Source organism: Orussus abietinus, unplaced genomic scaffold (genome assembly GCF_000612105.2).
Source record: "Orussus abietinus isolate OABI.00-Male unplaced genomic scaffold, Oabi_2.0 scaffold33, whole genome shotgun sequence".
In the NCBI taxonomy this organism is placed as follows: domain Eukaryota; kingdom Metazoa; phylum Arthropoda; class Insecta; order Hymenoptera; family Orussidae; genus Orussus; species Orussus abietinus.
This window is the reverse complement of record NW_019394294.1, coordinates 814,192-1,076,531: the sequence shown is the minus strand read 5'-3', so window position 1 is coordinate 1,076,531 and position 262,340 is coordinate 814,192. Positions and strand designations below refer to the sequence as shown.

At 43.3% G+C, this 262,340-nt stretch overlaps 14 protein-coding genes and 3 long non-coding RNA genes across 29 annotated transcripts; 3 read left to right on the top strand and 14 right to left on the bottom strand.

Moving 5' to 3' along the window:
- Positions 1-37,805: 37,805 nt before the first annotated feature.
- On the bottom strand, positions 37,806-40,685 carry LOC105695774 (mpv17-like protein). 4 transcript variants are annotated; one of them, XM_012417677.1, is made up of 4 exons: positions 40,377-40,685; positions 38,823-39,094; positions 38,628-38,759; positions 37,806-38,492 (listed from the first exon to the last, which is right to left on the bottom strand). In XM_012417677.1, exons 2-4 carry the CDS (start codon positions 39,078-39,080, stop codon positions 38,229-38,231), a joined length of 654 nt encoding a protein of 217 aa, XP_012273100.1. In that variant the 5' UTR covers positions 39,081-39,094; positions 40,377-40,685; the 3' UTR covers positions 37,806-38,228. The 4 variants fall into 4 exon arrangements, with proteins under 4 accessions (XP_012273100.1, XP_012273102.1, XP_012273101.1 ...); XM_012417679.2 differs by lacking the exon at positions 40,377-40,685 and adding an exon at positions 39,989-40,106; XM_012417678.1 differs by lacking the exon at positions 40,377-40,685 and adding an exon at positions 39,895-39,984.
- Positions 40,686-40,813: 128 nt separating this feature from the next.
- LOC105695773 (transcription factor E2F4) lies at positions 40,814-43,751 on the bottom strand. Of its 3 annotated transcripts, none has more exons than XM_012417672.1 (7): positions 43,561-43,751; positions 43,042-43,169; positions 42,686-42,956; positions 42,404-42,618; positions 42,056-42,165; positions 41,807-41,854; positions 40,814-41,620 (listed from the first exon to the last, which is right to left on the bottom strand). In XM_012417672.1, the coding sequence occupies exons 1-7, from the start codon at positions 43,666-43,668 to the stop codon at positions 41,511-41,513; spliced, it is 990 nt and encodes a 329-aa protein (XP_012273095.1). In that variant the 5' UTR covers positions 43,669-43,751; the 3' UTR covers positions 40,814-41,510. The 3 variants fall into 3 exon arrangements, with proteins under 3 accessions (XP_012273095.1, XP_012273096.1, XP_012273097.1); XM_012417673.1 differs by having other exon boundaries at positions 43,042-43,151; XM_012417674.1 differs by lacking the exon at positions 41,807-41,854.
- A 135-nt stretch (positions 43,752-43,886) lies between these two features.
- LOC105695772 (transcription initiation factor TFIID subunit 2) lies at positions 43,887-49,663 on the bottom strand. 4 transcript variants are annotated; one of them, XM_012417669.2, is made up of 20 exons: positions 49,543-49,663; positions 49,310-49,364; positions 49,073-49,236; positions 48,773-48,989; positions 48,466-48,704; positions 48,142-48,363; positions 47,854-48,067; positions 47,500-47,751; positions 47,186-47,394; positions 46,877-47,116; positions 46,469-46,718; positions 46,216-46,356; positions 45,948-46,138; positions 45,652-45,863; positions 45,345-45,564; positions 45,106-45,271; positions 44,790-44,963; positions 44,550-44,723; positions 44,210-44,448; positions 43,889-44,047 (listed from the first exon to the last, which is right to left on the bottom strand). In XM_012417669.2, exons 1-19 carry the CDS (start codon positions 49,584-49,586, stop codon positions 44,215-44,217), a joined length of 3,618 nt encoding a protein of 1,205 aa, XP_012273092.1. In that variant the 5' UTR covers positions 49,587-49,663; the 3' UTR covers positions 43,889-44,047; positions 44,210-44,214. The 4 variants fall into 4 exon arrangements, with proteins under 4 accessions (XP_012273094.1, XP_012273093.1, XP_012273092.1 ...); XM_012417670.2 differs by having other exon boundaries at positions 43,888-44,448; positions 44,550-44,720; XM_012417668.2 differs by having other exon boundaries at positions 43,889-44,448.
- Positions 49,664-49,990: 327 nt separating this feature from the next.
- On the top strand, positions 49,991-57,947 carry LOC105695700 (sorting nexin-29). 4 transcript variants are annotated; one of them, XM_012417510.2, is made up of 13 exons: positions 49,991-50,301; positions 50,398-50,565; positions 50,923-51,179; positions 51,268-51,563; positions 51,640-51,765; positions 51,837-52,086; positions 52,168-52,297; positions 52,368-52,609; positions 52,673-52,888; positions 52,964-53,120; positions 53,225-53,365; positions 53,433-53,578; positions 53,680-57,947. In XM_012417510.2, the coding sequence occupies exons 2-12, from the start codon at positions 50,563-50,565 to the stop codon at positions 53,574-53,576; spliced, it is 1,962 nt and encodes a 653-aa protein (XP_012272933.1). In that variant the 5' UTR covers positions 49,991-50,301; positions 50,398-50,562; the 3' UTR covers positions 53,577-53,578; positions 53,680-57,947. The 4 variants fall into 4 exon arrangements, with proteins under 4 accessions (XP_012272933.1, XP_012272932.1, XP_012272929.1 ...); XM_012417509.2 differs by having other exon boundaries at positions 49,992-50,248; positions 53,433-53,572; XM_012417506.2 differs by having other exon boundaries at positions 49,992-50,301; positions 53,433-53,572.
- Positions 57,948-60,846: 2,899 nt separating this feature from the next.
- Positions 60,847-66,926, bottom strand: LOC105695701 (protein FAM117B). Its single transcript, XM_012417511.2, has 8 exons — positions 66,637-66,926; positions 65,003-65,163; positions 64,832-64,929; positions 64,601-64,743; positions 64,354-64,520; positions 63,773-63,902; positions 62,761-62,896; positions 60,847-62,299 (listed from the first exon to the last, which is right to left on the bottom strand). The coding sequence occupies exons 1-8, from the start codon at positions 66,878-66,880 to the stop codon at positions 62,119-62,121; spliced, it is 1,260 nt and encodes a 419-aa protein (XP_012272934.1). The 5' UTR covers positions 66,881-66,926; the 3' UTR covers positions 60,847-62,118.
- Positions 66,927-69,712: 2,786 nt separating this feature from the next.
- LOC105695826 (tripartite motif-containing protein 3) lies at positions 69,713-76,664 on the bottom strand. Its single transcript, XM_012417788.1, has 11 exons — positions 75,872-76,664; positions 75,433-75,595; positions 75,167-75,340; positions 74,792-74,995; positions 74,422-74,670; positions 74,143-74,329; positions 73,630-74,066; positions 73,381-73,563; positions 73,175-73,282; positions 72,947-73,085; positions 69,713-72,882 (listed from the first exon to the last, which is right to left on the bottom strand). The coding sequence occupies exons 1-11, from the start codon at positions 75,895-75,897 to the stop codon at positions 72,644-72,646; spliced, it is 2,109 nt and encodes a 702-aa protein (XP_012273211.1). The 5' UTR covers positions 75,898-76,664; the 3' UTR covers positions 69,713-72,643.
- A 5,821-nt stretch (positions 76,665-82,485) lies between these two features.
- On the bottom strand, positions 82,486-85,262 carry LOC105695546 (chymotrypsin-2). Its single transcript, XM_012417169.2, has 4 exons — positions 85,121-85,262; positions 84,529-84,935; positions 83,912-84,049; positions 82,486-83,671 (listed from the first exon to the last, which is right to left on the bottom strand). The coding sequence occupies exons 1-4, from the start codon at positions 85,179-85,181 to the stop codon at positions 83,528-83,530; spliced, it is 750 nt and encodes a 249-aa protein (XP_012272592.1). The 5' UTR covers positions 85,182-85,262; the 3' UTR covers positions 82,486-83,527.
- Positions 85,263-85,681: 419 nt separating this feature from the next.
- Positions 85,682-87,009, bottom strand: LOC105695547 (chymotrypsin-1). The gene is made up of 5 exons (XM_012417170.1): positions 86,856-87,009; positions 86,643-86,799; positions 86,320-86,569; positions 86,109-86,246; positions 85,682-85,978 (listed from the first exon to the last, which is right to left on the bottom strand). Exons 1-5 carry the CDS (start codon positions 86,905-86,907, stop codon positions 85,835-85,837), a joined length of 741 nt encoding a protein of 246 aa, XP_012272593.1. The 5' UTR covers positions 86,908-87,009; the 3' UTR covers positions 85,682-85,834.
- Positions 87,010-87,725: 716 nt separating this feature from the next.
- LOC111674448 lies at positions 87,726-88,615 on the top strand. The gene is made up of 4 exons (XR_002762452.1): positions 87,726-87,867; positions 87,934-88,162; positions 88,296-88,402; positions 88,475-88,615. It is a non-coding gene; the product is annotated as an uncharacterized LOC111674448 (long non-coding RNA).
- LOC105695417 (chymotrypsin-2-like) lies at positions 87,959-89,267 on the bottom strand. The gene is made up of 5 exons (XM_023435017.1): positions 89,216-89,267; positions 88,833-89,052; positions 88,495-88,744; positions 88,289-88,426; positions 87,959-88,138 (listed from the first exon to the last, which is right to left on the bottom strand). The coding sequence occupies exons 1-5, from the start codon at positions 89,265-89,267 to the stop codon at positions 87,995-87,997; spliced, it is 804 nt and encodes a 267-aa protein (XP_023290785.1). The 3' UTR covers positions 87,959-87,994.
- On the top strand, positions 88,668-90,635 carry LOC111674449. The gene is made up of 3 exons (XR_002762453.1): positions 88,668-88,924; positions 89,220-90,426; positions 90,506-90,635. It is a non-coding gene; the product is annotated as an uncharacterized LOC111674449 (long non-coding RNA).
- Positions 90,406-91,931, bottom strand: LOC105695545 (chymotrypsin-2-like). Its single transcript, XM_012417168.1, has 5 exons — positions 91,871-91,931; positions 91,528-91,678; positions 91,150-91,399; positions 90,772-90,909; positions 90,406-90,685 (listed from the first exon to the last, which is right to left on the bottom strand). The coding sequence occupies exons 1-5, from the start codon at positions 91,920-91,922 to the stop codon at positions 90,518-90,520; spliced, it is 759 nt and encodes a 252-aa protein (XP_012272591.1). The 5' UTR covers positions 91,923-91,931; the 3' UTR covers positions 90,406-90,517.
- A 1,657-nt stretch (positions 91,932-93,588) lies between these two features.
- On the bottom strand, positions 93,589-151,091 carry LOC105695544 (laccase-5). The gene is made up of 12 exons (XM_023435016.1): positions 150,993-151,091; positions 150,173-150,354; positions 149,403-150,089; positions 103,190-103,559; positions 101,534-101,818; positions 101,154-101,427; positions 100,681-100,885; positions 98,910-99,094; positions 98,648-98,843; positions 98,349-98,561; positions 97,818-98,048; positions 93,589-97,434 (listed from the first exon to the last, which is right to left on the bottom strand). The coding sequence occupies exons 3-12, from the start codon at positions 149,500-149,502 to the stop codon at positions 97,262-97,264; spliced, it is 2,232 nt and encodes a 743-aa protein (XP_023290784.1). The 5' UTR covers positions 149,503-150,089; positions 150,173-150,354; positions 150,993-151,091; the 3' UTR covers positions 93,589-97,261.
- Positions 151,092-219,946: 68,855 nt separating this feature from the next.
- Positions 219,947-221,473, bottom strand: LOC105695463. Its single transcript, XR_001103626.1, has 5 exons — positions 221,359-221,473; positions 221,015-221,250; positions 220,847-220,934; positions 220,607-220,783; positions 219,947-220,444 (listed from the first exon to the last, which is right to left on the bottom strand). It is a non-coding gene; the product is annotated as an uncharacterized LOC105695463 (long non-coding RNA).
- An 18,577-nt stretch (positions 221,474-240,050) lies between these two features.
- Positions 240,051-242,049, bottom strand: LOC105695454 (troponin C). Its single transcript, XM_012416993.2, has 5 exons — positions 241,921-242,049; positions 241,773-241,800; positions 241,440-241,583; positions 240,399-240,650; positions 240,051-240,306 (listed from the first exon to the last, which is right to left on the bottom strand). The coding sequence occupies exons 1-5, from the start codon at positions 241,921-241,923 to the stop codon at positions 240,272-240,274; spliced, it is 462 nt and encodes a 153-aa protein (XP_012272416.1). The 5' UTR covers positions 241,924-242,049; the 3' UTR covers positions 240,051-240,271.
- Positions 242,050-243,939: 1,890 nt separating this feature from the next.
- LOC105695808 (troponin C) lies at positions 243,940-246,268 on the bottom strand. Its single transcript, XM_012417749.1, has 5 exons — positions 246,024-246,268; positions 245,151-245,187; positions 244,536-244,679; positions 244,200-244,454; positions 243,940-244,088 (listed from the first exon to the last, which is right to left on the bottom strand). The coding sequence occupies exons 1-5, from the start codon at positions 246,024-246,026 to the stop codon at positions 244,063-244,065; spliced, it is 465 nt and encodes a 154-aa protein (XP_012273172.1). The 5' UTR covers positions 246,027-246,268; the 3' UTR covers positions 243,940-244,062.
- Positions 246,269-247,845: 1,577 nt separating this feature from the next.
- On the bottom strand, positions 247,846-261,180 carry LOC105695699 (chondroadherin-like protein). 2 transcript variants are annotated; one of them, XM_012417503.2, is made up of 8 exons: positions 261,078-261,180; positions 259,571-260,159; positions 258,938-259,160; positions 257,690-257,829; positions 255,741-255,893; positions 253,623-253,803; positions 252,961-253,100; positions 247,846-252,205 (listed from the first exon to the last, which is right to left on the bottom strand). In XM_012417503.2, exons 2-8 carry the CDS (start codon positions 259,926-259,928, stop codon positions 251,937-251,939), a joined length of 1,464 nt encoding a protein of 487 aa, XP_012272926.1. In that variant the 5' UTR covers positions 259,929-260,159; positions 261,078-261,180; the 3' UTR covers positions 247,846-251,936. The 2 variants fall into 2 exon arrangements, with proteins under 2 accessions (XP_012272926.1, XP_012272928.1); XM_012417505.2 differs by lacking the exon at positions 247,846-252,205 and adding an exon at positions 252,388-252,478 and having other exon boundaries at positions 261,078-261,176.
- Positions 261,181-262,340: the final 1,160 nt, after the last annotated feature.

The window sequence follows — 262,340 nt, the reverse complement described above, 5'->3', positions numbered from 1 at the left end:
TATATAGTGTATTATATATAATATATATATACATGGGAATTTTTTCCAGCGCATGGGCCTCCAGGTTTTGGCCAAGCCAAAAGTCGATCGGCCTCTCGGCAGGTTGTCTCGCAGCCGGTATGCAGGACAGTAGGTCGACATCGGCATCTCCGGTAGACTGCGAGCATCCTCTCTCCCTCTCTCGTTCCCTCTTCCTGGGCCCACATCTTCCCCTCCTTGTCCCTTTCCCGCCAGCCGCAGGGCCTCACGGACCACTTCCACCTCTCTCGATGAGGACCCCGCACTTCCGAGCGACTCAATTGGGCCCGGCATTCGCGGCCGAGCACCGACATGTCGAAATACGTCTCTGGCCTGCCTCTTCCGCGGTTTCCTCGAGGTCGTCCAACTCTTCCCCAGGTCGAAAACCCGGAGAATTTTCCAAAAATCCCCACACCACATCAAGTGGTGATGGACACGTGAGTCCTCCACGACAGACCCTGCGAAAGACCCAGCCTCGTGGGAACTAGACCGAGGGAACATCGTTGTGCCGTGAGAAATTGATACCTGGTGGCAACTAGTTTATGGGTGGAACCGTGCTGGTGAATTAGTTACGGTGACACATGTGAGATGGGCTTGATGCTGTGGGATTTGGCTGGATAAATTGGCCGGATAAGCTGCATCGCAGGGCGTCCAGGACTACCTTTGGTGGGGCTAGGTGAGTGTAGGGTTGTTGCTGGGTATGGACCCATCATCGTAGGTCGTTGGAGAGTTTCATGGAATTTCGTATAGTTTCGGACCGTGTTCCGTGCACGACAGTCATGTATTTTAACAGGTTGAATGCCAAAACAAACGACGAGTGTACTATCGCAAGATGGTTGCTGGTCACCGGTGGCGCCCACGGCATTCAACGTGTTAAATTCATCGCGGCTTTAGCAATGTTAGAAGAATTTCCAGAAAGGGACTTATTGCCTGGTTGGATCAGTCGGGCCATTTATCAATTTAGGAACTTCCTCCATCCGAAATCCGTTCGTGAATGTTAGGGTTCTATGATGTGGTTATTGTTGGATTCCGGTGTTGGAGCGATAAAATTGCTTTTATTTTCAACAGCTTTACAACTTTGAATCCGGTAAGGACCTTAGGCGGTAGTTTGACGTTTCTAGAGCAGTCTGCTCCGTTTGGTACTATTCTCTGTTCTGTCCTATTCTTCAAAAATCTAGTTCTTTTGTTAACGCATAGAACACGTACGCATGAGAAATCGAAAAGCTTATTGGTTGACTCGTAGGTTCGGAAGGGAATTCTCTCCAGAGATTCGTCGAGGGTTTTGGGTAGGAAATGATCAATTTTCTAGGAAAATGCATGAATAATCTGGCTTTCTTAGTAAATTGGAGAAATCATGGGATGTTTTCTGAGGGAAGGTTTCGGGGCAGTTCGTGGACTACAATGTGGATAAGAATAAGAATAAGTGAGGGCAGGGTGCTAGTTTTGAACCGTGATTCTTAGGAATATACTTAGGCTCTAGATGTCTAGACTAATCTAAGTATTAATATTATAATAATGACCTAACGGTCGAGTTTAGACGCTTCATCCAAGAGTAGGTACGAGGAACCGAACGTTATGTCCTCCGGTCGTTCCTTCCATCTCCTGGCGGGTCAACGCAGGATTCGCGGCAAGGATACCTCTGGCAAGGATGGACTCGGGCAGGCGGGCGGGCAGGAGTCGCAGGACCAATGGGAGCCGGCGTAAAAGACCGCGAGAGTAGGAGGAGAGGCACTCTCGAGGAGCGTATCCCCGGTCCGAGCGAAGGTAACGAAGCGAGGTAACGGACGAGCGACATTACGGAATTACACGTATGTACGCGCAGTAAAAGCGAACGTTTATGAAGTTTTTACGGCGGGGCAGGTTTATGTCTTTTGATGCGCCATATGAGTCCAACTGTTGAGCGATTTAGAGGCGGGTATCGCCCCGGCGCACTTACTGCCCGTTTTAATCCCACGGCCACGGAGCATCTGCGGGCATTGTTTATCGTTTTATGCGGTAATTAAAATAAAGAGCATGTATCCGCATAAAACCGGCAACTCGGCCGCGAGTGAACGCTAGCGTTCTAGTCGAGGAGCCGGCTATTTGTACGAGCGTTCACGACTTCCGGGCGAAAAGGGTTCCCATCGGAGGCGAGCCTCCACCCTTTCTCGTCCTGGTCGAACTCCAAGGAACCTGAGATCTCGCGATCCAGATACCCGACAACAGCTGCAGATCTAGAAACGAGCCCGCGATCGCGCACGACACGCGCCATTTGCATACGCCGAGCCGAATCGACCCTGACGATCTCGATCGCGACCCGATCCTTCTCCTGCCTCGGGGCGCAATTATCCCGATTATCCTTTCAAAGCGTCCTCGAAATCGCGATTCCAGAACTCGTCCGAGCCTTCGGAACGAATGGAACCTTCGCTAGTCCTTCGGGTCTTCGTTTGATGTCCAGGGCGCTATCAATAAAAATAAACGCGATATCTATGACACGTCTGTCGATTCGGGTCAACATCGGTTCGTAACGATATTTTCATAAAATTCAACGATCGAGTGAATTTTAAAACGTGGCACGATTCATTACTCAAGGGTAGAACCTGGAATTTTATTGCGCTATCAACCTGAAAGGTCGGTATCCTGATTAATCTTGAAGGACGACTTGAAAATCGCGATTCAAGAGTCCGCCTGCCCCTTTGGGACGAATGAGAACTTCCTATCACTTTTCTGTCTTAGTTTACTGTGTAGGTACATACGATCATACGCTATCTTAGGTAGCGATTCATGCACGTGATCTTGATGAATCTTCATGGATTTCAACATTTCATTTGATTTCGAAACGTAACGACAATTGACTACTCAAATTAAAACTGCGCATTCTTATTCTAATTCCGATCTATTGTCCGGATTACTCCTGAAGAACAGAAAATCATAACTTCAGAATCAGGGTACATTTTCAGTATGAGTGAAGCTTATCTAGGATTTCAGTGCCCTCGTTAGTTACTACGCTTCCATCCCCATCGAAATTTACCGCTGTTGACATCAGTTACGTGTGCGGTCGATAAATGGTTCCGACCTGGGTCAACCTGGTTTTTAACAATATTTCGGAGAAATTTCGAAACGTCACGGTAGCCCATCATTCTAGTGGAAATGCATGGACGGTAAATGGCACGTTATCGCCGGGTGAATTTGTTTCGGTTCTCAATAGTTCATCCCCTTACAATGTCCGATAACTCGTCGATACACCGACGAAGCTCGTCAGGAATTTCTGGCAATTTTTCCACGCGGTTTCCCGGCCGCGTTTTGTTCTTGTACTCCTTTTTCAAGGGGAAAAAAAAAACCCCAAGCGGCGGGCTAGCAGGGGGTGCGCTGTATAAATTGGAAAAATACACGGTCTCGCGGCGAGTTAATCGAGCGGTGTACCGCTAACGAGTAAATCGGTCGTTACCGCCAGAGGGGTGGAAAGTCGCGCGGACTTTTTCCAGCCGATCGAGGCTTGTATTCGACCCTCAAACTTGGAGCCAACGATATCTCCGGCAAGCATTCGGAAAGCACTGCTTTTGGCACCTTACCCTAACCTCCTCTGCTTCCCAAAGCGAGTTCACCCATTAATGAAACAATGAATTAATGAAGGCGTAAAAAGCAGCCCAGTGATAAGATCCCATTTTCCCATCGTGATGGGTTCACGGGTCGTATCAGCGTTGTTAAGTATCGTAGGTCGCATTGATATCGTATGATGTGTTTGTCGCACCTTACAGCAGAATTGCGATGCACCTGTCACAGGTCACATCAATATCGTGACATGTTTGTCGCATCTCGCAGCACCGTTGCAATGCACTTGTTGCAGGTCCCATCAGTATCGTCACGCGTTTGCTGCACCTCGCAGCAGCGTTGCGATGCACCTGTCGCAGGTCGCATCAATATCGTGACATGTTTGTCGCATCTCTCAGCACCGTTGCGATGCACTTGTTGGAAGACCATCAGTATCGTCACGCGTTTGCAGCACCTCGCAGCAGCGTTGCGATGCACCTGTCGCAGGTCGCATCAATATCGTGACATGTTTGTCGCATCTCGCAGCACCGTTGCGATGCACTTGTTGGAGGTCGCATCAGTATCGTCACGCGTTTGCAGCACCTCGCAGCAGCGTTGCGATGCACCTGTCGCAGGTCGCATCAATATCGTGACATGTTTGTCGCATCCCGCAGCAGCGTTTCGATACACCTGTCGCAGCTCTCATGAACATCGCCATGCATTTGTCGCATCTCGCCGTAGTGTCGTTATGCCCTTGTCGCAGCTCTCATCGACATTGTCACGCGTTTGTCGCATCGCGTAGAGGCGTCGCGACGCATGCGGCGACCCTGCGGGGGTCGGGCTTGACGTCTTCATCAGTCGAGGCGAGCGGCGGGTCGGCAAAAAGCGCGAAACGCGAAAATTCCAGCGCGGCTGATTTACGGGGAGGTAGTAAAGCCATAACAGTGTTACCAAAATGAAGTGGTTTAATGCGCCGGCGGAGAGCGTCGGCCCGGCGGCGTCGGTTTCGCCGGCCAACGACGGCTCTCGTAAAAACAATCAGGCGCGCCGGCCCGACACACTAAACCTTGATTGTAACTGATGAGCGGCCATCCCCTTGGCCTAGGCGAAAAAAGGGGAGAAAAATGGGCCCGTCGCAGGGAACGCGACCGATATCGGCATCGATAAGGCCCCTCGCCCACGACAAGACCCGCGAGATCCTCCGTCGACGTCGCGACGTCGTCAATCGCCCTCGCCCACGTCGGCTGTCTCTCTAGCCCACTGGCTCAATTACCAAGCGAGATATTAATTGCGCGTGGAATTCATAATTAAACCTTGCGAGTCCTCCTTCGCGTTTATTTACGGCCCCTCCGCCTCGAGGAATCGATCTCGACCATGATGGTCCATCCTGGATGCTGGGGGATTCCTGAGAGATTTCCCGGAGATTACTGCTGGGTCTTCTGATATACTTATGGACGTTCGATGACTCTTTTGTCACTGAAAAATGTCTCCTTACTATTTCAATAAATAAAAATTGATGCAGGATATTGTCTCAAGGCATCCAGTAATCGATAAGCACCTGTACATTCAATGTGCCGATTGGTAGGAGTATCGTTAAAATTGAAGGAGCATGGAAAGCGAAACAGGTCTCATTGGTAACCTCCTTTCTTCTATGACAATTTGCAGCTCTCTGGCTATTTACTTCTAGTATCGCCTCCAGCAACTTGAAAAAAGAGACGCTGGATGAAATTGTCGCAAATTGGTGGAGCTGCGGTCAAGGAAATTGGTACTTTGCTCCTCTCCAACCGCAATTCGCCCTGTTTCCCGTGAAATTAGGCGTTCAACCAAATACCAAACTCCGAGTCCGATCCTCCATCTGTCATCGCGGGAAATTACTCGGAAGGAAGTTATCTCGTTCGCGTGAAAGTAAACCAAGTTAACGATTCAATGATTTAACGTCATCCCATGACAATTACAATCTCTCGGACCGTTTCCTCTTTTCATATCAGATCCCGTTAAATAGTTGAAAAGTGGAGCTACTGACCCGAACGAGTGAACGAAGGTAAACTATCCGCCTATCAGCTGTGGTCAAAGAAAATTGCACCCAGGCTACTGTGCAACCACGGTCAGCCCCATTTCTAGGAAATTTCTCCTGGACCGACAACCAACAATTCCCCATCTGTTGGAAGTGCCTAGGGAATTCCAGCCGAGACAGGGCCGGTCAAAGACGGGACGACCAAATTGCCCAACATCACTATTGGGACTTGTATCCAAGTGCAAAAGTCCGATAAGCCTCCCCCAGTCTCTTCCACTGGACTCAAAATATGGGAGAAAAAAAGAAAACGTCGAAAACTGAAAAGAAAACTGTTGGAACTGCCTAGGGAATCCCAGCCGAGACAGGATGGTCAAAGATGGGACGACCAAATCGTCCAACATCACTATTGGGACTTGTGTCAAATGCAAAGGTCCGGTAAGCCTCTCCCAATCTCTTTCACTGGACTCAAAATATGGGAGAAAAAAAGAAAACGTCAAAAACTGAACAGAAAACTGTTGAAACTGCCTAGGGAATCCCAGCAGAGACGGGACGGTCAAAGATGGGACGACTAAATTGCCCAACATCACTATTGGGACTTGTGTCCAAATGCAAAGGTCCGATAAGCCTCTCCCAGTCTCTTCCACTGGACTCAAAATATGGGGAGAAAAGAGAAAACGTCGAAAACTGAACAGAAAACTGTTGGAACTGCCTAGAGAACCCCAGTCGAGACGGGACAGTCAAAGATGAGACGACTAAATCGCCCAACATCACTATCGGGACTTGTGTCCAAATGTAAAGGTCTGATAAGCCTCTCCCAGACTTTTCCATTGGACTCAAAATATGGGGAGAAAAGAGAAAACGTCGAAAATTCAAAAGGAGGCCGAAAAGACGGCGCCGAGCGAAAGGAGCAAAGCGTCGTAAACTGGCCCCTGGTCAGCTGCGGTCAGGGGAATTATTGCGTTACTACTGTGCGACCGCAGGTCGCGTGCGAGGTATCCGGAACTTCCGCAAAACGAGCTCACCACCAGACCGCAAAGTAAGAGAGACGTCGTCGGGACGCGTCGGGACGCGGGGGTCGGAGTCGTCCCAGGGGCAGGTCGAGCGTTGGTCATCGACTGTTAATCAATGCCTTTACGAGCATTCGCCCAGTCCGGGCTCGACCACCCACAAAACCACCCCCACCAACCCCGAGCGAAATCCCCGCGAGCCGGTAAACGGCTTATTAACGTCACCAATTGACGTCTAATAGTGGCGATAATATCCCTGCGAAATTTCACGAGCGCCACCCCCCTCCCCGGGGATTTTTTGCCGACCGATCATCGCATAAATCCCGCCGTAAAAGTCGGCGACCCCCGATTGACTGACGAAATAATGTTTGGCCCCTTTATTGAAAACGGAGGCCAACAAAAACACGCCGTCGTAATTTCATGCTGTCTGGAAACGATGACGCGCGTGTCGGGGCTGCGCATCGGTTAAGCCCTGTTTGCATAGCTGCACCCCTCGCGCCCCCCCTCGACTCGATTTCCAACCCTCGACTTGGCCTTAATACGATTTTTCAACCACCATGAGGAGAAGGGAATGTTAAGAAGAAAGTGGGAATTATTGGACGCCATTTTTGGGAGTTCTTGTCGGGACGCGGGGATGAAAAGCTACCGAAGTAGGGGGATTCTTGCAAATGTAAGGGTAAGAGACTTCAATGAATGTTTACAATGGATACTTGTAATATGAAAATCTGCGGTAATGCCAGACGTACTTTTTCCAGCCCTGCGAAAAGTGACGACACTTTGAGAGTTCTTGCGATATGGTGGGGAAGAATTGGTGAATAATCGGACTCGAGAAATTGTAAGGATGGAATTAAATGCGTGATGCATTTTGTTATATGCATGTCTAATGTGGTAATAGTATAGAACATTGTTGATTGTGCAACGGTAAGAAAGGACGGTTTCATTTCGTTCTCGTACGGTAGGAGCCAAGATGGCGGACGCGTTCTTCGGGTCCCCCGAAGTGACGCCACTCGCCTGGAGTCGACCCTTGTAAGGTGGAAGTAAAAACTTAACGTCCCTAAATGAGAGCCCGCGCAACAATTTGAACCACCTACTGTGGCAATCCGACTGGCCAAAAGGAAACCAAATAAAGCGATACCTGATGTCGCGTAAAGAACGTAATTAAATACAATCGCAGCGGAGCCCTAAACCATGTAATCCCGGAATGGCAGGTAACGACCAGTCGAACGAAAAGGCACTTATTAGCCGAGCTAATTGCACGGTCCGTTTCTAATAAGAATTCCTTACCTCCTAATGCCCCCTTCCCACTAAGAGGGAATAATTAACTTAAATTGTACAGCCACCTTCTCTCCCCTCCCTACTTGAATCAGTTACGCTCTCTTTAAATATCTTCGGAAAAAAACCTGCAAATTCAACATTCAGTTGTACATGACATTTACACACACACACGCACACACACTCCCGATCATAAATGTAAAACAAAAAAATCGGTGGAGAGTATCCCTACACAGGTGAAGCTCAAGACGCGATTAATTCCCAACGTTATCGTGTGTTCTAAACGGATATGGAACCAGGGTGTGGTACCCAGTGAGTGTCATTACCATTTTTATATCCTTGAGACAACGTCCAGCAGAATTTTCAATTTTTATACCTTTGGCGCACACTCTACCACATTTAAAAACGGTACCGCACACACACTTTGACGATCGTTGCTCACGCTACGAAATTACGTATGTGCGTATAATACTGAAAGATGGCCGCCACAGTCCTCTCCCATATTTAAAAACGGTACCGTACATACACTTTGACGACCGTTGTTCACGATTACGAGATAACCTACGTGCGTATAATAATAAAAAAGTGGCCACCACAGTCCTCTCCCACATTTGAAAACGGCATTGTACACACAGTTTCACTGCCGTTACTCACAACTGCGAGATTACGTACGTGCATATATTAATAAAAGATGGCCGTCAAAATTCTCTCCCACATTTAAGAACGGTACCGTACACACACATTGACTGCCGTTACTCACAAATACGAGATTACGTATGTGCGTATACCAATAAAAGATGGCCGCCAGAGTCGTCTCCCATGGAGTCTCAAGCTCTAACCTCTAAAACCTAACTCTACACTCCACCCCTTTCTTTTCAGGTCCATGTTCCCGATATCCACCCCGGTGTCATGGCGGCGTCCAGTGACGTCACTTGCCGAACCCAACCCCCGCAAGTGGGGGGTCCAAGGTCGCAGCCCTTGGCACCGTACTCGAGGTTACTTTGCGAAACTGTAACCACTGTACGAGTACCCCCGGCCGCGGGGGATGTTTTCACCCCTGACAGCCCCTCGCACGCGGCGGTAGCTAAACAGCTTCCGCCCTCCCCCTATTCCCCCTCCCCACGTACTATTTATTTTTCTCATCCCTTTTAATTTCGCAGAGACAACATAGATGCGTATCAGCCAACAACGAGCGGCCATTGTGCGCCCATTGTGTTGCGTTACCGAATGCATGTAGCGCGATATCGGGGGATCGGATCTCGCTTGTTGAGTTTATTAATTGCGTTATGGAAAGTGGCGGTGGCCGCCGAGCAAAATTGAAAAAAAATGCGGACACCCTCTCCGCCCAACCTCCCACCCACCCCCTACGGAGTTGCACCCGCGAATGCGACGTGTCGCGTGCATCGCCTGCTAATTGTGCGTATTAGTGATTATTTATAAATGTGCTTTTTGCCCCATTTTTTAATATCTGTAGGGGGTCGTTTAACGAGTTCAACACGGAGTTAATTTTGTTGCAGCATCTTATTCAAGTGGTACAACTATTTTCATATGGATTTTTTTATGCCGTCTCCATCCCATGGGATCGATGTTAATCGATGGTTAAGGCTAGGAAGAAATGGAAGTTTTTCAATTGTGGCGTGGGATGCTGTGCGTTTGTAAAATTGTATGTGAAAAATGATAGGGGGTTAGGTTTTCCGAATCCGAGGTTATAGGTGGCGTCCCCATCGGCGCGGCTAAACAATCACATAATTACATTGCCGGGCGAATAATTAATCGCGGTGGCGAATTTCAACGTTTACCGTCGTTTCCCGCTTGGTTGCCAGTAATGCGCCGGGGAATATTTACCAGGAGCGTTATTTGCACGGAAAATTGCCGGCCGACTTGCGACCGAAATGCGCTCCCGTATTTGCTCGCGCAATTTCCGCACCGGGTCAGGACGCATCAATGACGCTTAAGAGACGCGCCAACGCGTCGACTGGTTGCGTCGAATCCTACGGAAAACCTTTAGTCAACCTCGGAACGACTAGGTGCAATTTACGTAGAATTTTGCCAAGTAGATAGGCAATTAAGAAGTTCTGCCCCGACATCTTCTTAGGGATTCCGTCCTTCTCACTCTTCGTCAAATTGTGGAAACATATACACCTTGTTGCCGATTGGGTTTCCGCATCAAACGAAATGGTGACCGAGAGTCACCTCTCGAGGGCAAAGGGTTAATATTTTCCGTTCTTAATCCCTCTTAACCCGAAAATCACTCGGTGGCTCTGAGGATCGCCAAATGAGGAAAACGATTCCCGACACTCGGACACTTAACCACTCATTTTTGAAAATTCGTCGTTAGGGACAATTACAAAATTTTGAACAAATATTTAATAAACAACCGCTGCGATAAAATTATTGCCACTTCTGGCGGGAATGTACGTATCTAGAGCCTACAGTAATAGGGTGGATACAGGGAATATGCGTATTTACAGCCCGCAGTGAAAGAGCTAATATGGCGGAAATAAGCTTCCCTTCTAACCATGGCGAACGTGAACGCCTTTCGTTATTCTTTTATAGCGGGAATAATTTCCGCAGGAAAGATATAACGGACATTGAGTTTGGAATGAATCTGGATGCCGTGTGTCTTAATCCAGACTGAGAATTCTGGGATCTTCTGCGTAATCTAGAGTTATCTTCGGCCAAACGCCATGAGTCCGAATCAAGGATGCGCTTTCTCCGCATGCGAATTCCCTTCCTTATTCCTTCCTAGCGGGAATAATTTCCGCAGGAAAGATATAACGGACATTGAGTTTGGAATGACTCTGGATGCCTTGTGTCTTAATCCAGACGCATAATTGAAGGATCTTCTGCATAATCTAGCGTCATCGTTGGCCAGACGCCATGAGTCCGAATCAAGGATGCGCTTTCTCCGCATACGAATTCCCTTCCTTATTCCTTCCTAGCGGGAATAATTTCCGCAAGAAAGATATAACGGACATTTAGTTTGGAATGAATCTGGATGCCGTGTGTCTTAATCCAGACGCATAATTGAAGGATCTTCCGCATAATCTAGCGTCATCTTAGGCCAAACGCCATGAGTCCGAATCAAGGATGCGCTTTCTCCGCATACGAATTCCCTTCCTTATTCCTTCCTAGCGGGAATAATTTCCGCAGGAAAGATATAACGGACATTTAGTTTGGAATGAGTCTGGATGCCGTGTGTCTTAATCCAGACTCAGAATTCTGGGATCTTCTGCGTAATCTAGAGTTATCTTAGGCCAAACGCCATGAGTCCGGAGCGATCAGTGATGCGTTTGCCCTGCATGCGGAAAGCTGCGTCACCGCATAGGGAACGGCCACCGCAGGCCACAACCGGCGGGACTGCAGTCGCAGTTAATTTGCTCACTCCAAGTGTGCTTGATTCCCCTAATTAATTGATTGGTAGGGTCACCGCTGCGTTACCGTAGGCACGGATGGCGATCCGTCCGCAATCGAGTGGCTCGTTGCTTTGCGTGCGTGCGTGCGTTTACAGCCGTCCCTGCACGCGCGGATGGGATTTTTTTTATCTCTGCGTGCAAACCCATACCCTCGCCATTTCTGGACGTTATCAAACTTCGATACGTTCCCGTTGATTGAGTCTATCAAGTTTAAATAAACAATGAGCAGTGACAATTGAGTCCTTGCAAGAGTACTTAAGAATTTTATACACGAAGGATGTTAATCAGTTTTGGTTAATAAACGCGCGGATGGAATTCTTCGATGTTTATATATAAACACGCATAATTTCAATTTTTGGGCAATATTGAACTTTGATAAGCTCTCATTAATTGAATCGATAAAGCTTAAATATAAAACAATGCTTGAAAACATGGACCCTACGTAGGAGTACTTGGAAATCCTTCTTACACCCTTAAAAATCCCCGTAAATTCCACACATATTAACTGTACAATGCTGCACCGAAATTACAAATGGGATAATTCCAATTAGCACGCAATGTCTGTAATACCGTGACATTTTCAACCAGCTTGTAAAATCAGAGCTTGGGCATTCGATACTTCTACAAGTGTCGTCAATTTGTCCCGTATCGAAATCCAGTCTGTAATACATGTTCCATGAATTTATTAAAGTCATCTTAACAGGGTAGTAAGTAAATTTAAGAATTATCGTTAGCAAAGACCTGCTCTATTGCGAAAGACGTACATACATACGTTCGAGATTTTGTCCATTATTAAAAAAATTCCTGCATACGTTAATGAGCTTAGCAGTCAAATATATATTATAATTTATATATATAACGATTGATGCTCGAATTCCATTATTTATGATATTATTCAATTTTTAGCTCTAACCCGTTTCTTTTAGGAAGATCGAGAAGTCACTTCGCGATGATTCGTTTCTTCTAGACTATTTAGACTAGACTATTTAAAATTTCCAGGCAAAAGACTCACCTAAGTGTCCGTTCTCGTAGTAGTCGCCGTTGTCCATTCTGTGCTTCTTGAGCGGATGCTGGGGATGGTGTCCGGTCGCTGCTGCGAGGTGGCTGGCCGCCAGACTCAGTCCGACCGGCGCTCGCTTCGGGGGTCTTCCTGGCCTGGAGCTGTACAGTGGTAGAGAGTTACTGTGGTTAGAGACACCTGTCATCGAGGTACCGAATTACCCCGACGATCGCGGAAATGGTCGGATATCAGGGCCGACTGATTTTCCGCCAACCTGTGAATGGATCTACGATCTAACGTGCCCCGGGGATGAGCAAGGTGATCTCCATGATCATTAAAAAAAGAAGGATCCTCCGGTTAACAGAAATGATACAATACCCTTATAAATTGATCTTTCGATATAATCAACCATGATACGCATCAAAATATTTGATAGTATGAATGAAATTTGTGCTGGTTCAACGAACGAAAAAAGAAAAAAAGGAAAAAGGATCCTCCGGTTAATAGAAATGATACAATTCACTTATAAATTGATCTTTCGATATAACCAACCAACGTATCAAAATATTTGATAGTAGAAATTAAATTTGTCCTGCTTTGACCAACGAAAGATTTTAGTTGTTCGAGGCTAACAAAGTTCATCCGGTTAATTAAAACGATTTCGAAAATCAACGAAATGCGGTCAAACGATCTTGTTCGATGAATTGAAATTTCTTCTCGCAGGAAAGATGTAACAGAGTACTGGAAGGACTTCTTGTACACTTCACCGAATGCTCATAGCTGACGCTTAATTAATAACGAACTATAAAATGAAGTGATAAAATTTGAATGAAATTCGAAAGAGGCTCGAGGAATTCATTCCGGCGCTCTGAGACGAGCAACTCGAAATAATCGATACCGGATTTCCCGTGGCCGTGGTACAATGTTTCTGGACAATAATTAAGGGTCCTCGCGATCGAATCGATATCCCGAGCGCGCCATCAATTGTCAATTAATATCTTGTAAATCGGGAAATACGGCCACCCTCGATCTTGGACGCTGGGCCGCATTAGGCCGAGAGTTAAGCCTACAAACTACGCAAACTCGCATGCAACCTATAAAACTAAACAAATTGTAAGGCGACGGCTGACAAGAACGCTACTGGGAGGTCATGTACGAGGGTAGATACATGGAGGGCCGCGCACATGCGTGCACGCACATACTCGGACCTATATCGTGCCCACGTCGTGTCCATATCCTGCTTTTATTATGGTCTCTCTCGAGCTCGGCGGGGATTTTTGTCTTCTTTTTTTTTTCTCTCGAAAGAACCTCTTAATTACGAGGCTCGTATCCCCGAAACCCCTGCAGGACCCCGCGAGGGTGAACGGGTTAATGTATGCGCGAATTAACACTTCTGGTCGGGTCCCTCTCTTCCTCGGAATTCCGAATCTGCAGACCCGGCCCCCGAGAGGAGATCCGCTGAAACAATTTGGAGGACGGCGATGGTGTGGTTGGCAGGGATGTTCATTTTTCATGGGGGATCGCACGCGTACGCGGACATTTTGCGACGTGGCTCGCCTCTCTCGGAAAGAGAATTCCCCACCTCGGAAAGACCGAACAAAGCGTCGCTCTGCCTTACACGCGTTATCCTGTTAATTAAGGACGAAAGGATCGACGAATTTGTCATGGGAGTCCAACTCGGAAATCATTTTTCCTAGCTTTCATATTAGATTGGATAGGCAATTTACTCAATCAAGGGAAACTCAATACCAATCTGATTTTCTAACCATTGATATTAGGACACGTCTTTGTAATTTGTTAAACATTGATTTCGGTGCGTAACGATTAATGTTTCCGTTTTATTGTATGCAGACAATGAGCGCAAGTGACTTTCGTTGAACCGGCAAGAATTACTAGGTACTTATTCAATTTGGGCACGAATGGCATCAGAGTACGTCTTGTGCGGGCGTTAAAATCACTGGTTAAAAATTAATTTCGGTAGTTAAAAACAAGTGTATACATGATATTTTTGCGTTTAACGTTCTCTTAATTGTGGAACTATGGTGTAAAGCACTTTCATTAATTTGGTATGAGCCACTGCGAAACATGTGGAATTTAAAAGTTGGGCACATGTCTTGTGTGGTCGTTGAAGTCACCGATTACAGACAAATTTCGAGGCGGAGAAATAAATCCATAAATAATATTTTCGTCCTCGCTGCTTTCATAATTACGTAAATCTGGAGTAAGTTACTCCGATAACCCCCCAGGTCGATTTTGAAATTACCCACGTCCTTTACATAAACGTTAGGCACGCAAGATCACTCGTTACGCGCACGGTATGTCTAAGATGCCGGGTCCTCCCGTCCCCGCACCGTCGAGGGCAAACAAGTGCGTATTATGCGAGCTAAGCGTTTGAGTGCATTCTTGTTTTCGGTGTAACCCGAAGCTAAGCGGTTTAAGAGATCAACGCCGCATAACCGGCCGTCTGAGAATCGTCTGGAGATCTCGTGCGTGAGCCGCAAGGAGAGGCGGCCCGAAGGAGACCCGGCGTACCGCGTGGGTGCGAGAGAGACGGAGCTAGGCGCACGCCTGTTGGAGCGAGAGAGAGGCGACTAGGCCGGTGGACGTCCACGGAGACTCGCCGGTCCAGGAGTGCCAAAGGGAGGAAAGGAGCGGAGAGACGGAAAGACGGGATGAAAAATTAGATTTACAAATCTGTCCTGACTACTATGAGATTGCTCGCTTACCGGGCAGCGTCTCTCAGCCTGGACTTCTCGAAACGGGAATTTCTGTCGGGGAATTATTCCCATTGCAATAAATGAATTCGTCAGGATTTATGAATTACATTCTAGTGTGTCTTATTTTTATTATTCCTCCAATGTGGATTATGATACCGATTTTCCATGTGACAAGATCTCTAAAAATTCAGGGCTTTGATTTATCTTTCGACTGGGAGGAGGAATTTTTCATGCAATTATTATAATTAATCTCAACATTTAAGAGGGCAGTTTTGACGGATGATGAATTATTCAAAGCGATTCAGCGGATTGGCACTGCGATTGTTATGTCAATTTCATTATCGAGATCGATGACATTTTGACATATCCGACACACGAATGTTACACATGCGAGATGATACATCTCGTTCTCCCCGGACACTCATCTCGGCTGAAAGGGGGGCGGAGGCTTTACGTAGGAAGAAATTGCGGAAACAATGATCGTTAATAAACCATCCCAGCGATCGAGAGCCAAAGGTAACCGGATAATTGCGCATTGTCGCAACAATGGGCGTAGATCGTTGGAAACATAACAGAGAAACGAGAGGTGTTCGTTCTCAGGGACGAACCTGCCTCTTAAAATGTCTCGATCTTTTATTTATTAAACGGTCACTCCCACGTAATAAAAAATAAAAAATAAAAACATCTCCCCGCAATTATTCAAAACCGTAATAACGAGTTAAACCAATTAAACCCAACCCGTTACCCCTCCCATTAATTCCTTCCATCCTGTCCCTAAGTTCACACATTTCGCACTTTTATCTCGATTAAAGAAATATCGGAATAATTATTTAAGTGGAAAAATTAGCATTCCTCGGAACGTCGAACCTCCCATCAGCCAGGGAGATCTGTTAACAAGCCAGAAAAAGGATCGTCGAAACGTCGATCGCGATCGCTGATGCATTTGAAATAGGATCGTGCAAGATCCGATGTCGGCGGAGTGCGACAAATAATTAATTCCTCCGAGGCATTCCGATTGCTGATCGATCGGTGATCGAGCATTCCCATTGCGTGTGGGATTTAGGATCGAGCCAGGTGTTCCTCGATCGGATCATTCCACGCCCTAATTGTCGCTGGGTCTAGAGGAAAGTGCGATCACTGGGCATTCTCACCGCGTGGATTGCAAGTACGCGAAAGGCAATTACATACCGCGGACACGGTAATTGGCTTCGAAACGGCTGATGCATCTCGCCGGGAGTTGCCTTTAAGGATTTCTCTATTTTTCCCTCCCTTTTCCTGTCGGTGCTTCCTCCTCTCCCGTTTCTCCATCCTGAATGCGCGTTTATGTCCCTGCGCAATGCAGGTGCATATTTTCGTTTGCATATGCAGACGTTGGACCTTGCAATGTACATGCTATGAAGAGGGCAATTAGGTGCGAAACAGCTGATGCATTTGGCTTGGAATTGTCTTAAAGGATCACTTTCAATTTCCTTGGGTGTTAATTTCTATCGCTGTTTATTAAAAATGCATAATTTTGCGTGCATATGCACACATTGGGCTTGCAATGTGTGTGCTATGAAGAGGGCAATTGGGTGCGAAACAGCTGATGCATTTGGCTTGGAGTTGTCTTAAAGGATCACTTTCAATTTCCCTGGGTGTTGATTTCTACCGCTGTTTATTAAAAATGCACAATTTTGCGAGCACATCCACACGTTGCACTTGCAATGTACATGCTATGAAAAGGGCAATTGGGTGCGAAACAGTTGATGCATTTGGCTTGGAGTTGTTTTTAAGGATCTCTTTAAAATTCTCTCGATATTTCTCAGGATGCTTCTTGCTTTCGATTGCTAATTCCTACCCCTGTGTATTAAAAATGCATAATTTCGCGTGCATATTCGCACGTTGGTTTCACGATATACGTGCTATGAAAATAACAACTGGGTACGAAACAGCTGATGCATTTCGCTTGAAGTTGTCTTTAAGGATTTCTTTAATCTTTCCCTCGAGGTTTCTCCTTTTCGATTGCATATTTCTGTCCCTGCGTATTGCATGCGAATATTTCCATTTGCATACGCGCAGATTGCACCTAGCGTGAACATACCATGGACACGGCAATTAGGTACAAAATATCCGATGTATTCAGTTCGTCTTTAAGGACCTCTGCTTTTTTCTTTCCCTTTCCCCGCCGAAGTTTCTTCCTTTCCCGTTTCCCGCTTACGATTGTTCACTCGTGTCTTTGCTATTGCAGGTGCACATTTCCATTTGCATATGCACACGTTGGAATTACCGTGTGCATACCACGGAGAGGGGAATTCCGTGCGAAACAGCTGATGCATCTCATCCTGAAGTTCTCTTTACGAATTTTTCCCTTTTTCTCCACTTGATATTTCCTTTTCTCACGGTCTACAACTTTCTTCCCTAGATAATCAAGGTGCAGATTTTCCATAACTATGTATGTATCGAAACTGTCAATTTCCGGGATTGAGCATTTAGTTGTCACCATTAATTACACATGCCGACAACCATAGGGTTTCTCAAATCGGATCCCAGTTCCTCAAGCTTGTCGAGTACTCAATAATTATCCAGTTCACTCAATAAGTACCCGGCGTCACGGCACTACTGCGGTAATTAACTCCATCGAGAAAACCTGAATCCCGGTGGTTTCTCCATTCAATTTTTATACATACACATTTGATCCGATCAATAATTCATCGAACATTACGTACGGTCACTCATTTTTCCCCCATCCTGTATTTTAATTACCCAACTCCCTCTCGGAATCACGTGCAATTAATTCCTGGATTTTTCCGAGATCCCATTTTTCCAAGTGCAACGCCTTCTCCAAGTATTAGACGAGCTCTAATTAAAGGATGCGAAGAGGCAATAAGGCTTTCCATTCCGCTCGTTATCTCTGTACATTTCTGCAGCACGAATCGCGCTAGAAATTTATGGCAATTGAAAATGTCAAGATACGAAAATTTCATTTCCGCGGCATTCTGCGTGGCATTGTCTGGATACGCCATTAAAGGCGCAACCGTGGAGAACGGAAAAAGGGGGAAACGGAGCCAAGAACCGCGATTTTTCCATGGAAGCTAACGCGTAATTAAGACAATTAGAGTACTCGCACTCGTACCGAGGATAACCCGCGTCGGTTCGCCGTCCGCTGTTACGACCTGTGAAATAAATGATTACCGACTAACGAGTATTTAATTGAGCGAACCACTCGTTCCTTTCAGGCGAACAGATATTCCCGGTTGGTGTGGAAAATCCATAAAAATGGCCGGTGTAACAGAAAGACACTCGGAACATTTCACCGAGGTGAACAAGCCCTAATTACATAACCGGCGAGTGCGCCCAGAAGAAATACTGATTCTTATCGGGACAATTAAATGATGAATTACACAACCGAGCGGTTATATTAATATCGAGCATTTATGTATTATTAACGCCGCCGAGGGGATTTACATTTCCGTAATTTGTTTTACTTACCGCAAATTAACTCGAATTTAATTACCCACATTTAACGCTCCCCCTGGCCGGTGGGGAAATTAACGGAAAAATCCTAATTACACGTACATGATTGCATGTATTTTCAAAACTCGCGGTATTAATGTTGCTTCCACTTTCGAAATTGTTTGTCATGGCACTTTCACGTATATTTCACATTTATATGTCTCCTTTATGTACCTGCTTTTTATTTTTTATCCCTTATATTTTTCATCTAATTTCTCATGTGAAACGTGGTCTTAATCTTGGTTTTTTTTCGGGAATATTTTCATATGCTTTCCTTTTGCTTATCTTTAATAGTTTATATATGTAAACATATATATAAACCTTGAAATATATTTAAAAATAACGGCGACTCATCCGTCCCGCGCAGTCATCGGGCAATAATTGGGATAATTGTTATTTTTCTCTGCGCGGTCGCTATCGAACAATCGTAAATCAGTCCTCTATTACTGACGTGACTAATGTCGAACGCAATAACGCGCTATTAAATAAGGAGGTTAAGTCCCGACGTAATGCCGGTATTCCCGAGCCAACTCTCGGTGCGCAACGACCTCGCAGTAAATGTTTCGAGATCATCGATTTTTCAAACGGATGATTTAAATAATAAAGTGACCTTAGGTCATGCTCGCATAAAGCCGACTTGAAGTCGAAGGAGAGAAAGCATTGCTAAATTGTTGAGGCCTTAAAAGCGAGCGCCTTAAATGGAATTAAATTATGAAGACCTTTTCAAAATACTCCGTAATAAACAAGGGTATGATTTAAATGACAAAAATGATCTCGGATCATGCTTACATAAAATTATACTCCAACGGAGGAAAAGGAATTAAACAATCGAGGATTTAAATGCGAACAAAGACGTTCAAACTTTTAAATCAGTTCTAAATATTTTAAAAACACTTTTTAAATAAATTTCCCACCCAATAACGCTATTTAACTGTACGGTTACATATTATTTATTTTCGCCAAATTCTATTATCCTCCTCGACCTCGGAACGGCAATTGTAATCTGCCCATAAGTGTGATTGATTTATTTCCCCCAAAAAATCGTAACCCTACTCCGACGGTTTTCGTTTTATTTTAAGGTCATGTTTTGTAATGAGCATTTTTAATTTACATTTTAATGTTACGTCTCGTTACAGTCGGTCCGACAGTAATTGGCGAGTTTTACGGGCGCGTCGAGAGACAACTCGTAAATCAAATAATGATTTCGAGGTTTCCTTTTGAATTGCCTTTTACAGGTAGCCGTCATTTAATCGCTATCACTAATCAGTTACATAGTTAACAAGAAGCGTGCGCAAAACCCGCACTTCATGGGCCGTGATCAAGTAATGCAAGTGCACTCCAGAAATCCATCGGCATGTTCCGGAGTATGAAACGCGAACGCGTTTAAGTCGCGTTACTAATCAAAGATCCTGTTATCAGGGCCCCGAGAGCACTTCTTATCATTTAAGTTCTCGTACGTTTTAATAACTAATTACCGCGCGCCATGTAATCCCGATATAACATTATTCGTTATCTGTACCTGCATTCGGTATTTATCCAAAGATCCCAATTACCAGATAAGGTACAGTATCGCTCATATATCAGAGAACGCATGGAATTTCTAAAATCGATAAATAACGAATCGGTGAGAGAAATTCCTATCAGACATCATTCCTTAACGAGATAACAAATAAATAAATACAAAAAAAAATTCAAGAAAACTATCTTATCGCGATCTTACACACTCGAGAATCACTGTCTCAAAATGCAAGAAATTGTTCTAGTAGCAAAGTGCTCAGTACACAAATAAACGATATATTAAACAAATGAGCGAGTGAATTTATAAATGAACAAGTACAATCGATTAAACCGCCTCATGGCTACCCAAGAAAAATAAGAGGCATCGTTCCAAAACATTACAAATTATTCTTACGGCACATTCGAGAGCTTGAACTAGCAAACAAGTAAATTATCATAAATTAATAAATAAAATAAAGTCTACTAAATCCATCGGCATCTATCGAATCTATGCTAGAGGAACTGCCCTAAAATAGTATAAACTTTATGGCAGGAAATAACATGTCTTAACGTCATTTATAATCGAAAGGTACCGTCCCAAAGCACACGAGTACTTATGTATAATTTCTTTAAAAAACAGATACATACATACATTGAATAAAACTTAAGCTTAAGCGAAAAGGACCGAAAAATTATGCAACTTCATCTATGAATTATCATTTTCTTGTCGAATAAAAAACGGGGCACATTTTTCTAAACAAATTGACTTCGTACGGAGTAACTAAGCGCTCTCGCATTGCGATCCGACTCGAGTAGGAGTGTAAAAAAAAAAGGGTTAAGCGGCGAGTTAACAAGTCAAAGAGGGATCGATAGGGTAAACGACCGATGATAGTGAGCACTTTGGTTGTCCGACTCGAAAATTTAGTTGAACCCGCGAAGACGGTGGCAAACAGGGGCAGAGACGAGGGGGGGCAGTTGTGTCACGCGAGCGACATCGCGTGCCACGGCAATGTGTATGCATAATGCGAACACGTACATGCACTATGGAGTACATACGTGTATATAGTGTACCGAGGCCCCATTGGACGACGGCCGAATGCCCATGTCCCTCTCTCTTCCTTTTCCTCCTCTTTTTCCGCTCATTCTGGCTCTCTCTCTTTCGCACCCTCTTCTCGCATCTCCCGTCGCACTCTTTCTCAATGACCCCTTATGCGTTGTCGCGTGGATTTGGACTGGAGGGAAAATTATGACGCTCGGGGTTTTAAATTTTTTTAAATACGAATTTAGATTAATAATCGAGTTGAGGTTGATTTCATAGGCTGGGAGTTTAAGCTGAAAATTAGGATGATTTTTAATTTTTTCAGAGAAACTTCGTTCATGTTTTATAATTTCTAGAAGGATTTGAGGTTACGAGTGTATTATAAAAGGAGAGAATTATGGATTTACCATTTTTTTATCTTTTTCATAGGGCAAGGAGGTGAGAGAGCTAAACGTCCCTCTTGGTTATACACCTCGTTGATACCGAGAGGAGCTTCCAATTTCCTCTCGCGATCGATCCCTTATTCCTCGAGAAATTCGAATTTCCTTCCTCCCGTAAAGTCTACTGACTTGTCGGGGATGGAGGGAAGAAAAAAATGGAGCGAGAGGGAGGATGGCGATTTCGGCTCGAGCGAGAGAGAGGGGGCGAGAGCGGACTCAGAGAGCGCGGAGTGGAGCGACCATAAATTGTCAATTTCGAAGTCAATTTGCCCGGGCTTACCAATCGGCTGCCGGTTAATTTCAAGGTGAATTGTGTCCAATATGGGTATATTATTAATGGCCCGCCGAGGGATAGGGTGCACTTCCACGGAGGGTTGCAACCCCGTTTTCGCGCATTGCCCAAATCTATCGCTCCGGGCAAGTCGGAGCGAGAGAGGAGAAGAAAGGGGGAGGGATGTGCAACATCGATCGGGATTAAGTGCACTGAGAGGAGGAAACGTCATCACCCTTTTTTGCATCTGCATACACGGGAGAATATGCACCAAGGGTTGGTGCACCCCCTAGCTAGGGGAATCGCAGGAATTTTCGATACGGTGGTATCCAATATTCGAGGTTTGGTTCATCATCAAAAATATTCCCATTAAGGTGGTATCCAATATTCGAGGTTTGGTTCATTATCAAAAATATTCCCATTAAGGTGGTATCCAATATTCGAGATTTGGTTCATCATCAAAAATATTCCCATTAAGGTGGTACCCAATATTCGAGGTTTGGTTCATCATCAAAAATATTCCCATTAAGGTGGTATCCAATATTCGAGGTTTGGTTCATCATCAAAAATATTCCCATTAAGGTGGTATCCAATATTCGAGGTTTGGTTCATCATAAAAAATATTCCCATTAAGGCAAAGCGTACAAACCGGAGAGTACTTTCCACGAGAATTTTCGTACAGCGAGGGAACTCACAAGAGACATTGTTCTCTCGGTAGATATCACACAGGATACACTTGAGTTATCGCTGAATTATGGCGTTTGCCTACCAACATCCGGCTACCGTTTTTTAACCTCGCAAACGGAGAGGGAGAATGCCCCGAATAAGACCCTGGAAACAGTGTTGGGTCTCGAATCGAATTTAAAATATGACCGATGAACCTTTCGAAATTTCACCCGTCGAATACTTTAAGGGGATACGAAAGTAGCATCTGAGGGGTCAATCGTTCATGAAACTTTTCTCCAAACTGGATATATACCGAATATGAGTGAATATGGAGGCTATAAGGAAGGTCCTAACTCCCATAGAATGACATATCTTGTAAACAATTTAAAAAATATCTATAAACGAATTTAAAGAAATGAAATTTCATGGGTGTTAGGACCTTCCTTATAGCCTCCGTACTCACGTTGTAAAGTTTCAAACGATTCGGCACATCCTGTTTGGAGAAAAGTTTGACAAACGAGACCTCTGCGACACCACTTTCGCATCGCCTTAAGCTCTATTTTAGACCAAGTACGCATGGAAATATTCGCCACCTTAAGATCTAAGGAGAACCTTGATGAGCTCTTTACATCATTTCTATCTCCTAAAAACTCATTTAAGATCTACAATTAAAGGTTCTAAGTGTTCTAGGCTCAAAATTTCGACTCTATAGAGAGAAACGTGGCGAGCGAGAGAAAAGAGATTCCGTCGGGGTACGGGCTGGATCTCTCTCCGGCAACGTCCGCGCGGAGATGCCGCATCGCACCCGCAACCATATAATTACGCGAGCACGTCTTTGCGCTCCACGCGTGTGCGTGCCTCGCCGATGCTCCACCGATGCTTCGGTAACGCTTCGAAAACGCATACACGCGTGTCCGGTACCGAAAGGACGTACCCGTGCAAGCCGGATGATTTACACCGTTGCCGATTCCCGTGCATTCCCGCGCATTCCTGCGCTTTTACGCCGGGCCCCGAGAAAACCTCATCCCGAGGTCCTACGGCAAAGGGAACGAGAGAAAGAGAGAGCGAGAGGGGATAAAGGGATTTAAGGAAGGATGCGAAGAGAAAGAGAGAGACGAAGAACCACGGGAAGCTCGTTCCGCTGGGCCGGACGCGCGGCGATCGTTAGCGGACCTTTTATTGGCGTGGATTTCTCATCATCCCTAGTTCGATGAAATTTCCCTGGAAGTCGCATTAGAGGCGAGACGAAGTTTCAAAGCCAATCGACTTTTGTGTCCATCTTGGGTCAAAGCTACTGGGAATAACGATCCCGGCTGCAGCCATTCATTAGTACGGCTAATTATGCGAAACGGTAACGCGGACGCTGCTCGGGTCGGTCCATGGTTTCTCTTATTTCCCTTGCACGAGTGGCCGATCACCGGGTCGATACGGTCGCTTATGCAAATGTAGTTCAAAGTTTATAGCATTTAATTAACCGCATTAGGGAGCTTGCACGCGGATTACTGGAACGTAGTCGGAAGTTCGCGTCAGGCGAATTGCAGAGCTAACGTTTTACCAGTCGGAAGTATACCGTTGAAAATATCTGTGCGAAATGTGGGATACGTGTACTCGACGGTTTCTCAAGGTACAATGTTTCGAAATTTCGAGTACGATTCAGTCCGGGATATTAATCTATAAGCGTACGAATTTCAGAGGGCGGTATAGAGAATTCATATGCAATTGGGTATGACCGGCGATTTCGTTTTTAATGAATATCTGTATTCGAAAGTGCTCGAAATACAATTTTTACGGTATAATCTAGGCTCCTCGACTCGAATTACGATATCGTCAGAGTGAAGCAAGGAATCCAATACCGCGTTATCTCGCAAAGTAAAACGTGACTTATCAGCGAGTCTCGACAACGCTTACCCTAATACCCATGTTATACGGCAGTCTACTGAACACATTTATATTAGAAAGTGCTCAAAATACCATTTTCACGGCATAATCTAGGCTCCTCGATTCGAATTACGATATCGTCAGAATGAAGCAAGGGATCCAATGCCGCGTTATCTCACAAAGTAAAACGCGACTTATCAGCGACTCTCGACACGCTTACCGTAATATCCATGTTATACGGCAGTCTACTGAACACATTTATATTAGAAAGTGCTCAAAATACCATTTTCACGGCATAATCTAGGCTCCTCGACTCGAATTACGATATCGTCAGAGTGAAGCAAGGGATCCAATGCTGCGTTATCTCACAAAGTAAAACGCGACTTATCAGCGACTCTCGACAACGCTTACCATAATATCCATGTTATACGGCAGTCTACTGAACACATTTATATTCAAAAGTGCTAAAAATACCATTTTTACGGCATAATCTAGACTCTTCGACTCGAATTACGATATCGTCAAACTGAAGCGAGGGATCCAATGCCACGTTATCTCACAAAGTAAAACGTGACTTATCAACGAGTCTCGAAAACGCTTACCCGTGTTATACGACAGTCTACTGAACACATTTATATTCAAAAGTGCTAAAAATACCATTTTTATGGTATTATCTAGGCTCCTCGATTCGAATTATGATATCGTCAGAGTGAAGCGAGGGATCCAATACCACGTTATCTCACAAAGTAAAACGCGACTTATCAGCGTGTCTCGACAACGCTCACCGTGTCTCACAACACATTTATATTAGAAAGTGCTCAAAACACCATTTTTACGGTATAATCTAGGCTCCTCGACTCGAATTACGATATCGTCAAAGTGAAGCGAGGGATCCAATGCCACGTTATCTCGCAAAGTAAAACGCGACTTGTCAGCGAGTCGCAACAAGAAGCATCGTAAGACGCGACGGAACGTCCGCGAATCAAGATGGACGGCTTGGTCGGGGACCGGAAGTGGCGTGCAGAAAAAGTGGCGCCTCGAGCCCTGTCATTCCCCTCTAGCTGTTAACGGAGCGAGACGAGCCGACACCGGTTGACTCTTCCTCGCTCTCTCGGACGTTCCGGCTGTTTGACATAACCAGTTCGGAGCTGCGGGCAAGGACGTCTCCCGACAATCGACCGATCCTGACCAGCGCGATAACTCATTCCCTTGCCCTTCCCTTCCGCCAATGGGATATCGATTATCATCTCTGGCTCCCGTGCGGCCGGCAGGTCCTTTCGTGCCGGCGGACGCTTTCCTCGACTCGATTTCTCCGACACTTCGCCTTTTTCTTCCTTCCGTTGGACGACATTCGAGCCCCCTCGACCGTCCATCCTTTTTTCTTTCACCCTACATCACACTACATTTCGGACATTTTTACCAGTACAGCACCAATTTGGCGAAGTTCCCCGTGGGCGAGAGGGTCGTCTACCGATCGGTCCACTTAACTAGCTGCACGATCAAGAATCTTAAACGTTACGATGGAATATCTACACACAAAGTCGAGCACCGGAGCGAAAACGCCATTAGCAAAGGAATCGTTTCGTTAAAACCGCGTCCAAGAGCCTCTCTCGAGCGCGACTTTGTCCGGAATACGAGTCACGGAAGACTAGCTCGAGGATCGGTATCGTCGGCAGAAAATCGTAGCCTGGGCTCGTCGTTTCCTGGTGCGATTAACGAGTTCTAAGCCGAGGCATCAGCCTGCGTTGACGTGGACACGCCAGCAACCGGAATAACCAGAGCATCCTGGGACGATTAAGTCAACCGAGCACCGCCATACATAGTTATCGGTAGGAAAACATTTCCCATACCTAAGCTCGTAAACGGTGACCATCGTCGGATGGTTTCTTTGCCCAGAACCAGATGCAACACCCGGTTAATTACCCATGTAATCGCGGCCATAAAAAGACGCGGTCCGAGCTAGGATCTTTGACGAATGCTCGATTCCTTGATGGAACGATCAACCGCGACCGCGAGGGAACTCGGTGATCGATGGAGCAACTTTTGCCGTCGTTTTATTCCCAGCTAAGGGCGACCTCAAGCGAGCTGCGACGAGGATGCTCTTGCGGAAGATCGGCCTCGCCGCGACTCGATATGGCTAGTCCGAGGTGGATCCGGTCTTAAGAAATCCAGACCTGCCGTAAATTTCCTCGGAATACGGCTCAATCGAGTTCTCGGATGGCTCTCCAGGTCCCTCGTAACTCTTGGTAAAAAGAAGTTGCCTCGATCGGCTCCACGTCGTCACAAAGCGACGTTTTAGCCGATTCAATTAACGCCCCGGGAGAGACTTTCGCCCGCGAGTTCCACGCGGTTAAGGTGAAGTGAAATACGTCGAGGAACTTGATCGACGTCCATAAAGAAGATTTTTCTAAATGCCTACGTTGCCAACGTTCGTTTTTATATTGACAGCTGTACCGAATTATATTGGGTATTGTACCAAATGGCATACTCCACTTGTCGTTTCCGTACAATAATTATAAAGAAATCGAAGTAAAAGTCCAGAAATCCTCTGGATTCGTGCTTTCTGGGGCCTTAATTTCATTGCAGAGGGACCCCCTGCGCCATCTGTGATTTCCAGGTCAATTAAATTTTCACTCCGGGACCTCGTATTCCCATCGTTTTAGCATAGAAGCGTATACAACACTTTTTTTGCCCTTTATCTCGTTCAAATGCGAGTTTATCGATTACCAGAGTGTTCTAAATTGTCGTAAAATTGTCCTGACCCTTTCGATTTTCATATCATAGCCTTCGGTAATTGTATATTGATCGAAATATGAGAGCTCGACGCCATTTTGGTTCTGGTATAGGCTGAGTTAAAAAATTTTTTTTTTAAATTGAAATTTTGAATCTGTCTGGACAATTCTGAGATGATCAGGAGCGATGTGTCAAAGTTTCGGACAGTTTGGTCTAATACCCTTAAAAAAAAAGTGTTGTATTCGAATCGACTGATTTGAAGGGTGTTTCACTTCGAGGATAGGAAACAATGAAAACTGCGACAGAAATGGAGAAAAAAGGTTAAACGCAATTTTAATTAGTTTTCCGTCCCCGCCGCGTTAGGATATGTAACACCAGCCTCTCACGGGAAATCGATCTCATATATGAGTCTGCCAGGGATCGCGTTAAGGGGGTTCCCCGTAAGCTCAACGAGGCACCTCCGCGCGCAGATCCGCACGCGTCAGAGAACTCCGGAGCAGGTTGGCCGCAAACCGAACCAACGAGGTTGGCGCCACGGCAGGGATATTCGGTTTCGCTCGAGGCCCAAGGATCCCTCCGTAGGGTCGTAAGTAACGCACTCTGAATAAAGCGAGTCGGTAACCGAAGCCAAGAACCACCTAGGATCATTATTTCCGGCGAGGATAGCGCGCTTTACGAGCGTTACTCCGAGGTAGGGCAGCGCGGACTGCGGCGCGTGCATTCGCGCACGCATCGTCGATCTCGGCAGAGGTTCGTTTCTTGCCCTGGCTGGCTTCTTTCCTCGCGAGTTAAGAGTTAAAACAAAGATATAGGCGCTCGCGAGATCGGGGGGGCTGTTGACTTTTCCGAGGGAGTCCTGAAACCGCAGCGCCGCGGCGGGTTTCGTTCTAGTTGCCCGATTCCAAGATGGCGGCCGGCGGAGCGTTCCGTGCTCTCGAGGACGGCCGATTCCCGCTCGAGTGCCCTTCCGATGTTTTATGCATGCATCAAATGGACTCGGGGCTCGCCAGGAGCTGGACGCTCTCTGGACGTCGGAGTTTCGCGGTGGACAGACCAAGACCGGGTTCGTTGGCCCTAAAGTTCAGACCGGAAGGCATTCCTTACCGAACCGGTGAGTAAACGCCCTTCGTTCGCGTCGGTCGGTTTCTTGCCAGGACGGAGAGCCCCGGCCTGGAGTTTAATTACCAGGCAGAGCCCGGCTCCGGCTCCGGCCAGAACTGGGCTCCTCGAGAATGGCCACGCTTCCTTTTCACGATTATCTTTCTTCTCCCGGGGATTTTTTCCTCGGCCGGTGCGTTTGGCAGGTGTCGAGAGGCGAAACGACGCCTCGGAGATCGTTGTTTCCTGCGGGAAGGGAAAAACGTGAGAAAGGCCGCCCCGCGCCGACCGGGACTCCCAAGAGGCCGATAACTACGATGTAAATGGAGGAAACAATATTCTTAATGGAGGATAAGAGCAGGGATGGGAACCCTTATCGTTCCAGCCCTTAAGTCCGCGAGGTCCGGGAATTAAGGCCCCACGATCGCGGAGTCGGTGGAGCGAAGAGATCGGCGCACCTCTCGCGAGGGTCGAAGGAGACGCCTAAGGCCGCAGCCCAAACGAGCGCGTCGAATGACGCATAGGACGCGGCGCGTCCTCTCGTCGAGGACGAAAAACCAATCGAAACTCCGCTTAACCCCGAGAGTCGTTTCCGCCGCAGTTTTCATTGGTTTTTCATCCTTTACGCTGTTTTGCGACGCGGTCCATGGGACACTCGACGCACCAATGGAGGTACATAAATCGGTGTATTTCTCAAAAATTAAAACCACTTCGTCGAGGCTATAGGACTGTCCTACCGAGTGTGGCCAATCGAAACTGCGCGTAATCTCTTAAATTAATTTCGCCACAGTTTTCCGATTGCGCTTTCATCCTCGACGCACTACGCGCTGCGCTCTGTGCGACACCCGACGCGCTCAGTGGGACCCCGGCCTAACAGGATCGTCTACGTCACCGCCGAGTGGAAACCCTTGCTCGGAGCTGTCCTGCATCGATCTCAACAAATACCGAGTCACGTTGTGGATCAATTTTATCCAATTGTAACAAATAAGAGGCCTAGACTCCGTTAAGAGTCCATCATTCGCGATATCGCACCTCCACCGTCCACGTCATGGACCGCCAACGACATTCGCTTCCGTGATGGATAATACGATGAAGATCGGGGCCCGTGACGCCAAGAAGCAAAGAGAGGCGTCCGCTGCACGGTTCGCGGGTTCTAGTCATCGGAATCTGACTTCGGATGACAGGCGATTAATGGCACGCCGCTTTTACGCACGTTGCCGGGGAGCTCTCGTTACGAGAAACACGCCGCCATCTTGTCCGTCCGCCTTGAGAGCGGATGGCTGCTGCGCACAGAAATTGGCAGCTGTCCGATGGTGATTGCAGATAGTGCTTTCACGCTTGTTACTGCCGCTTTGTGTAGCTATTTTCAATCTTACCACCTGTCGGGAGACACAGGCACCGTGTATACCAACGCGATCGAGAAGTGACGCGGCTTAGATCGCGCATACATCCGGATTGAGTGTTCCCTGACCGGCGCGTCCATCTCTTGGAACCCATGAACGACGTCTTGCGATCGACGATACGATTGTTAACACCAACTCGAAAAAGGAATTGCATTATCGCTTGCGAGTTTTCCGCCATTCGAAATCATGGGACCTCGTTAACTCTCATTAATTCTCATTAATCCTGTACTAGGACAGTTTCGATTATCCCGGACGGTTATGCCGCAGCCGTTTACGTTCCATTTAACGTCATCGAACCTTCGAACGACGTTTTGCAATCAACAATACGATTGTTGACACCAACTCGAAAAAGAAATTGCATTATCGCTTGCGAGTTTTCCGCCATTCGAAATCGTGGGACCTCGTTAACTCTCATTAATTCTCATTAATCCCGTAATAGGACGGTTTCGATCATCGCAGTGGACTTTTATGCCGCAGCCGTTTACGTTCCATTTAACGTCATCAAACCCCCGAACGACAATTTGCAATCGACGATACGATTGTTAACACCAACTCGAAAAAGGAATTGCATTATCGTTAGCGAGTTTTCCGCCCTTCGAAATCATGGGACCTCGTTAATTCTCATTAATTCCCATTAATCCCGTAATAGGACGGTTTCGATTATCCCGGACGGTTATGCCGCAGCCGTTTACGTTCCGTTTAACGTCATCAAACCCACGAGCGGTGTTAGTTTACTGTTATAACACGTTTACAAGGTACATCAACCTGACTCGACGTTACGACTGGGCATTGCGATTCGGTGCACGTTTCCTGTACATATAGCACTCCCTCGACATCGGGCTTCGAGACTCGCGTTAATGAGGTAATCATAATTACTCTCGAGGTAGCTGTACTCTTTCCACGGTCCACTGTACAGCTATGTCATAACGAGCTCCTAGAAGAGAAGTTCCATCTCCCGGATACGAGATACAAGGATTTCGAGGTCGTCCACCTCGATTCGAGAATGACGAGACCCGAAAAATGAAAAAACTGGTCAAAACTATCAGTCAGCCAGAATGTCAAATTTCTCTACCCTCATATTGTATCTCTTCTGGTTTGATTTGAATTTTAAATATTTCAGTCCAGGGGGAAAAGTTTAATGAATGTAAAGGTTAGATAACGAAAATCCAAATGAAGTGTATGAATGTTTAAAGTGCAATTCTTTCAACTTCATTTCATTTCGTAGCTTATGATTATTTCGCTCATTTCCATAGTTTTAGAGCTAAGACACTGAATGTAAATTTAGTCAGACCCCGAATGACGATTTCGGCCTCGACAGAACCTGCATAACAATTAGGATTTCGTCCCTTTGGCAATAAATATCCGAATGATCCCTCTGTTCGGTCAAAATAATATAAAAATAATCTCGAGGCACGGATTTCATTGGTTAATTTTTGACCAGGTTGCTCGTCATCTTCGCGAGTGCGTGACGACGCGCACAAGGGTCGAAGAAAGAGTCAGAGGTGTTAAGCAAAAGGAAGGAGAAAAGTCGAGACCAGTCCGGAGGAAAGTCGTCGATCCGGTGTTACTTTGGCGACCCCCTAACGGCCCGAACCGTAAGGTTGTCAACGGTGGCCTTAATTTTTCACGGCGTTAATTTGGCGACGATTATACGGGGAGACCGGGCCGGTCCCGGTGGCCCACTTTGCCGGTCCCGATGGCTCGCCAAAGCCGAGAGTGCTCTTGCATACAAATTTCGTCCCGCCGAAACGTCGTCCCCTTCCAAAGAGTCCCATTCCCCCTCGACCCTTCCATTAAGCCCGATACAACCGTTCCGCATTTAGTAACAATTATTTCCAGTCACTCTCGACGATCTGCCTCGGATTCAAGATGGCGGCGCTCGAGAACATTCGCCGAGCTCATCGTCTCGCCGGTCGTTCCCCGGATTCGTTGCGTACGAGCGCGGAGGAAGTGATTCCGATACGAGCCGCGTTTACCTCCGGTCGAAGAGGTCGCATCGAGAGGAGAAAAAAGAGCGACCGGGTGCTCGAGGAGGAAAGATTCGGCGAAATTTGTCCACGTCAAGGCGCAACCAGCCCTTCCGTCCCAGCTCTCCTTCCTTTTTCTCTCTCCGACAGTGACTTACGAGGGAGAGTTATGGCGCGCGTTCCGGTGCGCTCGGCGATCGAGAGTCGATCGGCCCCTCTCGGGGAAAATTTGTCGAACCGATGACGAGTCGATAGCGCGGCTATACCTCCATAACCTCAATTACCGGCCCCGTCGGCGAGCGTCGGTCCGGCTAACGGTGGACGAGCCAGTCGACCCGGCAGCCGGGAATTAGCGCGACACGCGATTCGCCACGGCGAGCCTTTTTCCCAGGACCAGATCGATACCTGTGATTAAGCCCTATCCATTGGATCTAATTACACGTTGTTAAGCAGCAGGCGGTGCCATCGCTAACTGCGCGGCGCGCCCTCCGGTGGACGCGCGACAAAGCTTCGCGGACTTTTCGAAAGGGACAAAGTGCCTCCCCTCGCATAGTCCTCTACTTTCTTGATGGATCGATGCTTCTATGAAGTAGTATAAGGAGACATAACCTCAATGGTCGGTTCCACAGAAAGTAACCCCAGAATCGGGACCTCAGATTTTCGCCGATCTATCGATGCGAGCGTTCCTTGCGGAAAGTGAGAGAACTCCAATCCTACGTGAGCGAATTATTTCCTACCCACGTAAATTACCTAAAATACTCTTAATCCTACAATGAAGGTACGCAAAGCGAAACGATAATCCGCGGATGACATACAGAATGTGATGTTTTTAACGCGAGAAAGACTAGCAGACCCGCTAGCAAACGACAATGTTTAATTAAAAAATTTCATCCAGGAGACGGACCAAGCACTGGATTGGAAAAATTTGAATATCTTGGACCCCTAAACTGGGGACGATTTCAATACATGGTGTTGTATATCCTCGTACTACTTCGTGGATGCATCGATAGCTCGAGGATCTTCACGGTAGCGCCTCGATAGGCGCGCTAGTGGCGAGAGAACGAACTAATCGTAAGTCGAACCTTCTTTCCTTGGTCTCCTGGAACGTTCTTCCTCCTTCGGCCCCCCGGGTACCGAAAATGACTCTTTAATATTTCATACCATTACCGTAGATCCGAATGGTACAACCGGTGTAAGGGGTCCGAGTGTTTAATGCCCGCGTCGTGTTTCTTTTGAAATATGTTTATCACGTGCGGGGAACGCGTTAACGCTGGGTGGGTTTGCGCGGGATTTATGGGAATCGTTCGATTTATAGCTCCCTCGCCGTGTCGAAACCCATCGTCCGAGGCCCGCGAGGAAAAATCCTCTCCCCGAGTGTCGTCGAAGGAAGTGCCGATTCGTCAACCGGAGAACGCAAAGCGGCAAAAGCTACGGCGTCGCTCCAGAAGGCTCGGGCCGCTTATCACTCGAGACACGCACTCGCGTGGCACGCGTGCGCATCCGATAGCGAGGGCCTTATACGGCTTGCGCATAGCAGGGCGCTGAAATCTCGATGTACAAGATGCTTCGATGTTCGATCAAATTCCCTGGGAAAGCAAAGAGCAAAGGTCGAGTCTTACGCCGGATCGAGGAAATTTTTCTCGCCCGGGAAGTTCGCCGGTTAGACGGAGTCCTACTGAGCGCGTCGAGCGTCGCACCGAGCGCGTCGCGTCAACTCACCAAGGGTGAAAATATAATCAGAACCGCGTTTATCCTTGCAATAGTCCTAATCGATTTGTCAATTTTAAAGTGTTACGGAAGGGTCATTCTAGATCTATCGAAACGTCAAATCACTTATAAAACATTTCTCCAAAATAAGTGGACCGAACAATTTGAAACTTTAACACCTGATTATGGAGATCCTAATGAAGGAACTGAAACCCGGGAAATTTCATTTCTTGAAAGAAAAATGTTTAATTTATCCGGAACAAGTATCAAAGACAGTTTTTCCCGAAAAATGAAATGTCTCGAGTTTTAAGACCTCCATGATCACGTGTTAAAATTTAAAATTAATCGACTCACCCAGCTTGGAGAAATGTTTTATAAATATTTCGACTTTTAAATATATGTATAGGATGTAAGAAGGATGAAGAACCAATGGGAATTGCGCTTAACCTCGCGCGTAATTATGATTAGTTTATCAATCAAGACGCGTTGACGCTCGGCGCCCCGTGTGACACCCGACGCGCTCAGTGGGACCCTGACCTCAGCCGAGACCGCGTTTCGAGTCGATCCTCCAGGAAATTCGCTGTCGACAAAATCGAAAACGACGTAAACGGCACTTCGCGGTTGGCTGATTTTCTGCCGAGATTTCCGGCCGACCGACGAGCCGTTAATTTTCCGATCGGTCGGACGATCGTGACAAGAAGGATCCGATTAAATACAATCGGGCCACTCGACGAGCGAATCCCGTTCCCGGTCGACGGCAAAACGACTAGTTAGCGTCATTTAATGAAACGAGACCTCCTAACGAGACCGCAAACCGTTACGGAATAGCGGCACGATTAAAAAAGATCGACCGCCGTCGCCAACGCAAGTACTGTCGCGGGTGCTGAAAAACACCTCCGAGTAACGCGAAGCCGAAGTAATTACCGCGGTGGTTAACGATTTGTCGAGATAATCAGAGATAATTGATATAATCGGTCGCATCCAGGATTACGCTCGAGATCCGAGAGTGACCGAGAAAAATCGAAATTTGGCCCGACGCCCGGAAGTACGGCGACGATTTTGTCGACATCGTATAGAGACAATGGCCATTTTTAACACGTTCAACCCAGCGTGAACCACCGGTGGTTCACAGGCATTGCTTTCATCTGGCGGCAAAAAATGCGCCGGGTTGAACGTGTTAATCTAAGCGATTACCGCTTGGGAGTATGTCCGATAAGCGTATATTTGGCGCGAAGCACTACCAGGTTTCTTGATTAACCCCTTGCGCCTCGATTTAAGGGGATGTGAAAGTGGCATCCGAAAGCTCAATCGTTCATAGAACTTTTCTATGAACTGGGTGTCTCAAATCGTTTCATACTTTAGTTTCATACTTAAAACGTGAATATGGAGACCCTAAGGCATTTCCTGAAACTCGTGAAATTTCATTTCTTATAAACTATTTTTTAAATACCTATAAACGAATTTGAAAAGAATTGAAATTTCATGAGTTTCAGGACCTTCCTTATAGTCTTCCTATTCACGTTGTAAAGTTTCAAACTATTCGGTAAACCGAGTTGGGAGGAAAGTTTTATAAACAAAACCTCTTCGACGCCACTTTCACATCACCTTAATTATGATTCTAGCTGAATGAATCTAGCTCGTCATTGAAGCGTAAGGGGTTAACGATTTGTCGAGATAATCAGAGATAATCGATATAATCGGTCGCACCCAGGATTCCGCGCTCGAGATCCGGCAGCGACCGAAAAGAATCGAAATTTGGCCCGACGCCCGGAAGTACGGCGACGATTTCGTTGTCACCGTATGGAAACAATGGCCATCTTTAATCTAAACGATTATCGCTGAGGATTAAGTTCAATAACCGTATATTTGGCGCGAAGCACTACCAAGTTTTTTGATTAACCCCTTGCGCTTCGATTTAATTATGAACAATTCTAGCTGAATGAATCTCACTCGTCATTGTAGTGCAGGGGGTTAACGATTTGATGAGGTAATCAGAGATAATCGATATAATCAGTCGCACCCAAGATTGCGCCCGAGATCCAGCAACGACTGAGAAAAATCGAAATTTGGCCCGACGCTCGGAAGTACGGCGACGATTTCGTCGTCACCATATAGAGACAATGGCCATCTTTAATCTAAACGATTACCGCTTAGGAGTAAGTCCGATTATGGCAGCGTTGCATCGGCCGGGTCGTCCAAGTCGAGCCGCCGAGTCGAGGCTCGCCGAGGGGAGTGCGAGCTTTTTAATTTTACGAGGGCCGTTTATCTTACGATTATGTTGATAACTTCTCGGTAAGAGCTCGTAAGGTAAATTGGAGAAATGCGCCGGCCGGCTCTACGAAGGAGCCGGCGATCGCCGAAGGCCGCCATCTTGGCCATCTCGGGGGTAAAGCCGAGCTTCGAAATCCGCGAGTTCCACCTTTCGCGAAAAGCACTCGACTCGAATTGTCTATGCAAACGCGTAGGTTCGGCACGGAATCGTCCAGGACTTCTCGTCCCACTGGCCTTCTGCCTGGCCTCCGCGGTGTAACTCGATAAACGAGTTTACTTGGAGAAGCGAGTATCTCGTATGCTTTCCGTACTGGGTGTCTCGAAACGAGACCTTCAAAGGAGCCGCCGTTTCGACCACCGCCGATATTCCCCCGAAAATCCCCTACTCGAGCGTTACGGCCCAACCGAGAGTTTCTTTTCATCTCAGACCTGGATCCGTACGAAAAGGAAACCGCAATACAACCGGACGTCCTCCTTCGAAGACGTTCCTATTTCAAAGGCCATAATTTTCAAGATGGCGTCCTCCTAATTCTCCATTTCGCGCATCCCTAGACACAATTTACCCGACCCTCGTCCAGGCGATTTAATTTAGAGCATGGAGACGACTCGCAAATTATAGAAGCTCACTTAGGGCTTGTAACTGCGATCTAGAATTTCCTACCCCATTTTTAGTATCCTTCCGAAACGTCGCCTCGACGCCGAGGCGACGATTAACCCTGACATTGGAAGTTCCCGCCTTCATCTTTTTAACGAGGCCTAAGCTATTTTTAAACTGTAGTTATCTTAGGAAATTGAGGTTTAAACCCGTATCGTAAGAACGATAGGACCGAATAATAGTAAATATACGAAATACCCCCCGCCGTTCCACCGACGTACTTACTTACGAGCCACCCGTTACGGTCGAAGACGTTGACGCTCATAGCGCACCGAAAGTATGTCGAAACATGTAATTTCGCGAGTGAACCGCTCTTCAAAGTCTCGGCTACGAACCGTCCCCGTTGAATGACGATGCACCGAGTTTATGGTTTAAGGGCTTTTTGCCGCTTAAAACGGCACACCTTGCCACCGGACTTCTCGACGAGAGAACGAAAATTAACGATTCCGCCCGTCCGACTCTTCCTTTCCCTCCTCATACGTCTTTTTCTTTCCTTTCTCCCGAACGCTTCAATTTGTTGCGCTAAGGGCCCGCTTTTAAATTCCCGAGGAAAAAATCTGGACCACGGAGTATGCAGATGATGGCACGGCAGCGTCGGCTCCCCTCGCGATTCTCTCCACGGTCTTGACACTCTCGACACATGTTGCACCGTTAACACACGCCCTGGCAAGCTTCCACACGATAACGAATTTTCTTTTCGTTTCGTATACGAAGCCTAGGATTTTGGTCGGGTCAAGCTCGGCGCTAAACTACGCCAATTAGAGATCCTAGATGAATAAGCCCTAACCGAAATTCCTCCTATGTACTAAAAAGTAATATCTACACGTGACGATAACGGCGAAAAATTAAACCGTTTACCCTCTTGCGCCGCTTAGACGACGGTTGACACTATTGACCGCAAGGCAATCCCGTGAGCGAGCAATCGTGTTAGAATTCATGTCAAAGGGTTCGATCCGCCTTTGGAAACGTATTCGCCGTTGCGAATTTCAATTCTTAACTTTTCCCGAGAACCCGACATGGCCCGCGACCGAGAGTCGACGTGTCTACGAGGCTCGCGAGTCTCGAGCGCGGCGCCGCGAATCCGTCCGGCCTATTAAAGGCGGCCTCTAAGTACTTAGTTCGCGTAGTTGAGTGCGGGCGTAATAAGACTGCCCGCTGACGGCGGTGGCGCGGTTCGTGCCCGCGAGCGCTCGCGACCGCAAGCGGGCAGCCCCTCTACCTTGACGTTCTCCTCGGTGCTCTCCTCGGCCTGGCCCTGGGCCCGCTTGGCTCCACTCGCGCCCGCGCAGGCCCGCGAGCGGAGCCGCGCATGGCCCCGTAGCGAATCCGAGCCAGGTAGTCGGTCCGCTTTCCTAATGCACGGTTCTTCGGGTAACTAGTTCACCCTGCGCCCGACAGATGGCGCCACGTAGTCGGACCAGATACAAACGATGCCGGTAAATTACCCTATCAAGCGGCAAGCGGTAACGGCCGACTATTGTACGCTGGTGTCGGTAGATGATGCCGTCAGTTTTTTCCGGGTTTCCTTGAGGTCGGAAAATTCCTATCGACTGCCATATTTACCACACGAAGGTTGATGAAAATCAATAAAAATGCCTGGTAATACCCAGGAAGTGATATTTGCCTGTTCACGTGCGTTTCGTTAATTATTCGAGACTCGTTAATGGCTTGTTTTGGGGCCGGAATAATATTATCATTTTTTATGCTATTGATGTATGGTAGGGTTCATGAGAATGTTTTGAAAACCGTTTTTAATAATTTAATCGTTGCATATGTACATACTATTATTGTCAATAATAATTCGTCACGTCGCGAGTAGTACTTTCACTTGAACACTTTCTTAGTCGTATTGTGCTCGATATACATAAGTTTACGACTCATTGAACGATTTGTACTTTAATCTTAACAATAGTGTCTACTTTTTTTCTGCCACCTGAGGCAAATGGTCCTAGAATTATCCTAGTCGTTTCAGTATGTACAGTACGAATGTGTGTACATTGTTATCCGGCGTTTGTGACCATAAAAATGCACATTTTTAAGTATACCAGTAAACACAATGGGTTATGCAGTGATAACAAAGTATAAAATACATTTTACAATGTAAACTAGGCCATACAGAAATAAATAAAACTATAAGTAAAGAGAACCTAATTCATTTCATCGTAAACTTGAAAACCACCGAGATTCTGCAGTTTTTCTCTGTGCTTGACTTATACTGTTATTAGTTGTACGACTCTCTCGGAGAACTGGTTTCTCGGTACGTTCTCTTTCTCTTTGTAACTGCTTTGTCTCTAATGATTTCATATATGCTAAAAAGGAGGTCCACATTAAACTGCAAAAACTCACATAAACCACTCGATTTTTCTCTGGAATCAGCAGGAAGTTAATCGTTTGAAGGAAAGGCCACACGCATACTCCGACCTGGGATAAGATGTACAAAAATTGTTTTATAATCGTGACAAATATCATGATTATAATGATGATTATGAATATATCATGATGTAACGATGAAAATATAATAAAATTAAAAAATTACTTTGATACCTAAAATCATACCTTATAGGTTGGCCAGAATTTTTCACGGACTTCCCCAAAACATTCAGAAATTGACTTAAACTCCAGGAGGTTTATTCCAAAGAAAAAGCAACACATCGCTGCGGGTCCATATGTGACCTGTTCGACAAGAGCCTGGAAAAAGGTGAATTCGATGAAATTTCATCATAAATAGAAATTGTTCAGTGACATGCATACCTTTGTTATCGCAGACCTTAAGTTACTCTTTGGCCACATGTATGAAGCACATTTCAACCAGCAGTAAAGAGTCGGAGCTACGAAGAAACCTCCGTAGATGCTGAATCTCAATGCTTGTGTGTAGTTCAATTCCTCGCTGCCAATTATTCTTTGCTGTAGAAGACTCGCGACTGGCCAAATGACGGTGTATGATGCCATACCCCTGGTTACAGGATACTGTCGGGTAATTTCACGAAATTTCGCCACGACGACCCGCATCTTCGTTGTCGTTACTGAAAAAAAACAAATCTATTCCTTACTTTCACTGCGTCGCATTCACTGTTCTACGCAAGAATGATGAAAAATAAGGAACGTTCTGCCACGTGCAGCACTGCCCTACTCTGATGCTCAAATTACTTAAGTCTATATGTGAAACATGAATCGGTAGATAATATTACCATTTATCTATATATTCAAGCCTATAATATAATGTTTACTTAGAGGATATACCTAAATAACGAACTTTATCTAGACGCGTCTAAAGTTAAAAAACAATTTTACCAATTGTGAAAGCAAGAACACGTTTCTGACACATGACAGCGAGTGTCAGTATACCCTGCGACAATTAGAATACCACCTGTGACTGTCAAAAATCACCCACGTGCTTTTTTAGCAACGCTATGTACTAATCGCATGTATGTCATTCCATTGTTCTGAACAAACGATTGTCTTTTATAAATTGTTCACAGCTGACAGTTCATCTGGACCATGCCAAGGAACTCGTCACATCTTTCTACAAGCACTGAGCAGCGATACAGTCGAAGGAAAACTTTTCCTCGTGAATGGCGAGTAAATATATATCGCGATGCAAGTTTCGTTCGTGCACTTTCTAGCAGACGACGATGTCACGCGTCGATTACGCCATCGCTATATCGTTGCATCTCAAAGTTCGTCGTCTGCTGCGCTGCAAATGACAGCTCGAGTGTCTTGACGGTTAACTTCTACGTTTCACGAATTGCAAAGCAGCCGATTGAATGATAGTCAACCACGAGCCGTTCTTTATCGCAGTCGACATTAACAAGAATCTATTTACCGAGATTATTTCCAAGAAACCATTTCGTTCACTGATGACAGCCAGTAGACGGCACGCACACCTTCGTCATCACATACTACTGCATACTACATACCCTTTCTGACATATATCCGACATGCTTCCTCCCAGATAATACGAAATTCTCGTCGATTGGCGTTTCCCTTGGAACTTTTCCGAATTCCCACGAACTATCAAATCACCTTTGAACATTCTTTAGTATCTGGAGTAACATGCACCGCGCATCCTCTCTGCGCACTTCCAGCGGCCGGACGGAATCCAGCCATGCGATTGGCGTATCCGTTGGAAGCGGGAAAATTGAATTGAAATAACAAGCCACGTAGCACGATCACTATCCTTTTCGTATTTTTTCGACGCGTATAGCGTCGCTTGCAAAGTCTTGCTCGCTTTTACGTCGCCATAAGTTGGTGTAACTCGCCATAAGCCACTATAACCCACCATAATTCGCACACCGGAATACGCACCTTGGGATAGGTCAACGGTGAGGTAACGCGGGACGTTCGAATGCAGACTGGAGAACCGGCGGGCGCGGTCGATGGTGGATAATTTGAGGTGGGTTTATCGCGTCGTAACGGCGCATCGGTTAACTAATTGTGCTCGATGTCACGCAGCCTTGCTTTGGCAGACGTTTAGTCGTCGCGCGGTAGGAAAGAGTGCATCCCGAGACGGAGGGCACGCTCGCAAAACCCAGGGTGACGAAATCCTTCGAGCCATTCTTATCTGGCCTTGAAGACATTTAGAGAAGTCCACGTGTTCCGCTCTTCGGACAAGGTTTCTTCCCTTCTTAATCGCGCATGCCCGAGATTATACAACTCGTCTCGTTGTTACTTTTTCCTGACTGACATGCTATCGAAGAGCATTGGAACTTTGTTACGTATCCGATAAAACACAGACACATTGGTACTTCTGAATTCACGCTTTATCTACATCAGACTCCTATCGCAAGGAAATAAAATGCTTCTGATTAGCACAATATAATCGTTTACAATATTTCTTAACATAATTCCTAGTTCTTAACACATATTACCTAACAGGTATATACGCATCCTCACTAAATGCACAACTATTATATAGCGATCTAGAACATATTAAAAATATCGAGAATCACGAAATGTCTGAAAAGATTCAGCTTGCGATGATCACAAAAATATTATTTAATATAACTCTTCTAACCAAATACGATCGAAGAAATTGAACGATCCTAATGCATGTTAACGCTCATTGTCGATGTACACTTTACCACACTAAAAAAGAAAATAATACGAAGTTGCCTGGCAACTTCCAATTCCATGTAATATACTTTTAAACTTCAATGATCGCAGTCACGTGACATGATGTGTACACTTCTATTTATATCATAATATCTGCACATGGGTGTCCTAAAGGATTTCTACCCTTCTGTTCCTCAAAATAAATCAGGCGATGCCATACCTTCAATCGAACCTCGGCAACAAATTATAATTGCAGGTTCCGCAATGTTTGTTCATTTAATACATTGTATACTCTGCATATCTGATGCAGTCAGAGATAATGACTGGTTTGTTTCAACACGTCTCGCCGGTATATCAACTTGCTAGGGACAACGGGCTTAACTGCATTCACTTTGCTACAATGTCAAAGAGGTCACAAATTCCCTCGTTCTCACTTAAATTGAATTGGTAGTCTTTTTCTCCCGGTGGTGGACTTAGTCTTACCAAAGGACCACAAACTGAAAAATATTAGAAATATTTTTAAAATGCATGGACAGTATTTAAAATATTTGAAACTAGTTAATGTAATTTAGTGGATTCAGAAAGTGATTGTGAGTTAAGATAGTTGTTTGCAAAAAGTTAGGATCTAAGGAACTGTAAAATAATAAACAAAAAGAAAGCAGGTAAATATAGTAGAAACTTACAGTCTGAATAAAACTCGTCCAGTAAGTCCAAGTCTGTTCTGACAATGTCTAAAAATACAGGAAGCAAAAGAAACGAAAATTAAGCACCAACTTGCATATGTACATTGATAAAACTCATGCTAAAGCTTAGTCGGAACTGCTTGGAATCTACATAAATTAATGGAATAAATAAACTACATTTACCTAGGTACAATTAATAAAAACATCAAATATTAGATTAGGATGTGATGAAGTATTTTTATAATTTACCTGAGGTTATAACATCACTAAGGACTATTTTCGCTTCTATTAATTCTGGATCATCTTCGTCATCCTCATCTGACAATACTGGATCAAGTTTACTAACTGCCTTTGGTGGCCTGAAAATATATTTAATAAAAAATGTGTAAATCAAGAAACTTGATAGAGTTTGAGGCTAATTTGAACGAGGTGAAAGTGTATGGTCATCACCAAATGAGCAAGCAAATTCTTGTAGCAACTCATCCCCAAATCAGACCACTTCATACTGTCTGCTCTTTGCAGATCAGAAACACAGACTTACTGTTTCTGATGCGAAGTAGAGCATTCATGATGCAAGCAGAAATTAATAATGTATACCTTCCGACTTTCCTCTTTGGTTTTGAATCCTCCTTCTTCTCTTCTTCCTCTTTTTCCCTTTTTGTCCCCTTTGTTCCTTCTTGCAATCTCATTTCTAAGACTTTATTGTCATATGTTGCCGCTAATTCAGGTTGAATCATGTATACTTTGATTTCGCCTGAATTGCTTTTTAAAAAGATTTCATAATTTATATCCCTTTCATCCTCGTCCATTACCTAAATTAGAAATATGTATATAATTATGACAATTAATTCCAGTTTAAATAACATTCACATTACCAACCTTCATAATATTTGGTACACTTAATTGAGTTTCTGGAGGAGCTTGAATGCCCAATATAAACTCATTTGAGAACTTCTGCTTAACATCCTCATATGTAATATACGCATACTTTCGATTTACAATATCAGCTTCAATATTTTTTATGCTCTGTTGAATCCACTGTGTGTGCTTATCTAACAACTGTTCGTGTTCCTCTAGTTTCCTTAATTCATCTTTTAAGACTGTTAGCTTCTCTCCGACTTCTTGTGTGTTGCAACCAGGCCCAGCACCTCTGAAAGTAAATTCATTTAAATCATTACGATTTCCTATACTTTGAGGAAAACTGTGAATACTCCAAACAAAATAACGTAACCTACTTCCATTGAATACTGTTTTTACTCTTTTTCTCAATCAGTCCAATACCCTCCAGAACATTAGTAATATCATATATTCTCCTCTTTTGCCGTACCTCCAATATGTCGGCAGCCTGCAATGCCAATGCAATCTGAGTATTGTAAAAGCATAGAATGGTACAATAAAATTATACATTTACGCGTCCTATTATTACAGCTATTTGAATTAGAATGTAGAATTCTATTTTAATCTGTGTGCGAAAAAGATATATCTCTGTGAACTGCATGCTTAGGTTATGTATCAATTTTTTTTTTATCAACGTTTATCAACAAGTCAATTATCCCTAAGTAAAAGGTGCTTTTTGCGATACTGAAATGTATAATATACAGTAAATGGTGCAGGATGAGAAAATTAATCGGAATTGCACCTTACTTTGGGCCTTCTTTTAAACTTCCCGCAAGCCAAAGGTGGCGCGTGCCCCGCGGCAACTTAACCTAGTTTGCAGGTTAACTTTTCGTGATCGAATTTCAATGAATACGTACCACTTTCAAATCGAGCACGCCATCCTTAGCTTTTTGCAACAACGTGACAAACCTCGTGGTTAATAAGCCAAGGGATTTCTCGAATCTACTCTGCTGATTGTCTGCCATTTTTGGGACCGTTGTCAAAATTTTCAAAGCTTGCTCCTCCCTTCGAAATTGCCGCAACAGCGTCAGCGCTCTGCGCGGCGTTTTCCGAGAATCAATTCAAACTAGGACGTCAAGATGGCGCGGTCGAAACGCGAATCGATATCTCACATAGAAAAATAATCATTTTTATATATATATTATACAGATATATAAAGTAATATCTTAGTAAAGGGTTCTTCAGAGAGTTAGTGAATGAGCTTTGTTGACCATTTGTTATTTTCTGGAGTCGAATACTTTTGAAATTAAGTTCTCTTTTTTAAATCGCCGGGACGACACAAGTGCCACCAGCGGCAATTTCAAAAGGCTCATTCAAACGGAAACGTCAAGATGGCGCGCCCAGCTTAAAAAAAATTAGATATTTCTTTAGACCGCTTGTTTTTCTTAGCAGTGATATAACTTACTTAAGGATATGATAATGTATATACACGCATAGATAAAATTAAAATCTGGTATAAAGATTTTCTCCAATAAATATCTACACGGTTACAATACATCTTAATACCTAATTTAAGGAAAGACGAACTCATTGGTTGCAGTCGTGGGGTCAGGACTAGGACTCGAACTAGCCGAACTTAAAGTCTCTTCCTTCATTTTAAGATTTGACGAATCTTTCTCTTTACTCTTTTCCTTGTCTTTACTTTTATCCTTCTCTTTCTTATATTTATCTTTAACGTGTTTGTGAGCGTGTGAATGCCTATGTTTATGTTTGTGCTTCTTTTTATCCTTCTTCTTCTTCTTAGCCTAAAAATAAGAATTGATATGAAGACAAATATAACTTTCAAAATGTAAGACGTACTTTGCATATAAATTACTCATCTTCCATTGCAAAAAACAGTACTTACTTTATTAGTCGAGTCACTCTTCTGTTTCGTATCATCTGCATCTTTTTTAAACATTCCTGGTTCAAAACCAACAGGACCTTGTGTACCCATAATACCAGGAAGCGACGCCGAATTATCGCTGTAATAGTCAGCTTTTGCTTTTCCTTCCTCAGTGATAGGAGTGCCTCGGCCCTCCTTAAATTAATTACAACCTATATTATAAGTACACCAGTATTATAAGTTTTAACTGCTATTACTTACATTGTGCGATCCTGGGGGTAATTTTTGTCTCTTAGTTTCGGGGCCATATTCAGAGACATTCGTGGTTCTAGATACTTCTTTATTCGGAGACGATTTCCTCTTATTCGTTGGAACCGGCAAAACCTCGGCATCGATGACGGCATCGTGCTTAATTCGAGGTATGGTTGATTTTGACTAGAAATATTACCGTTAATTTTCTTTACAAATTAGAAAGTTATAAAATGGTTAACGATCTAGTTTTGTACTTCAATAAATGAATTCTTGCCAGTGATTCGCTTTCGTAAAAACGTTACGGATTTAAGACATTGAATCATACCTCACGTTCAGGGCTACCTTGTGGCCCTGCTCTTCTAGGTTTATGCCCTGCAGTCATAGCTGCGAGTTCAGGAATCGGTAGACAAAGAGGCCTTTTTGAGCCATACAATGTGTAGTACAGATCCACCAAATCACATCTTAATTTTGCATCATGTGAAAGCATACCACTAAAAAAAAATTGTTATTATTTTCAAGATTACTAGTAACGAGCAACTGGAGTTGCTTAGCTCGAAGCCATACTTAATGAGATTCCAAATACGGTCCACTAATTCTTGTTTATCCAGCCGATGCTTGTGAGCCCTTTCAAAAGGTGGGTTCTCCACCATCAATCGTACCAATCTATGTCGAACTCCTGGATGAGGATCCATTTCTGCCATATCTAATAAAAACTCCATGTCTTCCCACTTGCCATCTACTCTGGTGAAATCGACGAGAGCTTCGAGGGCAGCAATACGTACGTCTGTATCCATAAATTATATTTATTTATATCCCGTAAAAACTTTGAAGCTGTTGAATATAATTGCGTCATTAGTCCATTTGCATGTACCTATGAACTGCCCATAAGCAGCATACGCCCTAAATAAATGTGGATTACTCGGCAGGTGGCCAAACTTTTGTAGTATTCGTATCACTTTTAAACAAGCTACACTAACTGTATACTTGTAACACGGTAACAGTTTCTCTAGGTTCAAATTCCTCGTTACTTCCTCTAGGATGGCTTTCGTATCGATGGATAATGATTCAGCGGTGATCGATGTTCTAGAATTTGTAACAGTAAGATAATATTTAAAAATTGAAATGTTGAATCGCTATTATTCTTTTTAGAAATATAACTTCACACACCCTTGTTGAACACTGATGACAGGAGTCACTGTAGCACCAAGTGCTTCGATTAAAGCAGCTCTGTAATAGTTGTCAGAATAACGATTCTTGCTGTTATCGTTATATTTAAATAAGTCCATAAGAAATGCAAGGACCTCAGGAGGACAGATTCCATGGGCGTTCCTTAATCCAGCCATTGCCACAGGGATAGTCTGGATTAAAATGACAAATACATAGCTAGAATTTAGCTCTGAATTCTTTCTTAACAAAGCGGCAAGAAAAGGCAAACCTTTTGCAAAAAATAATGTTGAAAGTTAGTAAAGTTGTTTTGCTTAATAATTCTTCTACAGGATGCAGAGCCAAAGAGCTTCCTGAATATTGCCAGCATCGCTGGTGGTCCGGCCCATGTTGCCACCATTGCGTTAGCCACCTGAATACATAGAGAATACAGAAACTTAAAACTAGATAAACAAACAAAATATGAAGTAATTCATTATTTAAACTTAGATAAGAAATAGAAATAGTAAATAGGAAATGACAACCTTTGTCAGGCAGTGTGCTGCCCGGAGTCTGACTTTATAGTAGCAGTGTTCATTTTCTATAGTATCGGTTAGTGCCAATCGAGTGGCTGGAGTTGCATGGTTTTGTAAAGCTTCGATGGCCTCTAGCTGGGCAGTTACATCTCTCTCGTGCCTTAGCTGGTACTGCCACTGATAATCTGGTTGTTCGATTTGAACTGCACGCATCAGGGTCATGTCTGGATCTAGCCGTATCCATAAAACTGGTGAATCACTATGAACAGTTTTAAAGTTATAACAATCTATTTCCAGAAACATTGACTATCCTACAAATATTTAAAGGTTAATAATATTAATGGAAATATGTTAAAAATTCAAAGAAAATTAAACTGCAACAATGGAAACTCTGGTGGTCAAATACTTTATACTCACTCCATTGCGGAAAGATCCATGTCCACTTCTTCTCCGGTACATAATGGTATTTTCTTCTTTTTATTTCGTCTGCTTTTACTATGACACGTTATGTCAGCTTTTGCCACTGTACCTTCAATTTGGAGCGTATGTTTAAAAGTGCCATCAAGTTCTTGAATATTAACTAGCAACGGTCCAACGTATTTCCTGATTCCTCTTTGATGCGTTGTATCTTGCCGAATTTCTAACTCAACCGTGTTTCTAGGAAATTTTGTTATATTTAGTACAACTATTAAAAAAATATGTATTCTTCAAAAATAGAATACCAACCTTTTCCTATTGAACACAAAACTAAGGCTGAACTTTGCATGACCACCAGTTCTAACCCACTGATCTATGAAGACCGCCATATCTTTACCTGTCACTGTAAATATGGCTTTTGTGAAAACATTAGTACTGATCAACATATGAGTCCAAAGACCTGAATCAATTTTTTGTTGTGCTGCATTGGCGGCCAGTGAAAGCTGCTTATTGAACACCTAGAAGTCAAATCAAAGATGTGCCATGTAATACAGAACAGTAGTTACGTTAAAATAAAACCTACTAATACTTAAACTAATCAGTAAACATGGCAGCAGACTTACTTGGAGTAATAATTCCTGACCGATCCTGTGCTCCAGCATCCGAATGACTAGATGTGCCTTTTTTCTAAGAACTTCAATGTATTTAGGAGACATTGTATGCAAATTTCGTATTGGAAAATAAAATCCAGGATCAGGGACTCGTGGTGCAGGGGCTGGTGTGTTGGCTGAAATTGGTAATGGTGCAGGTGGTTGCGAAGGATCTAGTATTATACCTCCAAATTGCTCCTCATACTTTACCACTTCTTGTAGTTCCTGTAAACATTACAGAAATATTAAAAAAATAGTATAACGGCATCAATCGTTTGTATTGTACGAGTGTTAAATGATATTATTTTAGTTTAATTTTACACTTACTGATTGAATCCATTCTCGATACTCATTATTGCCAAAACACTTCTTTGCATATAGTCCAGTTAAATATGTAGAAATACCTTTTGGTAACCAGGTATCAGACCAGTTTTGCATTGAAATAAAACATCCAAAGAATTGTTCCGCTATTGCCTGGGCCATTGCTTTCTTTGTTATGTATACTTGATCAATAATTGCCATTGAATGGAGTACATTGGTACTGGACAAAGAAATGGAAATGAATATAAGAAATTATAACAGCAAAAGAACACAGATCATATTACATAAACTAACTTTAAAATACTCATTGTTGAATATGCATTGATGTCTTCATCTATTTCGTCTACAAAAACTTGCTTGTAACAAGAATATGGGTATCTGTTAGAAAGGGTCTCTTCATAGAATTCAAATGCTTCATGCACGTATTGCGCTGACACTTTCAAGGATGGTAGAAGTTGAGGAAGACAAAAGTGTGTAACCTCGTGCATGTATGGGTCCACATATATTTCAAAAGGTCTGGAAATTATATGCGACTTTATTACACAACATCGTGATCATCAATTTTTAAAATTATTGATTAAACATCAAATAAATTTTGTTAGAATTTCATTGTCTCACCCAACAGCTAGTGCAATATTTGGTGCACATGCAGGAGTGTTTAATACATAGTGGAATGTTTTTCTTCTCATATCTGGAGTATATACCACTTCTACGAGATCTCCGCAAGACACCGCTGTCATTGAATCATCCACTGTAAATTCTAATTTCCAGGTACAAGGCTCTGCAAAGCTATCCACACAAGGAAACCATAATCTTGATGAATTTTCATAGCTGTAGGTATACATATGAGCTCCTCTCTGCAAATTTGAAAGACATTGCGGTTGACTTAATATGATGATTTTATATTTGTGCAATATGAAAATACCTCAGCTAATGTTCCTTCACAATTAGGAACAACAAAATGAACTCCACCCTGAGGCTGTTCCAAAGAGAACTCAATACTAAGTCGTAGTCCTCTTCCTTCTGCTACCAAATGAGATGCCTCAGGTGGAACTTGTACTACCAGTTCTCCTGCATTATTATCTGGATCGACTTTTTGTGCAGCCGCCAGATGAAGATTAGAAAAGAACTCTAAGGATCGTCTATAGTGAACAAAATAAAAATACCATTTTTTTTACAAACTTGTTATTTTTGTAAATATTGCCATAACATGAACTATATTTACTGTTTGTTATCGCCTTGACATATGTCTAAGAATGGATCAAAGTACTGAAATGGTGCCTCGTAAGTATCATTTAAACATACTCTATATATTCTACATTGTTTTGCATTAAGTTTAATCAGTCTTAAGTTATCCTTTAATGGGATAATGGTTAATTCGACAAATCCCTGTAAAATAATAAATAGTAAGGTGAAGAACAAGTTAAGAATTATTAACAGAATGATAAATATTGAGTCTTACGATTATACTTTTCCGTTGAAAACTGATACCAGTAAGGCTCACAATTTGATGAGCTGTAATGATTGAATTAAAATAAGACCACACATTTAATCACGTATAAAACACTTATCAAATAATAATTAATTATTTTATAAAATCGAAATCCTGATACATAATAAACATAACCTCAACAACCGATACAACTATGAACACGTAAAATTTAGATCTTCATAGATTTCTAATTGAATACTTATAGCTTAAATGGTCTGCTATTATCAGCTGTTCGTTCCTTCTTCATGTTTACTTAGAATTTTTCAATTTTTGTTTTTAAATGAACTTTTCCGTTTATTTCACCATTTTCGAAGCATATTTGTATACTTTTCAGAAGCTTAGATCATAAATATCTAGACCTCGCATAGCAGTGGAAGTGGTGTTCATATGAATGTTTCGTATTTTCACCACCAAAAAAGTTCCGTAATACCGTGAGCTACTCATTTTTCACATTTTCGCTCAATTTGCTTTACGTAATAGATCCCCTGATTCAAATTTACTGAAACTGGATCTGATAAATCCCTTATTTCAAGTACGATGGAGACGTAGTCAAGACAACGGAGACATAAGATTTACTGGATAAATCCCGGATTTAGAATTGCAGTGGAAACGTGCTCGTTGTGAGTCCAATGTTGTGTTTCACGGTGTTTCACGGTCTGTGGAGAAACGGGTCGGCTCATAACCTCGCGGAAAAGAAAGATCGAGGGCAAAGCAAATCCGCCCCTCCACGGAGTTCTGATTTCATTCTGTTTCATTCAGTGTTCGCAGCGGGATAGTTTTCCTTCGGTCTTTTATAGGCTGGCACTGCGCGCTTTTTTCTCACTGACAAGGAAATTAGCTGAAACTTTCATGTTGAGTTACGGAGCAACAAGATTACATCTTTCGCCGTTTCAAGACGAATCGTCTAAGGTACCATGTATCCAGAGTGAGCACTGAAGAGAAATAAAAGGATCCGATTGATGGTGATGAATTGCAAGATTTTCCTACTAATTTCGCGCCAGTGTTTGTCAGTCTTTTGGGAGATGGTAAGGTAGAAATTACATGTTTCGTCGTTGCAGAAGGATCATCCGGATTAAGAGCGCGTTTGTTAATAGCGTGGAAGAATAAGCGGATTTTATTGATGGTGATAAACTGAAAATCCTTCCCAAGTTACTCGTCAGCAGTCATGGTTTGTTAAGGACGCACCTGCAGAATTCTTTTTCTACCGATTTACGTTTTTCCCAATGGTTAGTATTTTGATGTTATTTAACCGTTAGCCGTCATCCGATACTTTGCCATGAGCTTGCTGATAACATGCCATCATAATAAATTATCAACTTGAGAGTGTCAGATGTAAATTTATGTGGATGGTGGGAGTCATTGTCGGCGGAATAATGAGTCAATGCTAAACTTGATATCTATTCAAAACAAAGCAGTGGGTGTTCCATACCGGACTTAAACCAGGAAGAAATATTAGTTTGGTCTATAAATTGTGGATTTAATTTTATTTTAGTGATTGCAAAGTAACCGTTAATTACTCCAAAATTGTGCTTGAATTGAGAGCTTTGTTTTAGCACTCTTATAATGATGGTCATTTTTTACAGGCTCTTCGAATGTCTGCAGTAGTGCCAGGGACGCTTAACTTGATAGATAATGACTCATGTAATCATGCAACTGATAGACAGAAATTACAAGAAGAGCTCTTAGCAGCTGCTAAAATGTGCCATGTCAGATTCGGGGGACGTGGGGAATTGGCAACGGAATCTGACGCATGCGTCACACGACTCTGTTGTGTGTTTGAACTGATTTTTAGTCATGGTCTACGTGTTAATCGCCTTGAGAAACTTAACTCTGCGTTAAGGTATAATCTTTAAAATTATGTAACTAATAATAATTCTGAATGAATTTATTCATGTAGAAAGTAACTTTAATACTTTGTTAATTTATAGGCATGTTTCTGACTTAGTCTCTGGTGGTAAGTCAGGGAGTGGACCCGATATAGCCTTTTGGCCTTGCATACGCGAACAGCTTACATGGCATGAACAAGAGCGTTTCAGTATTCTAAGAAAGGTTCATACCGACTATGGCCGTGGAAGAGCATGGCTTAGAGCAGCTTTAAATGAGCGATCGCTAGAACGCCATTTACACGCTATTATTGATCCAGAAACTCTCTCACCCTTTTATGAAGACTGGGCGTTTTTGCTTGATCAAGAGAAGTCATCTGTACTTCCAAATGTAGCAGCAGGCAAGTTAAACTTACAACGATCGCATGATTATTGTAACCGTAAACCACAGTTACTTCTTACTGATTGTCTTTCTAGGTCTTGGAACTATTTTATTTGCAATTCGTATTGACAATGAGGACCTCGATGACCGATCAGACATAACAGAAGTTAACAGATGCAGCGTTTCACAATCTGAGCCCATCATTTCTTCGGTACCATCAGGTATTTCCAGTCAAAGAATATCTCACGTTATACAGTGGACAAAAGGTGAAAAAATGATTCGTGTCATTTAGGTATTCGGAAATCGGATCATGAGAAACGCAGAAGAAAGGTCCCAACTCACATAATCTCGTTCGATAATGAAAATGAAGAAGGAAAATTCGATGATGCAACAGTATCTGTAAGTGCACCTCCAACATGCCTAAACTCTCCAACAACAATGACAGTTAAAGATTCCCCAACACCATCCCCGATGACTGCACAACCACAAAGTGATACTACTGTTGTGGTCTTAGACGTGAGACCAGTTACTTGGGAGAGAAGGTACGAAAGTGTCTAAATCACTGTCCGCATACATTATATTGCAAAGCATATTGTATGAATTTCTTTCGTCACAATTGTCAGTGAATCTGTTGAAGAGGAAAGAGTTCTGACACCATTAACAGACATTGGTAACACCGGTGGCCTCGTTCCTGTATCACCTCTAGACCAGACTCTCGATGACATTCTAGTTAACGGACCTACTTATTTAGACGTAAGAATGCTAACCTGACAAACTAAATACATAATCCTGAAATGATAAGTAATCATTAAACCATTTTTAGGACACGGCAGAAATTGCAGAGCCAGCAATGGAAGCAACCGAACCTTTTTTAAACCTAGATGTGAATGTCGATGCCGAAAAATTAGACGTGGACGCATTGAGAGTTCAATTGTTAACTATGACCGAAGTCCTGGAACAAGCCAGAGAGGATGCCGTCACCAGTAGATTACAGCTTGCCCGATTTCAGAGGCAGCATCAAAATTACCTCGAACGTCATGAACTACAATTACAGGCTTTAAACAGGTACGTCACTCGATATTTCTTTTCCTCCAGTCGATATTTAATCGATACCCTTTTAATCGCCAGAGAAAACGAGCTTCTAAGGCAACAGCTACGAAAATACGTGACAGCGGTGCAAATGCTGAAGAAAGATTCATCCTCTCAAGGAACGACCGAGGACGACCAGGCTTTGGACTATCACAATGAATCTCAACAGTATCAGGAGAAGTTGATCCAGGTTGCAGAGATGCACGCGGAACTAATGGAATTCAACTCTCGATTGACCTTGCAGTTAACGACTAGGTAAAAAATGTACTAAATCTTGCTACCAAGATTCCAAGACTTCCCTAAAACATTTTGTTTAAAAAAAAAAAACAGAGATAGGTTGGTCAAACTACTCCAGGAGGAACTGGAATGTCTTCGGGGTCCACTGGGAGAAGATGGATTGTCTTCCGAGCCCCCATGCTTCATCCACATATGGATTCCATCAGCCTTCCTCACTGGCCAAGCTTCTGACATTCATCACGTCTATCAAGTAAACAACTGCTCCTTTTTCTAAATAAATTTTACATATTAAACTCTCACGAACTAAATCTTTGCAATCCACGTCCAACAACCGGTCTTTCATTCGCTCTGCAGATTTACATACGCATCAGAGACACGGAATGGAACATTTACCGGCGTTACGCGCAATTCCGTACTCTCTATAGAGAGTTGAAGAAGCACGACACGATCGTCAGGGCGTTCGACTTTCCGCCGAAGAAGACGATAGGAAACAAGGTATCCTACCGTACGGATTTTTTCCCCCTTTCTTTTCAAACAATACTGACGGTAAAACGATCCATAGGATGCAAAATTCGTGGAGGAACGGCGCCAGAAACTGCAACAATGGCTGCGAAGAGTGGCCGGTCGTTTGGCGCAATGTTCCCCTGCATTTTCATCGCGACCGAGCAAACAGACCCTGATTACGCTGATGCCTTTCTTTGGGTAAGTGTACGTACCGTCCCATGGAAGGACCAATTAGAAATCATCTGTATGGGGAAATGATCGAGGACTTTCCTCGGGAAATATTCTACAAGCGGTTTCGTTCGCAGCGACCTGCCTAACGCCGAGGACTCGAGGAAGAAGAGCGACACGACGAGAAGTGCGTTCTCCTCTTCCCCACAATACATGGGTTTATAATTCTAAACACCCCGATAGACAATTTGTACATAACGACGCAGTATTTCTATCCGAATTGTATATACTTGTAAGGAATGAGTAACGGTGTACACAAGTGGTGCCCGTGATTATACACGCGGCCGAGTGTCTTCACCGACGTGACCGTCGGACGTATCTCTCGAAGTGCATCTCGAACAATGTTAATGTACATACAAAGTATCATTCCTACGAGCCTCGACATGTAGAGAAATTAACAATTAAAGGCTGGCCTTTTATCCAAGGAATAACAGAATTATTTCCTAAGATCAATAAGGAATTGTTAATATCGTTAATTCGAGCTCGCGTCTCGTCTCGATTCAACATCTTAAACAATTTAATAATCACCCTTAACTGATAACGATAAAAATCCATGGCATTGATAAGTACCGGACGCGCGAGTACGGGAGGAGGGGGGGAGATGACAAAGAATGTTTCGAGATTTTATTTAAGTAAGGCGACTTACTAATGTAAAAAGGTACACTTTTCTTCACTTACACTGTATGATAAAAATAAGAGTGCGCATTGGTAAATTCTACCGGAACCAGTACGTTCGTCGTAATGCTGATAAATAACGTTATGGAAGAAAAAGAAGAAGAAGAAGAAGGAAGAAAAAAGGAAAAGAGACAACAATCATACAGGCGATTTCAAGACCCCTTTAAGCGGATCGCATATGTTCGTTATCCATTTCGTTTCTCGTCCCCCCGCGAGAGGGCGAAGCGAAAACGCGCGTCGGAGGAAACCAAGAAAGAAAAGAAAAGAAATATTCCTTTTCTCTTTCCGCCGTTATCTCTTACAGATCGTCGCATCGAACGTGCTCGACGGAGACGTACCCTTACTTAATAACGCGGTCGGTTATTAAAAAATAAGAATATATATATATATATATAAACAAAGAGAAAGGTTCCCTTTTCGCCGCAATGTATTCTCTTGTACATAGGATATATCGGCCGCGTAGTCGCGCAGGTGGATATAAAAGAAACTATAATACTTATATTACACCACGCGACCGGGATCGCGCGATATTACTTCCCCCCTCTCTCTCCCTTTCTCTCTCTCTCTCTCCCCCTCGCCCTCTCCTTTCCATTCCTTCGGAGTATTTGAGTATACATAAAGGGTGATCCTTACAAAGGTGGCTGCGAGTTCACGTCGCGTTTTTAGCCTAACTTAAAGATATAGTACAACTATACATCGTGTCGCAGCTTCGGTACGCTAGGAAAAGGAGGCAAGAGATATCGAAGAAAAGGAAACGAGGAATCCAAAGCGCGGAAAGTATAACGAAAGCGGTACACTACTTGGTTTCCTAGATTGCGTCCTTCACCTTTCCTGCGCGAAGTGCGCGCGTGCGGACGTACTTTTAAAGATAAAATAGTAAAAGAAAAAAAGAACGAAGGAAGAAAAAGTCTCGCCCTGTAAAATTGCGCGCAGAGAGGCGTAGAAATTGTACGACGCTATCGGGCCTTATCTCGCACGCGTCTGTAATTTGCGTAGGAAAGGTCGCTTAGATGTTTAAACAGAAAACAGAAAAAGGGAGGAGCAAATTGGAATAAACCGAGGTTAACATTAACGACGCCGAGGAGTATCTTCGTGTTCCTTCTGTTTCCATCTAGCGCGAGCGATCGAATATTTCCTCCGTCGCGCCATTTTGTTTTCCTTTTTCTTTTACGTATACTCTCTGCGATGGGAACAAAAGAAAAAAATAGATTCTGGCCGATCGAAATTTAATCGTCTCGGGCGATCGACGGATATTAGCTGTTCGCAGAGAAAGCGAGTCGATTTTTTTTTAAGTACACAAAGCGAGGAGGGAAAAAAATAACAAATCTATGGCGGCGATTTTACGGGGAAGAAAAAAGAAGAAATAATACAAAGTAAACCTCGGTATTCGCATTGGCAACTTCGAGTACACCCGGGACGTATATATATATATAAACATATTTATATATAAACGCGTGGCGATCGACGGAAAAGAAAAGAAAAAAAAAATAGAAAAAAAAATAAAGAAATTCTCCGCAGGATCTTCCTCCTCCCCAAAACCGAATACTATACAAAGACCTAAGAAGGACGAGTTTGTAGAAGCGTGTCTTCACCGTAAAAATTTTATTTCGCCGGTACAGTGTACTCGTTAAAATTATCCTTACTCTTAGTTAAGTTACCTAGAGAACGAAAAAGAAGGAAGAAAAAAAGAAATAAAGAAAAAGGAAAAGGAAAAATACGAATTGAAAAGGAAGAAACGTAGAATCAATCACCGACAGAGCGGATCGATCGGCGAATACTTTCGACGAGTCGAATCGCGACGCGTTTTTTTTCTCGTGAGACGATTTTTTATATATATAAAGGGGGGAGAAAAAAGTGTAAGCGGAGAACGGAATAAAATGATATACAAACGGACAAACGGAAACGATGCTTTCTTTCCATGTACGCACGCGTAACGATTAAGAGATATTTGTACTAAAAGATCGCTTACAACAATTGCGTCGGAAATACGGCGCAATTTTCTCTCTTTCTCTCTCTCACGTTCACTCTCACTCTCTCTCACTCTCTCTCTCGCTTTCATCATCCCGAAAATAACTATATCCTCTTTTGTAAAGACATAATTCATTACCGTCGATGGCGCGACTTGGAGTTGCCGAACGTAATATTCAAAGTACGGATTGTTACAATGTGTGTTCGTGTGCACGCGTATATATGTATATACGCGTGGTATACGTACATATTACACGTAAAAAAAAAAAACAAAAAAAAACGATTATCTCTATTTAACACCTCGCCTTCGTGCCTCTGCGAATCCCTTTATTTCTCGCCCCCTCTCTTTCCTCCCTTAACCCTTCTCGCTAATAATTGATACCTCTCTCTGTCACTCTCTCTCCCCCGAGTCGACCCCACGACCGACGAAAGGCTTTGATAAGCTTGCAGTGATAAGCGACTCTCCTAATCCGACAAAGTAGGGACACAGACACACCGGGTGAGCCTCGACCGACACTTCCTCGTTCCTTTTTCCACCTCCACCCTGAGAAAAAGAAAAGAAAAAGAAAAAAAAAGAAGGGAATTCATCGAACCGAGGAGACATTTCCTCGACAACAGTACCGAAGAAATATCTCTATTGATTCAAGGAATAATTATTATATCACTCGGATGTTGAATATTTGAAGAATGAATCGAATGAATCCTCGCGATCGCGAATGGACGTTGCATCCAATTTATTCAAGTTTCAGTCTAATTCGTCGAATCGACATATAAAATATTTTCTTGATATCACTTCGAGGAAACGTCTCCTTCGTTCGACGACATTTTTTTTCTTCTTCTCAGTGCAGCGGAGTTCGGATTTTCCGGCCCCCGGGAAACTCCTCGAGAAAGTCCCTTAAATTATGACCACAGGCATACACACTGATTCACTCGACTAATTTCGATTTAGCCCTAGGACGGACTAGAGGAGGAATGTTCGGAAAAATGGATTTTTAAATCCCCCCCTCGACAAGGCCCGCCTCGTTCGCATACTTTACAGGGATTCGGTCGGAAATCAGCCCTGCGAATCATTTTCACCGCTCTTAACCGAGAGAATTTATTGATTCATTGCCAGAAGAAAAACAAAAAAAAAACCCCATTATTTCCGCGTCCCTATTTTGCGTAAAAATGGCGTCGAAGAGTCCCGTGAAATTTTCTCCAACGATACAGTAGTATAATAGTTCACCTGTAAAGTAATAAAATAAAAAAAAACTAACGACATACCAGGGGCCGTAGAAATAAATTGCACAGGACTTTTCGACTTCATTTCTGCCGATGGCGACATATTAACCGCGATCACGAATTCTGACCCACCCTGTGCATATATATATATATATATATATATACACAAAAGTTATAAACATACAAGACACGTAAATCGCACTGCAGCCCGGAATGAAAAAAGCGACGAGACGAGTGATTTCATGTGAATTTATTACAAAACAGTGAATAAAAGTCGTATTCAAAATCGTCCAGAAGTTATATATAATATATAAAATTTCTCACGGTACTCTTTATACAACATACAAGGCGTGTGTGTGTGTGTGTGTTTTTGTGTGTGTTTGTGTCTGTGTCTGTCTGTCCTGAGATCACTGAAAAGTCGGAGCCTGTTAATATAATTCTGCCGAGTTGTGCGATTCCCTATAAAAACAAAAAAAATCGGCCACAACCACGAACGCCCTCCCCCCTCTTCTCTCATTCTCCATTCCCTTTTCATTGCCAAGTATCGGAAAAAAAAAAAGAAATGAAAAGGTATATATCTCGCGACGACACATCCCATATCTGGACAGTCCTAGGGTTAAATGAAAATGTAATAATTGACATGATCACTCTGCCGTTCTGAAACCTGCTCAGATCTGATTCCCATTCCCCGTTCCCTCTCCCTTTCTTCCGTTCCCTCACGTCCTCTCTTAGATATGTTGATAATGTACCGAACAATAGGTCGCTCGAGGATCGCTAAAATGAGCCGCGGGGGGTATAATAATAATTCCTAATCACCAATCGAGGTACCATCCCTTCCTAATTTCCTCTCTCTCCCTTTCCCTTCCTAATTTAGAGTTAATTTCAATTTTGGATACATCCAAATAACAGGTAACCTTTCCCTCACTTCCCTCTCTTCAGCAGTCTTCGTGCCGCGTTACTTCGTTACTCTCTGATAATCGACAACAAAAGCTAACGATAATGATAACACATTATGCGAGCGTGCACGGAGGTTAAGAGGGCCGGCTCTCTTCAAGATGTCGTTCCCCACCTTGAAATTCCGTAATTACATTTTTCTTCTCTTCCCACATCTCCGGATGTAACTCGCATGAGTACTCGTATCGGTACCTAGGTACTTCGGGCACTGCGATTAACTTCCGACTCCCTTCAAGGTGTCGTTCCTCACCTTGAAATTCCGTAATTACATTTTTCTTCTCTTCCCACATCTCCGGATGTAACTCGCATGAGTACTCATATCGGTACCTAGGTACTTCGGATACTGCGATTAACTTCCGGCCCTCTTCAAGGTGTCCTTTACCACATTGAAATTTCGCAATTAATTTCTCTCCTCCCACATACCTGGATGTAACTCGAGTACTCGTTACCGGTACCTAGGTACCCCGGGCACTGCGATTAACCTCCGTGCACCCAGTGGCACCTTATGCCACGCATGTTAAGGCATAAATTTCCTAGTGAGCTGGTTCACAGAGAGCATAGACCAGTCTGCCAGGTACTTATGTGTTAACATCCCTCTTAATGCTGCAGCTAGATACATTACAATATATGACAGTATATTACTATTGTGTGTTGGGAAACAGAACAAGAAAAAAAAAAAAAGAAGAAGAAGAAGAACAAACTCGCCCACCGGCCCCCCCAAGGTCGAGCACCCTGAAGAGGCCCTCGCCCTCGCCTCGAACGATACAACTAGAATATTATCTCGCAAGGGGAACACTCGGTCCGTACGTGTATGTGTGTATGCATTGTATGTACCGTATGTGTGCGTGTACACGTGTACACCGAAGGCCAGCGAAAATCAAGTCGGATTCGCCGAGAGCACAGAAAACGACCCTCAAAAAAGAAAGAAAGAAAGAAAGAAAGAAAAAGGAGTTTACGAAAAACAAGAAGATCAAACCAGCCCCCTTTTCTCGACATTACCATCGACGTTGTACATCGATCCGATCGAGTTACAGAATTATACATTTTCGAGCAATCGGGACCCTCGATCGGGTCAACGTCCAATCCTGGTTGCTCTCTCATCGGGGTCTAAGTACGCTAATTACACTCTGGACGACCAAATTCAGTCTTTGATTTTTTTTTTTCCCTAGACAAAATTCTAATAGTAACAATTCCCCCCCAGCGATCGAATTATCGGGTTTTGGTATCCTTTTGATTAATCGACGTCCCCATTGAGGAGACAATTAAAACGACGTGACCAACAATGAGAACCGGCCAGAAGGGTCACGTACTTTGTTTTCCTTTCTTTCTAACAATTCCGCGGTACGACCTCTTCCTCTTATCATTTTCACTATACAAAGCGACAAGGCTATTCACTGTAAAAAACGAGCTTTACACAAAGCGTCTACGACTAAACAATATCTCCAACCGATACTAGTCTCTTAACAGGCTATCGATACACTGCCAATATCTCATTAACCTAACCGTTAAGTGTATATCTACAACGGAACGTTGTAACGACACTGAGCTTGACAACAGTTCGAAATAACTCGGTACAATTAACGGTACGAATAATACTTGTTATATAATCAAATTCATTTTTTCCGTAACTATACTCGATACGACTACCGTTTAAAGTCAATTGCGCGTTCGTAAAAAAAAGGGGGGGGCGGGGGCAAAAATAAGAAAGAAGATAAGAAAACCCTCGAGGCAACTCGTAATACACCCTACAACTTACGCCATAATACTCGTTAATTAACCGTACATGAAGCGAGTCGACTCGCCGGTCCATTCGCACGCACCGTTAAATAGAGATAGAACGACTAATAAATACGCAACGTAAGTTAAATTACATTCCTCGGTAAAAAATAGAGAATATTCCGCGAGACGCGTCCTTACCCTACGAGATACGATTTCCCTAACGACTAATTAAAACATTTTCATAAAGGGGAGAAAAAAAAAAGAATAGAAACAATGAAAACCTACGGAAAACCTCAGAAATGACGAGACAAGGCTCGCCTCGTCGATTAAGGATCCTCGAATTATAACGCCTTCTTCCATAATCCGTCATACGCGTCCTTAAAATAAAATTTAAAAAAATATAAAAAAAAAAAAGGAAAACATTTGCCAACAGATTTGATCGTCCAAAGTGTGTCTACCTGAAGAAGAGTTCCTTTCGGAGTTGTATTCACCCCTCATTCCATACGACATCGCAAAGTCGTCGTCCGACATTTCATCAAACATTGTAAAGTTCGGCCCGATGACTCGAATTTCGATGAGACATGTCGAGGGGGGGGGGGGGGAAGCAAACAAGACATGTTAACAATTAATCCCCGTGTAACCGGCGAGCGGGCGTCAGGATTTGTCGCGTTAATTAATTCAAGGGAAAAAAAGAAAAAACCAAAAAAAAAAAAGACAAGGGGATGAATATATGCAATACACCTATGTATACATAAAATAACATACAAGGTCCTAAAAAACGGATGGTCGTACCGGCTACGAGGTCGGCTCGTTCGGGAAGCCGTAAGGGTTTGTCGAAGAAACGCATCTACCAAACGGGGGCGGGGGCGGGGGCAGAGCTGCACTATTGTGGGGTTAGAGGGGGCAGGGGCACGCATCCCCGCCGGTCCAGTCCAGGGCCAACTTCCTCCTCCCCTCATCTCCCTCCGCGTTAAATCCTTAATACTTTGTTCCTCCTCCAGCACTTGTCGCGCGTCTTGACCTCGCACACCTCTCCCTCTCTCACACTCTCTCCTCCCCGTCGTAGAAAACTAAAGCCGTCTGTCTCTCTCTCTCTCTCTTCCTCCTCTTCCTCCGCTTCGCCCTCACCGTCGCCTCTCCCCTTTAGCACGTTTTAGAGCACTAAATTTAGAATACACAATTTCTCTCATTAGTCTTTTGTCCCTGTAGAACACAATGTTTATTCCTAAACGTTGTTTGTTTTCTTCTTTTTGTTTCTCTCCCTCTCTCTCTCTTTCTCTCACTCTCTCTCTTTCTTTATATCTCAGTTATCACAAATTATTGTTCCTCGTACATTTCCCATCCCGCCGTACCTCCCTCGGTCCTCCTCCCATTTAAACGTTATCATCTTATTATCCCCCGACTTTTATACCTATTATTAAATGTTAATATTAATATTATTATTGTTCCTCCCGCGGTTCCTGACCCCCGTGTTCCCGCCTCTCTCTCCCTCTCCGCCATCAGGGGGTGCCGTCGAGGTGTGTCTCTTCAGGGTGATCGCCCCCCCGCGAACTCTGAACACTGGCCCGAACCCCGCGGTGCGACACCCCGCGGATGGTCCAGGGTCGTTCCTTCCGGTAACTCTGTTTCGTTTTCAACCCCCCTTTCCTCTTCCTCTCTCTTTCTCTCCCTCTCTGTGTGTCCCTTTTCCTTCCACATCCTTTATCCGTCACATCGCCGGGTATATATCTTTTGTTTTGTTTACGTGCCTTCGTTTACATAACCGTAGGTCTCTCCCTCCCTCTTCTTTTGTCACCTCCTTTAAATCACTTTCCAGCCACGAGGTTGTTTAAAAAAAAATATATATATGTTCGTGTGTGTGTGTGTACAGGTCGTGTCCGTGTCCGTGGGTATACGTGGGGTGTGGATGTCCGTGTGTGTGTATTTATATATTTACCGATCGGCATTACGCGCGCCACGCCGTAGAGTACAGGGTGGGACTATGGATTTGGGGGAGGAGTAGGCGGTGTCGTGTGCGACGAGGGCGACGCACCGGCGACCATCGTCGGGCTGGCCGGCTGCTGTAGTGGCAGGAACGCTGATCCCAGGCTCGGCTTCAGCTGGAATGCTACGCACGGCTTCGGACAGTAGTCCAGCTTGCTCAGGTCTATCATCGGTCGCCTTCGGGAGAACGAAAGGAACGTTAGCGAGAGCGGCCATTGTAGTGGGGGGGAGCGACGAGTCGAATTAATTCATCGTAACACTGCCAATTACGAGTCTGAGCTCGAGTTTTAATTTCTAGTTGAATTGTTTTCTTTCCTAACTCGCGCTACTCGATTATACTAAGCCACTGAAGCGATTCGAGCAAACGAATAACGCGCGTCTTCTTGCACTTGACTTGCATTCGAGTTGCAACAGAAATGACTCGAGTCGACGACTCGATGGCGATCAAAATGGCCTAAATAAATAAATAACGCGTTTTTACCCTCTTGACTCACATTAGAGTTGTGACAAAAAAAAAAGTGACTCGAATTTAACGGATTGAAACTTCCGACTCGTCGCATCCCCAGCCGGACTCGGATGACTCCAACAAAGATGGGACACTTCCAAGTGGACGCGAACGACACCGGAACGATCGTTACCTGGCCTCTTCCACGAACTTGAGGTTGACCTTCTCACATCCATCGGGGGGTTCCCTAGCGAGAAACCTGTTGATGTGAGGAGACGTGCCCAAACGCCCTTCCCTTTCCTGCTCCGGCGTCGAGCCACGGCTTCCACCTAGAGATTAAATGTAGGGCGAATTAAATACACCCGCGACACCTTAATGATTACGCATTCGCAACGAATCCGAGCAGTCCATGCCTCGTCACATCCTCAGCTCGAGGTCTCGCATACCCCGTGGAGGAGGTTCATGCTTCTCGCATGTTGAAAACAATCGGTTAACCCGTAGAAATAAAAATTATGCCCACGAGTCAAGGGCCAAGGCCAAAGACGCCATCGCAGACCGCGAGTCTATCAAAGCCATCGACTTGCGGCCGATTGCCGTTCAACTATTGATCTCGTCCGCAATCGAGGAGTCGAATTAACGGAAAACGTCGCTACGTGAATGATGAAGACATGGGTTAAAAAAATAAAGAAAGAAAAAAAATGAAAAACAACCGAAGACGACGTTCGTCGACACACTGGCAGCATGCGCATGCTTCGGGAAGACCGGACGTAGTACGAGGTGTCGACGATGCGAACAAACAGGCAGGTGACGGAGATAAACAGGTGTGTCGTAACAATTCCAGGACGAAAACGGAACCAGGGTGACAAGAGGTAAGAGATCTGCTGCCACATGGGAGGCCAACCTTGTGGGAGGTCGCTAGGCGGACGGGAGGCATCCATAACACCGGGTATCAGCGGCGACTCTGAGTTCCTAGATGGAGGGCCTGTTTGATAAGCAGGCGCACACCATTGTTAGTCGGTTACTCGATACACCGTACGCATATCGTGGATTCACAACAATTATGATAAACCGCGGAAAACGTTCGAGCTCTGGTTGATCGTATTTAAGAGCCCAGCGATTAAAAGGACCGTTCGCGACGTAATGTCGAGACGTTCGCGTAGCTTCGGGCTCGGTACACGAAGAGAGTGCCGAAGATGTTGAATTACCTGAAGAGTACGAGCTGGAGGGAAGGTCGGTAGCTGGAGTTTGCGTGTTTACGCTTCGAGTGGCCCTCAAAAGGTCCGCCAATGGAGCTCGGTGTCCCTCGGGTGTCATCTGCTCGCGATATCTCGCGTACTAGAATTTACAAAAAGAAAGAAAACGTTTCTGCGTGTTACGCGAGTCATCCTTTTGGTGATCGATTTCTTATGTTCCTTATGAAGTAAAGAGAGAGAAAAAAAGAATAAAAGCGTCGGCCATGTGGGCGATTGAGCTATCAATTGTCGGAGCACCGAGTGATTTGGACCGAGTTCAAGTAACGTAGTGACTCACATTGAATGAACTTCAGGGTTCTATATAGGTAGTTTCTTTAAATACGATCAAGGCCAACGCCACGGTAAATACTCCTTGGACGTGTGGCCAATTAGCGCCATTGAGATCGATAAATATATAGGAAAATTATTACAATGGTTTAGGGCACAGCACGGTTACTTACTCTCAACTGAGTTTCATTAGGCACAAAAGGTGTTGGTAAGAAAAAAATAAATCTTCAGGGAGGAGAAAGAGGTTATGTTTGGGTATCGCTTACCTTGTCTTCGACAGGATGCTCCGAATCACTTGTTTGGGCTGTGGACTTGAGCACTAATCCTTCGATCTCTTGATTGAGCCCTTCGATGGAGGATCGCATAGGTGGCCTCATCGGTTTCACTGGTATGTTCATGGGGCTCGCTTTTGTATTCAAGCTGAACTGGTTGTCTGTATATGGTTATTGCACGTGTCATTTTTTTCTTTCTTTCTTTTTTTCTTTAATATCAATTTTATAGTGCTCTACTTACGCATGGGTGTTTGCGATGCAATACTTGGTAGGAGTACTGTATGGTCTCCCGGAAGGGCAGGTGGTGGTCCGCTGGGCATGATGAGTCCGAATGCAGCTGTTCTTTCCCTACTGCTCGTACCTTCCTTATTGGTACGCTGTAATCTATATTTGAAATTGATATAAATAACATTGGATATAATTTCGTTTGCCTAATGTACTTGACAGAACAGCGAATAGTGACATGCCGTACCGATGCCTGATGTACTTTTCCAGTTTCTCATCGGTAGTGGTTTGTTCCGGAGGATGACGACCATGCATCTTTCGTGGCTCGTTGGACCATTCCTCGGTCTGGAAAATGTACAGAATTCAAACAACGATGATGGACCACTGTCCGATGATTTGTACTTAGAAATCATTTCACCTGAGTAGACTTGTCTACCAGTAAGAGACTGGTGTGAATATAGTATGAATCACGGGGCCATTGTCCCTTTAAGTAGATTGTGTCCAGCGATGCTGTTCGGCGGATATTTTGACTGCCGCTTAAGCTTTCGCTGCAGCGACCACTCAGTGTTTTTGATTTGGCTGCAATGAAAGAGGAACTGCAATTAGCAAACAAAATACTGCTAAAGAAGTGTCGATTACATTTCATGAATCACTTGCGTGGGTAAGGAAAATATAAACCACAACCGAGCTAAGAATATGATGTTCGGCTGCCAGATTTGAAATAAATAATATAACAAGCATTATTAACTATACGCTAATTCAGTAGTGAGTCCGGAAAGACATTATAATTTTAAAATAGCACTGTTTTTTATCAGTCAACCGCATTGACAGGATGCTCTATCAATATTGCCTTTCATTATTTTTTCAAAACATTCCAAGTAAAAGAGATTAACTAAAAAATTAAAGCTTATGATAATTAAACAAACATTGACATGGAATACATACTAGAAAAAATGTGGCCGATAATCAAATGCATTCGTAGCTGTCGTACAGCACTGAAGACTATTTCAAATGACCATTATTAATAGAGTCGCTCATAATAGCCCGTTCCATGTATATACACAATGAAGTATCGTAGTTACTACCGTGACACGCACAGGTCATGAACGAAACGCTCAAGGCACGGCCCAGGGATTCCAACCATATTTCATTGGATGCCGTTAACAGATGTAGCAGCGGCTATGTGTACTTAAAATCTCGTTTTCCAAATCATGACCTTGAACATTAGGTATTCTCTCCTTAAAACTATTTTTACATAAATCTATTTGTAAACACAAGTAAATTTATCTTCCATTAAAAAGTTAAGTTTAAATTCCTAACGTCAAGTTAACGGCTTCAAGAATGCTTTCATGTTACCTTAAATTTAAGACCATCCAAGTAATCGGAATGGATAAAGAATGAAGGCATCCACACCCAATCGAGAGTCCTTACGCTCCCAAAATTTCAAGACTTAAATGTCTCACTTTTTATCAAGATCAACATATGCCTCAATGTCTACGAACACATAAAATCCATTATCTACCCCCCCAAAATATTCAATTTCTCTAGATTTTAACCTCTCATCCATCGATCGACCACCCCATGCACCTAGTATCGTACCGCAGGATCCTAAAGTCGATTCCTCTTCTGGACCACTAATAGTTACAATAAACTAATCGTAAAGCATTAAAAAAAATCCCCCAAAAATTCCCCTGAGAGTACATTTCACCCCTTAGCTCCACACCCAGAAGAGTCCTCAGAATCCAACCCCTGCAGCTGCTACACCGAGTCCCCCAAACCTTGGAATTACCTCTCCTTGTCCACGGTTCCATCGAGCAGCATTCAAAAGCCGTACCTTTTTACTCAAGAGTTAACAGAAACCGGAGAAAATCGTGGCCAGAGTCCGTCCTCTCGGAGGATCCAGGGCGCCTGGAAGAACCTCTCCAGCCGGGCCTACCCTAGCCGCGGGCCTTAACCTGTACGCCATTCCAGCGGTCGACGGTCGCCTCCTGGGGGCGGCGGTCGGCGCGCAGGGTCGGCCCGCTCGGACGCGTCCTCCGCGTTCGTTCCTACCTTTGTAGGAGAGCGATCCGGGACTCCGCTGCCCCGAGGAGGAGGAGGTCTCCGGAGAGATGCGTGCCCGCCACGCGTTCGCGTTGGTCGGCGAGACGGTCGGGCTGTTGCCGTTGCTCTTCCTGAGGTTGCTGGCCTGTCTGCTCTGCCTGAGGAGCGAGCTCACGGGCAGAGTGGCCCGCATGGGGCCCTGCTTCGCCGTCGAGCACGGCGAGGACTTTCGCACCCGCTGGGACCCCGACATTTTGTCATGTAGACGGACGCGGCGCGCGGCGTCTCGGCGTCGCGGAGGCGCGCTGAGCGGCGGCGGCGGCAGCGGCGGCGGCGGCGTTGGCGGTGGCGGCGGTTCGGCCGCCGTTCCTCGCGGCCCGACGTCGGCGGCTTCCTCGAGGTCAGACTCCCGGGCGTACTCGGTTCACCCTGGCCTGGTCGACGGCGGTCCTCGGAGTCCTCTGCGAGCAGGTACGAGGAGGGACGATGGTCCGCGGCGGCCGCGCGCGTCTTGTCATTCGCGATGTTCTGCTGGCTCGAGCCGCGAGTCACGTGACCGCCGCGCCGCGCCGCGATTGGTCGGTTCCGTGAGCACCGACCAGGCGTCGTACTACGCCGGGCCGCGGGGCCGCGTTCCATTCACTACCACCGTAGCGTCGCCAGCGTCTATGGCCGTCTCGCTCGCGCGGGCCGCCCTCTCGCTCGCGCCGGGACCAGCCGGGACCGCGGCAGTGACTCTCCCCGCGCGCCAAGGTCCGTGGACCCGGCCGCGCGCTTTCCCTTGGATCGCGCGCGCTCACGGGCGCTTTCCGTTGGGCCGCGGCTCGCGATTGGTCGAGGCGGGCCCGCCCCCTCGACGCCGCCGGGACAGGGATCCTCGCGTCTCCCCGTGCCCGCCACTCGTTCGTCTATCTTAATTCGAGTGTTTTATGACGAGCGGGGCTGCGCTCCGACGCGGGGCTCCCTCGCCGCGGCGATCTCCGCCCCGAGCCCTACCGAGATCGGCCGCCTAGCCGAGGGCGAACCGTGGTTTATGTATGGTGGGTAGAGCGAGCTCGCGGGTACATATGTGCCACATAACCCCCCGTGAGATGGTATATCCACGGTTTATCTATGTCGGGGGCATGTACACCGGCCCGACGTGTTGTGGGTATGCGTCCACGTTCTATGTACGCATTCACCAGCCTGGGGGAGGGCAAGGTGGATACGGCAGGTTCTTACGAGAGAGCATGTACGCGCGTACGCTATACGCCCCGCGTATTACGTATGAATGCTCCTTTCGGAGTTTCACCTTTTACGCCCAGGGGAGGGGGGCACTTCGCGATACGGAGGATTACCTCGTATTTTCTTCCCCGGGAAATCAAGTTTAAATCAATTTCGGAATATAGGGCCCGGGTATACGAGTCGTGCCCGCCGTTTGACGATTACTTCGGTACGACCTCGACGTTGAATAAATATCCAATGCCTTCGCTCGCTCCAGCGGAAATTTTCCAGTAATTCCCCCGAAATTTCGCCCCAAGAGGGCTTTCAATTTTTACAGCGCGACCAAAAATCGTCGATAAGGCTGCCGATAGAAACTCTACCCGTGAGATGAGAAATTTAAGAGGGCATAGTATGATGGGTAGCGTATTCGCATGGGAGGTTTGCTTAATCCCTGGACATTTTTCAGGTGGCTGGGCATGGCGCGCATCGTGCGTTCGGGGTATCGCAAGAGAATCGATCGGCACAATAACGCTTTTAAGTGACCGGAATACAAGAGCCGAGTGCACCGAGTCGAGTGAGGCGGCCTTAGTCTGCGCAAATGAAAAGGAATCCGCGACGGAAGAGAAAGAAAAAAAATAAAAAAGGAGCGTTTCGCTCGAATTTTAAAAGTGGACGCGGTGCGCGCGTAATTTGCGCCGCTTATAGCGGTAATTGTAAGCGCGACTCGTAAGGAGGTAAGGGATAAAAAAATTGAGAAAAATCATCTTAAAACTAGGGTACGGATTGCCGGGAATCGTTTCTTCGCTTCGAGGGAAAAAAAGAATCAACCGTAAAAAGATGGAGAAACCGTACGAAAGGAATGCAGCGTCGCGTTTCGGGTCCCGCGAGAGCGAGGGATTTGCGACGCCATCTTGAAATTTGACATTTTTTTAACGGCTCCCCACTTTTCATTCCGAATTTCTCACGAATTTCCGTAATTGCGACGACACGGGGACGCGGCTAACTGCGGCGAGATTTTTCATCGCTTTCCCTTTTTTCCTCTTTCTCCATTTCCTTCGTCCCGAATTCCTGACACTTTGCTTTTCTGTGATTGCGACGCCATCTTGAAATTCGACATTTTCAACGATTCCCCACTTTTCATTCCGAATTTCTCACGAGTTACTGTAATTGAGGCGAGATTTTTAAATTTGGGATTTTCCAGCGCGTTCCCTCTTTCTCCATCTCGTTCGTTCCAAATTTCTGACGCTTTGCTTTTCTGTAATTGCGACGACACAGGGCGCGCGTACAGGGTCACGTGAATAAACTCGCGTGAATTAATGCACGCCCAATTAGCACGGCGGAAACGGTAATCCTCGTCCGAGACACTTCTTTAAACTGGTACACGCTGGCAACATTAATAAAGGAGATCTCCAATTTGCACCGAAGAATTAAGCTTTAGTTTATTTACAAAGACCTGTCTTTATACAGCATGTCATGTAACACGGTGTGGTCGAACCTGCGGAGAGATGTAGGATTAATGGACATGACTAGATTTAACAAAATATCATTAGGTAGGACGGGTGCGTCGATTAAGGTGAAATGAAAGGGTCATTCTATATACATCGAAACGTCAAAATATATATATGTACGACTTTTCTCCAAACTCGGGGGAAGGAGTGATTTGAAATTTTAANAAATTTTTATAGAACTTTTCTTCTGGGTGCACTGAATCGTTTGAAACTTGAGCACGTGATCATGAAGGCCCCAAGGAAGAACGCGATGCACGTAAAATTTCATTTTCCACAAAAAAAAAAGTGACTTTGGTTCTAGTCCAGGCTAAATAAAAACAGTCATTTTTTTTTAAATGAAATTTCACAACCATCACCTTCCTTAGGGTCTTCGTAATCACATGCTGAAGTTTCAGATTATTTGGTGCAGTTTGGAGAAATGGTTTTATAAACAATATCGCGTTTTATGAATATAGAATGGCCCTTTGACATCACCGTAAGGGATCGATTGTACGCGCGTTTAACGATCTCTCCTTCGAGTAAGTTCTTCGAGGCCATGGGACGAAAAGCTCACGCTTTCAATTTCCAATCTCCAGGAATTCTCGACAATCGGGTCATCGTTAAGGAATATCGTTTAACAAATATTGCTACGCTTTGCGACGATCCGCTGGTTCGAGCCTATGAACATCGGTCGGCGACGTTTCAACAGTTCATGTCAAGAAATAAACCAAGAAAAGTACGTAAACCACGTTCGAGGGTACTTACGTCGCTTTTCGAACGTTTCGCGAGATTAGTACCAGCTCGGAATTAATTGTTACGCAGACTATTAGTACCGGGACACGAGTTACGTGCACACCAATCGCGGCCATCTTGTTTTTTCCTCGAAAAGAAATTTTCTACCGAGTGAAAAGAAAATTCGTAGGTCCAAGCGTAACTTTTGGAGTTTGCACCTGCGTCTACAGAGATTGTTGTACAAAATGCGCCCTGGAATGTCTCGTACATAACGAAGACATGAACGAACCAATGTTTCTAGTCCAGTAAATGAGTATTCAAGCCGTGGAGCTGCCGAGAATCTCGGCGAAAACGGCTAATTCTCTAATTCGACGTTCAAATCATGAGTCACGCAGATGAAAATTATAAAACAGGTTTAATCGGTCTTGCTCACAAATAACGTGTACACGTACCGAGTCGAAACTTCGCAATCGACTTTGGTACTTCGAAGTATCAAGTGATTTCTCTTTCGATTTCCTCCCCTCCCATTCTCCACTCCCCTCCCCCCTCGTCCTTTCAGTTCGACAATAAACGCTGCTTAATGCGTTGTATGACACATTACGATAGACTAAGTTTAAGCGAACGTTTCTTAAAAAAGTGGCTACAAAAAGGCGAAGATAAAACAACAAAAAGGGGAAAAAAAGAGGAAGAAAAACACGAGTGAACGTTAACGTTACGTGTAAAGGGGTTTTTTTTTTTTTTCTTAAGTAATACTCTGCCGTGCGTGGACTCTTATCCGCCTTAAGGTCTAGAAAATACATTGGATGGACACAACAGAGTACCGATAAGGTCTAAAAACGACGTTATCTCGAGGCGAAGCCCCCCGAAGAGGAGCTCTTCGCCCCTTTGAGAACTGATTTCAAGGCCATTCACAACTCGCCGAGTTGTTTCCCTAGAAGACTAGTCCATTTTCATACAATTTATGTACAACGTAATGTCAAAGCGATCCGACCGATCGCCATTCAATGTAGAAGTGTGCTTAACAACGAGCAAGCAGCATCAATTAAGGTTCGGCGTTATCGTACAATCGTTACGCTAGGAATTGCGCTATGTAATAATACTGAGAAAAATATATGTACAATTCTTACGCCCTTAAGTTCTATCTAACAGTCCTCTTTTCTTTTTTCTTCTTCTTCTTCTTATGTTACAACAATTAACCTCCGCGTCTCTCGTTTTAAAATGGCAATGGTGACCGTGGCCCTAGGTAAATACCAAACGTGTCAACAATAAAGGAGTAACTCTTGGATACTCGTGCAGTCGTGACATATTAAAGTGGCGTTTGATTCCTGAAATTAGTTATCCACGTGTCTCGACAAAGTCGTAGGAATGTTGCGCTTAATTGTCACGTGTCTACCTTGTCTATAGATTAGAGCGTTTCGTCCATTCAAAGTGATGAACATGCCCGGCGAGGAGAAACGTGAACTAAAAAGCCTGTCAGTGAGACATTTCCGACAGAAATTCTCCCTCTGGACACCTTTATCAGGCGATTCATTAGACGGGCCGGAAAGAAGTCTATTTAACAGGTCTATTATCCGGCAAGAGGCCGAGCTCGTTACTCGAGTGCCTTAAACATTGCCCGTGTGCTTTGAAAATTTTCAAAAAAGGCAGTGCTTGTTTCGTGACTTCGCGCATCCTTAAACCTATCGTCAACAAGTGAACGTCATAAGTGGACGTCTAAAAGAACCGAAACCCCCGATAACCGTTCTACGCTTACGAGAAACGAGAGAAAGACAATCGGCAACGCTCCATTTTCCACTGTCATCCGATCGGTTATCAATAACTAAGAAAAGAAAAAAAAAACAAAAATCTCACTTGTAGTTACTCTAGATCGGCACGCTCATTAACGCGAAAAGCGTTTACAAGCAAGCGGAACGGTTTTGAGGAGTACTCGCGTTGCAGGAAACGATTGCGCCTCGACATACCGAGAGAGACTTCGACGGTTTCTAGAAAACGATTAGATTTAGTATTTTTTGCTCAATGAACAACGTTCACAGCCAGTTACCTCGAGCGAGCTGTGCGAGTGTTCACCTCCGATTAAGACTTCAACTTAACTCTCAGACTCCTCGAGGACGAGTGCGACAATGTACGTTTACAAAGTAATGTCATGTAACGGTAGCAACGGTCGATCGACGACTTGCTGGATCGTTCCCAGCGACCCGATTCTCGAGTTAACACGGATTTTCATTATCGCATATTACGAATAGTTTCGCATAAAAGGATGTTGCATCGTTGCAAAGCCGCGTCATTGATCAACGTCTGAAAACCGTACACGAAACTATTAATTTCCCATGCGAAAGTTGATCGCATAAATTCGAGAATCGGGTCTCTGGTTGCCGTTCTTCGACCTCATCCGCGGGATATAAACGGAGTCGAGTGAAGAACCGCTATCAGTGGTCGGTACAAAGTGGTACCGAATAAGAACTAAATTTAAATTAATATAAGCGATCACCTTTTTCTTTTTATCATCTGTACGGCGTTCCACGTTTGTCGAAGGTCCGCCCCAACAATATGCTGGAGTTGCGCGATTAACGGAGCACGGGTACGGTAGATTACGATTACCAGTATCTGTACTTCTTGACACAGTCGTTTCCCAGGTCGACCACTACCAGATGGTTGTCGGGCAGCACGGCTATTCCGGATGGTCGACGTAACTTCGAGCTGTGAGAATCGATCTCGGTCAAGACTGCGCCGCCCCCTAACTTGAGGACTTGTATGATAGTGCGACCCTTATCACAACGGGATGCAAGTACTCTGCCGTCCGCGTCCACGGCTATGCCTCCGTACCTGCCTTTGCCTGGTGGAAGCGAGGAAGATTTACAGATTTGTTATTAAACACACAAGAGACTAATTCCAATTACCTTTCCCTTCTGCATAGATCTCCTCCGAGAAGTCGCCTTTAGCGGAGAACACCTGAATTCGCGAATCCGCGACCAGGATCTCCCCAGCCGGGCCGACGGTCACGGAGCTGATCAGCTTGAACACGCTTCTTTTCCCGACCTTTCGAGAAGAATGCAAGAAATATCAATACAGGACATACTCCTTTATCCACTGGCATCTAGAAATTAGGAATTAGACCAGGAGCCAACCTGGAAGAGGACTTTTCCATCCGAGTCGAAGACGAACACGCAGCTCTGTCCATTATCCGCCACCAGCACGTGTCCGTAGCTTCTGTCCACCGCTACGTCAATGGGCTCCTACGAGTTAATACAAAAAATCCCATTAATTAAATAAGTCCTCCGAATTAAAGGACTTGTCCAAAATGATGACTATTTCCTTGGTAACCACCACCGACCTGAAACGCGTTGTGGGAGAAAGACCTGATAGTGTCTCCATGGAGCGTCATTTCGGTAACGGTCCTCGTTCTCCAGTTCACAACCACCAGCCCCTGTTCCGAGACGGCGATTCCCGTGCAACTTCGTCCTTCCAACCCTTCGTTCACTATATGTCTCTGGAATTCCAGTTTCTCGTCAAGTACCTGTGTGTAAAATAAATATAAAACCTCATGGTTCCATCCGACGACTATCCTTCAAGGATTACATACCTTGATTCGGGAGTTCCCGGTGTCCACGACATAGATAGTCCCATTATCATCAACCGCCACCGCGACTGGTTGATGAAACTCGTCCTTCCCATGGCCGCGTCTTCCGTATATTTTCACAGGTTCGTTGTGCTCGGTGGCGTCGAAGAATAGCGGATAGTCTTTTATAGGTCGCTCGAAGACGGACACTTTCAGGACGTAACGATTGGCCGAGGGTGGCCTGAAGAGCACCTCGTACATGCCGTTGTCCAAGTCCTTCACCTCCACCTCGACTTGATTGTTCTGGACCTCGGAATTAATGCCATCAGCCAGGGTGAGCTCCGCGGCGATGGGGTCGCCCCCCGCGTTTCGGGGGTGACCATGATAATCCACCGTTTCGACGATCGCTGCTGCCTGCAACTTGGCGACTGCTGGATCCTTCAGCTTTGCCCGACAGAGACCTGGCAAAACATCAAACACATTAAAAAAAAACAAGCTTGAAACAACAAATTCACACTTCCAAGTCGATCTCCCTACCTGGCAGTGTAGTACTAGACCGTACTCGTCCAAATATATTCAAAGCTCGTTCGAATTCCGCCAGAGCGTCGTTATGACTGAACTCTGCCGTGATAAAAGCGTTCTCTCTGGGTTCACTTAGAGCAACAGCAGCGTCGAGCTGGTCGGACAAGCTTCCAATCCGCTGAGTGATGTTTCGCACCTCGACCTAAAAAAGATCGAGCTATAAGTCAAATTTCTTTTCAGGCGTTTTATATTAAATATGGCAATCTTGGATATGGTTAAAATGACGAAGAGTACCTGATACTGCAGACCATCGCATTCTCTCTCGACCTTATTTTTCTCAGCCTCGATTAACGCGTGCTGTTCCTCCAGGACGTGTTTCTTGTCTCTGGCAGCTTCGGTGACAGCAGCCTGCAGCTCAGCGCGCCGTCTCTCGACCTTTGCGATTATTTCTGCAAACTCCGTGTCGACGGCAGTCAGACATTTCTCGGTGGCTGTTTCTAAACGCCGAAGTTCAGCACCCACCGATTCTTGTGCCTGCGTCAGCTAAGGCAAAAGAGAAAACCGTTTAATTCAAAGTCTGCTCGCCCATCGCGGGTCGCGTATTTTTTTTCACATTCGGCTTCCTGACTAGATAAGTAGTCTTAAATTACCGACGATTACGCACCTTGGATATGCACTCGTTCGCTTTGTAAAGCAATATCTCAGACATTCTTTTGATAGCGATGCTAAACGGGATGATAGTGTGTTCGGTGCAGCCTGGTGACGTGCCAGAATGACTTCCGCCTGTGCATACCGTACAAAATACTGTATCACATGTCTCGCAAAAAAGCAATTCCTGGTTTATGTGCACGGAACATTTTGGGATCACCTGTAACAGTAAATGTAAATTCATAGTTTATGCCGATTGAGGGGGATACTATTTATTTTTAGTAGCTGTTTAGGACATACCGATGCTTGATAATCTGTCTGTTTTGAGTTTGTGTCGTGTTGGGTGGGATAGAAATTTTTGTGGATTATTCAAATATGAGGATTGACGTACCTCCCGACGTTGCCTAGACATGAGATCTAGAAGCTGATTCACGAGAAAACTCGGAGGTAAGGCAGGAACACCACCACGAGGAATTGTTATCAACTCGCGACAGATCGGGCAACGGAAAGCTCCTGCTTCTCGGGTCTGTGAGGCGGCGATCCTGGTTAGGCAGTGCAAACATACCTGTGGATATAATTAATTATAGGATTAAGGGAAGGTTAATATTTATAGTGGTAACTGACATAGATTTCTGATTTTACGAAACTATCGCTTACCGTATGGGAGCATGGCAGTAACTTTGGAGTATGTTCGCTACCGTCGTAAACACAGAGGCAAGTGCCACACGTTAGGAAACTCTCATTGAAATCTTCATAATTTATGCTGACTGTTTCCACGAGCATGGAGCTCATGCTGACCATCCTCTCCCCGAGACGGGTCCTTTGGAAAACAAGAAACCATTATATAAAATGTTACGTAAATCGCAATGTTATCAATACATGCAAGATCGAGTTCAGACAGTAATTTGCATTGTACTAATAAAACCATTAAGTTATACAACTGGCATAACTAGAAACATTGCATGAAAGAAATTCAATCTTTCGCATGCAACCTCGCTAAAGCATCTCCAGAGTATAACCTCACATTTAAATAATTTCATCGCTGTTAAAATACAGAGATGAATCAGCGGAGCACTCGACTCAAGAATAAACTTACTGAATGGCTAAACGCAGCGCTTCCATATTGAACTAAGACCTGTCGACGCTTCAGAAAATTCAAGGCACATGTAGCGACGAGTAATGCGTTCCCTCGAGTTGTCAAGAAATAATTATTTCCCACTGCCTTACAACGAATTCTTTTATTTCCACCATCAGCCGACGCTACTCCAGCAGATATGTAAATTACATCCAATCTTTCATCGATCGTTGCACTATTCCATATTCCTCAAGCTCATTGGTTGCTCCGAAACAAAGAAGCATCCTCCAATTCAGAATATTTTTCATAAATATTCTATGCGTCTCCGAAATTTGTATAAGACATTGCAAACTCTATCTTCCAATCTCCAGCTCCTCAGAAAATCCTTCCTCGAAGTTCGAACACGCGTTGCGAGTTCTTGGAAGACGCTACGCAATATTCCGGCGAATGTCGACTTTTCGAGACTTTTTCTTGGATCTTCCCGCGCCTTAAACCTGGTTTTCTCAGCGTGGGTTTCTACTTGCGTTCCAGGACATCGCACCAGGGGTTCCTCAAGCAGGGTGAGGAAGATATCGCGTGGACGCTCCGCGTCCTCGGAGAGCCATTGTCCGCGGCGAAGCGCGACCTAACCTCTCAAGACGCTGCACTCACGACGGGCGCCGCGACCGGACTCGACCAGCCTGTCAAAATCCGCGGCGCTTCGGCGTCTCCATCTCCGTCGCCATAAACAAAGCGCGACGGGGCGACTGCGAACCACTGCGAGATCTGAGAATCGAGCGCCTGCGCACCGTAGCGCGCTCCGAGGTGCTGCGAACTCGCCGATGCAGCCGGTGCAGCGCACCCGCCTCACGTGCCGCACAAAGAAAACACAGGCTGAGCTGCGCGGACGGCGTGCGCACGAGTCGACCTCGAGTAGCCTGAAGGCGCAAACCTAAGCGTTCCCTAGAAACGCTCTGCGTCGCATTAGTCGCATTTGCCGCGCAATCGACCACGCAAAGTAACGATTCATATTCATAACGATGCGTTTTCCCTATCAGGTCCGATGATCGAGGTAGTCAGAAAGTTCAGGGTACGCGTAGGTACATACGCATCGGGTACACGTTGCACGCACAGCTGACCGTGAGCACATGCCGCATTAGCATAGTCGCGCGGCGGGTCCGCGCAGGCGCGCGCCATCTACATACTACATAGCTGCACAGAGCGCGACGCGCGAGTGTGTAAAAATGGACCGCCGCAGCTGCGCGAACGAGGTGCGCGCGTGGCGCCATGCAAGCCACAGCTGGCCCAACGCGGGGGGTGGCGGTGACGCGAATTTAGAAATACGTGTAAACGAGAAGCGTCACTATGGTGAGCGCTCCCGATTCTCCCCTAAATTCTTGTTTCTAAGGGGAAATTTATAATATAAACGTATCGAATAGGATCCGTTACCATGGAGGGATTTTGTTTTTTAAAGCACTCTCGAAAGTCTATTGAGAACGGGTTTCGAATTCATTTTCGATTACTCGAGAAACCGGAAATCCGGCAATTTGCTACGCGCATATCGCGTGCTCGGCGTGTGCGAAATGGCTCAGCTGCATAAATAGTGCCATAGAGCTCTATGCAGGGTTCGTAATTTCGCGTTTTTTGAGGTTTTTGACGTATATTACGTAAATCACGTAGTTTATTGTAGAAAATCGTAGAAAACCAGTAAATGACGTTTCCAATACATTATTTATGTATCCGCTAGGTTATAAACGTCTTTTAGCGCGCATGTAAACCCGTAGACATTTATAAGGAATATTTAATATGACTCGCGTTAAAATTTCTTTCGACGCTGTAACGTAGACGTAGAAAACGTGTATTTTACGTGACGTATTATATCTACCGAGTTCTGGCGCTATGCATAGTGCATACGCACATGGACGCGCGTGCACAGGTATGGTGCGTGCGCGCGCACTGTGTGAACGACCAGAGGGGTTGTGGAGGGGGCAAGACACGCGGTCTCGCATTTCAGGAGGCGCGCGCAACGCCGCGTGTGGCCGCGCCGGCATCGAGGTGCAACGCCACTGAGAGAGACGGAGCGATGACCCGCACATGGGGGAGAGAGAGACGCGACATCGGCCCGTGGTCAGGAGTGGAGAGACGGAGCGACGGCCCGTGGCAGGAGAGAGGGAGACGCTGCGATGCGCGCTACGGACAGTGGACGGAGACAGAGCTCTCAGGGTGATGAAAAATGATAAATAGAAGGCACGTGCACGCCCGAGAGACCATGGGCACCGACGCTCGGCCGAGTACCCGCATTTTCTAACCTCTTCCACCTTTTTACGCTTTTATACCCTTTTCCTTCTTTTTTCTACGTTCTAGGTACCAAGGCGCGCTATAGCCTTGTGAAGGAATCTTCCCCCTATTGCGAAGGTATTAAGCGAACGTTGAGGAACGATTTTTATTCGGCGTCTGCTCTTTTTCTTAGGTTAACGCCGACCGAGTGGGGCGGACGACTTCGGGAGTCTCTGCACGTGAGTAATGCTCTCAAATATAGAATTTAGAGTATTCTGAAACGAGAAGGCAGGGTTATTGACTGGTGGAGTCGTCCTTCGCATCGGAAGCCTTGCAGCGTAGGGGGTCCCCGGAAGGCGAACACCGATCATGTTTCAAGATGTCAATTAGAAACTGTAATGTCTCGTTAATATGTAATGGAAATAAAGCGTCGTTCTTAAGTGCGGGGGGTGGGGACCGTCATTATCCCATCATTTTGTTTTCGAACCTCCTCCCACGCGGGCGATTATTTTCCGTTGCTCCAATTTACTCGTTTTAATAAGGAGAACAGTGTACGTCTTCTCAGGCACACGAGTCATCTGCCGTCTCAGCGTTTTACAAGGCATTGTAAAACGGGACGATCTCAATCGACGTAACTTTACACCGCCGTGGGCTGTGGAAATGTCGCCTTCGGAAATAGCCGGTAGAATTCTCGGTTTCGTTCTCCCATTGGGAATGGAAACCCTCTCCCAACTTTTAAACGGTATCACGGGTACCCTCCTATCGAGCCGGCGTTTCCGTGGTCTCGTGTGTCGTTATAATTAGAATCTGGCCACGGTTACGGCGGATTTGAACACGCGATGACACTTGGGAGGATTATTGCGTAGATCCTATTGTACGTAAAATGCTGGGCGGATTCGTTGTTGAGCTAGGTCATACTGTCATGGGCGGTGAATGCAGGGCGTCGCATTAATGTCGCCTAAACTGCACCAAACCGCCGCGAGTCATGGCTCCATTATGCTTCATTTCAACGGCAAACGTCCTAACAATGCACGGAAGACAATGAGATAGGCTCCCGAAACGTGCTCGTTTGTGGACGTGGAAATGCTTGGCAAACAGCCGTCGTACATCATTAATTTCTTGGCGCTCGATCGAGACCTTCTCTTCTCTCAAGGCATTTAACAGATCGTCCCTTTAAAAAATGTTCTCTCTTATATACGGTGCCTCATTATTAAAACATCATGGTAATTGTCCAATTTATTATTCATATAATGTATACGGTTTGTCGTGTTCCTATCGACTCCAGGGTTGGACCGTTGGGTTTGACCACCGGGTGGTCGACCGGCGGGGTCGTAACCTCTTAATTGGCTTGGTCTAGTGAAGCAAAGCACGCAAATGTGTACTTTATCGGTGCTCACTCACTCGAGAAACCAGCTCAAAGTGGGAAACCCCCTTTTGTTCCACGTGCACGCGTCGCTCATGGTGCTCGCATTGCTTCGGACGGTGTTTTCAAGGAAGCCTTCCTTTTGATATCGCTCTTTGTGCAGCCGTGTGAAATTAGCATTGCATATTGGGCTTCGGAAAATTTGCCGATCAGCGAGGCGGAAACCTAGCGTTAAAACGAGTCCCCACAACCCTCCACCAAAACAAACCCCTTGGACCCGAACAAAACGGGTGTGAATAGTACCACCAGCCAGAAGTGTTTACCAAAGCGTCGTAAATATATCAGGTTTAGACATAAATTCGTAATATTTTGTTTATACAATTTTTTTGTTACTAAAAACCCCAGGAATTCATACCTTGTGATTGAGGGAATCACCAAGAGATGCACAGGGATCTTCGATCCCAGTGATCCCTTAAATTCAATTATCCGTTTACCGTGTCTTTGCCAGCGGGATATCCTAATGGTATTATATTCGCTCCACATTTGTGGCCACACAAGTATACTTACATAAAGGGACAGCAGCTCATGAAGGCTTCGTCAGTGAGGTCGTTGTCAGAAGGAAAGGTGTCTTCTTCTTCTTCACGACTTTCTTCTAATTAATGATTTCACAGTTCCACTTAATTCTTCCCAGAAGTCAGCCGACCCCGTTTCCCAAAAATCCGATACGTCTTCGTGACCACATTTCGGTTCAGGTGGAAGATTTGGGAATCAATCGGTTCACAAGGGAACACCAGGTTCACTAGGAAATCACCGGTTTCACTAGGAAATTACCTGGTTCACTAGGGAACACCAGATCTGACCGAGTCAGTAGACCCGGTCCCCAATTCCATCGGGTCAAATCGATGCACCGGGCCGAATGGCCGCGATAAGACTCGATATCAGAGGTTGTCGCTCCACCAGGGGTGGATTGGGAATCGCGGGGTCGTTGTTCCCATCGATGGGTCGCGTCCTACGGGGAAAACTATAACGATATCGATTTCCCGGGCCGAGGGGCGTCGCGACGCGCGTCAGACGTCTACGTCGGCCTTAACGGCTGGTCTTACGGATACGGAGGGGTCAGTCTGGACAGGACACTTTCAACACGAGGGAGTCTCCAGACACCGTGGTCGTCACCAAAATTGTGGAGGCTCTTCTGAGTCGACCCGAAGCTCTGGAGGCACTCGGTCGTACTCGAGAGTCGCTTTAAACTCTGTCGCCCCTGCGACGTGAACGATAAGCATGCGCGTCCCGATTTGGGTCACGCTCACCACTCGACCGACAAAACCTCGTTGCGTTCCTTGATCCACCTTGCTTATTTTTGCTGGAACGTAGAGTTAGTCGGCACGGAGCTTAGGTCGAGGTCCCCGAAATAAATCAGGTCCAAGGCGGCCAAGATGAGGGTGTTGGCACGTCCAAAGGACCCAGGTGCTGGGAATCCTCCTGGGATCGGAACTAATGATTTATGCAACTTGATCTTCAGTATACACCCAAATAATTGACTTAAGGATGATTGATTGACTCTTGCGAATCCTTTACTTAATTTGGCCAAGGCCCAGAAGTGTCGCAATCCTGCAGATTACGCAGCCCAAGATTAGATCAAAGGACAACGTCCTTCCTACACCCTACCAAACTTCTTGTTGCTGTCTCGGTTTTTAGCCATGAGTCTTGTTCCTTCAAGTCAGAATTTTCCCACATTAAATATTTTGTGCAATTAAATATTACCTAATTTTATGTAATTTTTCAGGTGTATTTCACGTTTTTAATACCAGGTAGTGGTTCATGGCTTCCAAAGTCCAATGTTGTAATTGTTGTTTTTGGCCCTTGGTTGGTTCCTTTAAGTCTGTTTGCGTTACATTTTGTGTTAAATATCTTGTTCTTTATTATTCTCTTATCTTTATCTCAGTTCTTCATGAATATCTGGCCTTTTTTCAGATTTTTACGTGCACGACCGCGGTTTAGTTAGCCCAGGTTAGGCCAGGTTAGGTCGGTTGCGTTGGGCAGGGTCGATTCCGAGAGACGTCACGATCCCGTGGTCAGGGCACGGCCTCCGGTGCTCCAAATACCGCAGACGGCTGCAAACCGTCGCAAACTGTTGCAGACTGCTGAAAACTACTGCAAACTACTGCAAACCGTCCCAAACTATTGCAAACCGTCGTTAACTGGCGCTGGTTGGGAGCGTCCGCGCACCCTCGAGTTAGGACGCGCGAGCGGACTAACCTCCAAAGCCGAACGAGTCCTGTCCCCGGCCGATCGATTTCTCAAAACGATACCCTGCTCCTCGACCATTTTATCCCCCAGCTTTCGTTCCACGCCGATACTCACTCGTGACATCGCGTTCGAAGCTTGTAGCGGCGAGCGTTGACTCATCGAACCTCATCGCCTAGGGATTGATGACAACGCCCCCTCAAATGTTTTAGCAACCCTGACGAACCGGTCAGTCGACGATTTCTCATCCGCAGGATTCTCAGGAATCCGAGCACGGGTAAAACGATCAGCGGCTCGAATAAACACATTAAATTCATATTGACTTAATGTTGACTTTATTTTAAGCTTAAATCGACCTTATATCGCATTCTTTCACGGTTTTATGAAACCTCAACTATACTCTTCCGCGACGCCATATTGGATTCATTAAAAATGAAAATCACATTGTGAAATCCAATTTGTCTCTCTAATCAAAGTAAAATTCATTGAATTTTGTCATTGAACGATATATCATGATTGCGTCTTCACCATATACCATAATTACACTCGACGAACTGATTGTATGTGTATATGCCATTTATTTTTGCTCGTATATCTAGGGGAAATTTATTTATAGTAACTGAAGGTGTGGAATTCGACAAAGGATTTAATTCTTTGAGGTGGTCATGCTGACTTCAATTGCGAGGAATCTGAAATCGGAACGCAGGCCTCGCTGGGGAACCAAAAGATTCAACAATTGTGAGTCACTCGACGGAACATTTATCGCTTCTTGAATAAACTATACTTTTAGAGGTAGAGACTTTTCTGGACAAGCTATTCGTGTCTCGATGAATGAGTTGCCTGGTTATCTTAGATGATGGGCATCGGTTATGCTGAGAGCATAGAGAAGGATGGTCAGGCAGGGTCGTTGTTTTTGGAGGATGGGACGTGACCTGGGAATTAAATATCTGGAGAAAAGGATATCCATGGACATCATGGCGGAGTTCCGTGACTTCAGGTCGTGGGACACTTTTACGGAGCGAGACAATGGCGGGACTTCCGTTTGCAGTGCACCCTTAAAGTACATACATCTACACATCCATACATACACATGTAGGTACTAATACCTCACAATGAAATCTCGTCGTTCAACAAATTTGATAAATTCTTGTAAGTATTTTCTAGAATTATTAGAAATTAAGGTATCTGCAAATTGATAGAAATATTGTTCTTTTTTTATTTATATGGAGATGTTTATACGTCCTCTGTGTTCGTATTTGTATACGTCTGTGTCAGTGTCAGTGATTCGCCTCGATATTTTCACAGACCGTCGGTATAAGTTATGTTGCTATGGATTCTAATGAGTCATTTTTATTCTTTTAGAACAGAGGATTGTTCAAAATGAGTATGTGAAGCTGAGGCATCTTCTAATAAGGATTCGATTCGGTAGCGTTTAGTGACATCTGTCGGACGAGCGACTTTCTATCTGCTCTCACCTGTTCGGTCGGTAAAATGGGTTCCTTCGGTTTCTGAACTTGGATTCACTCCACATATCCGAAGAGAGGACCCGCGAAATTCCGACTGCATGTATGTACCATTTGTTTTTCTACCCGCAATTAGAGGTACCCATTATAGCTACTAGGTCGCGCGATTTTCTGAAAAATAGCGGAGAGATCTGACGAAAAATTAATTATAGACAAAGTATATATTAAGTATATAAAATATGAATGAAATGGTGACTTTAATGAGCTCATGCTGCGGACGGGAACAATTCTCCAGTCTTTATCTTTCTATGAGTATGTATATGCAGTAATTTACTTTAAGCAATGCCAAGGTCAGTCTTGGATGATATTTTTTATCCACTCGACGTAATTGTAGACCCGAGTATGGACGTCCGGGTATCCTTTTGCACAGGGGGATCCCCATGAACCAACCGCAATTTGGACGCCATCGCGTACCAAAGGACTGCCAGAGTCGCCCTTCAAGAAAAAAAAAAAGAAAATGGTAATTAATAATTAGATACTCAATTATTCATTTTAACACTTTCATCGTCATTGATATCGTCAACAATAACTGTACAACATCAAATAGAAAAAAAAAAGTACACGTAGAAGATCGCGATTGGACGTTTATTTCATGCCGTGCATGTGTTAAAATATATCGTTCCGAAAGGATTAAGTTAAATAAATTAATTTTCTACAGGAACTAAAATTACTCACATAACAGAGGCCTTCCCCGGTGGTTGTCAGGGTACATAAATGAGACGGCAAAACCGAGGAGAAAGTCGATCGGCATTCTTCCAGGCCGATTAATCGTAATTCGATTACTTGCAGTTCATTGGGATTCGGTCCGGAAACCTGAAAAAAATCCTGGCTGATTTCGACATACCCAGACTCTTTGTCACCTGACTCGAAAATCCCGACACCCTGGTATAATCTATTTATTTGCCATCTCTTTGATAACACGTCACACTCGTTACCAGGAATTGGGAATTACTCGAGTGACGCCACGCTCGTCGAGCTCAGATTTTCCCCTCACTCGATAATAATTTTTTCATGTATCTTTTCAGGTAATCCGCCTGTTTAAGATTACTAATCTGGGACAAGAGGAACCATTAAAGTGACTCAAATTAAGGAAGTCTTACAGAGATATGTTCTTTTTCTACAGAAAAATCTGAAAAACTATTTAACCCTTTGCGGACGAGACTTTTCCATTATAAAGGCTTTTGGGCGACTATTTGGCGACATTCTTCCGCAAAGGGTTAAAAAAGACTAAACAAAAAAATTACGAAACTATTTAAAAATCAAATCTATTTAAAAAATGCTAAAAGACATACCTCGGTGTACCCCCAGCCCGTGAAAACGGCGATCTGGTCACTCTCATTGAAGTCTGCAAACGGGAGATCGACAGGCGCCACGTTGGCCGAATAATCGATCAATTGATTGACTTCGAGCAGCCCTATGTCGTCGATGCGAACACCACGTACATAGTCCGGATGGGGGATGTACCTTTTCGTCTTGTATTCAGTTCCTCCCGTTGACAAGTCGTTGCTACCGACAACTATTGACATGGCATTGGCATTGTGCTTTACTAAACAATGTGCTGCCGTCAAAATCCATTTTTGATTGAGAAGGGAACCCCCGCAAACGTGGCGCCCATTGACACGAATCGACACTTGATATGGATAGGCACCATCTTGGGCGACGCTTCCTCCGATGATCCTGCTGTTGATGAACCTGGCTTCTAGTGAAAACAATGAAAAAATTTAGTATCAGACACGTCTAGATTTAATTTCGGCTTTGCCTTTAAACTCGGACATCCCGTGCGAGGAATTTATTTTACGGGTCCGTTTGACTTTAATCCATTTTAGATGGAGGAGATTTTGGAAGTCTGCTTTTGGATGCTGAAGAAGTAATGATCAACGTTACCGTCTATGGAGACCAGAAGTGCCAGGACCAAGAAAATGACTCCAGTGTTCATGACGACCATTCTGCTCGGCGAATCTTTCGGCAATGTATACTTATACTTGCTTTTGGGAGACTATCTCGAGAAGTGATTAAATTTCGTATAACGACGCGTCGAGAGATATCGCTCCTCTTGTTTAAGCCGTTCGAGGATATCAGTGCGTTCTCGTCATACCTCGTCATTTGATGACTGTGTACTATTCGTGTGACGTCCAAAACGTCAACGTGGTAACAAGGTCTCACCTGTATTATCAGTGTTTTTAAAACTGTTTTCTTGCAACGAGAGCGCCCGGTAATTCTATTAATTAGAAATAGTCGTGCTCGTAGGAGATAAAAGCCATATTTCTGGATAAACTCGTTCGCGAAAACTGTACCGAGAACCTCGAAAGGATTTTCAACGAGTTTATTAATTGCGATAAACTAGGTTACAATCGTGAAATTCGACGAAGGCGTAAAATTATGGGAAGTACGGATTACTGGAAGTTAGTATTTTTCTTTCGCCGAGTACGTAGATAGAGAAATTTCTATTTTAACTGTGTCAGATCCAGCGATTAGCTTAATCTGCATCCTTGGCTGATAATCTGGGAATTCTCGATTGCATTTTGCGAGCGAGATTGTATCTCTTCAAGATACGAAGAATCGGAGCCTGGGTCCTCCACTCGGTGTCGGAAATTTTCTTTATTGTTCCAGATGATTTTTTATCCAATCGACGTAACTGAACACTCGTGTGAACACATCGGGGCGACCTTTCGCACACGGTGTTCCCCAGGAAACGACTCCGATTTGAACACCATCTGCCACGAGAGGACCTCCAGAATCGCCCTGCGAAAAATGGACAATTTTCTTCATAAATAATTTTTTATACCGCGGATGTTAATTTTGTAAGGGAAAATAATTGACTGTGGGAAGAGGGGCTTGCATTTGAGTGCTCTTCGTGATCGAGGGTACTCACGTGACAAGCACCTTCGCCTTTTTTGTTCAGAGTGCAGATATTGTCGTCTGTCACTCGAAGGGACGTGTTTAAACATTCACGCTGGTCGATCACACTCAGAGTTATGTGCTGCAATTTGTTCGGCACATCTCCTGGATACTGTGGAGCGATAGGACGTAGGAAAAAATATCGAAGAACGATTTAGAGTTAATTAATTTTTAATGTAACTCACGGAGGTTGTTCCCCATCCCGACAAGATGGCGGGGTAATCGTTTTTCTTGAAGTTCTCCGTGGGAAGTTGTACGGGCTTCACTTTGTCGCCAAAAACAATCGGCGTGTCCACTTGTATCAGTCCAATGTCGTTTCTGATTAACAGTGAACTGTATTTCGGGTGTCCTATGATTTTCTGGACTTTATAAACGTCGCCGCCCTCGTCCAATGTATTGGTCCCAACCACGACTGAGATCTTCGATTCATTGAACCTGGAAGTGCATTATTAATTAAGAAAAATACGGCTTGCTAGAAAATTATATAAAAATCAAGTGGAAAACCTACCCTGATAGACAATGCGCTGCAGTCAAAATCCACCGTTCGTTTAAAATGGACCCACCGCAAAAATGGCGATTTTTCAGTCGAAGGGAAACTTGGTAGGGATATGCTCCGTCTTCGGCATCCGAACCTCCCACGATTTTCGGTTCCTGCGCCTCTTCAGCTATGCAGATAAATAATTAAACATTCGGTATAACAATGCGATTTGAAAAATGGTACCTGATGTCGAAAAGGCCAGGAGAACGCCGAAGAGCAGAGAAGTCGTTATCATCTTTGGCTTTACTTGTACTTTTAATTAATTTAGTATAATTCGAGGATTGTTGAAATTTAGTTTATCGAGCTAGGAGCAACGTCGAACAGCGATGAACGTTCTTTCTAGGCCTTCGGCAATATATACTGGCAAATCGTAATAGTACCGACCATGAAAGTACCACCTGCGGGAAATATTTAAATTTAGGTCAGATATTAGACACGAAAATTCTTGCATAATGCATGTCTCGTCCGAGATAAGTTCTAAGTTGGGCAATTCACATCCGGCCATTGTAAATCAGAACAGCGTCCCTCGATTTGTAATGGCGTCCGAAAGGCTTTTCCATTTGCAACTAAAGATACAAAAATTGATTTATTTATTTATGTAGCGCGGAGCTTGCATATCCGCAGAATTATTTGTACTCCGATGAAGGATTGTTATATTTTTTCTAAGAAGGCATGTGTAGCCCGCTGGCGTTAAAATATACCAACAAAGAAATTAACAGCTTTGCGGAATAACATATCTTATCGGAAAATTTCTCCGAGGAGTATTCCCGATAAGATAGGTTTTGGATGTTGATAACTCAGACAAAGGAAATAAAGGAAGGTATAAAAGCCTCTGGCAATTGCAAAATACCTCAGAAGGCCGTCGAAGTTGCTTGCGGATATCAGACAATTTGAATTAGCGTTTCCAAATTCGATGTAGAACTATAAAAAATAATTGCAAGTGCAGGACAAAATTCGTACCGATACCATTTTCTTTTATTATTATTATAGGAATGTTAAAAAAAATCGCGAAGGCGATTCGTATCACATAATGTAGATTTTAAAAGTAGGATCCTTTTCTATTATACGTGCTGAGTATTATACGGTACAGTCTATTAAATATTAATTATGAAATTAGGAGTAAGCTCCAGGTAAACGTAGGCTTAATTGTGCTGCATTTGTATACCGATTAGTATAATCAGAACCGTAGATAACAGTAAGTCATCCAAGATTCTTCGAGGAATGAGTATTATCGAGGTACCAATGTTCTCTTTTTGTACAGGTGGAAGGATGCAATCACGTAGTGCCATTTACACGTGAGAAGGCAAAATCGGGGTTAATTTTTAATAACTGGCGACACTTCTAATCCACGACACGTAACTCCACACACGCGTGTACACATCAGGCATGCCTCGAGCACAAGGAAATCCCCATGAGACGATTCCGATTTGCACCCCACCAGCAACAAGAGGTCCTCCAGAGTCACCCTGAAGAGATAAAAAATCCTTTTTGTACGTTGACTCGGAGAATACGTAAAATACTGTAAACTCCAGACACGGAATTACTACATACGTTGATATATCGTACAAATGTAGATCGATCAGTACACAAAAAAATGAATAATTGCACAAACTCACGTTGCAGTTGCCCTGTCCAGCCTGTAGAAAAGTGCAGATGTTGGCGTTGGTCACTTGGTAGTTCACATTTAGGCAGGATTGTTGATGAAGAACGCGAGTGCGGAGCTGCTGCAGGTAATTCGGAAGTTGCCCCTGGGCCTAGGCACATGGTTCCATTATGGGATTAATTGATTCAATTTTTTTCAGGTGGAAATCACCGAACCTACCGATAGCCTTCCCCATCCGGTCACCACGGCAGGATAATTGGCCTGATTTATATTCGACCTGGGCAGAGAAATAGGTTGGACTCGAGTGTTATAGGAAATCGATTGACTGAGTTGGATCAGTCCAATGTCATTGCGGATCAAGTAGGAGTCGTAACTAGGGTGGATGATGATCCTGGATGATTGGTACCTAGTGCCTCCAGAGAGCAAGGTGTTGGTACCAACGACGACCTGGACGTCGTATGGCCCCAACCTGTTAAATATGAATATGGGTATATAGATTAATAAGCAAAGTATTAGTACAACATTAATTTAAGGAGTGGTCTGGAATTTATGGTTACCCTGCAAGGCAATGGGCTGCGGTCAAGATCCACCTGTTGCCGATGATGGACCCTCCGCAGAAATGATTCCCTCGGCGACGTAATGATACTTGGTAAGGATATGCACCAATTGCAGCTGTACTTCCCCCTACTATCCGTGAACGGGACACGTTTGCCATGGGGATTCCCTCGGGAGCATGGCGGGAAAAGTCGTATCCCGCATCGAGGGTGGTGAGAGCTCCTGGAAGTACAATGAAAATATTTTTTATTTCCTTACTTAAAAAATTCCCCTCGTGCTAATTCGTGTTTTACCGAGATGGGAGATATCCATGCACCTTGGGGAATATCGGAAATTCATTTAAGAAATCCTGGAGGCAGGGTAATTAATTTCTTTTCTAACTTACCCAGGGACCAACCGACGACTGATAGGAGGATGACAATTGTTGGGCAGCCCATTATGCTCTGATACAGAAATGCGCATTCGACTCTGCTTTATACTGACCTGAGTTTATTGCGTTTCACGTTGCAATGTTGATTGCACCCGATTTCATGTTTTTATCAACCTATCATTGCGCCCATCTCTCTTAACAGATGATTTGGGATTGTCCAAGCACTGCTTTCCGTGAGTCCAGTTGCAACCTCAGAAGCATGTAATCTATCGTATCTGCAAAGATCGAGATTCGATGCACTTTGGTGATAGTGGTGCAAGGGGAATCTGCGTTTTACCGTTTCCAGGAAAATCCTACGCCCGCGTTATCACTGCGTCTATAAATAATTTATCTAAATATATAATCACTAAAAAGTGATTTATAATTTTGGAATGAACTTTTATCGGCGATTATGACATGCTGTTCTTTGTACTTGCTGTTGCCTTCTTGACTAAACCTCTTGTTTATAAACATTTTGTGCCACGTTTACAATAATTTAAAACATTAGCAAAAAAATACCGCTTAAAGTAGAATCATTAACAATACGATGTTCTATCCAAAATTATGTTGCAAAATTGTACTCGTTACATTTATTATTCCTATATATATAATGAAGCTCTCGTTAACTAACGTTTTATGATTCAGAGTCCGGAAAGCAATGTATCAAATATTAAATAATACATCAGACATTTTTATCGCACTTCAGTTAATGAAAAAAGACGTTCTTGAGATTTGTGCGATTTTTGGAAAAGATGCCACGACGACAGAAAGTATTCAAAATATTTCAGTGATTTCGGAATATGAATTGAAATTTTCTGACAGGGAATGTCGATCAAAAGAATGTACAGAAGATCTTACTCAAGTATAAAGTGGAAATTTTCCACTCAGATCATTTCATAATCGAGTTAATTTAATTATTTCTCAGAATGGCAATAATCGTAGCTCGCAGCAAATGAAAGTATCGTTATTGATTTTTGGTATTGCAAAATTTTTCACTTATTCACTTTTTTTTTCAAAACTGTCGTTTAAATTTTGATCGTTTATTTCCAGGCCGAAATTCAACACCCATTTGACATTAAGAAGTCACCGAAAATGTTTCAAAAACTGAGATGCATTTAAAGTGTTCATTGAGGACAGTTCATAGAATCAATTCGACAAAGGAAATATTAGGTTCAACTATAATACAGGTACATTTATTTAGTTTTTATATAAATTAACAACATGTGATTTTCAAATAAAACAATAACAATTGGTCCATAAAAAAAGGGGCAAGCTTAATTAATGACTAGGGTGAGAGAGAGCGTAGTCATCGATGACTTTCTTGATCCAGTCGAGGTAGGTGTAAACGCGAGTGAAGACATCAGGATATCCACGAGCACAAGGGTATCCCCAGGACACGATGCCAACTTGTTCATTGCCAGCAACCAGAGCACCGCCAGAATCACCCTGCGAAAACGCAAAAAAAGGAATATAAAGAATACCTAAAAATCCTCTAATTCTTAAAATTTTCATTGCGAGAAATTCCCACTCACATGACAAGCACCCTCTCCTGACTTTGTGAAAGTGCAGATATTAGTCTCAGTCACTTGCCAATGAATATTCCTGCACTTCTGCAGAGGTATCACATTAAGGCTTATCTCCTGCAGAGTATTTGGGACCTGGCCATTCAGCTGGAAAAAGGAAAACAATTATTAACTTGAATTTTCATCACTAGTGCGAGGACAAGACAGTGGATATTCCTGGGTAACTTTTGTATCTCTTCTTCGGTGATATTATTAAATATATTTTAAAAAGGGAATGTAAATGCATTAACTCACGATTGTGGTTCCCCAGCCACTGAGGAGAACTGTGGTTCTTTACTGATATTTCTTTATGTATTTCAGAAAGGGAATGTAAATAAATTCACTCACGATTGTGGTTCCCCAGCCACTGAGGAGAACAGGATGTTCCGGGTCCTCAAAATTCGAGGATGGAAGGGCAATCGGCTGGACTTTTTCGTTGTAAACAATGTCCTTGTTAACGTGGATGAGGCCGATGTCGTTACGAATTAGTGATGGGTCGTATTTTTCGTGTCTAACGATGTAATCAGACTGATAGACTTCCCCATCTTCGCTGAGGAGATTTGTACCTACGACTACGTTTAGCGTCCTGCCAGAGGCTCTGTAAACATCGATTTAGCAATAATTAATTAATTTACTCGGTAATCACGTTGCAGAGAATTAATAGCTTGGCATAAGAACAAGAAAAGAAAAGAAGAGAGAAAATGGACATCATGGTTGGACACTAACGCAACGAGGCAGTGAGCAGCTGTGAGGATCCATCGATTGTTCAAGATCGATCCCCCGCATAAATGGCGGCCGTTTCTTTTTAAGGACACCTGGTGAGGATATTTGCCATCGGGAGCGTCCGAGCCTCCCACAATTCGGGGGATCTCCCGCCCTGAAATGAGGAGAGGAAGATCATTAAATGAATTATTAATTACTAATAATTCCCCACGAAGGAATTATTGTGAATCTTCTAAGGGAATTAATTTAAGGGCATTTCTTGCAGGGCAAAGAAGGATTGGAATTTTCTTCCAAGTCAAAGTGGCTTGGGAAAGTGGAGTAAGTTGTGTAGTAGATGTCGATTTACCCTCGATGACCAACACCAGACCCAGAAGGACGAAGCTGAAGAAGATCCTCATGATGGCGAAGCTCGAATGTGTCTGCAGGCTTCGTTAATGAGTCGGCATTTATACTTCCACTGAATGCGTGGATCGATCTGATTTCCCCCTTTCCACTCTGCCTATGTGGTTCAAAAAATGTGATTCCTACAATTGACCTTACCGGTCGTCTCGCTGCGTCAATATCGGATTCGATAAGATGTCCGCGATTTCGAATTATCAGCCTCCGATTGATACCTGTTAAGTCACGGAGGTGTCCTCTCGAGATCGGAGTTCGATCTCCGGAATTAATCAATGACCGGCGTCCGTGACACATGCAAATGAGATTATGCGGAATTCAGGGAATGCGCCGAATTAAGGGAACGCAAAGTGGCACCTGAAGAGTCAATTGTTCATGAAACTTTTCTTCAAACTGAGTATACCGAATCGTTTCAAACCTTACATTGTGAACGTGGAGGCTACTAGGAAGATCCTGATACCCGTAAAATATCAATTTTTATAACAAATTAAAAAAAATTTTTAATTTCATCAGTTTCAAGACTTTCCTTTTACCATTCCTATTTAAATTGTAAATTTTTAATTGATTCGGTACACCCAGTTTGGAGAAAAGTCTCATGAACTTCTTTGACGCCACTTTCACGTCACCTCAGTTCATAAATCCGTATAATTATTATAAAAATAGAGTATTTATCTCTGAATCGCAGTTCTTCAAGGATCTGCGAGGATAAGCGATATCATCTCGAGGTGCGTCCTTGGGTCCAGGGTACTTGAATATTTTTGCAGCTTTGCGAATTACTCATAATATCAGATTTCTTCCTGGATTTTCCAAGCTCCGATGATGGTTCTTGATATCGATATCTCCATTCCTTAATGTTAATATCGACTATTAACGAAACATTGTTCGATGACAAGGTGTACCCGGACACGCATATATCACGAGATAATTTCAGTAGTATATCAGCGCCCCTTTTATCGCCTCAATTAATCATTGTCTACAGTGAAAGCTGACAGGTTTATGCTACCTTACAAATCGATTTGGAAGCGATCGATGAGTGGATAATGACGATTGGCCCAGACGGCGGTCTCAATTGCGCGTAATTTCGTTGTCTAATCAAAGGGCGCAAATGGGGGCAAGGGAATCACTCTCGTTATCGATCTTGATTCTACTTTTCTTCTTTTTTCATTAATATAAAATAGAAATAAAAAGCATTCCCTGGGATTCCCTTTCCCAAGAGGCTTCAGCAAAGCGTTGCAAAAAATGCGACGAGGAAGATCTTGCACGCGTCCAGTTATCTAATCATCAAAAAAGAAGAAAAAAAGAAAAGAAATCGGAAAGATCTATCCCTTGCAATCTCATCGTCGCGTAAAGAATTCCGTCATTACTAGATCTCACTTGAACTAGTTCTGAAATTCAAAGTCATGCCGGATTTGTTTGTGAACGCTGTTTGTTTGTGATTGATATTAGAAAGAGGCTAAAGCTGAGAATAAATATTTTGAAGGTACACATGCCGTAGGAAATAAGTCGTAGAGATATTGCAAACAGCTTTATCAGCAATAATCTCACTTGGAGTAGTTGTAAAATTCTCAGGATATGTTTACAAACGTGGGATTAATATTAAGAAGAGCCTGAGCCCGGGAGGAAATGTTTTCATGGTACATATCTTGGCGTAGGAATTGAGTATCAGAGTTTTTTGTAAACAACTTTATTATTAAAAATACATTTTTTGTGTCTGACAATGACGAATATGAGCGGTCGGGAGCAGCAGGCAAAAACGAGGGAAAATGGCCGTATTGCTCGAACGACCGCTCGTTCGGTCGACTCGCCTCATATATAATATTATACAAGCACTTTTTACATCTGGTCCCTTTACGGTATACAAGTAAATAATCCATACGATCTAAACAAACTCATTGAGCCGATTTCTATCGATCGCCGCGCGCGAGGAGGAACCGATTGCACGTGATCGGCGATCGAACGAAATGGCGATAGACATTGAGATATCGATACTCGAGTTTGATAACGAGGTCCCACGTTTGTAGGACGTCGACGTCCACTTAGACGTCGACGCTCGAAATTCCAGAGAGGTTTCGCTCCAAGAGAAACGACAGGTTGAAGGTAGAAAATAAAAAAAGGGCGTAGTAAAGTTAACAAAAAAAAAAGGAAAAAAAAGGGACGAACGACGGCTCCGGAGGTTTTTTTTCTTTTCTTTTTTAACAATAAGTACACTCGCGCGCATTAGCGTACTTGCGGTACACACGTATATATGTCTGTATGCATGATGTATACATATCATTAAAAATCGCTCAGACCGAGCGAAAGTATATACAGGGATTCCGCAAATTGTTGTGTCACCGTGTATGAAAATTACTGAATAATGATGAAACTTTAGAAAATTAGTGTGGAAGGAAAGAGGACTATTACCGATTAATGGAACGTAAAAAAAGAAAGAGCGTGGAAGGAAAGAGGCGGGAAGGGAGAATAGTCGATTTTCTGGGTCGCCGGCAAAATCCGGAAAATCTTGAGTTTATCTACACGGGGGTGTAAGTGCATGTCGATGTTAAACAATTGCACTTTTCATGCAATGTACACCCTCGAATCGTTCACGGGTAACGGAGTCTATGAAGAAATTTTCCCTGGAGCGAGGTTTCGATTTTTCCTCCAGTCTTTTTAAGGACATTGAAAAGTCGAAGGAGCGCTCCGAATTTTCGGCGAAAAGCAGGGACTTTGTGGTTATTTACAGATTTACACTCGTGCGCCGGAAGTGAGCTATTAGAGTCTGTACATTTCCGGTTAGTCGGTTAAGGGGGCATGAAAGTGGCATCTTAACGATCAATCGTTTATCAAACTTTTCTCCAAACTGAGCATATCGAATCGTTCCAAACTTTACAACGTGAATATGAAGGCTATAAGGAAGGTCTCCACACGCATGAAATTTAATTTTTTTCACACCTAATTTAAAGATGTCCATAACCAAATTTTTAAAATATTGAAATTTCAAGGGGGTCGGGACCTCCCTTAAGTCTTTAAAGTCACATTGAAAAGTTTTTAACGACTCGGGGTCATTTAGCTCGGAGAAAAGTTACATGAGATGTCTTATACACCACTTTCGCATCGCCTTAAGACTCGGGGGATGGGGTTAAATTACAGGTCGCTCGGTTTTGGGCGTGAAAGCGTGCGGTGTTTATTTGAACTATCGTTATCGTCAGGTAGTGTGGTGTTGGAAAATGTCCGATGTCGCATCGTCCGAAGTTATTTTTGAGGTGTCCGGTTTTCAGGTACACGGCCTCGGGGTTTGATTGTCGGTGCGTCCTGCGAAGGGCGACCCTCCATCCTGGCGATCGTCGTCGGCGATCGCCCCTCCAGGTACCCGTACTCGTAAAGAATTCAGATATTCCATGGAAGCCCGACACGAAAGTTGGCATACGACGCTCTGAAAGATTGCCAACAAATCCAGACAGTAAAAAAGAAATCGCACGTGTAAGCCAACACCTTATAAGGGTGGTATCTTATAAGAGACTGATAAGACAAACCGTGAGTAAAACAAAGAACTCACACAAGAGAGTATTCACTCAAGAAATCATGTTGAAATCGCAAGCAGAAATCCCTAGAAATCGTCGGAATTCACCGAAAGACTGTCACAATTTTCCGAATCGCATTGTTGTTTATCGTATGAAATCAAAGGCTCTGGAAAAGGAAATTGTTTTCTCCGATTTCCAAGTGAAAAGCCCCTCGTAACGCATCTAATCGGCTATACATAAAATTAAGAGAGAATGAGAGATGGATGGATGATTACAGCGCCGCCATCGGTAGGCCAACGTACTAATCGGCCATCGAATCTTTCCGGGCTTCCATGAGAATCTTGAATTCTTTGGCACCTGGCAGGTGGAGATAAGGCAGGGTCGCGAGCTCGAGGGAGTCTGGAATGAGTCTGAAACGATTCCGTGTATAAAAACGTTAAAAAAGGCCCCAAGGATGTCTTATCAGGGTAACTTGTAATCGGTACCGCGATTACTACCGCCAGGTACCCGATACCTGGCGCGGCGGAGACGAAGCAGGGCTCTAACCGATCCGAAGGAGACCCCCCATGATTTCCCCGTAATAAAAACGTAATAAAAAAAAGAAAACAAGGTCCCAAGTATCCTCCTCTAATCAAGGACTCGAATTCTGACACCCTAGCACCTGTTCCCAGCGGTCGGCACCGATATGGCTGACGAGGACCACAGATCGGCGTTGGACTCTTCAGGTTCGGCGAAGATCGCTCTTCTTCTCGCCCGACTCGACGCCGACTGTGACGACTCCATTCTCCGGTCCGCAAATCCCTATACGCTACTCCCGCTACTCCCTCGTTACTGTTACCTATAAAATTAAAACGTAATAGCGGTACCTACATTATTTACAGAATTATGTTAGTATCTAAACATCCCATACGCGTCTCCGTGGAGTTGCCTGGCGTGCCTCGGAGCGCGCCATCTTGCTTTTTGCGGGCGTCCCAATGTGCAGCATAATTTCCAAAGAAGAAAGAAAAAAGAAAAGGACAACGTATCAAGGGCAAGACCGCGAATCAAGGTAAGACGCTGTAACAAAAGGGACGCGCGAGACGACTCGCGAGGCGAGGCACGCCAAGAATCTCGAGTTAAATAAATATCGACTGGTGGCGACGCGCAATCGGCGAGCCCGTTTCAAGGCTTCGCCGTTTTCCCGAAAGAGACGGAAACGCCGGAGAGGCCGAAGACGGGCGTCGTCGTTCCAACATGGCGCCGGGTCCCGGATGCGCGCGCACCTCGAAATCCGTTCCCGAGAGGCGTCGCGGCCAGTAATCGAGAGGCGCGTCTTGACAACCGCTCCAAATCCCTTTTAACCATCTACTTTAGCACGAGTTCCACCGTAAACGTCGCCTTGGTAACCAGTTCCCATCTAATTTCCCAAAAATCGCTGCTATTTCTCCTCCCGGTGACGAGAATAACGCGTCTCTGGGAGCCGGATGCGCGCGCACTCGAAAGCCTCTCTTCGGAGCACTGCACTCCGCGTTGCAGTTCTCCGAAACGGTCTCGCCAGGGCGACGCGAGTACTCAATCTATCTGGGGAGCGAGTTATGGATATTCTCCACCGCGAGCATCGCTCCTATCCGCGCATCTACGTCCTCGGCCTTGCCGTTCTCGCGCACGAGGCGACGAAAGTCTCGAGGTGGCCGATTGGGCCGCCATGTTGCCCGATGCGCGCGCATGCGGGGGTCTGGCGTGAGGTGGCGCGGCCGCTACGTCGAAGGCGGGCCGATTTGCACGGAGTATGGTACAAAAGTACGAGGGCTTTGGAGCGCGATGCCACGGTTTGAGGTGCGTTTAAGAGCCTTGGCTCGCGGTCAGTGGAACGGGCCCGGTATCGTCAGGGGCGGCGTTATCGGCGGCAGGTGGTCCCCACATCTTGGGAAGTTCGGAGGAATCGGTGGTAAGTCTGCGTGCGTCCCTACGTGCAGGACCAGGTTCATGCCGATCACTATGTGGAAGAGGAAGTGACAGTGGAACAGCCAGTAACCTGAAAGAAAAAGGCGCCGTCAAGTGCGGAAAAGTTTCGATCCTGGCAAGATTACGACTAAGATTTGCGACTAGATAGGATAGGCTTGATAGGGACGATAGATACGACTCTTCCTATCCGTGGGATTTTTTACAACTATTTTGAAGAAAAGGATAGTGCTTTATACTTGACACGCAGGAAAATATTCGGCTCAATCGAGGGAAATTTTTGTCACTTCTACCGGGAAACGTGGTTATCATGCGGATGTTGAAGAATGTCTTTTGTTCATTTCTGATCGATTGATTCAGTGAAGGGTTTTTGGATGTAATTCGGTGGATTTAAGTGAACTTATGTTAGCTCCACTTTTTTTTTATCTATGTGTATGGTTATCCCTAGGTTCTCACCAGGGTTGTCGGCGCGGAACCTGAAGACCACGTAGCCATTGTTGGGCACTGCCACGGTGTCCTTTGAAGGAGGGAGGTTGAACTCCCTGTGTAGGAGGCCTCTCCTATCTAGGTCTAATGCGTGCTTCAGGTTGATCTTCTTCACGTTCTTGTCTGGAGATCGACCCATCCCGATCACCTTGAAGGCGTATCCGTGGAGATGGAACGGATGCGAGAGGTTTGGTTGCTGAACTATTGGCAAGAATAGACATATTAATTAAAATGTAACAAAGAACTCTCTCATTTCCGGGTTTCAGATCATCCATCCTGCGTGGCAACGCAGTCGTAAGAGTATAAAAAATGATGGTTCTTCATGTTTAATATATAACGTGTGGTATACCACACGGAGGAGTCTAGCGCTACCCCCTACTTTAAGGGCCCTGATAAAGGGTCCTCTTTGATAATTAAATTTATAAATTCTATAATTCTATAATTAATAATTCCAAAAAATTATTCTTAGATCAGGAGGAAGGATCGATCCGCTCCTATTACCTTCGTCAACGAGCACCACCTCCACGATGGCATTGTGAGGAATGTCGACCTTATGGGTGCACATGCAATTAGCGCCACAATCGGCAGGTCTGTTATCACCGTTGCAGAACTGTTCTGGAGGGATGTCGTCGATCTGCGAAAGCGGCGGCGACGGAGGGAAAGTGAAAGAGATCTCATCCACGAGAGAGATGACATGGTCCCCGGTAGGTGCGACTAGATAAAATGGAAAGTCAAACCATAACGTAATGATAAAATTCCTCCCTTTTCCAGAAACTCCCCCATTTCTGATAGACCCTTACCCAGGTATCGGTTGTACGTATTCGGCTGGAAGACTTCCTCGGGTCTGTAAAACAGGAACCGGAAGGGGAGGAAGATCTTCACGTCAGGTCGTTCCTGAAGAATCCCCTCGTCGATCTGACGAGCGTTCTTCAGCTGGTTGATGCACACGGCGTCGTCTCGAGGCCGGTTGCAAATGGCATCCAGAGGGTTCAGGACCTAGAAGGAATCGTCATTTCAAATTCCACCACCTCTCAGGATTATATAAAGAACCTGGACACTCACGACTCCTTGAGGAAGCCCGAAATCGTACGTCGGAGGTCTTGCAGCTGGTTGGTAGGGTCCTCGAGCGTACCTCAGGATACCCAATTGTTGGGCCCTCTTGATACCACACTCTCCAAGGCCTCGAAGCTGGATCCAATATGCACCCACTGGCTGGTCAGCGTTGATTACGAAGTCGTAACGTTCACCTGAAATTAATTTCCTATTAATTCCTCGGCTTTCATTCCAGGAATCGAGCGAGGGTGAACGATGGTTTTCCAGAGACATCTGGAACACCAGAAATATCAGAAATATCAGCAGGAGATTTAGAGCGGGTCCAACGGTGGTAACTCGAGGATCAGCTGATCCGTCTGTTCGTGCGTAACCAGGAATCGAAGAGGGCAAAAGACACGGTGCGCATAATTCCTGGAAACTCTGGAGAGAAAGGACGACCAGGTCGCGTTGAACCGGAATCTGGGGCCGCTCTAAGTGGCGGGTCTCGCGATACGGTGGGTTCTCTTCATTAATCATTAATCATTAATCCGATACCGTGCAATCATAGGCGAGCCCGGGTCTGATCACGAGATCGGAGAAACGCGATCGCCTGGAACACCTGCTAAGTGCTGTTAATTCGTTGACGAATGGTCGTTAATGTTCCCCTACACCCATGATACCGCCACCTGTTCCGCGTCTCTCGTCATCATCCATGGTCTAGGAACAACAACAAACAAACTAGGAAACTGATCCTCAGCTTCCTGGTGGGTTCTTCATGGTCTTGGAGTTTCGTCGACACTCTAAGTGGATTTGAAGACTGGTGGCACAGATTGGGTACCATTTGCTTAAATCGTTTCAGGATTTCCGGTCCATGAATTGTCGTTGGAGGTGATAAGGAGTAATGATACCTCGAAAAAAAGCCGCGGATGTTGCGAAAGGCTGTACGATCACTAGATACCTAAAAATGTCACCTAGATGACGTTGATGATGTAGATGATGATGTAGAAGGCGATACGGATGACGTTGTTAATCGCCCATGCCCGGCACGAGAGCCGGCGATCATTGCTCTATTAGAAGATAATGCCAGATCTAGTTGTTTTACAACCTCCATTACCGTTCATTAATCACGTACGACCACTAAGTGTCCGATTGCGAATCGATCACCGTTGCTCTTGCTATAATATATCTCGATTTAAAATGAATACCGACTGATTATCTATCCAAGTTTATCTCATTCCCGCTAGAAAGTCTGCAAAGAAGTGGATCGGATGATCGGGACGATCCCCTTTCCCAGGTGTCACCTTACCCCAGGTGTCTACCAGGGTAACGAAATATTACAAAATGAAGAAAAATCCTCCTACAAGACGCGGTGAAAGCTTTAGGTGATGTTCTGGTTCCCCGCAAACGAAGCTACTTAGCACCTGTCTCCCACTTCAAGGTACACACCTTCTCTAGACCATGAAGAGTCGTTGAAGAAATGGCTACTGTAAAGAGATCGCTCTTATCACATCGAGATCGATGGTCTTTTAACTTCTTAATAGATTGTCTCGCAAAAATGGCACCACTTAATCTCTTCATGCTTTTTAGAAAGTGCTTCATCATACGTGAATGGGTGGTCCAGGGCGATCAGGTGACGCCTGGGAGGTGTTGGGTTACCTATCACCTGACGGGCTCTGTCTGTAGGAAAGGTGCCTTCTAACATCTTGATCGTCTAATCTGGTCTAATTTTCGTCGTAGAAAGTAGACAAGACATGGACGAATCTTAGGATGATCAGGTGACGCGGTGGTGGTCTCGTCTTACCCGAGAATGAGATGATGGTGTTCACGTTGACAGGCTGGACCGGTTCGCCGTCGGTAGCGATCAGGGTGAGAGTGTGGTCTTGGAAGGTGATCTGGGCCGGACACACGGACCCGAAAGAATTGATCATACGGAATCGATAACGTCGTCCAGGAGTGATGGTGAAGATCTCCAGAGGGGTGTTGGTCATGAAGCCGGTGTTGGGGTCCTGAAAGACAGGAGACTATTAACTAAGGAATTAATCCGACGTCATGGATCGATGTTTCAAACCGAAGAGAACGTGTAGATCCCCGAGGTGATCGACAACCAATAATCGATACGGTGTATTGGAATAATAGCCAGAAGGATCGATCAGCTGATCGCCGACCAGCTGGTAGAAAGCGGTTCCGTAGTGAATATTCGACTTCATCGATCGACCCAAACTGCTCCCAAAGATATCATCCGGATTTTTGAAGATGACCATCTATCCAACGCACCCTGAATTGTCCTTTTCCATTGATAAGCACGGTCTCAGGATCCTGGCCAGTGTTAACAGCGAGTCGTCCTGGATACCTCTCCGCAGCATCCTCGTGCATCCAATCGCTGATAAGCACCACGTGGGTCGTTAAGTCGTAGTCGTACAGATTGCTGTTGGGATCCTTGCTGGGAGGCTGTCTCACGATAACGCTTCCATAAAGTCCGTCCATTTTTTGGAGCCCGGTGTGGGCGTGCCAGAAGTGGGTCCCTGCATTACCGGCAGTCCACTGGTACCTGGGGATTGAATTAAATTGCTGGGTACTTGTTCTATTTACGCGGCAATTTTATTTTCTAGGAAGACATGGACGACCGAGTTGCCACCAATCGTCGAAGTCGTCACCTGAAGGTGGTGCCTTCCTGGATAGGGCACTGGGTGACGAAGGGTACCCCGTCGTAGTATTGCGATCCTCTCTGCCAGATTCCATGCCAATGGAGGGTCACTTCCATCCCTTCCATGTGGTTCTCCACGTCGATGACCACTTTGTCGTTCTCGCACACCTGGATGCTGGGTCCAGGGATCATCCTGTTGGCTGTCAGGATCCCTCTCTCGACCCCATCGGCCAGGACGCACTGACAGTGACTCCAGACGGTGTTTGTCGCGTTCGGGGTGCATACTTGGCAGGCACTGAAGGCAAAGTCGAGTCAATAAACTGACGAGGTGTCTATTTTAGAAAGTACATTTTCAACCATTTTCCAGGTCAAACGGCAGGCGCGAAATTGGCACCAAATGGACGCGTCTACAACTTCTGGGTACCAATCATATCCTTCCGAAGTATTCGACGTCCTGATACCCACCCAACCACCCAGGGAATTTAAATACCGACGCGATATTATGGCCGTGGTAAATGATTCTAAATATCCCCGGGAATTACCCTGATTACGCGTTATTACTCGCAATTACATATCCTGGTCCTACGCCCTGCTTCGCGGACTAGTTTGCACAACTGGTCCGGAACGTCGTCGCCGGTGCTCGCGGCGAAACCCCGAGAAAGTGTCTAGGGACCGAGACAATTTACATCGGGCCTGGTGTGCACTTTTATCAATTTCCAGACCATGCACCGCAACTGGGGTTCGCGCGGAAAAATTGTTTCTACTCGTCGGAAGAGATTTTAATTGCTCCAAAAAATGTGGACACTCGAAATGGGACGTGATATTTCATTTTCTTTTCCTGATCAGAAGCGCTTTTGCTGCTTTCATTACACGAATGGGACGTGATATTTCATTTTCTTTTCCTGATCAGAAGCGCTTTTGCTGCTTTCATTACACGAATGACTTCCCTGGGACTACAGGAATTTCATATTGATTGTAATGCTTGGTAGAATTCCAAACATTTTCTCCTGTCGGTGCAATTGTTACCGCTGGAAGGTGGAATTTTGTCCACGGGCGATTTTATTTCTTTTTTTTTTGTAGACTTACGGGCCAAGTACGGTGTAGTACTTCAGGGTGAAGTGATAGTAGCAGATTCTGGGAGGTTTGGGGGAATTTTATGATTGCGATTGTAATACTTGGTAGAATTGCAAGTGTTTTTCCTGTCGGTGCAATTGTTACCGCTGGGAGGCGAAATTTTGTCCACGGGCGATTTTATTTCTTTTTTTTTGGTAGACTTACGGACCAAGTACAGTGTAGTACTCCAGGGTGAAGTGATAGTAGCAGATTCTGGGAGGCTTGGGGGAATTTTATGATTGCTATTGTAATGCTTGGTAGAATTGCAAATGTTTTTCCTATCGGTGCAATTGTTATCTTTGTGAGGCGGAATTTTGTCCACGGGCGATTTTATTTCTCTTTTTTTTTTTTGGAAGACTTACACGCCAAGTACGGTGTAGTACTCCAGGGTGAAGTAATAGTAGCAGATTCTGGGAGGCTTGGGAAAATTTTATGATTGCGATTGTAATACTTGGTAGAATTACAAGTGTTTTCCCTATCGGTGCAATTGTTATCACTGTGAGGCGGAATTTCGTTCATGGGCGAATTTACTTTTTTTCTTTTGTAGACTTACGCGCCAAGTACGGTGTAGTACTCCAGGGTGAAGTGATAGTAGCAGATTCTGGGAGGCTCGCCATCTCTGCACGCCCTCGCGCATTCATCCGGGGCTGATAAGGAGGGATTTCTTCTCAGCTCTGCCGTCGCCCTTTCGCTGTAGTCCAGAGGTCTAGTTCTTGGAGGACGGACTGTGCTACCTCTACTTCCTAGGTTATCAATTCCTCCGAAACCACTCTGGAAGAGCCCGGAAGAAGGGTGAGTCTGCACCAGGCCATGCGTTGACGAGAAGAAACTCGGACTATCGTCCGTGAAGATGTTTCCGGTCTTGATAGAAGGACTCCAGAAGGAGGACGCCGAGGACTGGTCTGCCGACCCTGATGAGACCTCTACAAAAGAAGAAACATCATTTAATTACATGTCATTCCTGCTGCGTTTCATAAATCAGTATTCAATTTGCAGACCATTTTGATGCGCGCGAAAAAAAAAAAGTCAATATTTCTTAACTTGTTATTTCCGTCGTATTGAATTTGCAGGTCGTTACTTTATTTCCTAGATTTTCACGCGCGTGGATAAATATCCCGATGAGACCTCTACAGAAGAAACATCATTTAATTACATGTCATTCCTGCTGCGTTTCATAAATTAGTATTCAATTTGCAGGTCATTTTGTTGCGCGCGAAAAAAAAAGTCAACACATTGAATTTGCAGGTCGTTACTTTATTTCCTAGATTTTCACGCTCGTGGATAAATATCCTGATGAGACCTCTACAGAAGAAACATCATTTAATTACATGTCATTCCTGTTGCGTTTCATAAACCAATATTCAATTTGCAGGTCATTTTGATGCGCGCGAAAAAAAAAGTCAACATTTCTTAACTCGTTATTTCCGTCGCATTGAATTTGCAGGTCGTTACTTTATTTCCTAGATTTTCGCTAGAATTCGCGTGGATAAATATCCACAAAAATTTTTGCTAGTTCAACTAAAAATTGTTGTTATAAATATTCGACTGGAAATGATTCTTAAGAACTTGTCATTTGTCACATCGAGCTTCGCGGAAAATCAGGAATTTGGCCAGGTGCAATTATAAACGAATATAATCAGCTGTATATGATTTTGTTCGATGAAAATATTTTTACCGCGTTATTTCTAGCGCTTATATAATAAGTTTCTTGCTTAAGTAGGTTGGAGGCGCCAGGATGGCTACCCTACAAGAGATATCGAGCACTGCAGCTGATTAAGGCCATGTTCGAGTTTAGTCTATTTAGCTGTTTATTTACTCCAGTATCTTCCGCGTTTTTTCCAAATATCTAGGTGAAGGTGTCGCGAGTTAACTGGCCGATTAAGGTTGCTCGTCGGGTTTGAAAGTAAATTTAGAAACTAATACATCCCTTCGTTCCTTCCTTAAGGTGATGTGAAAGTGGCGTTAAAGAGGTCTCGTTTGTGAAACTTTTCTCCGAACCATGTATATCGAATCGTAACAAACTTTACAACCTGAATATTTAGGCTAGAAGGAAGGTCTTGACACCCATGAAATTTCATTATTTATAAAAAATGTTAGAATTTTATGTAAACAAATTTTCATCATGACCGGTCGTGTAAAATCACGTGCTGACTATTCTTCCCTTCGACCAAGACGTGACAAATGTTTGATTTGAGAAAATGGCCGAACATGCAGATATTCGTTATCAAACTCGCAGGTTATCATCGCGGAAACGGCGAAATCCGAGCGGAAGAGTTCGCGAGATGATTGCGACGTAAATTCGAAATTGTCCTCGGTCGACTGAATCGTTCGTTACTCCGTGGAAACCAGAACGAAGGAAAATTGCTCCGTTTTAATTCCGGTAAGGGAATGTCGTCGAAACGAATGCCGCTTACGTTGGTCTGGCTCTTCGATCCGATCGAATCAACCATAGATTCCCAATTGGGATCCTCCCGGTCAGGATTTCACGAATACGCTTAAAGTGATTAACAATGAATTCACGTTAATTAACTAAACAATTCCCCTCGACACTTCCTTACATCTCGGCGAGAAAAATGATTCGCTACAAGTATCTATTAACTGAGAAAAATAAAAAAGATTTCATCGATTACGATTTTACGAACACGCGTAACGATGGTTCATTCACGTTAATTAACTAAATAATTCCCCTCTACATTTTCTTACATCTCGGCGAGAAGAATGATTTGCTACAAGTATCTATTAACTGAGGAAAAGAAGATTTCATCGAACCGCAGAAACATCTCTTCGAGTGGTACCAGAGATTTCATTTTGCAAATCGAAAGAATGATTTGTTTCACCTAAATTCGGAATTGCGGCGATTCATTTGAGCTCATTTTAGGCCCACAATTCTTCGTCGAATTAACGGAATGTTTTTTCGGTCATGAATTTTTTCTTAGCTCTGGAAAGAGTCTTCAAATGTTCATTGCAAATTGAATTTCTTTACAATTCCCGCTCTTATTCCCGGCGGGTTCGAAAAGCGCCCGCCAGGAGAAGCATGGATTGCACAAGCGAGTTAACGGCACGATGAAAACTGCACTTGAATCGCTTTGCCGATAATTGCAGCCGAGTTTACAACCGGTCTGGTCGTGCGACCTTTTGTGTCTCCGCTCGAAGGTATATTTCTATTAATCAAGAGTTAGGCGAGGAACGCGACGGGAGTCGATCGATCCAATTACGACATGCCGTGAACGCTGTCCTAGATCTTGGCATGTACGGGACTTAGTTTGCATTTGCAAGTGAACGGACGCTTGTCGAGTTTTCAAGGAGCTTTGTCACTGCGCATACTTCAACTTTGCACCATCAGCAGAAAAAAGCTGCAGCTACAATTTCAAAAAGAATAAGAAAAGAAAAATAAAACAAAAAATTACAAAATGAAATTTCGACAGGGACTATCGAGACAATTAAAAAAGGGAGGCGTTATTTATATACATCTTTCCTCTAAACGATAAATAGAGAAAATAGAGAGAGTAGGAATTAATCCCGAGCGAAATTAAAGATTTGCATTTCCTGGAGATGTGAAAATATTTCGGGGGGAAAGTAATTAATTAATTAATCTGGGATTTCAGACCACGTGGGGCGAGTTTGAAATTCCCTCCTGGAGAGTTCAATGCGGGGGATGAATGGCGGCGATTTATCGGTGTCTTTTGAGGCTCAAGTCGAGGCGCAAATGTACATTGATGTCAATGGCGATTTCGACAGATCGGTTTTGCAACGATCGGTCGATAAAGACACGGATATATTATCGATAGGTTGCGATGATCGTAAGTCATGGTCGAACGGGTTAACAGGGAATTCAGGGATTGTTTTGACGAGACGCGAAATCGGGAGCACTTTATGACTTGTTTACTCGAGATCGATCGCGAATTACGAGGCGCGTTGCAATCGATGCACTAATTCGATCGGCCACGATTCGGTCGATCGGCGGGAAAAGAAGGAGGAAGTCGCTAAAAGTGATTCAACGATGGACGAATCATGTCACTGGATGATTCCGATAGGGAAAGTTTCAAATCTGCGGGAAAAACTCGTCATTTAGTGGACCAGGTATCCATCACTGTCGAAAATAGTCCCCGACGCTTTTTATATACTTAAGCGCGTGCACTTGGCGCGAGACTCTGCCGAGTTTCACGATCAAGACCGTCGCTCGGTGCAAAAAGTCGGCGCGCTCGAGATGTCGCCAATTTCCTCGAGAATTGTCCGGAACGCGGATAATCGTCGCAGTCTCCTTTAGCGCGGAAAAATAGCCGGGAAAGTCAATCGCGGAAATTTCGCGGAGACAAATCGGCATGTAGGCGGGGGCAATTTGACAAATGTCGGATAATTAAAAGGGCGTGGTTTGTCGAGGAAAATTTATGCGACTCCCCACTTGGTGGACCTTATCTAGATCGGGTCCTTTTTTCCCCTTTTCCCCATTTTTCCTTAGATACGTGGGCAAGCGCGGCCATAAATCGGCTGCGCCTACCTTATAAACTCACCGGCTTTGGAGACCGCCCGCCTAGAGACTGGCATTACCATAAGACCGCTCGTGAACGGAATACGTATTACGTATTCGTTACCGGCTGCCCCGGCATAATGCGCGAGGAGATAATGCAGAGCTCTGCAGGGTCGATAACGATGCCAGCGGAAAGGACACGTGGGCGCGCTGACTTTGCGCGGTGGCGGGAATTTTCAAAAATTCCTGCCAATTCGATATTGACCAAAGAATTCCTGGAGATACTTTTAAACGTTCCAAGTTTCCGCAGGAATGTGTAATCATTTCAACGGAGTGGAAAGTGCAATGATTTTACAGATTAAGGAGGATTCTCAATTCTGGGGTTGAACAATCTCTGGAACTTTACGATCAGCCATTAGTTTTTCGAACTCAACATCCGCTGTTTTAGTCCAACTGGAGTTTTCTCCATTCCTCCATCCCAGAATTTCAGCTCCATACTTTTGTATGGAGCTGAAATTCTGAAACGGGGCAAAATAATGTACAATAATATATAAAAATTTTTGCGCCGTCGATAACGACGTCTGATGAAGACGCACGTGGGCTCGCGCGTTGACTGTAACGGGCGTCGAGTATTTTATGCATGTAGGTGTACTTAATGTATACAGGTATTAATATTATTTTCCCTTTTAGAGAGCGCTGATCGTAATTAGATCAAAGGTAGATCCTCCTACTATCTCGGTTACGGGGAGAGCGGCCAGCTGACGAACGCAGGAAATCTCTTGAAGAAAGTCCAAACCGGTATTGAAAATCGATTCTTGTACAGGCTTGCCGAGGAATTGATTTTTATTCTCCATTATTACAGGCAAGCTGATATAGTAACCGAGATACTTTGCGGTCCACGCACATTTATCTCGGCCGCACAGGAAACGCGAACGCGGATAGCTTCGAACGAGTTCTCGCTCTCCTGGAAGCCGCAGCTCGAAACCGAACGAAATCGCCACCGAAAGTTCCACCGCGAGTCCTGATCAAAGGATATCGATCGATCTTCCGATCGAAACCGAGGCGATCGACCGAGCGATCGATCGCTGTCCAATTTCTCCATCTGCAGAGTCCAAAAAGAAAAGAAAAGAAAGAAAGAAATTCGGTCCCCCCAATATTGGCCTCGGAAAGAATCATTAAACAATGTTAAAAACAAAAGCTGATACTTTGCCATAAGCCATAACGGCAAAAAGAAATTGCAGAGAAATTAATCCCCGGAAGTGTAACAATACGGAGACTTTCGTTTAACCAGATTCCGAATTTCCTATACGCTGAAAATGCCTTCGCTAATAGGAAATATAAGTACATGTAATATTATCATAACGTGATTGTCACGAAAGAAAAAAAAAAAGGAAAAAAAAAATCAGAAATATCCAGCTTCTTCCAGGCCGCCATTTTGGAATATCTAGAAATTCTTCCTTTAAATTGTGGAAGAGGGTAGGAATAAAACAGCATCTCCAATACCTTCTCAGAGTCTCTTTCTTTGAATTAAGTTACACAGTCTTCTAAGTTCATTTATCGGTAATTGCATTTTTTCTTTTTTCGGGGATTTTTCGAGGACTTTTACGAGGGAAAAAAATTCTCTTCGCGATATTTTACTCCGCGGAGGGTTTTAGGAAGCCGGGTTCCATCTATCTTCGGCGTTGGCTAATTATTGCGAGCTCTGTTGTGCAAATTGCCGGGAAAAGAGCCGGATTACGGAAAATCCTGCCGCAAGGATTTGCGCAACTCTTCGCGCCTTTCGTCCGCCGGGAAGTGCTCGGTCGCGTTTCGAGCACGCGTATTGTCGGGCTTAGAAATCGGACGAGATATACGCGTTCTGAGGCCGCGTTGACAGCTCGTTTTGCAACGGATCGCGTAACGACGTGTCGACGTCGCGACGAGGTGGCCGACGCAACTTCGGCCTAACGACGCCTTCCGCAATTTCCAGCGGAAAACTCCCGGCAAGAGCGGGAAATTTAAAAATGGCCGCCGCACCCGTCGAAACGAATTCCCTTCGACGTTAGCCCCTAGAGGGATATTGCGCAATTAATTTGCGGGATAATTTTTAATTGCGAAAATTACTGCTAGAGGTGTCTAACCGGTGCGTTGCGTCGCTCGGAATTATCGGCGACGCGTTAAAATATTGCACCCACTTCCTGAACTTTTTGGCGCAATTAAGGCGATATGAAAGTGTCATATATATACATATTTAAAAGGTGAAAATATTTGTAGAACTTTTTACTCCAAATTGGGCCCACCGAATCATTTGAAATTTCATCACGAGATCGTGGAGGCCCTAAGAAAGAACGCGATGCTCGTGAAATTTCAATTTTCGAAAGAATCATTTGGATTTATGTCGAATAAGATCCAAAAGAAGACATCATGATTCAAAAAATTGAAATTTCACGCACATCGCGTTCTTGCTTAGGGCCTCCGTAATCAAGTGTTGAAGTTTTAGACAATTCGGTGCACCCAGTTTGGAGAAAAGTATCATAAATATTTTCACGTTATCACCTTAAGGCGATACGAAAGTGGCGTTGAAAAATTTCTCATGCCATTCTTTTCGGAACTGGGTGTCCCGAATTGTTTTAAACTATACACCATAAATATGGAGGCTATAAGGAAGGTCTTGACACTCATGAAATTTGGATTACCCAAAAATTTGTTTAGATTCTCCAATATTTTTCCAAAATATGAAATTTTATGGGCGTCGGGACCTTTTTTACAGTCTACATATTCATGTTCTGAAACTTTAAACGAATCGGTACACCAAGTTCGGAGAAAAGTTTAATGAAAGATTGACCCTTCAGACGCCACTTTCTTATCACCTTAATCACGGAGTAAACTTCCTTGATTATTTCCATGCTCGGGGCGTACATGATAGGTTCATTGTTGCAAAATGAAAATCGGATTTCCCCGGCGATGCGTATCTCCTGCGAACCGGTCGCGAAAAAGATCAATGGAGGTCTTTCGCCATCCTTGCCCACGTTTCCCGGGATAATTAGTCGATTCAACAGGCCCTGGTAATTACTTAACAAAGTCGAATTGCGTGATTCCAGTCTCGACGCCTCCGCAAATTTTCGGGTTTCTAATTTCTTTCGCGCTTTATCTGCTTAATCCGTCATGTATTATAATTAGAATAATGGGTCTAGTGTCATAATTAAGGTTATACTTCACTCAGAGCGTGCTCAATTATACAAATGCGTGTCGAAATTATGCAAAAATTCGCCTCGAAAGTTCTCCTCGTTGGATAACTCATTTCTGATCGAATTATTTCCGATGTGCCTTATCTACTTATATATCCATTTTTTATTGACTCGTCGATCCTCGTTTGCGATTCATCGCCCGGCATTATTAGCCAAGAAATTAACCGGCGTTAATGCAATTATTTTTTATGGGCCCTGTCTACTTATATATCCATTTTTTATTGACTCGTCGATCCTCGTTTGCGATTCAACGCCCGCGATTATGTGCCAAAAAATTAACCAGCCTTATTGCAATTATTTCTGATGGGCCCTATCTACTTGTACATCCATCTTTTATTGACTCGTCGACCCTCGTTTGCGATTCATCAGCCGGCATTATTTGCCAAAAATTTACCCGGCGTAATTGCACGTTGCCCAGCGATCTCTTCCCGGAGGAGTGGCGTCCACGTCGATTACATTTAATGTCTCATTTCTCCGGAATTATCCGCAAACCTGGCTCAATTCGACGAAGCGAAAGCCTGAGTCTTCCCCTGATTACTTATTAACCGGCCCAACTTAACTGCGTATTCTGATATACACCGGCAACTAATCTCAAGTTGTATAACGGCGATGCAACTTTTCGTGGCGTTACGTAATTTCCTAGCGGCCTTAATTACCCTCCCTTCAATTGTAACAGATATTACATGCACCTCCGCCTCCAACGATCTCCCTAATCCGCAAACTCTCCGTTTTACCATTTTTTTTTTGCGCGGCGAATACAATGCACTTCGTAGATAAACTAAATTCCGGTATTAACAAATCGATTTTAAAATCAACATCGAACTATCCTATTATCATCCCCAGGATATCCCTAAAATATATCCTCTGTTTCGTAATCAACTTCCATCCCCTTTTTTGACATTTTTCCTATCAATACCCTAAATTAATAAGTCCTAATAAAAATTCCAGGATTAACAAATCGATTTTCAAATCATCGAGCATCATCACTGTATCCCTGAAGAGTCACGATTTCATGAATGTAAAATAACAATACCCTAGACCAATAAATCCTAATAAAATTTCAGGATTAACAGATCGATTTTAAAATCATCGAGCATCATCCCCATATCCCTGAAGAGTCACAATTTCATAAATATAAAATAATAATACCCTAGACCAATAAATCTTAATAAAATTCCAGAATTAACAGATTGATTTTAAAATCCTCGAGCATCATCCCCATATCCCTGAAGAGTGACGATTTCATCAATGTAAAGTAACAATTTCCTAAACCAATAAATCTTAATAAAATTCGAGGATTTACAGATCGATTTTAAAATCATCGAGCATCATCCCCATATCCCTGAAGAGTCGCAATTTCATAAATATAAAATAATAATACCCTAGACCAATAAATCTTAATAAAATTCCAGGATTAACAGATCGATTTTAAAATCATCGAGTATCATCCCCATATCCCTGAAGAGTCACAATTTCATAAATATAACATAATAATACCCTAGACCAATAAATCTTAATAAAATTCCAGGATTAACAGATCGATTTTAAAATCATCGAGCATCATCCCTATATCTCTGAAGAGTCACGATTTCTGTATTGCACAAAAGGCGACCTCGATAACTGATGCACATGCAGTGTTTACATGCACGTGCATCGTGCACGGGGGCGACCTTTTCGAGATGCTCTCTGGGAGCTCTTCGCCTCTTCGGCAACGGTCTTCATCTCGACGAAGAGCACGTCGAGTGACACGACCAGGGCACCTCGGCCGAGGATAATTCTCACAGAATCGGTTTTCCTGTGCACCAGGGGATTGTCTACGAGTCGCTGCATCGATTGCACAAAAGGTCAAACACATTCTCCGGTGGTAGTTCACATGGGAGCGTTCATGGGCGATGTCGGCGATGTCGGCGAGGTTGGCGACGTCCGGGGCCTCCACCGTGGGAGACACCAAGACGTTTCTCCATCAAGGCATCGACCAGAAGAAAGTTCACGCGAAGGTTCGCCGTTCAGATCGGTCCAGACGATAATCAAGACCGAGAAATGCAGAGAAGTTCATCGGAGGGACGATGCATCGAGAAGTGCACGGACCCATGAGTGCGTTCTCCGTTTGGTCCAATATTGCTTGCACGCCCTTACGAAATTCGCCCTTACGGCAAAAGGGCTTAGCGGGTTAGCTAAGCTTTGATGGAAATAAATCCTCATTATTACAAGTCATGTTTATAATACGATGTCCATTTCAATATCACTTCCTTATGAATGTATATAGACCCTCCGATGTGAACCTGAGAACACGTGCGTTCTCCGTTTGGTCCAATATTGCTTGCACGCCCTTACGAAATTCGCCCTTACGGCGAATGGGCTTAGCGGGTTAGCTAAGCTTTGATGGAAATAAATTCTCATTATTACAAGTCATGTTTATAATACGGTGTTCATTTCAATATCACTCCCTTATGAATGTATATAGACCCTCCGATGTGAACCTGAGAACACTCCATCGGTGCATATTTATTTTTTATTTTAATCACCCTCGATTTTTGCTCCAAAGCGAAATCGCTGCTGATGAATGGATTTGTTATCCCTTTTGTTCTTTTCTTTTTGGATGTAAAAGATAATGGAGAATTAGCGGCGGAGTTAGTTCGTTGGGATTTTTAGGGATTTACGATGTTCGAGAGGATTTATAGAATTTACAAATGGCGGGGGGCATTTACTCCGAAACGTTGGGGCGTGCTCGGGCACTTCCTCATTCTTCCTAGAGCTAAGTTCTACGAGTTTCTCCGACCACGGCAGATGGAAAGTACGATGATCCGCTCTCGTGAACTTGGCCTTGTCCTTGTCTCATCTTGCGGAATCACTCGAAGCTGCACCGAGTTGCATTGCACTGCACCGAGTTGCATCGCACTGCATCGAGTATGCGTTGAGTAAGCCCATTGTGTAACCGCCAAGAAAGGACGCGACAAGCATGGGGAACGATTCCGAGTAAAAAGGCCGGAGATAAAGGAATTGTTTTTAAAATATACGGTATCCTTGTTGGAGGACGAATTTCGAGATGAATGGAGAAATGAATATAAATGAATATTAATTCATCCTGGGGGAAACTCAGGTTGTCACTTCTCGAAAGTGTGCAAGAGGCCTCGGAAAATCTGCTCATGGAAAACAGGGGCGATAATATTGTTGAAAACGGCTTCGGTAATAACACTTATTAGCCGGTGTTGTATGGCGTACATCGCCAGGCGTGGTTCTCGGAGCGTTGCGAATTTCTACCGAGCAAGTTGTGAGATCGTAATCCGTGTAATGTACACGATATTAAATACGCTCCTCCCGAGCTCGAGGTTGCAAGAATTGATAACACGCCGACAAATGCGAACCGCGGCCCGGTGTAAGTGCCTATATTAGAATTAATCCAGATATCTGTGATAACATCGATAACTCTCGCGGCAAAGTGCGGCCATTTACTCGGCCAGCTCGAGCCTGAATTACTCCCGATTCGAGGGAATTCGATTAAAAATTTCCAAGGGGAAGCACGTCGACATTTACGTCCTCCTTCCCCTTGAAACAGGCTCTCAAAAGTGAAAAAAAAAAAAAAACAAACAAATGAAACTCCATATTTAAAGATAATAATTAGACATCATTAACTATATTCCTTCTTCTCCCACGAAACGCCCTTAAGAGCGATTCCTTTCGGTACAATTACCTTTATTTTTTATTTGCACTATTTTAATTTCACCTTATCAATGGTCGAGAGAACGCCCTGATAAAAAATTTACCTACGCTGATCGCGTCAGTCCTAGGGTATAGATATGAATGTAAGTAGCAATTAACTGCAAAAAAAAAGTGTCGCAATTTCAGGATCGCACCCCTTTTACGACGTGGATAATTTGCACTTATGGATTATGGAGTTTCCCTTGGAAAAGTGTAATAATACCATCCTTCGTTATATTTGCATTATTTTAATTTCACCTTATCAATGGCCGAGAGAATGCTCTGACAAAAAATGTACCTACGCTGATCGTGTCGGTCCTAGGGTATAGATATGAATGTAAGTAGTAATTAACTGCAAAAAAAAGTGTCGCAATTTCAGGATCGCACCCCTTTTACGACGTGGGTAATTTGCACTTATGGATTATGGAGTTTCCTTTGGAAAAGTGTAATAATACCATCCTTCGTTATATTTTCATTTTTCCATGTTTATTTTATAATAACGCAGAGGAACCTCCCGAGGAGCCTCGCGAAAGCAAGGGAAAGCACGCCGGTGAGTCGGCGGCGGTTCTTTCGCGTCCCGCGAAGTAATGGAGTATGACCGGCGATTTTCACGCGCCCGTAAATCCCACTTTTTGTCCCGATTATCCCCCAAGTTTGCACCGGTGACCCAGGGCCGCGAATCGACGTCCTTTGCGGATGGTCCGACCTTTTCCTCCGTCGCTTTTCCCGGCCTCGCCGATTCCTCGAGTCACGCTCGTAAACCACCAGCTAATTGCGAATCGCTACTTTTTTATCGCGAGCCCTTGCACTTACACCTCTTCTCCAGGCAATAACCCGCTTTCCTTTCCGCCGGAGAAAGACTCCTCGTTATCACTTTGTTTCCTACTAACGGCATGCACATATGCACTTGTCGCGAGACTCAGAGTGGATATGTCAAAAAAAAAAAAATAAATAAAATTAAAAGGAGCTTGATATTTTTTTTTAGAGGAAATGGTGGATATTCAACTGCGGAAAATGTGTTGTCACTTGACATGCACATATGCACTTGTCGCGAGACTCAGGCTGGATATGTCAAAAAAAAAAAAATAAAAGGAGCTTGATATATTTCATTAGAGGAAATAGTGGATATTAAATTACGGAAAATGTATTGTCACTTGACATGTACATATGCACTTGTCGTGAGACTCAGGTTGGGTATTTAAAAAAAAAAAAAATGAAAGGAGTAAATTTTTTAGAAGAAATGATGGATATTCTGCCAAAAATATCTTGTTATCATTTAGTTCCTTATACCGAGACGCATATGTGCACTTGTCGCGAGACTCAGGTTGGAACTTGTAAAAAAAAACGTATAAAAGGAGCTGGATTATTTCAGGGATCGCCGGCTATTTGGCTGACGCATTCTATGATAAATCGAGTGGTCGATAGGAATCCGATAAGCAAATGACGTGACGCCTAACCGGCAATCATCCAGTGTGTGTGACTTTGATAGGTCCATTGTGATATGTGCCGTATCTCGGTCGAATATCTTAATGCCGGATAATACCGTGGTATATTCTACGAGCGATTTCGCGCCGGCAGGGGGTAGCCATTGTAGAGTTCCGCGCCAATTACACGGGAGCGCCGTGAAAGCGGTTCCGTAGAGTTCCGCAGCTACTTTTATTATTCCTTTTCAAACATTCCAAGAGGAATGAACGCCTAATCGTAGGTGTGCCTTAATTATGATCGATTGATTTCCCTCAATACTTTATAAAACACCAGGCTCGTTAAAATGCCAGAGCGAAATTTATTGTAATGCCCGGCAAGCTCGCAGGCGACAATTAAATCGCAATGAATTTAATTGACCCCTCATTAACGAGGCCTTGCCTTCATCGATTTAGAAACTCGAGCCACCGGGGAAGAAATGGATTTCCACCGAGAAATAAGAATCGAGTGCACGGGAACGCGCCTAGAAATCGTGACAAGTAAGAAATCAATCGATCGGCTATATCATTTTCCGGGCAATCCGACACGCGTGAATTTCCCGATATCTGCGAGAGGTATGATAATCCCTCTTTAATTAAGGATAATTACGCGGAAAATCTCGAGAAAGTCCTCGAGTCTTTTTGCGCCGTAAAAACCGGTCGCTCCGTTCCCCACGTTCCGCCCGGCTGTGGTTAACAACAAATATGTTTAATGTATGCCCACGCGAATCAGTGACGTCTTGGTGATTGGTTCCGAACTTTTTCCTTTCGACCGAGGGAAAGTCGTCGCTCGACTTAACGATCGACCTGGGATCGGCTGTTAGGAATTCCTTTTTTCCTATTTTTTACACGATGGAATATTTTTTATTGATTTTCATATATTTCTTATTCACTGTTTAGTTGTAACATGCGCGCTTTACGTCATCGGTGGATATTTCTTTGTCTTTCCCCTTGTTTGCTCTACATTGCAAGTCGCCCAACGCACCTGGACATAACCTAGGTGTCGTGTAATATCACTTATTCCACGCAAACCGCGACGTAACGTCTGCGAGTGCAGACCTCGAGCATGGTAATTACCACCAGAGTAGTTTTCCGATTTCTCCGACGTTTTGCCAAAGGTCGTTAACGCGTGCGTTTGTCACACGAAAAAAAAAAAGAAAAGAAAAACGGATAAATCCTCAAGAGCACAGAACTCGCGTAAGAGTACTTGATTCGGAACTCAGGCGGGTCTCTTTACGTGAACCGATTCAAAATTCACTCCCGAGTCGTTTAAAAGTATTCCGCGGTTTTTTATACGGTCTGAAAAGCGACCTAAACTCTGAAATTGCATCGAAACTTAATTTCCATCTAATTGTCCTTAAAAATTGAGACAATTATCCCTCTGATTAGGTCATCGAGGGTCTAATTAGCCGCGAAATGCTCCATCACGTCGTTACGAGAGAGCATTTTTCTTGAAAAAGACTGAAAAATCATCAAGAGCGAAGAACACACGTAACAGTACTTGGCGCGAAACTCAGGCAAGTCTCTTTACGCGAACCATTTTAAAATTCACTCCCGAGTCGCTTAAACGTATTCCGCGGTTTTTTATACGGTCTGAAAAGCGACCTAAACTCTGAAATTGCATCGAAACTTAATTTCCATCTAATTGTCCTTAAAAAGTGAGACAATTATCCCTCTGATTACGTCATCGAGGGTCTAATTAGCCGAGAAATGCTCCATCGCGTCGTTACGAGAGAGCATTCTTCTCGAAAATCATCAAGAGCGAAGAACACACGTAACAGTACTTGGCGCAAAACTCAGGCGAGTCTCTTTACGTGAACCATTTTAAAATTCCCTCCCGAGTCGCTTAAAAGGATTCCGCGGTTTCTCATATGGTCTGTAAAGCGACTTGAACTCTGAAATTGCATCGAAACTTAATTTCCATCTAATTGCCCTTAAAAATTGAGACAATTATCTCTCTGATAAGGTCATCATGGGTCTAATTAGCCGCGAAAAACTTCATTGGGTCGTTACGAGAGAGCATTCCTCTTATTAGGAGTTGGCAAGTCCCATGGGCAATCCCGAGGTGTAATTTTCTGATTTCACCAACGGTACCAAAAGTCGCTAATGAGTGATTTCGCGGCTGATCCGGCGCCGAGAAAATTCGAGCGGACGATTTAAGCAGGCCTAATTCGTCGCCTTTAGCGCTCTTAAGTGGCCCCCAGGATCGCCGAATAAATCATGATCAATTAATCGAGAAACCAGTCTCCTTTCGAGGGATCGATCGTTGCGTGAGAACTCGACTCGGCGTTCGTTCGGCTCGGATTGTGTGAAATTCGCCGTTAACATCTCCTCAGAATTTAACGACCGCTCGTTTGCATAACTAACGGCGGCCCTAACGACTTCATCGCCGTCGCGCGTGCGCGTTGGAAACGAAGACATGGAAGAATAAAAATAAAAGGCGACATCATTCCTCCACGTTTTTATAAAATGGATCCACAGAATGAGAGCGACCGATCGCCCCTAAATACTCCCGAAAAATGGCGCCTTTATTATTTTTTATCACTCTTTTTTTACATTTTATTTACGAAGATCCTAAAAGTGTCGAGGTAATTTCGAGGCCGAAGAGAAATGCATCGCCTTGAATTGCAGCCTCGTGCCGGCCTCTTAAATTGATTTTCCCTTGCGACAGGTGTGCTTCAATTAAAGCCGGGAATCCTTAAACTAAATAGGGAGACCTTTTCAATCGCCAAAGTTGAGCGGTCTCTTTTGCTTCGCATTCCGAATAACCTGAACACCCGAAAAGGACTCTCCTTTCTACAGGCCGCGCAATCGGCTGCCCCTCGTTGCACTCTCGAAGGCTAGTTACCGACATTACCGACATTCCTGGGATTCCTTGAGTTATCGAGTTCCCGGGTCATTGCCACGGTTCGCCATGCAGCCTTTCTCATTTATCAACAATTTCCTCGTTTCCGCTCGCCTTTGCCTTGTTCCTTTATTCCGGAAGAGAGCCTCTCTAATTGGGCGCGTACTCGAGACTCCGTCACCTGGGAAATTCCGCAGAAATTCAACGGGACTGACGGGTTCCCTTAACGATTTTTTTTCTGTAACCTAACATTCCTAACTAGGCATAAAAAAATCCGCAGCGGCAAAGCTGCGAGTTTTCAATGTGTAGGATTTTATGCAACGAGTGGGTGCACTCGTGAACGCACCCAGCAGTGATACCGTCGAGAGGAGTGTAAATTAAATTTGGCCACTGCCATTGTTAACAAATTCCCTTAACAATTTTTTTTTCACCATTTAACAATCCCGACTATGGATATAAAAATCCGCAGGCGCGTAGTTTGGCATTTTCGTTGAATAGGATTTTATATAACGCGGATCGCTGGTACTCGTGCTCGTACCCTGCGGTAATACCGTCGAGTAATACCTGGATTGTCAGTGTTGAGGAGATAATAGATTGGAGTTAGCCGATGCCGCTGTTAGTTGGGCCATCCAAGTGAATCGTTTTCTTTGCGAGGACCTTGTCGGCTGATTTGTTCGAAAGTGTTCTTAGGATTGTTCCCATCTACGTCTTACACAGGCCGGAGTTTTTTTATTAGGCCGTTTCTTGCTACGAATTCCTCGACTGTGAGAGTCCGCGAGTCACCTGCGGAATCCTTGATAGGATCGTCCAAAGAAACGGAGTCGGAGATATCCGCGAAACTGCATGAAGGACACCCGAGGGAAACTGGGAAAATTAATTATAATTGTTTGCGCAGATCCTCCAAAGAAGTAGACATCATGAGATGCCCGGGGGAACTCTACGAAGGACGACGGAGAGAAAACCAAGGTCTGATTTATCTTTTGTGAAATTAATTATTAAAAATGCATGAAACGCCGAAGGAGAAGACAGAAAAAATTGAGTTCGCGGGAAGAATCGGGATAGATTTTGTCGGCATCCTGGAATTTAGCGATGTCCAAGGAAATGAAGGAGGACGCAAAGAAGACCAAGACTTGATTTATCATTCATAAAATTAATTATTAAAAATTCATGACACCACAACAGGGAAGGCAGAAAATATCGAGTTCATGGAAAGAAATCAGGATGGATTTTGTCGGCATCCTGGAATCCTGCGATGCCAATGAAAATCCATGAAGGAGGACGCAAAGAAGCCCAAGACCTGATTTATCATTCATAAAATTAATTATTAAAAATTCATAACACCACAACAGGGAAGACAGAAAATATCGAGTTTATGGAATGAAATCAGGATGGATTTTGTCGGCATCCTGGAATCCTGCGATGACCAATGAAATCTATGGAGGACGCAAAGAAGACCAAGACCTGATTTATCATTCATAAAATGAATATAAAAAATTCACAGCAGGAAAAATGGGAAAAGTCGATATTATATGAAAAATCGGGATCGATTATTCGACATCTTGGAATCCTCTGTCGATGACTCGAGAAGGCTTCAAAAATAACGAGTGAAATCGATCCGACAGTCGGCCCGAGAGAAACCGATCGGTTTTGCATTCCCAATCCCCGAGTCGAGGGATCGATCGAAAAAGAGACACGAAAGAACCGATTTAAAGTCGATCCTTGTTAAAACGAGCGGCGATCTCGCGGCGGCAATGTGGAATTGAGCAGAGAAACGCACGTCTCCTCGACGTCGAATCTTCCAAAAGGATCGGCAGAATAAACGGGAAAAAAAGAAAAAGGAAGAATCTCGGATCACGCCCAAGATCTCTGACATCTTTCCGATTCATTAGCAAGCCTTGCACGCGTCATTTTGATTGATTTATTCGATCGCAGAAGCCAGGCCGAACGGGTTACGCATCGATCTCGATCTCGATCGATAAGGCCATTGATTAACGGCAGAAGGGAGGCTCGAATATTAACGCTTGTATCCACGAAATATCACCTGCTAATCGATCGATCCGATCGATAAATCGCCAATCTGCGTTAAATCAGCGGCTATAATTTTTCCTCATATTTTTACGTCTCACTCACAGCCTTATCGGTAAAACGCAGGTCTACTTGTTTCTCTCTGGTTGTGGATTTCCTGCTTCAGGGGTGGAAATCATCGACTTACCTGAAACAGAAAAAATTGTAAATTGTTAGTGTTTGTGGTCGGTACCTATTTTATTAATTTTTAATGACGCATTTTTTCATTGGCGTCTTTACTTTTCCTTTTGTCAGAGAATTCATCGATCCGGGTGGCATCGATCGATCGGTTAGATTTGCATATCTGTGGGCGTGCGTCTTGCGGAGTGGTGCAGAAAGCGTGACACAGTTCTCGATGGAAAGATAACAGTCTGTTCAGAAATAGAGAGTGATCACGTAGTGAAGGACTTGCAACGGGATCGCGATGCACCGCGGATGCGCACGCGCGTTGCATCCGCACTTTCTGTGCCGTTTCACCGCCGTATCGACTCGGCATCGTCTTATTGTGAGTTTTTTATCTCGACACACCTCAATTCTCGACCCTCCTTTATTTCACTTTTCGAAAATCGATTCTGGACGATGCAAAAAGTGCAACCAGGCCGATCGCTATTATGAGGAGATCTAGTCTCTTCGAGGTGGACGCGCAGTCATGAAATCATCAAGAGGCACGGAGAGATCTATTTCTAGAAGGCGTTGCAGATTAGAAAATAAAGTCGAAGAAGATAAAACGGGGATCTCACATCTTATTTTTGGAGAAACCAGAAAACGTCGGATTTTACCTCCCTTACATGGAGGATTTGAAAGTTTCACAAGTTCAATTTTAATAAAAAGACTATTTTCGGACTATTTTTTATCTCGACGCACGTCGATTCTCGAGCTCCCTTTATTTCACTTTTCGAAAATCGATTCTGGACGATGCAAAAAGTGCAACCAGGCCGATCGTCTTCACCGAAATTTAGGGTAAAATACGTATCTTTCCGTTCAAATCGATGCCATTTTGTGAAAAATGCATATTTTTGAAAACGGCTACGTATTTCGCTAGCTTTTGGGCTACAGAAACTAATTCTTTTTCCTTCATTGATCTAGCTTAAACCTGGACTGAGTTATCATGACCACCGCACGATCATCGATTTTCGCAGCGCTCCGGTAAATCTCCTTTCAAGTCGCCAATTTTCTAAATAAAAGGAAAACAAAAAAATATTTTGTTGTTTAATAGTAGTATAATACCTTACTGTACTTTAACTTGGATAAAAACGTTTTAATTATTAAAAAAAAAATTCTTGAAAAACCGTAATTTTTGGGTGGGTCAAGGTGGTGTAACCCCTTAAGACAAAAAGTTCCACAAGTGTGAAATCTTGCAAGAACAAAGACCGAACAAGATCTAAGACATTTTTCTTCTCAACTTCCTTGACTTTCTTTTCCTCGCCTCTATCTTGAAGATCGAAAATGTGAATTTTTATCCGTCGTCCAAGGAAGGGCGATAAACATTATCAAGTCCGTCTTCTCTGGAGATGATACTCGATCGATCGTTAAGGCGTTCACCGAATAGATTTCCTGGCTTTTAATTGCCGAACGTCGCGGAAGAAACTCCCTAGGAGTAAAATCGAAATTAATTCGGTCAAGGGGACCATAAACCTCATTGATGTTCCCCGCTAACGGTGAACCCCCATAACAGTATCTTCGATGACTGGACGATGACTGCATTACGATAATGTCCCGTCGAAGACGATTCGAGATGTTCCCCGGTGACTTCGTTGAATTTCTCGGCCATAAGCCGAGATTGGCCTCGAATTCGATCCTCCGATTTTTCCCATAAACCGTAAGTTAATTTCTACCTCGACTCTTCTCGTAATCGCGAAAAAATCTAGGGATTCTCGAAAGAGAAGACTCGACATGGCGGCAGATCGTTTCGGAGAGCTCGTTGTCGTTTTACCGAACTTCCAAATCGACGGCTTTAACTTCGGTCGTATAATCGACGCGATAGGGAATTAACGGAGAGAGCGTGAGCGTTTTCCCCGGTACCATTTACTTCTCCACTTTGGTTAATTGCGTTATACGGAATCGGGTTCTTTTAATACCCATAAGTGTCCCTCAGCATTCGGTTTATTTGCTACGCGTCAATAAACAAAGCTATAAATTATCGAGGTTAACATCCGCCGGCGAGGAGGTACCGGACTCGGTATCGGATTCTAGGTTAGGTTGGGCAGTCCCCGAAAAGAAATGAGACAAAAATGGGAACGGGGTTTAATAACTTGATATTTCATATCTTTAACAACATCCCTGGGGTTCGACGTCACTTTTAATCGGACTACACTCTTGGAAATCAGTGAAATCGATTTTCTACTTTGAGAAGCGATTGTTATTGACTTTATGTCATGAATAACAATGCGATTCGGTAAGTGCCGTTCGGCCTTAAAATACCGGAAAATGTTTCGATGGATTTCTAGAATTATGCTTAGGATTTTCAGCGGACTTTTCCGCGATTTCTCAGGTAATAATTCATTTTGAGTCGGTCATGTTCGAGCGCGACGGTTGGGGATCTCGTGGCGATATTAATGCCCGCACAAACGGGACCTCTCTTTACGAGGTGCCCGAGGTCTCGAGATAAGACAGGCCGAAACTCGGAGCCGCAGTCGTCGACCCTTAGGAAAGCAGCCGGACTAGTTTCTCGACGGTGGCCGCGAATCTGGTTGGCCAATGTCAAGGTGCGGACCAGGTTGGCCTGATACACCTGAACAGGTAACCTTGGACGCGGAGGCGAGCCCCTCGAATTTCCGAGCTCGAGTTTCCGAAAGCGACGAGTTCAAGAATCCGGATCCTGGTATCGCGAGAAAGCGGGACCCTGAAGAGGACCCTGAGAAAATCCCGGAATTTAGAAAGGACCCCGAAGAGATCCTCGAAGAAGTTCTGGGAGAGATCTGGAGAACATCTCGAAGAGAGACAGAAAAGTCTGGATTTGGGCATTGCGTGAAAAGTCCATGGACCCTGAAGATAATCCTGCAAAATAGAGAGGACCTTTAACAGGAACCTAAAAATCCGGATTTGGGCACGGCTCGAAAGCGCTGTGGACCCTGCAGAGAACCCTAGGAAAATCGCGGAATTTAGGAAGGACCCCGAAGAGAACTTTCAAAATATCCTGGGAGAGATCTATGGAGAGAGCCCTGGAGAGAACCCTGAACAAATTCTAGGATTTAGAAAGGGCCCTGAAGAGTATCTCGAGAAAATATCCACGAGGAGGACCCTGAAGAGGACCCTGAAAAGCCCTACACGGGGCTCATGACTCTATACGAGCAAGAACGAACGAGGACGTTCAGGTTCTAGCAGTGCCAAGGTTAACGAGGCTAAACGTTTCTGGACGGCGAGCTCGAGAAATGAAACGAGAGAAACTCGAGTGCACTCGAGAGCGATTGAAAGGCGGTACATCCTCTTCAGCTTCGGATGACGAGGCCGACGAAATGCGATATGCGCTCCATGCACTTTCCTCCAAAGGTGAACAAATTTCCATGCAGAGGAAAAAAATTCACTGACCCAGAGAAATGTTTCTTTAATTAGTACCAAAAAAAAAAAATATATATATATATTGTCAATTCAAGGAATAATTTACTATAATAAATTGGAATACATTGAGTGCAACGTTTCTTCGAAATTACGACAATTTCTTTCACTCGAAGAAATGATTCCTTGAATAAACGAAACATCCCTTCGGTTCGATGGATTTTCTTTGACAGTGCGGGAGGAAAGAAATGTAATTATTACGAATTAATTTCCTGAATCACCTCGAGATTCGTTAATAAATACGCGAGTATCCTGCCACCTGCACTCTAGGAATAATCCTTGAATCGATCCCCGTGAGAAAGCTTCTCTTCCAACCTAGATACGAGACGATCTTCTTTCTCCTCTCTCGGCCGCAATTAAGGCTGAAATTTATGTTTTCATTAGCGCCGGGATAGGGTCCGTCACGGTTCATTACGACATTACTACTTAACATCCCGCTATACGTTGTTCCTTATCGATGAATCAATAAATCAATATCCGCCGCGATCTATCGATCCGATTCGCTCCCTTCGTCCTCTCCGAGTCTCCACAAGTTATTAATATTTATTGTATTGAATTTGTATCTCCATTAACGCGCGAAGATCGAATCCATCACGACCTATTACACTTTTCCTGCAATCCATATCAATCGATCAATGAATTAATTTCGCCGCCTCCTATCGACTTTTTATTACCGCCCTCTCTGATTTTCTGCGAGTCTTTATTATTTATTACATTTAATTTACATGATTTCCACCGCCAGGATTAAATTCTTTACAGGACACTGTAAAGTCTTAATTCTTATCGATCACGCTTATCGATCGATCAGCGAATTAATTTCGTTTTGTCTAATCGATCCGATTCTTTTCGCACCAAGCCCCGATTTACTGGAAGCCTTTCGGTATCGCGGTCACGTGCTATCAATTTACATCGCGTGGCGATACAAGTGTATGTATCCGTACATACAGATCGCACATACGCCTCTGGCGGTCGGTCATTTATTTATGTCGTCTTTCCTTGTCAATGAGTGCACCGTGCGTTGCATACGAGTGCGTCGTCGCGTGCAAGAGTCACGAGATCCACCGTATGTGTAATTTGTTGCGTAAACGCGTTACTCCGAAAGATATCTCAATGAGAGTTACGACCTCGCCGATTTCTGGCCCCTCGAAGGTGTCGGGATTAATGCACGTTGCATCAATTATTTAAATAACTTCCCCAATTGCATCCGGTTACGGTAGCTGCGCTTTCGACTTATCGACTGCGCACAACTTGCACACACTTTATCTTAATTGCACCCAGTCGTACAATGAAATTACACGATACCGGATTTATCCTCTCGATCTTCCCCTTCGACGGGAATAATTAATTCCCCGAGTAATTGAATTTTATCGTAATTATAAAGAACACGTGTTTTGTAATTACAGGGCTCGGAGAGTCGATTTTTAAGCGCATTAAAACGAGGGATGAACTCGTTACCCGTAAGTATGGCGTGCAATGAAAAGATTAGATTACTCGTACGACCCATTTTGAAGAGAGAGATCTTGTAATCAGCGTAAAGACAAGGAGCATGTCAGAAAATGGAATTATCACCGTGTCAATTGGAAGTATCAGGGTTAATTGCCTGTAATGCAATTTCGTACCGAGAGGTGCATCCACGGTGCACAAATCTCGGAGCAAATGGCGGGCGTTAAATTATTTATATAATTCTAGGTGTATAATTCGAGGAGCTTAAGTACTTGCTTCATGCTCGCATTACCGCGCTCATTATTTAGAGAGCCGTAAAATGGCACATGTGGAGGTCGCGGAAAAGCGAGGGAGAAAATGCTTAAGGAATGGGGAAAAACGGGGAAAAAGGGAAGTGCCGGAAAATCAACCCGTCTTGTTTCGCCTTCGTTTCTTCGAGGAAGACAGGATTTCCGCCTTGTGTCGAAGAGGTTTCACATCAAGAAACCTGTGTCCCTTGCATCTCAAAGGAGGAACCCGGTCGCGAGGAAGGTACCGTTGTCCCCGAGGAGAAATGCCGTTTTCTAATGGCAGGCCGTCGCCTTTATCGCGTCTCGACCGCGTGTCATGCTTCTTCTGCAACACGGGAATCCGATAAAAATTCCGCGAGATAAAGGAAAGAAAAGTACGCGTTAAGAAAAAAAAAAAATAATAATAAGATGCGAAAAAATCGTTCCTCATTCGTCATCGTCACGTGGAGGGACGCTTGTGGTATAGTACTCGTGGAAGGACCACTTAAAAAGTCCTTTTAATTCGCGGCATTTCACAAATTCGATAAATAATTCCGCGAGAAAGAGGAAAGAGAAGTACGCGTTAAGAAAAAAAAAATAATAATAATAAGATGCGAAAAAATCGTTCCTCATTCGTCATCGTCACGTGGAGGGAGCGCTTGTGGTATAGTACTCGTGGAAGGACCACTTTTTAATTCGCGGCATTTCACAAATTCGATAAATAATTCCGCGAGAAAGAGGAAAGAGAAGTACGCGTTAACAAAAAAATAATAATAAGATGCGAAAAAATCGTTCCTCATTTGTCATCGCCACGTGGAGGGAGCGCTTGTGGTATAGTCCTCGTGGAAGAAGCACTTTTTAATTCGCGGCATTTCACAAATTCGATAAATCATTCCCCGAGATAAAGGAAAGAAAAATACGCGTTGAAATAAAAGAAAAAGGAGAAATACGTATCTCATTCATCATCGCAAGTAAAAGGAGCGATTACGGTGTAACCCTCCTAGAGGGGCCGTTTTTTTTAACTGGCGACATTTCACTTTTGCCCCGAAAAAGGAGCGGTAAATAAAAAATAAGCATCTTCGAGAGGCGGCACGTGTGCGTCAATTTCGCGCCGGCTCGCTCTCTTCCGGATGCTGGATTTTGTTTTTTTTTTCTCTCGGATGTGAATGACGCGTAATGCATATACGTGTCGCGGCCTCGTCCCCGAGTATCGGTGAAATTGTCTCTTGACATTCCGCCGATTACCGTCCGGATTTATCCCTCGTTTAAGCGAGCTCGGACTTTCCTTTCCGATCACGCGGAATCGCTTGTGGAACCGCATCTTCGCCGAATTTTCTACTTTTGTTAAATATCCGCGCCATCGGGTGCCTAAATAAAAATATAAAAATGAATGAATACGCATAATGTCGTCAGAATTTTGCATAATACCTCGCTCGATCATTTTCGAGGTTCATGTTGTCGATTATCATAATCCGGAGGACAAATCCCTGATTCCGCAAAAAGAAAAAAAAAAGAATAGTAATACAAAAATATTGATATAAGCGAGTAACAAGTGGGAATTTTGTATTATCCTCTTTTTTCTTCGGAATTAAGAATTTGCATAAAGATGAAAATTCGGTCACCTCAGTTGGAGACTTTCAACGGGTCAATTTTTATAACGAGCCTCGAGATAAAGATGTTCACGTGTTATCAACCTTTGTATTATCCTCTTTTTATCCAATTTTGTATTATCCTCTTTTTTCTTCGGAATTGAAGAATTTGCATAAAGATGAAAATTCGGTCACCTCAGTTGGAGACTTTCAACGGGTCAATTTTTATAACGAGCCTCGAGATAAAGATGTTCACGTGTAATCAACCTCTCTTGTCTCTCGTCGACAACGTAATTGTCGACTTTCTGAAAATCGTCGAAAGGTCCGGAGAGAAACCTTGATCGAGCTTCTCCTCGATTATGAAAGAACTTTCTTTCACGCCAGATCGACGACCCAAGGATCGATGGATCCTCTGCTATTACTGATCATATTCAAAAAGCCCGCGCACTGTTCTTTCGAAAAAATCTCTCCGTATCGATCATTAAGAATTTTTTTTTTCAACCTTCCCATCAGCGTTTATAAAACGACAGCCTTAAATCACTCATAACGCGTTACATAAAATATAATGTACTGATTATATTCAAAAAGGCCGCGCACTCTTCTTCCAAAAAAATCTCTCCATGATCGAATATTAAGAATATTTTGTCTCAACCTTTCCATCGGCCTTCACAAAGCGACAACCTTAATTCACGCATTACGCGTTCCATTAAAGGCAAAAGGTCGTTGGGGTAATTTCGTCCGAATTTCTCATTTGCAAATGTCAAGAGTACACTCGGTGCCGAAAAATGAAAGGAGTCGATTGTGTCGACAGTTACGAGGGATTATCGCGTTAAGTGACATTTCGAGTGCATAACAAAGGACTTTAAGGCGGGGTCTTACTCAGCGGATATTAAGGACCTCGTAAAATATGATTTATGGTTCTTTCACGCCGCCGATCATTTTTGGTTAGGAGGCCTCTCATGGCGTGTAATTTCGTCGTGGATAACATTTCCTTCCATGAAGAAGTCAAAATTATTGTCAGCCGCCGAGCGCTTCTCGGGTTATGTCGTCGTTAAGCTTGGCTCGACATTAACGAATCTATAATTAAGTTAAAAGGAAATGGGAGCGAGGTTTAACGGTGCGGAATTACGACGGACCGGGATCCTGACTAAGGATTAACAGGACTAATAGGATTACGTAAAGCCTCCTTGATAAGGTGCGATCGATCCTTCCGTGCCGGTGGCACAACTTGTCAACCAGACGCCGCCATTTTGTGCGCTACTTGCCGGAGATTCAAACCTTTTATTTCAGATTTATTTCAATAATCATGAGATAAAAGTTGGTATAAAACCGAAGGATTATTGATATTCATTGCACTTTCATGCCTGAGGACGTCGACGCGGTGTGGGAGGAAAGGAACGCGAAGAAATGGCACAACTTGGCAATCTGAAGGCGCCATTTTCTAAAGTGACTTGTCAGCTGGAGCCGGAGATTTCCCACCTTGGATTTCATATTTATTTCTATAATCGTTAAATAAAATTTGGTATAAAATTGAGGGATCATCGATATTCATTGCACTTCCATGCCCGAGGACGTAGACGCGGTGTGGGAAGAAAGGAATGCGAATGAAAATTAAAAGGGGTAGAAAGAGGGGGATAAAAATGGCCGCGTCTAACGAGGGAAAGTGACGTTGATTTTTTCGGGGAGTGATTTATTCCTTCCCGAAGGACCGGGTCTTCCCGATGGTCATAAGCCCGATCGTAACGCACTTCCGGAGTTAAACGACGGTTAATACGTGGCAGGAATTCTCGAAAAATCGAGGACGATCCCGGTAGTCCTGGGAATGGCCGAGAAAATGGCGGCGTGTCTTTGCGGGCTCGAGGGGAGAGAAAGAAGCGATTATACTCCAGTAGGTCAATTCGCGGAGGAAAGTCCTCGTTAATCCTTCGTTCCCTCTACATTGTTGCGGCTTAAGAGCTTCATAAAGAGCGAAACAGACGGCTCCAGAGCAGGAGGAAGACCGCGACGAAGGGAATAGCGGAAGTGCATCGCCCGGTGCAGGTGCACCGTTTTCAGGCGAAAATCTGCAACGCTCAATTCCGGATTATAATTAAGGCCGAAAGCAAAATCCCTCGCTTTCGTCTCTTCTTCTTCACCTGGGCGTTACGGCAGCCGGCCGAAAGGTTCTCTTCGTTTTGAGAAGTCAATCTCTCGCAACGTGCAATCGAGACGGTAACCGAGACAGCGATCGAGACCCGCAATTAACGATTCGCTTTCAATACACGAAAAGGACGATTACAGCCTCGACGTCCATCACGGACCCTCTTTCGATCCCCGGGAAGAATTTCGTCTGCCTGCGATCGGAAACTCCGAAGGAAAAGAACGAAAAAGTAATAAGTGTGATGAAACGCCATTGGTAAAAAATGCAAAAAAAGTCTTCTACAATCATGGAATTATTGGTGAAACGAGATTCCAATGAGGTGGTACGACGGAGGCTCCTATTTTCGACGAATTTACTTCCTCGGCAGGAAATAAAGAGAGAACAATATGGCGGCGCTCGTGTCGCGGTAGTCCCGCGAGGTGCGGTAGAAAGCGCAGATAAATAATGATTAAATGGATATTCCAAATGTCAATGTGCTTTAAAAAAATCCTCCACGTCCATGGAATTATTAGTAAAACGAAATTTCACGAGGTGGCACAACGGAGGCTCCTCTTTCGGCGAATTTACTTCCTCGGCTGGAATTAAGGGGAAAACAAAATGGCGGCGCACGTATCGTGGTAGTTCGGCGCAATTGCGGTTGAGGTTTGCATTCATTCGTTGGCTCGGTCGTAATTGGCCGAAAGTGGATCGATCGGGCAAAGTCACGGGCCGAGAGAGTAGAGATCTTAATCGCGTGCCTTAACCGCGTTAAGGCTTGGTTTTGCCTTTCCTCCCATCCCGATCCTCTCGGAGGGTCCTTAAGGCCATCCTTTCCTTCTTTCCGCTGGTCCCATTTGCCCTCTTCCTTGCAAACTGCCTCATCCTCGCCGAGTCACGATTCGTTCGTCCGGATGCGTTCCTTCAATTTCACTGCCCCCTGGTCACACTTTTATTACCCCTTTATTACCTCTCGCGAAATTTCTTTTCGGGTCCTCCGACTTTCTACACGCCCACTTCCTTTTTTTGTTATTATCTCCCCGACGACCGCAATTCGAGTCCTGTTATTCGTCTTATTCTCCTTTTTCTTCAAACATTACATCGCTGGAACAGCCAAGCATCGAGAGGATTATTTATATTATTATTTATCACTGTTTTTCCCGAAAACTTCAAAAATGTGTAAGCTGGAAACAGCGAAATTTTTTTAATTCGAAATGGTCAGTTTGGAGTATTTCTTTTTGGACTCGTTTTACGTTTTTCCCGAAAACATAAAAAATGTGTAAGCTGAAAACAGCGAAAATGTAAAAATTCAATTTGGTCAGTTCGGAGTATTTCATTTTGGACTTGTTTTTACGTTTTTCCCGAAAACGTCAAAAATGTGTAAGCTGAGAACAGCGAAAATTTTTAAACTCAAACTGGCCAGTTCGGAGTATTTCTTTTTGGATTCGTTTTTACGTTTTTCCCGAAAATGTCAAAAATGTGTAAGCTGAGAACAGCAAAAATTTTTAAACTCAAACTGGCCAGTTCGGAGTATTTATTTTTGGACTCGTTTTTACGTTTTTCCCGAAAACGTCAAAAATGTGTAAGGTGAAAACAGCGAAAATTTTTTAATTCAAATTGGCCAGTTTGGAGTATTTCTTTTACGTGAGGGAAGAAACAATTGCACTTTTTCGATGTACCAAACCAAGTACCCACAACCGGTGCAATCCGCGTTCCCATTTACGGCCGATTCCCATCCTTTCCCACGATCCCCGATAAAGAGACTTTTCTGCAGCTTCAGGGCAAACTAGTTGTCCGTTTTTTCCCGGCTTTTCATGAATTTTCATCGACTTCTCTCGAGTCTCTTCTTCGTGTCCTTCGACCACAACCACCAATTTGTCGCTACGGTCAATCGATTGGTCATTCCTACGCGACTCGAGACACAAGGATACAAGTTCGACATTCTTTGAAATAACCTCACTTCTCACGCGCTGCGATCGAACTGGTTTGCTTTTCCATGACCGTAAATATCCAGAGCACACGATTGACCTGGCCTAATCGATCAGGTCCAGCCTGATCGATCGGCGATCGAGATCTCCGAGACGCCCTTCGTACATTATCTCAAGTGCCAAAATCATTATTCTCCTTTTTATGGAATTTCTCACCTGAAAACGATCCAATTTCCTAGTCAATATTAATATTAATAATTCATATAAGTAATTTACGACGTAACACGGGATATCGGGATCGGTCGGCAATCGAGATACCTCTCCTCGAGTGGCAGAATTTTGTTCCCTGTTTTATGGAATTTTTTTCACCTGAAAATCAAACAATTTTCCAGTGAATATTAATATTAATAATTTATATAAGTCATTTATGACATGACACAGGAAGCTGCTCGAAATGGGCTAGTCCCCTTGCCCGTAAATTCCGGATAAGTCATCGCGGTGATTACCATTATCGGTTTATCAATGGACCGATAACGCACCGTGGATTACGACTATTGTTCGCGTTTCTCGTCCGGCAACCGGTGGTCTCGGTTCCCTGCACTTAGACTTGCAACGACATATCTCGGTGCATACTGTCACCCTCGGCATTTCTCCCAGTCCACTTTATTACCCAAGGTGATTCGTGCGTGCAATCGCCTATAAATCACTAATAAATCTCGATCGCGCACCGCGGCTCTCGGGCGGTACAGAAAAACTGCCTTCCACGGTTCCACGCGCTCCCATATAAATATTAATTGTTTGCGCAATGCCGATTCCGAAAGTGCGGTAGAGCGCCGCGCCAAGATCAAACGAGAGCATTGAGTTTTCACGATTAAATCCGGCAATTATTTCCGACTTCTCAGAAATGAGAAGAATATTACTTGTTTCTGATATCTTTATTCCGAAAGTGCGGTAGAGCGCCGCGCCAAGATCAAACGAGAGCATTGAGTTTTCACGATTAAATCCGGCAATTATTTCCGACTTCTCAGAAATGAGAAGAATATTACTTGTTTCTGATATCTTGATTCCAAAAGTGCGGTAGAGCGTCGCGCCAAGATCAAACGAGAGCATTGAGTATTCACGATTAAATCCGGCAATTATTTCCGACTTCTCGGAAATGATAAGGATATTAATTGTTTGTGATATCTCGATTCCGAAAGTGCGGTAGAGCTCCGCGCCAAGATCAATCGCGATCACTAGAGTTTGACAATTAAATCTGGGAATTATTTCCGACTTGTTAGAAATTAGAAGAATATTGCTTGTTTCTGATATCTTGATTCCGAAAGTGTGGTAGAGCTCCGCGCCAAGATCACTGGCCATCCCCAGGTTTAGTCGATTAAATCCAGGATTCATTTCCGGCTGGTTAGTAAACGGATATTGAGTGTTTCTGCAATCCTGATTCCGAAAGCGCGGTAGAGCTCCGCGCCAAGATCATACGCAATCACCGCGTTTCGACAATTACATCCAGGATTCGTTTCCAGCTCGTTAGTAGACGAATCGAATAAATGAAACAGGGAACTTTCTATCCTAAATTACACTTTCGCAATAACGCGACCGCTAATTGCATATCTCTGTTGGATTTATATTCAGCAACATGTCGCGCTCGTTCGGTATACATCATCGTACAATTTAGATTAATGTTGCATTCTGATTAGCAGTATCCTTAGGTGACGATACAGGAAAAATGGAGTACTTCGAGGCGTGTAATTTTGCCTCGAAGTTAATTCCTGGTAATTAACCCCGGAGTCGTTGAAAGTTGCGGGTCAATCCGCCCAGGATTTGTTAACAAAATGAGTACAAGTTAATGATCCGCGGCGGATTGATATTTTTTCTTCTTATCAGAGATTTAAGATCCCTCCGAATACGTCGAGGTACAAAATGATCTCAACGCCTCCACCTTAACGTATCGCCATAAACACAGCTCGGAATTAGATAAGGGTTAATTACATCATGGTCATTTAATCATTGTAATTTGCAAGACTCGCCGGCAGTAATTTACGAGTCATAGACGCGTTCGTTCTGTGACGACATCGTTAATAAATCCCGCTCTGCGTACCGATCGTGTAATAATACGAATTGTTGATAAACCCCGGGCGGAAAAAAAATCGCCCATTTATCCCGGGAAATGTTTCACCTACTTATTTGTTTTCCTTCGGTTTTGTGCAACTTTTTCCCTCCCTCGTTGCGATATAGCAATGCACGGTGCGCCGTTTTACCCGGGAAAATGCTTGCCGATGTAACGAGGCACGTGCGAAACGTTAAAGCCACGAAATTGGGCACGATTTCTCTGTACTTCCAGCCGAGGCACATTGTAGGTGGAAGGTAAGTGCACCGATATATCCAATAAGGTAGGTACGATTGCGCAACGCGGTTGCAGTTTTGCGGAGTTCGTGAGGTGTTTCGATCGGTGCCAATTTTTCCCCGGACCGATGAAAGTCGCATTGGAAACATATCGACGATCGGAATTATGTAAGCCCTTGGTAAAGGTACGGCGAATTGTACCGCGATATCGCCGTCGTACCGTGACCCATTAAGTCCCGAGACAGGGTCGAGATAATACCCACGTAATCGCAAAAATTAAGAGAAAATCGTTAGACATCGAATTTACATATTTATACAAGCATGAACAATCCAGCCTCGCCTTTCAGAAAGACTAGGAAATTATTCTAATTATTTTAATTTAGACCTTTCACGGATTTTTCTTGGTTGTAATTCAGGCAGCGGTTTTCTTATCTTGGGCTTCGATGGAGTCTCGGTAGAAATGAAAAGTGCAATAAACTTTAGATGCCGGGCGAAGTTTAATGCGGATCGTGTCGCCGGGGAATGGCGATCGAGAAAAGCCGATCGCTCGGTTATATTATTCCAGCCAATGTTCCCTTCCCGGCCGAATTCGCGTAAAGTCGCGCTCGAATGGCACGGCGATTGGAAACGTATCTTGAGACTGGATGCAGCTTACGTAAGGGAGTTTAGTCGAGGCTCGATCTCGATTTGATATTTATTGAGACCACTGATCATACATTAGGATTTTTTCCTATCGAGCAGCTTGTTGTGGAATGACTGGAAATGTTAAATCCGAGGTTGTCGATTTTTCAGCGACTTCCTTGATTTATTTTCTTCGAATTTTTCCGAATCATTTTTACGCGATGATTTAATGCGACCAGTGATTACGCGCTAAGCTTTTTTCCATCGAGCAACGTGTCGTGGAATGACTGGAAATATTAAATCCGAGGTCGTCAATTTTTCAGTCACTTTCTACATTTATTTTCTTCTAATGCTTCCGAATAATTTTTACGCGATGATTTATTGCCACCACTGATAACGCGCTAAGATTTTTTTCCTATCAAGCAGCGCGTCGTGGAATGACTCGGAATGTTAAATTTGAGGTTGTCGATTTTTCAGCAACTTTCTTGATTTTTTCTTCAAATTTTTGGTGAATAATTTTTCCGCGACGAAGAGAAGGCGTTCTGAGAGGCGACATCGCCTGTGCAGGCGGAGCGCGTCGAAGTCTCCGCGCCTCCGGGAATAATTTTTCACCTATCCATCGGTGGCCGAGAATTTCCGCGAATGTCGTCCGTTTCGAAATCGAATGCTACTGCAGCCGATAACATGGACTAACAGTAAATGGCATTGAACGAGGGTTTCTATTGTGGGGCCCGGTCGAGAGCCGAATGCGGTTTTGCGTGATGGCGAATCGGTCCTCGGAGTGGCCGCGAAAGTGGCCGCGAATTTCTTCGCACGCCGCTTCGCTTGGAGGACGTTTCTTTGGGCCTCGCGAATTTTCTCGACCCGATCAGCAAAACGTCCACATTTCCCTCTGCGGTCGCGTCGTCCAGAAAAACTCGGAAAACAAACCAAAGTAGTCGGACCGACAGCGTATGTCGATATTAACGCGGTTAGGGAATAAATCCACTGGCGCCATAATTCCTATAAAATAAGAAATAAAAATTCCCATGAATTATTTAGTCTTTGTTTCCTTCCGATCTAGTCAAGTCAGCAAAAGAGCAAATCTGTGATAATGAAAGATGTGAAAGGTGGAGAATAATTTTTTAGGGTAGATTATCGTTCCTGCGGTCTCTTTCTGCAACTACCAGAATTGGCGGCGATCCAGAGTCGATGTCACGCGTCTGCCGTCAATGAAATAGGTTTTCTAATTTTCTTCGGGGGAATTTCTAGTCTTTTTCATGGACGTCGTTATCATCCCGCGACTGCTTCCAGGGACCCGAGAAAGCGGACGTGTCTTTCTTCGGTCGCTTTTTCCTCGGCGTTCTTTCGCCTACGAAGAGGCGGCTTTTTGTTTAACCAGGACAACCTATGCGGCACATCAGAAGTGGCAACCGGGTTCTTCTTGGCCGCCTCTAACACGTCGTGTTTTCTTTGGCGACACTTTCTGTGGACTCAAGAGTGAAGTGGTGAACTCGCTACTTGACTTGGCCAGTATAAAAAATGTCCCGAAATCTCATCGCCTCCAATTATGGCGCCCAATTATTCACACGATAAAGAATTCTTTTGTAAATAAGGCGATATTTAAAAAAGAGAGTTCCATATATGAAGAATCAATCGATCAATTAACAACCCCTCCATTCGACCCGATCTCATGGCTAAGCCAAGGTCGCCAATTTCCATCGCCTTTAATTATGATTTCCAATTATTCACATAATAAAATTTTCTATGTAAATACAGCCAAGTTTAAAAATGGAAGCTTACGGATATGAGGAATTAATCGATCAATTAACAATCCCGCCATTCGACCCGATCTCATGGCTAAGCCAAGGTCGCATCGCCTTTAATTATGATTTCCAATTATTCACATAATAAAATTTTCTATGTAAATACAGCCAAGTTTAAAAATGGAAGTTTACGGATATGAGGAGTTAATCAATCGATTAACAACCCCGCCATTCGACTCGATCTAACGTTTGAAACAATGTCCTGAATTTTCCTCGTCTTTGATTGCGATCTCCAGATGATTTATCGACCAGGTGATAAGAAATTCTTTGACAAATAAGTCCGAGTTGAAAAATAGGGAACTTATGGGATATGACGGATCAATCGATCGATTACTGGTCCTGCCATTCGACTCGATCTCACGGCTGAGATAATGACATTGCTTATCCGGACGATTTGCAATGTGCAAGCATTGCTTTTCTTTTTGCACCTGCCCGGCAGGCCTGCCCGTTACTTTCGCCGTGTACCTTGCTCTAACGGAACTAATCTAAAGAAGCTCAAGGTGATCGTTCTTTTATGCATCGGTACAGTTTATTACGATATCGTGGGCGGCCAAGGCGCAGCTAACTGTGGCGCGTTATTAGAAACCGCGCAATGAACATACTCATGACCTCCGGTATTACTTCCCGTCCCATCCGGCAAATCGAGGACGCAAAAGGAAAATGATTACCAAACAAATCGCGTGATCGAAAACCGAACGGCCTGCATAACGCCGCTCCTCCATTTATTCTCGAACGCGAGAATTCTCCATGAATTTCGACCCGATCGTCGATATGCAAACCAGCCGCAATTTGACTTTCGATAATTAATCGATAATCATCGCTTGCATTGCACTCGACTCGAAACCCCGACACGAGAACCATGTCGAGTGGAATCACCGACAATTTTCAACACTTCCGTGGGAGGCCGGACGATGTGCGGAAATCAGCAATCTCGATTGCAAACGAGTCTCGGAGTAAATCGTTCTTTCTCTTTTTTCAATTCTTTTTTCTTTTTCCGTAATGAGCATCTCACCAGATGCAAGCCTAGAGCATGGACGAGTAGTTGCAGCATGTCGATTAACGAAACTAGCTGAGCGGACATTAATTTGGAATACTTTTAATATTCCGAATGCTGTTAAAAATATTCACGAAACTCATGAAAATATGTTATAAATATATTGTTGTAAAATTTGTACACAGTGTATGGGTTATAAAATTAATGCATTTCCATTTTGAGGCGACGAAGGCAGATTAAAGGATTTATAAATGAAATATCAGGAAATTCCTGTATCGTGGGTGAATAAAGCTTCGAAAAAGTGGTTAAAGAATTGCGGTAGATTTTTTGTACCTTTTTTTTCGATCAAAAGGGGATGCTTGAGCCGATCAGCTGATCGATCGCGAATCATTGGAAGTGCAGTCGCGAGGTGCAATTCTGTACCGAGCGCATGTCGGGCATCGTAATTCCGAATCTATACCAGGGTCGATTCCGATCGGCGATCGAACGTTCCTAGACATCCGATGCGTTAGAAATCTACGAGTGGGCGTGTGTAATGCTCACTGGAGAAGTCTGCAAACCGAGTGAAATCATCGGACGATGCGGAACGGCGATCCGACTGATGCCTACGCACTGAGAAAAAAATTCTGTCACCGTAACGACGCTTTAACGATTTCCCTGCGTTAAGCACGACCTCCTGGATGGTTTATCGCCGCAATTGCCGGAGAAATTGGCGCCGAAATTGGCGCATGAAATATAAAAAAAGAGGGAGAAAAAAATAATAAAAAATATACGGACCGCGAGAGTGACGGCCGGTCGTTTGGAGGGAGTGATGACGATTATTGATTGATTCGGAAATTTAATAATTCTATTAATTAGCAGGAGGACTGTATTATGAATAGGTATGATCTGCGGATGCGCGTTAAGAGCCACCCGGTAATTGCACATTGCGAGCCAGGTAAATGCCACATTTACCATCAGTCAATTTTGCTTACTGCCTCGCCACACCGTCCGGCTGCTTATTACGGGACACCTCCGCAATCGTTAATTGTACCGCAATTAGTTGCAAAATTACCGTACTTTGTTTGCGCCGTGTCAGAATAAGCGACTTGCGGTGACATAACATCGAGGCAAGTAGTTACGCGCTAGTTTTTCAGAACTCGCATTGAGATTTTCTTGGGAATTAATTATTTCTAGTTTTTGGATGGGGTAAAAGAAACACGATTAAGTGTCGACGGTCGTCTGGAGTGGTCACCTGAGAATTTCTCGGACCAATGGAAATTTCGTCGCTGGTATTTTCGTGCGATTTCTCGATACACGTGCCGGGATGATCGATATCGAACGGGAGTGGAACTTCGATTCCTTAATCTCGACTTTCTCCCAAAACCGTTACTTGTTCCCTATCCAATCGCAATGACAAAAAGCGCCCTTTTTTGCAGACACCGCACCGCCGATCTTGACTCGCTTAATTGTGTCTTGCGCTTTCACAATTATGGAGCGAGTCGGGTACTTAGGTAATTGCGCCTTACAGTCGACCCACGACGAGGGATCGATGGATCGTCGATCGGATCGTCATGTACCTCCCCTTTTTTTTATCGAAATCGGGTCGCAATCGAAATTGGACATTCGACTGCCCCAGAAAAAAGAAAAGTGTACATAATCGGGACAATTTCTTGAAAAATCCAAATACAGCCCAATTAAATTTGCCCACTTATTTATCCTCTATGGTAAGACTTGCCTTAATTATTCATGATTCTTCGCAGCTTCTTTCATCCCAAATCCTTAATGTTATGTCCACCGTAAATGGTCTCAACTTACCTGAAACAAAAAATAATGAACATAAATATTATATAAAATTGTGTACAAAGTGAAGGAGAGTTAATTTGTAAGTGTCTTGGGCTTGGTTTTGACAGTGGGAGGGGGTTTGATATTAATTTGTTATTGAATGGTTGCTCTGTCCAGAAATCCAAAGTTTAAGGGGGCTTTGCATAATACATGGCAAGAAGCGGCCAAATCATGCACTCTTTGTCCGATTTGCCCGTAAAACCAGTCGAACGTTTCGGCTGTGTTTTTGCGTATCATTCAGATTTCTGGAGATCCTTGACACGGAATCGGTACACGGAGCTCTCATTGTAGTCTTAAGTAATAGTCTTCCATTTTTCCCTTTCTTCCCGACGACTCGACTTTTTTTTTACGGCACCTCAGTGTGCGCTCGAATGTTAAATTTCCTCTCAAACGCATGACGAATCGTGGGACATTTCTTTGCCCCCAAGGCTCTCCTTGTAGTATCAACGTGACAAAGTTACTTCGTCCTGGAATCCTTTCCTATGTCCATTTTTCTCCCGTTAATAACAACCTTATTTCCCCCAGTTAAATGATTCCGAAAGATATTTTAATAACCACCGTCAGGTATATCCAATTCTCACCTCTCGGCTTGATAAAATAAATTCGGAGGCAACGAAATAAATTCCTGAGCAATGAAATAAATTCATGAGCAAGGAAATAAATTTCTGAGCAACGAAATAAATTTCTGACCAACGGAATAAATTAATGAGGGACAAAATAAATTCGTATAAAAATTATACAGGATAATTTGAATGGAATAAAATGAAAGGCGATTTAAGGAGACACTAGGGATACACGTGGAGAGAAGAATTTCGTCCTGGAAAGGGAAAACGCGGTTCGGGAAAATAAATTATGCGGCGCGGCCAGCAACACATAGCGGCGTCATTTATGACCGTAAATGCCGGTTAAAAAGGCGAGCGTTGCCCCAACGAGAATGTCAATCACTCGGTAAATCTTTCCGCTAAATCGTGTCCAGCAACTCGCGGGCCAAGGCGTTCTAATGACTCCGTTACCTTCGGAAATGATTTCGTAGAAACGATCCCAGGAGAGCTTTTTGTCGACGCGTTGCAGCAGCCTCGACGTGCAACCGATCATGCGACTGAAACTTTCAGCCTTTAGCCACTGCCGACTGCAGTTGCTCTCGACTTTTCCGAGCCCGTGATAAAGAAAAATCACCCCGAGGGCTTCCCCTTCTATCCAGTTCCATTTTCACGCGTTTTTTCCCGAGAAAAGTCGGGATTTCCCCTCCCCATGCGGCCTCCAGAGGACGTTTCGCTGATTGCAGCTGCATAATGCATGCTGCACTCTTGCATTCTCGCCAGTTTCGATCGCGATTGTGCCTACGCAAAAGTCGTCCCTCGTTCGGGATCGTATTCTTAGGATCGCGTGATTAGAAAGCACAATAGACCCCGTAGGAGGAGGATCCTTATCCCGAGGCCCATTAAGGGGCGATATCGCGAAGGAAAGTTTCCTTCGCCTCTTTTCCACCTTACGGGGATGCATCGAATTGGATGCACTTTTCTTAGAATTAAAGAAATACATCTCGTGATTAGAAAGCATAATAGACCCCGTAGGAGGATCCTTATCCCGAGGCCCATTAAGGGGCGATATCGCGAAGGAAAGTTTCCTTCGCCTCTTCTCCACCTTACGGGGATGCATCGAATTGGATGCACTTTCCTTAGATTTAAAGAAATACATGTCTTATGAAATTTGAGAATCAAAAGGGACACTCAGCTCTCCCAGGAGTTATCCCAGGTTCGTCCGAGTTCAAGGGTGCTCCAGAAAATGCACTGCATAATGCATGCCGCGTGCGCTTTGCATTCACGTCTAATCGCCATTGCACCCACGCAAAAGCCCGGATCTCAAAAGTGCATTCCGAGCTCGTATCGCTAGAAAGTTTTGACACCTACGAGGGAAAGATTAGCAGTTTAGAGACATTGTTACGGATTCCAAGGCGAGCGAAAGTGCGACATTCCTGGAATAACTTCAGCTGCAGTATCCCCAGCTGCATGTGCACTTGCATTCAGAGGTTCCCTATTAATTCCTTGCTGAATTTCTTTCTCATTTTTCGACGTATTCTTGGAAAATTCATCCTGCATATGCACTTGCACTCAGAGGTCCCCTATTAATTCCTTGCTGAATTTATTAATTTCTTTCGAGGTATCCTTGGAAAATTCATTTATTTAACGAGCGCGATTGGTCATTACCGCATGCCTTTGTAAATGTAAGCCGGCTTCAATAAGAGTAAATCGAGGTGCATTTAGGTTTCCTTCGAATTCTATTCTAGGGTTACCCTTTGGTTTATCGCCCGATCTCGCGCCTCTCGTTCAGTCTTGGTTGAGATTAAACTTCCGTAATCGGAGCTAAAAGCGGCTTTTAAGGCGAGATCGAGTGATCCCTGACAAGAGGGAGGTTCTCAGCTGGTCCAGGAATGTAGCATGATTGCCCATTATCGACCATATTGGTATAATCTATAAAGATAAGGGGATTATTTAATTTCCCGATATGATTAACCCTGACTCAGGAGCGACCTCGTGGAAATTGTTAAAATTCAATTATACATTGGAAACACTTTCACGTTACGGTTTCTTTTTTCCCCTTTGCGCAGCCGAGGTGTAGATCACTTGTAAAAATAAGATAAGGAGACGTGACATTTTTTTATTAATCTGGAAGCCCGAAGGAGAATCGCTGGGCGATTTCGTCGAGTTTTGCCACTAGGTGTGTCCGCGAAAATCTGAATTTCCTTCCGGTTTTTCATGATAGAAATCGCGAATGTATGCACCATGCATGCAGCAAGGACGGACAATATACGGAAGGATTCTCACCATGTGGGAATCTGCAGTTATAGTTTAAGATTTAAGATCAGGTCTCGCCACAATGGATTCCGCACTTTCATCGACGAGGATTTCTATCATCAGACAGTGACAAGACTTTCTAAAAATCCTTGGCAATTTCAGTCTCCTTCCAGGATTATTCCGACTTGCCGATATAATCGACGATCCTTCGCAAGCGCTTGGGAAAAAAAAATAAAGTCATCTTATCATGGACGTAATTCCAGTAGATATGAGAACATGGAAAAAATAAATACAGGTTTTATGGGATACGTAATCAAGTGATGCAACTTTTACCGAGGTAATGCTACTTGGTTATCAAAAGCCTGGCGATATCAGGCTCGTGCCTATTACACCTGTGACTATTAATCACGGAAGTAGGGTGCATCCGCATGCAGACGAGCTCGTGAGGCCCGGTTTTCGCGTAAGGAAACTGGCGTTTTTCAAGACCATCAATCTTCGAACGGTGCAGGACTCGTTCGAAGGAGTCCGTGAAAGTGTGACGAACGAACCTTGGGCTCCTCGAGATCTCCGACTGCCAAGAACGTCGTCGGCAGCACGCGAGTCCAAGTCCATTCAGAGATCGAGATCTCGGGTAAAAAAAGACATTTGCACTCCTTATGAAGGGGACATTGCCGATCAAGTTTTCCTTCCACTGCGGAAATAATTCCGCTTTGGGAGCGCATTTCGGATTAAAAAAGACATTTGCACTCCTTAGCAAGGGGACATTGCCAATCAAGTTTTCTTTGCACTGCGGAAATAATTCTGCTTTACAATCGCATTTCGGATTAAAAAAAACATTTGCACTCCTTATGAAGGAGTCATTGCCGATCAAATTATCGGTCCACTGCGGAAATAATTCCGCTTTCCAATCGCATTTCGGATTAAAAAAAACATTTGCATTCCTTAGCAAGGGGGTATTGCCGATCAAGTTTTCCTTCCACCACGGAAATAATTCCGCTTTGGAATCGCATTTCGGATTAAAAAAAGACATTTGCACTCCTTACCAAGGGGACATTGCCGATCAAGTTTCCCTTCTGCTGCGGAAATAATTCTGCTTTGCAACCGCATTTCGGATTAAAAAAACATTTGCACTCCTTAGCAAGGGGACATTGCCGATCAAGTTTTCCTTCCACCACGGATATAATTCCGCTTTGGAATCGCATTTCGGATTAAAAAAAGACATTTGCATTCCTTAGCAAGGGGGTATTGCCGATCAAGTTTTCCTTCCACCACGGAAATAATTCCGCTTTGGAATCGCATTTCGGATTAAAAAAAGACATTTGAACTCTTTATGAAGGGGACATTGCCGATCGAGATTTCTTCCACTGCGTAAATAATTTCGGCGCGGGTAGAAAGTATTTCAACGATGAGTATAATTTTTTTCTTCTATTGGGGTTCAATATAATTGATTAAGCAATTTCAGGAGGAAGTCGGACGCTTATCATTTCATAAATGAAAATAGTCACGTATGTGGATAATTTAAAAAAATTACGCCTTTTCTCCTGGTTTGCCAGGAATCGGACGTTGAATTCTTGTATTTGGAGCCAGTTAATAAAATATCAGACGAGTCGGTCAAGTTCAAGGAACTTGCCCACCATGATCAAAATCGTTTATCGGGTTAAATTTAGTCGAGACACGCGACCTGATGAAGGTTTTCTTAAGCGAAACCAGTTCGCTCTATCTGGCCATCGAAATCCGTAGTCGCGAGTCATGTTCTCTCGTGTCAGGACTTTTTCTCCTTTTTTACGAAGACAATGTTTCGGTACCTGATATCACGAAACGACTTGCGAATCAATTTCAACGTTCCAACGTCCACTTCATATTAATTAGCGACACCTCCTATATTCCTATATTCAACATTTCCACTGTGCCGAATGTCCTGACGAGGAAGAAATTGACATTGAAATTTATAAAAAAAAATCCTGACGACATTTACAGATAAATTTCGAGGCGTACAATCAAAAGGTACATCCAGGTTGGGGTGAGAATTCAAAACTAAGTCCATGTAAAAATAGAATCCATCAATTATTTTCTCTTTTACCGCAAAACGACTTGTGAATCAATTTATACGCTCCAACGCCCACTTCGTATTAAGTGACGACTCTTGTCTCAATATTCAAGAAAAAGAAATTCATATTTAATTTTATACAGATAGTCATTGACATTTATACACGTATAATCAACAGGTAATGACACCCTGGGCGAGATGGAAACGAATAAAATAAATCCCTGAGAAATAGAGATATTAACTTTTCCTCTTTTAATTCATTTTCTCGGTCGTCAATAATTCCTACATTTTCTCGAGGAGGTGGAGGTTCGATCCGAGGTCGAGACGGTCAAGTTCAGGGGCCTAGTCCTCGGAAGAGATCGGCCTTCTATTTTTAATGTTAATTTAATTCTCTCGGACACGCGACCGCCTTTGAAGGCTCCCTCGAGCGAAACCAGTTCGCTCGATCACCGTGCCGGATCGCCTGGTCGAAATTCGTACATCGACCTTGCCGCGATTTCTATCCTCGATTTTTCCATCTTTCTTTTTCTCTCCGTTTGTCCTTTTTTCAGTTAATGCCAGACGGGGACCAGTCGTTCGTCGGCTCGAAGTTCAACGACGCCTCTGGTTTCTCTACGAAGCCGTTAAAGAACTGGTTGACGGAGCTCGGTGTCTTCGGACTGGTTCCGGCTGCTTCGGGATAATCAACCGACTCGATCCAGGAAGCAAAGAAAGACAACCGACTTCCACCTCGTCATCTGATTCACTGACACGAATGCGTAATCGCGTGCCCCCTCTTGGCGTAATTGCCTTACCAGAGTATCTAGAAAATTTATGCAATTTTAGGACGCCCTTTTAGTACACTAGTACATTTGTTTGGTACCCATTTTTAGTAAGCTGTACCAATGTTACAAACGTTTAAATTGCGTATTAAATTGCGTTAAATTGCGAATTGATACACATTTATTATAAAAGTCTAAATAAATTTATAATGCCACGTTATGATCTTGCGAAGTGGTGTAGGGAAATTAGAGTACGCGCTTTTAGTACACTAGTACATTTTTTTGGTACCAATTTTTGGTAAGCTGTACTAAAGTTACAAACCTTACGTTTAAATTGCGAATTGATACACATTTATTATAAAAGTCTAAATAAATTTATAATGCCACGTTATGATCTTGCGAAGTGGTGTAGGGAAATTAGAGTACGCGCTTTTAGTACACTAGTACATTTGTTTGGTACCCATTTTTGGTAAGGCTGTACCAAAGTTACAAACCTTACGTTTAAATTGCGAATTGATACACATTTACTATAAAAGATTAAATAATAACGCTTGTTATTAAATAATGTGGGTTTATAAAATATCCCGGTGAAATTTGGAATATTTTGTTTCACAAAGGAAGAGACCTGGATAATACTTGCAGAATTATTTTGTATTATTACCGGATTAATTATTCCAGGGCATTTCGGTGAATGGGTTAGAAAGGACGAGGTCGTTAAATTAACGATGAGAAAGGATTGGCCGCGGGTCGAATTATTATCGAAAGTAGAGTATCGAATACTCTCTGAATTTGAAAATGCCGAATCCGATATTGATATTCTACTCGCGTCCGACTTTTCCCACTCCTCCAGGCAATCGATTAATGAATCGACCCTAAGGATAAAGCAGCCTCCCCAAACTGAATCGGAGACTGAAAAGTAGGGCATTGAAAAGTGCAATTTACGAAAGCTAATGGCGCGGTAATTAATCTCCACTTTTCCTGGAAAGTCGCGGGTTTTATAGCGAGGTCTGTCGCAAAGCAGCAAAGTCTAGCAGAAACAGAAATCGACAATGTCACCCGCGATTAAATCGTTATCAATTAAATCAGCGTCTTCCCTTTCGCCGCCCTGTTAAAAGTATGCATGAAATACATTCACTTGACCACAGAAAATCGAGGAAAAATCAAAAGGTCATAACGTTCATAGTATCGATTCAAAAAGAAAATGTCTGAATGTCACCCGCGATTAAATCGTTATCAATTAAATCAGCGTCTTCCCTTTCGTCGCCCTGTTAAAAGTATCCACAAAATACATTCACTTAACCACAGAAAATCGAGGAAAAATCAAAAGGTGTTAACGTTCATAGTATCGAATTAAAAAGAAAATGTCTGAATGTCACCTGCGATTAAATTGTTATCAATTAAATCAGCGTTCTTCCCTTTCGCCGTCCCGTTAAAAGTATCCATGGAATACATTCACTTGACCACAGAAAATTGAGGAAAAATCAAAAGGTCTTAACGTTCATAGTATCGAATTAAAAAGAAAATGTATAATTCGATGTCTGAATGTCACCCTTGATTAAATCGTTATCAATTAAATCAGCGTCTTCCCTTTCGCCAGCCTGTTAAAAGTATCCACGAAATACATTCACTTGACCACAGAAAATCGAGGAAAAATCGAAAGCTCTTAACATTCATAGTATCGATTTAAAAAGAAAATGTATAATTCGATGTCTGAATGAAACAAAGGATTGAAAGAAAAATCGAAATTAAAATTTCAATGTCTTCCTTAACGGGGTACAGAGGCGATCCTCGCTCGAGAACCGGAAATAGCCATTCTGAAGGCCCGTTCGTCGAGAATAATCGATAGATGGGACACGATTTCGACTCCTCGAATCCAAGAAATTCCTTTTCTGCGGATTAATTCGAAACCCGGCTCGGAAATGTGGATTTATAGGTGAATGGGTTGCCGAGCGTGAAGCCTGTCGTAAAATGGTTGAGCTACGCGCAGCCAAGTTGGAATAAACTTAAAAAAAAAAAAAAAGAAACACGCGATCTATGTCGGATCTTTCGTCAATCGACCCGACGACTCGACATCGAGCTCCGTAAAAAGGACGTTTGAATTTTTCCGAGAAAATTCGGCGGGTGGAATTACCTGGAGGAATTTTTAATCATTTCCTCTCCCTTGGTGAACGGTGGTTCCTCCACCAAAATTCTTAAACATTCTTGATCTTTCTCGAGCATTTTTCCTCCCAAGGTTTCCCATTTTCCTCCGTACTTGGAGAATAAATAGCCATGCGAGGGGAACGCTCGGCCGTGAAAAGAATGCGTTAAGTAGACGGGAAACTCGGGAGACCTCGTTTCTGCACGAAGAAAAGTGTGGATAGAAAGGACGGAGGTGGAGGCAAGGGGAGAGAGAGAGCGATGAAAGTCCTGGAAGGGGGAGAAGACTTGGTGGGGAGATAAATCTGCAAGGATGCGATAAAGAGCAGGAGGAATAGGAGGGATCGGAGTAATCGCGATTACCCCATAATTCGCTGATAATTGCGCCTCCATACGAGGAGACCACTCGGCGTGAAGAGAGTACGATTCGGAGCGTAACCTCGTTTCCGCGCAAAGAAAAGTGAAGGTAAACATAAAGAGGCTGGAAAATAGGAGAGGAAAAATAGCGAGAGAAGGCAACGAGGAGAGGAAAGGAAGACTCATAGACTAATGGAAAATATCCAACACGAAATGGCTATGAATTAACTTTTTCACTGCCGAACAACGATATATCGTCTTGCAAGTGCCAACGATTTTGGTCGGCACTAAAAGGGTTAAAAGAGGTTAAAAGAGGGTTAAAAGAAAAATTGCTGGAAAATCTCCATTCCCTATTTTTACGTCGATTTTAAATTGAGCGAGAAATATTTATCTCTCTCTATCTCAATTTGTGGTAAATATATTTTGTTCATATGGTATCGATGAATGAGGATGTAGAGTAACGCGTCATGAATTAACCCTTTTACTGCCGATTAGTATATCGAATTGCAGGTGCCAGCGATTTGGGTCGGCACCAAAAGGGTTAAAAGAGGAAAAATGGCTGGAAAATCTCCATTTCCTATTTTTACGTCGGCTTTAAATTGAGCGAAAAATATTGATCTCTCTCTCAATTTGTGGCAAATATATTTTGTTCATATGGTATCGATGAATGAAGATGTAGAGTAACGCGTCATGAATTAACCCTTTTACTGCCGATTAGTATATCGAATTGCAGGTGCCAGCGATTTGGGTCGGCACTAAAAGGGTTAAAAGAGAAAAAATTTCTGGAAAATCTCCATTTCCTATTTTTACGTCGACTTCAAATTGAGCGAAAAATATTTTCAGGGAAACATATTGAGGGGAGTATTTTTCTTTCTCTCAATTTGTGGAAAATATATATCTTATGCCATATGGTCCATGAATGAGAATGTTGAGTAACGCGTCGTATAGAGGGAAACGCTCGATCGTGGAAAGAACGGGATCGGTTGACGGGAAACTCGAGGCCTGGTTTCCGCGTGAAGAAAAGTGAAGGTGAAGCATGCGGCCAGAGAGAAGATGAGAGCAAAGTGAAGGTGAGGGGGAGAAAAGCGAAGGTTAGAAGAACGAGACCGAGCACAGGAGCGGCTGCGAGAGAAGGAGGAAAATAGGACGCACGAGGATACAAAAAAAAAAAGGCTCCGAGGGATACCAAGAAGAAAAATGAAAAGTCGAGACGTTGAAATTCCCAAAATAGCCGGCGGAATAGAAAAGGCCAAGTGAAAAGCCTGACCGAGATACTTGCGTTTCATGGAGTGCTAATTAGGGGATAATAAACTTCTTTGTCCGCGGCAGCTTTTAGAATTCCACGCGTCTTTTTGCCGAACTTTCCACGATCTTTGGTCGGACTTCGAAGCGGGAACGTCGAGTCGAAATTCAGCACAATCAAAATCCGCGAGTTTTGACAGAATCAATTAGAGCAGTTGGGTAACGTATTGCACCATTCCAAACCAGGTCATCCTCCTTAATGCGGTTTACTACAGATTCATTAAACGTTAGACTACGTCTCTTGGAAACGAAAGTTGTGGATCTTACCCAATTGTCCGAGAAAAATCACCGTCGGGTCATCGATCGATTCCTTCCTCCAATAATCCCGAAACTCCCGGAGGAAGAATGGGAAAACTCTTAAGGACTTCTCTAGGCACCAGCACCTTCCCTCGTTTCTTCATCCTCGCCTATAATTAACCGAGTACAGGTATCGAGGTACTCTCTAACAGAATTCCGAAGTGCCTCGGTGCAAACCCAGCCAGGTAGATCCAAAGACGAGGAAAACGGATTTCAGGAAGAACGAAGTTCATGGTGGTTGGGTCGTCGATGATGCAAATCTTTCCACTCCGAGTCGAATTTCTAGTCGAGCAAGCGACGTTTCCACATTTAGAATAAATTTATCGAAGGATTTCGAAGAGAGGATCTCCACATAACATCCTTAAAAAATATCCTATTCTCCGCCACCGTTAAAGAGGAATACATACAGCAGTCCTCTATCCTCCTACCGATCCGAATTTCAGGTCTACCAGTTCCCCGGAACAATACCAAAATACTCCAAAATTGGAAAACCCTATTCTTCATCATCATCGTCAAGGAGAAATATGTAAATCAGCACTCAATCCTCCTATCGATCCGAATTCCCACTCTTCCAGTTCCTCCGAACAACACCAAGTACTCCAAAATCCGAAAACCCTATTCTCCGTCATCATCAAGAACAAATACCAGTGGACCGGTACTCAAGCCTCCTATTGATTGGAATTCTCGCTCTTCTAGTCCTTCCCAACAACACGAAATACTCGAAAATACGTCCAGGATTCCAGTGTACCGTGTATCTCCAATCCCGAAGAGAAATCCAGGATGGGGACCAGGTCGCGCCTCATGGGACTCGCAGGACTCACCCTTTTTCCGCTTGGTGGTGCCGATCCTTACTCCATGGGCCTGGTGGTACACTCCGAGGACGAGCAGGAGCACGAGACGGCAGCCGGTGCAGGACCTCATGGCGAACTCCCGAGGTGAATGGAGGAGCTTCTTTCGGACTGTCTGTGGCACCGGCTCGGCGGCGACTGAGGACTCGAGCTGGCCACTCTTGTCGGGACCGTCACTTCTCGGTGCTACACCGCAATCGCGAGGAGAGAACTACCACCACAAACTGGATCACTGAGTCCGTCCCCGCGATTTTCACGGGCCCTCGGCTTTTCCTAGCGGCAGCTCTCGTCGCTGCGCACCTATTTAATACCTATCGCTCCACCTCGACTTCCTCACCATTGGCTCCTGGCCCAATTCTCTGCCCAATGGTACGCTCTCGCGCGCGTTCACCTCCTTTTGAGATGCAGCGCCGATCGCCCGGCAGGAGGTGGAGGTGGAGGTGGTGCGAGTCTCCTCCTGGTAGGTGGTAGGTGGATGGAGATGGATGGATGGATGGTGGTAGTTCGCCTGTCGAGGTCTACCTCGAGCAGACGCCAGGGGGACCTCGGGGGAGTCGGATCGCGACTGCAGCCTTCACCTGGCGCACGTGACCGGATTCGCTTCCTTTCCACCTTCTCTCGCTCCTCTTTTGCTGCTTTTTCCCTGCGATCGGCCTGCACCTGGGAAATACCCTCATCAGGTGGAATCGAGCACTGATAACGATATTGAAAAATTTAGGCACGTTTCGGCATTAATACCTTACCTGTAACTCGTGATGGTAATGTAATCCTAGACGTAAGAGAAGGTCAATCCCAGGAGATTTAATACATTTTGGAGGTGATTGATATCATTCTAGGTATTTTATGGATGGTTCAGGTGAAAGAAATTATTTCCACGTTGTCTCGTTTCCCTTTTCCTGATTTCTCCCTCGCGATCGGCCTGCACCTGAAAAATACACTCATCAGGTGGACCTCGTCACTATCGATACAAATATTGACAAATTAGGCACGTTTTGTTTTCATCAGGTGTAATCGAGCAGTAACGATAAAAGTATTGAAAAATTTAGGCACATTTCTTAATGATCGCGTTACGTGTAACTCGTGATGGCATTGTAATCTTAGACGTAAGAGAAGGTCAGTCGTAAGAGATTTAATAAATTTCATTTCATTTTATGGATATCATTCTATGTATCTCATGTATGGGTCAGGTGGAGGAATGTATAACGGAAGGTAGGATGCAAATTCGAAAGAAATTTGCGGAATGGTTGTTTCGTGACATCGATCATGCTTTCCGAGACCGCTTTCAAGGGACGTTGCGGCAGGACTTTGTGCTGGATTAAAGAAGATGAAGTATCCGAAGAGGATTTGGGAGGTGGGCAAAAAAAAATGAGAAGGTGGATGAAGGTGAAGGGACCGCCGTCTGGGGCCGGACCATGGCGAAAGGAAGATTCGCTTCCGGGAGGGAGAGGACCTCCTCATGTAGGACATAACGCCGTTTTCAGACTCGTCGTCGTCGCACCACGCACGAATCGAGATGGCGAAAGTTAGGATGACGCGTTCTTGGGTTTAAAAAAAAGGAATTACCTGGAGGGGAGGAAGAAAATGCCGTGCAGGATCCCGAGACGAGCTCCTCGTTCGAGGATCTGATCCTGAAAAAGAGAAGGACGTTAATAAGCGTTAAATCCGGCTCTCGAGATTCGGCCGGAATTGCGCAATTTTTTATGCCTCTCTGATCTCTTTCCCAGAAAACCGTGACTCCTCTCAATGCAGTCCTCGTAACGGGGTGTACGAAATCTCTAATGCGACGGTTGTCGCAATGTAATCGTACGAATCATGGAAACAGATCTTAATTGTCGCTGCCGGGACTTTAGGCAGGTCTTCCTGCGTATCGCGCACTTTTGTCACGTTTTTATCTTTCCCGGTGTCGGTGTCGCCGGTAGTTGCTGAAAGTCGAAAGTCTCGTGAGCCGGTAATTCGGCAAACATCCGACATAAGCCTAGGTAAAGTACATCTCGCAAGTGTTTAACCGCTCGCAGAAAAATAATTCAAGGTCATAACAAGCGATTTTACTTGCTCGACAAACGTGAACACTCGAAAATGAGCGAGAAACATTTTCCTTACACTGACAACAAAGATACGATTACGTCTCCGTGGCAACGGGAATACTATTCATGTTTACAATAATCCTTTCCAGCAATAACAAATGGTATATCGCTCATTTAATCGTGTAGTAACAACAATATCTTTTTAGCCGTCGCTAGAAATTCATATGCTAATTTGGAGCAAGCACTTTTTCTAAAGACACTTTCAATCTACGTTGGGTATAATTGTATACATTTTTGATATCGGTGTGATTCTTACAGTAAGAGAGAAACCTTATCAGCAATGCTATCCTTTGCTACAAGTGCAGAGTACTTCGAAGCGTTCCAAACAATTTCTTGATAACAATAAAATGAGGAATCGAGTATTCCGACATTTGCTGAACAGGCAAATTAGAAAGGCGACGGAGCAGTCGGGAGAAAATGACACATTTTGTCACTGATTCATGAATCTCATTTGTATCGCGACAAATCATCGGTCCTAGAAAACCGTCGTCTGCATCACGCCAGTTTCACCTGTGCCTATTTCCACGAGGAAGCGCCAAAGGAAACCGAATTTCCTCTTCGCTTCCTCCGGGCCGCCTCTTATATCTGGTGGCCACGAAATCCCGCACTTGCGACGTAACGCCCGAAGTAAATAATAATTAAACCAGTTACGTGATCGCAACAAAGAACGATAGTCGGAGGACACCGGCAAGAAATTTATGATCGGGCTTGCAAAAGATTCCTGGTCCTCGATGATATCTCGCAGCCAAGAGTAATCGGGTCCTTGAGTCATGCCTGGATGCACTGGAAAAGTTTCGTTGAAATTTCCGAGGACCTTTGCTCCCGTTCGAGCGAACAATAATCGATGTTCATCATACCCTGTTTATACCCCGCTATCGCTGGATGTTTATCGTAATCACCTGACGTCTGAATAAAAGAGTCAAGCATCCACTCCGTGCCTTTAATCCTCGAAGTCTCTGACGCGATTTCGAAATAATCCAGCCGTCGATAGCCGTCAATAACGATAACCTGGAAATTAATATTTCAATTTGAACGTAATAGGCAGAAGCTATTTTCGCCTACCTGTAATTTATTATAATCGTCATCATTACAGTCGTTCGGTTAATGCAGCCATCAAAGGTATGACACACGGCTCCTACGTTCCACATCGGCAGGGCAATGTCCCGGCATTGTCGACAGAATTTGCGTGAAATGATAATAGTAAATAAATAAACAATACCCAGTTTCTCGGTGATGTCAATGCGAACCGGTTGTCACTGCGCAATTGTTGCTCGCGACTCGGTAAGCAATCACCGTAGAACACCCAGGTTTCCTGTAAAACAGTACCACATAAATGCTCGGCAAATCAAATTAATCCTGCCTGCAACAATGGGGAGAACGTAGGTCTTTTGATTTCGGTGTCAATGTGCAAACCGGCGTATATCAACTCCTACAATTACGATGATCGGAGTATCGAAGCCGTAACCCGATTCCCTACGTTTTCCACCTTGCCGGAGGTAATGTGCGAACATTGTTGGTAATAATCCGGATTACTTGACTATGTAATACTCGTATCGGTATGACCGTCGGAATGATCTAAATTATACAGTGCACATCCGGCGCGTCACGTACCCGAGATTGCACGTACAGTTCACTATATACATGCTCTTAATCATAATCATCCACGTTATCGATATCAGCATCGGCACCGAATCTAAAATATGAAATAAAATATTATAATCATATACAAAAAAAATTGTGTATATTACATATTCGAGTTTTTCGCTTCACTATACATATACCTATCGTCATAATCATCCATATAATTGGTGTCTGCATCAGCACAGAATCTAAAATATGAAATAAAAGATTATAATGATATACAAAAAAATTGTGTATATTACATATTCGAGGTGTTCGCTTCACTATACATATATCTATCGTCATAATCATCCATATAATCGGTGTCTGCATCAGCACGGAATCTAAAATATGAAATAAAACATTAAAGTCACATAGAAAAATAGTATTGATACATATGAATGAAATCGGTTCTTTGGAGGTTAGGTCGGGGCGATTGCACGGGGCTTGGGACAGAGCCGTGAAAATCATCGAGGCGAGCCGTGCAGACTTGGAAGTACCTCGAGTGACCCCTAAAGTTTCTAAGCCTAACGTACGATGCCTCCGATACGCTTGACTCTCTACGTAAATCACAGCGTCGTTATCGAGTGCGACCTACCTACCCGGCGAAAATCCTCGAGGCTTCGGGGACACCCATGCGAACCGGTTTCTCCAAACATTTTTATCAGGCATCGCGTAGCGAGTTTTGCAACCAAATACCATTCTAAAGCGAGCAATCGCCGGACTATTCCTAGTAATTACCTTGGAAAACATGAAGCCGGGTGCACCCGAGCCCGGGCGCCATTTTCTTTTTTGCAAGACCCCCCCCCCAGAGCCCCTTTTATCACTCACAATTAGGAGCCATTTTTCCGCAGTCCAGATCGGAACTCGTTAATCTATCTAAAGCTGGACAATTATGTTGGTGACTAAGCGCCGCTCTCGGGTCAGGGTAAATTTTCCTCGTTTCATGGTTGCTTACACCGCCGGGGGCGGCCGAGTGACACTTCGCGGGGTGTCCAGTCCGCCATCTTGGTTCTGAGTTCACGGCAAAAAGTTAGAATTAACGGTTCTTCCAAGTTTCTAATTAATTACATTCGTTAGAAAAATAGTACCATCAGTCAATGTGTCGATTTATTAGCGTTTGCCAGTTGCTTGGAAAGGTATCTTGAAAAGAAATCGGAATTTTTCGTAGGTTTGAACGCGCTTCCCGTGGCAGGGACGCCATCTTGGTTTCTGGGGTAACGGAACAAATTAGACTTACCGGTTCTCCCAAGTTTCTATATGATTAGATTTCGGTAGAAAAATAGTACCTTGAGGAATTGTGCCGATTTATTGGCGTTTGGCGCATGCTTAGAAAGGTACCTTGAAAGGAAATCCTGGAGCGTGGGATTTTTTGCAGGTTTGAACGCGCTCCACGTGGCAGGGACGCCATCTTGGAATGACGGTTGCTCCCGTCGAGATTCAAATTTACGAGCCAAGGAGACGCGTCCTGTCAAACTGCTTCACTGGTGAGCTTCCTCTTGGAATATCTTTATCACGAATGCTGCGTGGAATCCCTATTTAATCGAATGCGCACTTTTCTCCGACCTAAGCAGGTCGATCTCTCGGGCACGCGTTTGACACACGGAGAGGAACGCATGCGCAGAACGCTTGCCAAGCGAACGCGGTGAAACGCGCCCGAAGGCGCGCGCAGCATTCGAATGTGTTCCGCCTAACGGCGGCGCGGCGCTGCGATCGCTATCGTAGGACGCCACGAAACCTCGAATTTGGTCGCTTAATCTGTTCAATTCGGCTGTACAGATTAATTCAAAGGTACTCTACGGTCCATTAAGATTAAAAAAATCTAAATTATACCCTTTCACGGTTGCAGGAAGACGCTACTGACGTCATTCTTACACTACGGCATACGAAGATTATATTCTTCTCTCTAAGGCGGTCAGCATTCAGAGGTACTCTGACGATCCATTAATATTCGAAAAATCTAAATTATAGCCTTTCACGGTTGTAGGTTTGTAGAGAGGAGATACTTCTCTATTTCAATTTCAACGACTGTTAGAGGTTATGTTAGGTTCTCGCGGAGAACTCATACGTCCATCGTCGCCATCTACGTACAGGTAGATCGAATGTTGAATTATTTAATGTATTGAATATTGATAGTAACGCAAAATGAATAAATAGTAATAGATTTTATTCATTAAAGGTGCAAGAGACGCCCACGCATCGAGTGACGGTGCGTGTCGGTGATACCGCACGCGGGGCCGCATCACGACCCGCAAGCGGATTCCGGCCGTGTTCGTAGAAATCGAAAGGGAATCCATTAGATCAGCCAGCGGAACCAATGCAAATAGACGAGCGCGGGTGTCTATCGATTCCGATAGACTTTCCACGAGAACTTATCGGAGGCCGGTCGATGTATCCGAGATTGAATTCGATCGGTCCTCTGTTCTTTTTCCTCCTTTCCGCCGTTTTTCTTCTGCCGTCCTGACCACTTCTGGAGTCGCGTATGTTACCTCACCGCCGATAAGGTAGGAATTGCGGACGCGATTTTTTTTTTTCAAACCGAGTTACTTATGAAAATTACGGAAAGAAGGTGGAATTTGGCCTACATTCGATTGAATATAATCTTTCAGATATTTAATTACGGTAATGTCCGGTGGAACCGATTTTCTCGCTATCACTTTTATAAAGACTGAATTTTCCATATTTTAGGACTTCCTGTTATGGCAAATTGAAATTGCCAAGATGAGAATGTGTGCAAAGGATGAAGACTATCGGGAGTATCCTGGATTATCCTGGGAGTTGAAGAAGGTAAACGGAGATCCTGAGGAATGGAAGTATTCGTGGCCGTCTCAACTTCGAGTACATGTTACGAGGATGGATCTGTTTCAGATAAAAATGGTCTCTGTTTTAGGATTACATGAACGTCCACTGGCGATGAATTATTCATCCCTCCGCATCCGAGATTGAACCGTCTGGAGAGTTGGCACGGAACCATCAACCGGGTAAAGATTAGCCTTAAATCAGAACTCGACTTGCAGTTCCGACTCTCCTTTTTCTAGGAGCTCTGGTTTCACCTGCTCGATGCAATTTCCTGAAGACGACGTATGGCTAGTCCAGGGTAAAGCGGTCTGATTTTACGATCCGAGACAGGGGTCAGGTGACGATCTCGTCTGAGTTACCGGTAAGGCGTCCACTTTGAGGAAACTTTCCTCGGTGCAGTTAGCCGCGCCTTCGAGAACTCGCACTTGCGCCAAGGTCTCTAAGAGTCCCACGGGATGCACCACTTTCAGCGGGTTTACGACCACCCTGAAGAGAGAACTCCACTCCAGGACAAGCTGGTGATACGCTAATTGTTACCTCGAAGGACTAGGTCGAGCGCAAATTCGAATTACCCCGATGACTCGCTCGTTAGCTCGTAAAGTTCTCTCTCTCCCGCCGCCATTATGGAGAACGCGGGGCCGCCTCTTTATCGCGGCGACTTCGGGCTCACTTTCGATTACTTTTCCCGGCTAATTTCAGCGACATGACCATGTCGTCGCATATATCGTCCCAGATCATCGAGGAATAGTGAAGTACTTTGTAATGGAATCGAAAAAATTCTTCGAAAATTCCCAGCCGCGGTGGAATTTTTCCGTCATGGCGACGGGTTTTTTTCCACGGCCGGATGTCGGACCTGGAGGGCGTAGCGTCTAAATCTCGCCACTCAATCTGTTCCGGGTACGATCGTAAACGCGTATCGGGAATGGCGACGCTATCGATAGCGAGGATCGAGGGAAGGTCTACAAAGGGTGACGTAACGGGGAACAGAACGCGGAACGAGACCGGCCATCGGGCTGAATCCTGGATGTTCCTTAAGGTGATGTGAAAGTACTGTTTTACCGACCGGTTTCGGCAGGCCCGACTCACCATTATTCCCGATACCAGAGAAATTAAGTCCCCCTGTTTAGAGGCCCGGTTCATTCATACTATTAGAGACCGTGACAAGATTCGACGTCACCGGATTTTCCGTTACATAAGGGAGTTCAGAAAAAGCATAAAAATCTCTCAATTACTCAATCCGGATCCAGGGGGTCCGGCCACCTCGCATTCCGGATATCCTTTACTGCTTATACGGGGAAAAGAAAAAAGAACCTCGAGGCTTGGGCGTTATGTGATTCATTTTTACGATTTTTATTGCTGGATTTCGACATCGCGGTAATCCCGACCAGGTGGTTAATATACGTTATGAATTGTCTTTCAGGACTCCTGTGTCGGCGGAGAGTGCCGAAAAAATGAAGGAAACGCTCGTGTTTTTCAAGGAACCGACTGGGGCGGATCTCGGCGAGCAAAGAGTCGCCGGGGCTTTTTGCCGAAAGACAATCGCTCGAGGCTTTCTTACGGCCAGGGGCCAAAACAATGAAGACATTGCTTGGGACAATACACCTGAGATCCATGGATACCTCGTTTCACCGTGGATTTCCTCACCGGAAACTGGACGAGAGCCTAGGGCATGTACTTTTAATCTGACACTGTTTTTACTTGCTTCAAAGAAATTAATCAAATATGTACTATTTTTTCTTACAGAGCTATGGTAATTTTTCGAGGAACTTGCAGCTTCAGAGTTTATTAAACTTCCAATCTCAGAAATGAGATATCTGGATGGCATCGTGAGGGCTGAATTTTTTTACCGATCGACGTGTGGGTGAACGAAGATCGACGGCGAGTTGAAACACTCGCTGGTCTTGTGAATTATGATACTATTCCACCAACTCAGGTGTGTTTGGATATTCGAGCTGAGACAAGGTTTCGTGCTAACCGAGTGTACGCTATTATCCAGACACCCGACACCAACAACCCGGATACCCGATTGTCAGATCAAAGGGGGATACATTATATCTATACTCCCGGATACGGTGGACGAGGAATTCCGATTCATGCAAGAAACCAAGTGTAAGTTCATTTATGAACTACCAGCTGGCTGTAAGAAATGATAAGACGCGCGATCAAAAGAATTTCCTTTACCTTAGCCTCGAATCGGTATCTCCTTTTCATCACTTGACTATTCTTCAAAATGTCTAACCTATATTTCATAATTTTTCGTAGGTTCTATCTAAATTTTAGGGAGTGTTCGTAACGAGCCAGAATTTTTGGATAACGATCGATGACAAAAATTGAAGAATTTTTGGATAACGATCGATGACAAAAATTGACGAATTTTTGGATAACGATCGATGACAAAAATTGACGAGTTCGACTATTTCCCGTCGAGCGTTCTTTAAAATGTCTAATCTATGCTCCATTATTTTTCGCAGGTACCATACAAATTTTGGAAGTTTTCAAATCGATCTAAAATTCCCGGACAACGATCGATGACGAGAATCGTCTAGTTCGACGACTTCCGGTAGCGTTGGATAAATCTAGACAGTGTATTAAGTAACTGGTACCTATTCTTGTCTACCTAATGGCACCGATTACGCGAAGGTGAGTACCATCACTCGACTAGGCGTACTTGAAAATGTCTAATTTCTGCTCCATTATTTTTTGCAGGTACCATCCAAATTTTGGGAGTTTTCAAATTGAGCCAGAATTCCCGGAAACGATCGATGACGAGAATCGTCTAGTTCGACGACTTCCGGTAGCGTTGGATAAATCTAGACGGTGTATTTAGTAACCGATACCTATTCTTGCCAACCTAATGGCACCGATTACGCGAAGGTGAGTATTATCGAGGGACAAATCTGGGTATGCCCTAAAAAGTAAGTCACCGTAAAGGCTCCTTTTCGCTCGCTCGCGTTTATTGTATTTGGACCAGGCCCCATTGTTTCGTGTCACGTCTCGTGGGTTCCAAGAATTTGGGCATGTTCCGGCCATGCCCTCGCGTGAGGAACCGCCGTGTCCGAAAATGAGATTTCACCTGAATTACCTATCCAATTAGAGCCGGCCGACCGATACACGTGAGGCTTTCTTTCACATTCCCGAAACGCGAGACAACCGAGGCAAATTCGACCGGCAGAAATGGCCGAAATTGAATCCGTCGAATTTCCTTTTATTTTTAATTCACCTCTTCTGGGACCCGCCACGCTTAAACCGCCCTTTTCACGGGTTAACGCCATCGACGACGTAATCTTGATGGGTCTATACCGCCCGAAGAGTACATTTTGGATTTGAAATCTGTTTTAATTCCTTTCAGATTATGTCAGCTGCGGTACGTGCTGTAGAGCTTACGACAGATCGTCGACGCAATCGTCTGACACGGCTTGGCGTTATGAAAGGTCGCTTTGAGAATGCAGCTGCATAGAGGGGTACAACGAATCGCCAGGTCCAAATAGAATCTCTCCCGAATGGGCGATCCAATTAGGCTAAATCGGGCCAGTCACGGCTCGAGTTTGATTAAGGCTTTCCTTTCTGACGGCCGCGAACTCGGGGCGAGAAAAATGATAGATCACCGCGTACGTTCTCGATTATCGGCTCGATAGCGGGGAAAAGAAAGAGCCTTGATTGATTTCGGCCCGATGATCGTGACAATTCCTTCGAAAGTCCCGATTCACCCGCGATACCATTCCGTTGTGCAAGCGAGAGAACGTTCTACGGATAGACCTTTTTTCCGCTCCTTTTTCCCTTTTTTCATCGGCGGACCTTTCTGTCGGATCGTATTTTCGGCCGCGTTAAGTAACGTAGAATTAACCGTCCGCGACCATTTTTACCCGAGAGCCACGAGCCCGGGATCGCTTTCCCCGAATTGTAACACGCCATGGAAATTCACCTATGCGTAACCGAGAATTTACCCAATTTACACTTTCTACGAGTGACTTTCGCGAGAAAGAATCCTTCGCCGTCTATTTGCATTTCCGCGGATCGCCGCATTAGCGCCATTATGTATCAACACCACAAGGAACTAATATCACTGCAGGAGATAATCGAAAATCCCACTTCCTACTTCCCGGAGGCCAACTCGACGAATTCCTGGATAACGTCCTTAAACATAAATCACCGCAAATTACCAAAGTTATATATAGAAATTATTTGGAAAAATAGCCTAGATAAATTCTTTGCACCTCTGTACAGTTAACGATCATAAATCTCGACAGTTGAGGATAAAATCCGCTGGAAAGTTTGAAATCGGTTGTCACCTGCAAGATGGCGTCGATATCGCTGGCAAAAAAAAACGAAATGTACAACGGGCATCGATTAATCACAGCGGTTCAATAATTCCGTAAATAGGAATAAATGCGAGGATTAATCGGCGCGGTGTTAGGAGATACGAGAGATATCGACCTCGTTGCTTCCGTGTCGGCTTGGCAATTACCGTCTTTACATTCCATTACGTTCCTTCCGTCCTGCCGGTTTCACGCTTTGCTTGATAACGTTTACTCGACTCAATGAGATTTTTACCTTATTTTCGCTCGTCGACTTCCTGCCGGATGAGCAGTCATTGAACTTAGACATCTTTGTGTTTATTTATCTCGTATCCTTTTCAACCAATATCTTGTATTATTTATTTCCCCCAGTTTCTTGAGAATTTAGTGGCGCGGCGAACGTTCGGCTTTACAGCGGTATGCAAATTGGCGGCGGTCGTTATCGATTAGAGGGACGTTTGTCGGTGCGAATCGGCGCGATAAACCATCAAAGCCTTTCCAATAATCTTACCTCGTGCGCGGGATTACATAATGTGCCCGCAAGTTAACATCAAATTTATTGCAATTGATTCCGTCCGGAAATATATGTTGAATTTTCCTTAGACGAGATTATTATAAATATCAGAGCCTGAAATACGAGCGACCTTTAACGCCGATAAAATCATAAACGTGTCCTACCAGTTTTAGGCGGTATTTAATTATGTACTCGAGACCGAATATTATTGTAAGAAAATATTTAATAATACTAATAATAATTTTGTCATATTTCAGGGAGATTGGAAAAACCAGAGAATCATACACTGTGCAGTGAAGAATGGCGGAGGTTTCGTTGGGTGCGATTAAGTTTTATAGTAAGAAAATCATGTAATAGTAATATTAATAATTTTGTCATATTTCCAGGGAAACTAGAAAACGGCCGTAAAATCTTAAACACGTCCTAACAGTTTTAGGCGGTATTTAAGTATGCATCAGAGACCGAATATTATTGTAAGAAAATATTGTAATAATAATACTAATAATTTGGTCATATTTCAGGGAGATTGGAAAAACCAGAGAATCATACACCGTGTAGCGAAGAATGGCGGAGGTTTCGTTGGGTGCGATCAAATTTTATTGTAAGAAAATCATGTAATAGTAATATTAATAATTTTGTCATATTTCCAGGGAAACTAGAAAACGGCCGTAAAATCTTAAACACGTCCTAACAGTTGTAGGCGGTATTTAATTATGCACTCGAGACCGAATATTATTGTAAGAAAATATTGTAATAATAATACTAATAATTTTTTCATATTTCAGGGAGATTGGAAAAACCAGAGAATCATACACCGTGTAGCGAAGAATGGCGGAGGTTTCGTTGGCTGCGATTAAATTTTATTGTAAGAAAATCATGTAATAGTAATATTAATAAATTTCTCATATTTCTAGGGAATCTGGAGAACCCGGATTATACATAAGGCGGCGAGGAATGGCGGAGGTTTCGTTGGCTTAAATATTTATTGCTTTTGGAAACGACTCCTCTTGCGTTTCCTGGATCAGCGAAATCGAAAGTAGCCGAGAGAATTGTATTCGCCTAGTTATGGTTGGCGCAATTCGCCGGACTCCGCAAATATGGTCAAGACAAGATTTGCACTTGACGGACTCGCCTCGTTCCTTTCGGAAAATATCGGAACGAGAGAGTCGCTCGTTTCCTCTTTTCGTTTCCTCTCTCTTTCTCGCCCTCCCGGCTTTCTATTTCGCTCGTCCCAGGGGAAATTAATTGAGAAACTAGATCGGAGAAACACGCAATTTGCATATCGTGTTTCCCCTTTCTGTACAAATTACCCGCGTGTACCCGGAGGGAAAAAAAAAGTAGTGTTAAACATTGCTACTACAAGCTGTGAAATAATCGCCAGTCTCTAAAGGGATATGTACGATTACGAAAACACTGATACAAAATTTACATACATTTTTTAAACACCTCATAACTGAAGTTGCATATAGAAAAACGTAGATACATTACACATGAGGAGATATAGGAATAGACGTAACATTGTATGTTTAACATAGTGCGGTTTTACATGAATTAAATGTAATATTACATTACAATTTTCTTTAACTTTGTTTCGTTGAGGAATGCAATATTACAAAAGCAATGTCGTTTTACTGCAATTTATCGGTATATCGAAATAATCAATGATTGAGTATGTAAATTTACATGATTATCGGCGAAGAAAAAAAACGTCTTTACAAATCGCCATTTTATAAATTGCAATTATACAATTCGCAATTATACAAATCGCAATTTTACAAATCGTAGCTGCATTTTTAACGCCATTTTTCCTCGATGTAGGACACTGAGAAAATAGAGGAAATTAGCAAAAAATCGGAAAAAAATGTATCCTCGACCGAGGGAAGGCGATGAAGAGCTCGAAGACAGTGAAAGCAGCTCAATCGATCATTCCTCTCTTTCGCGGAGCCTTTTATTATCGGTTTTAATCACCTCCAATCAAATCACACGACCGGGTTTATTGCTTCTCGCTCTGGGGCGTTTATTCGGTGTTTACAGGCCTGCCTGAAGGAGCGATTTGTCGGTACTTCTGTCGGCTAACTTTCGCGAGTAAGTCGGACAATTAGCAGATGGACTGGAGTAATTACGAGCCACGAGTCGGGTAAAAAGTTGCGGAATTTGCGAGTTGCGCGAAGAAACGACCGCTTTCCAAGTTTCGACCATTCTCCATTTTTCGGGGATTGTAGGTCAGCCGGAGGTAGAAAAGGAAGGATTAATAAGCACATCCCGTGCTAAGAAGGATGATCGATGCCAGGAATGACAAATGGAATAAAAAGCGGATTAAATTTATGGAAGCCCCGGTCGCGTTTGATCTTTCCTGAATCGCGATATTTATTGACTGGATAAGATACTTCGAAGTGATAAGAACGATAGCTTCGACTCCATATTTTATCCGAATGCATCTATTAGACTGCACTTGCAACGAGCAGATGCTGGAGATGCAGATTTACATCCGAGCGTTATGATAATTGGTTGATTAACGACGTTTCCTCATTTCTTAAATTACTTTCTACCCTGCCTTGTAATCGATACCGGCCTGATAATTAATAATCACTCGATGTAGCTTAGGATAATCTTCGTGGATTTAATTGAAAAAAGAATTAATGAGTCTTAAACGTGTCCAGTATTATCGATTCCCTCACCATGGCGGATTCGTGAAATCCCGAAATAGCTAATTTGCAATTCGGAAAGGCTCATGACTCGTTCGCATATCTCGAGGTGGATTTGCATAAGCTTAAAAATATCGGCTCTGTTGATAATATTTTTCTCCTGATGATAGTGTCATGCGATAAGATCGCAATACTGAAAAGTGGACAGAAATGTTTATTAACCAGATTTTGTCACTCTTGGGTATGAAGGCGTCAAAACGAGATATGTGATCCCGTGTGTTTGGCCGAGTCACTTTTTGACACAAATTCCCCTAAACATGACAAAATATAGAGCATCTCGATCCGCGTTAGTGACAAGCTTAGGGCTCGAGATCGATCACGACCGGTGACGTCCAGATCGATCCTTCCGATCGATTCAGCTGTGTAAAACGGCGAAACGGAGGTGGACGGTCCAGTTCCGTTCACTGAATTATTAATCGACATACAGAGGCTCATTTAAATTCCAGAAGAGTGAGCAAGATTCTCTCTTTTGCTCAGAGTCGACGACCACACGTGCGAGAATCTCTCTCGTGATAGGACCCCGGAATGCGCTTGCAAGTGCATTTTTCGAGTATTTTTCATGTAACTTAAACAACGTATGATTACCTCCTAGAATACACTTGCAAAAGCATACAAAATCACCGAATAAAAATACTCATAAAATGACACTTAAAGGAATGAGAAATATGACAAAATCTCTCTTAAATTCATACAATTTTTATTCTATTTTTCAGAAGAATTTATACCTTAAGCGATCTGTACTCTGAGATCTGAGAAATCCTCACAAAATGAGGAAACGCATCTGAAATTGCCCGGGAATTAAAAATTCACGCGTCAGATCGTTTTTGAAGATTTTTTTCGGTATTTATTTCTCACGTGATTGGAACAATTAGACAGGAAGTACCGATCAATCGATACCCTAAACGGTCTCACGTACACCCGTCGCGATTTTCACCGACCACGTAATCGGTTCCGATCAAATCGATCGCGACTCGCACGATCGAAAATTTATCGACAAATCCGACACGGAGTCGCGAGTGGAGTCGCCTCGCAAAAAAGTATCCCGATGACATGTCGATGGATTTTCGTTGCAATGTTAAAATGGCCAATTTTGGAGCCAGAGGAAATAAAGTGACTGGAAAGAGATTCGCCGGAATTTCGGATGAGGATCGATGGATCGATGGATCGATGGATTTAAGTCGTCCTGGCTGAACATGCGTTTTATGGAAACTGCGCCCTGGATTGCCCAATGAAACCAGTTTATTTGCATGAAATCGAAGTAACGCGGCTCCGTATCGATCCATCGAGCCGACAAGCCCTGATTATTGCTCGTTATTGCAAGTAAAGCAACACTTATTACCAGCCATAACAGTGTCGAGCTGATTCACGAGCAATAAGGTATAATCCAGATTATTCGAGGATTTCTTACCCCCTGGGGAAATACTTTCCTACGTCTAAGGGTCCACTTTCATTGACATTCGTCCTTGAATGAAACTTGTAGGAATAATTAAAACCCTCCACGTGTAAAATATTCATCTAGGGCTGTTGCACCGGTGCATATCTAATTACGGTTGCATGTGCAATAAGAAATTTTCGAGTCTATGTCCGCGTGTCGGGCGAATGAACGGTTCCGATTGAAGGTAAACGAGTACATATGGTTTTAGAAAGTTTCTATTTCTCAACGTATAAACATTAAGGGGGGTAAGTGTCAATCGACAAAAATCCGTCATTTTTTAATATCGACCGCCTACGCGTTCTTTGATTATTTTGCACGGCTCTGCATTGGTACTGGATTATAATACGAATGGCACAAATTGGCAATAAATGTTTCTGGGGACAAGGCCTAATTTTTACTGGGGAATAAATTTTCACGACGAGCGAATGAATGGGTGGATTTAGTTTTAGAAAGTTCCTATATCTCAACGTGTAAACATTAAGGGGGGTAAGTGTCAATCGGTAGAAATCCCGTCGACACAAATCCGTCGTTTTTTAATAACGACCGCCTACGCGTTCTTTCATTCTTTTGCATTCGTACTCGATTATAATATGAATGGAACTAATTTCCAATAAATGTTTCAGGGGCCTAATTTCTACCGGAGAGAAGATTTTAAAGACGTCATTCAAGATCCAGATCGGAGAGACTCGTTTTTTCAAGAGCTCGTCAGTTTGGCAGGTCTCGGATTCGACGTGGGAGAAGGAGAGCGAGGAAATAAAAAGGGGAAAAAAGACATAGAAAAACAAGAGTAAAAATGCAAAAACGCTCCCAGCCGCGTGAGACTTTCTTCCGATACGCTTCCTATACAATTAAATTTAGCCGGCGAAGTTGCGCCATGCCCGATCCGGACGAGCGGGTCATACTTTCGAATAGTTCTCGCGAAATTACCAGGAAAGTGGCATATCGGCCGCAGTCCGAAAGTAGAGATGATCAGGGAAAAAGTCGTATCGATTCCGAAACGGTGCATCCGAAAGTGCATCCATCCGGCAGACAACCTCTTGCTCGGCAATTATTCGCAAGTGCAATAACACTTCTATTTCGCGCTTTCAACCAAACATATTGCGAGTCAATGTCGCACGAAGCCTGTATATTAAAAAATACCTATAAAAGATGTGAAGGACGCTTTGAAAAGAATTTTGTTAGATCCTTCGGAAGTGGAGAAAGTATCAGTGCCATCCGGTAGAATCTTCGGAACCATGGTATCTCGTAAAAAATATAAAAAAGTCAGTATTGGGTCCGAAATCATTAGGCATAAATATTAAAGATGAATATTAGGTCGCCAGGTATCCCGGAAAAAAATATTATAACGTCAATATCAGGTCGCGAGGAACCTAGTTTTAGGTGTTAATCAAGCGAAAGGGTTAATCTCTTCGCGATTCTTCGGCATCGCGAATCTCGAGCACCGGCACGCGTTCATGTAACATACGAGCGATTAAAGCGGCATAACGGTCAGAGTTTCTCGCAAAAATGAGCCTGGGGATTGTTTATGAACCCGCAATGCCAACTTCTTCTGTCATTCGGTCTTTCGAGGCCGCCCTGGGAGGCGAGGCTCGAGAAGTACGAGTTGCATGTCAAGAATGTCGTTGCAGCGTGGAGTGCCAGTGAGAAAACGGCTTGCTCGATTAAATAGCGTTAATTGCACATTTAGTGATATTCAATAAGCTTATCATTACTCCGCCATGCGTGTAGAACGATCTAACTCCGGTGAAATGGACTTGCTCGACAAACGCCGTACCTTTCCGTTTCCTTTCGAAGGCTCCAACGCGAAAGAGAATGCCGGATTCGATTTATCGAGTTTAACGCTTTGACCCGATCTATCGAAAGGACAACCTTTCCTGCATTCACCCACCTCGCGGTCGTTTCGCCGATTAATATCTGAAACACTTTCGATAGATCGCTACTTGTAAATCAATGTCGAGTGCGAGTGTTCATTCCATATGTCACATACAAATATTTTTTATCCATGAATTCCTCCATTCTGGATTCCCCTCAAAACAAACGCCCTTCATTTCTTCGCGAGAATTCCCTTCCCCCTATATTTCCGATTATTAACCCATTCCAATGCGTATTTACTCCATTTCACAATTGGCCCAACCAGACCTACCTATCTATCAATAGATAATAATTTTATATTCTATATATTAAAAAGTTAAGAATTCTCTCCTCCATTTTGGCCCCACCTCGAAATTTGATGCTCGCGATTACTTCTTTCTGCCTCTCCTATCTTCCTTTACCTCGTATTATCGATTAATTATTCATTTAGCGTGTATTAAGGATTAATTAGAGTTCGTTAATGAGCCTTCTAGCAGAGAATCGATAGTTTCAACCGGATGTATCGGGGTTCTCCAGCGAACCGCGTCCAAGGTGGTACCAGACGGCAGGCGTTCTCCAAAATGGCGGCACCTTTCTGCCTCTCCTATCTTCCTTTACCTCATATTATCCATTAATTACTTATTTAGCGCGTATTAAGGATTAATTAGAGTTCTTTAATAAGCCGTTTAGAGGAGAAGCTATAGTTTCAACTGGATGTATCGGGGTTCTCCGGCGAACCGCGTCCAAGGTGGTACCAGACGGCAGGCGTTCTCCAAAATGGCGGCACCTTTCTGCCTCTCTTATCTTCCTTTACCTCATATTATCCATTAATTACTTATTTAGCGCGTATTAAGGATTAATTAGAGTTCGTTAATGAGCCGTTTAGCGGAGAAGCTATAGTTTCAACCGGGTGCATCGGGGTTCTCCGGCGATCCGTGTCCAAGGTGGTACCAGACGTCAAGCGTTCTCCAAAATGGCGGCACCTTTCTGCCTCTCCTATCTTCCTTTAGTCCGTATTATCGATTAATTACTAATTTAGCGTGCATTAAGGATTAATTAGAGTTCGTTAATGAGCCGTTTAGCGGAGAAGCTATAGTTTCAACCGGATGCATCGGCGTTCTCCGGCGAACCGCGTCCAAAGCGGTACCAGACGCCAAGCGTTCTCCAAAATGGCGGCCTCTGGACTCGAGTCTCTTTCGAGGCCCTCGGAGGCCGGAGCCGAGAATTGAGAGTCCAGTATCCAGCCAGACCGGCTTTGCTCGAAACTTTTTGCCAGGCTCCACCGCTCGAGTTAGGATTTTAAATAATAGGCGACCGCCCGAACCAACGCCGGGGCACTTTCACCGTTGTGTGACACAGTTTTGCACGTTGAGGCCGACCGATCTCTCGCGAGTTCTACGAATATGCGCCATCGACCACCATTCGATTGCCCATTGCCATAATTGCGAGTCGATACATCCTATCGATGTAAATACTCCCTGCTAGGTATATTATGTGTATTCCCGATTGTTTTAATCGCGACTGCATGGGTCTGTTCAACGATTCATTATATGCAGGCGCCGCCATCTTGGTTATTTCTATTTACCGATATATTATGTAAAAACGCGTTATTGCTGACTAAAAAAAATCAGGAATTACAGGCTGCGACAAAATGCAGCGTGTAATGCAGAATTTCATCCGTGGAAATGATTATGGCTGTATTTTCTATTATACTGATCCATTTATTAGAATGTTATATGGACGCGCCGCCATCTTGGTACATCCATGCAGCGACATATTATACATATGCGTGCCGTAATTGGCTCAGAAAAAATCAGGAATTACAAGCTGCGACAAATTACAGCATGCAATGCAACATTTTTCCATTGGAAATTATTATTGTTGTATTTGTGATTATACGGATCCATTTAATTGAATGTTATATGGACGCGCCGCCATCTTGGTACACCCCCCCAGCGACGTATTATGCAAACGCGTGTCGTTATTGGCTCAAAAAAAAGAAAATCGCAAATTATAGGCTGCGATAAAATGCAGCGTGCAATGCAACATTTTTCCCTTGGAAATGATTATCGTTGTATTTGTGATTACACGGATCCATTTAATTAAACGTTATGTGGACGCGCCGCCATCTTGGTACATCCATCCAGCGACATATTATACATATGCGTGGCATAATTGGTCCAGAAAAAGATCAGGAATTACGAGCTGCGACAAAATGCAACGTGCACTTCTAATGTCGTACTTAACCCTCTCAAATCGCGGCTTTGCTGTTACTTTGCGTCCTTCGTGGCAATAATGGCGCGAACACTTGGCGATTTGCGCACTCGGGTCGGCAATTCTCACCACGGAGATGGGAAACGGGTGCAGTTCGAATGACTGAATACATGTGCACGTTGCGAAATACTCGTCAAATGCAGTTATGGCTGCAATCTCGACTAAAGCTATGCGGAGGAGCTCGGCGAAGTGTAATATGCGTTTAATGCACCGCGTGATAGCTTAATGCACGCCCGGTGCAAGGCATGTCTTTTCTTGGGAACAACGAGTTGTTTCACCAACGAGAACTTCACCTTGAACCACCAGATGAGGAGGCCAGAAGTGCATCTTCTAGATGCACGAAGACGCCATTACACGAGTGCATGCTGCACTCGCAGTATTATGAAAGCCAAATAAATTTAGCAGTAGATGCAATCTTTTTTTTTTCGAGGGACTCCTTTAGCGAATTTTGAATTCTAATTAAACGTTGCAGTACTATTAAAAATATTCAATGTTTCGAATGTAAAAAAAAAATTCGACATTTGAAATATGAAAAAAATTCGATATTTCGAATATCGAGAATATTCCATATTTGTTACAACAAATGTCTATTAAAATTGGAAACTGTGGTTTATATTGTGTCGTTAATATACTTCATTATATGTATATGCTATATTTCGAGTAGATATTTTTGACAATGTATAGTTTTCGCGGTGACTGATTGACGGCGATTCGAGTGCAGTCATCTGGTGATTATCGAATGAGATGCATTAAAGCAGGGCATCGGGTCGCAACTGGTGATTGAACATCTGGGAGCGAGTATCCTAAGTTAAGAGGGCCAAGGGGTCGTCGTCGATGTTTTGACATTCCCACCTGGCCACCTGTTGCACCTTTGTTGCACCTCTGTTGTACCCCGGTTTCATATCTGTTGCACCTCGCCCAGAGTACCCCTAAAGATGTTAAATCACGTTCCCATGCCTTAAGATCGAAGAAGGTTCTGAATTTAGAACTCCTTCCTCTCGCTGTACCGCAATCGTGAACAAGAGTGAGTTCAAAATTTGCATACATTGCACAACGATGCACATGACCCTGCAGAGGAACTTCTCGGTTTCTCAACCAAGTAGACCGCACCGAGTAGACCTCCTTTCTTTAATTCGGAACTTTCACCGAAAAATGTATTATTAAAAATGTATTATTAAAAATCTATCTTTAAAAATTTATTATTTTCGTGACATTGACTCCTAGCTGCATTGATTTCTCTATTGTGGGACGGATGCAGCCCGATGCAACCGGTGCATCAGGTGCAGCGTTGCAGCTGAGTTAGAAAGCAGTACACATTTCGTCGGGCAAATTTTTTTTGCATAATTAGCTCCTTAATTAAGGCCTCCGCGAAGGATACATCCATTTGAAGAGCGGTAGAAAGCCCGAAGCAAGTTGGATTAATGAACGAGACACAATGCATTTCGTGAGACCTGGGATTCGGGAAATGATAGTCTTAATTTAGCGATTATTATCCTCGGGATTAATAATTAAACCCTCGGGGAATTAACGTAGATCGCGCCGATATCATTAACGCGGGTAATTGCAAGGCAATATTTACTCTTGAAGAATTTACTTGAAAAATTCTGGAGCACGATTAATTACTTTTCAAGATGCAATTAACCTACTCGGTGATTATTCTAGACACATGGTGGATCCGACACTTGCGAAAAATCGGATCGTACAGCGATCTATACTTAAGGATTAATTTAAGGGGGGATTTTATCGCCTGTGATCGATCGGCGACTTCATCGGAAGACGTCGCTCTTCAGGATGTCTGAATCGTGCGAAAGTTCGGAATCTAAAATCTGGAAAACGTCCCAAGATACTCGCAGCCGCTCCCACGGGAATCCCTTTTCCTGTAAATATTGTCGCTTCGATAAATTAGTCGTGGATAATTATGGCGGCTCGTTGCAAGGCCTGGGAACGGATCGAAAAAGGGGAAAAAAGAACAAGAAGGAATCCGCGGAAAATAGGCTTACCGCGTTTTGCGGCCGACTATTTATCCCCGATTCGACGAATCGGGACGATAAATTATCCAGAGACGGCGATTCATATTATTTATATTATCCGCACCGGCCATTAATCAGGGATAAATAGCGAGCTGGCTAATTTGAAAGAGCGGCTCCTTGGAAGTCCTCCAGTCTGTAGGACTAAATTAAATACACATATTTGCGTAATTAGTCACGGTTATCAATTGTGGGGGAATTTTTTACTCGATGTTAGATCGATAAAGGAACCCGATCTAGGTCGATAACTCGAGCTCGAAATGCCTCTGGAGACAAAAGGTGCAAATTTCTTACTTTTGCCGATTTTTCTCTGCATTTTACGGATTCTTACGAATTTTTGTGCATTTTACAATTTTTTACTCCGGTCACCGGAAGACCTGCAGGGTGGAGGAGGAAATTAATTACACGTATTTGGCTAATTCGACAGAGTTATTAATTATTGAAGAATTTTTAACTGGATGATAGATCGATAAAGGAACTCGATCTAGGCCGATAACTCGAGCTCGAAATGCCTCTCGAGGCAGGATGTGCGAATTTCCCATTTTTGCGGATTTTACCGATTTTTCTACATCTTTACGGATTTTTACTCCGGTCGCGAGTTTGGGTTAAAGTTGCTCAGGTAATTGGCCATTTTTTGGCAATGTTAGTTAAGGGGGAAAGGGGGTATCCTCCCGGAAGCAGGATTTTAGTGCCGGGAGAGAACAGGACCTCCTCCTTGCCGAGGAAGTCGCGGAAGAAATGGCGGAAATGCATTTCCCGAGTGGTCGGAGCACCGATCGCAAGAACCGATCGGGCATTACCGTTCGACTGGTAACGGCGGCTCGTTGATGAAAAAAGAACCCGTCATTGTAAAGCGTCACTTCCAGTTTATCTATAAATGACATAATTGCCGTAATTACGCTTCTTTGCTACGCGACACTCGCCGCCGCGACGGAACTCCGGGATCGACTTAAGACCCATTTAGGCCTTATAAGACCTCGTCGAGGATCGTCTTCGAGGTCTAGGACTGGATTCCGAGACACTCCTGTATCTGCTGCGTCCTCTTCGTCATCTTTTTACCCTATCTCCTGTTTTACTTCACTCTACTCTAATTTATTCGATTTTATTACAAGAAAACGTTAGCTCGAAACTGTGGAATAAAAATGGCGGTCTTCCGTCTGCTCTATTTTAGTATATTTTACGGTAACGAATTTTTCACTCAGAATAATGGGATAAAAAAAATGGAAAAGCTGGAAAATGTTCGCTCCAAATTGTGGAATAAAAATGGAAAAACTGATCGCGAGATCCTCGTCACGTATGCTCTATTTTTATTTAATTTCAAGAAATTTTTCACTGGAAATTATGGAACATAAAATGGAAAAACTCCTCAGGGTAGATTTCATGATCACCGTATCTGTGTATTTTTTTCTTCACCTTACATTTCAAGCTACGTCGTTTTATTTGACTTCGTTGATTCAAAGTTTGTATTGCAAATTTTCACTTGGAATCATAAAATGAAATATCGAGTCGTCCGGGAGGTAACTGCCGGAACTGGTACATTCTTGAAATTTCGCGGGGGGTTTTATCAATTTTTTCCCAGGGCCACGTCGAGTATTCTTGCCGGAAGTGTTGGGAAAAAATGTCGCCTGTACAGAGAGTTCACTGATACAATTTTATCCGGGTAAATTCAACGCCTTGGTCGCCGTAAATCAGCCATGTCAAATATGGCACGCCGGCTACAGAACACGCATATTACAGCTTCGCAACGCGAGCATTACAAATGTGAGTACAACCACTCGTGAAAGCAGTAGATCGAACGGCAGCTCGACCACGTAAGCATTACTGCATTACAAGTGTTTACCGTAGCCTGGAATCAGTGTTAACTGTTGAAAATTGCCAACGGGGTCTTTTTATCCCGAGGTACACCTGCGCAATGCACAATAAGGAAATCGTGGAAAGTTGGAGAACACGAGCACCGATTTCCCGCAATCTCCACTAATCAGTGAAAAAAATCATCTGGAAAAATAGTGAAAATCCAAAAATTGATAAATGAAAGAATAAACGTAGCGAGGAATTTTCATCGTGAAAATATCGAATATCCTTTAACCGCTGAAAAAATCCACATCGCGAAGAAAAATGAAGATGGGAAAATTAACGATGGGAAGAAAGGAATTTTTTTTCGCGAAAATTGGGAATAATTTTAATCCCTAGGAAAATCCTCGTCTCCATAAGAGTAATTGACAAATATCAAATTTAATGAAAGGAAAAAGATAAATTCAGACGGGAATTTGTTGCGCAAAAATGGTGATTCTCGCGCGACTATGGGGAATCATTTTCACAAGATAAGGGACTCTTTGGGGTCGATTCGCAGCGGGATTCGGAAAACTCGGAAAATGGTGTCCCCCTTTTATTCGGTAACTTCGTTGTCGCGTTACTAGAGGCGGAAAGCGCGAGGCATAGTCTGTTCCCTTGCACGTTATAAAATTTAAATTGTAGCCTTCCGGGGCATTAGCCATCGTTGAACCATGAATTTTCTCGGACGAAAGTCTGCATAAATCATGCGCAAGTTTTGCCGACGGTTCCACAAGGGATACGCCATAATGAGCCGTGTGTTTATGGGTCTTCTATAAGGTGGTGAATGAACTCGCGCCGAAGGAAAAGTCATTTCTGAGTGTCACTCGATTTAATGGACCCCACATCCCAGGTGCACTTGGCCAAGAATAGTATTAAAAAATTCGTGAAACAAAGTTCCCCATAAAAGCTAGGTAAACTTTAATTCGTCAAATTTCCAGATTAACTTGAATGTCATTATTTTAATTCCTTTTTAACTTCCGCTTATTTCCAGCGCGGCCAAGAATAGTTTTAAAAAATCTGCGAAACAAAGTTCCCCACAAAAGCGAGGAAAAATTTCATTCGTCAAATTTCTAGATTAACTTGAATATCATTATTTTAATTCTTCTGTAATTTCCCTTTATTTTCAGCCGCTCAGGCAAGAAATTCGAGGGTTTTCGAGGACCCTGAAGAAGGCGAGAAAATTACTTTGCAGCACATTACGGACAAGTACCCTCGAGAAACGAGTACCCTCGAATCATTCCAGAGCGCTTTACTATTGTCGCAATTACAGGAAAATTTTAATTCCGCTCCCCGGAGAATTCCAGCTAAAAAATGGAGGATTTCACGAGGACCGTGAAGAAGGCTAGAGAATTACTTTGAGACCCATTACCGACTCTTAAGTAAGTTACTCGAGCAAGTACCCTCGAGTAACGAGTACCGTCGAATCATTCCAGTGCGCTTTATTATTGTCGCGATCGCAGGGAAATTCTAATTCCGCTTCGCCCAAGTAATTTGCCTTTATGAGCCCCTTTACGGTCATACCATCCACGGTGCGCCATAAAGTTGGGAAACCTCGGCAAATGCATCTGTAACGAACGAAATCCTAGGACCCAGCTGCCGTGTCGGAATCTGCATGCGAATTTATGGAAAAATGTTACGGCAGGTTACGCGAGCGACGGAATTACGAGACCAGACGCGAGTTAATTTTCCATTCTTTTTTTCTTTCCTTTTCCCTCCCCCAAGTGACGTTTTCGCAAGACAGCCCCTCAACGTTCTAAAAAAGTCCAGAAAATTCATGCAAACGGTTGCCCTGAAATTGGAGCCGAAATAAATTTCCGACCTTACAACGCGGCGTTGAAATCTCCAGAAATTGGAAAATTAATCTCGTGTGGGAAGCTTCCCCACCTTCGTAAAAGCTCATATTAATACTGGCGTAAATGCAATTTTACACAGTTTTATAGACTTTTATATAATGTGTCTCGTGAAACTGCGGTGTCCTTTTTTAACAGCATCCGTTGGACGCCGCTAAAGGATTTCGCCCAGGTGAAAGCAGTTTCGAGGAAAGCGGGGGAAAGGACCCTGGAATAATCGAAGATTCTTGATGCCATCTCTCTCTCTTTGAGAGATCCGTCGATCGAAACATCGGTCCGTGGTCCTCTGATGTCGCCGAAGTCTGAGAAAGGCCCCAAAAGAGGCGCTCATTAACGCTCGTTACAGCGTTTCATGGACTCCCGATTATCCTCCGCAATGCGTTTCTTCGACGTGTGTAACGTGGGGGGCAAGTCGTCTTCGACATGCCAAAGGAACTCTTTCTTCCTCGGGGAATGTCGAGCCTCGACAACACGACTGACACGACAATTATTCTCGAAAATTGGACCCTTTGAAAGAAGTAATGAGTACTAGCATCAAAGAGATCCTCGGTACACGTGAAAAATTAAAAAAAGAAAAATTATAATCGCCGTACATGAATCGTACTTCCCACCTATTACTGTATGCATTTGGCGTGGAACTCTACATACTCTTATGGTCACTGTATATTAATCCAATTAATTCTAAACAATTCTCAGAAACCCTGCCGGGTAATTGTGTGAGTTTGAAAATCTCAGCTCGACAATTATCCTCGGTAACTCGAGTGACTTGACATTTATTCGTGACAATTGCACTTTTCAAAAGAAGTAACGAGTGTCAGGGGTTGAAATAATTCCCGATGCATGCGAGGAATTAAAAAGAAAAGAATGGGCAGTTGCCATTAACCGTATTAATTGAAGATAATTCGAAAAAAACCTGGCTCGAAAATTGCGCGATTTCGAAATTCAGCGACATTCCAGAACCGAGGATAATCGACCCCATTTATACATAGTTACACGTATGCACACATAATCCAGAATTTCCTTTTTATCTCTACTCGATACCAGTTAGGTAACCCGTCAAGTGTCCGTTGGAAATTGGCGCTAAATCTATTCGCTTCTAATTATTAATGCGATTTCCCCCTGGAGGATTCGGGGCCCGATGGTACCATTTTCAGGCGGGGTTCCAGACTCATATTTAATTCATGGTTTCTTGTGTCCACCCATAACGCGATCAATTTTCTAATGGGCGAGTGCACACTAAGTGCACTCCTAAGTGCGTTCTCACGAGACGGACGCAAAAACCGTCGCGATTTCACAAAATGGCAAAAAGGGCGCCGACTTGTCCGAGGGGTCGGTACGTGTCAACGTGTCGGACATTAGTGAAAGGACATACTTCTCTCCTTAATGCACCTTAAGAAAAAAATAAAAAATAAAGAAATTAATTGTCGCAGGCTTTTCCAGGCGTTACTTAATGCACGCGCTTCGGTAATGTCACTCGCGTGGCTCGGCACCTGATTATGCATTCCACGTCCGTAATAACGATAACGCGTAACGATCTGTACCCTGGACAGATCCGTGCAACAGGTGTCGCAGGTACAGGTGTTCAGGTGTTCAGGTGCGACTCGTTCCAATATTCTGCGGATGAAACCTCGGCCGAATTAATCCAGGAACGAAAATCTCGGTAGAGTTTCGCGCCAAATATATTAAACATTTGAATTAAAGCAGAAACTTCGCGATTTGAATAATTCATTCAGTTTAAATTCCCTGAAATTGAACTACAAAATGGTAAATGGGTAATTAAGTGATCGTAAATGTAAAAAAACAAAACGCAATTTACCCGTAATTTTGATTTCTGCTCGATGAAACAGCAACAGGGCAAATTAATCCAGAAATGAAAATTTCGGTAGAGTTTCGCACCAAATATATTAAACATTTGAATTAAAGAAGAAACTTCGCGATTTGAATAATTCATTCAGTTTAAATTCCCTGAAATTTAACTACAAAATGGTTAACGGGTAATTAAGTGATCGTATATGTAAAAAAACAAAACGCAATTCATCCGTAATTTTGATTCCTGCTCGATGAAACAGGGCGAATTAATCCAGGAATGAAAATCTCGGTAGAGCATCGCGCCAAATATATTAAAAATTATATTAACGACGCAACTTCATGATCTGAAAAAGATGAAAAGAATTCGGTTGAAATTCTATGAACTTAAATAAGTAAATGATAACCGGGCAATTAAATGGTTGTATGTAGAAATTTGTAGTTCACCTGGAATTTCAGTTTCTGCGACAGTTTATACTTACAGACTTCTTTTTCCTCGAGGTTTCATGTCCTGCTCGTCGATTTGCTAATCGGCGCAGAGGCGATGAATCAAGTGCACGCAGTTGCAGTCTGGCGTCCGGTTGCACCATCGCTTATGCGACCGAATAACATTACGGGGTTAATTAGGGCCATAAATCGGCCGAGCCAGATTCAGCTAGAAAGTGCGCCATTTTTAAAGCTCCCCAGATATTTTCCGCGACGAGACGTTCTGAGGTTTTAATATTAATGATGCGTAATGGATTTGACCATTAGAAAGCTCAGTGTAGCAGGTGCTGCGAGATCGAGTAGGACGCAGTTGCAGCTCGCTCGACCAGTCAAGGGATAAAGGATTATGAAAAAGCATAATCACCGATTCCTTCCCTTCCCCAATTTTCCTAAAAATTTTTCTCGCTTTTCACATGAAATTCTATTAATTTCTAATCACTGATACGAATTTGGATCTCGACTCCATCGAGTGGCGACTTCCCTTCCTTTTTCCATTTCCCAGCGGACATTTTCCACACTTTACTCGGTAAGAATTATCTATTGCACCCGCAACTGTCATGCCAAATGCAGCAGGTGCAATCGCGAGTACTCGGTAGCGTTTCGAAAAGCAAAGATATGCACGCAATTCTCGAGGGATCTCGGCAAGAGAGGGTGGACGTTCGCAGGAATGCACTTATGACACTGCAGTTGTGCAGCCCTCGTTGAAAGTGCAGCAGGCAAGGTCGCGTCCATGTCTCGCGATTTAAACGAGCGAAACGCACTTTGCTTCTTCGAAAATCCTTTCATTCTGGAATGGCACGTCGCAATTCTCGCCCATTTTCTCGATGAAAACGTCAGGAGCAAGGTGCAACTGCATCCGCTTGGAAAATCGAGTTTACTCCAGGAATTATCGAGCTATGACTTCGTCCTTCTCGATCTTTTCATTTCTTCCGTCGACAATCTCCACAATTTACTACATTTCATAGAATCTCTGCAAAAAATGACGGATATTTGTAGGAAAGCTGCCAATTATTCGCATTTTAAAGCGCTGCAGTTCTGCAGTCCTCGTCGAAAGTGCAGTGGACAGGGTCCCATTCATAAATTCATTTAAAGAGCGAAATGCACTCCAGACGCCACGAATCGATGATTTAGGAATTTCTCGGAAAATTCTCCAGTCTGAAATCACACGTCCGGATTTTCCTCCATTTTCTCGAGGAGAAAGTCAGGTGCAGGGTGCAGCTGCATCCGCTTGCAGCGCGCCTGGAAAACCGAGTTTATTGCGCGTACGCGTAAGACCGCGCGGGCTAACAGACTTCCGCACGCACAAGACGAATTTCAATGAGTAAGTCAATTTCCCGGGAATCCGAGTAATTTTTGACTTTCCCCCTATTTAAGAGATCGATTTCCTCTCGTCTAATTCCCTGAGCGAATTTTTTTCACTTCGTGGAGAGATGTCGAAATGGAGGAGAAGAAAAATCGTTGCGGAGGGGGAGAAAACGAAAAAGTGCATTCCTTGCAAAAAAGAAGAAATGCAGTCAAATCCGTTCTCATCGGTCGAACACGCGAATTGCATTGACATCACAATCGACCATGGGTCACCCGAAAGGATTATTCCTTCCGAGCGAAAATTCCAAATTAGCATAAGAAAGGGTGCCGCCTGCATTTCCTTGATGGTAAGAGGCCTTACAGGTCTTGTCCATATAAATGCGATGCAAATTGGGCGCAGAATTTGTGAATGCATTTCGGCGAGTGCACCCACGACGTGAAAGTGACGCTATTCAGGGTTTAAGGCGGTCCAAAAGTGGGCTCTAAAAAGTCTTATGAAATATTTCCTCAATACAAGTGTACTGGAATATTTTTAATTCAAGCATATAAATATAAGGAGGCCTTAAGAAAGGTTTCGACCCCCTTAAGTCTTAATTTTTGTTAAATCTGTTTATTTTCAATTTTTAATTCATTTCAAGAGTGGATCGGACTTCTTTAAGACTTTCGTATTCAAAATAAAAATTAAAAAAAAATCTGGGAATACTTGTATGTCCCCTTAATGCCTTCACGTTAAGTCGGGACGGAAAGAAGCTGAAAGTGCACTTACGATTAGGGTAATTATTCGTCCACCGAAACCGTTGCCTGCACGAAATCGTAACGTAATTGCGTTATCGGGATTACGTGAAAGGCGATGATGGAGGAAATTCCATCTCTTGGTGCAAGTAACGCCAAGTTCACCGGTAATTCCCGTGCACTTACCGCGAAGTGCACTTACTCGAGGCGAGAGATCGGATGGCGTAACAACTCTGTTTCCCATTTATTTCCTGCGACTCCCATCCGTACCTCTAAACGGAATAAATGACTTCCGATGCACTTTCCAGTGCAGGAACATAGATGCACTTAGGCTTGTAAGGAGAGAGTCACCCATCACCGTCATTTGAATCGCCGACATTGTTGCGCTAATTGTCATTAAGGGCATCTCATTACATCCCAGTTGACACAGATAAGAAAAATATCAAGGGAACACGATAATTTTTCCAGCAATAATTTTCGCACATTTCATTTAAAATTCAAGCAATTTCCAATCTCATTTGCAATAATTGCATCCTCGTTGAATAAATTTTAAGTCATGAAGGATATTCGTTAAAAAAACAATATTAAAATGTCATATCTGCGCTTGTTTTAGGCTACCCCTCGCAATAATTAAATATTAAAAGAGCGAGGAAGTTCATTTAAAAATAAATGAAGAAGTCATATCTGCACTTGTTTTAGGCTACCCCTCCTAATTTAATTCTTCCATTGTTGAACGAATTTTAATCAATCAAGGATGTTTATTAAAAAATATTAAAAAGTAATTTCTACTCTTGTTTCAAGTTGCCCCATACAATAATTAAGTCGTTCTATCGTTGAAGACATTTTATCAGACCGAGGGTACTCGGTAAAAAAATTAAAATATTAAAAAGTCATATCAGCGCTCGTTTTAGATTAGACCTCGACAGTGAGGGATCCTTTTCCGTGGGTAATGGCGGGTTTGCACGCAACTCGCGGGGGAGAAAAGATAAAATGAAAAAAAAAAGAAAAGAGGTAGAAAGTGGTAAGACGACGCAAGATGCAAGAAAAGCTCGACAGAAGTGACAATTCGGGTAAAAAGGCGCAATTCGAAATTGGAGGAAGAAGTCGAGGGTTGCGGCAACGCGCAGTCGCACGATCGCACACGCTATTCGCGTCGGTCGCGGCCTTTTTATCGGCGATTGTCCTGTCAATACGGTTTCCCACTTAATTTCGCCGTCCCCAGTTTCCTCGCTATCAATCCCGACCCGCGGGATAACTTTCTTCAGGGCGAGACTCGACGGCCATTAAGGCCGGACACAATGGGACTCGAGCTCGCTGCTCCCGGATGTCACTTGACTTTTTTACCCGACAAACAAGGCTTTCAAACCCAGCTTGGAAGGAGAATCTTTACCGGGGGGAAAGTAAACGATGGGAAAAGATTTTTGCCTAGTGAAAAATCATATCATGTGAGGTATCGGGAAGCGATGAGAATTCTGAGAGCTTTTATTTCCATATACATTTCAGAGACTATGCAGAATTTTAATAATTACCGATGATTAATTTATACCCCCTCAAGAGGGGATCCTGAAGGGGAAAAAGCGAGAAGTGATAAGGATTTTTAATAGATCCTTTCAATTCAGAATTTATCTATACAAGTGTAGTTAATGCGGTAGGCGCCTAATGTTGGGAAATGATAAGAACAAGTACCGGATATGCAAGGTGATAAGGGAGAATGGCTACCTAATATCGAGAGGCGTTAACGATTTTGAAAATATGTTTTCATTTTAGATGTTATTATCTGCGAGGGTAATCCACCTAATATCTTGATAACTAGTGTCGATGCTTATCGATACATCGATACGTCGATCGATCACGAGGATCCGATCGGGGAATCCTGAACCGATCAGGCTGGATTTATTCGATCCGAGTATCAAAGCGAATGCGCATTAATCTCTCTAGGGAGTTTGTCAGGGTAAATTTAATTAGGCCGATCGATGACTAATATATTGATATCCGATTGATCGAGAAGACTCGCCGAGGAATCTCGCAGGTTTGTCGGTATCGACTCGTTTCCGGAATCGTTAGCAAGAGCTAACTGGATCGCCAACTCGTACGGAATGCAGTCAAGGAATAGTTCTTCGGTGATTTACGTATGAAAGAGAAATCCGTCTCTTGACATCGGATCGATCAGGGAAGGCTTATTCTAATCGCCATTAAAAATCGGTTCCTGCACGTTACGTTCGCCTCAGGCCTTGATCTGCTCGAGAATGGAGGAAAATCGGGTGAAAGCCGACATGTCCTCTCTTTGCTTCTAATTGATGATTTGATAAGACCACGAATAAGGTCTTCATTAGCAACCTCGGCATTTACATGCGTAATTTATATCGCCGGCAATTTGTCAACCCGTGACCGGATTATCGATCTCTTCTCGATCTCACTAGAAAACCGGTCGAGGATCTAGCGATCTTCCATCCACACCTTTTTATTAATCCTCGGGTGCATCGCTTTTAATGACACGCTGCATCGGGAGAACAATGAGACCGCCATTGTATTCCCAACTGCACTTCTTCCTCTATTACTCCAGTTTTGTCATGTTCAGTTGATATTAAAATTGCAAATGAACCTCTTTATTAACGCCTCGGCGATACCCGCGATAACTCCGATCAACTGTTGCGCGGGTTGTAATTTATTCTTGCAATTACTCGAGATGCCCTCACGCTTAGAATTTCATTCTCACTTATATTTCTCCGTGATTATTACATCCATGAGCGTATTTTATTATCCACATTCTCAAGTGAGACTTTCTAAAGATTTTGAATAGTCAATGGTACATTTGATAATAATATTATGTACTGTTGCGCGGGTTGTAATTATTCTTGCAATTACTCGAGATGCCCTCACGGTTAGAATTTCATTCTCACTTATATTTCTCCGTGATTATTACATCCATGAGCGTATTTTATTATCCACATTCTCAAGTGAGACTTTCTAAAGATTTTGAATAATCAATGGTACATTTGATAATAATATTATGTACTGTTGCGCGGGTTGTAATTATTCTTGCAATTACTCGAGATGCCCTCACGCTTAGAATTTCATTCTCATTTATATTTTGCTGTGATTATTAAATCCATGAGCGTATTTCATTATCCACATTCTCAAGTGAGACTTTCTAAAGATTTTGAATAGTCAATGGTACATTTGATAATAATATTATGCAGGAATCGAATGGTAATCATCAATTTTATAAATTACTCGACCCAACACTTAATATTTATTAGACACGGCAGTACATTTGAAGATATATCTTAATTATATACATTCCACTGAATGACTTAATGATCTAAAATTACGTCTTATCTCGCAATTCCTCGTAATCAGTGCTCTAATTCGAACTTGTTACGCTCGTGTATCTCGGTACTTTGTACTTAATAGTTCGTAAATTTGAATATTTGTATTCGAGTCGCTATCTGGTTACATGTATCTTATCAGGGTGAATAAAATTCTCGCCTTATCCCCCTGTGGATTTAATCGCGAGTTGCATTATACTTTCATTAAGTACAAAACGCCTCAGGTATGGAGTACGAACGTTTAACAAAGCACGACGCTCGTTACGCAGTGCTTTCGTGAATTTCATTTCTCGACGGGATAAAAAATCCCAGCAAAATCGCCCTCGCTGGAAAATTCCCTGCAATTACTTGCAGAACTGACTTTGCATCGCGGGTGCAATCCGATAATTGAAAGTGCGTTAATAAGTACCTAGGGAAAAATTACAGATTGCAAGGCTCACTTGGAGACCCACAAAATTTGCGAACTCGGACACCGACTTACGTCCTCGGGTGTTGCGGTGGGAAATCAATTACCGGCGTATGTTTTCGCGTTAAAATTTTTGCATCGCGGGAAATAATCGCACGCGGCCAATTATCGGACTCCGTAATCTCCGCAGGAAAGTCGCTCGACTTCTACGGTGGACTTTACCGCGGGCTTGCAAACTGAATTATGCCTCTGACATTTGGAAACTGGTTTCGCAAGGTGTTTACTATTATGTCCAACTAGTTCACCCAGTGAGCCGAGAGGCTGCAATAAATCAGGATATGGTTTATGTCTTCGTTGATAACTCCGTCGATTACGCGTCCTTCTTGGGCGGACTCCGAAAATGGCGAACCGGTGTTGAGAAATTTCAACGTTTCGATATTTACTCAATTTCCTTCGACTCTGTTTTCTCCTCCGATCTGTTCACGTGGTCAGAAATATTTTCCGCCGTATTCCTTGAAAATATGATTTTAATATTCATGCATATATTTATGCTTTTGATCGTTATCGGAGTTGCAATAGCACTTAAGGAACGTTCGGTTATTTAAAATGCCCCCTTCGTGAAGGAGATTAATGCAGAAATACTTCACAGTTCACTTGTGCCCGAAGATACTGATTTGATGAGAAATGATAACGCGTTGATTACGCGTCCGCGTTAAGCGCGGCATCGAAGTCTCCGAAAATGGCGAACTGTGTCGAGAAATTTCGACATTTCGATATTTACTCAATTTCTTTCGTCCCCCATTTATCCTCCGATTTATTCACGTCGTCAGAAATATTTTCGGATGAAATCCTGATAAAAATATGATTTTAATATATATATTGTTTTTTTATTCAATGATTATTGGTACCGCAATGGCGCCCAGGAACGTTCGGTTACTTAGAGCGTCTCCTCCATGAAGGAAATCAATGCAGAAATACTTCACGCTTCACTTGCGCCCAGAGATACGAAATCAATGCGCCATTTATGGTTCACTTGGAATATCGCTGATAAGGATTTCGGATAACCGTGTTTTGCGGCCACTGCCGGAGTTTCCTCCGTTTAAATGCCGCCTTGCATTTAAATTGCAGGGGTTTTTCGGGCCCCAGAAGGTGCATTGTCTCAAATTGCACGTCTGCGAGCATCCCGATTCAATTTGCCCGAAAATGATACACTTAACTTCGAATTGATAGTCACTTGATACCGTGGGCTGCACTTATTCACCTGATAAGTAGTCGTACTTATCCTAGGCGCCTATTTCCCCGTTCCTACCGAAACGATAAGAAAAAGATCCTCTCAGAGGAAATTTATTTATCTCGAATTCTACGTTCGTCTTTCCAAGGAGAAAATTTCCGTCGGCTCTTTCTGAAATTATGAAAAATCCATCCGATAGGATAAAAGATCCTCTCAGAGGAGATTTATGTATCTCGAATTTCTGTCCTTCGAAGGAAGAAGTTCCTTCCACCGTTTAGATTTTTCCAGAGGAGTTCTTAGTCGCGAATCGTCACCGTCGCTCCCATTTTTGCACAACGTGCAATTATCTGGATCGTCCCGTAATTTCAGCCGAAAGTGAAATTGAAGTCCCACCGGAAGTTATTACGTGTCGAGTACCATCAAGAGACACGTTTGCTTTACGCTAGACAACTTTTCGTAATTGGCGCAAACGCGACGTATCGGTCGGCGCTGCCGTAGAATCCTCATGTCCTGATAAATCGGTTTCTAATTCGGTGGTTACTTCTGGTTTCCGTTGACTTGCACAATTCCAGGTGGCAATTACCCAGTAATTAGAAATTTCCATGCGCAACCAAGTCACGGTGCAGAAATTCGACATCCCACGGTGGACCTTCCTTGATCGTCATATTCTTAACAATTAACATATCCAGATAAAATGCAGCAACAAATAATCCAACGTCGCGCAAAATGTACTAATTAAAAAAGTATAAACATAAAAATGGAACCCATCCACCCCGGAAAAGATAAATTGACAGTCGTGACAAGAAATTGAGCTTGCTTCGACAAACGGCAACATTTTTGTTATATTGACGACGAAAGAACGATTACTTCCCCGGTGCAACAGAAATTCTATTCAGGGTTGCAAGAAATTGTTCATCGTTCATTTCTAGACGAATTTGTTTTCTGCTGTTGTTAGAAATTCATTTCTTCCAGACAGAGAGATTTTCCAATGGTTCGCCGTAATCGGATTGATTTTTTCCCGTTGATACGATTATTCCTGCGGTAAGAGTGCGTTATCAGTAATTGCGGTCCTTTTTTAAAAGTGCAAATGTCTTTTTTTTCAAGCGACAGAGACCGAAAGGTGACGACGTGCATCCGGTCTTCCGTTGCGTTTCCGAGACCCTTGAATTACCTGGCCGAGAAAAAACGTGGAAGAAAAAAGTTAACGAGCGCATTCCTATGTAATTCTCGTACTTATGTATCATTGCGGAACCGATAGGGAACCCTAGAAGTCGGTCGTGCACGTCTGGCGACAAAAACCGAGGAAAAAACGTCGCCAGCCAGGGACTATATTCGCCGAGGATTGGAGGAATTGGCATAATGTTCACCTTAAGCTCGTGTAAAAAGCGCCGATATTCCCCCCAAGGAAGTCGATCGGCAAAAATCGAAAGCCCGAGCCACGCGATGCACATTCGCGCGGATGCACTCGTACATGCGAACCAGAAGTGCAACGAGTGCACCGAGCTCTCTAATAACGACCGTTTCCGAAACGCCGATTTCTTTGCTCGGCCATTCGTGCCCCCTTAAAACGCAGGCACACGAAAGCAGTTATCAGAATTTCTACAGATTTCCAGATATTACAGTTATCCCGGATATATTGAAAAAGAGCCGGCAAAAATTAGAAATAATTCCCCGTGATATTCTCTCGGTGCATAAAGTGCCAATGGCGTTTCGCAATTGCGCCGTCACTTCCTTGGAAACCCGTCTATATTGCGCCTAATTAATGGTTCGGTACACGTGTAAAATGGACCGAAATGGAGGGTTTGACTTAGTTTTCAAATTTCCTGAATATGGAATATAGACCTACGAGGGAATCGCGATGAGAATTCACGCCGAGATATGAAATTATTGGGACTAAATTAATATAGCATGTCTTTGGATCGATTAAGGTGATATGAAAGTGACATCTGAGAGATCGATCGTTTATGAAGTTTTTGAAATTTAACCACGTGAATATTCAGGCCATGAAATTTCATTTTTTTAAATTTATTCATAAATATTTTTTATTTCTTATAAAAAAAAAATGAATTTCACGGGTGTCGGGATTTTCCTTGGGGTGTGAATATTAGCGGTGTAAAAAGTGGAAATATTTCGGTACTACTCTATTTGGGGAAAAGTTTCATAAACGATCTTCCGATGCCACTTACATTCCTTTAATCTTTATATACCTCATAATTCCCGAAAATTGATGGCTATTGTATAAATGAATACATTAATACATTGAGCGCCTATGAGTGGGAGGACGCTGCGTTTTTTTTACACACATTAACATGCGGATGACGCTGTACTCGATGTAGAATTACCGCGTCAAGCTCATCGGGTATTTCTGCGCATTATGTCATTACCAAAGTTTCATAAACGATCCGCCGATGCCACTTTCACATTCCCTTAATTTTTACTTACCTCATAATTCTCGAAAATTGGCGGCTGTTGTATAAATTAATACATTAATACATTTAGCGCCTATGAGTGGGAGGACTTGCTGCGTTTTTTTTACATACATTAGCATACGGATGGCACTCTACTCTATGTAGAATTCCTGCGCCAAGCTCATCGGGTATTTCTGCGCATTATGTCATTGCCAAAGTTTTAAAACGATCCACCGATGCAACTTTTTCACTTTCACTTAATTTTTACATACCTCATAATTCCCGAAAATTGACGGCTATTGTATAAATTAATACATTAATACATTGAGCGCCCATGAGTGAGAGGACTTGCTGCGTTTTTTTTTTACATGCATTAACATGCGGATGGCACTCTACTCGATGTAGAATTCCCGCGTCAAGTTTATCGGATATTTCTACTCATTATGTCATTGTCACTCGGCTAGGGTGTCGAGCATAATTTTATGATGATAACGGACACACTAGTCGATCCAACTAGCCGCGCAAGTTGGACGTCTCGTCGATAGATAGGGAGAGATCGAACGGGTTACGAATTGACCACTTTCCTTCTATTATCCATTACCTCACTTCCCGTATGGTCGTAACGCGAATGGAAAAAAAGCCCGATCGGAACGAAAAGGGATCCAGAATTTATTTTCATTCATGATTTTAATATCGCATCTGCAGGCCACTTCCTGGTAGATGTAGGAACGATAACGAGGATCGTTCCAGGGGACGAGGAAACTGGGCCGGCTCGATTCCCGCCTTTATCGGCACTCGTGTTCCTTGCTCCTATCACGCATCTTTTCTGCAGGTATATGGGGACATAATTTCATTAGCATAACGCGACTGGTATTACCCAACCGACTGGGTGCAAAAGTTGCATCGACCAAGACTCGTTTCGTGCTATCTTTGTCCTTAATACTATTGAGGCTATCTTATCCTTATAATCCTTTCGCTACATTTCCACCTTTTCGATTAGGCACGTTCACCGTGGTCACACCTACATTGGAAGGAAACGTCATTCCTCCAAAAAGCGACATCATTCCCAGGTCGAGATTACAGAAATCCAAAATTTTCCATAATTTATCAAAATCTCTTCAAAGTCTGCTTCAGCACCAGGTTGGGATTTTTTCAATTTGTTTCAACATACGAAAAAATAAAAGAAAAAGGAATTCAATTATAAAAAACATATTTCCCTTGAAAAAACATATTTCCCTTGAATCTTGTCCAGGATAAATAGATTTTCTTTTATTTCGAAAATCGAAATTTCACAAGTTTCAAGGTCTTCATGGGGATTCCATAATCAGGAGTTAGTTTCAAATTATTCGGTGCACCGGATTGGAGGTTTTTTAAATGATTGAAAGTTTCCTGCGATTTTTTTAAAAATCTTGTTTTACCATCTGTTGGTTTTACCAAAGCCTCTCTAAGGGGGCTTTAGCTCTGGTTTTCGATTATCCCCTCGCAAGGAATTGGCATGGTAATCCTATTAGCGCGATGCGTTCGCCAGTTATGTAATAACGAGAGCCGGCAATGATATGTAAATGGATCGCAGGACTTTTCCTCGGCTGTGGACTTTCACCGAGAGCGGTCGTTTCCTAGAGCAGGCTGTGTACCACGTTACGCCGATGTCCGCAGATCGCCGGTTCGACATTTATCCTCGGCCACCCTCGAGAATTCTGCAGTTGCAGTTGCAGTTGCAGTTGCAACGCTTTGCGATTGCGCCATCTGAGAGAGCCAAAGGAAAGCGAGCTGGACGTCTCGCGAAATCGAAGCTCGCCGATCGCTAGACTCCCGATGACATCGCGTGAGAACGTTGTTGCGTGTCTTTTGTCCATGTTAATTAGAACGCGGATCTAGATCCAGGAATTTGATAAGACGCGGAATGACGCGCTGACCGTAGGAGCGCGTTACCTGAGAATCTCCCGAGGCGGCGCGAAAACGGGTGGCTGATAAATTTTTATTTAATTTCAGGGCGAGGGTGGTGGATCTAAATTATGACCGAAGGATGACTGATGCCGTGGTACTTGAAGTATTATTTCATAAGATGCCCGCTAAATGACGCGCTGACCGTAGGAGCGCGTTACCTGAAAATCTCCCGAGGCGGCGCGAAAACGGGTGGCTGATAAATTTCTATTTAATTTCAGGGCGAGGGTGGTGGATCTAAATTATGACCGAAGGATGACTGATGCCGTGGTACTTGAATTATTATTTTATAAGATGCCCGCTGAATGACGCGCTGACCGTAGAAGCGCGTTATCTGAGAATCTCTCGAGGCGGCGCGGTCGAAGAACGGCGCAAACTCCCTTGAAACAAACGTGCATGAAATTCTTCGAATACATTTGTCACGAGACTTCAGAATCAAGGTTCTGGATTCGGGATCTAAAATTGAACATTCAAAATTGAAGGACTAATTCCGAGTTACGACGATCACCATCGAGTCGACCAAACGGCCCGATATGGTTATTGCCGGAAAAGTGCACTCGGCTCGATTTAAAAGGTGCGGACGGATCGGCCGATTTCCCATGAGATTCTTTAAGTGGACTTTCATTAGGGACCCGGTAGTAACGAGAAACCTGTCATTCGATTAGGGGCGGATTTGGCTATCGGGTTTATCGAACAGCAGGATGTCGGAACCGCCTTCAAATTGCTACGCGGTGACGAATTCCGACCGATTGCGAAATTCTGGAGGCCAGGTTGAACATAGATTTCCACAGACGTGTTCCGTATATGTGGATGGCGAGCAATGTGCACCGGTGATGCAAATCGGAGCAAAGAGTCCGCGAATCTCTGGAACGCGGGTACAGAAAATCGACCGGCGGGGTATTAGCGGATTCTTACTCGGTAACGTGAGAAGCATTTACAGAGAGGATAGAGAGACGGAGGAATGCCCGAGAAATCGATCAACCTCCACAACTTGCCACGCGTCCTTGCCGATCGATTATTGATTCATTATCGATTCGGTATCGACTCGCGACCTCGACAATCCACGATTTCCTTTCACGAGGTTTCCTGACACAATTCAACCACAATTTGAGATTCTATAAGATAATCATGGGTTCCGCCAAACATTTTGCAGTTGGGGATGGTCTCTATCAGCGTGAAGAAAAATTGTTCACTATCATTAAAGACATGTCATCGACCCAAAGAAATATTTTGTCCGTTCTACAAATAAACTTGAATAAATCGGATGCAACATTTATTCGGAATCATGGCAATTGATTTGAGTGAAATAATTATTCTTGGAATTAACAAAAGATTTCTATGGTCCAATGGATTTCTTTTCTCACGGTGCGTCCTTATCCTTAATCATGACCACTCTTACTCGCTTAAAAGTGACTCATTCAACGAATTTCCATCCATGGTGAACCCCGTGACCCTTCTCACAAATCACTCGAGATAACCATCGGACATTCGCTATCACGACAGAAGTCGTCCTCATCCATCAGCACTCGTCCAACCGCGCCCAGGTTCTAGGGGTCTTCCCTTTCGCTCTTTCTCCCGTTTCCTTTCCTTTTCTCTGAGAAATCTCTTAATTCGAATGTCGGACATGTCGCTTCCGTCATACCGAGTCTTGCGGTCGCATTTCTCGTTGCGATCCGTAATCGCAGCGGTCCTGATTACGCGTTATCGGTACGCGTTCATGAATTCTGGAAACGATGGTACCGTGTAAGGTGCACGACACCTTGTGTACAGTACACAGGTAATAAGCAAAAAGTACTTCTAAGTTGGGCAGCGACAAAAACCGTTTCCGCGGACGACCAGCCACGCTTTCCTTCCTACGAGGAGCGTGCTTGGAATTGCATCTAGTGCATCGGGTAATGCACTTTGCGACTTCTAGAAAGACTCCTTAAAAAATAAATTACAATTATTCTAACGCAAATATGGATTCTGGGGGTCTCTTGAAAGTAACGAGATTTGATATCATACTTGAGATTATCTATATTGATAATTTATATTCTAATTGGTAACGACCTATCTACATCGCGTAATGCACTTTACTACATTTAGAAAGACCCCTTGAAAAATAAACTGCAATTATTGTAATAAAAGTATGGATTCTTCAGGACTCATCGCGAAAGTAACGAGACTTGACAGTGTACCTTGCTGATCCCTGGATTGTAATATCGAATATTAATCATTGTAATTCATATTTTAATGTTTAACGATTTATGGGCATGACTCTGGCCGCTGAAGAAAAGTAAACTACAATTGTTTTAACGTAAATATGGATTCTGGGGGTGTCTCTCTATCGCGAAAGTAACGAGACTTGATATCATACTTGATATCATCAATATTGGTAATTTATATTCTAATTGCTAACTATCTATCGGCATGACTAAGAACTCTTAACCAATCTATGACGTGGTCCGACCTGATTCTATTTTATTTACACGTGTTAACGAGCAACAATAAGTCTCGTGTCCCCCGAGGGTGTCCCCGGGGCGGAAGATGTTATCAATAAATGAGAGTATCGATGACCGCTGGGAACGATATATCGGTCTCAAATGGTGTGCTAATCGATTGTACGGGCAGATCATTGTCATTCTTGTTGAAAGGTCTTTTCGACCACTCCCTAATCAGGGCCCTATCGAAAAAGGGACTCGGGTCTCTTTTCGGCTTCGACAAAGCGTCCAAACAGTTCGACTCCGATCGATCTATCGATCGATCTCGGCCAATTTGACGATCGGTTCCGTTCTCGACATCGGCTTTGCGTAAGCCATCCTTCGGATAAAATTCCGACCGCCTGTTTGGGAATTGGGTCGGAATTGGCCAATCGAGGGAATAGAAGGCAACTCCTCAGGGCGACAATTGCGCCGGAACGGAAACCCACAAATTGCTGGCGAACTTGAACGTGACTTTCTCTCTTTTGTCGCGAACTCGAGTTAAAATAAGAGACCCTCCTGCGAGTTTCCGGGAAATGGGCGGATAGGATCGGCGAAGCATGTAAACGAAATTAATAAATGAAGGTAGAGTTAGAAAATCTCAATTCGTTTATATTTAAAATTTTATGAGAAAATCACCATTCGTTTATATTTAAAACTTTATGTATAATTGTTAAACTTACATTATCGGGGAAACGCGAGGATAGGATCGGCGAAACATGTAAACGAAAGGGTTGATTAATAAATGAAGGTAGAGTTAGAAAATCTCAATTCATTTATATTTAAAACTTTATATATAATTGTTAAACTTACATTATTGGGGAAATGCGCGTATAGGATCGGCGAAACATGTAAACGAAAGGGTTGATTAATTAATGAAGGTAGAGTTAGAAAATCTCAATTCGTTTATATTTAAAACTTTATGTATAATTGTTAAACTTACATTATCGGGGATATGCGCGGATAAGATCGGCGAAATATGTAAACGAAAAGGTTAATTAATAAATGAAGGTAGAGTTAGAAAATCTCAATTCGTTTATATTTAAAACTTTATGTATAATTGTTAAATTTACNAATTCTCCAATAGGGAAATAAATACTATAGATATAAAAAATATAATCGCCCGCGATATATAAAGATATAACCGTTGTAATATGAAAAATCCTCATTTTATCGATTATGGATTGGGAATTTTCTTGATCATTTTCCTGGGATTTAGAAATCGGCGCCATCGATACGGGAACTTTGGGATTAATCAGATTCGAGTCGATGTCACGATCGATAGGACCGATAGGATCGATGGGGCCGATAAGATCGATAGGATCGATAGGATCTGCGGGCACAAAGGCCTGACCCTTCACCGGATCGATAAGCTCGATATCCTTCTCGACCCCTGTCGGATCGAGAGCCGCTCCAGGGTGCAGGATCGATCGATTGATCGCGATCTTCCGTGATCGATGGAAAAATCGCTGATACGCAGCGATCGTGCTTCGATCGCGCAATTCTTTCCCGCGATGTTTCCTTGCTCCAGTTATTACATGAAACCCGGCCCTTCACCGTATTCGAATAATTTCGCGGTAATAACAATGCAGCGCAATGCCGCGATAATTGCGCGCATGCCCATGTAATTGTCGGCCGGCACTTCTGGAGGAAAAGGAAAACGACGGGAAAACTCTTTCGCTCTGTTTCTACATAAGGAAAAACGCGGCATAAAAAAATATACACATATTTCTTTAATATTCAGATAATGCTCATTTTTTCCCTGGATTTCTTCCGGTAATTGTCGACATCCCAAGGAAATGAAAAACACAAGAAAATTTTCTCTCTCCGTTTTCACGCGATTTATGACTTACTCTTTTTATGAATTATCCTTGGCGAAAGGAAATATATATTTTTATCATTTCTAGGTGGTGATGAATTTTTTTTCCATGCACGTACACCGAAAGAAAATAAAAACATTCATCGAATTAGTTAAATATATTCTTTGGTACTATTCGAAGAAATATTTCCTTGGTTAAATGAAATTTTTTCCTCAGCGTAGGTTACGTTAATTCTCACAATTTAGGGGGTGTATTGGAACTTCCTTGTAAACTTGGGAGGAGATAAGAGGTGATAAAATCCACCGTGCACGGATTACACGGTGGAGGGAATTATCGAATGGAGATCTGGTATTGCGGCGTTGTTTAACAAATTACCCGGCGGAATTTCTCCCACGGGATTTTTTCCTTCCGCCGTCGTTGCGCAACTCGGCGTTTATTGAAAGTTACTGCATCCGTTTTGTCGGCGCAACATTGTTTCCGAACAATTCCTAGCTGACAAGGCAGGACTAACTCGCGAGTAATCGGACGGAATATAATAGTCCTAACGTGACTTTATTCCCTCTCACTTTATCCCGAGAAGTGTTGCTCGAATGTCGAGGCCGAGCCCACGCCCAGTTCAAAGGATTAATAAATAATGTGTCCAAATCGCTTGACAAGTGCCGAAACCGGGGCGGGGCATTCAAACGGATTATTGCACGTGCGTAATTACAGCCCCACTTGCGTAGGCCGCGCATTTCTTGTCTAATTATTCTTTCTTATCCTTACGCTAGGCCGGTGTCAAAGTCGTAAAATCGGAGTACACGTGACGCCCTGTTTTCTCGCTTTTTCAGACACACTCGTGACACAATGATCGAGCTTGACAGGAGAAAGCTACTTACGGGTACTTGTTACAGCAGATTACCCTTACGGTGTTCCATCAACTTCTCGGATACTGCTAAACGGGAATTTTACCGAGCTCAGAAGACCTCTTTCCGACGACGGACGTAACGACGACGCAACGCGTTTCCCCTGATTACATTAGAAGGAAAAACGGCGTTTCCTGAAATTATTTGAAAATAATTATCGGGCGAAGTTGAAGACATTTTATAATGGAAGGGACGCAACGCGTTTACCCTGATTACATTAGAAGAAAAAACGCCATTTTCTGAAATTATTTAAAAATAATTATCAGGCGAATTGAAGATATTTTATAATGGAAGGGGCGCAATGCGTTTACCCTGATTACATTAGAAGAAAAAACGCCATTTTCTGAAATTATTTAAAAATAATTATCAGGCGAATTGAACATATTTTATAATGGAAGGGACACAACGCGTTTACCCTGATTATGTTAGAAGGAAAAAGGGCGTTTCCTGAAATTATTTGAAAATAATTATCGGACGAAGTTGAAGATATTTTATAATGGAAGGGGCGCAATGCGTTTACCCTGATTACGTTAGAAGAAAAAACGGCATTCCCTGAAAATATTACAGAATAATTATTGAGCGAAGTTGGAGATATATTGAAATGGAAGGGGCAATTTTTTTCTGGGAGTTTTATCATTTTTATCTGGATCTCTTCCGCGGTTTCTCGTGTATGTGTTCTGCTAAATGGGAATCTTGCAGAGGTTAAAAGACCTTATTCCGTAAAACACGTAACGCCGACGTAACGCATTAACACCATTATACGTGTACAGGAAAATTCAGGATACGAGTAGAAGAAAATCCAACGTTTCGTGAAATTATTACAAAATAATCTCTAAGAAAATGCACTTAAAAGTACTTTACAATGTAGAATTAATTTTTCTAATTTTTCTACGGACATCTTGCTTCGCAAATTGCCCGGCTTTCGAGAGGCTTTATTTGCGGCCAGTGGAAGAAAGTTCCCGGCAAAAAGTAACGAGGGAGTAATAGAACCGAGTACACGCACGTCGAGTGCACGTAAGACGCCGTAAAACTCTTTTTATTCAGCCGACGCCGTTCTGCATCGAATCCCATATGTTTATTGCCAGGAATACGAATTAATACTTACTCGGAAATGGTACCTCTGCTTACATTCCCCCGCACTCGCGATGGTAATTCGCGTAACGAGGTGGAGCGAAAAGCGCCCCCGTAATTAGGTGATTACTTGCCCTACGTATTTCCCCCGGGAATTCTCCAATTTTTTTTTTTCCTTTAATCCACAGATCCGACTGTAATTATACACGCAGATATATTTTATGATTTACTAGCCCTCATTTATAATTTTTATTTACTTCCAACACGTCTTCGAACCAGTCCGTAAAAGTCCTCGTAAACCTTACTGATTGGCAGCGTTACTGCATGTAACTGCGATCATTAATTCCGATGATTACTTTTCATTTCCCACGATTCCTCTGAGCAAGTTGCATTTACGAGGACAATCTCGCGATTACGGTTATGGCGATCGTAATCCACCGCTTTTAATTTCGGCGGTCCGGAAGAGAATATGACGGAAATTATCGAAATATCCCGGAAATGGTTATCGAAAATTCCTGGAAAATTGACAAGAACTTATGGCATAAGTAGGGCTTCGACACTGAGGGAAAAAATTCATTGGACCAAAGATATATTGGCTCGCAAAAATATATATATTCTTGTGAGAAATGCGAGAAATTCACAATAACTTGAACGTGGTCTAAAAAGTTGGTTTAATTTAAATGTCTATCCTTTTTTTGCGACTCGCAAAAATATATCTTCGTAAGAAATGCGAGAAATTCGGAAAAATTGAATTGTGGCGTAAAAGTTGGTTTAATTTAAATGTCTACCCTTTGTTGCTTCTCGCAAAATATATATCTTCGTGAGAAATACCAGAAATTCGAAAAAATTGAATCGTGGCGTAAAAGTTGGTTTAATTTAAATGTCTACCCTTTTTTGTTTCTCGCAAAATATATATCTTCGTAAGAAATTCGAGAAATTCGGATAAATTGAATCGTGGCGTAAAAGTTGGTTTTATTCAAATGTCGACTCTTTCTTGCGACTCGTAAAAATATATTCCCGTAATGCGAGAAATTTGCAAAAATTTGACCGTGGTGCAAAAGTTGGTTCGGCTCGACTGTCAACTTTTTCTTGCGACTCGTAAAAATATATTCCCGTAATGCGAGAAATTTGCAAAAATTTGACCGTGGTGCAAAAGTTGGTTCGGCTCGACTGTCGACTTTTTCTTGCGACTCGCAAAAATATATTCCCGTAATGCGAGAAATTGGCAAAAATTGTACTGTAGCGTAAAAGTTGGTTCAGTTCCAAAGTCGAGTCTTTCTTGCAACTCGTAAAGGTATATCCTCGGCAAGACTTTTTTAAAGTTGGACGCAAGTCGCGCAAAATTGCGCCGTTTCATCCGGCCTTCTTGCTCCTTTGTATGCCTAAGTCGCGTCAATCGGCGTGCGTTAAAATCGACAAGACCAACAAAAGCGTGATCGTTCAAAGAAACGCGATCGAAGACCTCACGCATTGTTCTCGAGGCCCGCCACGGTTTCACATTTTACCTTTTTACTCAGCCTTAGGCTACTTGCGACACCTTCGCACAAGACACCGCGTTGTGACACGTGCGTAGGTCGGGATAAAAATATTGGAAAAGGAAAGAAAATAGAAGTTAAGAAAAATCCCCCGCTCCGCAGAGAAGTCTGAAACTCTCTAAAATGGTCAAATTAAATTTTTCTACAGTCGTTTATTAAAAAAGAAATCATTAAAGATCCCGTCAGAAATTTTCCTCAACGAACTAGAATTGCCAGTTTATGGATTTAAATACAGGACTACATCGCCAACAAATTTCTAACTCCTTAAGATTAAAAAATTAATTTCTTTTTACGAGTCGCTTATTGCGAAATTCGTTGCGTATCGATACAGGTTGTGGAATGGATCTTTTTACAACAAATTGAAATTATCAGTTTTCCTGGGTTTCGACATGATTCCACATCGTCAAGGATTAGTGCGCACACTCGGGGAGCTTATCAATAATTCTCGGAGTAAATTAGCGAATCGAGGAACAGGTTTTGTCGGAAATGGAGTAAACTCTCCGTTTTTCCTATCAAAGATGCATGGAAACGCGAAACCTTAAATCAGTTCCGCTCGAACCGACATTACCGATCAAGGATGTCGAATTTAAACCGGCAATTTTTTCCACCGTGTCATTTTTTTTTTTTTTCGATATCACCCAGGCGGCAATTAAAATTTGACGGATTAATAAACGCAAGAAAGTCCAGCCGATAAGGCGGTCGAGGCGATTAAAGGAAGTTAGGGCTAGAACAGGCGAAGCCCCGAGAAAGCGAAAAGCTATATATTCCGTCTAGAGCGGTCATGAAATTGGAAAAAGGAAAAAGGTCGAAAATCCCGCGGCCTTTAAAGGAGGAGAAACTGATCCAATTAAGCGCGCGCGATTTTGTCCCTTTTTTATCTGGCGAGAATTGAGATGCAAGTGATAAGAACCGCGAGAATGTTTCGGGCTCGGCTCGGTCTCGCATTAGAGACCGATAGAGCGATTCCGTTACGAGAAAGGCTAAATCGACTAATTAACCAGAGACCGACATCGGGCGAACCTCGTCCCGCAATTGAATTATAAAAGGCGAGAAAATTATACAAAACCTCCGAAATTCGTTTATATCGCTCATAGATCCTTTCGTGAGTTTCTCCTCGTTTCCTCTCATTTTGATTAATACACCTCGCTCATCGAAATAACATTTTTTAGTGAAACCGGGAAATCGAATCATTGCACGCGTCCTGAAATTTGTACCTGAATTTTATTATTAATTTATTGTTAATTATATATCCTACTCGTCGATTATACATCTTTATGTGAGATCAAGGGATCGAAAGAGCAATATCGATGCAGTTGTGCACGCCTCTTCAATTTTTCATGCGATTATCGTTATTATTATCAATTTCTGTCTAAATTTTATTATTAATTTATTATTAATAATATATCTCACTCGTCAATCATACATGTTTTAATGAAACCAGGAAACCCAGACAGCATTTTCGGTGCAGTTGTGCACGCCTCTTCAATTTTTTATGCGATTATCGTTATTATCAATTTCTGTCTAAATTTTATTATTAATTTATTATTAATAATATANATCGATGCACATTCGTTGAAATTCGTCCCGGCCAAGTGGAGAAAATGCATTTCTCGAGGAGTGCATTTCTGCACTCGTAGGTGCAATCGGGCGGCTCGGAGCAGCTCGGAACGGAACGGATTGGAACGGAACCACTTTTACACAGCATTCTTGGCATTGAGGTGTCTCTCCGGGGCTGGACCACGCCTGTCCCTGTGGTTCGATCCGCTCGCTTGGTTGCCCGGTTGCTCGGTTGCCCGCCGGTTGCCTGTCCACGGTGGGTGCGGTACGCGTCGGCATTTATGACGTACTTAACGAATCGGCGAACATAGTTGCGGGAATAGAGCCTCGATATTCGAGGCTACACCTCGACATATCCCCCAGCTATTCAGTCGATATTAATCATTTATTATTAACACTTCCGCGATGTTATTCCAATTTTATATATATGAAATTTCCTAGAAATTGTATTTTCATTAGTGATTCATATTCAGTTGCCGATATTAGTCGATGAATAGTAATTCTAAGTAATAATTCCAGTCCTCTTCGAGAATGGAGAAATGTTGTGGCTATAACTATAATTTGTTTAATCTTTTCGAGGTGTTGTACCATAAAGACAAAAATTCTGCAGCGTTAATTATAATTTGTTTAGCTTTTCCAGGTCTTGTATCGCAAAGGCAAAAATTCTGCAGCGTTAATTATAATTTATTTACTTGCAGCGGGTCATTGTCTCGCAAAGGCAGAAATTCTACAACGTTCATTTTAATTTGTTTACCGTTTCCAGGGCTTATATCGTAAGGTCAACAATTCTGCAGCGTTAATTTTAATTCGTTTACCTTTCCAGGTCTTGTATCGAGTCGGCGTCTCATAAAGTTAGTAATTCTGCAGCGTTAATTTTAATTCAGTCTCATTTCGTGCTTGTATGAGGTCATTCTGTCGCAAAGGCAGAAATTCTGCAAGGTTAATTTTAATTTGTTTACCGTTTCCAGGTCTTGTATAGTAAGGGCAACAATTTTGCAGCGTTAATTTTAATTCGTTTACCTTTCCAGGTCTTGTATCGAGTCAGCGTCTCATAAAATTAGTCATTCTGCAGCGTTAATTTTAATTTATTTACCGTTACCGTCAGGTCTTGTATCGTAAGGGCAACAATTCTGCAGCGTTAATTTTAATTCGTTTACCTTTCCAGGTCTTGTATCGAGTCAGTGTCTCATAAAGGAAGTTACCTCCAGAGACTGCTCGTCCAAGTTCAGGGATCCTCTTTCTCGCGGCCTCGTCAAAGCTTGCGTCACCTCGAGTCAAGTCGTCAATTGCATCACGGAGGATCGTTGCACTTCCCCGGGTCGTCCTCGCTCGGACAAGATCACGAGGCGTCCTTGTGCGGCCTGCTTACGGGAAGATCGCCTTGGATCGTTTGCCGACGTTGCAGTCAATGCCGCCTTCGGCCGATGCACTCGTTAGACGAGCACCTCCGGTTTGCGCAATGCAGGTGCAAGGTCCTCGAACGTCCTCCCAGCTGCGCCTTGCACTTGCATCTCCGACTATTCATTTTTCTCTTGACATTCGATACAATTCATAGTTCCCAATGTAACTAATATTTTCACGCATTTGCACCTCTGCTTATTGATTTTTCTCATTACACGCAATATAATTCATGTCTCCGTTCAATTGCATCTCCAACAATCATCTTTCCTCCGTTCGCGCGTAATGTGATTAATATTTCCCGATATTATTAAAATTTCAAAAGGAAAGCCAAACGATTGTTCATTTTTTTCTTATCACTCGATACAATTCATATTTCCCAATGTAACTAATATTTCCATCCATTTGCACTTCCGCCTATTGATATTTCTCATTACACGCAATATAATTAATATCTCCGTCCAATTGCATTTGCGAGGATTATCTTTTCTCCCTTCACGCGCAATGTAATTAATATTTCCCGATATAATTAGAATTTCAAAAGGAAAACCAAATGACTATTCATTTTTCTCTTAACATTCGATACAATTCATATTTCCCAATATAACTAATACTTTCACGCATTTGCACCTCTGCTTATTGATTTTTCTCATTACACGCAATATAATTAATATCTCCGTCCAATTGCATCTGCGAGGATTATCTTTTCTCCCTTCGCGCGCAATGTGACTAATATTTCCGGGTATAATTAAAATTTCAAATGAAAAATCAACCGAGTAAAACCGATCGTCTTCGAGCCTGTCGGAAATAGCAATGAATAATTATTAAGCTCGCATGACTCATTTAAATCGAATTGCAACGGTGCATATCTATTTCATTGCGAGAAATGAGCCGTAAATTACTTTCGTATGCATTTTATTCTCCTTCCCGGCAGAGTGAAATTCAAATTTCCCTAAGCTCTGAAATTACGAGGGGGCGGGATGCGAAAGTGCGGAGCCTCGGCGGCAAGTACCGAGCGAGTACCGACAGTGTACCGAGCGTAGTCTTACCTATACGCCCATGACACAGTGACTCGTGCGGCCTGTAATTCCAATCGTAATTCTGATAGTTAAGGGGATGTGAAAGTGACGTCAAAGAGGTCTCATTTATGAAACTTTTCATCGAACTGGGTGTATCGAGTCGTTCAAAACTTGAAAATATGAACATGGAAGCTAAAGGAAGGTCCTGACACTCATGAAATTTCAATTTTTTTACAATTTGTTAATAGATATTTTCAAAATCTTTGATAATAACTGAAATTTCATGAGTGTCAGGACCTTCTTTATAGTCTCCATGTTAACATTACAAAGTTTGAAACGATTCGGTATACCCAGTTCGATGAAAAGTTTCATGAACTATTGGCTCCCGAAATGCCACTTTCATTTAAGAACTTAAGAACTCATATCGCGTTATACAAAGTGCGCCATCGGAATCGGCGTTTCGCTGATTACAAATCAGAGCGCACTCGACATCGTAATCGTAATCGTACAGACCTTTACTGTCGCTATGAAATTGCGCCGTTTCGCCTCTTCGAGCTTAATCCCTCCCAAAATGATGTATTTCATTGCTGGAAATTTTTTTTAAATTGTCCGAAATTACGCGTAAAAAAATAATTCTCAGCCACAGGATTCAGAGCGCACTCGAAGTTGAAATCGTAATCGTACAGACCTTTACTGTCGCTTTGAAATTGCACCGTTGCGCCTCTTCGAGCTCAATCTCTCCCAAAATGATGCATTTCATTGCTGGACATTTTTTTTAAATTGTCCGAAATTACGCGTAGAAAAATAATTCTCAGCCACAGGATTCAGAGCGCACTCAACGTCGTAATCGTAATCGTACAGACCTTTACTATCGCTATGAAATTGCGCCGTTGTGTCTCTTCGAGCTTAATCCCTCCCAAAATGATGCATTTCATTGCTGGACATTTGTTTTAAATTGTCCGAAATTACGCGTAGAAAAAAAATTCGCAGCCATAAGAAGAAATTTTACTAGCTTAAACAAACGTAAACACTTAAAAATGGCCCAGCAACATTGTCTGCTTTCAAGAAACGTTTTTGTTGTATTGACGCCAACATCGTTTTGCCTGTTGCTAGAAATTCATTTGCTAAATTAACAAATCCATTTTCTGAAGATATCTACGTTCGATAAAATTGCAAACGCTTTTGCCATTGGTGGAATAATTACTGCAGCGAGAGGACAAATTAATCAGCAATGCTCTCCTTTGACAAAAATGTAAATGCCTTTTATTTTCTGTGCAGTGATAAGATAAAAATTACGCCAACTCGGTAAATCATCTGATGTTAATTAAATATTACTGCCTAAATTTATCTGGCGAACGCCACTTCCTACACTTAGACAGAAATATCATTAAATCAAAGAAATATCTTATTAATTCAAAGGATAATTATTTTCCCCAAACTGGAATTAATTGGATGTAGTGTTTAGTTCACGGCCTAATAATTATTTGAATTAACAAAATATTTCTTTGGTTCAATGAATTTCTTTTTTCAGTGCATAGAAGTATCTTGACTATTTCGTTGTTAGTGGAAATCGGCTTTCAAAGGACTTCACTTTGCTTCTTGAAGTTAATAAAAGGTACTCTGAATTGAGCGAATGTTTAAAATCCCTCGAGGAATCTCTCGGAATTGTCGAGTTATAAATAAATAAATAGATGCATGTCGGGAGCGTGGTGCAACGGACGGTGCATCGGGTGCACTCGATAAATCCCTAGGGAAGATTTATGGAACACTGGAATGCTCGAAAGCCTGATTCCCTGTGTTCGATCGAATCGCTGATCCTCGATCGATCTCGTAATCGACCCGACTGGTGTAAGCCGATTACGCGTCCCGTTGTTACGCGTCCGATTATTGCGCGACCGCTTATAAGGACGCGGCGAAAGTCCTCGTATTAGAAATATCCCACTTGGTGTCAGAGCTACTTATGGTCTCCTGCAAGTCGCTCGCGTCCACGAATCATTGATGATTATCGGCGGAAATTAGTCACGCCGGGTAGAATTAATCGGAAGCGATATTTTCCGGGGAAAGTCCCCGTTTCGATACGCTTCCGATAGTGGGTCTTTTATTCTGGATCAATAACCTATCGAAAGGTGGAAATTCCTAAAGAAGTCCTGGGGGAAAAGAGATTAAACATTAAAGGATACCCTGGTGCGCTCATTAATACGCACGTTTCGTGTAATGATAAAATTATGTAACTACAGAAAATCCACCAGACAATTAAAACGATCGGATATTGTTGAGAGAAGTTATTTATCTTAAAACAGAAGGAAGATCAGTAGGCGCAGAATTCTAGCGATTCTTCATGCCGCAGGAAATCTCTTTCGCCGACAAAGTGAGTTTCCCAGTTTTCGTCTTCTCGCTTGCAGAAGTCGAAAATGTCTCGCTCTTTAGCCGAGGGCCACCAATTGGCATCAATTAATTTTAATTGGAATTCGATCGCATAAACCGATGGAAACGCGACTCGGGGTTGAAACGTGTCCTAAAGTCGCGCTTTTAAAGGCTACTTTCGCGAGCAGGAGATATACAGAATTAAGGAAGTCACCCTGAGGACAGTCCAAAATTGGCCGAATCTCTTCCTTTAAATTAAAAATAAAAGAAGCATGAATGAAATCTTATTTTACTCCCGGAAGTATCTTTCATTCATCTCGCTTTACTTTTTGTCTACTGAAAATTTGAACATTTTCATTGGAGTGGACTTTTTTGGAATCGACGCTCCAGAGAGGGCTAGAATAGTGCAGGTTACAATAGACGGTAATAAATGTACTTTCGCCAAGTACCGTTCTTATCACTCGTCAGATCGCTCGATAAATCATCGCATTTACTCGCCTAGGCCATTAGACTTGCCGGTGATGTGTTGATAGTTAATTTAAAAAAAAGGTTAGTTCACAGTCATTATTCACATACGTGAGACAAACATCGCTTCTCCACGTGGGATATATATCGCTTCTCCACGTGGGATAGATATCGCTTTTTCGCATGAAACAAGTTACTTCTACACGTGAAACAAATATTACTTCTGCACGTGAAAGAAATATCGTATCTACACGTGAAACAAACATCGGTTTTCCACCTGAGACAAACATGGCCTCTCCACGTGACGCAAGGAGAAACCGCGCGCGAGAAAAGACGAGAGCTAAATTTTCCACGCGAAATTCCGCGTAATTCCAGCCGCCTCTGGGTACATGAATAATGAATGCAATTAGGGTGCACCCTGTTATCGATGGACACTTCTCTACCTCTCGTTAGAATCCGCAAATTGGTCCGATTGCGCGGCCAAATCGTGACTTCATCCCCAGGAAACGAGCTCTACAAAAATGACATCCAGCTTTCGGAACTTTTTTTTTCCCGCAATTACAGGTAAAATTACGAGGCCGTGATTTTTTGCAAAGCAAAGAGGACTCCGACACCCGCGAAAGTATTTTTTCCCTCTAAATCTACCTTACGTATCGAGATTTAAAAAAATGAAGAAGTAATATCTGGAGCGTGGGAACGACTCAAAATGGAGTACTCTAAGCCACGCAAATACGGAAGTGCTTAAGATCGACCTTGAGTGTACTCGAGGATTACGCAAGATGAAACTAGTCTCAATTGCGGCACACCCGGGAGAGTATGAATCAATCAATATGTAATATCACTCATTGCGCAGAGAGAACTTTCGATCGAATTTCAATTCGAAAAAGAAATCCTACTGGCGGTAGATTTCAAATAGCCCAGTAATCCATAGTCTCTAATTAATTCCAGCCGGTAAAAGAAATTTCCCCGATACAATAAGTTACGCCCCAACGCCCTTAAAAAGTGAAAACCCGTGAATTAAATAATAAGGGGCCCGGTATATTTTTTTTTAAACTTTCTTGTACTATTTTCAGCCGTGTCTTATTAGCCTGCGTATGATAAGTAGAGGCACGTAAAATAAGAACAGACGATTGACAGGTTAAGTATAGTTCTCAAGGCCATACAAAGTGCTGTCACTCATTACGCTACGAGCGATCCTCTTGAGCGCAACTCGCCGTTTACTTGAAATTACGCTCGTTAAGGAGTCGTAATTAGAGGGAAGGACATGTCGGCGTGAGTTTCCGCCCGCGGACATGAGCGAGTTGTGTGACATTTTCGAAAATTCCCCGCACATTTCGGGAATCACGCCTCTCTCTCTCGGTCATTAGGCTGCAATTATTCGATGCACTTTTTTCAAGTAGGTCGAAAACGCACCGCTGCACCGGGAAGCGCAAATTACAAGCCTGTCGAGATGCGAAAGAGGTTGGCAAAAGCATCGCCGGATATCGAAGATCGTAACGAGACGTCTCCGTGATCGAGTTTCTCGACGTCTCACGCTTTCTTCCCCCCTGTGCAGCTGCAGCTGCTTGCAAAAAGTGCACCGATCATCCGATCGAGATATTTTGGTATCTCCGTGATAACAATGTTAAGGTGAAGTGAAACACGTCGAGGAACTTGATCGACGTCGATAAAGAAGATCTTTCTAAATGCCTACGTTGTCGACGTTCGTTTTCATATCGACAGCTGGGTCGAATTATATTGGGTATTGTACCAAATGGCATACTCCACCTTTCGTTTTCGTACAATAAATATCAAGAAATCGAAGTAAAACTCCAGAAATACTCTGGATTCGTGCTTTCTGGGGCCCTAATTGACTGCAGAGGGACCCCCTGCGCCATCTGTGATTTCCAGGTCAATTAAATTTTCTCTCCGAGACCTCGTATTACCATCGTTTTGGTATAGAAGCGCATACAACACTTTCTTTGCCTTTATCCCGTTCAAATGCGAGTTTATCTATTACCAGAGTGCTCTAAGTTGTCGTAAAATTGTCCTGACCCTTTCGATTCTCATATTAGAGCCTTCGATAATTGTATATTGATCGAAATATGAGAACTCGACGCCATTTTGGTTCTGGTCTGGACTGAGTTAAAAACTTCGTTTGAAAAATCCAAATTTTGAAATGTGTCGGGACAATTCTTAGATGATGAGGAGTGATGTGTTAAAGTTTCGGACAGTTTGGTGTAATACCCTTAAAAAAAAGTGTTGTTTTCGTATCGGCCGATTTGAAGGGTGTTTCACTTTACCTTAAAGATGTCAAAGGATGTTCCTTATCACGGAGATTGCTCGTGAGCTCTCTCCCAACTCATTTCTGGTATTTCACGGACAACGGACGTGCATTGCGTCGTGTCGACTTGAAAATGAATTAAACGTACCTCCGGTGTCGAGAGTTCTTGTCGGCCATTATTTCGTTTGCATAATTGACTCCAGTCAAGGTGGTTCGGAACTCGGAGTAATGCACGAGTAATGAGCAGAGCTAACAGTTATTGTCGCTCTTTCGCGCAATTATCACCGAGTCTGTTTGCAGAGCCAACAACGAGAGTCTCTAAACTGACCGTGGATATGCAAATAGCCGAGTTATTTATTCCCTTGTTGTGAGAGCAAACATATTATGCCCTGTTACGCATCCGTGCTGAATCATGACACGTAGGAAACGTGGAAGAAGAAACTGGAAAGTTCAGCGGTATTTCATATGTTTATTTTTTTTCATTGCCTCCAGATTGCTAAAAAATTATGCTAATTAATATCGATGTAGTAGAGCTTGCAGGGAAGAGTAGCTGATTTTTTTTTTCTTCGCCTGAAGCACAGAAAATTCGTTTTTCTTCTCCCCATTCTTGCGGCAAGGGGTGAGAATATATTTGTATAAAATTAGCGCACGCAGTGGAACACACTGGGATATCATTACCGCACTTAGGTGTATACACGTTATCGAGATTCTCGTAGGATATTATTTCTGAGAAAGTCGACGTGCCAGTCGAACTGGAACATACAACGTCGACGCTCCGTAAAAATCTATCTCGATCCGAAGTGGCCTGTCTCTCCGTTCATTACTATGTATGCGCGTTGGCTGATATTAGAGAGCCGCAAAAATGTCCCGGTCAATTTCCTATTTTTTTTTTTCTTTTCCTTTTTCCCTCTTCATCAACGCGAACCAGGGAAACCAGTTCCTCGTGTTGGAAACTCGCCCACCGCGAGATACCACCGTTGGCGGAACATTTTGCAAGACCACGTCCGACTTGTTCAATTTTTCTCCATTTTCTGTCCCTTTTTTATGACGAAATTTCCTGTTAAAGCAAAACTTCGTTGATATGAAAATTAATGATGGCATTATTTTTTCGGTGCGGACTCATTTACACTTTTCTTCAGGTACGCGTGTCCGACTTGTTCATTTTTCCCATTTTCTTTCCGATTTTCATTGAGAAATTTTCTATTATCGCGAAATTTCACTGATATGAAAATGAATAAAACATTATTTTTCAGGTACAGACCCGTCTTGGCCTCCCTCCAAGTACACGTGTTCGTCTTGTTTATTTTTTCCCATTTTCTCTCCGATTTTCTTTGAGACATTTTCTATTATCGCGAAATTTCGCTGATATGAAAATGAATAAAACATTATTTTCCAGGTACAGACCCGTCTTGGCCTCCCTCCAAGTACACGTGTTCGTCTTGTTTATTTTTTCCCATTTTCTCTCCGATTTTCTTTGAGACATTTTCTATTATCGCGAAATTTCGCTGATATGAAAATTAATAGGGGCATTATTTTCCAGGTGAGGACCCATTTTCGCCTGTCTTCAGGTACGCATGTCTGACTTGTTAATTTTTTCCCATTTTCTTTGAGAAATTTTCCATTATCGTGAAATTTTGCTGCCATAAAAATTAATTATTTTTCACCTGAAGGTGTTCTCCAGGTGCGGGCCCGTCTTCGCCTCTCTTCAGATACGCGTGTCCGATGGTTAAACCACGTAATAACCTGTTAATCCACGTCATGGGCCCTCCCGAGGAAGTGCTCCTCTCGCTACCGTTGCATTACTGGCCTCTTGCACTCGGTAGCCTCCTTCGGCCATTAATCACCGTTCATGAGAGATTATTTTCTCGGTGTACCTAAAAGTAACAATCCCGAAGAGTAAAGCCTTATCCGCAACCAACCCACATAACGACATTAATTGACACAACATTGCTAAATTAATTCATAATCGCTCACGTTTGTGAGTACCGCTCCAACATTGAAACGTGAAGATTTCAATTTATCGTCAAAATATCCCATGGTAACGTACAAAAGCTATTTGCATACCCATTATTTCAGACGAATCACAACAATGTCCCATATTGCACCAATATATTACATTTCATATTCACCGGGATGCGAAATATTGCATTGACTCAATATTGACCAAACCCGGGTAACATTGTACCGATGCATAATTTAATGCAGAGTTATTACCGATACTCGGTACTATGATTTCCAAATCGACGACAAATTCGTAAGGTATTTCCGGTGCATCTCCAGCTGCATTCAATGGGTCTGTAATGTAAATTATAGGCTCATTGTCTTCACTTGAATAATCGAAAGAGCGTTAAGGAAGTTGGGATTTAAAGGGGCGTTAATTATCGGCGACACGTTTCACTTGTCGGGGTATTTTTTTTCTTCTTACCCCGACTCACGTACCTCGCAATTAAGGATTTGCAACGAGCCTCATGTACTCCGCGGGCGGAGAACGGGCCGACAATGCATCATTGCATCAATGACTGCGTGCCTGCGTAATTGCATGAAACAACGGAGAGAAACATAAGGAAAGGGAGGGACTCTTTTCGAGAGCATTTTTCCAGTTTTCGGAGTCCTTTTGATTTCACTAGGGACTCGATTACGATTACGATTTACCGGTACACTAAAAGTCCAAGAGTGAGTAAATGCACCTTGTATGTCCGACACTTAGCGTGCTTAACGACGGGTGGAATCTGCACGTCTATCGAGAATGACTGCTATTACCTGCCAAAGACTTTACGCAAGGTAATTGCGTGCCGCCATCTTGTCGGTCGGTGGTAATGTTCCGTAAAGAGCCAGTTATGCAAAGTAGCCGAAACTCAGGCCGTGAAAAGCCCGAGAGAGCTTGGCGAAGTGCACTTTTTACTGCCCCTAAGTGCTGCACTCTTTTCCTTCTTGTCCTTTGGCAAAACTGCGCCAATTAATTTTCCCGGGAGTTTCCACGTACACGTGGCCGATTACAAAGCCTGCAACGAGAAGAAACATNATATTTAAAATAGAAATAAATTTCAACATTTACAAATTATTGGCTACATATTGGCCAACATTCACATAATGGCCCAACATTCCGCATATTGTGACCAAGGTTGTGTTCTACTTGGATACATTCACGTATGTATATCTGTATTTGTCAAGTCTTACTTAATTACTCTGGCGAAATTAGCCGTGACAATTTTTTATCACGCCACTATTTTTCACCCAACGGATGTCCATATAAATCGTATATTTATGAACCTATAAATTAAGGAATGTTGAAAAAATGTTAATCTATAAACTAAGTAAGTGGCTGCTTAATATCAAAAGGTTTAATATTTATGAATTTGCTCGAACGACAATTCTCCCCAATTTCGAAAAGCGTATGCAAATCAGATAAAAACAAATAAAAAGGGGGAAAATCAAGTAATAATTATCTCTATCCGAGGAATGAATCCTCGATCTGAGAAAGTCGATTTTAATTCATCTCTGGAATATCTCGGATAACGAGAGATTAATGTCACCATGCAGAACACATGCTCGGCTGAATTAAGAGGTCCAATATCGGATTATCGATTATCCCCGACTTTCTTGAGGATCTTTATGTTTTTTTTTCCTCCTGTTCTTTGGAATCGCAAGAAAGCTCCTTGATAGAAAGAGAGCCCTCTACGTGCGACAGAGTCCCCGATATATCCAAAGTTATCCATCTCGAGTTTCACTTACTTTCCCTAATGATACATCATCGATGACGGATTAATGGAAGAAATCGCTCCCTCGTGTCGCAGCGTATCAGCGTAAAACGGTCAAGGAAGTGTCCCGAGAAAAATTGTCCCGAGGGAATTAAATTATACAAGCCAGATAGGGCATCGAATTATGAATTGGAATTTCTCCGAGGCGAGGTATAAAGCAGTGTCGTCACATAACAGAATTTCGCGCGTCCGGCTTGAATGAGCAATACGCAATTGCGAGTGATCGAGTACACCCGAATGCGAAGACCCGTCCGATAATATCGTTGATAACTCTTGTCAATGCCAATACTCGAAAAGGATAAACCAGCAGCGACTACTGCTGTTAATGGACAAACGATGTTCTCTCTTGGTGATAAATGACGAGATCGGTTCCCTGTTTCTTTTTTTTTTGTTTTTTTTTCCTTGTGATTACATCCATGTTTTTATGAATTTAATTTCTTGCGTAATATGAATTAAGGGGCGTCACTTATTAATCTCTTATCGATTTCGCATGTGAGGTTTCCTCGCTTCTACTCAATTTCGGCCTTCTTAAATTCCACTCTCGTGCGATCACTGTCTCTACCTGCGTCCGTTGTAATTACAATAATGAAATTACCATTCCGTTCGTGCAAACGAAAGTGGCGGAATAAATAGTCGGGCCTCGACTCGTCAAGTGAACTTAATTAATTAATTACCGCCTCTAAGAAACGGTACGAGAAAACGATACTCGCGAGGCGTGGGGAGTTGCATTAGGATCCGCGTTGCGACTTCATGTACGCTCGTTACAGCTCGGTACTCGTCTTATATGTACATCGAAGGTTACTCTTCGTCGCGACAATTTTTCCTGATTTTCTTTAATTTTTGCATTTTCGCATTTTTGTATTTCCCTCAAGCCTTCGAATCTCGATCGCGTGTCACGTTTACACGTCGTACCTGACGCGAAAGCACTAAAAGTCACATTCGGAGATAATTTACTGTCAATTATCAAGAAAGACATGTCGCAAGCACTGACAGACCTCGACGGTTTGAATGACCGACGCAAATGTGATTTTCAGATACATTTACGAGCTCCCCAAGAGACCTCCTCCTCTGACGTGCAATCTGCCGACTTTTTCAGACCGATTTCCCATTTTTATATACATGTAAATAAATTTTGCACCGCCCTCAAAAAATGCATACAGTCTCTGGGGTACTTTCTTCGTTCCCTGGAATTTTCCGGAAATTTTCCTAGCAATTTCCACTCCGCCAGAAATTCCCGACAGATCGAGCGGACTCCTACTCGTGGAGTAATGGTTGTGGGAAGTAATTCGGACGGGAACGGGGCTTTATAAATATTAATGCCGGTCCGCAATGTGGTTTTCGCGTCATGATTTTCAATTTTTACGAAAGCACCGGCTCTCTAGGTCGTAATCTCGATTACTCCGGCCAAAGGCGGTCTCTTACCGAAAAGTAAATCGCTCTTGCGTCATGAATGCCGTTGCATCGATAGTCCACTTTCATGTAAATCATCGATTACCTATGCGATCGGAAATCCACGTCATAGTGAACGAAGTGGTAAACTCTGATAACAGCGAAATGGCACGAAGCCTTGGGGGTGATTTTCGCAACTCGGCCGACGAGCTGTCAATTATCAGAAATCAATGATCGCCGGCCTCCTAATCGAATTACCTTTTCCGAGCTTAATTCCCACCTGATCGGGTTAATTGATCGACCGATTTGTTGATTTTCCTTCCACCGTTGAATCACGTCTCGACGGCCTCGAGGAGAGGACCGATTCGAAAGGAAATATAAATTTCATGAGGAGCAAGTGCGACACAATTGCGCTTGAGTAATGGTGCGGTTCGATTGTACCGAGCTATAATTGCATGTAAACCCACCTGCTATGCTCTAACTCAAAGTATAATTATTTCCTTTTTCTTTTTGGCGATGTTTAGCCATGCCGCGATTTAATTAAAAGACTGGAATATTCCTGCCTAAATGGAAAAAAAAGAAAAGTGTAATTGGCAGATCTTATCTTGAAGAAAGGATGCGTTTGCTTCTGAATTTCTTTCAAATTAAGTGCAACATAAAACGGATTCGCTGCTGTTGCTCATTATGAAGACGATCGCGGATTAAACACTTTCGCTTCGCGAAAGCGATTTATCTTGGTGATCGCAAGGTTTCACGACTTAATACTTTGTTCAACCGAAGATCGTAATAGGATAGACTGCAGAAAAGCGCACAAAGGTGTACGGCCTTGAGCAGTATCGCAGTTAAAGGTTAAAAGTGTCCCCTGAGAACGAAACCGTTCTCAGGCCTCGGGATATGGCAGTTCTCTAGAATTTGAGATCGAGGTCGTGCTGTAAAATTGAATCGTCAACCCGAATGACAAAACGTTCCCAAAGTGGACGCCATTTTTCGAAGCGTCAAAACCCGCACTCAGAAAAAATGTGGATATTGAATATGTTAGTGAATATTAAATTACGTTCGTTTTTAAGCGCGAAATCATGAAGATCGGTAAATTCTGATTAACAGTGAACGACCAATTGTCGACGTTTGAATTGATAATCGCAATTACGATGGGTCTCAATTTTCATACTGCTCGATGCATAAAATGGAGTTCTCTAGAATATTAAATCGAAGTCATGCTGTACAATTGAATCGTCAACCCGAATGACAAAACGTTCCCAAAGTGGACGCCATTTTTCCAAGCGTCAAAACCCGCACTCATAAAAAATGTGGATATTGGATATGTCAGTGAATATTAAATTATATCCATTTTTGAGAGCGAAACCACGAAGATCGGTAAATTCCGATTAACAGGGAATCGTCGACGTTTGAATCGATAATCGCAATTTCGATGGGTCGAAATTTTCCTACTCCTCGATGCGTAAAATGGATGCTGCCGAGTGTGCTTAGAAAGCAAATTGTTAGGGATTACTCACTAACAATTATCTACCCGATGCATCGGCAGACTGGAATGATCAATCGGAATCGCGGTAAAATTCTGGGGGGAAAAAATCGATCGGACATCGGGGACTTTCGATCTGATTGCCGAATAAAAATCGACCCGCTGCCGATTCGACCGGATAAACTAGTCACGCGGACCGCTTTCAATGTTCAACAACCGAGCCTCGTGTTGCAACGAAATCACGTCCTTTTCGTTAACTTGTAATAAGTAAGAACGCCTTCTAGAAGAAGGCGAAGAAAAAAAAGAGAGAGAAAAAGGGAACGAAGAAACTCCTTTAAGGTGTGATCGTTAATCCCGCCGATATCTGCGATTGATTTTGTTTTTCGCGGGCGAGGAAAAAATCGATTATCGGAATAATGGCTGGTAAATAATTTTTCTCCGATCCGCAGATTAGGTTTACTCGACACGTCCATTGTTTCGAGGTCCTCCATTCTCTGTCTGTCTCTTTCTCGGCGCCTCTCGAGCGGGCAGAATGAGACATTATCGGTAACGAGTAACGGGCGTTATGCCGATGGTGGACGTCCTTCGAGAATGGCACTTCTTGGCCGGCGATGGATTTATTTCCAACCACTTAGAAACGAATTCCTTCGTGCCCTCGGTGTTGAGAACCCACGAGGTTCCTTTCACCATTGATAGTTGAAGAGCGTATAGTAGCGGACCTTGCTACACGGTCTACGCTGCCGAGGTAGATCAAGTGACTGGTTACAATCCGATTCCCGAGATCAAATCTGCTCCTCGTTTTCGCATCCGGGCGTTTCGTCGACCTGGATCCTGTAGGTGATTCAGGATTTGATCATTCAAGGAGGTCCTTTCAAGGTCTGGAGCCTATTTTGTGGGATAACGATACGTGACGTCGCGCTCCAGATTTCCAACAGACGTCCAATATGCGTCCAATAGATATTCGGTAGACATTGGCAGCTCTTGCGTGCACTTTTACCTGACAAAAATACATAACTTTCAGAATTAATATCAAATTTCTCTTCGGGTAAGTGATCAGGAATTTATGCGACGTATTAGCGTAACACAGGACCTTGTTACCCGGTCTACACTTCTGAGGCAGATAGAATGATTGATAGTAATCCGATTCCTGAGATCAAATCTGCTCCTCGTTTTTGCATCCGGGCGTTTCGTCGACCTGGATCCTGCAGGTGATTCAGGATTTGATCATTCAAGGAGGTCCTTTCAAGGTCTGGAGCCTATTTTGTGGGATAACGACACGTGACGTCGCGCTCCAGATTTCCAACCGACGTCTAATATGCGTCCAATAGATGTTCGGTAGACTTTGGTAGCTCTTCCTTGCACTTTTGCCCGTAGAAAATATTTTCAAAATTAACCTAGAATCAACGTCTCTTCGGTAAAGCCTGGGATAATGACACGTGACGTCGCGTTCCAGATTTCCAACCGACGTCCAATATGCGTCTAATAGATATTCGATAGACATTGGCAGCTCTTCCTTGCACTTGCACCCGAAAAAAATATTTTCAAAATGAACATAGAATCAACGTCTTTTCGGTAAAGCCTGGGATAACGACACGCGACATCGCGCTCTAGATTTCCAACCGACGTCTAATATGCGTCCAATAGATGTTCGGTAGATTTTGGTAGCTCTTCCTTGCACCTTTGCTCGTAGAAAATATTTTCAAAATGAACATGGAATCAACATCTTTCGATAAAGCGCTCCCTGAGTCTCAGGGAGCGCAGGGATTTACTCAGCATTTTTTAATTGACATTTCAATAATTTGTATTGTTGGCTTTTCTCCCTGTTGGGAGCGTTGGTTGCATCACGAGTTATGCAGTCGAACGAGGTCGCACGTTACGTCGGCGTTTGCGAGCGGCGAGCGACACGCGTTTGCAATCTTTTTCGGAAGTAAGGAGGCACGCTCGATTTGCTAGGTTTTCACACACCGGTAATGGCGGTCGCACGATTCAAGGGCGTTCGCCGTCATAATCGCCGCCATTACGGGGAACGAACGATGAGGGACGAGCGCGCGACAGGTGCATGTGCAACCTCTCTTTCGCAAGGTAATTGACGGCGCAGTTCTGCATTTCTGCAGTTGTGGCTCGCAACGCGCTCGAGGACTTGCAACAAGTCAAGAATGTACCTAACGAGGACTCGTTCAATTATTGTTACAATTTTTAATGCGCAAACTACCACGCACGAGGTTGATCATTATTTACAATTAAATAACACGGTTCTCGACGTCATAAGAAATCTTACAATTCAATTCCGAGCACGTTCGGCGATCGTATTACGTACCGTTAAAAAAGGTATTACATATATTTCAACATCCTTGCTGGAAGTCTTAATCGGACATGGTACACCAATTTTATAACATATGTGCAAGACATTTAGTACACAGGCGTACGAATTCGCCCCGGAATTTCGCAAAGTTCCGGGGCGATGTCACCAAATTCAAAGTTTGTTTCGAGATTTCTTATAAATGCAGTCTGCGCGTGTGGTCACTTATAGGACATGAAAAATGTACAATTCTACTAGAATTTGATGTACCGAACGTGCAGGAATTTTATGTATATTTCTAACAGGCTGTACGAGTACAAAGGGTCGATCCATAACAGGCGATAATTACGATCGTCGAATCTGCATCGAATATCGGCCGTCCATTGTGACCACGCAGATATGGTACCGACTAAAGCAGCCAACTCGGCCTTTCCGTCTCTCTTCTATCCGCTCTCTCCCTAATTTCCCCTCTTTCTCCTTCTCTTGCATTACCTTCGATTTTCGCAATAGGGCTTTATGGCCAGTTCCACCTGAATATCAATCATTCCCTGGACATTTCCCTTTCTAAGCGTTCGCCGCTTACGTCACTGGTGCACCTTATGCCTCGAGCCGGTGCGCGGGTGCTCTGACCCATCGCGGGTAAAAAACCCTGGTCTCGTTTAACCAGTGAAAATCCAATAGAAAATCTCGCGTCAGGGAGCAGCAATATTTCAGCCTACTTTACAAGATGCGTCCCAGAAGTCTCTGCGACCCTGAGGACAGAGAAAGCTCTTGATGACCAGCTTCCGATTTTATTCCGCGATTCATTCCGTTTAATGCGTCACCGATACTTAGGACAGTCGATTGGACGTCGGGGGATAATTTCTTTGCCTTCGGAGATCTTTCGACTAAATTCATCTCCGTCATCTAAGTGCCGGTTTTCCGACCGTCAGTCAACGTCGTTCCGGTAGTCGGACCTGCGGACGGATTGTCGGCAAAGTATCAGACTCTAATTCAGCATAACGTTTTACTGTCAATAGGAAATTAATCGTACCGAGCTCGGGCGAATTCCTCGGTGTCCGTGTGTCCATTGCGTAAGTTTTCGAAGTAACCATGAGTTGGGAAACCTTGCCTACGTGCTATTCTTACACTGAAGGACGAAAAAGAAAAAAAGAAAAAGGACAGTGAAATTTCATACCATTTTTCTTGGCAGTTTCATTCAGATACGGTGTACTAATTTTCTGACATTTCCAAACAACACTCATATGTCATGAATTTAAACCATAACTCTACTCATTTTTCCACAAAATTTCACAAACTTCCAATATGACGTTGCAGAATTACAAGTTTATCATAAATGTGTAATAATTCACCTTTGAGACGTGAAATTTATAACTTTAGCGCAATCTTATGTACCATAAGTGTGTGGATTTTATAGAAGGCATGACACGTGTTATGTCCCTCGATAATGAGACCGATTCCTTATTTGAGCTCGCACTGTTAAACAAATTCTGTGAATTTTATAACATAGTATCGTAAAATGAAGAACTCATCTCAAAAGATTATAAATAACGTGTACTAAGTGACTTCCGAATATAAAATTTATTTTCCCACAGAATTTTATAAAACTATGTCATAATGTAATAAAATTGTAAATTCATTTAGAAGTCTCCACCAAATGTATACTAATTCACTTTAAAGACATAAAATTCATAACTGTATTACAACCTTATGTATGAGTTTAATGCATTTTTTTAATACTGTGAAATATTGTTTAAACGGTTAATTTCTTAACGAAAGCTCTTCCCAATGTATACTAATTCACCTTAAAAACATAAAATTCATAACTGTATTACAACCTTATGTATGAGTTTAATGAATTTTTTTAATACTGTGAAATATTGTTTAAACGGTTAATTTCTTAACGAAAGCCAGAGCGTGTTCGGCAGGACCCGCGAGAAAATGAATCCTTTCAGCGCTCCTTTCACCATTATCTGCCAGTAATAACAAAGGATCAGCACCTTGACCAATAATCCGCGACATTTCTAATTAGAAAGAGACTTATCTCTCGATCGCCTCTGATAGGCGATGTTTCATCAGGCGCGATTAGAAATGATTACGCCCGCCGTTAAATAAATCCCATATCAGTCAAATTAACATGCATTATGCGTCGGCCATTGGTCCATTTGTCGCGAGGATTAATCGGGGTTAAGTTTACGCAAAGTACGTTAAATTAATCCCGCGTTTCCACTCGTGTCGCACTAAGGAGGAACACCTCACGGTCTGCGGAAATTTATGCATCGCACAGCCCGGTATAATCAACGGCAATGCAGTAACAAACAGGTTTACAGGAAAGTGAGGAAAATCTTTTGAAAACCGTAACGTTCCCGGTTTTCTCCGACCAGATCGACGCGGAATTGAATCGTCGTCACGTAAGAATGGCGCTCTCACACCGGCGAGAATGATTTTTTTTTTTCCATCAGCCAGGTGACACGAGTCGCGTGTTACGCCTTGTCACGAATTTCACTTATTCCTGTCGAGACTGTTGGTAAAATGTCGAGTCCCTGTTGACATGCGTTCCTTGAAAACGGGAGGAAAAACTGTGCATTGGGAGTTATTCTCCACGCCGCGGAAAGAAAAAGAAATGTCATCGAACCACATAGTAGTATTAAAGAAATAATTTCTTAAGGGGATGTGAAAGTGGCATCCGAGATATCAATCGTACATGAAACCTTTCTCCGAACTGGGTGTATCGAATCGTTTCAAACTTTACAACGTGAATATAGAGGCTACAAGAAAGGTCCCTATGTCCATGAAATTTCATTTTTTACAAAGAAATGTTTAAACAACTGTAAACAAATTTTTTCGTTTAATTGATATTCCATGGGCAATTAGAGCTGCTATGTTCACATTGTAAAGTTCGTTGAAAAACGATTCGGTACACTCAGCCCGGAGAAAAGTTTCGTAAACGAGACCTGTTTGTCGACACTTTCGTATCACCTTAAGGGGATGTGAAAGTGGCATCCGAAAGCTCAATCGTTCATAAAACTTTTCTACGAACTGGGTGTCTTAAATCGTTTCATACTTTAAAACGTGAATACGGAGACCCTAAGATAGGTCCTGAAACTCGGGAAATTTCATTTTTTTAAACTATTTCTAAAATACCTATAAACAAATTTGAAAAGAATTGACATTTCATGAGTTGCAGGACCTTCCTTATAGTCTCCCTATTTACGTTGTAAAGTTTCAAACCATTCGGTAAATCAAGTTTGGAGAAAAGTTTTATAAACAAAACCTCTTCGGCGCCACTTTCACATCACCTTAATCCAAAGAATAATGATTTGACTCAATTCGAATAAATTGGATGCAAAGTTTCCTCGGAATGATGACAGTTTGAGTTTACTCGAGGGAAATTATTCCTTAAATGAATGAAATGTTCCTTGGTTCATTGAATTCTTTTTTCTTAGTGCAACTGTAACAGTATGCAACGCCTTGTCAGGAATTTCACGTACCCTTCCCACGACAAATGGCGGGCTGGTAAACGGTTGTAAACAGGCGCCATTTAGGAAATTACACATCGCGATGTGTTTCGAATAATTCCCCGCAATCCGGCCGCGATTCAGGGTCCGGCCTCGCATGAATTAAGGCTCGAGCGAACACCGCAATTCCGCGGTGAATCAACGCGGGAAATTCGATCAATTCCCTCGCAATGGCCAGGTCTCTGGTATCTAACCCTGGAGTGGCAATGCCAGTCTTTTGGCACGAATTAACGAGCCGCTTGGAGTGCAGTTGAGCTGTAAAGCGCTGAACGGACCCCCCGCGGACTCTGATGCAATAATTGCGGATCGGCACTTCGCACAATGTCGGCCGTGGAACTGATTTTCCTGCTAACGTGCGGGCGCGTACCTGGAAAAAATGTCTCGCACCTATTACCGAGAAAACTTACGGACCGGGCCGGTGAAAGACTGGTTGCGATACTTCGATGACTCGACTCGAACCTGTGGTCGACGACGGAGCTCCGAGAACCCTTTCTTATACCCAGGACAAAGAAATTCATCGAACCAAAATAGTATTTCTATAAATGCTACCAAAGAAATATTTAACCCAAAACACCATCCGTGTAAAAAAGAAAACCTGCGCCTAGTACATTCTATTTGTTAAAGTATTACTTTTCAAAGATCGTAAATCTAAAGGAAAAGGCTTTGCAAAAATGCAATTCCACAGGAATATAGTTCTTCAGAAACATGTGCCTTAGATTAAAAAGTATTGTCATTGATAAGTTGTGGAATCACGAAAGAAACCTAGTATCTCCTGCTGGAAGTTAGGAAAACCAGATTACTAGATTGTAAGCACAACCCATCCATTTTTTCTTTTCACTGAGCAGTTATTGAAAGATGTATTCAATGGAATGAACTATTTACAGTGTGTCGCCATGCATGTTACAATAAATAAAATCCCACAGCAACGTACTTGGCTCGCCCGTTTCCGATATAATATAAAGCGTCTTTAATATTTAATGTATTAATTGACTCACTTTGGTCAGCCATTATATTCTATAAATGCTCCCAAAGAAATATTTAATTCCAAGATATAATTTCATTAAAATTCTCATACTGCCGAATAAACATTCCACTCAATTTATTCCAGTTTTAGCGAAGTGGTTATTTTCCGAATTAAGGCGATGCGAAAGTGGCGTCGAAGAGGTTTTGTTTATAAAACTGTTCTCCAAACTCGATTTACCAAATAGTTTGAAACTTTATAACGTGAATAGGGAGACTATCAGGAAGGTCCTGATGCCCATGAAATTTCAATTTTTTTTAAATTTGTTTATGGATATTTTCAAAATTCTGTATAAAAAATGAAATATCATGAGTGTCAGGACCTTCCATATAGCCTCTAGGTTCATGTTGCAAAGTTTGAAACGCGTCGGTACACCCTGTTTGGAGAAAAGTTACATAAACGAATGACTTTTCGGATGCCACTTTCACATCCCCTTAACACCATATTTCTCTGATTCGATGACATTCTTCTTTCATCAGTGTACAATTTTCCTGAGCTTTCCAAAATGCGGAAGCAATAACGCCTCCTGCTGGACCCTGAAAATATTTCTGAACAATGAATTTCATCGGGTAGATTTCCGATGACAGTTTTCAGATAATCATACAGGAATCTTAACAGCTGACCTCGGAGACCGCCGGGTATTTTTTCGCAATCCGGCAGAGCCGGATAATAGAGTGACAATTCCTGATCCCTTAATCCAGTGATCTTCGATCTTGGCACGGTACTCGCGTCGTCGCTTTCTACCAGACATTCCCACTTCGCCCACGAAGGTCGACCTTCGATCCAATCGCTGATACCGCATATTTCGATCCCCGCACGGAGGAGGGATCTCGATCGCGTAAGAGACGTATGTAATTGCAAGGTGGGCATTCGTAATCGCTCTACTTATCGAGAGGCCTTCCCTCTCTTCGTTAGAAGCCCCTTCTTCAGGAACGAAGTCCCCCTGAACATCGTTTAGCATGTCTTGGGGAGGTTTCCATAGTTTACGGGCTATAGAGAATCTGGTAGACATTTACCATAAGATGAAGTGAAACACCCCTCAAATAAGTCGATTCGAATAAGACACTTATTTTGAAAGGTATTGGACCGAACTGTCCGAAATATTGACCCATGACTCGTGTTCCTCGAAGAATCGTCCTGACATATTCAAAATCCGGATCTCTGGAGTTTTACTTCGATTTCTTTATGATTATTGTACCAAAACGACAGGTGGAGTATGCCATTTACCACAATGCGCAATATAATTCGACACAGCTGTCAATATAATAACCTACGTCGGCAACGTAAGTATTTAGAAAAATCTTTTTTACCGACGTCGATCAAGTTCCTCGACGTGTTTCACATCACCTTAAACCTCGACTTTATAGTCGAGGCATTATCGCCCTCGTTAACGTTACCGCCCTCCTCGTGGAGATCGCGATCGGCAAGTTTGTTAGATTCGTTAGAACGTTCTTCTGAAAAGCGGCCCCCCCAGCAACGCCTCTTATCAACCGATATCGCAAATTTCCTCGAGCCTCGTTTTCTTCGCTCTTCCCTGATCAATATCATCTTACGTTTCCTGGTTACTTCCAGCTTGTAGTTTTGACTTGTCTTAAAGACCGATACCACTTCCAGGCGTCTTGCACTTCATTGCCGGGAACTATCATCACTCCCTCGCCGGGATTCCGATTTTCTCCTCGGTTTCGGTTTCATTGCTCTCAACGCCATTTGCAGCTCTGCATTAACCTCGCCTTCTGCCGGAATATCTCCGCCTGGTCAACCTGAAAGTTATTCCAAATGAGAGGACTATTTGACACGGGGTAATAACGTATGAACGAGGGTACAGCGGACGTGCAGCGAGTACAGGTCGTGCTTTCATCGGCACATATCAAGCACACGTTTTACTGCGCCATACGTCTTGAAATCAGATTTCCCGAACTAACTCGCCGATTAACCCGCGCTGGTCTCCTCTACGTCGAAGCCCATCTCTTCAGTCACTTGGGCGTAAATCGATTCCATTTATATTGGCACCGCAGATCGAATTACCGGATCGGTGCTTTCTCCGGTTCCCTCAATAATCGATTACCTCGGCCGTTAAGTCGATATATGCGCTCGTCAATCTATAAGGTTGCAATAGTTAGATTTACTTTGCCAATCGGTCACACTTTCACCTGCCAAAGCACCTCGTAATGGATCTGATCTTTTCAAGGTCAGGCCGTAATTCGATCGTCAGAACGCCATCGCTGCTTATCGGTGCAGTTGGCACCCGTCCTGCAAGAGATTTTATATCATTACGTTTACGCGTAAATAGACATACTAGGACACTTATTACTTTTTAACTTCCCACTGACCGTCTTCGTAGATCTTCGCTCTACATGAAAGTCGAGAGTGCATTTTCGATTCTGCGCACGCATTTAAATATGGCCGCCGGTGGCGAGCACGGTTTCTCTCTTCGGCGGTTCTTTCCTGCAACAGGGAGCTATCCTCACGTCCGTACGCGGTCCGATCTTATTCCCCGATATAAATCAGGGAATAACCAGTTTACACGCGAGAGGCCCTCGAGAACTTTGCGCTGCCGTTCGCCGGCCTGTAACAAGATATGTTTCCTGCATTTTAAGCGCCGCGCGCACGCGCAGAACGCGTATGGGAACGTTAGCGGGAATTCCGATCGTGCGTCCGATCTTACAGCTCGTACCTTAACCGAACGTGGCGCTTGCAGCGTTCCTCGATTAGACCGCCATCTCGCCGACCGGGAGTCATGTTTCGGCGAGGCACGGCCATACTTTCGAATCTGGATCGATCGCCGATCGATGAATCAGCGAATTAAGGCCACCGGATTCCTCGACCTAGATGTGTTCTAGGAACCTCCCGCTCGCTCGGCCGCAGTTATTTATAAATACCTTCTAAAAGAGTCGTTTCTTACCTGAGAATAACTTCACGAGCGGTCTCGCAGCTCCCTTCTGCTCCGTCGTGGTGAAAATTAGGCCTGGAGTCGACGACCTAGCGATAAATCGATGCATTTCACTGAGATATCTGGACTGCCAACCGCCATGTTTGAATCGCCGATGCGCGGTATCACGTGACCCAAGCGCGATACCACGTGACCCGAGGCGCGATGTCACGTGACCCGAGGCAAAGGGAGCTCGAGATCGAGACATCGAGATATCGATCGGCGGTGGCATCGCCGTGCTCCCACCAATGGGGCGTCATCCTCGGCGGCGCGCGCAGCCGCGCCTCTCTAGAGCGGCGCGTCACTCGTGGTGAAGTGAAGGGCCGCGAGAGGAGCGGCCGACTTCACTCGGCGCTACGTGCTACACCCGCACCCGGCCGGCACATCATGCTAATTCACCCGTCAAGGCGCAACATTATAAGGCGAGTTCGCGCGGGAACTAACTCCAATTTGTGCCCCCGGCCAAATCGGCGAATCAAACGCTGCCGCGCTTTACGCCGCCATACTTGTCTCCCGGCTAATTGGAAGATGAGATCACGTGCCGTTTCCCGCCTGGAATAGGGAGCGCTCTACTCGACGATTTGAACCTGCAATTTTGAGGCCGTATCCGAACGAGTTTGCGATGGAAACGTTAGCCGAGGCATTTTCAGTAATCGCTTCTTGGATTTTTCAGATGTCTCGGATGCCTGGACGCTGATTTTACACGCTTCGTGCTGAGGTACTCTTCGCAGACGTGTTCAAGTCATGTAGGTGGAATTTTTTATTCCTCTTTTTAGGAGAGGGAACTGATAATGCGATGTAAGCCGTGATTATTAATATTTCATATTTTTTTAGGGGTTTGTATAGGAGCACTGGTTAACCCCATGTTTTGCTTTGTATGCGGATGGGTGCATACAGCGATGCAGGTGGAATTCTTATTCTTCTCAATTTTGGGGGGGAACTAGTAACGCGATGTAAGCCGTGATTATTATTGATATTTCATATTTTTTAGTTGGTATGGGAGTTTAACCCTGGTTAACCCATGTTTTGCTTTGTATGCGGATGGACGCACTGGTGGAGGAGATTAGTTTTCAGAGGATGGACAAGAAGTCGTCTGCAATGTAACGAGCGTAAGAGATCGCCATGTAAAGTGGCGTTCTAATGGACGCTGTATGCCGTGATTATTATTAATATTTCATATTTTTTAGTTGGTATGGGAGTTTAACCCTGGTTAACCCATGTTTTGCTTTGTATGCGGATGGACGCACGTCGCGCTGGTGGAGGATTTGTTTTCAGGGGATGGACAAGAAGTCGTCTATAATGTAACGAGCGCAAGAGACCGCCATGTAAAGTGGCGTTCTAATGGACGCTGTATGCCGTGATTATTATTAATATTTCATATTTTTTAGTTGGTATGGGAGTTTAACCCTGGTTAACCCATGTTTTGCTTTGTATGCGGATGGACCCACGTCGCACTGGTGGAGGATTAGTTTTCAGGGGATGGACAAGAAGTCGTCTACAATGTAACGAGCGCAAGAGGTCGCCATGTAAGGTGGCGTTCTAATGGGGCGCTGTCCGACTTGCAACGGCTTGAGCAAACGAGAGTGGCGAAACGGGCCCGATCGGCGTGGGCAAAAAGTTTTTTAATTGGCCAGTACCGTTTCACCCGACCATTGTTTCTTTCCACGGGATTGCACAATCGGCGCGTTATGTGTCCGAAGAGAGCAGAGGGCCATTCGTACGAATTCGACAAATTCCTCCTGAGGAATCTGCCGAACGGCGACGCGCGAGAGGAGATAAAAATCGACTCCGCAAGGTACCGGCCACCTGGAAAGTGCTTTTTCGGCCCGAACGAAAAGCCGCGTTTCCTCATTCGACGAATCAAATTACCGCACCTGTATTCCGCAAAACTGTCGGCGATACTGCCTCGTAGTCGTAAACAGAATACCGCCGAAAATTACTCCATACCGCGCCGATTTGCGCCCGGAAAGACCGCAAATATCAGAACTAATCTAGCCTGATTTTCCTGCGTCATCTTACTGCGAGAAAAACATTTCTTTATTACAACGGGCTTGTAAAATTTGGTATAATACTATTTAGAGACGATGAGTGATAGTCAAAGATTTTTCAAATTTCTTTTCACTCAAAATTCAGGGTGTAATCTGGAGTCTGGGGTGTTTAGAGATTTTCTTACCACTTGTGACGCGTCGTTTCATTGAGGGAGAATTTTTTTATTAGAATTAAGCGGTACAACTGGGTACGGTAGAATATAGTCGAGGATTTTTGGAGACTTCTTTTTTTACTGAAAACCATGTTGCGATTTTCTCGCTGCACTTCTTTTGGCCATGCTTATTAATTTCCGAGTATTTCGCTCACGCCCGGCGCAATTTTCTCTCCGTTCATTGGAAGTCCCTCTCGACTGATGTAAGTCGGCCGACGGTTGTTACAACTCTCGCAACTCCGTAGAGAATTTCCTATGCGTAGGTGCGGATCCATAAATTACGAGGTCCATAAAATCGAGCGAACAGCGACGCTCGCCGTCGAGCCGCGACTCTCTTGCTGCTTGTCCGAGAATTATTGCCCCCCGGCTTCTCTGACGTGTAACAGGTGTATTTTCATCCAGGAGATGGGTTTTCGAAAATGCAAGCAGCAAGAGTGTTCCGAGCGATTTTAAGAATTTATTCTTCCTATCAATGAAATCGTACATCATAGGCCGTACCTCTCAGGAAATTAACTACTCTGTGCAATGTATCGTGTAATTCCAATGGAAAGGAACTATCAACGGCTATCAAAGATTCGCGTTATCGCCGGCCGGTTTATCATCTCGTCTAAACGTGAAAGTTACCGTGGAATTCAATGCCGCGTGAAGACATTTAATATTACTCTCAATTCACAGGCCAGTACACATTTCTTTGCCCGTGACACGGTAACGCGCTTAGTTACAAGTTCAATTTACGTCTGTCGTCTAGGTACGGTACGAGATATTAACTGCAGCTGCAACTGCATAGGCGAGTGCAGTTCGCGTAATGGCATCCACTATGACCGAGGAAAACGGGAATCGCAACGCCGGGGATGTCGAATTAAAACAACCGACATGTAAGTAGAAAGTAAAGGGGCGATTAAGACATCATTTCCCTGTTTAATATTCCGAATTAATCGTTATTTTTGATCTCTAATATTTTCTCGGTAACTTATGCCGTAAGCTGTTCCCCGACTATTTCGACATCGACTCTCGATGTGTGGGTGTGACACTGCTCGTGTGAGTACTTTCACCAACAATGAATGACCAATGGAACGAATCGATCCTGCCGTAATTCCACTCCATGGAAAGGTCAGGATTTACGGAGGTATGGCTATTATCAGAAGCTGCGAGTGCATTTCGCGGTGAACACTGCTTGCAATTAAATCACTCGGTACCTGGGGTCATATCTTGGATAGTGATATTCGGACTTCTTCTGAAAGGTATCTAAATATTAATCGAGATCAATTTTTATCAGCCCAAATGTGTAGTGGAATTAAATACCTTTATGTACTGTATATTAAAATTATATTGATTTTCTTTTTTTAACGTTCTGCGCTGCATCTTTTCAATATGGGTGGGTTGGAATACGTGTCATCGATGCCTCGATAATGATTCCTACCCCCGAGATCATTAACATTTAAATATTAATCGAGATCAATTTTTATCAGCCCAAATGTGTAGTGGATTTAAGTACCTTTATGTACTGTATATTAATATTATATTGATTTTCTTTTTTTAGCGTTCTGTGCTGCATCTTTTCAATATGCGTGGATTGGAATACGTGTCATCGATGCCTCGATAATGATTCCTACCCCCTAAGATCATTAACATTTAAATATTAATCGACATGAATTTTGATCAGCCCAAATGTGTAGTGGAATTAAATACCTTTATGTACTGTATATCGTTCTGCGCTGCATCTTTTCAATATGGGTGAGCTGGAATATGTGTCATTGATGCCTCGATAATGATTCCTACCCCCGAGATCATTAAATGGCGGACGTAAGAACTGACTTGCTGTCTGGTCTGCGAAGTGAGGAGCAATAAAAGCAACATCTGGAACGCCGGCGGAATAATTCCAAGTTAATTGCGCTGGTTAATGCTCGAGCCTTTTTCCCGAAGACAGAGTCCACGCTCGAATCGCATAACCAGCTCGTATTTATCGAGAAACGTGAAATCGTTACCCGATCGTAATTGCGAGGCAGTCCCCCTGCACCCCGGGGATATATGTAAATCACAACTGGGGCGCATATTTCCTTCATTCAGTTTTCAGTATAATTACCCTCCTAAAAGAGTTAAGTGACGTACATACTTGGTATTGTGATTTGATCCCAGTTACTTATTGGAGAAACTAGTGGGACAAAAATAGTGACTTTTGGAAGAGGTACGATTTTGGTGGAATTTTCATAGGAATATTAATTTATCGAAAGGACAATTTTTTGCAAGAACTTAATGTAGGACAGATACCGTGATTTGTTTAAAGGATATTCCACGCAACCCTGTACTTGGCAATGCTTTTTTACACGGATTCAATTTTTAGTACCTACCAGCTGCTCTTGCAATTGTTGTTTACCCTCCTCCACGGACCCTATTTTCGCTACCATAAATCGTAATAAGTTTCCCTCGCTACTATTTCCCGTCCTAAATTAACAAACCGTATGATACATTCTCCTGCCGGCGCAATTTATCTTCCGTCTGCGTTTTGGAATTTTTACGCAAAGTAAATGCGCTATTGAAGGGCAGGGCGGTCTTGTTTATGGCTGTAAAGTGGAGGTGGGTGTACTTTAGCCCCATTAAAGTATGACTCCGCGTTTTGCTCGCACAAAGGTCAATAGTTACGTGTACTCTGCGATTCGTTCCGTTAGGGGTTCTTAGGTGGTCAGGAATTTTAAAAAATGAGTTTGCGGGGATAATTCAAAATACGTGGCACTCGTTTAACATCCTCGGCATACCGAGTCACGTGACGTTACGTATTCCGTCATGAACACGTCGACTGTTCCCCGTCATTAATTCCTGCACATAATGCTGTATTCTTTCTGTATCATTTCGCTGTACCATTTCTCAGTACAGTGATCGTAAGTGGAGCGATAGCACTTACGAAAGTCCTTAGATTAGATTTTGCGATACGCATTGCTTGAATCGACTCGAACGATCGCCTTTCTAACTAGTCGAACCTCGCTGACAATTGTAGACAATCCGGTAGAGTTTGTCGAGTAAACTTGTCTTATCATTTGTCGGTAGTCGCCTAATCAAATACCTGTACTCGTTGAATTACACAGAAACGTTTATACATTGGTACTCTAAGAGAAAAGATTCATCGAACCAAAGAAACATATCTTTGACTAGTACCGAAGAACATATTTTGCGCAATTCGAACAATATTTCTTTTTCTCAGTGTAGCCAATATTCAGAGTAAGGTCTCTTTATATGCATTAAGGTGAAGTGAAACACCCTTCAAATCGGTCGATACAAAAACAACACTTTTTTTTAAGGGTATTACACCAAACTGTCCGAAATTTTGACACATCACTCCTCATCATCTAAGAATTGTCCTGACACATTTCAAAATTTGGATTTTTCAAAAAAATTTTTTAACTCAGTCCAGACCAGAACCAAAATGGCGTCGAGCTCTCATATTTCGATCAATATACAATTATCGAAGGCTCTAATATGAGAATCGAAAGGGTCAGGACAATTTTACGACAACTTAGAGCACTCTGGTAATAGATAAACTCGCATTTGAACGGGATAAAGGCAAAAAAAGTGTTGTATGCGCTTCTATACCAAAACGATGGTAATACGAGGTCTCGGAGTGAAAATTTAATTGACCTGGAAATCACAGATGGCGCAGGGGGTCCTTCAGCAGTCAATTAGGGCCCCAGAAAGCACGAATCCAGAGTATTTCTGGAGTTTTACTTCGATTTCTTGATATTTATTGTACGAAAACGAAAGGTGGAGTATGCCATTTGGTACAATACCCAATATAATTCGACCCAGCTGTCGATATAAAAACGAACGTCGGCAACGTAGGCATTTAGAAAGATCTTCTTTATCGACGTCGATCAAGTTCCTCGACGTGTTTCACTTCACCTTAGTCGCAAGACTCCAATAGAGGGAACGTTTCCGTCCTGATTTGCGGAACTGCAGACTTTCCCTCGACTGAAGTCCGAGAGAGAAAAAGAAAAAGAAAAAGGAAAAAAAAAAGCGTGATCAAGTTCACGAGCGGGTCAGTAAAAAAGAGAAAAATAATGTACTTTGCGACAGTACGACTCCATTAGCGCGTGTAGTCGCAAGAACGCGAAGTAAAAATGGGTCCGCAGGGGACAATGGTAAAATTCTTATTACGACGTGGCTCTCACGACGATTTATGTCGTGATGTTAAAGGTGAGGCATAGAATCGGCTCGTTTCCGCGTAAGCGAGACACTTCAGGTGGAAAATGACAATTCGCGTTGCATCGTCCCGATTCTCACTAGTTGGCTTTGGGAACGAAAGTCTTCCTCGAGTAGCGAAATTTTAAGAGCCGAGAACCGGCCGAAACTTGGGCAATTTGGCCACCGCCTTGATGAACGGATGGCGGGTTAAAAAAGTATCATGAATGGATCATGAATGTTTCTTGCCGATAGTCGTGAATTGCATAAACCCCGGGGATGGCGACAAAAAGATTTATTATCCCCCTGGAAGAAGTTTCAAGCATTGGCGCGATCGGCTCGATCACGCTACGCTTTATCGATTGTTGTTATACGTTAATCCTTGTTCTTTCATATTTTTCTCCTTTTTCCTTTTCAGCAGGAAAGTCGAGCGTTAACCGAAGAAAGTGACGATTCCCGGAAACCGCAGATGATCGTCGCGAATCGACGCGATTCTTGGGATTTCATTGGCCAAGGAGCCAATTCAAGGGGCGATAACGCTTTCCGATTTACGAAGTCCATGATTTCAGGGGAACCGGAAATTCCAACGATCTAGGAGAAATTTATTTCATCACCAAGTACTCACCAATTGCGAGGAACAAGCACCTCGAGTATAAAGGAACGAATGTTTGTGAAAGGGAATTTTTTCATATGTATATATTATATGTATATTAATTTTTACAAGACATTTTATATCATTACACAGACCTTATTAAGACGTGGATAATTTAGGAAGGAACAATAAGCGTAAACATGGTCGAAATAAAAATCCTCTTGATCGACGAAGTCCATGATGCGAGGGAAACTGAAAATTCCTGGTTTAAAGAAGATTTATTTCACCACCGAATATTCACCAATCGGAAGAACAATTTTTTTAGTCCAAAGGACCGTGGAGGACCTTTTGCGAAAAGTCATTTTTTCTTAGGTATATTTTACATATATTTATTTTCAGAAGACGTATTCATTATTACAGAGTCCTTATCAAGGCGTAGATAATTTGGGAAGGAACAGGAAACATTAATAATGCAGCAATAAAAAGAGTCTCGCGTGTGTCCGGTTTCTCGTCGAGGGAGCGTTGCCGATACGTCTGGATAAAAAGAAGAAATCACACGATCGACGATTCCGGGATAATAACGTAGCGCCTGTTGAAACGGGAACTGTTCTGAAGTACCGCCGGATTATTACAGAGGAAGTACACTTTCTTTTTTTTCCTCCGGCAATCCCACTTCTTTTACGCGCGTAAAATGCGCCCAGGTAGTCGGAGAAAGAGAATCGGAGTGTGAACATTACGCGTCAAAGAAACGTCGTTGTCGAGTAAAATTGATTTAATTGACCCCCGATTACTCTTAATTCTCCCACCGACCATAACCGAACCCAATATAAGTAGTCACAATGCAATAATCGTAAATCCCGAGTGATTAATCCTTGCTTCGGAAATCCCGTGACAAGGACCTTGACAACATTTTACGTGGGTTGATCAATTGACCGTGTCGATGATTAATTATCGGGAATTAAATGACCCATGGAGATGCTCTTTATATTTTGGAATTTATCAGGACGTTCCCTTACAATGGAAACAGGGCTTCTAGGTGCAGGGTTAATTAAATCATTAAAATTGTATCCCTTATCGATATCCAATTTTCCGATCGATCTGGATCGAGATCCTTGAGGACTGGTCGATTCGTTCTGCCATTAAAGCATATCGCTGCCAGTCACTGCGATTGTCATTTAAACACTCGGATTGCAAAACTTGCGTGACTCGCCTTTTGCAGGTGGCGAGCGATTAGTTAAAACAATTCGATCGATCGATCAATAAATACTTGGCCGGCTAGTAATAAATCGCTGCGATTTCGTGCCGCCTTTAAAAGTAATTATTGTAATTTATAATAATTTATGATAATTTATAATAATTTATGATAATTTATAATAATGTATAATTGAATATTTTAGGACTCTTGGAATTTTTCATCATGGAGGCCTAGACCGGATGTGGAATTTAATGTTCAGGGTCTACTGAAAACTCAAAAATGAAAACGGACGTCGTTTTCAATCCTTCGAGAGGGCCTCGTTACCAGATCCGAAGAGATAACGAAGCTCGTGTAACTAATTGAAGGAGAAAGTACCTAGCGTGGGCATAATTAAGCGAATGTTAAGTCGCTCTCTTGCATTTCTAAACGATTCGACCGCATCCCTGGGGAATGGTTATGAATAATTATCGTAACTACGGCAGCGGCCAGGACAAAATGCTCAGTTGACTTCCTTCATGGGTACTTACTCGTAAGACTCGATAGTACGTAACAGCGAAGCGCAAGAAACGCAATGCGCGATCGTATGAAATGACTACTTGCGCCATTTGCTATTTACTATTGCATATAGCATTCCCTGGGAAATTTAATTATTCACCGGCGAACCAGTTAAAGCTTTTCCAAGGAAAACGTCATATGGATGTTTTTCTTGCATACGAATAGATTCGGATGAAAAATTGTACATTGTTGCGAAACCTCGTTGGTCGACATTTGGAAATCTTGCACGAAACTGTCAATTTCCCACCGCGACGTTTCATCGAATGAACTTGGGAATCGACTCTCTGACAAATGAGCCGCTCAGTGCACACATCGACTAACTCCACTTTTTGAAAAATCTTAAATTTAGGTGTCAAAACACTTGGTATAGTCATAACTTTTTATATTTATAATATCTTTCCTGATTAATAGAGATTAACCCCATTAAACGGCAAAATTTTTTTGGGCACTGAATAATAAGTAATTTATTTCAGAAGCCATTTTGATTAATTCCATACTCTAATGTAAATCGTAGACGAATACCTGGCAGTATAGTATTATTGGATTATCTGTTGCGGCCGTACATCGACGCTTTTTTTTTTAAACAGCCGAAGATGCTTTCCCCCTTTCAACAATATGAGTAATAAAATCGCATCAGCAAACAGATAGAAAGAAGCGCAATGCAGACGGTAGTTAGTATAACAGTGATCTCTCACGCTGAATGTTACTGTATACTTCACCAATATTACACGGACTACATATTTTTTGGTCTTTTCAACATTACTCCCTGATTGTTTTTAAAGAACTAAATATTATACCGTTATAATCAAGATGAATGAAACTAATAACAATGTGGATGTGGAAAGCAGGGATGATTCTTCAATACGATTTATCAGCAGAAAGTCTGGTGCAAGAAGACGTTTATCGTGTTTCTCGGATTCATCCGATTGCAACGGTACAAATTCCCCAACAAACACATCGATTGGGAGGAAAAGAAGTCGTAATCCTGATAAATGGGCACGAAATTTACAAAAGCATAACGGAACAAAAGGTTTGGTATACAGGAATAGGGGAGGAAATTTAATACCTGCAAAAACATTTGTCGATATAAAATGCAGACGATTATTTTTTGGCTATTCTTTCTTATTAATTTTATATACCGTTAGATGAAAACTACAACTGTATTTATGTATTCTACATTATATATTTGAAGTTATATTATAATAGGAATTTTAAAAAAGAATCTACATTACTTCATCGCATTTCTCAACTTTTTGTTTTATGGAGTTAATCAATGTGTGCACTGAGCGGCTCAAATATCGAAATTTCTTTTGCAATTTAATTTCCCCTCTTTTTTTATAACACGTCACTTGATAAGTTTACGCAACGCAAAGCAGTAAAAGTGGATTTCAATTCACTGATGCGGCCGATTCGAGACGACAAGGTGGAGGAAGATGATAAATGGATTCGAAAATATGGCCGAGGTCTCTCGAGTGACTTCAATGACTGCACCACTTCTGATGACATGTCAAGAGGCACCTCGTATCCTGGCGAGTCAGCATGGCTAAACAGACCCTCGAGGTCTCATTGTTCCTAACTCGTTTGGTTATTTAACCTGGGAGAAGTGGTCGTTAAAAGCGAAAACGACGCCCACGAATCGGCGCTTCGGTTGTAACAATTGGTCAAGTGTCTTTCTCGACTTTTGACAAATTCAAGGCGCTAATTGAAACGCCACTTCGTCTTCCGTTTCCCGGGGTTTTCCATTTCAAGAGACTTGGCTAGAAAGGTGAGCGAGGACTCTCTTTAAAATCGGCCTCTTTCAGTCTCGGCCTCGTTTTACGTTTAAGGAATGGCCGAAAAAGACAAAATGGAACTCGAGGAACGGTACTCGAAGACAGATCGCTCCGAATGGAATTTATTACGGCTGGGATTTAACTGTATATGTCCTGATAAGAGTATCAGGAAAAGAGAAATGTACGATTTATCGCTGAAAAAAATGGCCGATCGGCGAAGTGTTAAATTCCAGAAGAATGCCTCGTTTAAACTCTGCCACGGATTCTTATCTCTGGGCTTGTCTTTCATTATTTTGGGCAATTCCTTTTGATAAATGGCTCGGCGCGTCTCGAGGCAATTTTTTTCTTTCCACGAGAGAAACGAACCACCGGCACGTCAGATTTTGACAATTACACGATAACGTCACGCTTTCTTGGCCGAAACTCTTCATGCATACGTGCCCATTTGCCTATTGCAATGGGGAACAATGAAATTGAACGTGATTCTTGCACGGAGCAACAATGCATTCATCTGTGCAAGTTACTGCAGAACATGGAGATGGTAATTGATATTCTTTCCGCAGCGGTGCAATTGAAGAGTCGGGCACGAAAGAATTACTACAGAGACGTTTCGTAACATTTTTCCGCAACTTTTTGCGCATTTATTCGATATTCGAATTTCACATTCTGGAATTCCTAGGTAATGGAAAAGTCGATATAAGACCCTCAGAAACGTCCTGTCAGGGAAATTAAATGCAAGGGAATTTTGGAAATTTATATGCATTTCACTTCGCCTCACATCTGGACCGTATCTGGAGCATCTTATCAAAATCTCAGCCAATTTCTCCTACTGGCCATTAAAAGTAACGAGAGGCTGTAGACTTTCAAAAGCCCGCTTTCGAGTCCCCCAGACGTGCTCGAAATTTAATTTCATTTAATATGTATATTCATCTTCGGAGGAATATCTCAGAAATATTGAACCGTGCTCGATATTTATTTTTATTTAATATGTATATTCAATTTCGAGGGAATATTTCAGAAGTATTCGATAGTGCTCGACATTCAATATCATTTAACACGTATATTCATTTCCGAGGGAATATTTCAGAAATATTAGATAGTGCTCTACATTCAATTTCATTCAATACGTATATTCATTTTCGAATGAATATTTCAGAAATATTAGACAGTGCTCGACATGTAATTTCATTTAATATATATATTAATTTTCGAATGAATATTTCAGAAATATTAAACAGTGCTCGACATGTTATTTCATCTCAATATGTATATATATTAATTTTCGAATGAATATTTCTGAAATAGTAGACAGGGCATCGGAGTGCATTTTCCTCCGAAATCGCCGAGCGATTTCTCCTTCCGGGCATCGATATCGGTAGTTGTCTATCGAGGAAAATCGCTTCCGCAACGACGGGCATTGATTTATGCCATCATAGATCGGTACCGTTCTTTCGGTCCATCGACTTTCATTCACGACATTTCGCGATTCTTTCTCCCTCCGCGAAATGGCCATTCGCCGAGTTGCACCGCTAATACATTCCAGCCCGAGGTACTTTCTTGCAGTTTGGACATAGTGAAAAATCCCACTTCCGCTTGCATGCCTCCGCAAGTATCACATCCCGTATTAACCTCTGCACATACATGTATATATATATTTTTTTTTTCACGTTTCTTTCTGCGTCACTTATTTCGCCACTGGGCACTCAATCTTCGCCGTATTGTCTATCAGGAAAACCGGAAGTTACCGGAGAAAGGTGTCATTGACAGTGCGCGTTGATTAAACCAAATTCTCATAAAAATACTCTACAAATTACCGATTTTTTACCACTTCCGAGGACGTTATCATAAACTAAGATAACACGACATAGGAAACGTCACATCTTACGTCTCTTTTGATAATAAATTCCAGCTAACCGACGCTAACTAGCCCTCTCTAAAAATAGACGGAAGATCCTCCACACTTATCACGCCTCTAGAAAATTAATAATTAATGTAGGGCGGGTTTTTAATGTAAATAAAAAAAAATGGTTAAACGTGGCAAAGTGCAGCAGTTAGGCGCTGCTTCCGGGTTTACCGGGACGTTGTCTTTTTGCCGTCGTTTAGGGGCGGCATTCAAATATCCTTCCGTGGAAACCTCAATTTTGAGGGATATCTTATAAAGGTGCCGTAACGATAAAAGGGTGACCGACATGCTAATTATTCCCGATTTAAGTGCCCTCTCTTGCTACGTTTACGGCCATAAGCGCGCTCGACCGACACGTAACGTTTATTCCCCACGAGAAAACGCCTTTATGTCTACTTTATGCGACGTGCCAATGAGCAGTTACTTCTTTTTCATCCTCGGGCTACAAAGTTTACGGCATCTTTGTTCTTTTTTCCCTCCCGGACGATAAGCGCGCCGATCGGGAAAATCGGCCCATCGGATCGCACCGTAATCGTAACGACTTTTATCACGATTATTAAGTTTTTCGCCACATTTCCCTCCCCACATTTGGTTTTAATTTTCCCTTGTACACAATATCCTTCCCAATATCGGGGAATAATTACGTATATAGAGTCGTGGATAATGTGGCCGGTGCAATTTTCATTTTTTTTTATCATCCAGCCCCGCCGTGAAAGTACTTCGTGATAATTACGGGCACTAATTTCGCAAGGCCTCCTCATAATGCTAATTACTTCCGAAAACTGACCCGTGCCAATAATCGGGAGCTTTTAACCGCGTTAACCCGTTCATGATCTCGTTGCACAACTGCTTCCCTATCCGAGGAACAACGAAATTTCCTGTACAGCTTTCTTACGTTCCGAGTAAGGCGGGCATAATCATTCCATAATCGGACTTATTCGTTGCTCGGTGCTCTTAACCGAGGAGGCATTTCCGGGAGAAAGAAATGGTTCCTCGGTGTACATACATTCGTGTAATTCCTCTGTTAAAACGTCACGTGCATATAATTATGCGCAATATTTTGTTTTTCCCGCGGTCATTTAGACTCGGAAGGTGTAATGCTATTTATTTAAATTCCCTCTCAAGAATTTCAACATTTCCAACTTGAGGGGAGAAAAAAGTATCCCTACAGGGACAAGAGAACGTACCGGCGCTAAGTAACGTGTAATTACCTCTGAAGTTGTTTGACATAATTTGTCAATAATTCAAATTTTTAGATACTTGTCTGGGATTTCACCTGGTATTTTTTATTAAGTCATGAGAAATCATTTCGTAACCGATAACAGGCTCTAAAATCTTCATAATCCCCTTTTACGGGGATTTTCCAGCTAATCGATGCATATGCAATTTTAATGCATGCCATTATACTCCAAATTGCATATCGCGTCAGGGATTCTGCACTTCCCTGAAGAAAAGTGGAAAATCGCCGGAGGTCTTTTTATTTATTATTCCAGGAATGAGGAAAGCCCTAGGGGCTCAGTTTAAATAAATATAAAATTGTTAGTTAATAATTAGGGACCCCGAATTGTGAAGCCTCTTCTTGCGGAGCCCTGAAATATTGTTCCCGCTAAAATTCCCTGGCTTTCCAGCTACCGGATAATTAATTTCGCGGGATAATTAATTTCCTGCTTCGGGGCCAGGCGTTCCTTGACGAAATACTTTTTCCTTATTGTCAGTGCACGTATATAATTTATAGTTAACGAGCAATAACCACCGAATCCACGGGGGATCTCACTGACGAGAATTAACGCACTCGACTAATTGCTCTGCCGTCACACATCCTTACTAAACAATTTTACACGCTTCACAGGTTACCGCAAAAGGACGATTTTTGCAATATCCTGGTTACACACGTGCTTGAGTTTCACGTCAACTGTCGTTTTATATTTCTTTCCCCTTTCGGCGGAAAACGGCGGGCGTACTTTTACGCCGACTTATGGAGAAAGAAAAAAGAGAATCCATGCCCGCGCAATTTTCCTCCTATGAAAACGATTATTACTCCGAGGAACATAATCCACCTCGTGTAACCGAAGTAATTTCTTCGGGCGCAACCTTTATTACTCCCCACGGCGAAAATCGTTTCTTCTAGCCCGAATACAAGTACACCCTTTTCGTACTTGGAACTCGTTCATTATACTCGCCACCTCTCGTACGAGAGAATATAATTTTTTCTTTTTCCTGTAAATGTGCCAAGAGCCATGGTCCATTTTTTCCCTCATTCCGTCTCTCTTTCATTACCCTTTAAAGGCGTAATTTATCCCTGGCCGTTAATTGTTAGGCTTGGCGGAATTAAATTCGTTTCCTGACGAAGACTCGACACCTGTTAAGCTCGAGAAGGTCTAAATGTTAATTTAATTATTTCTTGAAATTCTAGCATTAAAAATGGCTATGACATTTTTCCTCACTTTTTGGGGAAAGTGTTATTGGAATTATTTAACACCTTGTGGGATATTTCAGTCGGAATGTCGCTTGATGAGAGGGTAAAACTTTATTACAATGAAATGGCCCGGCTTTCTTTTTATTTCCCGGAATGGTGAAAATGGAAGAGAAGGACACTTAGCATGTACTTTCTTCAAGCAGGCTTCCAGGGATCGGTTTTAAGATGACTGGTTCTACACTCAACGTAACACCGGTAGAACAGTTTCCTAATGTCCCACCAATTGCAAGCTTGCCTTTACGATTTCAATTCCGACATGGGATTTTGCTCGCCATGACACTTACTTCCTGCCCACCATTTTTTTCCTTCTCACCCTTTCTCCTCTCTCTTTACATTTCTCCGTATACACTTCGAGATTGAATCGAGTGCTTCCTCAGTTTTTATTCCAACTTCCAAGAAACTATTCCACATATTTCGAGTGGACGCGATTATTCCCGTGATTACTTTCCCCTGTTCCGTATTTATTTCCGTTGTAACCGAAATACAGCACGCCTCTTCTTTAACAGTGGAACGGAAAACTCCAGTCGTAAAACTTATGGCTTAAGCAAACTAGCACTTACTAAAATCGTCATCATAAAGCAAGGGAGGTATAAAGCAAAGATAAATACCAAGATACAGTATGCTAATAGGTATTTCGCCGAAGACATTGCTGCCCCTTTTTGTCAGCTACTTTCTACTTACCGATGGTTTATCCTATAGCCATCATGCATGAAATAACGTTTAATAATTTCGCTAATTAATATTTTTAAATCCCTCTTAACGCGCGTTATTGCTACATACGAGCTAGAGAGTCGATCAATTAAAGGGAATAATAATTATACATAATTTAAGAGAAGAAATGGAATCATAAACCTCGTTATTAAACCATGATTGGTCCATAATTTCCCTATCGCCATTAGATATGAAATGATGTTAAATGACTTCACTAATCGATGTTTTAACTCCGATTATTCACACTATCGCCTCACTGCGTACGAAGTAATTAAGTTTCACTATCGAGCACCGTTTCTTATAAAACATTTTCCTTCTCTTTCTCTCATAAATTCCGGGGAATTCTCACAAGTACGGAAACCCGATTTGCCCGATTTACGCGTAATGACATAACGAGGAGTAAGAACGATAACTCATAAAATCGTGTAATATCGAGTCTGGAGACCGGAAGTGACGCACCTTGTCTTTCCCACGGTGCGTATTATTGCGTGTCATTATCGATCCAAGTACCCGGTCGAGGAAAATCGACCAGCGATCCCTTTTTATCGAGCCCAGAAAAATCCGACCCATAAACGTCAGAGCTGAAAATTCTCGACACGAACTCCCCAGAATCCGTTCCCAGCTGACAGCTGTCACTTTGACGTTTACCGGGTGCCAATTGGCAGGCGTAACTAACCGGCTGAAAATTGCCACCGACGTGGACTATAAAAAAAAAATTAGCGCGCAGGTTACATAAACGTGAAGGTCCGGACAATCGCAATTTCCCTTCTATTTCCGATAAAAAAAAAATAAAAAAATTGGGTAACATTTAATTTCCCCCCTCCCCTAACAATTCCCCAGAAGAGATGTCCTCTTGGATAACAAATACACCCTGAGAAAATGGAATTTCATTTAACCAGAGAAATATTTCCTTAAACAGTGGCAATGATTAATTTTGTTAAGAAATCAAAGAACTCAAATAATTGAAAATTTATTTGACTTGATTTTGGCCAATCAGTCTTTGAAGTTAAAATACAGTTGTTTCGTACAATGAATGTTTTCCTCGGCGTAGGAATATTTCTTCCCTCTGTTTTTCATTTCATAAATATGATTTTTAATGGGTGGGTTTACAGAAATTCTCTGAAGAGACATTTTTCTTTTTCTTTCTGTCCTTTTAAGTAATTCCGATTTTTGGACGAGTTAGCGATCTATGTTCTGCTCGATTCGATAGATCGTCTTGTTCGAGTCGTAAAGTTCGACCGCGCCACTTCCGGGAGATTGTTCACGTGTTCGCTCGAGAGACCTTTCAGACCTCTCGAAGCCGACTTCGAGACTGTTCTCGATCGCTCGTTGCGATACATATCGAGCCGCAGGTGTCGATTGAAAGTTTCCCGGTGGAGGCGCGACCTACCCCAAGATTTTCGACCCACGTGGAGGCTCGCGTTGCGTCATCGCCGGACCTCGTGAACAATTTCATTCATTTTTCCCGCGGTAATTTGCATAGAGCTTTCTCCTGGCAAGGCTTAAGGAGAACGCATTATATCCATGGAGAGCCAATGCTCAAGCGATGCTTTTTACGGCACCTCCTGGAATTATCAAGATTTTATGTAACGCCGTGAGCCGTTCGGTTCCAATGTTAATATAATTCTTAATTAATACGTAACTGCAGACATGATTACTAACAAGTTCTTTTTTTCTCCACGCCTGAAATTCCGTTAAATCGTAAACCTGCGTGCACGTAGAAAAATTTAGTTTATTTAACAAAATCGACTGCATTTGGTTAATTTCAGCTCATTTTACCAAACTCTTCTTCGGTCGTCTAAAATTGTATTGGTTAACTCGTTTCGTTCATTTCGAAAAAAATTAGATAGACATTTTGATTAAATGTACCAAATCACTTTAATATTTTATGTGATGAAAAATTTTCAGGCATAGAATTTACTCGTGTCAGTCATTTAGTTGCACATGTATGGTATGGTTGTATGGTTTAACCAATACAAATTTTATTCAGTCAACCAAATATTTATCTGTGTATGGCTTGGAGGAATTTGTTTAATTATTGAACGGGGTGTCGAATCAAATTTTGCATTTATTGTTTGCAGGAAATGGATATCTTTGTGGCTGGTCTTGTGACTTTGATGAGAGAATAGAATGGAAACTATGAACTGGAATTTTCGCCCACGTAAATGCACCAACGTGCATTATTATGCATCGTGGGAAATGCAAGTGCAATGGCTGTGCTGGGAGGATGTAATGTCTCCAATTTGGTTAGGCTCCTACGAACCAATTAAACTCGTAGGCCGTGGCTTTTATGGTTTATAATGTTACTCAGTACGTCACCTTAAAACGGAATGGAAATTATGGGGTCTTGTATATTGTATTACTCGGTATGGACTCCATAAGTGGCGAGACTCTTGACACTGCGGTTCCTTTCATGGGTAACCGTGAGTACCTTCACGTGTGAATCGAAGGGAAAAAAATAATTACTAGGAAGGAAAGTCGATATTCGACAAAGAAGTCTCTGTGCAAGACATTGTTACTTTCTCCATTTGTCCTCACGAGTAGACAATTGGTAGTACTTTGATGAAAATCAGATAGACTGATTTTGGGCGCTATATCAAAATTTATAATACAAGAGATCTTTAATTGTTAATAGTTGCGATGACAATCCTGAAGTGGAAGATCGTAAAAATGAGACTACGTACTTCATTTCTTCACTCGTTGTTGCTGGAAATATGAATTTTAATTCCGCGCCTGAGCTGGAGTGACCGTTCCTACTTGGGTGCAACTCTTGCAGCTTGATTTCAGGCTCTACCTAATAGAAAATTTCTCTCGTAATTATTCCTTTGCTAAGCAGGTGGAAAATGTTATGAATAATCGGAGATCCATGACATGCGGAAGTTATTTTATTCGGGACGTTCAAATGATATGTACACGTCATGTGATGGAATTTCTTCAGCGATCGCATGTCTTCCCGAGATGTTCTTTAATTGTCTTATTAATTCCGCATAGATATGCATTATTATGTCCTTCTCTGCATCCCCAGAAATGCATCGAACCGTCATTTCCATTTCAAAGCGTCATTTTTATCGCCGTTTTCGGAATTTAATCATCACCGCCCGTCATTACCTCCATGAACTCTGAAAATTGTTCAATCAGTCGACGTCTTATCACCTAGGTTTCATTTAACATTACCAATTACTTACTTCAATTGATCTGATAATCAACTCACCATCGAAATCAAGGGTGCCCGATCCATCGGCATCAATTTCCTCGATCATGAGATCCAGCTCTTCAGGGGACAATTTATCATCGAGCTCGTGAAGAATATCTCGAAATACGTCCGTAGTTATGTAACCATTCCCTTCCTTATCATAAAGTCGAAAAGCTTCTCTTAACTCCTGCTGCATCGCTTCCGTATCCTCTTCTACGAGGAACCTCGCAGCCAGGGTGCAAAATTCCTCGAATTCCAGCACCCCGGATCCTAAAAATGAAAATTCACGTCGCAAAATTGCAGATCATAAAATCAACTAACGCCGTCAAAATTCATTAAGCTTCCGAAGTGAAAAATTTCTGGAATTTCAGCTCTTCGGATCCTGAAAATCAGAATTCACGTAAGAAAACCGGGAATTACTAATTCGATGAATATCTTCTAAATTGTCAATTGCTAAATCCACGAATGTCTTCGAAATTCTTCAAGCATTCCTCGGCGGAAAAACGAAGAATTCCTTTATTACGAGCAATTCCATTCGCGAATTGGTCTATATAGTCCATTCGAACATTCCGAATAACTCGAGAAAAACGGAGCAATTTTAGCTATTGTATTACACGCGAGCAATTGTACCGAATATTTGCATCGTATGTAGCTGGTTTTCTCGAGGCTCGCAAAAGCAACGATTAGGCCAGTAAGTTATGGCTTTCCGATTTACGGAGCAATTCGAGCGTTTCGAGTAATGCCTTGTTTACCTCCTGATGCGCAAAAAGCAAGCCGACGTTAAATTGCCCCAGTCAATAATGCCAATCACCAGAGTCGGGTTAAAATTGAAAACTGGTAAAAATCAAATTGGATCCACGGAAAAAAAAAAAAAGAAAAAGTGCCGCTCCCCAGGAGGCCATAACTCGAATCTTTCCTTTCTTACTTCCTTTAACTTGCAACCATCTCGGAAGTACTTCGTGGAATGACTTGTTTTCGGAAGTGAAGGTTCTTCGGCGCTCTTTTTCAGAGTTAATTTATAGCTGTAAACTCCGGTTAATTGTTTCAATTTATTCCTACCATCTTCGTCGACTTCTGATATGATCTCTTGCAACGTTGTTTCGCTCAGCTCGTGACCCAACATTGTCAAAATTGTCCCAACCATGTCTGTCCCGATGCATCCTTTCTTCTCGTGGTCGAAAGCATCGAAAGCCTTCTTCAGGACTGGGGAGGAAAATTTGAAAATTTTCAAAAACCACCCGGTCAACCACTATCGCACTATTTTCACTTATCACAGCGTGGGAAGGGACGGCGTTGCTTGTCGTCCTTTTAATTTTCAATTTCTGTGTTTTTTTTTATATTTTTTTTTTATTATTTCCACATTTCTGCCTGAACGCGAGTCACTCTACTTACGCACGATCTGGTCCTTGTTAAGATCATCCTGCAAGGAAAGAAATCACCCGATTTATGAGAGGTTCACCGCGGAAAAATTCGAGGGTTTTCATTGAGATTGGGAGAAAATTTCGGATAATTATGGGGATTTGATCAGGGAGGAACTTGCCATTGCGACGACGGGTACCGATCTTCGAGACAGCCACCAGAAGAGTGGACCCTCTGGTTAAATCCTATTCGAGTTTCCGGCTGAAAACTGGCACTGAACTTCAGATTTAAGTGATTACAAGCATTTCCTGGCACGTGCCTTTAACAGGGAACACCCGAGGCTTTTCTAGTAGCTTTCAAATTCATCGAGGACGTCTCCTCCCTCTTTCGGCGAAGCCTCGATTCGGTAGACCAGGTCCCCCGGGAATTTTTCCCACCAATTTTTCCCGGACTTTTTGCAAAGACAAAATTTTTTTTCGGAAGCAGGAGAGTGCAAGTACATGTCAAAAAATTTCCAAGACGATAGCAGTTGGTGAAGGTATCGGAAATCGACTGGAAATCTCGCGATCCCCTTTTGGCCCGGTATTGTCGCCGAGGCGGAGATTGGCGGGAAATTCAAATATAGAAAAGTCAAATCACCCGGAACGATTGTTGGTCGTCGCAGCTGCATTTGTCAGATCCAACACTAGAGGAGCCAAATTTTAATCGGATAGGCCCGAATCGTTTCATCAACCGTGGATCGTGAAATTAAGGCGACGTGTGTTTTCAGCTGACGGTTCCCGGAAATCGAGGGAAACGCGAAACTTTGATTTACCGCCTGGGGGGAAACACGCCAACCACTGGAAAATTATGTAAAAGGGTTGCGAAGAACTAATGCCGTGATTTTGTCTGGAGGACTCTGCTTCAGCTCGCTTTACTTTCCCTGTAAAAATCCAGAATCACCATTCCTTTCATTATTAATCCTTTGCACTCCCAATTATTGAAATGTCGATTGCTGATGTCGAGTCACCCACGACAAAGGATTGCAAGGGTTAAACTAATTATTAATGGATTAAGAATTAAGTCAGCCTTTCCTCTTAGTTCATCGTGAGATTAAAACAACAAATTGAGGCCAAGATCATGACAATATGCAAATCGGCACGTGCTACGAATTTATTGCGGATTATAAATTTATTATCGTCATCAGGAATGATACTGAAATCCTGGAGAAGGTCTTTATCTTCACGAGAGTAGAAAAATAATTCAACAAGGCTTCAAGATTGCTCTTGAAAAACCCTTCTCGCTACTATCTGCTGATCGACGCGTGTCAAGATTGTCATGTTTCTTATCAATTCGAACCCTGACAGTCCACGTGGCATCTGTCAAGTTTGTCATGTTTTTTATCAATTCCGACCCTGACAGTCCACGTGGCATGTATCAAGTTTGTCATGTTTTTTATCAATTCGTAAGGTTTCATTGATGATAAGATGGATAGATAAAAAAACATGGCATATGTCAGGTGACAGTCCACGTGACATCTGTCAGGTTTGTCGCATTTTTTTTATCAATTCGAAACCTAACAGTCCACATGACACCTATCAAACCAGTCGTAGGAAGTGAACGAGCCACCAGGTGGCAGCTCTTCATGACTCTCTGGGAAAAGAAGCGATCTTCGGCATCCTCTTGAAGAATTCGCTAAAAATGGTAGTCGAGGGTCGAGAATCATCCGCGATGATTCGAGCAGATCTTCGCAGCATCTCTCGACAATGGATTCGCCTAAATATAATAGCTCTTCTCAACTGGCTTATGGTCGTATAATTAGAAGAGCTAAAAATATACAGGTTAGGGCCATTGCCTAGAACCATGTTGGGTTCAGGCTGACTGCCAACTTCGCCTAACGACTTATCGTCACCAGATGCATTTACATGGATTTTAATGACAAACGATGCTCAATCGCTCGTGTCGCCTGGCTAATTTGCGAGCTCGCGAGAATTTGTACGGCTCTCGGACGGAATTAGTAGCCTCGGATGTTTGGATAGAGGCGTTCGTTCATACACCTGGTCCCTTTGGAGGCAAATCCGTCTCTATCCAAACATCTCGTAATAGTGCGCCATTTGGGTCATCTCTACATACACATGATCCGCATTAATCTAAAAAATTGTACGCGAGGAAAAATTAATTTAATTAATCCTCGGGGGGAAATCAATCGGGTCTACTCGTGGTCCTTGCAAATGAGTATTATTTCGTTCACTCGTTACAGTCGCATTTAATTATAAACATCGCAGCTTAGGACAAAGTCGAGTCGAAGATGGTATGTGATAGGGCGACTCGAAATCCGGCAGACTTAGCCTGTCATCACCTCCATGAACTCTGAAATAGTTAAATTCGGCTTTAAATCGGGATACTAGTTATCATGTCATTATTTATTGTCGTGTAGAAATTAGAAATGGAGTAGGGGGAATTTTATTCGGGAATTTGTACCGTCGAAGTCGAGGGTCCCGGAACCGTCGGCGTCGATTTCGTCGATCATCATGTCCAGCTCTTCCGATGACAAATTGTCGTCAAGCTCGTGAAGGATGTCGCGGAAAACATCGGTGGTGATATAACCATTTCCTTCTCTGTCGTATAGGCGGAAAGCTTCTCGAAGCTCCTGTTGGATAGCTTCCGTGTCTTGATCCTCCTCCAAAAACTTGGCAGCCAGTTGGCAGAATTCTTCGTAATTCATTGAACCGGAATCTGAATCGGCGTTAAAGTCACGATCATTACTTTTAAAATCCAAATTATTACCTAGGATTGTTTCTAAATTGACATTAGTACCAGATACGTCGACCTCTGCGATGGCTTCTTGAAGAACGTCTGCCTTTAGCTCGATGCCCATCATGCTCAAAATTGTGCTGATTAAGTCGTTGGTTATCTCTCCCTTTTTTTCGGTGTCGAATGTGTCGAACGCCATCTTCAGATCTGCGATAAAAAATCGGATTGGGTATGTTAATTTTTTTTACTCATTTCTCGGCGTCAAACATGTCGAACGCCATCATTAGATATGCGATAAAAAATCGGATTGAGTGTATTAATGTTTTTCATAATTTTTCTTGCTGGCGAACGTGTCGAACGCCACCTTTAGATATGCGATAAAAAATCGGATTGAGTGTATTAATTTTTTTCGTAATTTTTCTTGATGTCAAACACATCGAACGCCATCATTAGATATACGATAAAAAATCGGATTGAGTGTATTAATGTTTTTCATCATTCTTTTCAGTGTCAAACATGTCGAACGCCATCATTAGATATGCGGTAAGAAATCGGATGAGTGTATTGATTTTTTTCGTAATTTTCTTCGGCGTCGATCTTCGATGAAAAATCGGATTGAGCTTAGTAATATTTCTTTTTTGCAGTTAATAAGAGGTGTTAGGAATTTTTCGCACTTACGCTTAAGTTGGTCCTTGCTCAGTCCACCCTCCAACGCCTGGGAAGATAAGGATATGATTTTAATGATTGTGTCATGAGTTGGCTTTCGTTCGGGGCAATTGCTGCGAAAATAACGATCGCTTCACCGGCGAGAAATGAGAGACAATTAAAATTTTTACTGTCGGCCGAATGGGTGCCAAGAAGTCATTTCCCCGTTCTAAATTGTTATATGCAAATTCGGATGACTCGACGCTCCGTTTTACTCGGAATTAGACAATCGGATTCGGTCCCGATCAAAGGCCTTGGACCAGGAAAAGCTCTTCAGGATTTCGTGCGTGCTTTGAATACACTCCGACGTGCCGAACCAGTTTCCAAATTTTCCTTTGAATACCCTCCGACATGCCGAACCAGTTTCCAAATTTTCCTTTGAATACCCTCCGACATGCCGAACAAGTTTCCAAATTTTCATACCCGTTGATTGTTTATTCAAGCAGGTGTTACCGAACTCTGCGAACTCGATTGGGAAACGATAACTCGGAACTCCGAATTCCCGACGAACTTTCGGAACTCTGCAATCTGGGAAACGAAATCTGAAACGCGAATTTCCTCCGGAAGGAATGGACTCGTTAGATGTCGATCTTTAAAGAGAAAAAAAAAGAAAAAAGGTTCATCTGATTTTCAGTCGCACTTCGAGGCATTGTTGAGTTCACTGTGGCTAATATACTTTTTTTTTGTTTAACAATCACTGCACATTGGGAATCAAAATCCAAAATGCACTTTCCCACTCGGAGCACAATACACTGCGATTACTTGTTTTCGATATCGATTTTAACCCCCGGGTTACGTTTTTAAAGATCGTCGCAAAACTTTGAGGAAATGATCCCAGAAATTTACCATTTTCCTTGTCTTGTCTGGCGGGAAAGTCTTGACAAAGGTGGCTCGAAACGATTATTGAAACGCGTCGAGACACTCTTCGCAAAAGGCGACAAGGAGCTGGCTGCGTCTTTTTTCCGCGGTCTTTCGTTAACTGATGGATTCGTCTGGTGACAGTAAACCAATTAGTGCATCACTACTACAGGTTGACGCATCATCTAAGTGTCAATCGGTCAACGACGATCATCTGTTGGCTCGGAACACTATAAAAAGCTTTTGAATCGACTGGTTAATCTGGTCGAAGGCTACCCCCCACAATTGCACCGATGACTTCGATCACTTCGATCGCTTCTCTTCGCCATGTCACTGATTGGCAACTCGTGACAGGGTTGATCGATGGCCCTAAAAAATCGATCAACCCGAACCTTGAATCGACGACCAAAAATAAACCATCGTTAAATAATTTCACCGATAAGAAATTTCTCGATGAAGTGGCATTCATTTCCAATGATTGGCAATTCCTGAACATATCATTAATTGGTAATTAGCAAAAATTTCAATAATACGCAATTCGTGACAGGATCGATTGATGGCCCTGAAAAAAATCAATCGACCAGCAAAAATAAACGACCCTTAAATAATTTCACCGATAAGGAATTTCTCGGTGAAATGACATTAATTTTCATAAATTAAGAGGACTCAGTAAATGCGACTTTCAGGGAGTTCTTCGACGTCACTCTCATCGTTCCGGATGGTTAATTAAAATTTGCTAATAATTTCCCATTAATGTCAATTACATGGATCGAATGGTTCTCTCGATGCGAATCGAATTGGCAGCTCGGTAATGTCGATTCGATGTCAAGAGACACGTGTATCTTGACCTGATGCAATTTCAAGGCGAGATCGCATACGGAAAGCATTATACCGATTGCTCTAGCGATAGTTTACAGCAGTTTAATCTTGGTTGCGTCCTTTAAGAGGAGTGCAGTCGATTGCTAGGTGCTTCTGAGCTTAGAAAAGAGTCGCTTTTGGCAGCCACTTTCAGCCTCGATAAATGTAGCACGACCTCATTGGCCAATCAGATAAGACGTCGATGTCAAAGCGAGACGGTCTACCTTTTCGATATATAAATAGGGATCGATTCGCGAATCTCTCTGTCGACGACCGAGACACTATGTCGAGGATTCGGTTGACGACTAATTAATTGTTTATCCCTCTTATTACCTAAATAATGTCCCTACACTGAGAATAAACGATTCATTGCACCAAAGAAATGTTTGGTTAATTTCAAGGATAATTATTTCACTCGAATAATTGTCATAATTCCGAATAAACGTTGCGTCGGATTTATTCGCGCTCATTTAAGTCAAAGAATTATTCTTTAAATTAAGAAAATAATCCTTTGATTCAATAATATTCCTTTCTCAGTGTACTTAATTTAGAATTTAATTTTTTTAATTTACCTTTTCGATATATAAATAGGGATCGATTCGCGAATCTCTCTGTCGACGACCGAGACACTATGTCGAGGATTCGGTTGACGACTAATCAATTGTTTATCCCTCTTATTACCTAAATAATGTTCCTACACTGAGAATAAACGATTCATTGCACCAAAGAAATGTTTGGTTAATTTCAAGGATAATTATTTCACTCGAATAATTGTCATAATTCCAAATAAACGTTGCGTCGGATTTATTCGCGCTCATTTAAGTCAAATAATTATTCTTTAAATTAAGAAAATAATCCTTTGATTCAATAATATTCCTTTCTCAGTGTACTTAATTTAGAATTTAATTTTTTAAAATTGAGAAACTTGGGAAATTATCTATCGATCGGAGGATTATGGTTAGTTAATCTTTATTCACTTCAAGGTGCCACACATACACAGTAATAGTTCAACAAGATAATAAATGACACGTAGAACGTTTGAATCTGGATAATTATACAATATCGGTAGACACCTCCGAGGGCTTCGACAAGCCTCGAATTATCGATATACATACATCGACGACAATCGAGCCACGCCATATGAACACACACGCATCGTCATATGTGTATGTGCACTTATAAGCGCGAAATCTACATAACGTTAGGCATAGCGTTTGAAGGATTAATTATCAATTGATTATGCCCCAGGTAACCTCTCATTTGTTCTCTTGGATACGAGTTCGCGTACCCCGCGACGTGTGTGCAGATTAATTATTCGAAATTTGCATACAGGTCGAGGGTCGATTAAGTGCGACATGCATTACACCTAGGTACACTCGACATAAACGAGATTTAGGTTCGAAAGGTGCACTTTCGTCCCCCTGACCTACCCGGAAAAAAAGTGTCATTGAACCAGAGAAATATTTCCCTGAATAGTACCAAATGAAATATTTTGTTAATTCAAAGTATAATCATTAGACTCGAATAAACTGGAATAAATCGAATGCAACATTTTCGTCGGCATCATGAAGATTTGTTTCAGGTTATTTAAGGCAAATGATTATTCTTAACCAAATATTTCTCTGGTACCATTCAAATTTCCTTGGTTCATTGAATTTCCTCCTCGGTGTAGGAATATTCCCTGGACGTCGTCCGGTGTTTTTAGTAATTTTTAGTAATTCTTAGTAATTTTTAATAATTTCTAACGCAATTCTTTCCCCTTGTCCGAGTTCCGGCTGCAGCGGATTTGCATATTGCCGTTCAGGAGGAAAGAAATGCCGCAAAGGGGTGCCGGGTACCCTCGTCGGGGGCGCAGGCAACTTTCCGACACTGTAAGAGACTGTACAAAAATACCTCATATAATTGTTAGTAATTAATTAAGGGGGCGCACTCGACGAGATACCCCATGGCAAAGATATGTCTCGACATGGTCTTTGGGGCCCTCCAGAAGCGAGCCCGGGAGGGCCCTCGTGCGTATATCTGTTTTATTTAGTTACTTTTTTTTCCACTATATCCCTAGGGAGTTCTAACGACCTCTAACCACTATGGACTAGTTTCTAAAGGTTTCGGGCGAAAAACTCGTCACCCTGTATCTCGCGACTTTGGAATCCTGAATTTTCATCCCATCCTCTCGAAATTCTTTTTCTTCCCCTTTAAACAATTTTGAATATCGAATAATAATTACTTTTTTCAATTATAATAGGGCCATGGTAAATCAGGTTGTCTAACTATTTCATGAATTATTTCATTTAAATGAAAGGTATCACTTCGCGATCCTGATACAGCGTCCGAGTTGTGTGTATAATTGTATATATATTTGTATATATTTATATATTCAATATATTTTATATGCATATGTAACGTGTAGAGATTTTTAACAAATAAATCCTCTTAAATCTCATATGTTACGGATATGTATATGTACGACGTGTAACGGCAAAGCGTCAAGCTTTTTCAAAACGTATATATACGCTGTATAATAATTATGTGTATATATATATATGTATCATTCTTACTTATCGGACAAATCTGGGATATATAAATGATATGTATGTCTGACGTCTTCCTCGTCATTGGGGCAAATGGAATTAATGTCGCGCTGAAATGAAAATTTCGGGAAGGACCTCGAGAACTTGTTACAGAAAATGTAAAGAAAATTCCAAGCTTGCCAACAATGCAATAGAAACATTTATAGTAATCACCTATTACTCGAGGTCATTCCCGGCAACATTTCCACTACAGCGATTCGCCATTGCAATTCCATAGCGTAGTAATTAATAGTAATTTTTGCGGTGATTCGCTCTTTTGCCACATTTTCTTTTTCCTATTTTCCGTACAAAAGTCGCTCGACTGACATCAGGAAATTTTCAAGATCTCCTCGAAACTTCTACTCCGATCGGTTTTCCCCAAATTTCAGCGCAATTTTCTACCCCGTAATAACCGTGTTCCTTCACTGAGAATTCCCCGTGGCGGTGTCAATAATTTTTTCTCGCTGCCAATTATGAATTGTTAAAAATTCTGCCATTTTCTTTTGTCTTCTTTTTCCAAATCGGAGGCCACCAACTCGTAATGTCGGAACACGGCATGATTGTGAATCACGCGGTTATGCACTTATCTCTAACTAGTTTCGGTACGCAGTCGTGGTAATCCTTAAGCCTTAAACTATATTATCGGCGTTAATTATAACTAGACAATTGCGAGTCGCATTACTTTCCGTCATTGTTAGTCCTTGAATAGCGCGAGCCTCGACATTTCGACACGATTTCCCCACCTCGATTGATCAGTCATGAATTCGTAATCATTGTCGATATAAATCACTCCAGTCTCGAAATGTCGAACCGAGGTAAACCTCGATCTCGCCGCTCGTTCGATATCGAGCTGATATGTATGATAAAAGCCCTCCTTCGACGTTTTTTCTTCATCAAAGAGAGGAAAATGATCACAAATCATTGATCTTGGCATCCCTTCTGATATGTATCAATCGGCATGAGAAAGCTCATCCGTAATGGCTGATCGATGATCCCGAGATCGAAGCTCGATCGATATGTCTCGATTTTATTTTTTTAGACTTTCTTTTCCCTTTTACGTACTTTGATGACGCGCCCAATAAAAGTCGCTCCTTCGCAAATCTTTAATTAATCACTAATTGCCTCGAGGTTAACTTCTTGGAAAATTAATGATGGTTTGTTATTCAGTTTTCTTGACGTTTCCGTCAATACGGTGAAGAAAGCTCTAGGGGAAAAATTCGCTACGACATTGGAACGCAATCCTAATTGCGTAAATGGTATAAATAAAAACGTAAAGTATCGCTAATAAATAAGCTCATCTCGAGGAGTCGCTTATGTTTTTATGTAATAAAGTAAGAATGATCTCTGAATTTCAATTAAACAATTCACTTACAAGCTGACGTAGCTACGCAACGATTGTCAAGGGTACTTTGTCATTCTCGAAGTTAACATTTAGTAGTAACAAAAATAACGTCGATTCATCTCCTGGGATAAAATATATCTCGCGCTGGACCATCCGGGAAAGATTTTCGAAACTCCGTCGAAAATTGCGATAATAAATACTCCCTCCTAGGGACAAACCTTGGCGTTTCTTAAAAAAGTCTGTAATGTTAATATTTATGTCTGCTCTCGAGAAATCAGACCCTAATTTATGCTTAAAGGAAAGAAATGAGGACTTAGATTGCAGAAAAATATAATATTAATCGATCATCTTGATTAGCGGGGACGAAGCTCGAACGGAAACTTAGGTCTAAACTTTCGACGTCCTTTTTTACATCGGGACATGTCAGTAACATGTCAATAACATATCAATATCTTACAGAATCGCACCTCGACGGTGCCACCTAGTTCGCACCACTTGATCCTAGAATTAAACGCTCCTCGGTAATTGCATAATTGCTTTACATTGTTCATACCGCATAGAAGCCTGTAATTAAATCCAGCTCGGAGGAAACATTGCGAGATAACCGAAGCATGCATGCGCGCCGATTCAATGCAAATATGCAGAATTGCATCCATAAGCAAGACACGTATGGCAGTTCCGCTGCCCAAAGTCGAACCCCAGCTGATAATTAATATTCATAATTGCCCGAAAAAAAAAATTAAAACCGTTCCAAAAGTCCCACAAAACGACGTACTGCTATCCAGTAAAAGGACAATTAAGAAAGAAACCCAAAAGTAAAATACCAAGAAGATAAATAATAATTAATCTCTCTCGCGCAGGAGAGCGAGGGGACATGTCTTTATAACTAAATTCGATCTTGTCCACTGAAATCGTCAATAATGATGACGATTAATGATAACGTCGCACGTATCAGTTGTTTTTCTTCTGTTTGAGGGTTGCTTTGCCACGATTTGCTATTTTGCCATTTACATCCCGCCACGATGAGGTCCTTGAAGAATTTCTCCGTCTTCGTATGTCGGCGAGGATTTTGCAAAATCATTTTGCAAAGTCATTTCGCAAGACGTGCTCTAGAAGACCGCGTCGGTTTCTTGGTTAAATAAACGTCAAAGCCCCGGTGAAAAGGACGAATAGATTTATGCTCGCCGAGCAACAGGACGCATGTCCTCGAGAGGTCCTTTCTGCATTTTTCCCGATGCATCCCATCCTTTCCAGAGGGATATTTTGCACTGCATATTCCGTGTGTTCGGATGGCATTGTGCAGACTGTGCGTTTTTTTGACATCGTCTCGTCATCTCGATCTCGGAGGTTCTTCAGCCACGCCGAGTACCATCGCAATTCGCAGTCGCAGATCAACGGGTTGTCTGAAAAATTTTGACATTTATTTATCTACCTACTGGTAATTTAATATATCATTTAGTATATGCAATTCGCAGTCGCAGATCAACGGGTTGTTTGAAAAATTTTGATAATTATTTATCTATCTACTGGTAATTTATTATATCATTTAGTATATGCAATTCGCAATCGCAGATCAACAGGTTGTCTGAAAAATTTTGACATTTATTTATCTATCTACTGGTAATTTATTATATCATTTAGTATATGCAATTTACAGTCGCAGATCAACGGGTTGTCTGAAAACTTTTGACATTTATTTATATATATCTGCTGGTAATTTAATATATTAAAATGTGTCCATACATCCTTTTCGGGACTGGAAATATTTCCATCAAGTTATTCCCTGAATAATCAACATTAACTCTTCCTCGACCACGATAAAAGTAATTCACGTCGTAATAAAAAAAATTGTACTCCCGATAAATATGAAAATGAAAGCAGAATTTAATTCACGAAGACAATATTAGTTACCATCGGCAGGTGTATATTTTTCTTTTTCTGCAATTTCAGTTCATAAATTAACGAATATCTTTTTCTAAAGAGTCATCTGATTATGACGTCTCTGGTGCAATTATTGGACAAGTTTGATTGTCACTGCAGAAAGAGAGAAAATTTGTCACCAAGGCTAAGGGTGTAACTTTTTTTTGGAATGCCTACATATGAATAAAATACGAATCCACTCGTTTAACTCTCCCACCCTTTGATAAGACTCTCTCACCTGTTATGTCGATAACGCGAAGGGTGTCGACGACATTTTCCGTCACCTCTTCAGGTATGTGTACAAGTTTATTATTCTGCAGGTTAAGAGTCTCCAAGGAATTCAGGTTGTCGAAAACGGTGGTAGGCAGGATCTTGATCCTGAAAAGAAAATAAAGAAAGCCCTAGAAATGAATTTTCTTAATCGTTTCATTACACTGATTAAAACGCCCATGTAAATCTATATACTCAATCATTGATTAATTCGATGCCACGATAAATTGCGATAAAATCACATTGCATCTGTAATATCACAAGCTAAGTTAATGAAAACTCAATTAAAAATACGCTAATACGGTAAACATACCATGTTACGTGTATTCTAATTAGTAACTTTTCCATTTTACGTTTTTCTATGTGAAACTTCACTTATTAGGTGTTTAGAAATGCAGGTAAATTGGCTCGGATTTTTAACAGTGTACCCAGAGGATGTGCATTCCCTTCCAAGGCAAGTAGTACTTCTCATACAGGTGGTACCACCAGGTATCTTAATTAACCAAGTTGGGAACTTCGCGATTGGGACCCTAGGGGAATCGAGGCACGTAGGGTGGAGATCGAATCTGGGGACTTTGGGGTCGATTTGACGGCCGGATTTCGGGGACCTTAATAAACGAGGATGCTCACAGATTCTTCTGGAGATTCAGGAAAGTTATGGAGTCCCCGTATCCCGTGAAGGTGTCTTCGGGAAGCACGGTGATATTATTGGCTCGTAAATCCAAGTGACGAAGACGGTGGAGGCGCCGAAGAGCGTCGCTCGGCACGGAGTGCAGATTGTTGTCGCCGAGTCGCAGATATTGAAGGTTCTCTGGAAAAAATTGAATTTTCCTCCTTTTCACCATTTTTCCAAGCCGGCTCACCTTCTCTACAATGTGTAGAGACACCTTATCAAAGCCCCAGGTGCACGTGATGTGCGGTGCACCGCGTTACACCGCGATCGAATTGCAGCCGCACCGAGACTGCATAAATCGAGGGACGGGTTTACAGAGAATTACTGATATCGCGATTCCAGGATGAAGTTAACTTTAAGGTGATATGAAAGAGTCATTCTATATACATATCAAACATGAGAATATTTATAAAACTTTTCTCCAAACTGGGTGCACCGAATTATCTTTTACTTTAATACGTGATTATGGAGGCCCTAAGAGAGAACGCGACGATCGTGAAATTTTACTTTTCGAAAAAAAATCTCTTTTTTGGTCCTTGTCCGAGATAAATACAAATTTTTGGTCGAAAAATAAAATTTCTCGAGCATTGAATTATTCCTTAGGGCCTCCATAATCTCGCGATGGAGTTTCAAATGATCCGGTGCACCCAATTTGGAGGAAAGTTTTATCAATATTTTGACTTTTTAGTATGCATATATGACACTTTCATATCACCTTAAGGATTACTTTCTAGACCCTCGCAAATCCGATTTAACGAGGCGATAAAGAGCATCCGATGGTCCCCCAACAATTTAAATTTTCCTCGACTGTGAAATTGTCATTCCCAGAAATGAAATATAAATTAATTTGAAAAATCTTTCAAGCGAAGACGTCTTATCACTACCTTGTAATTTGGCCATCTCATTGTCTCTCTACTGGAGAGGATTAAAAACTCAGATATAAATAATTTTCGAAAATGTTTATAATGCACAGAGAATTTCTTTTTTATCAGGGTGAAAATGACTAAGATCCCGTGATGGAGGATCTCTGGGAAGGTTCGATAAATTAATAATTCATGGGATTCCAGATTAATTATTTCTGAAAGTATCTCGGATGAAGATTGCCCTGAGGAGATATCTGGGAATGATTTTCAGGGGTGGATGAAAAACTACCTCAAAGGTGCCGCCAGGTGGAAATTCTCCCTGATCCGATTAATCGGACAGCCAGCTGAGCACGACCTCGTAATTGGAGGACTTGCCGTTACAATGATTAAATGCTACGGCGAGTCTGCGATCCGCAACTTGCAAAGCCCGCGACTAAGTGCCCTAAGTTCCTGGATCTAATTCAACTGCAATTTCAACATTAATTTTCCAAGTTGCGGCCCCGGTGCGCGCCGCTCGCTCCTTTTTCCTCGGGCTCATCCTGAAGGCGGAGCAGAGTAATAAAGTAATTGAATAAAAATAGAAAGTAACGAAGGACCGGCCCCCTTTTACGCAATTGGCAATTCCGATGACCCTTCTCAATTTTAGAACTACTGAATAAATAATTTAAGTAAATAGAGGAAAATAATTCGCCTAGGAGAGAATTTACGGAGCGAGTAGAATGGCACTACAGAGTGGCGCTCTTCAAGTTCGAATTGAATAAATAAATAAATAAAAATAATTCCCGAAGGGGAGAACTTTCAGGCAGAGAAAGAGAGAGTGAAATTCCTAGTGGGTAGTGCAGGATTTGAATAAACAAATAAATAAATTAAAACAATTCGTAAAGGGGAGAATATCTCAGAGAGGAGGAATTGCACTCCTGAGCGGCGCTCGTAAAGTTCATGCCATTTTCATCCTCGCCTAAATTGTTTAATCGACTGTTACGGTCACCAGGGACTACGACAGTACTTCAGCAAATGCCACTTGGCAAGTGTCGTCAGCCTCAGTACTTTCAATGGCACTTTTGAGAGCTTTCCCGAGGGAGTCGCCCGTTTTCCTGGAGTACCACGTCGAGGCGACTCGTCGGCCACTTGATGAAAATATTTTCCGACATTCACCTGATTTTCCGAACCTGAAAATATTTCTTTCACCTTCTTTCCTGCCATTTTCCTTACCTTCGAGCCCGATGAAGGCGTTCGAGTCCACGTGGGTGATCTGATTCCCGTCGAGCTCCAGAGAGTTGAGCTGCGTCAGATGAGAGAAAACGCGAGCAGGGACTTCTCTCAAATAATTGTGAGCCAATCCCAGGGAGTCCAGACTCTTGAGACCTGGAATCAAAGAGAAAGAGAACTCGAGCTTTGATGTCCTTTATCGAGTGGCGATCTCTCTTCAATGCGAGCAGAAGAAAGGAAACCACCCTGCGCGAAATCTCGCTCGTGATTCTTTCGCCGCCCTTTAATCCCAACTCGTTTCCCCTTTCGTTCCGTATTATCGAGCCCCGGGCTCTGTTATTTGCGAAAGGAAAAAGGTAAAACCTTAATTCGCCCCTTCTCCTCCCCCCAGCCCCTGAAAACCCGTGAAAACCCCGGAAAACCGTGAATTTCACCGAGAAATGGGGGAGAGAATTTGATGAAAAAATTACAATCGCAGTTTCGCACCCCTAGGTCACTGAAAACCGACTTTGTCGTGTCCGAAGATTTTTAAACCGGCGGTTGGAGTGTTTGGAAAATGGTTAAAGTAAGGCCGGAGCTTTGAGGGGGTTCCTTGGTCCTGCAGAAAATCCCCTTTTCGAGGAGTCGAAGAAAGCATTCATGGTTAACCTCCCAGGAAGTGGAGGAACCCCAACCCGCGGCGTTTCGCCCTTTAATCTAGAACTATTAATTTTCTTTCCACCCCTTCTGGCCGGGTCGGGCAAGAAGGGGCCTTAAGAGTTTCGTTTGTGCCTCCTTTCCCCGAAAGTACTTGACGTCGGCAAAATGGCGGCGCTCGGGGTTGCTTTTTCATAGTTCGCGCTCTTGAGGAGCTCTAAAGTTCTTCCAAGGCTTTTCCATGCCCGAAGATTAATGGCTACATCCTTCGGGCTTTCCCTCCCCTCTGCCCCTGATCCTTTTTCCCAAAAAAGCCGCGATAATGACTCGCCGCTTAAATTCGAGGCGATTTATCGCCTCGAATTTCCCGCAGTTGCCGATTTTTACTCCCCCTCGAGTTCGGGTCCAGGAGAGGGTGGATCAAGAGAACTGCGAGATCCTTGGAGATACTTCTTCCCCTGTTTCGAGTTTTCCAACACGGTCACCCCCCTTCCGGAAATCACCCTCCAAAATTACTCCTGGTTATCCCACGAAATCTTCCCAGCCCTCCCACGTTTAAACATAATTCCAGAATTACTTTCCGATGTTCCAAATACTTCCGATTCATCCCCCAGGAATTTTCTGATTTTTCGACCCCTTCTTTCCTGGAAATTTTCCCAATCCTCCTACGTTTAAACGTAATTCCGGAATTATTTCCCGACATCCCAAATACTTCCGATTCATCCCCCAGGAATTTTCTGCTTTTTCGATCCATTTTCTCTCCTCCCTCGAATTCCCTTCCAAGGGAGATCCAGATCCCGAAACGAGATCCTTAGAGACGCTTCTTCCCCTGTCTCGAGTTTTTCCAACACGTCTTTCCGATCCCTCGAACTTTTCCTCCAGCCCTCCCACGCGTTTACCTGTAATTACGCCGTAATTATTTCCCGGGTGCCGGAATACTTTCCACCCCATGTAGGAATAAATTAAGCAGTATCTCCTTCGCGTGGTGCGTTTAAATTCGAGAAAAGCTTGCGCAGGGAGCCCCTTAATATTCCGGCTGCTCCGCCTCGTAGGTCCTCCCTTGACGTCGCTTTTCCCGAGGGAGGCGTTCCAGGGGAAAACTTTTCCCTTCCCGAAAAGCGCCTGATGCGTCACGTAGGTGAGGGACGTTAAGGAGGACTCGCAAGGGGCGGCCATTTTGTCGAAAGTCCTCGGCCTTTGTTAAAACGTCCACCTCGGAAACAACGACGTCCTTTCCTTCTAAATGCCACCCTGCAGGGGGACTCTTTAATAAAAACACAACGCCACCCTTCACTGATCCCATTTTCCTGTTTTACCTTCGAAGTCGCCCTCCTCGATGCTTTTGATGTGGTTCTCCTGCAGCTCCAACTTCTTCAGCATATCGAGGGTCGAAAGTGCAGACGTGGGGATGCTCGTTAGTTGGTTTCCTCCGAGATTCAGACGCTTCAATTTCCGGCTGGGAGGAAAGAAAAAGAAAAACGACGCCATGTTTTATAACGACCGGAATGATTATTCTGCCTCCTCGGGTCTGATATACCCTTTGTGGAAAGATCTTTCCGGATGCTGAGAACTTTCCTTTTCCAATTCTCCCTTTTTTCCTTTTTTTCGCCGAGCCTTTTATGACCCAAGCCTATGTCGTACTTGTTACCACACTGCGTGGGTGTACCGAGAGGGGATCGCGTAGACATCAATTACTATAATTAGGTCACCGATAAATCGTGTAAGTATTTTTTTCCCTCACTCTTTGACCCCTTCAATATTTCCCGCCATCTTGTTTTCAAGCATTTCCCGTACGGAGTATTTTTCGACGACTCGATATGAATTTTCCTGCGAATTTAACAGACTACCTAAAACTGGGATTTTAAATCCAGAAAAGTATGAATTTTCCGAAAATTTTCCGGGCTCCCAGTCGGTTGTCGGGGTAGTTATAATAAATAAATAAAAAGAAAAGGAGAAATGGTGGATATTAATTATCAGGCTCTTCTGGCATAAAAGTACCTCGCGAGTACTTTCGAAAATTTACTGTTGCTCTGAAATTGCAGCTTCGTTGTCATCCTCTGTGCGACACGAGGGTAATAAACTCGGGTCATATCCACGTGCAAGTGAAAGATGGCAGGCTGCACTTGTTTGCACCGGAAGTGCAATCCTTTTAACACCGTATCGATCATGAGATTTAATGGTACACGCCATAATACCGAGTACGCAGGACATACACATTCCCCGACATGCCGATTGTCCATCACCAGAGAGAAAAAAAAAAAGGAGATAAATAAAGAACAAGCCAGAAGAAATATTTGACATTTTTCCCGAACATTTCCCGAGTGTTTTCCACTATTTACACACATTTCCAAACATTTTCAATCACTCGCGAGGGGTGAAAACGTCGAATGAATGTGACCGATGCATCGAGCCGGTATTCCTTTTAACACCACGGCCGGGACATTTATTAATTAATCCTGACATTTTTTTACGGCGCTCGTGTATATACATAGAATATAAGAGTAAAAGGCTCTTAAATTCGCCTCGGGAAATTGGCTTTGGAACGACGGGTATTTCTAACTCACTTATCCAGCCCCTTGAAGGCGTCCGGCTCTATGTTGGAGATCTTGTTTCCATAGAGGGTGAGAATTTCTAGGGTGTCGAGACCTTCGAAGGCTTTTCCATGAAGAGCTCCGACCTTGTTATGATTCAGATTCAAGATGAGAAGATGATGAAGAGGTCGCATGGCCGCCGATGGGACAGAGACCAGGGAATTTTGGGAAAAGTCCAGCTGAGTCAACGCCTTCCCTGTATCCGTAACAAAATACTCGATTCCATTACAACGACCACCTCAAGGTCCATCTTCAACAATGCCAAAGGCTTAACAAATTACAAGTCGCGGTACAAATAGAAAAATTCGAAAGGGGAATTTTTTTCTCTTCGCACAACGTCGAATTCTCTCGAGTTACATCCCCTAAGTACATTTCAGAGAACACCATAGCGCAATAAAAAAATATATATATAAATTAATATCCATCAACAAGTGCAACATGGGTATAAAGCAGGAATTGAACTCCACTCAAAATTGAAACGTCAAATCTTAGCGTGAAAGACCGTAATAATGAATGGTGAGTCAAATCGATGTCGGTCTTGCTCATTTAGCTTGGCCTTGAACTTGCTTATCATTTTCTAGATAATCAGACCGAATGGACTCTTACCCACGGAACTGAGGGCCGTTTCTTCGACAACCGCGAGGCTACTGTTGTGGATGGTGAGATGACAGATGTCAAGGCCGAAGAATATGAAGCCCTGGAGTTTTGGGAGGTTGTTGTGCCTTAGTTTGAGATAAAAGATAACGTTCGACCCGCCCTTGAGGACGTCCATGGCCTTGGTGATGTGGGATAAATCGGTGAACTCGCAGAGGATGTCCAGTCCTGCTTTTTTTACGGTGCAGGAGCAAGGGTGGATCTGACCATGGGGTGGACAGTGCTGGACCAGCTGACCCACGGTGGTCCCCAGGGCGCCCAGCACCCAAACCCAGCACCAGATCCCTGGACCAGCCTGCCTCCGAGACATCTCCGGGCTCGTTTTTCGCCTTTTCGACCAATTCGCCACCTCTCGTCGACTTTTCCACCGTTTTCCTCCCTTTCTTCTACTTTTCGCTTTCTCCGCCTCCCCCGCCTCCTCCTCCTCCTCCACCTTGTCAATGCAGGCTGGCTACCCACGACTGACCACTCTCTGCTATTTCTCCTCTACTTGTCTGCCCATCGCTCTTCTTGGTTCTAACCTCGTGCCGGGATGTCAAACCTAAAATAAAATTGATATTTTATCATTTCAGAGCGGAGAGTGCTGGAGGATGTTTTCTTCTTTGTTTAAAAATGTCGCTAGATAACAGCTGATTGAACCTATTCAGACCGGACTGAACTAGATTCGACTGAAACGAACGTATCGTTTCTCAAGATGGTCGGCCAGGATATCAAAGCTAAAATAAAATTGATAATTCATCAATTCAGAACGGAGAATTTCGGGGAATATTTATTTTCTTTCAAATTGTTGCTAGATAACAGCTGATTGAATCTATTCAGGCCGGACTGAACTAGATTCGACTGAAACGAACGTATCATTTCTTAAAATGAACGTCCAGGATATCAAAGCTAACATAAAATTGATATTTCATCAATTCAGAACGGAGAATTTCGGGGAATATTTATTTTCTTTCAAATTGTTGCTAGATAACAGCTGATTGAATCTATTCAGGCCGGACTGAACTAGATTCGACTGAAACGAACATATCATTTCTTATGAACATATTACTTCGAGCGGGATGTCAAATGAAAAATAAAATTGTTATTTTATCAATTCAAGGCGGAGAATGTTGGGGAATACTTTTGTTTCTTGTCATTCAAATCGTGGCTAGATAACAGCTGATCGGGTCTATGCAAGTAAGATTAGAGTACATACGATTGAAACGAACGTATTATTCCTTACGTGGCTGCACTTTGTTTTTAGGATTATGGATATATTATTTCTATAAGAATTAATATGTTCGGGAAGCATTTGATACAGCTGTTCCTTTCTCCTCCCTTTTTGGAGACAGCCAGCCTTTGTTGCAAGAAATACATTGAAATGGCGAAATATTTCCTCATTTTCAAGTATAGGAATAAATATTATGGACTGTACGAATAAACGTGGATGGCAGTTCTAGAGCGACTCGTGATATCTCACATTCTGGGGAACTCGAGAGACGCAGATATCAAGGTGTCTTCCGGGACTCGTTATCGGCCCTCAGAGAAACTCGCGATGCTTCCTATTCTTCAACATCCTCCGAATCTTCCCCCGGATCATCTTGAAGAAGAGAAGAGCTTCATAAATGTTCAAATCTCGCCTCCCAAAAATCAGGCCTCGCGAGTGACAAATCTCCCACCAACCGTCCCTATGTTCGCGATCCAGTTGATCATTTCAGCCACTTTCGTTCCGATTTAAAGGCCCAGATCCCACCAGTACCTTCGCAGGATTATCAACAATGCGTCATCGAGCACAATTTATAGAACAAAAAATTAGTAATATATTTAACAAGGCTCATAACGTGCGCGCAACGAGGACGTGATAATCCGCGACCGACGAGGACGTCGGTCGCTGGTTATCACTCGCGTTTCCGGTTATCTGCACCGTTCCAAGGCTCGATTATCGAACCAACTGGGTCATCGATGATCGATCAAGGGTGGAAAAATAAAAAACGGGGGAAAGAGCATGATTTGGGGCCGAAAGAAAATTGGAAACCAAACAGGAACGTTCGCATGCGTCGTTCGGAGCCCGTCGCGGGTTATCACTCGCGTTTCCAGTTATCTGCGCAGTTCCAAGGCCCGATTATCGGAGTAGCTGGGTCATCGATGATCGATCAAGAGTAGAAAAATAAAAAACGGGGTAAAGAGCACGATTTGAGGCTGAATGAAAATTGGAAACCGAACGGGAACGTTCGCGTGCGTCGAGAACGCCGGTCGCGGGTTATCACTCGCGTTTCCGGTTATCTGCGCCGTTTCAAGGCTCGATTATTGAACCAACTGGGTCATCGATGATCGATCAAGGGTGGAAAAATTAAAAACGGGGGAACGGGCACGATTTGAGGCTGAAAGAAAATTGAGTACCGAAAGGAAACGTTCGCATGCGTCGTTCGGCGCCGGTCGCGGGTTATCACTCGCGTTTCCGGTTATCTGCGCCGTTCCAAGGCCCGATTATCGAACCAACTGGGTCATCGATGATCGATCAAGGGTGGAAAAATTGAAAACGGGGGAAAGGGCTCGATTTGGGACCGAAAAAAAAAATTGGAAAGAGAACGAGAGCGTTTGCGTGCGTCGTTCGGCGCCGGCCGGTACCACTGCGTTGACGATGACCCGGGTGACCGTTCGGACATCATCATCGCTCAACTCGATGGATTACTTCCGGTCCAGGGAACCATGGGAGCTCTTGCCAAGTCGACGTCATCGCATC

What these genes read in the sequence shown, in the direction of transcription:
- LOC105695701 (XM_012417511.2), bottom strand. Translation starts at nt 66,880, where the DNA reads ATGTCGGGGTCCCAGCGGGTGCGAAAGTCCTCGCCGTGCTCGACGGCG. An exon ending in TGCATCGCAAACACCCATGC is followed by an intron (nt 64,521 to 64,600) that starts GTAAGTAGAGCA and finishes AACCATATACAG; the next exon opens with ACAACCAGTTCAGCTTGAAT. An exon ending in CTCCAGCTCGTACTCTTCAG is followed by an intron (nt 62,897 to 63,772) that starts GTAATTCAACAT and finishes TTTAATCTCTAG; the next exon opens with GTGGAAGCCGTGGCTCGACG.
- LOC105695808 (XM_012417749.1), bottom strand. An exon ending in GAGCAAGGACCAACTTAAGC is followed by an intron (nt 244,680 to 245,150) that starts GTAAGTGCGAAA and finishes TTTTTATCGCAG; the next exon opens with ATCTGAAGATGGCGTTCGAC. An exon ending in CGGGACCCTCGACTTCGACG is followed by an intron (nt 244,089 to 244,199) that starts GTACAAATTCCC and finishes TAACTATTTCAG; the next exon opens with AGTTCATGGAGGTGATGACA.
- LOC105695772 (XM_012417668.2), bottom strand. Translation starts at nt 49,586, where the DNA reads ATGAAGAAGGAACGAACAGCTGATAATAGCAGACCATTTAAGCT. An exon ending in AATAGCAGACCATTTAAGCT is followed by an intron (nt 49,365 to 49,542) that starts ATAAGTATTCAA and finishes TTCAATCATTAC; the next exon opens with AGCTCATCAAATTGTGAGCC. An exon ending in AATATTGCACTAGCTGTTGG is followed by an intron (nt 48,364 to 48,465) that starts GTGAGACAATGA and finishes TATAATTTCCAG; the next exon opens with ACCTTTTGAAATATATGTGG.
- LOC105695547 (XM_012417170.1), bottom strand. Translation starts at nt 86,907, where the DNA reads ATGATAACGACTTCTCTGCTCTTCGGCGTTCTCCTGGCCTTTTCGACA. An exon ending in CCTGGCCTTTTCGACATCAG is followed by an intron (nt 86,800 to 86,855) that starts GTACCATTTTTC and finishes TTATCTGCATAG; the next exon opens with CTGAAGAGGCGCAGGAACCG. An exon ending in AAGGCGAAGGTGCTTGTCAC is followed by an intron (nt 85,979 to 86,108) that starts GTGAGTACCCTC and finishes CATTTTTCGCAG; the next exon opens with GGCGATTCTGGAGGTCCTCT.
- LOC105695699 (XM_012417503.2), bottom strand. Translation starts at nt 259,928, where the DNA reads ATGTCTCGGAGGCAGGCTGGTCCAGGGATCTGGTGCTGGGTTTGGGTG. An exon ending in CTGAATCTCCAGAAGAATCT is followed by an intron (nt 253,101 to 253,622) that starts GTGAGCATCCTC and finishes TTTTCTTTTCAG; the next exon opens with GATCAAGATCCTGCCTACCA. An exon ending in TCGCGTTATCGACATAACAG is followed by an intron (nt 252,206 to 252,960) that starts GTGAGAGAGTCT and finishes AAAATTTTTCAG; the next exon opens with ACAACCCGTTGATCTGCGAC.
- LOC105695546 (XM_012417169.2), bottom strand. Translation starts at nt 85,181, where the DNA reads ATGGTCGTCATGAACACTGGAGTCATTTTCTTGGTCCTGGCACTTCTG. An exon ending in CGGGCTGGGGGTACACCGAG is followed by an intron (nt 84,050 to 84,528) that starts GTATGTCTTTTA and finishes GATTTTTTTCAG; the next exon opens with GTTTCCGGACCGAATCCCAA. An exon ending in CCGGGGAAGGCCTCTGTTAT is followed by an intron (nt 83,672 to 83,911) that starts GTGAGTAATTTT and finishes TTTTTCTTGAAG; the next exon opens with GGCGACTCTGGCAGTCCTTT.
- LOC105695454 (XM_012416993.2), bottom strand. An exon ending in TAACAAGGACCAGATCGTGC is followed by an intron (nt 241,584 to 241,772) that starts GTAAGTAGAGTG and finishes TTTCCTCCCCAG; the next exon opens with TCCTGAAGAAGGCTTTCGAT. An exon ending in ATCAGAAGTCGACGAAGATG is followed by an intron (nt 240,651 to 241,439) that starts GTAGGAATAAAT and finishes TTTCATTTTTAG; the next exon opens with GATCCGGGGTGCTGGAATTC.
- LOC105695545 (XM_012417168.1), bottom strand. Translation starts at nt 91,922, where the DNA reads ATGAGGATCTTCTTCAGCTTCGTCCTTCTGGGTCTGGTGTTGGTCATC. An exon ending in GTGGCTGGGGAACCACAATC is followed by an intron (nt 90,910 to 91,149) that starts GTGAGTGAATTT and finishes TCCTTTTTCCAG; the next exon opens with CTGAATGGCCAGGTCCCAAA. An exon ending in CAGGAGAGGGTGCTTGTCAT is followed by an intron (nt 90,686 to 90,771) that starts GTGAGTGGGAAT and finishes GCGTTTTCGCAG; the next exon opens with GGTGATTCTGGCGGTGCTCT.
- LOC105695773 (XM_012417672.1), bottom strand. Translation starts at nt 43,668, where the DNA reads ATGGCAGACAATCAGCAGAGTAGATTCGAGAAATCCCTTGGCTTATTA. An exon ending in GTGTACCAAATATTATGAAG is followed by an intron (nt 42,619 to 42,685) that starts GTTGGTAATGTG and finishes TTTCTAATTTAG; the next exon opens with GTAATGGACGAGGATGAAAG. An exon ending in GGACGAGTTTTATTCAGACT is followed by an intron (nt 41,621 to 41,806) that starts GTAAGTTTCTAC and finishes AATATTTTTCAG; the next exon opens with TTTGTGGTCCTTTGGTAAGA.
- LOC105695700 (XM_012417509.2), top strand. An exon ending in ACATTCATCACGTCTATCAA is followed by an intron (nt 53,121 to 53,224) that starts GTAAACAACTGC and finishes TTCGCTCTGCAG; the next exon opens with ATTTACATACGCATCAGAGA. An exon ending in ACGCTGATGCCTTTCTTTGG is followed by an intron (nt 53,573 to 53,679) that starts GTAAGTGTACGT and finishes TTTCGTTCGCAG; the next exon opens with CGACCTGCCTAACGCCGAGG.
- LOC105695774 (XM_012417676.2), bottom strand. Translation starts at nt 39,396, where the DNA reads ATGTGTCAGAAACGTGTTCTTGCTTTCACAATTG. An exon ending in TGTTCTTGCTTTCACAATTG is followed by an intron (nt 39,095 to 39,362) that starts GTAAAATTGTTT and finishes GTTTTTTTTCAG; the next exon opens with TAACGACAACGAAGATGCGG. An exon ending in AATTCTGGCCAACCTATAAG is followed by an intron (nt 38,493 to 38,627) that starts GTATGATTTTAG and finishes ATCTTATCCCAG; the next exon opens with GTCGGAGTATGCGTGTGGCC.
- LOC105695417 (XM_023435017.1), bottom strand. Translation starts at nt 89,267, where the DNA reads ATGGGCTGCCCAACAATTGTCATCCTCCTATCAGTCGTCGGTTGGTCC. An exon ending in AGTCGTCGGTTGGTCCCTGG is followed by an intron (nt 89,053 to 89,215) that starts GTAAGTTAGAAA and finishes TTGTACTTCCAG; the next exon opens with GAGCTCTCACCACCCTCGAT. An exon ending in CCGGATGGGGAAGGCTATCG is followed by an intron (nt 88,427 to 88,494) that starts GTAGGTTCGGTG and finishes CCATGTGCCTAG; the next exon opens with GCCCAGGGGCAACTTCCGAA.
- LOC105695826 (XM_012417788.1), bottom strand. Translation starts at nt 75,897, where the DNA reads ATGGAAGCGCTGCGTTTAGCCATTCA. An exon ending in TACTGCCATGCTCCCATACG is followed by an intron (nt 75,341 to 75,432) that starts GTAAGCGATAGT and finishes TTATATCCACAG; the next exon opens with GTATGTTTGCACTGCCTAAC. An exon ending in TGTCTAGGCAACGTCGGGAG is followed by an intron (nt 74,996 to 75,166) that starts GTACGTCAATCC and finishes TTACTGTTACAG; the next exon opens with GTGATCCCAAAATGTTCCGT.
- LOC105695544 (XM_023435016.1), bottom strand. Translation starts at nt 149,502, where the DNA reads ATGAGGTCCTGCACCGGCTGCCGTCTCGTGCTCCTGCTCGTCCTCGGA. An exon ending in CACCACCAAGCGGAAAAAGG is followed by an intron (nt 103,560 to 149,402) that starts GTGAGTCCTGCG and finishes CTTCTTTTGTAG; the next exon opens with AGGTCTCATCAGGGTCGGCA. An exon ending in CACCATCATCTCATTCTCGG is followed by an intron (nt 99,095 to 100,680) that starts GTAAGACGAGAC and finishes AATTAATTTCAG; the next exon opens with GTGAACGTTACGACTTCGTA.